The sequence below is a fragment of the Gopherus evgoodei genome, chromosome 17 (assembly GCF_007399415.2).
Source record: "Gopherus evgoodei ecotype Sinaloan lineage chromosome 17, rGopEvg1_v1.p, whole genome shotgun sequence".
Taxonomy (NCBI): domain Eukaryota; kingdom Metazoa; phylum Chordata; order Testudines; family Testudinidae; genus Gopherus; species Gopherus evgoodei.
The window spans coordinates 1,438,992-1,711,872 of NC_044338.1; the positions used below are offsets into that span (position 1 = coordinate 1,438,992).

Consider the following 272,881-nt stretch of genomic DNA (forward strand, 5'->3'; position numbering starts at 1 on the left):
GTAGGAGGGAGAAGTTTTGCTTTAAGAGTTTTATGTGCGATTCATTTAGTCTCAACTAACTGATTCAATATTTAGAAGTATGCATGTTAGCCATTAAATATACTTTAATAAAATATATTTTATAACTTGTCCAAAACTCTTGTTTTAAAGACTGACAAGTTTCGGAAGTGCACCACCTCACAGCTATTAGAAATAATTTACATGTGTATTGTTTCCCTGTGTGGCACAGAAAGTGGTTGAAGATAGAAAGCATTGGGACCACTGACAGCACATAGCATGAAGGAATTCTGCAATCTATATTCTAAGTATCAAAATCTCATATTCATTAGTTTGTTCTATGTAAGTTCTATTCTCTTGCTATACAGTGCATAAGACATCCTCAATTGCTTTGACAAATTAAAATGTCCTACACCTGTCAGATATTCAAACAAAAATGGATTGTTTTAGCCTAACTGCTCCAAGCAATACTCAACTTCACTGAGGTTTAGCCACCATTTCATGAGCAACACTTTGTTTGCACTAGCCCCAATAATGCTAGGATTAACATAGCTAGAAATGCCAAGAACTGAAATTAGATTATCCCTCATATTAGATAGAGTCAAGACTGGTGCCACACACTAGCTACTTCAATTTCAGTTCATAGAACCTAGAGAGCCATTACAGCTGTACACTAAATTCAGAATTTGATTCTAGATGGTAAGTGTTGCAGATTGCACAGGAGTGCATCCTGATGTAATAGAAAGGGAAGCTCCCAGTTCTGTACAATACACTCGGAATAATAAATGCCCTAAAATACTCCCACCAACCTGACATTTGAGTCATTTTCCAGGTTACTTGGTTTATAGAGGTTACAACCATTTTTTCAGTTACCATATTTTATTTAGTTTCTTCTGTCTTTCCTGTAATTTAAACAATATTTAATCTTATTTAAAATGCATTGCCATACCACAGTTTTTGTCTTCAGATCTCTAACCAAATGCTTGGAAAATTAAAATCTTTTTCTCCAAATATTTTAAAAACTAATGCAGTCTTGGAACTACAAGTTTCAAAGTCCTTTTCAAAAAGTGAGTTAAAAGTACCTTCAGGTACAATATGTGCAACAGAAGTCTCCTTGCCAATTTTTGAGGTTTTATACTTAGTTTCTTCCCTCTTGTTGTATAGGAGAGCCACTGAAGCAAAAGTAGAAACTAAGTAACTGTTCTTCAAGTGCTGTCAAATGTAGGAAAAAAGTTTAATTCATAGTAATCTTAGGTATAATTTGTAACTATATTAGGTAAAAAAAAAATCACTTTTTTAAAAATTGTCTATGTCCCTTCCAAAAAACATCCCACACAGACCAAAAAACAAGCACATTTACAGAGGAAGTTTTTTGAGATTTTAAACCAGTCACATACATGACCTGTTTCCTCACCAGACAGTCGATCATTCAAATCTTTTTATTTGACACACATTTTGCCTTTATTTCCTTTATCATTCTTACTAATTGATACCATTAGTTCCAAACTTGGATGTATGTTCCTCAAAACGCCTCCTCTTTTCCATACATTGTGAAATGAATCAGATTCAGTGCCAGTGAAAACCCTGTTATAAGAAATGTTTGCTTTGTGGTGAAGTAGAAGGGTTTGTTTATAGTGTACCAGTGTCGGACCTACTCCCCCCTTTGTATAAACCATATACATTAATAGAATTAACCTGGGGATCTCGTTATTTGCCTAAGGCTTGAGGATTTAATACAAAGACTAAGTATTGAAGCAATGTTGTAATGCTTTGAAATAATCAGTTTTAAAAAGCCAGTGTCCCTTACCTGTATTACTACACTATCATTTGAGATTATTAAAACTCAGTTTTTAATTTACTTTTCACTATACTTTTCTTTTGTTCTTTGTTATGGTTTCATCATTAGTTTATTTTTCTGGTAGTTATACACTAACAGAAGACTGGGCTGCAAATACTGTAACAAAATGTTTAAATTCAAACAAGACAGCTCTTCATTAAAATGTTTCTAGTGGACAATTTGCTGTAAAACAGCACACTTCCATGCTAAAGTGGAATAATACATTAATCATACAAAATACCAACATCCAATGCAAACAACCAAACCACCACTTTTAGGATCAATAATTTACTTTTAATTTTTTAAAACATTTTGCAGTTTGTTACAGGAAACGAAATACTTGCTAATGAAAGATACATATTTTAACACCTTTTCCAAAATAATAGAAATATTTAAGCATATTCCCTAACCTGTAAATACTGATGACTGGACTGGCAATATTAGTTTTGAGTGAGTGTATGCACTCACTATTTGGACTCCTTGTGTTCATTATTTTTAACATCTACACTCCTACCTTCTATAGGGAGACCTTAAATCATATTCTATTTTTCTTTATTCTGAATTATTCTCATCCTCTCTCTCTTCCTTGCCCCCCCGCCCCCCATTTCAGCCTCTGCAAACAAATAAAGCAAACTAAGTGCTCAAACCAATGTCAGTCAGATGGACTGACTGCCAGGGCTTATAGTCTCCATGGCAACTTGCTCAGTTTCCCTCAGTTTCAGCAATGTGTTTCCACTAAGTGAGCTACAGTGGATGTTCTTACTGGAAACTCGAGTTAGACAACTAACAAGACACAAACATTTATAAAATAAACTTGATAAAAATGTTGCTAATATTTTCCCAATGGAATTATCCCTAGATTTTTACTTTCCTTCCACCAAAAATATATTTTTATTTTATAAATACATATTTTAATACAGACAATCCAATCTGATTTATGCAAAATAGTCACATTCAGATAGGTATTCTCAGTGTAGCATTAAAGTAAAAGCAGACATTACAGTAGGCATTAGCACAGTGATTCTAGGGAAGTGTTCACTAAATCATATACATGGATCTACAAATATACAGTACCATCTGTTTAGACTATGCTGTGATTCAGAAGATAATGCATCTGGCATTTCATGCCCAGCATATCACTCTTGTGTTTGCAAGTCGATATATAGCTGTCGGAGAATTTAAGTATAAATCTGATTTTAAAACATTTATGTAAACTTCACTAATACTTACATTTGGGGTTTAGAAAAACAATTGCTAACAGAAGCTATGAGCTAAGGTTTTCATTTAACAGAAGAACATTTAAAGCTGTCAGGACTTTACAGTTCTTAGCCCCAGTTAACCAAAATCTACCATGTAGTTTCTCAGTTGTTCCACTTCTGTTTCTTTCAAGTGGTAGCACTGGTTCCTGGAATCCAGCTCCTAGTCAGACCTGGTTAACTGGAGCTATTTGCCAACAACTTCTCACAGAGATGATGGATATTTATTAACAGGTTAGTCTTACAATACATAGGAGGCATGAAGGTTGAATGTCAGGAGCATTAACTAAATGACAGATGCTGTTCAAACAAAACAAACAATTCCTACCCCCAAGCATTCACGATCTAAGAGGGTAGTTTAATAGACACACACACACCCTTCAACATTGTCTTTTATAATAGTACAGGGTGTTCAAACTTTACAACCAATGGCAGCACTGGCCACTTCATATGAATATGAGCCCAAGGGTTGCATTTAACTGGCATAAGATGGAGCATGTCGCACTTGTTTTCTTCTTTAACAAAGGTTTGACCCATGGAGACCAGGTTCTGATGCACAGTGCTCCATCCTTGATGCAAGTGAGTAGGCAGTCTGGATTAAGATGAAGCACTGCATGTTGGGACTTTTAGCCTGTATCTCTATATTAAAGATATGTGCAGCTGCAGGTTGCACTTTTGCTACCCTGTATGATCATTTTCATTGTGAGCCAAATGGCTGACAGACAAGCCAAGCAGTTCCATCTTACTGATCTGCTCATACAACAAGACTTTATTACAAAAGAGACTGCGAGCAAGAACATTAACATAACATCTTATTTTTAATCTTGAAATGAAGAGACTACCTACATTTAATCAGACTTAAAAATCCTCCCCAATCCACGATGATAATGGCATAGTCAACTAATGCACAAACCATCTCACTGCATAAAGGACATGTACTATATCTGCAGGAATCTTTTCTCTTTATGATCATTGGTCCAAAGCCAGAGCATGTAAAATGTATTGGTCTTGAAAGCATTTGTCCTGTTCCAACTATATGCTTCTAATAGAGCAATCTGTGAAATATCAGACCATAATTTAATTTAACACGTATACTGTAAGTTATTTTTGCTGTTGAATAAACTATTTGAAAACCTCCCTATATTTCCAAGGAACTTAAATTATAAAGAGCTAGAAAAGAGATGAAGGCCAATATTTTGTCCACTTACAATAACTAAATTGAGACATAATTTATTTCCTTATTAAAGAAGAGTAACGTCAGTGGAGGTCTGACTAGATGATTATGAGGGTCCCTTCTGGCCTTAAAGTCTATGAATGTTAGCAACGGCAGAAACTCCAACAGCATCAAACTTCACTTAAGCAAACCACAGTGGAGGTAAAATATTAACGTGTTCCAAGAGAGTACTAAGAGGTTTACAAAGTTAATTCAACAAATAATAAAAGACACGATAAATATATTAGTAATAAGGAATATCTAATCTCTAAAAGTTGGTCATCTTGATTACACTCTCACTCTTATCTTACTTCAGTTCCAACATTTAATAGCCAGTGGCTTACAAATCAAAAACATTAGAGATAATCCTTTATACCTTTGCAAACTAGGGTCCCAGACTCTCAAATGATACTGGCATACATGGAATTCTTGAGAAAGTGGCTATTAAAATCATATGTGGGGCTGGGGAAGAGGGTAACTAGAACACCCCAATTTTAAGATGTACTGTCTTGGCTTGACCTGCTGGGTATAAAGTGAATGCAATACCCCTCTGGAAAGCTAGGATTTCATAGCCTAAACACAAAGGTAAACCCAGCATGGATTAATATTCAATAGAGTAACAGCTACATAGAAAGTAACTAAGAGCCTTCTGGGAACAATAAATGAAAAATGTTTTTAATTGCAGTTCTACCTTTTGCCAAAAATAAGGTACCAATTTTAAAAAGAAGTCATAGGCCGGATTCTAGAAGGGTGCCAAGTGCTTTTAATTCCCATTCAAACCAATGGTAGTTGAAGGCATCTTATAAGCATTTGGTTTTAAAATGGTCTCTTATCGGCAGTTTCTTTCATGTGTAACTCTGCTCCTTCATATCTCAAAAAAGTGACCCATCTTAAGATCAGAGGAAACATTAGAAGTTTGTTACAAAATAAGCCCCAGAAGAAGGAAAAAATTAATTTCCTCATGAAATGGCACTAGAACTATGAATATATTGGAAAAGCTCCTATGAGATTTTTCCTGTGTATTTCACAGATATCATGTGCAATGGATGTAGCATCAATATTACACAGCATATTTCTGCATGAGCAGCCAGAGTAGAAATGGAACCTGTCCATTATCCAAGGCCTTTCTTTTTCTTTTTTTATTAATCTTAGATTATTTAAAAGTTGGAAACAATTTATGGCAGCATACAGCTCTCTAGGTGAAAAACTGTTTGCAACTACAGAATGACAGTTACAGTGGACTGTAAAATTCTGTGTTCATAACACTTCTAAAGAAAGCTTTAAACTGGTCTCAAGAGTTCAGAAATGCATCACAGGCTGTCTTGTAATATTAGCACTTTGACAGTTTTTTTCCACATTTGATTTTTTAAAAAGAATAATTTATAAAGCAGCCACTGAAAAAACAAAGCCAAAAGATGATCTAGTAATTTACTCCATTAAATGGCTGAAAATTTCTCTCTTGTTTTAAAGGATATCAGCATTTTTATTTCTAGGACTGGGCAAACTAACTAGCTGTTAAACATATCTACATAAATCATGATTGGATTTGTTTTCTAGCCTGAAAATATAACCCTCTCCCCTCTTCCAGAATATGGATTGTGATCACAGTTTGCCAAACTAGTCCCAGAATCCGGTCATGAATATTTCATTCTTTTTTATGCTTAACCTCCCACTTGCAATAAAATTCAATGTACCAAGAAGCTCATTCTGTAACTTATTGCACTTCTGGGAATGAAGTACCTTTTCTCCAGCTTCTTGTTCCTATAAAGGCAGGCAACCCCCACAGCATATTTTGTTCAGCCACTTCCTATTTCAAAAGATATCATCTCTTTAATCCTATAATCAACTAACACTTCAAGGGAATCTTTAAAAACAGTAACAAGAGATAGCACAGAAAGCGTAAAAAGGAGCTGGGGACTAATGAATTTGAGTGTTTCCCAAATGGCTTGTTACATCATCACATACCAAGAGGATCCTTGAGATGACAACCCGACAAATGAAAAGATGGGCTAACAGATGACATGGAACTGACACCACTCTCACAGCAATGGACTGAGATGTTACAAGATGGTGACATTTTAACTCACTGCTCCTGGAATGTGTTTGTCTGGCAGTGCTGGGCAGGCACACGTGCTGTATGTAGCTGCTGTTATTAAGCACAAAAGAGGTTAATACAGACAATGAATGAGTGATGGAAGATATTAGTACACGGGAAAGTACATGGAGTAATGGCTAAACACTCTACTGTCTCCACATAATGTATTTTCTTATATATTTAAACATACTGACTATTTCAAAAGCTGTTCAATATTTCCATGAGGTTGGAAAGTCTCTTGATTTGCAAGACAGTTTAACAGCCCTGATACAAAAAGAAAAAAAAAATTAACTGGTCCATTTTTTGTAAACTATTTTTCATTTTCTGATGATTCGTTGTGCTATGATACATGGCTGACCAGACTACTATAAAAATAATTGGGAAAACTCCTTGTAACCATTTTAAAATATATAAGTCAGCCCTAGGCTGATTTTGCAGTTAGATACAGTACAAAAAAGTAATGATGACAGGTCTCATCTGGGTAGTATTTGCTGTTTTGTTATAGCAGTGAACTGTGTACACACACTTTGGCTACAGTTAATTTAAAAAAAATAATCTGTGTTGTGTCCTAACCTGCTGCAGTTGCCTCAGAGAACAATCAACTGCCAAACATAAAAAACAAGCCAACCAAGTTCAAACAGAGAAGGCCTCCCTTTTCAGATGACGGATGGCTACAACTGGAATGGTTTGCAATTTTCTTGGTTGATTAGGCAGTGACTGGAGGAAAGGCGTTCGTAACAACTGGAAATGGTATTTTAAAAAATTATTACAATCACACTTGTCTGAGGCTAACATATAATGTTCCATTTAACTCACAGAATTAGACATGAAGACAATGTATTTATAGAAACAGCTATAAACTGCAAAGCTTAATTTTTCTGATATCAGTGAACCAAATTTTTTGAGTGAGGGTTTCATGACCATAAGTCACCTGCAAATAAAAGGAAGAAAGCTTTCATCCTTTGCTTCTGTTCATTTTGGACCTTTTCACTGATTTTCATCTATTCTAATGTACAATACAGCAGATTCTCTCTGTGATTTATTAGCTTGCCTTTGCCTCTCCCCTCCACTTCCCTGCTCTCAAGAGCAGCATACTATGCAAAACTGGTGCAAAACAGTTCTTAAACTCCTTATGCAGGACTGGACGTGGAGCCATCATTTTGGATAACGTCTGTTATACACTGCCCGTAGATGCGCAGTGTCAAACATATGGTCTCTGAGGAATTAATAGCTGGTCCAAAAAATTCTGGACAAAAGAAAAAACAAACACACTTGACCATAAAATGCTTCAATTCAGACACAAAAGAAAAAGCAGAAAGTCCATTCACTCTAATCACTTTGGACAAACGAAACTACTTTCCTCTGACAACCCTCCTGAAGCATCTTGTCTCGCTACACTTCTTTATACAGGCAGCTAAAGAAGAAATTAGATTCAGGGAAGAAAAGCTTACACCAGGTATAGGCTGAACATTAACTGCCTGATAATGCCAAGCTAAACTAAAAACATATCTACTTCTTGACTGGATGATTCAGCAAAGAACACAGAAGCTCAAACGAAAGAGGACAACACTTGTGGGGACTTGCAAACCCTCAATCCTAGGTTTCTAACAGAAACAGGAAAAAAAGGGCAGTTGAAGACAGACCCGTTATTGAATTACTGTCCTTCAGTGTGAGTTTCATTGTTTCCAAGATATCTTACAGGAAATGTTATGTGGAGGTAAAACATGTGCTGAGTTATAGATTTAGAGAGGCTCTTTCTCTAAAATCACACTTACATCTTGCTTCTCAGGATGAAAGACAGACATTTTTAGGTGGATGTACAAATGAAGTTAGGATTAAAACTGTGCCCTTTGAAGCATTCATAAACAGAATCAGATAAAGATACGCATCTCTGTATTTGCATTAGACTTCTGCCTGTTCACAGGCTCTCCCACCCCACATTCTAAGAGACAGCAATTGTGCAAAGAGATGCTTAATAATGAAAAAATGGATCTGGAGAATTTGGGCAGAGAATTCCTGTACTGATATTAACTGGATAATATATCAAGCCATTTTTACACAGAGCTATTTAAAGAGCCTCAGACTCTGGTGACCAAAGATCATTCATTGGAGTGGAACTGTGTTTAGAGTTCTTGAAGGTCTGGGTTCTGCTTCAAAGCTCAGGGAAGATGAAAGACTTCAACAAGTTTAGTCATGAAACTCCTACTACAGCAAAGAGTCCTTGGTTCATGGACCTGTGCTCAGCTGACCTTGCAAGTCAACTGCAGGAAGGTGGTAGAATCCCTGACAATTTCTACAGGAAAGGAAAGGCTAGCACAGCTCTGCTGTCCACTCAGTATTCATGGTCCTCCACTGTACGAATAATCTGCCTTGTTGTGCATCACCAGCTTGTTGTCTACAAAGTAGAAACTGTCCGACTGTGTCTCATACGGGTGAAGGATCATCTCTCGAACTGCAAAAGAAGTTGCACATTGGTAAATTTTAGTTTCTACCTCACACAAATGATAGACTGTAAATCTGGTGTTTTCTTCAGCAGTTATACCAGGATGTGTAAAGATACAGTTTACATGGTTGTTCTGGTCACAACTAATGGCCATCCTGAAGGAAGTAACCATGAGAAATTGTACTGTCCAGGTACCTCCCCCCCGCCGGCCCCCCATCTCCATAGTACCTAAGCACCTCATGCATAGGCCTCTGAGAAAAATCAAGGATTTGTTAAAGAAAGTTAACGGCAGTGTCATGGGTACAGCAGTGATTTTCATAGTCAGCAAAAAGTCACTGCTGCATTCCTTTGTATAAAACTAGCCACTGAGTCCCTCATGAATTGCTGCAATTTATTCTGGCGGCTGCAAACTATTATCTCCCTCTCCCTCTTTCCAACTTGGTGCTCACCCATCTGCTTAGCTGGCTTACCTGCAGACCTGGCAGATGGTTTTCTGGAACATAAGCAGCCACAGCCTCAGTGGGGAAGTGAAGTGTACACCAGCCGCCACGTCCCCCCAAACTGCTGCAGTTTTCCCATCAGTAGACACCAGTCTCATCTCACTGTGACTTGTAGTGCACAGCACTACCACATCAGAACTGTAGTTTGGGGAGATTCAGTGGCTGGTATGTGTTCCCAGCTCCCCACTCAGGCTGCTCATGTTCCAAGCAGTGGCCTTGCATAAAACCAGCTACCAAGTGTGCAGCAGGTGAGTCAGATTGGTGCCCGCCCGCCCGCCCACCCACCCACCCACCAGGCGGAAGAAAGGGGAAAAAAAAGTCTGCAGCCACCAGAGTAAATCAAAGCAGTTTGGGAGGGGGAGGGGGAGGCAATTTAGCAGACTTTTACACAAGGCAGCACTGCTGCCCCTTCAACTGCTGCTCCACACACCATGAGCCATGCCAAGCACAAAGCTGCATATGCAGAGGCTCCCTCTCTACTGTTGGAAAAAAATCACAGTACTGGACTACTTGGGTGATTTCTGCACAGTCCAGGAAATTGTTTTTTCTGAGGGCCCTATTAATACGCAGTAATGAGCTTCTCCATGCAACATTTCTGTGACACGGGCAGTATCATCTCCATTTTACTAATGGGCAACGGAAGCACAAAAAAAGCAAAGTGATTTGCTCAAGAATCACACGAAGTCTGTGACAGGGCAGGAAGTGAACCATGATCTCCTGGGTTCCAATCTGGTGCTTTAACCATAAAGCACTCCTTTCTAAGCACAAGGTTTAAAAGGGAGCTGGGAGTGAGGGGAGCAGAGGGGCGCTACGCTCAAAAAGTGACTAGGGACATGCCATTCTTACTCAGAATCCGCTTCCTGTGATTACGTCTGACACTCTGAAGTTGATACCATTGAACAGGCAATACAGAAATCTCTTCATATTAAGGTTCCACTCATCAACTGTTTAATAAATGATTGGTAGATGTTGTAATAAATGGGTAATCAATTATTAGTGTCCAATAGGTTGCTTATAATCACCTATAAATACTTTCCGCTGATGTGCTTATAACTACCTATATAACAAACTACTCAGGCCTGTTACATGCTTATAACATCTATTAATCATTTGGCCCTGCACAGGCTGTTTATAAGTGAAATTAATATAGTGTGACCAATACATCTACAGAAGAGTGAGCGCTCTCTCTATTGACCATTGTCCGCTACGGTAAATTCTGAGTGCAGAATCTTCTCTCTGAAGAAGAGGTAGAAAAAAAAAATACAGCTACATTTTTGAGTCCTAGGTAGTTTGCAGAGCTGGCATTTAGGCAGAAAAACTCAAAACTTGGCACATTTGTCATGACTGTTGTTAAAAGAACAAACATAAGGTACACCACCACCACCCCCTGATCATCAGCACAGAGTTAATCTTCTGCTGATAGCCAAGGCCCCAGGGACGTGGGCCAAATGATTTACATCTAATGTGCAACAATCTTGATTTCTGCAGCTCAGCTGCACTAAGATATACAGCAATGTTAATTGATTACAAAATCACTTAGGTCTTCACAATTTGATGGAAATAATTCTAACCACAAAATGAAATGTTGTAGCCACATCAATCCCACAATATTAGAGACACATGATGGGTGAAGTAATATTTTTCATTGGACCAACTTCTATTGGTAAGAGACAAGCACAGCCATTTCAGCGGTGGTTGTACATCTGGCACAAGAATGTGACTTCTCTATTAACACAGATGCTTCCAAATGGTTTTTGTACTCTCCCATTCCCACTTAACAATAAACACATAGCTCCATTTGGGATGGAGCCCTCTGAAATACCTCCGTTTATCATCCCTCTCTGGCAACCCATTAACTGGGAGAACTTACTGAGGTCCTCCGAGAGCTGTGGGAATTCATAGATGTGTTCACAAGTGTTTTTACTGCTGGGGATGCAGAACCCAAATTCAAAATCAAAGCTCTTGAGCAGCTGATCCCGGAAGTAGTGCCTCTCAATCATGCGGAAGTTATTAATGGGCTTGTCCCCTACTGTGAACTCTACCCTGCAATGGAGAAGAAAAGAAGATTGAAACAAGGAGTTTTGTTCCTGGCCAAAAGTTTCTGTTCACCACACGCAACTGAGTCCTTTAAACAATGCTGAAAATCTTAAAGCAACTGCTCCTAAAACATGCTTGTATAAAGGCACACAATGTGATGCTACAAGTCAGCCAGGAAGCAAGGCAATCAGAATTACACAATGCACACAACTACTTTTCCCACACAAAAGTGAAATACAAGTGTGAATTTCACCATTTCAAATCACCATCAGCAGAGGAAAAGCTGCTCAAACATACTGCATAAACAGCAGAGCATTCAGCATAGCTTCCTGGGCATAGGTAGATTTTTTCAAAAGCTGTTTTAATTAGGGCTGTCAAGCTTTAAAAAAATCAATTGCAATTAATCGCACTCAAACAATAATAGAATACTATTTATTTAAATATTTGTGGATGTTTTCTACATTTTCAAATATACTGATTTCAATTACAATACAGAATACAAAGTGTACAGTTTATTTTTTTATAAGTATTTGCACTGTAAAAAAACCAAAGAAATAGTATCTCTCAATTCACCTAATATGAGTACTGTAGTGCAATCTCTTTATGATGAAAGTTGAACTTACAAATGTAGAACTATGTACAAAAAAAACTTGCATTCAAAAATAAAACAATGTAAAATTTTGGAGCCTGCAAGTCCACCCAGTCCTACTTCTTGTTCAGCCAATCACTGAGGCAAACAAGTTTGTTTACATTTATGGAAGATAATGCTGCCGGCTTATTTACTATGTCACCTGAAAGTGAGAACAGGTGTTCTTGTGGCACTGTTGTAGTCGTCACAAGATATTTACATGCCAAATGCACTAAAGATTCACGTGTCCCTTCATGCTTCAGCCCCCCAAATGAAAGTGAATATTTATTGCCTGAACAGAGTAGCAGGCAATAGGATGAAGAGGTTGGCATGCAACTTGGAGTCTTTGTCCCAAACAGTAAGGATGTCAAGGTGCTTGTTTTAAGATTCTACAGGGAGAAACCTTCACTTTGTTCCTAAACATTCTGCCTACAAGTTCTCATTCTTTAAAATTCCGCCTCTGATTAGGATTTAATCAGACACCATAAGAGCAACAAAAATGCTGTTTGTCTTCTTTCCAAGTAGACTAATGCAAACCTCCTTTTAGGAACGGCCCTGCTCTGAAACTGAAACAGTTTCTCAAATTCCAGTCTGACATGAATCCAAACTAGTGACTTTTACACACCTGAAAAATGGGATTGGTACTGAAACAGCAGCTGATATTTCATTAAAGTATTGTGGATGTGATACTGTAATACTGATGGGCATGAAGCACTGAATCTGCTGTACTAATTTATTTGTAAGTGAATGTGGAAAAAACAAGGAAAACAAAAGGATCAGACACAACCTGATCCAATATCCTGCAGGCAATCTCCGAGAAGAGCAGAAAGGGACCTCTCACCCAACTAGAAGAAGGGAAGGTGTGGGCATCTCAGCCAAATTGCACCTCTCTACCCACAACACTCCACCACAGATATATTGCTACCTATAAGGGAAGGACACGTTTAGAGCAAGCTAGGCTCACCTGGAATAAACAAACAAACAGATTCCCTGAACCAGTTTTTTTTTCATTTTTCAGGATATGTCTCCTCCTCCCCCCACCCCTCAATATATGCACATCTGCATTTTACAATTTAAAAGTCAGTGGCAATATTCTTGACAGAAAAATCTGTTTTATTGGTGCTGCACTTTAGCATCATTTATTGACATGCACCAGGTACTATCAGACACACCAAAGGTAATGCAATGGTACAAATTTTGATGTGCTTTAAGTGTTCACATTGTAATTCATGATTCCATTCACATCTGTGGAGTGATGCTGGGAAGGACGGAGGCTGCAGATCCCTCTTTCAAAATTTGAGCAAGTGGGACAGCCACTGCCAAGCCACACTTCTCCAAAGAGCAGCTGGGATACCTGTGTGTAGCCTGTTGGTTCTGCACCGCCACATGAGATCCTAGCATTAGTCCCTTGGACCCCAGTTCTCGGTACGGTACAAGCATTGGGCAGGTTGAATGTTCAAACCTCAAGGTGTTAGGAGATCCTCTTCACACTCAACAAAATGCCTCTACTGAACTGACTTAAGTTGCAAACCTATCTAGTACCTACAGCAAACTAAAGACACTTTCACTCCAACCAGAAAGTGTGCAACTGATTTCAGTACTAGAAAGAGCAGCACAATACCCCAGGTACTTACGTGGCTCCAACTTGCCGAAGTCTAAGGAAAGCTGGGGTGAACTGATAGCGTACAAACCGCCCGGCATTAGGGTCAACATCCTTTTTATCACCATGTTCACGTTCTGGAATGGCACAAATCAAATCTTCATCATTGTGGACTGAGAAACGGGAACCTAAGGAGAGCACCTTTAACTGGTACCTTGAAGTCCCCCCTTCCCCCTCAGAGATCCTCCATTCCCAATACTGCCTATCTCCTCAGTTTGAAGGCCCAGCCAAAGACTGTATAAGACGTTTGTGGACAAGTCAGGCAAACTCAGGCACTGAGAAGTTAACTATCTGCAGAAAATGGCTAATGTTTACTTATCTACCAGGGGTCCTCCGCTGTGTATGGTCTGTAAAGAGCTTGGATATCCTCAGGTGGAAGGTAATATACAAAGACAGTATTACATCTCTACCCCAAACAGTTCCAGTCACTGATGCTATGTCAGCTGATCTATTTGCTTGTTTGTATCCCTAATGAGCACGAATACTTCCAGAAAACTAAAGACAGATCTACCACCTGCCCGCTTCTTGAAGGAAATGTAGCAATAGAGATAGCACAGTCCTACTTTGCAGCAGCACTTTCTTTGTGAAGGAATCAAGTCAGTTGTGGCAGTAGAGAATGAGGTGGGCCTCTTTCTGGAGCTCCTCAACACATTCTCGTTATTTTATTTTGGTTCTTCAGAGCTGATTTTATCATGTGGCTATCACTGCCCACATGACAGCCACATGGGCTTGTAGTGTTGTTTCAGAGCCATAAAGTTTGGCTCTTCAGCTTTGTCCTTCTCCTCATGCCATTCCACGGGGATAGCATCTCTAGCAGAAAGGGGTAACGCACACACTGGATTCCAGCTCTATAAACATATTCAAAGTAAATGTTTGCAGAAGAAGCTGGACAGTGGAGGCCAGGTCACTAGCTTCTCTCTCCCTCTATCTCAGGAGATGACTCACAAGTGTAAGACAGCCATACAGTTTGTTATGACTGGCAACTTCCGCTCAATGGAGACTCACTGCTGGAATGGCAGGAGAGTTGAAGGCAAGGACGCAGGTGATTTAACAGTGGAAAGTAAGGTCCAGAACTGGAAGATCCACTGGTGCTGCAAGTGTGCTAGCAAAGATACATATGGGCAGCTTGCACAGCACCTACCCTCACTATCCCTGGCTAGAGGCAGACATAAACAGCCTATTACTTTCCATGTCATCAAATTCAGTAACATTTTGAGGGGTTGAAGGAGAATCAATAAACACACATAATGGGAGTTGACATGCAGAAAAGTCCAGAAACGCTACATTTCATAACTTCCATTTTCCTTCTAAGTGGGGCCTCTGGCACAGACTTGCCGTTATCTGCTGTTGATTTGGTCACTTACAGCGTTAAGACTGCCCTGCAGCAAAGCACAGCAAAGGGCCTGCCTGCTACTTGTGCACATCTCCCTCTATTCACTGGCTGCTGCGGAAACTGTTTACAGGTGACTTTCATTCTCCATCACTGCGCAGGCAAGAGCTTTACACTTGGGAAACAAGTTTAAATTATTTATATGACTGAAATATAAAGGATTTGTTCCTCAAATGTAAATGTTGATCTCAATCCAGCTGCAAAGTCATGCTGCTACCCAGTTCAAAGTCCCAACTCTTGCACTTCTGTGTAGTAAAGATTAGAAGGTTGGGGGTCACTACGCTGTCTCCTGGAGAAGATAAAAATGGCCACACTGGGTCAGACTAGTGGTCCACATGGAAGACAGGATGCTCGGCTAACAGTGACCAGTGCCAGATGCTTCAGAGGAAAAGAACAGAACATGGCAAATATCGAGTGATCCATCCCGTCGTCCAGTCCCAGCTTGTGGCAGTCAGAAGTTTAGGAACATCTGGAGCATGGGCTGTGTCCCTGACTATCTTGGCTAATTGCCATTGATGAACCTATCCTCCATGAACATAAGTCTTTTTTGAACCCAGTTATACTTCTGACTGCGGGACACTGAACGAGCCATTTCAGCTTTGTGCTTCAGTTTCTCCATCTATAACATGAAGAAAACTCCATTTTATGTGCAAGGAGACAGAGGTTCAAAGGGACACTTAACTTAAAATATAAGACATGCTTCTGTCTGGATTGTCAGCATCATTGATGGTTACAAGTAACACCGAAGATTTAACAGAGATTAAACAAACCCTATGTGTTTCAGTTTGCTTTCTTTGTGTCTTTGATAGCACTTCACATATACTCAGTTCCTCCTCTACAGACAGAGTCTCCCTTTGGAGAAGTGTCTCTTCCCTGCTGCTTCGTGAAAGACATTTTAAGCGATAGGAAAATAGGATTGTGAAACCACAGAAATTGGCTGGGGAACTGAGAAGCTGGTGTCAAATCTGAGACTACTGCTTCCAATGACACTAACCAGTTTCACCATGACCTCATACCGCCGCTCTCCCATTTATGTGCAGTATCCACCTGTTGCCTCTTGTCACATATAGTGAATTAAAAACACTGGGGAAGGGACTTGCTTTTTTATCACGTCCATATTGGCAAAATGGGCACTGATGCAGGCTACTGCCTACAGCTGGGGAGGGCAAACTATAGCCTGCAGGCCAGATCCGGCCAGTCAGGGTGTTCAATCCAGCCCGCAGGATTGCCAGCTCGGTGGCGCAGCAGGGCTAAGGCAGGCTTACTGCCTGCCCTGGCCCTGCTTCTGGAAGTGGCTGGCACCATGTCCCTGTGGCCCTTGGCAGGGAGGAGGGCTCCGTGTGCTACCCTCACCTGCAGGCACTGCCCCCCACAGCTCCCATTGGCTGGTAATGGGGAACCACAGCCAATGGGAGCTTTGGGGGTGGTACTTACAGGCAAGGGCAGTGCACATGGCAGAGCCGTCTGCCGCTCTCCAACCCAGGAATCACTGCTGGACATGCTGCCCACTTCCAGGAGCAGTGTGGGGACCAAGGCAGGCAGGAAGCCTGCCTTGTGCACCGCTGCCACTCCGGAGCCGCTTGAGGAAAGCGACGCTGGGCCAGAGCCTGCACCCAAAGCCTTCCTGCACCTCAACCCCTCCTTTGAGCACCCTGCTGCATCCCGACCCCCTGCCCAACCCTCTGCCTCAGCCCTACATACAATTTCCCCACCCAGATGTGGCCCTTGGGCCAAAAAGTTTGCCCACCCCTGGCGTAGAGGCCCAACTTCGATAGGAAGATAATTTTTTTGAAGCGACTAGATTTCAGGTTGACAGTGTCCCTTTGCTATTTGGAAAATGCTTGGAGTGAAAGGGGCTGGAGAAAGGCAAAGGTTATTTCTTTAGAAGAAAGATGTGAAGTGGCATTTGTTTAATAGTGACAACATTCTCTGCACTCACCTGAGGCAGGTGGTTTGGTGATTTCAAACAGTACAGTGCCAGACTCCATGTCTCGGATTTTAAACCTGGTGAAATCTATCTTGTACACGTTTTCCTCAGGAGTGCACAAATAATCTGTGGAAGGAAAACAAATTCAGTAAGGAAAGGGTGTGTGGCTTTGGCTTGAACTTCAGCCTGCTCTCTGGGATCACAACCAACAGTGGGGGAGGCCAAATGCACCCCCAAGCCCCCTTTTCTTTAATACAGAACTGCAGCCTACAGAGGCTACAATTCCCAGTTTGCAGTGCTCCATGTTGATCCAAATGGAAAGATGAAAAGATGGAAAAATGCCTTCTCCCAAGACATGGAGGAGTCATTACCATGCCCTGACCGTGGCCCTCCACCTTCTGGATCCCTTTTCTTCCAGGGCACAGAAAAGCAGTCAGCAGTCAATAAAGCTCTGGCCTTTTCAGTTTAAGAAGTTTTGCCTGTTTTCTTTTCAAAGCCTCCCTCTGGCAGAATGCAAATGCTAAGCAGCTTTGAAGACATTAAGCGGACTTCACCGAAATAGACAAGTATTCCCAAGACACAATATTGCCTCACCTTTCTGTTCACACTAGTCTGGGGGGGGAAGTTCTGCTACCTTTTCCTCAGCACTCACGGAAGCTAATAGGAACTTGCCTGCAGCTATTTTTAACTAGAGGTGGATCTTGACTAGACTGTGGTCTGCTAATGGGGCCCTTTGCTGAGTTAACCACTGCTAAGTTCTGTGCTGAACACCACTCTTTCCAACCCTGGTCTTGCTTTGTCGGGACTAATTCCAATTCCCTGCCACTAGACAGCAACTCTACCTTTGTGCAGGAGGGGAGAGCAGTGGTCCTTGTGGTTACTCTCCATGTTACAGAGGCACAGAGTAAAAGCAGCTCTGAAAACCTATTTTATGCTGGCAAAATTAAAATTAATTTGGACCTCCAATATATGTAAAAGCAGCAAAGAATCCTGTGGCACCTTATAGACTAACAGACGTTTTGGAGCATGAGCTGCATGAGATGGAGCATGACGTTTGGAGCAGACGTTTTGGAGCATGAGATGCATGTCATGCATCTGAGGAAGTGGGTATTCACCCACGAAAGCTCATGCTCCAAAACGTCTGTTAGTCTATAAGGTGCCACAGGATTCTTTGCTGCTTTTACAGATCCAGACTAACCCAGCTACCCTCTGATACTTGACAATATATGTAAGTGAACTTAGCTTGAAAATGCATGAGTGAAGGACAGTGTGTGGGGCATTTCTGAGAGACTTGTTTTAGGGCAGTAGTCCCCAAACTGAGGAGTGTGGAGGAATGTTCTCCACCCCTAGGCCAGGTCCACCTCTAGCCTGAGCTCCTCCTGCAGTCCCAGTTCTGCCTTCAGCCCAAGCTCCTCTGCTGAGCCAACTGTGCAGTAATGGTGGGGGGGCACAGACAGATTCCATTACTGGCAAGGGGGGGAGTGACAGAAAAAATGTGGGCACCACTGCTCTGAGGTTTGAGCACAACTGGAATCTAGAATTCCTGAGTTCTAATCCCAGCTCATCCTCTGCCACCAAACCCTACTATGGCCTTGGGTCAATCACTTAATGGCTGTGTCTGCTTCCCCACTTCTAAAATTGGGATCATACCCACCTCCCAAGGGTGCGGTAAGGGTCAACTAGCTAAGGACTTGTCTATACTTACATTGAGAGGTCTAGGTTTGATATTAGGAAACACTATTTCACTAGGAGGGTGGTAAAGTACTAGAATGGGTTCCCTAGGGAGGTAGTGGAATCTCCATCCTTAAAGGTTTTTAAGGTCAAGCTTGACAAAGGCCTGGCTGGGATGATTTAGTTGGGACTGGTCCTGCTTTGAGCAGGGGGTTGGACTAGATACCTCTTGAGGTCCCTTCTAACCCTAATCTTCCATGATTCCCCTATGATTCTATGAGTGCTGCAGCTGCACGCTAGTGCACAGTGGGGACTATATCTATGTCCATGGGAAAGCTTCTCCTGTTGGCACTAAGAGCAGGAGTACATGTGGCACCTTAGAGACTAACAAATTTATTTCAGCATGAGCTTTCGTGAGCTACAGCTCACTTCTTCGGATGCATTGGTACTCCACCTCCTAGAGAGGTGATACCTGTGTCGACGGGAGAAGCTCTCCCATTGACACATCGTGGTCTACACTGGAGGTTAGTTCAGTGTAACTATGTCGCACAAGGGAGTGAACGTAGCTATACCGACATAAGTTTGTGGTGTAGACCAAGCCTAACACATGGGAGGGAATTACTGTAGGTTCCAGATAGGAGAAGCATGCTTTAGTATAAGCACTTCATTTGTGCTTCCTCTAACTACGGTGTTGGGCAAATCTTTGGATAGAAAGTCACCCGTGTGATTCAAGACTGCCCAAGTACATTACGAATGTATCTTAAATCCTTCACACTGTGACTAGCAGGACAGAGAAAAAGATATCCTATGATCTCTGCACAACGAACTGTACCAGGAGCCAAACCACAAAGCCCTCAGGCTGGGGTGTGCAATCACAGGAACCAGATCCCAGCACTCTAGAGCAGACACAAAGACATGTGTTTGATCATTGCCATGTTACTAGCCTGTACTGTGCATTTTATCTGAGGTTTTGTGTGACTGTTTTCAGCTGTTGTGTTACTGAAAGTGAACTGTACATCCTGTGCCCTTCCTCTTCCAGGAGCCTGTCTGCAGATGCTCTTAACCAGAGAACTGTTTGAGCACTCACCAGCATAAAGAACAGAAGCATTAGACTAACCGTCCACAGGATTTTCCTGCTGGGTGCCATCACTAGTGGATAGTGAAGGTTCATAGGAAATGAAGTCTGTTAGGGACGCTATTAAGCACAAAGCTTTCGGATGGCATGTGGCAGTGACATTTCCCTCTCAGAGTATCAGTACAGAACAAGCAGAAACACTAACAGCAGCTCTTTGATTGTTGGTTTGGCCAAAATAATTTTCTTCCTATCCGAGACCTGTGCAGAAGCTCGGCTATGTCAGTCATCGCAAGTCTAGCTGAAGCCCATTGCTGAGGGAAGAAACCTAGTAAAGCAAATCATTCTTTCAGCTGCATAAAACCCCACCTTTCCTGGTGACGCCTGCGGCAGAGATGGCCCAGACATTTAAAGTAACACTCCACTCTGAACTCCAACAAGAAAACCCTAAACTTGCGTACGGGGAACGTGTCATGTGAAGATACATGAGGGTTATGGGTCAGCGCAGGGCCAGGCCAAACTGTTAGCAAGTCTGATCTGGCTGGAACATTCTAGGATAATGTCATAAGATAATTTGTGCCCCATAGGGACAAATTAAATCACTCCCAGAGGCTAACTGCTTCACCTGCTGCCCACTATCAAAGGCCTTGGTCAGGTGGCTGTGCACCTAACTGCAGAGAGGTGCAGCTGCTTCTGAAAGGTGTAAGAGCCACAGTCAGTAACATGCTCCGACCACATGCTGCAGACAAGTGAACTATTTGGTAAGGGGTAGGGGGTACATCTCTGCAATCATGTTTGTCCACAAGTTAATTATTAACTGTTTTTCTTCTGCAGAATTCTTCCCCAGCTAGCACCGTGGCAACAGTTATCCCCATCCTAGGTAGCAGTGGTTGCTATAGTAATAGTGTCAGTGGCTCATCCAAGCCAGAGAGCAGAGCTATAGGCAAAGTGCTTCACAGAAGGCAGAGGGCTGGCCAATCTCTCTCTCTGGCATTGAAAAACCTTCACCATCTTTTCCAGCTCTCCTGGGGGAAGTATTTGAAACATCCTCGTTTTTACCAGTACTCTGGTACCTAGCTGCCCCCCGGCAGGTTAGCTGCCACGGGGAAAGTGGGCCTTGATGCAATCAGTAACAACTTTTCTTCCCTACCCCTAGAATGGCATTGTCCAGTCTCCTAGCGGGGGTGGGGGGGGGAGGAGACACATGCTGGACATGGTATCAAGCCAGCTCCTCTCAGAGTCTATACTGAGATATTTGCTTCCTCCAGGTACTGTTTAGAAACACGGTCTTTCCCAGCAGCTCCCATTATTATGATGGGCAGAAAGCTTATGCTCATATAAATGTGTTAGTCTCTAAGGTGCCACAAGTACTCGTAGCCTAGGACAGAGCAGGTTGAAGTCAACCTCCTCTCGACAGAGATAGAACTGAAGAGTCCAGGCTCCAACCTGGCCTGCTCCACCTTCATCAGATGGCTGCACCTCCACGTTGAAGGGGGAGAAATGGCCATAGGCAACTTTGAAGAACACGGTATGCTGCGTTTGGCCTACACTCTGACACCCAAGCTGTAGGGTGCTGCCTCTGAGTTATCTGCATGAAGTCGTCTCCTTCCTCCTTAGTCCCTTCTACCAGCTCCACATCAACCGGTGCGGCTCTACAGGGGGAAGCATTACAAACGGACCAGAATCAGGGACTTCCATTTACAGACAGTCGGAGAGAAATACCTGCAGTCTCACTGCTCAGCACTGTTCTTAGGTTAAGGCAGAAGGACCATGGCTAGAACCACGCTCAGAGCACAAGGAAACGCTGCACAACCAGAGTCAGCCCAGGGAACCAGCAGTGCTGTCAGTGCCACTAGAACTACAGCTCAGCCCCTGCAGCATGGTTCAATCAACGGCCAGACCTGGTGGGAGAGGAAAAGCCACTCCTCTGGGGAGCAGAATGAGGTACGTACGTCCCAACCCCCCTCGTCTGAGGACGAGGGTGAAATGATCAAACTGTACCAGAAGGGGCGTAGTACTGAGCCAGCATAAAAGCCCAAAACAGGTGGCCACATGAAGTGATGCCAGCGGGCCAGGCAGCCCCACACGGAGGTTTTATAAGAATAAGCTTTATATAAACTCAGGTAAAACAGAAAAATGTTTTTCATTCATGACTTTTCCTCTCCAGAGCCCCCCATAAGCGTGAGACACATGGCCTTGGAAAGACAGGGCAGGAACACAGACAACCAGAGGCTTCTCTTCAGCTGGCAATCCACATGATATCAGGGTCTCCAGAGAAACAGTCCCATCTTGTCAGAGAGGAAGAGTCCAGATCCAGGAATTCTTCACACAGCTCCTTACAAACTTCAGAGCCAAAATATCTAATTGGAGGCTTCAGTGCCCCCCATCAAAATAAAAGTGTTTGACTCCCTAAAGACAGTGTCTGTCTAACCCGTGTATGCCTGAATCCAAACGGGAAAATCCCTGTGGCAGCACAGACCGGTGTCAGCATCCTCAACTCTTCCATGGGATTTCATTCTGATGTCAAGTGCAGACACAACAGGAGCCATGGCTCGCTATCATGAGAAGATGGCCGTTTTCAGACTAAGTCATAGGGAATCAGCCCACAGCTCTGAGCGTTTGCATGTGCACACAGCACAAGAACCTGCATACTGCAACTTGAAGGTTGCAGACAGCCGGGAAATACTAGAGATAAGGCCCCAGCAACAGTGATAGGTTGGCCATGTTCCAGGTCCTACATGTTTTGTAGGATGCATTTAATGACCCCAATATACCGAGCTCCATATTTAACAAGAAAAGAACCAGACATTGCATATGTGCAGCATAGCTAGGCTAATGCTCCTCACTGCATTGCCATTCTAACAGTACCAATTTAACATTGCATTAGCAGGTTTATGCACCTAAATTCCTAGCTTTCTTTCTGAAAGATGATAAATCCTGAGCTTGTCAGCTTGCAAGGCTTACAGATTCCCTAGGCCATCACTTGTAGAATTTACAAGCTCCTTTCTCTACAATACATTATACAAGATCTGCTGGCTTCATAAATCAGTAGATAAGCTCAAAGCCACAAAATTATAATGGTTTAGCAATAAATGCAGATCAGGTAACACAGAAGGCGGGGACTCCTCATGCATCAAGCTAACTGGTGTCTTTACACAAGATGAGAGCTTCCAATCTTATCTGCAAGACAACTCAGTAAGTCTTTGCTACATGTAACAGATGAATGGCTAGATACACAAGATAGCCCAGCCACCATCAAACTTCCAGCTGCAAGCTCCTCTCCTTACTTCTACAGATTAGCAAATAAATAAATCACCAAAGGAGAAGCTCAGTGACTTTGGCCGTCCTCCCCACTTTGCTCGGGAGCAGGGCAGGACTGAAAAATTGCTTTCTGCTTAGGAAACACCAGAACAGGACAAGCTCTATAGTCTGTAACACACAGACTCTGGTGTAAAGTCACGTCAGACATCGTTACGGCCGAGAGCTCTTGCATCTTTGAGAAGGGAAACAAAATCCCTTTGACCTGGAATGAAGGGTGTCTGGTGCCACTGTCCCTCTCTGCTCCAATCCCATGCTGGCAACCAGTCACCACAAATCAAACACGAACACTACCCCTTGGGGCCCGAGTTATAAAATCCTGCACAGGTCACAAGTGAGATTAAATTTGGGGATCTCTTCTTGAGCTCATGTGAGTGTTTGTCTTGACTGTTGGTTGGTTCCACCTGCTCTGAGAAGACATGCAGGACAGCAATAGCAGCTGCTGCTCAACAGCTCAATCTGACTTCCTCGTTCCAGAGGGAGCCAGTCATTGAGCAAGGGAGAAGCACAAAGCACTTGCGAACCAGAGTTCACCTGTACAGAAGATGCTAAAAGAGGGTATTCTGCAGGAGAGCCCAAGGCTGCATCAGGACTGCTGGCAGGTGAGAAGCCTTGCTTGTATCCAGAAAACCCCCAGAGTAGCATGAGATTTCGGGCCGGGGTGCAAACCTGGCTCAGTGGAAGAAGATAAGCCAGTTTCACAATGGAAGTTCAATGAAGCACATACACATTGTGAAGCCAAGCAGGGCACCGCTTCTGGGTCTCCATTCAGCCAAAGCGCTGCAGCAAGCAGAGGAGAAGGACATGTCTTTATTATTCAAGGAGTTAATAGAGGAGGTATCTGAGCCTCTAGCTATTATCTTTGGGAAATCATGGGAGACAGGGGAGATTCCAGAAGACTGGAAGGGGGCAAATATAGTGCCCATCTATAAAAAGGGAAATAAAAACAACCCCAGGAAACTACAGACCAGTTAGTTTAACTTCTGTGCCAGGGAAGATAATGGCCAAGTAATTAAAGAAATCATCTGCAAACACTTGGAAGGTGGTAAGGTGATAGGGAATAGCCAGCATGGATTTGTAAAGAACAAATCGTGTCAAACTAATCTGATAGCATTCTTTGATAGGATAACAAGCCTTGTGGATAAGGGAGAAGCGGTGGATGTGATATACCTAGACTTTAGTAAGGCATTTGATACGGTCTCGCATGATATTCTTATAGATAAACTAGGAAAGTACAATTTAGATGGGGCTACTATAAGGTGGGTGCATAACTGGCTGGATAACCGTACTCAGAGAGTAGTTATTAAGGGCTCCCAATCCTGCTGGAAAGGTATAACAAGTGGGGTTCCGCAGGGGTCTGTTTTGGGACCGGCTCTGTTCAATATCTTCATCAACGACTTAGATGTTGGCATAGAAAGTATGTTTATTAAGTTTGCAGACGATACCAAACTGGGAGGGATTGCAACTGCTTTGGAGGACAGGGTCAAAATTCAAAATGATCTGGACAAATTGGAGAAATGGTCTGAGGTAAACAGGATGAAGTTCAATAAAGATAAATGCAAAGTGCTCCACTTAGGAAGGAACAATCAGTTTCACACATACAGAATGGAAAGAGACTGTCTAGGAAGGAGTATGGCAGAAAGAGATCTAGGGGTCATAGTGGACCACAAGCTTAATATGAGTCAGCAGTGTGATACTGTTGCAAAAAAAGCAAACGTGATTCTGGGATGCATTAACAGGTGTGTTGTAAAGAAGACACGAGAAGTCATTCTTCCGCTTTACTCTGCGCTGGTTAGGCCTCAACTGGTGTATTGTGTCCAGTTCTGGGCACCGCATTTCAAGAAAGATGTGGAGAAATTGGAGAGGGTCCAGAGAAGAGCAACAAGAATGATTAAAGGTCTTGAGAACATGACCTATGAAGGAAGGCTGAAGGACTTGGGTTTGTTTAGTTTGGAAAAGAAAAGACTGAGAGGGGACATGACAGCAGTTTTCAGGTATCTAAAAAGGTGTCATCAGGAGGAGGGAGAAAACTTGTTCACCTTAGCCTCCAATGATAGAACAAGAAGCAATGGGCTTAAACTGCAGCAAGGGAGATTTAGGCTGGACATTAGGAAAAAGTTCCTAACTGTCAGGGTAGTTAAACACTGGACTAGATTGCCTAGGGAAGTTGTGGAATCCCCATCTCTGGAGATATTTAAGAGTAGGTTAGATAAATGTCTATTAGGGATGGTCTAGACAGTATTTGGTCCTGCCATGAGGGCAGGGACTGGACTCGATGACCTCTCGAGGTCCCTTCCAGTCCTGGAGTCTATGAGTCACCGCCCATCCCCAGGAAGTGAACTTGTTATTCCCTCCCCACCTCACCACCAGACACTGCCCGGCTCCGGTGGGGACGTGGAACCTGTGTGAGCCTGAAGCGAATGCACAGGAGGACAGCATGTCTTGTTTTACTTCTATTTCTTCAGAAAGACTCAATTCCCCAAATGGTGCACGGGCAAGAGTGGTGAGAGACAGCCTCACTGCACCGAGACAGTGATGGCCTCCTGCTACCCGCTGAGCAGGGCCACCATCATCACACACACCCAGGTTGCAGGTACAGAAAAGAAGATGGCTTGGGACATTGCACAGAGGACAGGCTACCTGGCATGTCTGCACATCCCAGTGACTGGCGCTACAGAAGCCGTAGAGCCCCAGAGGGTGCGCCTGGCTCTGGAGGGAGCTCAGTCGGCCAGGTGGAGAAGCACTGATCAAATGTAAGGGCATTCCAAGCGCTTTACATAGAGAGACCCATACTGTCAGTGAGATGGGTAAAAGTCCTACAAACCACCTTCAGGGCAGCCTAAACTTGAATGACCCTCTCCCATGGGTGAGCTGAGGATGGGAACTCCAGGGATGGGGCTTGGATGAAAGGACCCCATGGCAGAAGCAAAAAGCAGGAAAAAAGAGAGATAAGCAGGCAGGGCCGGGTTTATGACCCTGGGCCCAATTGGAATACTCTGCAGCAGTCTGGGGCTTCGGCAGCACTCTGGCGGTGGGGGTCCCCTCTGGGTTTTCCACGGCACCAAACGACCCCCTGCTGCTGAAATGCCACCAAAGACCCCCACAGTGGGGCCCCCTTAGACGCGGGGCCCGATTCAGAGGAATCGGGTGAATTGGCTTAAAGCCAGCCCTGTAAGCAGGTGACTGGAGCATCTGCTTGAGAATGCTGCCCGTTCCCACTTGGTCTCATCAGAGGGGCAGCCTCATCCCCACCAGAATGCACTTGTCTCACGGCCACAGCCAGGCACAGCTTCCTTCTAACCCTAAGTTAGTACATGCAGCTACACTAGCACTGCCTGTCCTCACCTCCCCTGGGCAATGGTAACCTTGCTCCTGTTCTCATTTCAAGAGACACGCTAAGAGCCCTGACAAGGGCACTTCGAGTGCTTGCTCATATCCATTCCAGTTAAGTTAGGTTTGCGTGCGCCACGTGCATATTCGTCAGAAAATTTTTACCCTAGCAACACTCGGTGGGTCGGCAGGGCGCCTCCTGGAGTGGCACCACTATGGCGCCGGATATATACCCCTGCCGACCCATCCGCCCCTCAGTTCCTTCTTACCGCCCGTGTCAGTCGTTGGAACAGTGGAGCGCGGCTTAGCTGATCTCCACCTCCCTAGCTATTTGCTCATTTCTAATTGTTATTGTGTATATAGTTCAATATTCTATATTTCTAGTTAGTTTTATTAGTTCTTTGTAGTAGTTATTGTATATAGTTAAGAGGGATTGGGGATTATCCCCTTCCCCTCACCCGGTACCGGGGACCATGCCCAGTTCACCGGGCTTCAAACCGTGCTCGGCCTGTCATAGGCCGATACCCACAGGAGACCCTCATGACTCCTGTCTCAAGAGCTTGGGCGAATCCCACCTCGCAGACAAGTGCCGCATCTGCAAGGCCTTCAAGCCCTGGACGAAAAAGGAGCAGGACATTTGGCTCAAGCAGCTCCTGATGGAGGCAGCTCTAACTCCTCCTTCTTCGGCACCGACTGCCGCACCGGAGCGCATGGGCAGCGTGAAGGCTCCCTGACACCAGCCATCACCGGCCCAGGCTCCTGCCCGGCACCGCTCTCTCTCCCCAAGGATCAAGAAGCATAAGACTCCTGCAGCTCCCGTGCCTACGCCGCAGTTAGAGTGCCTAACTAAGTCGGACCACCCGGCACCGTCAACTGCCGCGGCACCGACGTCTTCTGCGCCGTTGATTCCGGTCTCGCAAGAGCCGTCGAGTCCGGTGCCTACCAGCTCCCCGGCACACGCCGCAGTTGAGCTTATCATGCCCTCCACGCCGGAGACATTCTCTACAGCAAGGGAGTTGATTGCCTTGATGGAGCCCGAGCTGCCTCAACCCCCGGCACTGCTGGTGCGGGTTGTTCAATCATTAGGCAAGCCCGCCCTGCTGAGACCATCCTCGCCAGGCACCACCGAATGTTGCCGGTCATGATCCAGATCCCGCAGACACTCTCGGTCCCGTCATCGATCCTGGTCCCGACGCCGCTCACAGTCCCAGTACCGCTCTCCATCTAGGTACCGGTCATACTCACGGCACCGTTCGAGATCCTGTTCACCGACCCGATACTCTCGGCACTGATCCAGGTCCCGGCACCGCTCGCGGCACCGTACCTCTCGCAGCCGATCTCGATGCAGGGATTCGAGGAACCGGTTGACCTCCTGGCACCATGCCGGTCGCAGGTCCCGGTCTCACTCTTGGTACCGGTACGACTCCTGGTACCGTTCTCTGGTGCCGTGTGGAGACGGATCGACTAGCCGCAGAGACCCTCCCCAAACGGTCTCAGCTTCTCCGTGGCCTTCTCGTCATCCATCCGTATCATCCCATGCGGACAGTGCTTCCTATGGGGATTCGGATACTCACAGCAGGTTCGCCCAAGGAACCCATGGCCTGGACCAGGGACCTCATCAGTGGTCCTATTGGATGCCTTGGGCTTATCACCAAGCCCAAGGTGAACCTGCTGTGACATCACACTTCGTTCCTTCAGAACACCGCGTGCCAGAGGCCATTGTCAGCCGACCTCCCCCTGCTGGTACAGAGGAAGCTCCTGTCCCCGCACCTAACCCCCATGATCTTCCGGCTCCGGAGGTCCCCCCAGGGTCAAGAGTCAGTACAGGACCCACTCGTCCCGGGACTTTCATCCTCCTCTTCTCCGGATGAAGCGGTAGCGGGGACATCATCGTCGGGCCGGCCTCCAATTGACCTCAGGTCACACCAGGACCTCCTGCGGCGTGTTGCCCAGAATATCAGCTTGCCAGCAGAGGAAGTTCCAGAGGTGGAGGACCCGGTGATAAGTATATTGTCGGCGGAGGAACCAACCAGAGTGGCCCTGCCGTTCATTCGTTCAATCCAGGCTAAGGCAGACACCATCTGGCAATCCCCAGCATCTATCCCGCCCACAGCCAGAGGGGTCGAACGGAAATACATGGTGCCCTCCAAGGGGTATGAGTACTTATATGTGCACCCCCCTCTCTGTTCATTGGTTGTACAGTTTGTCAATGAGCTGGAGCGCCACGGCCAACAAGCCCCTGCACCTAAATCAAGGGAGGCTAGGCGAATGGATTTGTTGGGACGAAAAATCTATTCCGCAGGAGACCTCCAACTCAGGGTAGTGAACCAACAAGCCTTGCTGAGCAGATATAATTACAACACCTGGGAGACGGTAGGGAAATTCATTGAGCTGGTCCCACGAGATTCCTGCCAGGAATTTACAGCACTCTTGGAGGAAGGAAAGAAAGTAGCGCGGACCTCCCTACAGGCCTCGCTAGACGCCGCCGATTTGGCAGCTAGAATGGTCGCCTCTGGAATCGCCATATGGCGTATATCATGGCTGCAGGTGTCACGCCTGCCACCTGAGCTTCAGCCACTATACAAGACTTACCATTTGATGGCCAGGGTCTATTCTCACAGAAGACGGACCGTAGGCTACAGAGTCTGAAAGACAATCGTGTAATTATGCGTTCGCTCGGAATTTATACGCCACAGACTCAAAGAAGATCCTTCCGCTCCCAACCTCAGCGCCCTTACTCCCCGCCTAGGCCAAGACAAGACTTTACCAGAAGGCGAGGTCGTACCAACCACAGACATTAGTCTGGACCTCAAGGGGGTAACAATTCCGGTCCCACCAAGCCAACAGCGGGACCCAAATCAAACTTTTGAGGGTGTGCCCGAGAGCAGTGTACCAATTGTCTCCCAGGATCCTTTTCAGTTTTACAGCCGCCTTTCCCCGTTCCTCCCTACGTGGTCCCAATTAACCTTGGATCTTTGGGTCCTAAGCACGGTGGAGTTTGGATACCATCTTCAGTTTATTTCACCCCCTCCCTCTCAACCCCCCTCCTCATCCCTCTTCAGGGACCCCTCTCACAAGCAACTCCTCCTGCAAGAGGTTTGGAGGCTCCTTACAATGGGAGCTATAGAGAAGGTACCGAAGGAATTAAGGGCCAAGAGGTTTTATTCCCAATATTTCCTAATCCCCAAAGCAAAAAAAGGAGGCCTCCAGCCTACCCTAGATCTGCAAGGACTGAACAAATTCATGAAAAAGTTCAAGTTTTGCATGGTATCCCTGGGGACCATCATCCCTTCCCTGTATCCCGGAGATTGGTACGCCGCTGTCGATATGAAGGACGCGTATTTCCACATTGCAATTTACCCTCCACACAGATGGTATCTACGCTTTGTGGTGAATCATCAACACTATCATTTTATGGTCCTTCCCTTTGGCCTCTCCACAGCCCCTCGGGTATTAACAAAGTATATGGCGGTAGTCGCCTCCTCCCTCCGTCGTCGTCGAATACATGTCTTCCCATACCTCGATGACTGGCTTATTCGAGGGACCTCCGAGGCACAAGTCACCAGTCATGTGAGCATCATCAAGAACCTATTCACGCGTCTAGGCCTGATAATCAGTTTGGAAAAATCTACTCTAGTGCCTATGCAAAGGATAGAGTTCATCGGGGCCACTCTGGACTCCAATCTTGCAACGGCCAGTTTGCCTCTACCTCGTTTTCAGGCAATAGTCTCACTTATACAAAGACTTCAAAGCTTTCCGAGAACCTCAGCTCGCACCTGCCTTGGCCTCCTCAGTCACATGGCTGCATGCACCTTCGTGACAAAGCACACCAGACTGCGCATGCGTCCCCTTCAGAATTGGCTCACCTCAGCCTACCGTCCAGGCAGAGACGCCATAGATACTGTACTCACAATTCCACCAAGCATCCTCGGCTCCCTGGACTGGTGGCTGACGCCATCCCTGGTGTGTGCAGGTCTGTCCTTCCATCCACCACAGCCTTCCGCGTCCCTAACAACGGACGCGTCATCTCTCAGCTGGGGTGCTCACCTAGGGCACCTTTGCACTCAAGGCCTTTGGTCGTCTCGGGAGTTGGCGTTACACATAAATGTCCGAGAACTGAGAGCAGTCCGACTGGCGTGCCAAGCATTCCAGCGCCATCTACAGGGTCACTGTGTTGCAGTGTTCACAGACAACACAACGGCCATGTATTACATAAACAAGCAGGGAGGGACGTGATCCTCCCCCCTTTGTCAAGAGGCGATACAACTATGGGACTTTTGCATAGCCCACTCAATAGACCTGGTAGCATCCTTTCTCCCAGGAGTCTGGAACACTCTGGCAGATCACCTCAGCAGATCCTTCCTATCTCACGAGTGGTCCATCCATCCGGACATTCTCCATTCTGTCTTCCGGAAGTGGCGGTTTCCCCACATAGACCTCTTTGCCTCCCGAGAGAACAGGAAATGCCAGGTGTTCTGCTCCCTGCAAGGTCACTTCCCGGGCTCCCTCTCGGACGCATTCCTAATTCCGTGGAAGGGGCACCTATTTTATGCCTTCCCACTCTTTCCTCTCATCCACAGAGTCCTACTCAAGCTCCGCAGGGACAGAGCTCAACTAATCCTGATCGCTCTGGCATGGCCGAGACAGCATTGGTACACCCTGTTGCTCAACCTCTCTATGGCAGACCCGATCCCCCTGCCACTCTGTCCGGACCTCATAACACAGGACTTCGGCAGGCTTCACCACCCGGACTTGCAGTCCCTTCATCTGACAGCATGGCTGCTGTCTGGTTGAGTCAACCTGAGTTGCATTGTTCCCCTCAGTACAACAGATGCTGCTGGGAAGCAGAAAGCCTTCCATGCGGACGACATATCTCGCCAAGTGGAAGCGCTTCTCCCACTGGTGCGCTCAGCGTAACTTTATCCCCGAAGGTGTATCGGTCCTCATTATCTTGGGCTATTTAGGGTCCCTCAAGGAGCAGGGTCTGGCGATCTCATCTATAAGGGTGCATCTTGCAGCTATTTCCGCCTTCCACCCTGGGGACACTGGCAATTCAATCTTTTCTCACCCCATAGTTTCCAGATTCCTCAAAGGCTTGGAGCGGCTGTACCCTCAGGTCAAGCGCCTGACCGACCCCTACCTGGGATCTAAACCTGGTGTTAGCTAGGCTTATGGGTCCCTCCTTTGGGCCTTTACCCACATGCTCGCTGCTGTACCTCTCCTGGAAGACAGCCTTCCTCGTTGCTATCACCTCGGCTAGACGAGTCTCGGAACTTCGAGCTTTGACTGCGGATCCCCCATATACGGTATTCCACAAGGACAGGGTACAGCTGCGACCGCACCCGGCATTCCTCGCTAAGGTGGTCTCTGCCTTCCACGTTAATCAAGACATCTTCCTACCAGACTTTTTCCTGAAGCCGCACTCATCGCGTTGGGAACAACAGCTGCATACTTTGGATATCTGCAGGGCTCTCGCCTTTTATATCGAGAGGACCAAACCCTTCCGACGTTCACCTCAGCTCTTTGTAGCTGTCGCAGAACGCATGAAGGGCATGCCAGTCTCTTCCCAATGGATTTCATCTTGGGTGACATCCTGTATCCAGACATGCTATGACTTGGCTCATGTTCCGACTGGCCATCTCACCGCCCATTCTACTCGGGCTCAAGCCTCGTCTGCCGCTTTCCTGGCTCATGTTCCTCACCAGGAAATATGTCGCACGGCTACCTGGTCTTCCATCCACTCCTTTGCATCACACTACGCATTGGTCCAGCAGTCCAGAGACGATGCCGCCTTCGGCTCAGCGGTCTTACATTCCGCAGCGTCTCACTCCAACCCCACCGCCTAGGTACGGCTTGGGAATCACCTAACTGGAATGGATATGAACAAGCACTCGAAGAAGAAAAGACGGTTACTCACCTTTGTAACTGTTGTTCTTCGAGATGTGTTGCTCATATCCATTCCACACCCGCCCTCCTTCCCCACTGTCGGAGTAGCCGGCAAGAAGGAACTGAAGGGTGGCCGGGTCGGCTGGGGTATATATCCGGCGCCATGGTGGCACCACTCCAGGGGGCACCCTGCCAACCCACCGAGTGTTGGTAGGGCAAAAATCTTCCGACAAATGTGCAAACGGCGCACGCACACCTAACTGGAATGGATATGAGCAACACATCTCGAAGAACAACAATTACAAAGGTGAGTAACCATCTTTTCTACATCCTCTACGAAATTTGTTCCTTTAGTAACTACTCATTTTAGTCAAATGCGTGCCATAAGTTAGCCTGAAAGACCCCGGCTCCCCTGTGCAGCCTACTGTGCTGGTGAGAGCATTTCCTCCACCACACACTGCTTCTTGGCGGGCCAGCTCTGCAATGGGAGAGGGATGGGATTACACAGCTTTCAGTGCCAATAATCAGGGAGAGCAGAGAATCAACCTGGGACCTCAAGGTCAGCCAAACGGATGTAATTCCCCCATAAAGCCTTGCAGTTCACCAGAGCACACTGGCAGACCGCCTCTATTCCCAGCCCGCTGAAAGGCCAAACTGGACTTCGGGAGCTTTATTGGGGCAGCTTCAAGAAATTAATGGGGGATTGGGGGGAGGGGAGAATGCTCCCTGCAACCTCCCCCTTAAGATCAGGGGCCTCCAGCCCCATGAATTTACAGCACCCTCCATGAGGGTAAAAGGAAAGTCCTCTAGCCCCACCAACACTTATTTATAGGCATCTCATCATCAGAGCATCTGAGCTCAGCTTTGGCAGATTTTATTCTAAGCCTTTAATTGTCCAGGGCTGGGGGAGGGGAAGCAGAGTGCCAAAAGGAGGAACATCTTAGAATCTGAGAAGGGCCCTTGGCCATACAGACAAGGGAGGCAGCAGTACTCACCTGGGGTGAGCAAGGCTTGCCAGCAGAAGAGGCAAGAACTCCCTGGGTAGCACATGGCTGTTTCCTAACATGCTTTAAGAAACCAGGTCAGAGGCTATTTTGAAACCTGCTCCCGAGAGGTAAGCCAGGTGTAAGACGCAGACACTGACGCTGAACTCCTAGGAGCTGGCGATTAGGAGATTATCAGATTGGAGATTCTCAGGAGGAGGAGGGCAAACACAGCCCAGACACACTGAACATGCAGGCTGTTGACACTGGGAAAGGCACCTTCTGTCTCCCCAGCCCAGAATACCCCTCTGCAGGAAGGGGGTGACAGCACCGGGGCATTATTCCTGGCATCCAGAGCCATGCAGCAAAAGGAAGAAGAAAGAAGACTCACCAGGTGCAGCAACATTAAAACCCCCTAGAGAAGAGGGCAGGGGAGACCAAGAAGCAGGATCCTAACAAAGCATAGTGCAAAACAGCGAGTCCCACATGGTCCCAACGCCTCTTGTTCTGGGCTAGGCTGCCCGAGTGCATTGTCTTGTAAGTGCCCAAACACTGCCCTGTATTGTTATCTCATGCCCTCTGCCCCACCCCAGGCCCACAGCAGCCCAGGGAGGGGCGTGTCTCAGTTCCACATGGGGAGGGCAGTGTGAGGGAAGAGTAACTGAGGGGGAAAGGGGATGGAGGTCACCTGCTCAAGGAGGCTGTTGAGAGGAAGGGGAATCAGTGATGTGTCCTAGCTAGCACCACAGTAAGGAGGCGGCATCATGGTTTTCCAGGGGGACCAAATCCTTCCCCAGGCTCCACCAGAGCAGAGCAGCTCCTGCAGGCTTGCTGTGGCTGCATGTTTCGTGGCATTACCTGCTTGACTGCCCTCTTGGGCCTGCACTTCTACCAAAGTTCCTGCAGCACTCAGTCCTCTCTGGGGTTCTCAGCCCTTCTACAGCCCAAGAGCCCCCACTTCCAACCTCTGCAAAAGGCTCCGTCGGCCTTACAGCTGTGGACTGTGGACACATCAGGACATGCCAATCCCATCTATGCTGGTTTCAATGGAGGCCACAGAAACGTGGATTGTGGCATTTCTAGTCCAATCATTTCAGCAGCAAGGCCTTGGCCAGGCAGGGCGCTAGTACACAGCAGGTGGGGTGAACCGTGCCTAGGGGAGGTTTTGTGGGGGAGACACGCTCGTGCGCACTAACATTACACACTGTGTAGCCAAGCCACACACACATTTCGATGGTATGTTCAATATTTGTTAAAGTTTAAAACTCTAGGAATAAGAATCCCTTCCCCTGAATTCATAGCTTGAGACCTGTAATGTTTTAGTCCTGCCAGTTTCCTTGGAGTCTTCCAGGCTAGAGAACAGATGAGCCCTGAATTACTAGTGCAAAGAACCTGCAGGAGAGAGCCCCAACCACCCAGACACCACAGCCCCACCCGGGGCCCCTTCCTCATCGTCTCTTCTGTCCCTGTGGCCGAGGAGTCCCAAGAGAGCAAAGCTGCAAGCACTGCCCTTTGCTACCGCTTAGGGCTCATCCTCACTAGAGAAACAGCGACTAACCAACCCTACATCTCAACCCAGGAGTCCCTCATTCATGCCCCAGTTGCACTCCGAGCCCTACTGACTGCTCGGCTTCCCGAGGGTAAATCTGAAGGGCCCCACAGTGCGTCACTACTGCTGTGGCTGAGGATGTTGTGGATAGACTTCAGGCTCATGCTATGCCAAGCAAGGTATAGCAGCCCTCCAAGGGCTCTCCCACAGTGCCCCAGCCACAGCAAAAGGGCCTCTCTGACAAACTAACCTTCACTGCCAATGGTTAGACTGGCCCAACGCCACCTCCCTGTATTAGCTGCCCACCAGCATGCAGATGGGCCTCTGTTACAGGCTCTCTAGAGATCAAATCACCTCTCCCAGGAAGACGCTGCCAAGCCACGCTAGACCACAAGCCCCTTACACAGACATAGCTTATTGGGGAGGAAAGATAGATTAATAAAAAACGAACCGTATGAAAGCAACTCAAGCAACTCATCATGTTGGAAATACAACTGTCCCCTACCACCACCACTGTCAGCGACCAGGTTTGCCAGAAGAGTTGCTGCAAAAGACAGTGGAGAAGCAGCCCGAACAGCCTCCAACGTGACACAAGAACAGAGATGATGATATTCTACTAACACCACAGAGAATCCATTTTACTAAACTGAAGAGTCGGACAACCTTCCAAGTGTCCTTCAGGGCTCCAGTCAGTCAGCGCAACCGGTTCATCCTGGGCAAGTTATGTTTGTTAAACTGACCATAAACCTGTCAGCAGAGACCAGGCAGGCGGAGACGTGAGTTCGCCTGTCCATTCCCTAGAGCCCCTCTTGCCGAGGGGGGTTCATGGATTGGACTCAGGCACTGTTCGGCAAACCAACTCCACAGCAGTGTCATAATTAGACCGACGATTTTACCCTGCCTGGGAACTTAACCGTAAGAAGTGAGTAAACATTCATCAGCTGTCACCGCGACCTCTAACAATAAATGAAGATGGGAAACAGTGCAAAAGGAAGACAGAAAAATGGAATTAGTCTAAACCAAAAGGCCTCCAAACTGAAGGACTGTGTGAAAATCATGCCTGGTAAACAAGAACCGCGTAAGAGCAGAAGTCAATGAACCAAAATTGCTGAATTGGAAAGTAGGTCTTACTGGTAGACAAATAATGAGGAAATGGACTATTCCACCCATCCCTGCCTTTCTCTGGGGGGAAAGCTGGCTACCACTAAACTGACTGGCTGAAAGGCAAGAGACAGAGGAGTAAGCTCCACCATTATGGCAGCCACCCTCAGTCTCTCCTGAGACCCGAAACCTTCTCCAGCCTAATCCTGACCAGATGGGGCCAAAAACGGATCCAATGACAGCATCACCTCCCCAGCTCTGGCTATATCCCTACCACCCACTGGGAGGTGAGACTGTCTCCCCCGTACACCCAATAAATGTGCCCTTTACTTTCCCGCGTTATTTCTTCTCGTCCCTATCCCTCTCCTTTTTCCTTCTGCCTAACAGGAGCCTGGCTCATCCGGCCACGCCCGTAGTATCTTGCGACATTGCTGTGAGCCTGTGGCCAGCAGCAGCTAAAGGCCGTGCGCTAGCCAGCCTGATGCTGGTACAAGTTGCCAGGTCTCGGGACGGTTGGTCAGACTGTGTGTTGGGCCCGCGTTTTCCAGCAGCGAGGTTTCAAGGAAAAGTCAGCCCCAGAGCCAGAAGCTGCACTCTCTCTCTTTGCTGGGTATGGGCATTTGTTTTGTTCTGCTTTTTAGGAACCGGGATCAGACTAACAGACTGTCCGATGAGGGGTTTTTCCTTCTATTCTCTAGCTAAAGGAAAAAGGATGTTACAACAGTCTTGTTTCACATCTTATGTTTCAAAGGCTTTAACGATTTTTCCTTCTTTTCTGCATCTCTAACAGGAGGTCATGTGTTTGCCATGGCACTAAGCAGGCCACGGTCTCTTTACAGCAAATCCAAACTTGTTTTAACGTTATTTATCAATGGATAGTGTCAGGGTCCTGTGACCACCGCTCCCCTTGGGCCCATGTTTTCCACTAATACAACAGTGGCCCCAGTCAGTCAGTCTCTGGAGCATTTAGGCATTTTTCACATTCCCAGCCTGTGGCCTGGAATCATGGCAGAATAGCAGCGAAATCAACTCCCTTGGATTTTGTCTATGCTTGGCACTAGCCACAATTGAGCCACTGGTAGCCAGCTTCTGGCAGGGCTCCTCCAGCGCAAGTCGTGACTTTCCTCATCACATTTGGAGTTTGCACCATGGCAGCTACAACAGCCACCAACAACGGATGATCCCCCAAGACAGACAAAGCCTTAAACCATCACTTGGAAAAGGTGAAATGCCACAATGCTACAGAAGGGAACTAACTGCACCCTGCCTAGATACACATCAGCCCCTGCATCCTGTGTATCCACCAGTCTGCACTATTTCCAGCATGCCTGAGCACAGCAGGGCGAGGGTGTCCCCCACAGGCATGGACACCGTTCTGGGCAGGCAGCATGGGAAGGGCAGTGCCCGCCTGACTCCTTGGCCAACCCAGGCTATGTTACCAGAGCGGGTGTTGGCCCTAGATTTACAGAGGGACATTTCTTCCGTCCAGCTGCACTTGTAATTAACTGCAATCTGAAATTAGCTTTGCCCTCTCCCCGGTAATCCCAAATTAATCAGGCTCTAAGGTTTTCCTCTGGTCGTGAGTGTGGCTGTAAGAGCAAGTGACAAATCCTTCTAATAGCAAAGCAAATGCTACACTCGCCTTCTGTTTAATCCACCTGGAGCAATGCCAGAGGTGAGCTCCTGGGGGAGACACACCCCTGCATTCTCCACATAGGCAGCTCTTGACAGGTCTGGTGCAGGGAAAGGCAATGGAACTTGGGGGAGGCCACATTAAGAGGACACAATACACTCAGGATAGCTTGGACAGCATCTCCCCCCCCCCCCCTTAAGCTTATTAGGGGTAGGGAAACATTGAAAACACAGGCCAGCTGGCTTTCCTGGCTTCCTGCACACATCAGCAGACAGGAGCTTCCATGAATTGGAAGCAAGTGTTCCTCTGCCACAGGGTTCACCAAATGTTGTACACAGCACCTCTCACCACAGCCAGTCAGCTGTCCTGTGACATCTAAAAGGCTAGTCCCTTGCGAGCTAGATTTACCAGTGTCCCCTTTGGGAGCGGACACCTCCTTCCACTTGCTTGTGGTTCCATAACAAGGCTCCCGCAGCGCACTCGTGGACGGCTCAGCACTAAGCCGGTTTTTAATGTCAGCGGGTATTACTGTGGTAACCAGCCTGGACGCTGGAGAGAGCAGCTTTTCCTCTTACATAAAGCCACAGCATTTTAGACACAGTTCTGCCGGCTCCACCCCCGAGCTGCCAGCTCCACCAAGCCAGCCCCTTCCTGGGGGCGTTTCAGCGACAGTCCAAAGGGCACTCAAGAGGGAGGGCTTGGAAGAGCAGCACCATGCATCCTGCATTCAGAGTCACGTTTTTCCCAACCCAGGGGCTAGGGATTCTGAGTTCAAAACACCAGAAAACAGCAGCTGGGAGAAGTCCTGGAGCCTGCTTCCCGCCCCCAGCATCACAGGACATTAACCCTCAGGACCCTGGAGAATTGCCTCTTCCAGTCTTTGTCATGGCTGGCAAATTTCACAAGTGCTTCAGGAAACCTGGCGAGTCTCTGCACAAAGCAGAGTGGCCAGGGGATGAGATAAACACACGGAGAAGAAGAAAGGGCATTGCTGGTAATGAGATCACAGAATTCCAAACATGTTGCCTAGTCTCTAAAGCAGCATCTCAGCACCTAAGCCAGCCTGGGGCCTGCGACCATTAGAACTGGGTTAGCAGAAGACTTCTTAGTCTTCCTCTGCCATAATCGGGATCCCTCAGCACAGCAGACTAGCGAATCTCCACAGGGCACAATGGAAAGCCCATTCTTGGAGCTGATTAACCCAGGCTATTCACTCTGGTAACGACTCTGTCCCAGGCAAAAGGCTGATGCTCATTCACAGCAATAGAAAGCAGCCTCTGAAGTTCCCCAGATGAGGAGGCACTTCAATTGTCAAAGGGTTTGACTTATAAAAAGCCTATGCAGCCTCTTACTATAGCCAGGGGTCCCCATCCCCACGCCCCTGAACTGGACTGTCTGCACTAGGACCAGAGCACCTGGGGCCTCACCACTGCCGAGGAACAATGAGAAGAAACTAAACTGTGCAAAGCCCGAGGTACATTTGTAGCAGCGTGTGCTGCGATGAGTCAGATCCCGGAGACACACCACCACAGACAGAGCTTCACCAGCCCAATGGCCAGCCCAGCTCCACCAGCTGACTCAGCAGAGTGCAAAGCATCTCCAACAGTGACACGTTGGGGGAAGGACGGAAGGGATGAGAACACGAGCCACTGCAGCACCAGGGAAGTGTGACTGGATCTTGTCCCACAGCCTGGAAGGGAAAAAGCCCCAAGTAACCGTACTGCTGCAATACCAAGGCTTTCCAGCAGCAAGAAGGGTCTTTGCACATTTCCTCCCAGGGCTGAGCTGGTGTAACACGCCAAGAGCAGAGAGAAGGGTTGGCGAAACACCAACTCTGTCTCAAATGCTGCCCGTTTCCTGGGTTTGGGATTGTCTAAGCCTTACACTAAAACCGTGGTAGGAGAGTTCACTTGGTATCTAGAGTCAGCTCTGGACTGGGACAAGCACCTAAAGCAACAAGGCTGGTCCACAGGGCCTCGGGGAGCTTAACTTGGGAACACCTAGGACAGAAAACAACTGTGCGCACTTGCATTTCACACTTACCCTCACAGTGCCAGGGAAGGTTTCCCTGCCAAACCGGCTCACCTCAAGCACCCTCTGCAACCCGTCAGCAGGAACGGGCTGAGACTGGAGGAGCTGTCAGCCTCCCTCCCACAGTCCGTGCTCCTTCCCATCCCTGCAACACCTTGCACAGGGAGAGACGGGACTGCAAGAATGGTTGGACGTCTTCAGCATCTGTTGGTGCCCGTTCGCTGAGTGCCATGTATAATTTGACATATTCTGTGGATTTCAATTATTTACGCAGTAGGAATGAAAAAGGAGCCTTCAGCCGCTAAGGTGAATGGTGTCCAAGAGAGGAATGGGCAATGAAAAGCCCATCCTTCTGCACTTCCAGGGGGCAAGGGACGGGTACCGTAGGCAGGACCAACGCACCAGGACCTGGCGCTGACCCTGTGCATCTCTTGAGCAAACTGAGCTCCATCAACTGTGCATGGGGAGGATGGGCTGTGTTTGCAAAACCACTACATTCCACATGTGCCTTCACTGCAGCCCCCACCCTGCAAAGACACTGCTCAGCATGCTCCTTAGGGGCCCGTGGCAAGGCCTGCGACCAGCCAGCTACGATACTAGTCCCACATCAGATCTAATGGAGCATTCACACACACTGGGGTCATTCTGCACAGCCCAGTGACGAAGAAACAAGGCCCTGGGAAGGAGCGAGGGTGGGCTCCTGCCAGGCACAGAACACCTCTAGAGCCAGCCTGCCCCAGGGACGGGACTGATCCTGCAGCAGTTGGGCTATTCCTCCCAAGTGGAGCATCCGTCACGCCATCTGCCCAGTCACAGCAGGACCCTGATGGGGGAGCCGAACAAGGGAAGGCGAGTCACTCTCTCCGCTTGCCAGCAGTGCCTGCCTGTCTGCTCTGGAACATGCGGCTGGTAATTCAGGGTTGGGAAACCCCTATGCTGTGAGGGGGCAAGGGGAAGCAGACGGGCACAGGGCTAATACGCCCTCTCTACACACCTAGCCATGGTGTTGAGACGGGGAATGTGCACATGGCGCACAGAGCAGTAGGGTCCTGGCACATGGACACCGTGGGGATGGCAGGGGAACGTTCTCCCAAAGTAAAGTTCTCAAGGTCTCCCAGGGACCCGCTCAAGAAGTGTCAAGGGACAAGGCCACCAAAGGAGGCAACTAAATGGTTTGTTTCTGGAACTGCTGTCCCATAGTTAGAGAAGGTGGCTACAAGTGTGGGCTCATCATCCTGTTCCCAGCTTGATATGCAACCTTGGGCAACTAATTGAACCTTCCCAACACTGCACTAGGCTGCAAGATCTGGGAGAGAAGAATGCTTTACAAGCACCAATCCACAGTGGGAAGGATCATTTAGGTTAGTGTCAGACTGCAATATATATACATGTGTATTCCCTTAAAAACCCGACATGAGAGAGCATGCATGGACATGTCAACCACAGATACGCTCAGACACGGCTACCAAGCACCAGCACCAGTTACATGGCATGTCACAAAATATTTCAAATGCTTGTTTAAACACCGGCACACTTATCCGGAGCAACTGTACTGCTGTTTGCCAACCCACACAAACAACGTACTTCATCCTCTATGGCACAACTGTTCTAACCACGGGACACAAGAGCCGTGTCCTCTGTGCATAGCATGAGGCGGGAAAGTCACCCACAGCGCTCCACCCAAGTATCTTAGCTGGGCACTGGGAGGAATCTTTCCCCTAGTGCCACAGAGTGTTAACAGCCACTCCCCAGAGGAGCCTTGAGACCCCTAACGCTCCAGAGGATCTCGGCAGGGCCTCTCTTTGCCCCTACCCCTGCATACACCCCCCCCGCACAGCCTCCCAAGCCCTATTCCCCAGAGCCACTGACATCACTCAGGTGCCGTTTTAGCGCCAGACTCTGCAGGGCTCCTGTTCCAAATGCCATCAGCCAGGCACAAGGCTTAGCATGGAGTACCAGGAGTGACCCCCCCTTCTCCTGCCCCGTGGTCCCAAAGAGGTACAAGGCTTGGGAGCAGCACTGTCATGGGCTTTAGCAGGGGGCCTCTCTGGGGACGATAACTGGCCAGCAGACCAGGAACCCTGCTTCTGCAGAGCTTGGTGCTCAGCTAGCCACTGCCTTCTCTCTCTCTGCCACAAGAGCTGGCATCTACAATGTAAAGCCGCAGATTCCTGAAATTACAATTTACAACCGAGAATCAGTAGCAACATAGACATTATGAGAAAGGATTGTATTCATTTCTTGCAAAGAGAGTGACGCCCACCTGAGCTGGGAAACAGCAAATCTTTCCCTTGGGATCAGCCTCCAGCAATGCCATCCTGAGCCCTACTGTGTCCCCCCATTCTGGGCACAGGTGTGGGGTGGCCTAGTCCTGCTCCTAGTGGGGTCTGCATTATGAAAGCACTCGCACATTGGCACTAGCTGGCCCAGTGAGGCAGTCAGCAGAGGCCAAGGAGACCGAACCCCCAAGTCCCATCACAACATGCTTGAGGCAGTGCGCTGATGGACAGCACAACAGCCTGTTCTTGGGAGAGAAAACATCAGTCAGCAGGGCTAAGAATTCAGTAACTTTCACCAGCTCTAATGGGGGGAGGGGCGCTTTCAACTCTGTTGCCACAGTTACTAGCATCTGAAGAGCTGGCTCGCCCTGGAACCCACAAGGTGCAAGGGGAGACCTGGAAGCACTCCCCCTCTCCTCCGCAGAGGCCCTTGCTAGAGAGACCTGCAGCTCCATGGAGGAACAGAAACTGGGACAGCAGAGACTCCCTTCCACAGCCACAATCTGCCCCTCCTCTTGCAGCGGGGACCACCTGGGGCATGAGAGCTCCCAGCAAAGCCAGCTGGGCAAGACAGGAGTATTGAAGCACAGACTATTTATGACAGAACTATACAATAATTCAGCAGGCTCAGGAAACCCCACCTGAATCTATTTTAAGAGACAGTCCTGGCTCAGGAAACCATATTTCTGTTCTTCTTCGAGTGCTTGCTCATATCCATTCCAGTTAGGTGTGCGCGCGCCGCGTGCATGTTTGTCGGAGATTTTTACCCTAGCAACACTCGGCGGGCCGGCAGGGCAACCCCTGGAGTGGCGCCGCTATGGCGCCCGATATATACCCCTGCCGGCCCCACCGCTCCTCAGTTCCTTCTTACTGCTGGGACCTGAACCTTGTCTTGGCCAGGCTCATGGGGCCCCCCTTTGAGCCTTTAGCCACATGCTCACTGCTGTACCTGTCCTGGAAGACCGCGTTCCTAGTTGCTGTCACCTCGGCGAGACAAGTCTCGGAACTTAGAGCTTTGACTGTGGATGCTCCATATATGGTGTTCCATAAGGACAAGGTACAGCTGCGACCACACCCGGCGTTCCTCCCTAAGGTCGTCTCCTCCTTTCATGTCAATCAGGACATCTTCCTGCCAGTCTTCTTTCCAAAGCCGCACTCATCGCGATGGGAACAGCATCTGCATACTCTGGATGTCCACAGGGCTCTTGCGTTTTACATCGAGAGGCCCAGACCCTTCCGACGTTCACCTCAGCTATTTGTAGCGGTGGCAGAACGTATGAAGGGCATGGCAATCTCTTCCCAACAGATTGCTTCTTGGGTGACATCCTGCATTCGGACATGCTATGACTTGGCTCATGTTCCGACTGGCCATCTCACTGCCCACTCTACTCGGGCTCAAGCCTCACCTGCCGCGTTCTTGGCCCATGTTCCCATACAGGAAATCTGCCGCGCGGCCACCTGATCTTCCGTCCACACCTTTGCATCGCACTACGCATTGGTCCAACAGTCCAGAGACGATGCCGCCTTCGGCTCCGCGGTCTTACATTCCGCAACGTCTCACTCCGACCCCACCGCCTAGGTAAGGCTTGGGAATCACCTAACTGGAATGGATATGAGCAAGCACTCGAAGAAGAAAAGACGGTTACTCACCTTTGTAACTGTTGTTCTTCGAGATGTGTTGCTCATATCCATTCCACACCCACCCTCCTTCCCCACTGTCGGAGTAGCCGGCAAGAAGGAACTGAAGGGTGGCTGGGGTATATATCGGGCGCCATAGTGGCGCCACTCCAGGGGTTGCCCTGCCGGCCCACCGAGTGTTACTGGGGTAAAAATCTCTGACGAACGTGCACGCAGCGCGCACACACCTCACTGGACTGGATATGAGGAACACATCTCGAAGAACAAGAGTTACAAAGGTGAGTAACCGTCTTTTTCAGCTCCTGCTCCAGCTTGCCCCAAGCTGAGCGGAAGATGGGACAGCCACTCCAGCTGCCCCCTGTCATGCCTATGCTTTTCTGCCACTCTAACCAGCTGCAGACGTGTCCCGAGCCCCAGACTAGCTAGGCCCCCGATTCCACAGCCAGGCACACTGGTGAGAGGTCCCGCTGCCAGCAGTGCTCAGGGCACTCCGCTCACCCGTGGGCCTCCCGCAAACACAGAACCCAGCACTGGCTCAGACCAGGTCTGGTCTCCCGTGCTTGTGTGTCTGGGTGCCGAGCTAGGGAGCATGCAGCACAAAGCCACCAGCTCAAGCTGTCCCACAGTTTGTCCACTGGGGCAGACGCACATTGTTGTCCTGCTGGAGCTGTCCTCCTCTGACAACATTAAGAGGCCGAAGGACCAGGGCCCGAGTGAATTCGGAGACCTAGCTGGCCCTGCGTTTTCAGCCTACATTAGTCGGTGCCCACCTCTTCTCGAGCAGGCGCTGTGTCCTCAGACGGCCCACGCAGCCTGTGGGCTGCGCCAGGCCTGGCAGTAAATAACCACAGGTGGGGCTGCACCTTGGGGAGGGGCGGCAGAGGACTGATATGGAGCTAGAGAACAGACATGCAATCCAAGGGTCTCATAACCCCCCCGCCCCCAGCCTCCATCCGACCACAAATGGGCAAAGCAGGGGCTAAACCCAGGGAAGATGATGAGCAAATACTGAGATCACCCCCCACCCCCCAGGCAGATCTCAAAGTGAAGGGCCAGGCCCCAGCTGCTGAGACTTTAGGGAACAAGGGGTCACTGGAGCCCGAGCAGAGAGACAGCACTGACTCCAGCCAGATAGAGAGCGGCAGTGGGACAGGAGCCGTGTATAAGTGCTGTACCCCTGGGCCACAGACAGCCCACTGTGGGGTGGGCTCACCTCCCTCTTGGAAGGGTTGGGACCCCACGAGGGGAGGGAAGAAGCATGCCAAAGCCCTATGGGGGAAGGGAAGATGGGGGGTCAAGGCCCCATCCAAGGGCAGGCTGGGACCCCATGGTGGGAAGGAAGGGAAGGAAAGATGGGGGGCTGGGGCCCCTCTCCAAGCGCAGGCTGGGACCCCATGGGGGAATGGAAGATGGGGGGGCCGGGGTCCCTCTCCAAGCACAGGCTGGGACCCCACGGGGGGAGGAAAGATGGGGGGGCCGGGGTCCCTCTCCAAGCACAGGCTGGGACCCCACGGGGGAAGGGAAGATGGGGGGGCGGGGTCCCTCTCCAAGCACAGGCTGGGACCCCATGGGGGAAGGGAAGAGGCATGCCAAAGCCCTATGGGGGAAGGGAAGATGGGGGGTCGAGGCCCCATCCAAGGGCAGGCTGGGACCCCATGGTGGGAAGGAAGGGAAGGAAAGATGGGGGGCTGGGGCCCCTCTCCAAGCGCAGGCTGGGACCCCATGGGGGTGGAGTCCCTCTCCAAGCACAGGCTGGGACCCGGACCCCATGGGGGAAGGGAAGATGGGGGGCTGGGACCCCACGGGGGAAGGGAAGATGGGGGGCCGGGGTCCCTCTCCAAGCGCAGGCTGGGACCCCATGGGGGAAGGGAAAATGGGGGGGCCGGGGTCCCTCTCCAAGCACAGGCTGGGACCCCACGGGGGGAGGGAAGATGGGGGGCTGGGACCCCACGGGGGAAGGGAAGATGGGGGGGCGGGGTCCCTCTCCAAGCACAGGCTGGGACCCGGACCCCACGGGGGAAGGGAAGATGGGGGGGGCCGGGGTCCCTCTCCAAGAGCAGGCTGGGACCCGGACCCCACGGGGGAAGGGAAGATGGGGGGGCGGGGTCCCTCTCCAAGCACAGGCTGGGACCCGGACCCCACGGGGGAAGGGAAGATGGGGGGGCCGGGGTCCCTCTCCAAGCACAGGCTGGGACCCGGACCCCACGGGGGGAGGGAAGATGGGGGGCCGGGGTCCCTCTCCAAGCACAGGCTGGGACCCGGACCCCACGGGGGAAGGGAAGATGGGGGGCTGGGACCCCACGGGGGGAGGGAAGATGGGGGGCCGGGGTCCCTCTCCAAGCGCAGGCTGGGACCCGGACCCCACGGGGGAAGGGAAGATGGGGGGCTGGGACCCCACGGGGGGAGGGAAGATGGGGGGCCGGGGTCCCTCTCCAAGCGCAGGCTGGGACCCGGACCCCACGGGGGAGGGAAGATGGGGGCCGGGGTCCCTCTCCAAGCGCAGGCTGGGACCCGGACCCCACGGGGGAAGGGAAGACGGGGGGCTGGGACCCCACGGGGGGAGGGAAGATGGGGGGCCGGGGTCCCTCTCCAAGCACAGGCTGGGACCCGGACCCCACGGGGGGAGGGAAGATGGGGGGCTGGAACCCCACGGGGGGAGGGAAGATGGGGGACCGGGGTCCCTCTCCAAGCGCAGGCTGGGACCTGGACCCCACGGGGGAAGGGAAGATGGGGGGGCTGGGGTCCCTCTCCAAGCACAGGCTGGGACCCGGACCCCACGGGGGAAGGGAAGATGGGGGGGCCGGGGTCCCTCTCCAAGAGCAGGCTGGGACCCGGACCCCACGGGGGAAGGGAAGATGGGGGGGCGGGGTCCCTCTCCAAGCACAGGCTGGGACCCGGACCCCACGGGGGAAGGGAAGATGGGGGGGCCGGGGTCCCTCTCCAAGCACAGGCTGGGACCCGGACCCCACGGGGGGAGGGAAGATGGGGGGCCGGGGTCCCTCTCCAAGCACAGGCTGGGACCCGGACCCCACGGGGGAAGGGAAGATGGGGGGCTGGGACCCCACGGGGGGAGGGAAGATGGGGGGCCGGGGTCCCTCTCCAAGCGCAGGCTGGGACCCGGACCCCACGGGGGAAGGGAAGATGGGGGGCTGGGACCCCACGGGGGGAGGGAAGATGGGGGGCCGGGGTCCCTCTCCAAGCGCAGGCTGGGACCCGGACCCCACGGGGGGAGGGAAGATGGGGGGCCGGGGGTCCCTCTCCAAGCGCAGGCTGGGACCCGGACCCCACGGGGGAAGGGAAGACGGGGGGCTGGGACCCCACGGGGGGAGGGAAGATGGGGGGCCGGGCCCCACGGCAGGACACGGGCCCTCTCTCCCGGGCCAGGCCCGCACTCACCGCCCGTGATTTTCTGCAGCCCCAGCACGTCCTCGGGCCCGATGAGCGGCTTCCGCAGCAGCTGCTCCTCGGGGCCCGCGGCCGCCGCGCCGCCGCCCTGCTTCACCCTCATGGCCGCGGCCCCGCCGCTGCCCCGCCGGCCGGAGCGGGTGTGTGCGCGGAGAGCGGCTCGCTCGGCGCCTTTGCCGGCAAAGCCCCGGCCCGGCCGCCTGGCTCCGCCCAGGGACAGGCCCCAGCAGGGCGGGGTCGGGCCGTGGGAGCCGCCGGCTCCTCCCGCACGGCGCGGGGAAGGGCCCTTGGGCGCCCCGCTGCAGGGCCGGGACCCGCCGGCTCCTCCCGCACGGCGCGGGGAAGGGCCCTTGGGCGCCCCGCTGCAGGGCCGGGACCCGCCGGCCAAGCTCCCAGCCAGCCCCAGGACCCCGCCGTCTCACCCCAGCGGCGCCGCACCTCGGCCCCGCAGCTGTAGGGCTGGCTGACCCTCCGCCTCCTCCTGGCCAGGGTCGGACCCGGCCCTTCCTTCCCCCTGCGGCCCTGGCGAGCAGCGGGACCATCCCAGCAGCGGGAACTGGCCACCGCGGCGGGGAGGCGCACACAGACCCGGCGGTTTTCTGTCTGTCTGCCATCAAACCCCTGAGAAACCAGCCACTACACCCGACAGCGCTGACCACCCACTTACCTGGCACCCAGGGCAAGAAACACACAGTGCTCCCCGCGTTAGAGGGTGCAGCCTTCCCGAAGCCAGCCTGCAAGTCCCATCTCTTATAGGGCAGAAACATCACATTTGGCCTCACAGGAGGCGTTCTTAGAGAAGAGAGCCTGCAAATCAGTATAGTGCAAAGCATGGATTTTACAGAGGGAGGTTTGATGGGCCTCCTCCGGCTCACAGCCAGCCTCCATACAGCACCAAGCATTCCTAGAGCAAAGCAGCAGCACCTTCCCCTGTAACCTCAAATTTTCAGAGGCCTGTGAATCAGCTGCAGAAACAAGACAAAGGCTACAGCTTGCAGTCAGGGCCTGAGATCTCTGTCTCCCCCATCTTTTAGTTTAAGCAATGTGGAGTTGATGGAATTTTTAATAGAAGAGTTTCTTTATTTCTCAAAAATAGCTTTGTTTAGATCCACACGCATGCTAGCCCATCTCCTAATTTGAAATTGGACATAGCATAAACTGAAAGCAGAACTTGCATTCCCCAGGAATAATTAAGGTGGATACATCATGTCAGTCCAGACTAGCAGAAAATGCAAGTTTTAAAGAATAAAATAGAGGTAGTTGCAGGTTAGATATTTCACGGTACACACAAACACACTGACTCCCTTACCAGTTCAGCTAGCCCTGCACTGGACCAGCCTGGGGTTAGATACTGCAGCTGCAGGGACTGTGTAGGCCACACAGCAGCATGCGGCACTTGCTCAGGGTCTGCACTGAAGTGAGGGGTACATGGCATTGACTCCTCATTTTCAACGGCTAAATTGTATTAGGAAGCTAGAAGTCTGTTAAAATACTGCCACTGGGTCAGCCCAGGCTAGAGGAGTTAGCTCAGTTCTAGACTAACCCCCAACACTTCAGACTAACGGAAATGCATCGAATTGCTGCTGATCCAATTCACCCTACCCTCTCCCAGCCTTCCCCATTATCGAAATAGAGGTGGGGGTGGCTTTTGGCCACACGGCTTCTCAAAGTAACAATGTCTGAGCCTGGAACATAGACATATGAAAACTCACTGTGTCTAGGACATTCAGTCCCCGTCCGGAGGGACCAGTAAGCGGTGCAGAATGTCAAGGTATGTTAGCAAAACTGGGTGAGGGGACCAGAATGAAACAGTAGAGGGTGGACTGAGGTGGGGGGTAGTGGAGTAACGGGCAGGGCAGTAGGAGCTCCTGCCCCTGGCTGAAGCCCCAGTGCCCCTCATTATACCTTACTACAGTTATACTCAACAAGGGCAGTTCAGGTGTCTACACTGCCCACATTACAGCAGCCCTGGCAGCGCAGTACACAGGCAGTGCAGTCATACTTTATTGCCGGGGAGAGCTCTCCTGGCGATAAAAAATAACCACGGTGAAGGAGCAGCTCCCAGCAATAAAGCACTGTGTCCATACTGGCGCTTTTCAGCACTAAAACTTCTGTTGCTCAGGGGGGTGTTTTTTCACACCCCTGAATGACTGAAGTTTTAGCACTAAAGGGGCAATGTAGACACAGCTTTAGATAAGTAACAGCCTAGACTGCTCTGATCCAACAGCAATGTTTTGAGAAACCTTACCTGCTGTAGCTGCCATTTTCAGGGTAAACTTGCTGGATAAGGGAAGCAGACCAGGATGGTTATTACAGTCAGACCATAGGAGGAGAGGGATCTACTTGACATATCAAGAGGATTTCATGTTACAAACCAAACCAAATCACTCTCTAGTCTAGAGCACTGCTTGGTGCCTTGGAAGTGTCTGCTGCGACTGCCCGTTTAAAGGAAGCTTAGTTAGGGTGGAGAGCCTGCAGCCTGGGGCACAGAGAGAGGAAAGGCAAGGAAGGGGCTTGGGGACAAGGAGAGTGACACAGCTCGGACTATTAGTGCAGAGAGAATATAACCAAGACAGGCAGAAAGCCAAGGCTCACACGTGAAGCTTGAAAACCTGCCCGAGACCCTAGCAAGGAGGCAAAGGGTCACGTTAGAGGTACTGAAGGGGGCTGTTACAGATAACAGGGCTCCTGGCAGAGGAGGGAGAGCCAGGCAGCAGTGACGCATTTAAGCAGAAGTAGGACGCTGACACAGAATTTTATCAATGGACAGGGAGGGTCATGGTCACACTTTGGAGGAACCAGGCACGCTTGGGGAGTCAAGGAGGAATCTAGTGCTGAGCATATTCCATCCCGGATTGGCTGTGGTGGGGTTTGCCATTGCCTGGTGGAAATGTGGAGAACTGCACAGTCAGACCCCTACTGCCCCACAGGGCTCCTAGGCCTACTCAGCATGGTACCTGGTGCTCTGTGGTAGGTCAGGGACTGTCCTTTCACCCAGGATTTTCTTGCCCACAGGCCAGGCCCATCCTGTTGCAGGGTCCCTGGAACCACAGGCTGCAGCTCCTGAGATACAAGCAGTAGTGTAGAAACTCTCAGGCCCTGCTCTCATCTCCAGGGAAGCACTTCCCACAAGCAGCCCAACGCTCAGCAAATGCTTTCCCTCCTGGCTGCACTGAGCTGGCACAGCACTGGACAGCTTCTAGCAGGGCCTAGCTCCCTGCGCACCCTCTCCCACAGCACAGAGCAGCAAGCTCCTTCCCCTTGGCAAGGACGGACAGACATGCTGTGCAGAAGAGAGACTGGAGCGAGGCAGCTGGCCAGCATGAGCAGCACAACACTCTCCACGCTGATTTCCCAGAATCTAGCCCATCTGACGGGAAACCCTCCTAGGCCGACACACACAAGAGCCATCCCACAGGACAGCAGCACTGGCTTGGGCCACCCTGAGAAGCTCCTAAGGGACAGGATCTCCCCCAGGCCAAGCCGGCCAGGATGGCACAGGCTGCTTGAATTCCCAGGAAAGGCACACTGCCCCTCAGCGGAGTCTGGCTTTCACTTTTATTGTTTTGTTCAGCATTCATCAGTGCATCACTCTCACTTCTGGCCCCCCCCAGTCCCCTGCAACACAAGGCCCCAGGCTCTCACCACAGAGACACACAGGCTGCCAGCCATGGCAGGAAGCTAAGAAACCAAAGAGCCACGTTCTGTACGTCCCTGAAGGATGAGCAGCACTCACCTGCTGCAGACGCTGCGAGGAAGCCCTGCCCCAGCACACAGGCAAAGGCTGGCCTGTATATGCCCTCTACGTCGGGGAAGGTGGCAGGGTCACACTTGTGGATCAACAGCTCACAAGGGAAGGGACCCGGGTCCAGTGCATGTAGGAGGGGCCCTGCCAATACCAAGGCTCTCAACAGGAATAAAAGGATGGTGCCCCACAGGTCTCACCCCTGCTAAGCTGGGCATGCCACACAGAGGCTGGGCTGGAAGGGTGCAATTCAGACTGCGAAAGCATTCAGAGGGGACAGAGACTCCAGAGCATCTCCCAGAAGCTAACACCAATCCCTCTGACTCAAAGGAGAGCCCCTTCATCCAGGCACCGTGGGCGGAGTGGAAGCTTGACTCATATCCAGGGAGCCCCAAAACTACCTCCTTTGCTGTCTGGCGGTGGGGCTGGCTGCAGCAACTAGAAAAGACAGGATTGGCCCAAGCTCATCCACCTTGGGCCCAGCCTGCAGGGGCATTCTGTCAGCCAGCCAGTCACATGCAGCTGCAGCCACTCGGCACTCCCTGGGGGAGGTCTGTCCATGCCAGCTGACCGGCTTGTGGGGCTCTTCCTAAGGGGCTGTTTAATTGAGGTGTAGAAAATGGGGCTTGGGCTGGAGCCAGCGCTCTGGTACCCCCACACCTTGCAGGGTCGTAGAGCCTGGGCTCCAGCCCAAGCCCAAAGAGCCACACCACAATGAAACAGCCTCTTAGCCTGAGGTGGCTGGCACAGGCAAGCCCTGGTGCCAAGCTGCAACACAGACCTCCCCTTTGGAGTCCCTGCTAACCCCCGAGGTAAAGGCAAAGGTGAAGCCAAGAGCACCATGCTGGGTCTAAGCCTTGGTTTCTGACCCAATACCCTATTTCTGCCAGACTTTCCACTCTTCCAGGATTCATAAAGAATCATCTGAGTCCAAGCCCTTTAACTGGGCCCTGACTGTTCCGACACAGACAGGCTGTCACGAGCTGGCTCCAAGCTTCCCTGCCCCATGGAGCAGCTGAAGACAGGCTCAGTCAGTTTTCATGGGCTCCTTCTTGCTCTGTTTGGCTTCCCGGAGGATCTTCACCAGGGACAGCAGGATGGGCACCGCCATCGGCAGGAAGAGTGGGATGTAGATGGCAAATTTCTGGTCATCAGGGAAGTACAGGAGATGCAGCAGCGAAGGGTCAAAGAAGGCCCGCTCTGAGGAGGTGACTGCCTCTTTACTGGCCTGGAATGCTGAGCCCAGATGGCCAGAGGCCAGCTCCAGCATAGCAGTCTGCGCTGATGCTACTGCATGGTATACCTGGATGGGACCACACAAAGAGTCAGTGCAAAGCGGCTCCCTGTCTGGCCCAGGCAGGTCAAGGGAGCTCCAGGCACACACACTTGAGGCCCTAGGAGTGCCAGAAGTTGAGCAGATCCTGGATTGTCAAGTCTGGCTCTGCTCTAAGAAGTGACACTAACCTCTACATATCCCTTCTCAGCACCCTACAGCCAGGGGGCTCTGAGTGTCAAGCCACCTACTTTTACACCGTCACCAGACGCCCGTTCAACCCCACTGCTTTTTACGCTCTCAGCTACACCTGTGCAGTCCCATTCTTGGCAGTGCCTTGCACACGGAGTAACCGGGGCAAGATGTGGGACTGCAACAGGAACTTAGCGAACAGCTGCATTGACGCCGCACAGAAAGGAAGGGCTGAAATCCAGTCGCTGCCCCAGAGCTGCATTGGCTCCAGGGTTATGACACGCACACCCAGGGAGTGGATCTGGCACTTGTACACACACTTTGCAGTGCAAACTGTCACTCGACGGCACCAAGGGGTCTCAGCCTAGCAGAGAGCGGGAATGGGAAGATTCAGACGGTCTCTCCCCAGTGAGGCTGAGACAGTTTCTATTAATTATAGGTCCAGGACATAAGGGGGCAGTGATCCTCCAGAGGCAGAGTTCTCAGCCCAGGACAGGGTGCCCTTGTGTCCTCTAACTGACTCAAGCAGCCAGGCCTGGTCCAGCCCTCCAGGATAAGGGCAACAATTTTCAGAAAGCTTCCCCATCCTCAAGAGGGGAAATTAATAGATAAGTCTGGGCAGACAAGTCTCCAGCAGCAGCAACTTGTGGGGCTCCTATGTGACGCTGGCAGCCCCCAACTTGTTACAGGGACCCTCCCACAACCCACCCACCTCAGAAGCAACATCATCCTTGATGACGATGTTCCCGATCTTGTCTAGCAGCTGGGCCAGGGAGGTGAGGGTGGTGGACACTGTGGCGATATTCTCCACTGTTCGGGTCCACAGCAGGCGGTCCAGCTCCCAGTCCGTCAGCCCATTGTTCCCAGGGCTCTCCAGCAGGAACTCCTCTGGGAGCGGCACCTGGGAGATCCCAAACAACAACCTGGGGGGGAGAAGGGGTAGATCAGGTCTGTGCTAGCAAGGGAGATCACTGGCCAATCTTCCCTGTGCTCACCCCCCCGCAGCAGAGACATGGAGTGGGCACGTGCCAGAAATGTTCTCGTCTGCCTTTCCTACAGCAAGTTCAGCCCTGGCACAAGGTACAGGTCTGAGTCCTGCTGCCCAGGGGGACGCTCTGTGGTCACTGGGCCTTGGTCCAAGACCCACCAACGCTACTGAACAGCTGTCAAACAGGACAACTCCAGCTGCCACCACCCTAGGCCAGACTGAGGCAGCAGCTAAGGGGAGACAGGAGCCACATGCCACTGCTGACCCCTTAAGCCAGCCAGTGACCTGGGAGAAGTCTGTCCTCACATTGCCAGAGAGTCTAGGAAAAGCACAGAACCAGCCTCAGGCTGCCAGGGAAGGGGGAGCCAGAGAGGCAGCGTCTCTGCCCTGGCACACACCTCCCAGGCAGGCACAGTCTGTGCTCCGCCCCAGCAGCCACAGCCTCACACTGCTCTGGTGGAACTGAACGCAATGAATGCAGAGAATGGAAGGGCTGGAGCAGGGCAGAGGAGAGGGGAGAGCAGCGTCCTCACCGAAGCTGGGCCAGGAACACCTCCATCACTCGCACCATGTCCACATCCACCCGAAGCAGGAGAGGGGCCTTGTCAGGAGCTGGGTGGTCGATGTTGTACACCTGCCAAGAGAGTGTGTCCAGGGCAGGCCTGACGCAGACCATGCCTCACCACACGGAGGCCCCCCCGCTCCCTGTTCTCCAGTCAGCCCACAGCTCTGGGCTACCCCGCAGTGCTGAGCACTGCTGCCTTATTCAGGGAACGGCCAGGGGGCTCAGGCCCAGGCCAGCCTGGCCTCCCATTTCTGAGAGTGGCTGAGACCAGCCACATCACAGGAAGGGGCAAGAACCCGACACCAAGTGGAAAAAGCCTATAGAGTGCCGAGGGCATTGTTGGGGCCCTGGCAGGATGCTGTGGGGCTGGAGGAGCTAGACCAGGAGCTCTCAAGCACAGCACAGGGCTCCAGCTGGTCAGCCCCTGCCAGTCACAGTCCGCGGCACGGGGACTGCCTAGGCCCCGCAGGGGGAGCAGAGCAGTGCTTTCCACAGACAGGGCAGGGCCGTGCCAGGCCCCTCCTCCTCACCATGATCCCACCCCAGCGGGGGCTGTGGAAAGCATTGGTCCCCACAGCGGCACCATCCTTGTCCTGGATGTAGAGAGGGGAATGGACACGCTCTGGCACATACAGCAGGAAGTTCAACACGGGGTAGAGCGACGTGGCGCTGGAACCTGCAGCAGGGCACAGTGAGCATCATGGCATTTCCAGGGCAAACATCGGCGAGCAACAGGGACCCTAGGAAACTGACTGCAGGAGTTCAGCATGGGGAATGTTACTGGGGCAGGGTGGGACCAGACCCTCTCCTCCCCTCGGCCAGGCTCAACCTGCTCCTCAGAAGGGGTCAGTGGCCTGGGGGTTACATCAGTACTTCAATATCAGTCAGGTCAGGAACTGCACAAATTCACCTGGGTCTCAGCCCACGCCTCTCACCGGGATCTGCCCTTCTAACTAGTTAGCAGTATGGGGGCACAGGGCTGGGCACGAGGGCTCTGTGGGGCAGAGTCAGTGCTGTGTCTTCCAGCACAGGTCTCCGCCTTCACCCTCAGCAGCACTAACCTCTCAAAGTGGCCACAGCAAGGACGCAAGGTGGCACTTACCCAGCCTGGCTTCCACTGGGTTAATGACGTGGGGGAGACTGAGCGCGCTTAGGATGAAGCTGGAGGAAGCCTTGTCAAAGCGGGGCGAGACCCCCAGGACGGCATAGTACAGGATCTGAGGGGATCACCAAGGAGATGGATGTTGTGGGAAGAGCACCGTGTGGCCAGCCTGGGTGGGGCACCCTCCTACCACCCCTCTCACCTGGGAGTCCACCGAGAAGTTGGCCACCGAGCCCAGCTTGTCAAGGAAGGGCTGCACGTAGCTGTTGACAGCTGCCTCGATGTCCCAGTGCACGTCGTGGGACTTGGGGTCTGGATTCAGTAAGCTGAAGGTGATCTCGTACCCTGGGAAGAGCAGAGAGCAGAGCCTGCCACCAACATCCCACTGCAAAGAGCTGCAGCAGCACATGCCAGGCCAGCATCTGCCAATGGCCCCAGGTCCCCTGGGCAGGAGTGCAAGAGCAACGATTCCAGAGCAGAGCAGATGCCAAGTGGGCCAAAGAGAGACCAGAGCTACGCTCCAAGGAGTAACTGGGGGACCCAGCCTCCCGCTCCTGAGCTCAGGGGCTCCCGGGCAGTGGCATGGGGTTGCTAGAAGGCACAGAGGACCCCAGAGTGTTGGTTACTCAAAGGGAGGGGTTGCCTGGGAATCCAAGGACGGGGAGAAGAATGTGGCCCAACTGGGTTCTGTGCTGTCTCCAGCCCTGCCCAAGACAGACACCGTGCTGCAGAGACCCATGGGAACGGCTCTCATGGCAGGCACCCCGCGCGTCCTACCCAGGCTGGATTTGAACGGGCGCCTCGTGTCCGTGCCGAGCTGGTCCATGGGGACACGATCAGACAAGGCAGTGGTGATGGAGTCGGTGGTGAAGGACATGGCCTGCACAATCTGCTGCACCCGGGCACTAATGGCAGCCAGGACATCCCCTGGGCCCTGCGTTCCCCTCATCACGGCGCTACGGTGCTTCCCAATGTACACACCAATGCCCTGTGGAGAAGGCAGGACAGTGAGCCAGGACTCCAGGGAGGGGCAGGGAGCACACACCTCCCCCTCCTGCGACCGGAGCGCTCCCAGGGCAGCAGGCTCAGCCCCAGGCAGGGGCACCCCAGACTGACCCCTTCTTGTGCCTGGATCCAGGATAACAGGGCTGGGAAGCTCCACAGATAGTGGCTTCAGGCAAAGAGAGTCTTGGATTGTTCTGCAGCCACCCCACTGAAGGGCAGGGGGGAGCTCACCAAATACACAGGAGAGCCATGCCCCTTCCTGCCTATGGGGCATGCACCAAGCAACGTGGGAAGCGTCTCTTTCTGCAGAAGGGTGTCTCTTCCAGCAATGCCCCCTCCCTGTCAGATCGTCCACCTCCCAGGCCCTGCCAAGGCGCAGCCACAGGACTCTGCCCTTTGTGCTATGCCTGGAGGAAAGAGCAACAGAGGAATAGGGCATCTTTCTGGGCAGGTCCCTGTCCAGCACAATCTCTCTGGGGAGCGTCTGCCTGCTCTCTTGCTCCAGGGACACAGCTCTCTCCTGGGAAGCAGCAGGCAGACCCCGGACACTCCAACCCACACTCCTGGTCACAGAGTGAAGAGGTGGGGCACTACCAGCAGAGGATGTTGTACCTGAGGCAGGAGAGGGGAGGTTTCTGGGATCACGTATACGGTCAGAGAGCCCAGCAAGTCCTCCTGCAGCAGGAGCAGCGCAGCGTCTGCCTCTGGGGAAGAGAAGGGAGCTAGTGTTGTTGGCGGCATCCCAGGGGGGGATGAAGCAGGCATTACCAGCTGCCCAAAGGAAGTATTCCAGAGAGGGGAATCCCTCATCTCTCTCCTAGCTCATCTCCAGCCGGGATCACCTGGCTCCCTCACAGCCCCCACTACAACACAAGTCTGTGTCCACAGTCACCACTAGGTCCAGGCTCCTGGAACTCCCGCCTGCCCTGGAGCAGCCCATCCCTGTGCCCCAAGAGCTGCACGTAATAGTTAGCAGCAGCAATCCCAAACAGCTCCCGGGGTGACATGCACCCTGGGAATGCCGGCCCTTTGCTCCCCACAACCAGTGGTGTTTCTCCCTGCTCTTTGCGAGCTCTACCCCAGGGCAGCAGCCTAGCGTGTCCTACAGAACCAGTGTGACCCTGTACCTTGCACAGTGGCCATGGTCAAGGCTGCCTGCTCTGTGGCGGTCGCACTCCGGTAAGTCATCTCATAGCAGGATGTAACGCTTGGTTTTCCTGCGGGGAAGGGAGAGAGAGCAGGTGAGGCCAGCTGGCCCAATGTGCTGTGCTCTCCAGCACCAGGGCCCTGCTCTGGTAACCCCGATAAGGAACCAGGCCTAAAGGGATACAGCACCTTCTCCAAGCTCTGCGCATGCCATAAGCCTCCCCTTCGGCCAGTGCTGGGCCCCAGCTCCCAGAGCTGAGCAAGGTCTCACGGCCCGGCTGGTCCGTCCCCATCCCCTAGTCCGTGTTCCCTAGGGTTTGCCCAGTCTGATGGGTCACGTGTCCCTGGGAAGATAACTTCAGCATGACCTACCTCATGGGCAGGGAGCTTCCTTTCCTTCACTTTACTCTGATTCTCGTTACCAGCCTCCCACCTTATGGTGTGGCCCCCCAGACACTCGGGAACATTGTGCTCCCAGCTACACTCAGCTTTCAGAGCCGTCCCTCCTCAGTGGCTCCCTCCAGCCTTGCTCCAACGCTGCAGGCTGGGGGCAGGGCGGGGAGCAGTCAGTGGCCCCTGCTCTTCACCCTCCACGCCTGAATCTCACCAGCCAGACCCTCTCTAGCCCAGGGCCTAATAGCACTGGGGTCACAAGAGGCTCTGGCTTGGAGGAGAGCGGCTCCAGCCTTCCACGGCTTGACACGGGAAGTTCCTTTCCTTGTTCCACTAGTGGCCACCCATGACTAATCTGTGGGGGACAGTCCCAGCCCCAGTGTGGGCCGAGCTCCTGCAGCTGGAGGGGAGAAATGGGGACACCACTTGCCAGTGGAGATAGTCCCTGCAGCGCCAAGGGATCTGGGGCTTGGTGGACGGGGCTGCTGGCCTCCATTGCACTAGCTCAAAGCCGTGAGCTCAGCAACGGCCAAGGGGAGAGGCAGGGACAGTGGGGAGACTCGCATGAGAGACTAAAGCAAACGAAGGGGTTATGGCCAAAGCACAAGCCCCCCAGCAGTCAGAGGTTCTTACGATTTAACAGAATCTCCTCCTCCCGTGTGTCTGCTAAAGGGAGTCTCCTCTGCTGAGCTCCTGGCAGAGTCCCCTTGGCAAAGACCACTGAGACGGGCACAGTCAGCTGGAACTGAGCAAACAGCAGCATTACCAGGTCCCCTACCACCATCCCAGCCTCCATCAACCCGCCGCACCTCCTCACAGCCCTTCTGGGAGCCCCAGCACCACCCAGAGCCCTGGGGCACCTAGAACTTCAACAGGATCTGAACCCTGGGAAGGGAGACCCAGGAATTGCTGCTGCCGCCAGCTGGAAACTCCTGGGTCTGCATCAAGAGTCTGCACCCAAAAGCGCTGACGGATGCGGGACATTCCGCCCTCCCCAAGGGGGAACGGCCGCCGGGGGGGCAGCAAACTCCGGCTGGGGCGGGAAGGGCCCTGGGCCCCGAAGGTGGGGGGGCAGAGCGAGGCAGGAAAGGCCCCGGGGGCGGGGAGGGCAGAGCGAAGCCAGCCCTGGCCTGGCTCTTCCCCCAGCACAGGGCAGGCTGCGGGGGGGGGGGGGTGTCACTGACCCGCGGACCAGTCCTGAGGCCAGAGGCGGAGCAGGCTGCAGGCGGTCTGGGTGGGAGCGAGGGGCCCCGCGCCCCCCCACCCCCGGGCCCCGCGCCGCCCCTACCCGGAGCGAGCCCAGCGCGCTGATCCCCGCGTAGGGCAGCGAGGCCCGGTACGTCTCCGTCGTCTTCCACCAGAGCGGCAGCCCCAGCACCAGCGCGACGGCGGCGAAGGAGAGAGCAGCGCGCTTCCCCCGTTCCTTCTCTGCGGGCGGCAGGCACGGGGCCATGGGGGGGCGGCAACCCCCCCGGCTCCTCCGTTCCCTGCCCCCCGGCTCCCGCCCCGGCTCCTCCATTCCCTGCCCCCCCGGCTCCCGCCCCGGCTCCTCCATTCCCTGCCCCCCCGGCTCCTCCCCCCGGCTCCTCCGTTCCCTGCCCCCCGGCTCCCGCCCCGGCTCCTCCATTCCCTGCCCCCCGGCTCCTGCCCCAGCTCCCCCCCCGGCTCCTCCGTTCCCTGCCCCCCCGGCTCCCGCCCCAGCTCCCCCCCCGGCTCCCGCCCCAGCTCCCCCCCCGGCTCCCGCCCCAGCTCCTCCATTCCCTGCCCCCCCCCGGCTCCCGCCCCGGCTCCTCCATTCCCTGCCCCCCCCCGGCTCCCGCCCCGGCTCCTCCATTCCCTGCCCCCCCGCCCCAGCTCCCCCCCCCCGCCCGGCAGGCATGGGGCCATGGGGGGGCGGTAACCCCCCCGGCTCCTCCGTTCCCTGCCCCCCGGCTCCCGCCCCAGCTCCCCCCCCGGCTCCTCCATTCCCTCCCCCCCCCGCCCGGCAGGCACGGGGCCATGGGACCCGCCGCTCCCCCCGCAGGACGCCTGGGTTCCGCTCCCCGCGGTCACGGGGCCCCATCACCTCCCGCCGCCGGCTCCGCACCTGCCGCGTCAGCCGCCATCCTCTTGTCCGACTGCTCTTCCCGGACCTCCAGGGGCGGGGCCCGCCCGCAGCCGGGGAAACCAGCCGGCAGCCAATTGGCGCAGGCCAAGGGACGGGAGCCGTCGTAGACCGACAGCAGCGCTAACCAATCAACGCTGACTAAGAGCGCCGGGGGCGGAGCACGAAGGTGCCTGTCCGGTACGGGTCCCTCAGAGGGACACGGCGGGGGGGGGGCTGTCCGGCACAGGGGCCCGGGAGAGGGAGGCGTGCGCGGGTCCAGGCCTGGGAACAGAGCACCTCCGCCCGGCCAGCGGGGCCCCGGCCCCCGGCACTCCGCCCCTCCCCCGGCACTGCACACACCCCGCCCTCCCCGGCCCCCGGCACTGCGCCCCTCCCGCGGCACTGCACACACCCCGCCCTCCCCGGTCCCCGGCATTGCGCCCCTCCCCAGGCACTGCACACACCCCGCCCTGGGCACTGCGCCCCTCCCCAGGCACTGCACACACCCCGCCCTCCCCGGCACTGCGCACTGCGCCCCTCCCCAGGCACTGCACACACCCCGCCCTCCCCGGCACTGCGCCCCTCCCCCTGCACTGCACACACCCCGCCCTCCCCGGCCCTGATCACTGCGCCCCTCCCCCGATACTGCACACACCCCGCCCTGGGCACCCCGCCCTCCCCGGCCCTGGGCACTGCGCCCCTCCCCAGGCACTGCACACACCCCGCCCTCCCCAGCCCCCGGCACTGCACACACCCCACCCTCCCCGGCACTGGGCACCCCGGCCCCCGGCACTGCACACACCCCGCCCTCCCCGGCCCTGGGCACTGCGCCCCTCCCCAGGCACTGCACACACCCGCCCTCCCCGGCCCCCGGCACTGCACACACCCCGCCCTCCCCGGCCCTGGGCACTGCGCCCCTCCCCAGGCACTGCACACACCCGCCCTCCCCGGCCCCCGGCACTGCACACACCCCACCCTCCCCGGCCCTGGGCACCCCACCCTCCCCGGCCCCCGGCACTGCACACACCCCGCCCTGGGCACTGCGCCCCTCCCCAGGCACTGCACACACCCCGCCCTCCCCGGCCCTGGGCACTGCCCCCCTCCCCAGGCACTGCACACACCCCGCCCTCCCCGGCCCCCGGCACTGCACACACCCCGCCCTCCCCGGCTCCCGGCACTGCGCCCCTCCCCCGTCACTGCACACACCGTGCCCTCCCCGGCCCTGGGCACTGCGCCCCTCCCCAGGCACTGCACACACCCCGCCCTCCCCGGCCCTGGGCACTGCACCCCTCCCCCGGCACTGCACACACCCTGCCCTCCCCGGCCCTGGGCACTGCGCCCCTCCCCCGTCACTGCACACACCCCGCCCTCCCCGGCCCTGGGCACTGAACACACCGTGCCCTCCCCGGCTCCCGGCACTGCGCCCCTCCCCCGGCACTGCACACACCCCGCCCTCCCCGGCCCTGGGCACTGCGCCCCTCCCCTGGCACTGCACACACCCCGCCCTCCCCGGCCCTGGGTACTGCGCCCCTCCCCCGGCACTGCACACACCCCACCCTCCCCGGCCCTGGGCACTGCGCCCCTCCCCCGGCGCTGCACACACACCCCACCCTCCCCCGGGCACTGCACCTACACCCTGCCTTCCCTGGCACTGTGCCTCATCACTGCACCCACACCCCACCCTCTCCAGCATTGGACACTAGGCCCCTCCCCCACCACTTCACTACACCTCAGCCCCAGGCACTGCACACACATACTGCCCTCCCCCACACCAAGCCCTGGACACACACTCCCAAGCCCTGGGCACTGCACTCCTCCCCTGGAAACTGCACACCCACCCATGCACTGCACCCCCCCTCCACTGGCACTGCAAGTCTCTCTGCTGCTGCTAGTGCCCCTCCCCCCCTCCTAATTAACTTAGAATCCAGTACAAGTGCCTTAGTGACTGCTTTCCTGCAAGGTGATTCTCCATCCAGGAAAGCTGAGCAGAGCATGGGACAGGAACCCAGGCCCAGCCAAGGGCTGGCCCCACTTCTCTCCTTAACTGCCACTCAAACCTTGTAGGAAGGAGGCATTTGACCTTTCTGCCTCTGTTTCCCCAGCTGAGAGTCATCTACAGCCAGCTCAAGAGACGGGGGTGGTTGGCTAAGGAAAGCACCAACAGAACAGAAATGGACCAGACCACATTACAGCTCTACCACAGAGGAGCGTGCCTGTAGTCCATGCAACAGGCAGTCCTTGCAGTAGTAATGGGGATGGATCATGTGCTACCAAAATAGCTCAGAAGGACTCTTAGCTGCATCAGAAAAAAGCTGAACACGCCAGTTTTGTTTTACTACAGTTCCGGAGTAGGCCACACTCCACCCCTACAGGAGGGCAGCAGCTGCTTTCCTTGCACAGGGAGGGATGAGTTCTACTGAACTGAGCCCACAGTGAGAGATTGGTAGAGATAGCCATGGGCAGTTGATGGAGGAGCTTCACCCACTACTGAAACACTGCCACCTCTGGGGTGGCACTTGGCAGCTGTTTAGCAGCACAAGACAGTTCAGCAGAGGAAGAGAGGAAAGTGTCCAGCTGAAGCAGTCAGGAGATGTGGAGAGGAAGTTTGTAATGGATAGCAGAGACCTGGACCTGAGGAGCTTTGGGAGGGGAAGAGCTGGATTTGGAAGAAGTCTCCATGTAGGTTTGTGGCTCCAGAGTGCATGGCTAGAAGCAGCTCCTTGGGTATTCTGAGTTGGGGTGAAGAAGACCATGTTAAATAGACCACCTCCAGGAAAGAAAGCAGCTAGTCCCCATCCCTACCCCCATATGGAAGTAGCAGTTGCTTGTCACTTTCTCTATGATTTATTTGTTAGACTATTTGGTACATCAGGTGCATATGGGGAACACAACACAGGGCAGGAACTGGCTCCCCTCCCCTCGGCTGCTCACACCCGACTCAGCAGACACAGAGGGGTGGCAGCAGAGGCGTGGAGCACACAATCAAAACTGCAAAGCTATAGTTTCACCCCAAAGTGCAGTCTAATGCAGCTTGGGGTCCCACACGGCCAGGGCCTTGAGACCACGCAGGGCAGGCAGAGAACAGGCACTGGAACACCAACAAAACGGAATGCTTCCTGCACGCAAACACCCCTCTCAGGAACAGGGGCCTCCTTCCCCAGAGCCAGACATGGGCCCAGTGGACATCGCCCCTCCCCACCTCCTGCCAGCTTAGCTCCTCTCCCACCTCTAAACAATATCCTTTAAGGAGAACTGGAGGGGAAGGGATGGGGTCTGCAGCCTGTACTATCTGGCCAGTTCCTCCTGGAAGGCTCTGTCAGGGCACCTCTCCCTCCTCTTTCACAGGCACAAAGTCAGCAGCAGTTGAAAGAAAACACGAGACTGGGGCAGTACATCCAGGTGGGGCTCATTCCTCCCTTCCTCTCTCCTGCACCAGAGGCAGCTACTTGGCTTCTGTCGGTGGCTACAGTAGAAAGCTGGGGGTGACTTGTGGCTGATATGGAACGTAGCAGAGTGGGAGACTGGTTGGTCAGTGGGGCTGGAAAGCCACCCCGGGGCTCAATAGGCATGGTTAGCCACGTACAGGGACTGCCCAGCAGCACCAGAGTCATCTCCGCTCCCCTCGTACTTGCCAAGAGCAGCCAGACTGTTCACCTAAGACACAGGGAGAGACCAGTTAGCAGCCTCGTCACTGGCTGTGCCCCCAGCCATGGCCCTGGCACCCTCCACCCCCCAGCACGACAGGAGACTGGCTAGGAATCATACCAAGTGCCACACTTACTCCCCCACCCACCCCACCACTCCCATTGTCACTGCTCTCTTCACCACGTGCGCCAGATGCCATTTTTAGCCTAGATGTGGTGTGACAAAGTGGGAATGTTCTTAATTTCTTCTGTGAGTGCTGTGTGGGCGCCTCAGTTTCCCCATGCATTTCTCAAGAGTCTAGGGGTGTGTGATTGTTGCAGGGGACCAGTGTGATGCTGTCTGCACAGAGAATGCTGACACCCTGTCTCCTGGCAACTGATGGCCTGGGCCCCTCCTCTGCAAAGGTGCCAACTGAAGGTGTTGGAGAACAAAGATCAGCTGATCTCCTGGCCTGGGAAAGAGACAAAAGGTGAGAGGAGGGGTTGGAGAGTTTGGAGCTGGCTGGGAAAATGCCTCCCTGGTCCCCCAAGATGGACCTGACTGAGGGGGTCCTGTGGTCTGTACCTGCAAGACCTGTCTTGGACTGTGATCCTGCTGTTTGAATAAACCTTCTGTTTTATTGGCTGGCTGAGAGTCATGGTGAATCGCAAGGAAGCCGGGGGGCAGGGCCCTGTCTCCCCCAGGGAGTACGTGTGTATCTCCTGGCAGCCAGGGCTGGCTCTGGCCAGTCCTGCCATGACGCCCTGGGCTCATCCCAACACTTTGCTGGACACAGGGGCTTGAATGGACAATTTCAGGAAGCTTTAGACTGAAAGTGGCCAAGCAGCTCTTTCACCATGACACCCTCAGCCTTGGGGCAGAGCACCTGGTCCTTGCTGCCCAGGAGTTTCCAGGGCAGCGCACCCCGACCTCCAGCTCGGTACCTCAGCACGCTTCATAAACGCCTCAGTGGCAGAGCTCTCATTCTCCCTCTGCCCACGCCAGGCGTTGAGCGCCGAGGCCTGCAGGGCACGTCCATAGGAGAAGGTCAGAGCCCAGGGCCGGGCCAGGGGGCAGTTGTTGATGGCGTTCAGGTTAATGGAAGCTTCCTCCTCGCTCTGCCCCCCAGAAAGGAAGGTGACACCTGAAAACAAGGCCAGGATATTGAGGGAGGGGTTCAGCACCCATCCTGGGCTCAAACCCAGATGCATGTACACCCAGAGCCCCCACCTACCCACCTCCTGCACAGCCCGAACCTCCCACAAGCTGAGAACCAGGCTCTGCATGGCCCAGGTAGCAGCCAGCTCAGCACTCCCAGGCCTGGCCTATGCTTACAAATCAAATTGACCCAGCTCCGTCACTCAGGGCTGTGCCGGTGTCACACCCAGAGCACCAAGGATTCCTCGGTCGCCCGAGCAACCGCCTCGAGGGGGCCATGTACCGCAGCAGCAGACACTGCTCCCGCCCACACAGGACATGTCCACACAGTGCTACATGGGTGCAGCTGTGCCGCACAACATAGACAGCCTCAGACCCCCTGCTCTGCCAGTGGATGAGGGTCCCAGCATCAGCCTCTCCCACGAGCTCAGCTCTGCTCCCTGCCCAAGCAGGGACATCTCGGGACCAAGCGACACGTCAGCCCAGCTAGACTCCCTCATCTGGGGGTGGGGAGCTCGACAGCAGCTGCCCTGTGGCCTGGCTACCTGGGACAGCAGGAGGCACGGTGCGGCGCAGCGCTGTCACCGTGGCCATGGCGATCTCCTCGGCACTGTACTTGGTTGGGCAGGCGTGCCCCGGGGTCACCATGTTCGGTTTCAGTAGTGTGCCCTCCAGGTAGACGTGATGGTCACTCAGGGCCTTGTACACAGCCGCCAGCACCTGCAAGCAAGACAGCAAGTGCTGAGCTCCCACGTCTGCTCTGCACTCTGGGGAGCCCAGTCCCCTCAACCCTGCTCAGAGCCCAAGAAGCTGCTGGGGGTGTCCCATGTGCCCCAGTGCCAAGTGCAGGGCAGGGCCTGGAGTGCTGTGGTGCTGCACCAGCATGGAGCCTTCGGCCCATCAGGGTGGCAGTTAAGACTGCAGAGCCCTCTGAGAGCCAGGTGGCCTGCGTGGGGGATAACAGGGCACGCAGAACAGCAGCTGGGGTGGGTACATTTCCCCAGATCTCACTGTGTTCTATGCCCCCAAGGCCCCTGGCACTGCTGGGGCAGGGCTCACCTTCTCAGTCACATACTGGCAGCGCTTCAGGTCATGGTCTCCATCAGGCAGGATCTCTGGTTCCACAATAGGCACGATGCCGTTCTGCAATGGGAAGGTGTTACTGGTAGCACCCTGTGCAGCAGAGCGGGAAGGAACATGCCAGACAGGCCTCCCCACCCAAGAGTGCTCTGCAGGGGACGATGGGGAGAGCAGGACAACGGCCTCACCAAGGTTTCATCCCCTGGCGCCAGCGCACACGTTCCCTGGTCAGAGAGGGGCCCTGCAGCTGGGTCTAGCAGAGCCACGGAGCGGGTAACGCAACTGGGCCCTGGGATCCGTGTGAAAGGTGCCGTCCAAAACCACCCCCAGCTGGTGACAGGGACACCTCACTGGCCTAGAGACCGAGTGCCTGGCCTGCCAACCAGTCAGGCAGAGGCCTCCTAGCTCCCCCAGGTGAGCCCCTGCGCCACAGGGGCTGCTCGGTGCTGAACATGGGGGGAGAAGAGCCCGCAGGGCTCAGGTGCTACTGATGGGATGGGGTCAGTGTGTGACCCGAGTGGACGCTACCTGGGGCAGGGCCCTGCACAGCGCGCACTGTTGGCACGGTCAGAGCGATGCTGGGCTCCACAGTACAGAGCCGTGCACCCTCAGGCCGGTACCCCACCGCACTGCCCTCACCTGCTGGCAGATGCTGGCATAGCGGGCCAGGACATTGGCGTTCTCCATGATGGCGAGGGCTGAGGGGGTGTTCTCGCTGATCTTCAGCACGCAGCGCCACTTGGCAAAGTCCGCACCGTCCTTCTTGTACTGGGCACAGCGCTCGGACAGCCCATCCAGACCTGCCCCGACACACAGCTACCCTCAGCCAGGCTCAGCTGCGGCCTCCAGACCCCACCCGCCCTCTGGTGCCAATCTTTCCCCAGACAGGTGGGACTCCCCATGCTGAGGATATGTGGCAGCTGCCCCAGCTCCACCCACCAAGGTGGGGAATTGCCACCATTTTTAGACATGTCTCAGGATTTGTTCAGCATTACAGATCTCAGCTCCCCCAGCCCACTCACAGAGCAGCCATCTCATACCTTGAGTCGTAGTTTCTCCATCGGTCCCAGCCAGAGGCACAACGCCCTTGTCCACCTGCAAAGGGAACAGGAGGGCACAGGTGAGGCCAGAACACAGAGCCCCGGGACTGGCTGGAAACCCAGACACAGGCCCGTCACAGGGAACTCAGGGCCTGCCCGGGAACAGGACAGGAGCCTCAGTGTCTGCGAAAGCAGCCCCTGCCCGAGCTGAGTGAAGCCATGGCAATGGGAGCAGAGCCTCTGAGCCGTCAAGGTGAGCAGCTAGTGCACACCCCTGCTGAGTCCAGACACCCCAAGGGCAGCAACGTTCCAGGGCACAGGGCCTGCCGCACCACGGCATCAGCCACCGGGGAGCACAGGCGCCCCTGCACCACCCCAAGCAGAACCACATACGGCAGCACCCAGCCACTCACCTTGATGCCCACCACGATGCCCTTGTCTTTGATCATCCTGACGAAGGGGGTGCCATCGTCCCCCTGCTGGTACATGGTCTCGTGGAAGAAGATGACACCGCCGATGCACTTCTTCACCCGGTTGTCGGCACTGAACAAGATCTGGCGGTAGAGCCGGCGGTTCTCCTCCGTGTTCTCCACCCCAATCTGGTTCAGGCGCTTGGCCATGCTTCCTGCAGGGACAGAGGGCAGCAGGGATGACACGTGGGATGCGTTTCCCTAGGGGAAAGGGGACCCTGGAGGAACACAGGATTTGCCACTGAGTGCTGGTTTCAGCACCAGCCACCACCCACCCCTGATGCCAGGGGAGCAAGTGGCATGTGGGGGCAGCAGCTGCCTGGGACACCAGAGCAGGGAACAACTTTCAGGCTGTAGCTCTACGAACAGCCAGGAAGGAGAAGCAGGCGCAAAGGCTGTCGTGGTTCTGAAGGGAACATCACCATCTGGGGAGGGGAGATAAAGAATCCCCCAATGATCCTTGGGCCACCACAGTCCAGGACCCCTCGGCATGACCCTTGGACTCTGGGATCACGAACGTCGTTGGGGCAGAGACTGCAGCAGGAGCTGCACAGAGGGAGCCTCTAAAGACAGCGCAGCGCGACACACGCAATTTTCTTCCTGCCAGTTCCTGAGCCAACTGCGCTTCAGCCTGGGATGTCTGCGGTGGAGCTGCCAGCTCAGCGCCACCCGTCACTGGTGTGCGAGGCGGAACTCCCAGCTGGACCCCGAGACCAGCTCTGGGGATTGCAGGGAGGGAGCAGGAGCCCAAGGGGTCATTCTCCCCAACAATGAGTTATTCAGACCAACCTACGGACTCATCCGCTGCCAGGATCCCCTTGCCTGGGGCCACGATTCGCAGCGCGATGTCAGACAGCTCCTTCTTCTGCTCAGCTGAGAGCGCGGGATACTGGTGCGTCATCGTGACGGATAGCTGGAGTCTCCTGAACCGGGGGGTAGGAAGGAGTTAGCCCTCCCCCTGCTCTAGTGGCACTAAGGCAGAGTCCTGGTTCCCCCACCCAGGACCAAGAGCACTCAGCTGCCTTCCCCACTGGTCAGTATGCGCCAGGACCCCCCTGCTGTAATACACCCACTTGCCCACCAGCAGGCACTGCGGCAGCTCACCTACTCCAGTCCATGCAGGAGTGTGGGGAGGGAGGGGGGTGTATGTTCGTGCCAGTCCCAGCCTTCCCCCAGAGGCACTGTGTAAGGAGTTGGCTGGGGAGCACCTGCCCGCTCCATCTCAAACCATCGCAGAAGGCTGCCGCCCAGACACTGCAGTGTCTCCAAGGTCACTTGCTAAACCCGATGCCCTCCCAATGCAGGGGCACCAGGTCTGCAGTGACCCCTCAGCTACCCTCTCCCCACATCAATCGGGGAATTGAGCCCATCCAGGCTCCCAAAACCAGCCAAGACCCCCAGCCTGGCATTCTTTGGAGCAGGGGAAAGGCCAGTCCCACCCTCTCCTGCCGCATCTGTGGTACAGCTGGGTCAGCACACCAAGCACGGGGAAGCAGCCGCTTACCACCCTGCCTCTGTCAGCAGCCATCTGGCCAGAGGCTTCTCTGAATTGTCCCTGAGACAAAAGGCAGAACCCATCCACCAATTGTCCTAAGCCGTATTGGGCCCGTTACATAACAGGCAGGCAGGCCGGCCCCAACGTGCTGCCACCACAGGCACGGGCCCAGCCTCGTGTGACACGAGCCTGCTCCTCCCCCTCCCCCCCAGCCATCTCAGGGCTCTGCTGCTTTCTCTGCTGCGCACGCCTAGACCCAGGCTTAGAGACTGGTCCACGGTGCTCCTGGCACAAGCCTCCCACAAGCAGGGGAGATGGGCTCCCCCTCCCCTCCACGGAGCATTGGGCCATCTCTAGCCGCAGCCCTAAGTTGCCACAATCAGACCAGGTATGGGAAATCCCCAGCCCAGCTCTCGCCCCATCTCTGGCGCTCCAGGCCGGGGGTAGCGGATCAGCCCCCTTTTACTGGGGGAAGCTGGCCAGGGACAGCCATTTGCTCATACTCACAAAGCAAGACTGAGGCAGAGCCAGGAACAGGAGCCCCGAGCTCAAACCCCAGGGAGAAGGGAGCGTAATGGCATGAGTCCATTTCCCTGTAACCCCCAAGGAGGCCCAGTCATGGGTTACAGGGGCCCCCAGTGCAGCCGCCTTCCCATGCAATCCACAGAAATGCTGCTCCAGCAGAGAGCAGCCCTTTGCTGGCTCCCATGAAGCCCACTGAGGCCACAGGAACCCCGCGAGCCGGGACTGGCTGGTCAGGGCAAGCCTGCAATGCACCACAGAACCAGTTACTGCCATGAGCCAGACTGCTCCCTCCTAGCGGCCAGGCAGCCCGACGGAGCTCAGATGCCCATCATTCAGCCAAGAGCCGGCCAGGCCTGTCAGCTGGGCTCTGCGGCTAAGCTGGTGCTGGGGTGACCACTCTGCAGCCAGCGGGGGCCAAGCCCCCTGCTCCCGGAGCCAGATGGACCCCCCCCCCGGAGAGGGGCATGAGCCAGGGTCCCCAGCCTGTCCGCTGCGCCTGGCACCAAGGTTTGCCATGGGGACAGCACATGACAAGCATGGAACTCGGCCACTTGGGAGTCACCACAGACCCAGGTACCTTTTGGGCATCTGGGTACTGTCAGCTGGTGGCCTCTGAGCAAAGGCCCCCAGCAGCCCCTCCAAGCCACCAGCCCCCCAGTAGTCCCCTGGCCCCAAGAGCCCCTATCATCTTTCCCCCACTCCCCCCTCAGCAACCCTCCCACCGGACTCCCACCAAGCATCTCACCCGTCCTCCCCCAGCATCCCCCTGGTCTCGAGAGCCACAGCCCCACCCCAGCCCCCCAGCATCCTTCCCCTACTGCCCCCCCAGCAACCCTCAGACCGCCCCACCCCAGCGCCCTCCCCTGCACCAGCCCCACAGCATCCACCCCTACTATCCCCCCAGCAACCCTCCCACCGTTCCCCCAGCACCCTCCCCTGCACCAGCCCCCAGCCCCACAGCATCCTTCCCCTACTGCCCCCCCCAGCAACCCTCCCACCGTTCCCCCAGCACCCTCCCCTGCATCAGCCCCCAGCCCCACAGCATCCACCCCTATTATCCCCCCAGCAACCCTCCCACCCTTCCCCCAGCACCAGCCCCGCAGCATCCACCCCTACTATCCCCCCAGCAACCCTCCCACCAGCACCCAGCCCCCCAGCATCCTTCCCCTACTGCCCCCCCAACAACCCTCCCATCGTTCCCCCAGCACCCAGCCCCCAGCATCCTTCACCTACTGTCCCCCAGCAACCCTCCCACCCTTCCCCCAGCACCCAGCCCCCCAGCATCCTTCCCCTACTGCCCCCCAGCAGCCCTCCCACCCTTCCCCCAGCACCCAGCCCCCCAGCATCCTTCCCCTACTGCCCCCCCAGCAACCTTCCCACCATTCCCCCAGCGCCCTCCCCCCACAAGACCCCGGCCCCGGGAGCGGTGACCTTGCTCCGCCCTTTGGCGCGGCGCTCCCCGGCCGGGGGTCCCTCGAGCCGCCCCGGCCCCAGCCCTGGCCCCTACCGGCAGGCTCGGCTCGGCTCGGCTCGGCTCAGCTCGGCTCTACAGGCAGCGCGGCGCGGACGCCGGTAAATGAGGCTGGAGCAAGTGCCGCAGAGCTACGTGACTCCTGCGGGCGGGGCCCGGGACTCAGCCCCGCCCCGCCCGCAGCGCCGGCGGGCCCCCAAGGGGGCCATGGGGCAGTGCCCAAGGGAGGGTATGAGGTTGTTCCCAAGGGAAGCAGGGGACAATTGCTGGGGGGGGCCATGGGGCAGTGCCCAGGGGGGCAGGCAGCCATGAGTTTGTTCCCAAGGGAGCAATGGGGCAGTGCCCAAGGGAGGGTATGGGGTTGTTCCCAAGGGAAGCAGGGGACAATTGCTGGGAGGGGCCATGGGGCAGTGCCCAGGGGGGCAGGGGCAGTGCCCAGGGGGGCAGGCAGCCATGAGTTTGTTCCCAAGGGAGCAATGGGGCAGTGCCCAAGGGAGGGTATGGGGTTGTTCCCAAGGGAGGCAGGGGACAATTGCTGGGGGGGGCAGGGGGCCATGGGGCTGTTCCCAAGGGAGCAGTGGGGCAGTGCCCAAGGGGGGAGCAGGGGACCATCTCAGTCATTCCCTGCCCTGGTACCTGGGCCCTGGCTGGGGGTGCAGGGTCTCAGGCACTGCTGCACCCACTGGGAGAGCCAGGGTCTGGCTGGGGAACGCTTGTGGGCTCCAGGACCCTGGCAGGCCAAAGCACATGAACCAGAACGTGACAGGGAGAGAGAGAGCTGGGGCCTGGCTGCCAGGGCATCTCTAGTAACACCCACAGGGAGGCCTGAGCCCCTCCAACCCAAAGGGCCCTGCCACTTGCAGCGACCCCTCCTCCCAAGGCTGGGAGGCCAGACAGTCACACTGTCCTTTGCTGTCCAGGCCCCCAGTGGGCTCCCCTCAGTAGCTGCCAGGCCACCCCTGCCTTTCCCCCTTCCAGGAACCACTGCCAAGCCTGCTCCATTCTGTCTCCCATTGTCCAGCCCTGAATGGCTCCTCTTAGCAAATGGGAAGTTTGGAGCCATACACCCTGCCTGGCACACACTGCCCAGTGTGGCTTAGCCTGGCGGGGGAGGGCTCTTCCCCACCCACATTCACAGCTTCTCCCTGATGCTGGAGGCCTGAGCCGGGAGCCAGCCATTGGCCAGTTGGGCATCTCCTCATGGCCCCACATGCAGCGTGGGGCCTCCACCTTCTCCTAGAGCTGCAGCCTGGTGCCCTACAGCAGCTCCTAGGCTGAGATGAGAATGGGTCTCTCTGTACTTGCTGTCTGAGGTAGGGCAGAAGGGGCTCTGTAGGGCCCACGGTAGCATGCAGCACCATGGGGCACAGAGGTGGGTCAGGAGCAGAGTACAATTCTGAGAGGGAGATAGAGGTGGTGGAGGGGCAGGCCACCACACTGCTGTTGACAGCCACTCAGCCTTCACAGGGAGTGAAATCCCACCTACCTGCTCTGTCCCCCTAAGCAGCAGAAGAGGTCTGGGCATGCCATAGGGACCAGGCCAGCCGCTCTGTACCCTGCAGTGCAGCCCAAATGTACACAGCAGGGATAAATTTTCCAGGACAGTGGGCTGGGGAGTCTCCTGGGCAGGGTGTCTAGACACTGGGGCACAGTTGTTCAGACACTGCTGTTTATCAGACCTGTCCTTTCAGCTGAATACAGTAGGGGGAGGATAGAGAAGTGAGCCTGTGTCCCAGCACCTCACCTACTCCCCTCAGCTGCAGCTGGGGGCAGAAGCAGCTGTTCCACAGCTCAAGAGACCGGCAAGGTGACCCTGCCACCCAGCTGAGAGGTGGGGACAGCGCCAGGGAGTGAAGCCATTACAAACCAGAGTGTGTGTGTGTTTCCATACAGCTGCTTTTGGGCACATTATGCTCAGTGAGGTCACAAGCAAGTGCTGTGCTGGCAGCAGCTCTGGCCTGGCAGGAAATCAATAGACCCCTGCAGCTACAACCCATGTCTCCAGAGCATGGCCCATGGGAGTCAGCATGAGGCTATGTCCAGCTCCGGGCTTGCCTCAAGCTTGCAAGGCAGGGAGATCCTGCAGATGTTTGACAGAGGGGGGAAAGGAATTGAATGAAATAGAAATCAAAGGAAGCCCCTTCTCACAGCTCTGTGCTCAGAGAAGGCCCAGCCTGCAGGGCTGCTGGGGACAGAGTAGGATGCTCTGCTCCTGGAAGCCCTGCAAGACCATTTGCTAGCCAGACGGACAGTGACAGGAGATTAGTCCCAGCTGTGTGGTCCATCTCTGCTGCATTGCTCACACCACAGGACAGCTTCCCCTTCTCGGCCAGGCCAGGCTGCACTTCCACATCACCCCACTACTGCTCAGCCCTGGGAATCTCACACACCACCCCCATGGACCAGGGTGGCCAAGGAGAAAGCAGCCTTAGGCTACCGCCTCTGCAGGAGGCTCTCACCCTAGGAAAGGAGCACTGGATGTTAGATCTGAGGAGCAAGGAACTAAGAATCTAGGACACCAAGAGCAGGAGCTGAAACTAGGTCAGCCCAGCCTTGCTGCGTTCATGCATGTGCAGTTAACAGGAGCCCTGGGAGCACTAAGATCAGCAAGACTGCGTACTAACTGCGGAACACCAGGCAGGGGCGCAATCCCCTGCCAAGGAAGGGGGGCTGTCAATGCAGGGAGAGGTGGTGGTGGGGAAGGCAGCAGCCCTGCTCTGACAGGGATCCCACTTCCTCTCCTCACCTGCCCCATGATAAGCCCAAAAGAAACAGGGCTGGGGAGTCAGGCTGCTCTGACCAGGGGCAGGGGGTGTCATGCCAGGTGCTCTCAGACCGTTACTATGAATGCACCCCTGGCAGGCAGGAGAAAACCCAAGGAATGAACTCCACCCCATCAGAGGCAGCACAGCACCTACCTGGGCTGTTAGTGAGCCCCAAGCTTGGCTCTCCGATCAGGCAAGAGGCAGAGCAATACAGGGTGTCAAAACTTTAATAAATATACCACACCCCAGTAGCACTGGGGAGCCCAGCCCACTTGCGTTCCAGACAGGAACAGTAACACAACTGGGCTCAGTTAAAATACAGGGGACGCTAAGCAAGGGGGCCTCCAAAAACAGAGTGAATCACAGCTCATGGCTACAGTGCGTCCCCAGAGCATCCGTCGCCATCCACCAGCTTCAGCCCGAGGTAGCGCAGCAGGTTCTGGCACTCCCGGGAGCCAGCAGTCACCACAGCAGGGATGGAGGAGAGCATCTGGGAAAGGAGGAAGCTTTAGAGGAGCTGCAGCCAAGCTGGAGGTGGGGGAGCAGGACTCCAGCAGCCAGGAATGGGACAGGCAGACCATGCCGAGTGAGGTCTCCATCAGTAACCCTTCAAGCCGAACACCAAGGGCCAGGCAGCTGTGTGAAGGGTTCTGGCCTGCCAGCTGGGGCAGCATGTAGGCCTTGGCAGGCCCCAGAACCTTCCTGACTACGGAGGGCAGGACACGGAGCAACTGTGGTCATTTCAGTGACCGCACACAAGCCACTTACTGCCCTCAGCATGGGGCAGCAGGTGGGGAGCCCCTCAGGGACAGTAGCAGAATAGGATAGAGGGGCCCCTCCCTGGGCTGCAATCCCATGCTCCTGGGCCCCCAGCCCTTCCACAGCAGTCACATCATTGCTCTAGCAGCCACAGCATGGGTCCTTTGCCAGAACAGGCCCTTCTGAAGGCAGCCTCACCTGTGATGCTTTCAGGTGGGGCCCATCCCCAAGACACAGCTGTTCTCCCCATGGCTTTGCGCCTGGCAGTGTGGAAACAGGTGGTGTGATGCGGGGAGGAGGGAGCCCTGGCTGGCTGTCAGTTAGCCACGCCAAGAGCTTTATCAACCATATCATACAGCTGTAGGGAGAGCCCCTCCCCACAGGGCCTCACCTCTTTGATCTTCTCCTGCATTTCCTCACGGCTCCTTAGCACCATCTGGGCATGATGGAGTTTCCCCTCCAGGATTCTCCTCTGCAAAGGAGAACACACGGCTGTGCAGAAGGGTGGGAGCACAGCAAACCCCCGAGCCTGCATTTTAACAGCTTAGCAGCTGGGTGGGAGACCGAGCAGCCATGAAAGAGGCTCCACAGCAGTCAATCCCCTGAGGGGACAACACAGCCAGGGCCCCTGCAAACAGGCAAGCACCCCCCACTCCATCGCAGATGAGCCACCCTAGGCCCTGCCCTTACTTGGTCCTGGTAGTCACGCTGTGTCTCCAGAAGTAGCTCCCTCAGCTTGTTCACCTGCAAGACAAACCAAGTATTGGTGCAGGGGCACGATGCAGCTGGATGCCCACAGCCAAGGCTAGAGCCTGACTCAGGGATGGGGAGAGAACAGACCCCACCAGCCCTCGAAGAGCTAGCTCCCTCCTTGTGCCAGCCGCTCCCAGCCTGGGCACGTACTGCCTCTCCTCTGCCATTGGCCAGCCCATGCCCAGCACTCCCCCTCCCGCCGCCAGGCTGGGAGCGCCCACTACTGAACCCCCAGCAGGGCTGTGGGGCCTCACCCTGTTCCCTCTCCAGAGCACGAACAGAGAGGAGCCACAATGGAGCAAGAAGGGGCACATGGGTGGGGGCAAACGAATGCCAGCCTTGAGGCATCTGTCTCTTGGCACTCAGCCCCATGTTATGCAGCTGCCCTAGGCCAAGAGCAACCCCGTCCCAGGCGCCAAGCCCCTCCCATCCTGCACCAGAATCTGCCCCTGCCCAAGCACTGTGGGCTTCACCTCCTGCCACAGCCAGACTTTCTCCTGGACAGCGTCAGCATCCAGTGGTGTTGTGTCGGGCTCCCGGCCCCTCACCTCCTCCCACAGCACCTCAGCCTCTGTCTCCACACGCTGGAGCAGGTGCTTCAGGTGAGAGACCTCGGCCTTCAGATTCTAAGGAGAGAAAATCCAATGAGATGCTGGGGAGTGGGGCCAAGGACTCCACCCCAGCCTCTAGGGGCCCACAGGGCTGCTGCTCAGTACGGGACAGCATGGGCAGCAGGGCCGAGCCCATTCCAGGATCTAACCAGACATGCCCCCAGCCTGCAGAGATGGGTACCGTGACTTCTCCACTCTGGTCAATAAGCTGCAGCATCTTCTCCTCCTGTTGCCGCACAATGTCCTGCAGCTCCTTCTCGGTCTGAGGAGAGAGGATGGCAGCATTTAGGACCGTCTCCCTGAGTGGCACCTCCCTTGCAGCAGAGTCTTGGCCATGCTGCTCTCCCAGGAAAGGAGCAGGCAAAGAGGGGGCCTGGGCCCAGGCCCAGTACTGAGGGGAGGCAGCATGTGGGTTTTTGTCTGTTGCAGTCACTGACAAAGCTGCTAGCAGACACTCAGCACGACATGGGCAGTGAGGAAAGGTCAGAGGCAGGCAAAGGGCTGGGCACAAGCCCCCAGTTCACCAGCAGCTTCAGCCAAGTGAGTCCCAACACCATTCCTCTGCCCCCAGAGTGCACGCAGAGCCAGGGTTACCCTGCCCCATCTCCACAGCTAGCGAGAGGTCAAAGTCACACCCGGATCCCAGCCTGCCCCAATGCAGACATTACAGTTGGTCCTGCACAGCCAGACCAGGGTAGTTCTTAGGCTGGAGCAGTCCTGTGCCAGGAACACTCGGGACCCAGCCAATAACAGGCCCTCAACCTGGGACGCTGGGGAGCCACACAAGTGCCGCGTTAGATGAGACTAGCAAGTGGCTGCAGGGTATGGAAAAAACCAGTCACCCAGATTCTCCCATGTCCTAGAATCTGAGCCTGCCTGGTCAACGTCCCAGATCAGCTCTGCCCTGGCGTTCCCATCTAACCCAGTTCTGGTGCCTGCTCACCTGAAACCTGACTCCCAGGGTCTTGTTTAGCTTGGCAAGGTTTGCATCCCGGGCATCGATCTCTGCCTGGAGCCTGGATTCCAGGCTCTCCAGCTGGTGCTGATGGTCACAGCTATGACAGGAAGAGCCAAACTGAGTCTCTTCAGAAGGCACGAAGCAGATCGAATGTGGGCTGCATAGCTGGGCTCTCAGGGTGACCCTGCCTCCCCAGGGAGCTAACTGCTACTCTCAGGCCCCAGCGCTCTGGCTCACACTGCCCAGCAGCCACTGGGCTCAGCTCAGGCTGAGCTGCTCCAACCTGCCCCCCTCCAAGTGCCTGGCTCAGGACTGTACATGAGGGAAGAGTAAGCTCTGCCTGGCATCCAAGGCCATGGCAAGGGGACCCTCCAGTCCTGCTGAGCGATGCCAGCTGGCTGGGCAAGGACTCTGTATGGAATTGCCAGCCTAGGTAATGTTCGGCCTGGAGGCTGGCAGGGTTAGCCCCTGGGGGTCGCAGTCCTAGAGGCGTTGCCCAGCTGCACAGAGAAGGCAGTGGCCAATGGCAGAGGGGGAAGGACAGGTCAGCAAGTAGCAGTAGTACTGCCCAGAGCCCGCTGGGCAGCCCCATCACTTCTCCTTTGACTCGAGGGCCAGATGCTGAACTCACATTTTAGCCTGCAGCTCCTGGACCTCATGATGTGCCGCCTTCTGGCTCTGGAAGCTCACAGTGATGAGATGAGAGACAGCAGCTCTCAGCTCCAAGACAGTCTCCTGGAGGCTCTCCTCAATCACTGGGGGCAGAGCAGACACCAGCCATTCACACGGCAGGCAAGGGCTCACAGTGCACGGGGCTAGCCCACAATGCCGGTGTAACCCCCCATGGAGATTACAGAGATTCCTGGAGCTCTGTCTGCTGGCAGCTCAGGGAGGAGGAGCCAAGGCAAACTCAGTCTGCCTGGCAACCACTAGGGAATGAGATGCCCTCCCAGGGAGTTCAGGAGAGGGGAGAAGCCATTTTTGAGGAGAGGCTAGAGCCAGCCAGGGCAAGGGCAGGGCTGGCTGTGTGGGGAGCTGGAGAGTCCCAGGCCTGCAAGCAGGGTTCCCTCTGAGAACTGGCCTTTCGGGTTTTCCTTCCCCACGGATGATTCCCAATTGTTATGTTTGCGGAGAAATTTCCCCAGCCAGGCTGGGTTCACCTCCAGCTCCCCTGGTGAGACCAGTCCCCACCCACATGGTCAGCGTTGCTAGTCCAGGGCTGCTGCCTGCTGGGTGTGTGACTGGAGGCTGGGCTAGGAGGCTACAGTTTGGATGTTAGGGTAGTTGTATAACCTACACCTTGAGCCCTGCACCCCTTTGTAATGAGGGGAGATCCTGGGACCGATGCAGCCTGATTCCTGCTTGAGGAGGATCCCTGACAGCAGCCACGCTGCAGTGACTGAGGAGTCCAGTGTCACCTTCCAACCTGAAGGTCATTCATGGAGTTCGTGAGTGCACCAGCTTTTAGTTAGTCAGTCAGGGAATTTGTTTTGGGCACCCCGTACTCCCTGAACTGTGTCCTCAAGCCAGGGAGTGAGAGAGTTTGGGGATTTTATAACCTGCTGTTTATTACACCAGTGGAGGGATTCACCACCTCCTCCCACTTGTCAGTCCTTTGGGCTGTACTTAGCCCAGTCAGCCACACTGCTAAACAACTGCAGAGAATTTTATAGGTCATCAAGGGCCCCAGCAAAGTACGCGTACCAACAGGACACTAATTGTACACTTGTTACATCAAGTCATGGGTATTTTCAGTGTGGGCACCGGTTACCCTAAAAATAGTGTTTCACCCTGTTATGTTGTATATGTTGCCTGTTTAATATAATTATTGTGTTGAATATATTTTTATGTGTTGAGTAATTTCTTGGAAGTCTCCAACTATCTGGCAGGTAAATGGGATTACTCTGTAGTTAGAATTTTCCGCCCAAGCTGCCCTGGTGACCCTGCCAGGAAGGAGCGAGGGGGGTGGAGGCACTGCCAAATAATTTCATAGCAAAAATAGAGAAGATTCACCCTGCTGAGTGGGTGGCGGGATCCAAAAGAACCCAGACCTGTCCATCAAAACCTGTAAGCGGATCGCCATTAAAGGAGGTAATCAGGTGGAGAGGGGCGCTACACCAGGGTTAACAGAGAACCCCTCACAAGCAGAAAGGAAACAAACCCACGTGTTATACCATGCTCGGGTTCCAATTACCCAGCAAGCTCTGGGCAGCACCAGGCCAGGAACAGACACCAGATGCTATGCCTGGCTATGCAGGCAGGCTAACGCTGCCTGCTGTTCCAAGGCCCCCAGCCTAGCCCCCTGCCCCTTCGCCTCATGGTGCTGAGCAGTCACAAGAGGGAACTGGTTGCTGAGTGAAACCTGGATGAAGGCAAAGGCCTGGCTCCCTGGGAAAACCTAGTGCACTGGGCGTTTGCACGGCCCTGCTCCAGGGCCCCTCCAGTGCCCTTCACACTGGGGCCCAGCAAGGCTGGTTGCTGGCAAGGGAGGATAGGGCAGACACCAAGCCCTGTTACCTGCTGGCATCGGAGGAGTAGCAGGTTCAACCTTGGTGAATGCAGTCGAGCCTCCAGCAGCTTCTTCATCAATGCCTGTAACAAAGCAGGTCAGAGGGGCCTGGTGCTGGGTTATCAACACAGGTTACCCCTTTCTATGACCCTGACCCACTGCTAGGCCATGGTGCCTGCACAGATCCAGGAACTTCCCTTTTCCTCTGGGAAGTCCCTGGGGCTTGAGCCCTGAGAGAGGGGACTGGTACTGAGGCCCCATTCACAGCACTTCCTCACCACACACCATGCGAGAAGTCCTGGGACCAGGCCATCCCAAGGCAGCGTGGGTGATCCTGGCAGCCCTGGGGGGAGGGGGGCACGACACGGAGACAAGACGGGACACGGACGGCAGCAGCCTTGAGCTGAAACATCCCGTCTGCAGGCAGCGTGGGAAGGAGGCCTAACCCCAGACAGGAAGCCCTGGGCATCAAGGGGCCTGGTTACCTCACTGGAGCAATCTGGGTCTGGGGTCAGAGGCAGCCCACGGCTGCGGTGTTCTGGACCTCAAGCAGAGCTGGTTTTCTGTGGCAGGTTCATCAGAATTCATCCACCACCCTGGCCGAGGCCTAATGCAGCCCGACCCGTCGCGGGAAGGGAGAGCAGAGCCGCAGATTCGGCAGTTGGGCGGCGCACACTGGGAGCTCGATGGCTCCTTTCTAGACATGGGAGCAGCCTCCACCACTGGCTAGGAAGCTGTAAGCACCTCCGCCTTGCTTCAGTTTCACCATGTTACTTCTGAGCAAGCAGCAGAGCCAAGCATTATGGGAAGGTGCACCCCACTCACTCCAATGGCTACATCTCCAATACCGAGGAGGGTCACTGCATGACAGGTCTGCATGGTGCAGACGGAGACCCCCCCACACTACAGGGGTGGTGGGAGGCTTGGCCCTGGGTTTGGCAAGTGTACAGAGCACTTCACGCCCCTCCTTGTCTGTGAAGCACTAACCCAGCCCCCGCCACACAGGCAGGGTTTCTGGAGCAGCAGACAAGAACCAGAGCCAATAGGCAATTTCTGGCAGCCACATCTTACCTTTTCCTGCCATAGCTTTCAAGACGCTGCCCACAAAGGAGCTGGGCACGCTGCGAGGGGTACACACTCTGCTCCTCGATGCAGCATCAGCAGCCTTCAATGACAAGAGAAAGTCAGAGTGGCTGTACCACAGATGCCAAGGCAGCATTACAGACATTGCTCTGCTTCCCCAGGGCAAATGTGCTGGAGAAATCCATGCTGCTCTGATCAACAGCTAGAGGGCAGCTCCCTGGACTCCTTGGGGCCTGGGCTCCTACCTCTCCTGGCAGGGCAGCTTGGAGAACGTCTGTGAGGTCCAGCAGCCTCTCCTTGGTCTGAGTGAGCTCCAGGGAGGACTTCAGGAGTTTGTCCCTAACAAGCTGCAGGCCCAGGGTCTCTGCCTTGCTGCAATCAAGCTCCTCACGGAGGGTGTCATGCTCCTTCCTGGGGAGAACAGGGGGAGTCAGCTCGCTCAGCGCTCACCCAGGCCCCATCCTCTCAGGGTGGGGAGGGGAGAGACGGAAGGCATGTCAGGGCAGCCTCGTGGCCTGGCTGTGATTGAGTTCCTGGGTTCAGTGGCCAGAGCACAGGGGGACACTTGGAGGTGCCATCTGAATAAGCAGAGGATGAGATCAGCTGTGCCCAGCCAGAGTGCCCACTGGTTTCCCACAGAGACTGTTACCCTCAGGGATGTACTAGGGTGCACTGCGGGGCTCGTTCACTGGCGCCTTTTGCCTCCGAGCTGTGGGTGAGGTTGGGAGGGGACCCTGCACACCAGGAGCTGACCAGAGACATGCCAAGCTCCTTCCCCCTGGCGCAGGCTTTCCGTTCATTGGGCACGACGCACACAAAGGGCTAGGGGGGTGCAGAGCGGAGCGGCTGGCTCACTGGAGGTGCTGGTAGGCATCCTTCAGGTCCTCGTACTGCATGCTGCGCTCCCGCAGGACTGCAAGGGTGGCTCTCAGCTCATTTTCTGTCTCTGTCAGCTGCTCCCGGGACACACGGTTCTCCTGGTCAATGAACTGGGGCGGAGGGAAGAGACATGCCTGTGAACATTTACTAGTGAGGAGCAGGAGCTGGTACAGCGTACCAGGAGCTCAATTCCCACTCTACCTTCCTGCAGGCGCCCAAGCTGAGACTACTCTCCCACCCCGTTCTCACTGAGGGGCTGGTGACGCCTCCCCCAGGTATCAGGGAATCTTTCATCTCACAGGCCTCAGAGTCCAGCAACAGCTCTGTAGTCTTCCCCTCTTCTCAAAGTGCTTGGAAAATCAGAGCCTCACCCCCACACCTCACTCCTCCCCCAGGTCCCCATCTGCCAGCAGACTCTGCTGGGTAGTATGGGATGGGACGACTCGCCCTGCAGTCCTTCATTGCACTGGGGTGTGCAAAGGCCAGAGCTGCGGCAGCCAGTCCAACTCCCCAGGAGGATTGGAACAGTCAGGCACTCAAGTGCATAGAAAGGCCCACCAAAGTCTCACGCCCAGGGGTAACTGCACAGAGATGGCTGGGGAAGAGCTGATCACAGGGATCAAAAGACTGAGCACAAGGTCAGCAACAGGCAACTGCTCCCAGAGCATTTATAAACTTGTTCAGCCCTTGCAGCTTGTGAAATACCAGACCTTCCAATGCCCATCTTGCTCTCCACACTCAGCCAGTTCTTACAGGACTTCAGCCATGGCTTTCTCAAGAACTGCTGGAGCGGGACGTCTGCCTTTTGTTCTTGGAAGTCACCTTAGGAGTCTAGCCTCCACAGGCTACAACAGCATCACTCTCTAACGGATGCCCTTGGAGTATCAGATGCCAGAAGGTTAAGGAGTGAAAGAAAGAGCAGGATGGACTATCGCAGCCCTTCAGAGTAGTGAGGAGGGCTAGGATCCAAGGCAGAGAGAGTTCCTTTGAGAGATTAAGCTGCCAAGTGGACACTGGCCCCTTGGCTGACAGGAGGTTTTATGGCATGGGTCTGGCATCACATATGGCAAGTCCAGGGACAGTAGGATTTGCACCTGCACAGTTAAGATGCCCAGCATTTTCTGTGTCCCTCTGTGCTGCTCTGGGGCCTAGGAGGGATTTTGGAAAGGACATTTGAGCGGTCAGTGGGGCCTGGCAGCTCCAGCTCCAGGCCTACGTGCAGAGAGGAGGCGACGTTAACTCATCCTGGTTTAGGGTTTAATATTATGGCCTGTGCAGGCTGCCACAGGGGCCATTAGCACAATGAGTGTCCTGTGCCCCTTACAAAAGGGTTAGCCCGCCCCACCCAGCCTCTACCTCGCGACTCTCTGTCATCTCACGCAGCTCCTGATGCACCCTGTCGTACTGCTGCCGGAGAAGCTCCTGTTCCCTGGTCAGCCTGAGACAGGAAGGAAGGAAGCAATTAGTGTGCAGCTTGGCTGCCAGCTGCAGGCTCTGGGCCCAGGAGGGGCAGCTGACAGGATCTGCCCCGGAGATCCACTCAGAAGTGAATTTAGGGGGAAGGGAAGCAGGAGAACCAGGATTGTCCAAGAGCCCCCCTTAGGGCATCACAGTTTGTTCCTCATTATTCAGTCACTGGACTGCGCAGTGCTCTGCTTCTGTGGCCCCGCCTGCACCCCCAGCGTCAGCAACCGGAGGCTGGAGACTCACCGCACTGTCTCCTCCGACAGGTCTGCATGCTTCTCTCGCAGCTCATCCCGCTCACTCTGCAGGCTGGCCAGGTCTCTCAACAGTGTGCTGAGATCTAGGGCACGGTGCACAGCACAGAGGTTAGCTGCACAGTTGGCATTACTGAATATGCAAAGCTGAGAAGGCAGAGGAGCCCCTGCCTGCCCATCCCCCAGAGCAGGTCTTAAGAAGCAGCCCAGATGGTGGAGTGGGGAGAGGGCACATCAGTCTTATCCAGCTATTGGTGCTGCTAGCAAGATGCCCTCCAAGAAATCTACAGGGCACTGACATGACAACGGAACAGGTAGCTACTGCTACAGGCGGTGCCCTCTAGCCAATGTTAGAGGCTCCGGATGCTCAGCTCAGTCCTTGGCATAGCAAGACATGGTTTGGGCTTTGTGCCCGAGCATGTGACCAGCAGACAGCTAGGTGCGGCTGTGCGAGCGTCTCCCAGTCTCTCACCCCAGGAAGGGCCAGCTGCGTGGGCCTTTGCACAGCCATACACGACAGCGAGAGACCCAGCCTCACATAGATTCATAGATTCATAGATTCATAGACTCTAGGACTGGAAGGGACCTCGAGAGGTCATCGAGTCCAGTCCCCTGCCCTCATGGCAGGACCAAATACTGTCTAGACCATCCCTGATAGACATTTATCTAACCTACTCTTAAATATCTCCAGCGATGGAGATTCCACAACTTCCCTAGGCAATCTATTCCAGTGTTTAACTACCCTGACAGTTAGGAACTTTTTCCTAATGTCCAACCTAAATCTCCCTTGCTGCAGTTTAAGCCCATTGTTTCTTGTTCTATCATTAGAGGCTAACGTGAACAAGTTTTCTCCCTCCTCCTGATGACACCCTTTTAGATACCTGAAAACTGCTATCAGGTCCCCTCTCAGTCTTCTCTTTTCCAAACTAAACAAACCCAATTCCTTCAGCCTTCCTTCATAGGTCATGTTCTCAAGACCTTTAATCATTCTTGTTGCTCTTCTCTGGACCCTCTCCAATTTCTCCACATCTTTCTTGAAATGCGGTGCCCAGAACTGGACACAATACTCCAGTTGAGGCCTAACCAGCGCAGAGTAAAGCGGAAGAATGACTTCTCGTGTCTTGTTTACAACACACCTGTTTATGCATCCCAGAATCACGTTTGCTTTTTTTGCAACAGTATCACACTGTTGACTCATATTAAGCTTGTGGTCCACTATGACCCCTAGATCTCTTTCTGCCATACTTCTTCCTAGACAGTCTCTTCCCATTCTGTATGTGTGAAACTGATTGTTCCTTCCTAAGTGGAGCACTTTGCATTTATCTTTATTGAACTTCATCCTGTTTACCTCAGACCATTTCTCCAACTTGTCCAGATCATTTTGAATTTTGACCCTGTCCTCCAAAGCAGTTGCAATCCCTCCCAGTTTGGTATCATCCGCAAACTTAATAAGCGTACTTTCTATGCCAACATCTAAATCGTTGATGAAGATATTGAACAGAACCGGCCCCAAAACAGACCCCTGCGGAACCCATGCAGACATACCTGCTCCCAGCCGGGAGTTTGCCAGAGTCAGCCGATCCACTTGGGCTACAGAATCCTGCTGCTCTGCAGTCACTTCCTCCAGCCTCCCAGAAACCACCTCCAGCTCCCTGGAAGCCTGCAACAAGCAACAGCACCTGGCTCACTGCTCAATCCTGCCCCTTGGGGGTTTCTCTGGCCCAACCCAACGGCAACCAAGAGCTGGACACTGCTGGAATCCATGTCCCAAATGGGACAAGTGCTCAGGGGTTTCTAATGCCCTCCCAAAGATACAGGAGGGGGCAGGGCAGCAGTTCTGCACCAGACAGCAATGCTGGAAAAGGGGCCGTGTTCTGATCCCTGGATGGCAAACGCCCACCGTGCCCCACTCATGTGCCTCTTGGCATCCTTGGGTCTGCGCTGCAAGGCACCCGCCTGCCGGAGACTCCAGCAGCATCCCCAGCACTGCAGAGCTAGCAGCAAGTGGGGCTGAAGTCAGCACTGGCATGCAGAGCCACAACCACCAGGCCCAGACTAGCAAGTCCTGCCAGCTGCTCTCACTTCGGTCACACTCTGAGCCCAGCACCACCACCGCCCAGCCCTGCCCTCTGAACAGCACCCCTCAAGGGTCAGCCTGTTACCGTGTCTTTAGCCTCGAGGGCCTCAGCTGCTCGGCTCCGCATCTCATCCCGCTCCGCCAGGCAGCTCTTCAGTTTGGCAGCCACTTTGTCCAGCAAGCTCCGGTTCCGGGATAGCAGGGCCCTCATCTGCTCTTGCTACAAGAGGAGGAGGAGGAGGAGGAGAGTGCCCCTGAGGACAGCCTCCAGAGGCACCGCTCACCCAGCCCATGCATTGGACACCAAGGCCACCACGCTGGGCCACCTCCCTGGGGGACCCACCCCACCCCGAGCCTTGGCAACGCATGGCGTGACCTGCTCCACAGGGACAAGTCTCACAAATTAGAGCCATCTGACATCCCAGCCGCTGAGTGCTCCAACGAACCCAGGGCCCGGCCCTCTCCAGCGACTCTCGCAGCACGGCTGTCGGAAGAATCAAAGGCACATTCCGAGGGCCGACGTACACGTGCTAGTGCTCAGAGGCTCAGCCACAGAGCCTGACAATCTCACCTGTTGGTTTAGGGCTCCTCGGTCTTCCTGCAGATTCCGCAGGGAAGTATTTGCGGTGTCCAGTAACGACTGAGACTCCACAGTCCAGGATCTCTGCAAGACAAGAAGGGTGCTAGCATTGCCGATGCGGGTGCTGGGCCGTGGGAAGTGAGTCCAAGACCTTCTGGAGAGCAGAGGGTGTAGTCAGTCGCCCCCAGTGGAAGTGCAGAGGAACTGGTCTTAGGCAGCCTCATGCTTTGAGACCAGGTCAAAGTATTGGCAGGGGAACTCCCAGCATCACTAATGGCAGAGACGGGAACGCTGCCCCAAGCTGCAGCATATCAGATTGAATCACAAGTTCAGCAGACCCCAGGCTGAGCCTGTGCAGTGGGCAGAACACGAGGTTTCCAGCAAGCTGGCTAGGCCCACAGGCTAAGAGGGTGAAGAGCAGGGCCAGACACCCACGCAGAGCCCACTACTCTTCCTTACCTGGTGCTCACAAGCCTCCTCAATAAGGGTGCAGAGCTCCCGCTGGGACTCCAATCCCTGCTCCAGGGCTCTGATCCGAGTGCTCGCATGGACACGGAAGGCCTCCAGAACCAGATCACTCTGGGGAGGGGGAGACACATGCATGTGGGGATTTTAATAGTGACCCATCAGCCTAGTGCCACCATTGGCAAGTGCCCCAGGGAGCCCTGACAGCCCCACTGCCAAGGGATGGCACAGCCCCAGCACATATTAGCAGCAGTACCCACACATGGCAGATTCAGCTATTGATGTCACAGAGAAAGCACCAGTGCTACACTCAAGCTGCAGGGCAGGGCTCTCCCTCATGCCCCTCTGCCGAAGCACTGGGAAGGCCTCAGCTGTGTCCTTATCCCCACTCCCTTGTATATGCCGGCCCAGGGCACAGCTCCCTGCCGACAGGTCCCCAGGCACCCTCTTCAAATGCTAGTGGGACTGGTTGAGGGGACCTGTCCAGGGCTCCTGCAGAGACAGGCAACCCCACCTATCCACTGGCGTGGCTGCCGCTGAGCTGCGAGGCACCCTCCCGCCGGAGACACCAGCGGCACCCCCAGCACTGCAGAGCTAGCAGCAAGTGGGGCTGAAGTCAGCCCTGGCATGCAGAGCCACAGCCACCAGGCCCAGGTTAACCAGTCCTGCCAGCTGCTCTCACTTCTACCCCACTAGTGGGGTAGGTCACACATTGAGCCCAGCACCACCACCGCCCAGCCCTGCCCTCTGAACAGCACCCCTCAGGGGTCAGCCTGTTACCGTGTCTTTAGCCTCGAGGGCCTCAGCTGCTCGGCTCCGCATCTCATCCCGCTCCGCCAGGCAGCTCTTCAGTTTGGCAGCCACTTTGTCCAGCAAGCTCCGGTTCCGGGATAGCAGGGCCCTCATCTGCTCTTGCTACAAGAGGAGGAGGAGGAGGAGAGTGCCCCTGAGGACAGCCTCCAGAGGCACCGCTCACCCAGCCCATGCATTGGACACCAAGGCCACCACGCTGGGCCACCTCCCTGGGGCACCCACCCCACCCCGAGCCTTGGCAACGCATGGCGTAACCTGCTCCACAGAGACAAGTCTCACGAATTAGAGCCATCTGACATCCCAGCCGCTGAGTGCTCCAACGAACCCAGGGCCCGGCCCTCTCCAGCGACTCTCGCAGCACGGCTGTCGGAAGAATCAAAGGCACATTCCGAGGGCCGACGTACACATGCTAGCACTCAGAGGCTCAGCCACAGAGCCTGACAATCTCACCTGTTGGTTTAGGGCTCCTCGGTCTGCCTGCAGATTCCACAGGGAAGTATTTGCGATGTCCAGTAATGACTGAGACTCCACAGTCCAGGATCTCTGCAAGACAAGAGGAACATTCACACCACAGATGTGGCTTTGGGAACCCTATCAAAAGGCCACCGCTGGGACGTGGGCACCAGCCAAGGGTCCAGGACCCACTGGCGATCTGGTGGTATAACCAAATTGCCACCAGTGGTAGCAGAGGAACATGTATAAGTGACGACCCTTGTTAGGCAGCCTCCTGCCTTCAGAGACAGGCCAAAGTATCTGAATGTGCAGATGAGCATGTAGACAAGCCATCTGTCCCTACAGCAGCCATTTGCAGAGGACCCACTGTATGTGGAATCGATACCTAAGCGGGCCCCCCGCTCTGTTACAGCACCTGGGATGGGGAGCAGAACATCCCACCTGTGATCTGGCCTTGCCTCCCTTTAGTGGGTGACTCGTTGGGGAGCGCAAGGAGGAGTCAGGAGTCCATTGTGCTTAGCCCCTGAGAGATGGTCCTGCACATTTAACCAGCTCCAGCTGTTCTCATTGGAAGCCGCACTTGGACAGCCAGCCCCAGAAGCACCCATCCCCTTGAAGGCACTCTACCCTCCTGTACACAAACCCCTCCAGGACCTACCATTGCCTCCCTGGCCTGTTCCAGCTCCTCTTTTAGAGCTTGCTCGCCCTCCCGGGTCCGCTGCAGGGCCTTGAGTCTCTCTCTGGTTGCCATGTACAAGTCATGATAAAGCTGCTCCTCCTGGAAGATATTCCATCCCCAAGCCATCACTCACAGGGCTAGAATTCTCTGATGGGGTAGGGTGGGCGGGCTTGAGCCAACCCTGCTCATGCCTGGGGGCTCAGCAGAGCCAGACAGGCGGAACACCTCATCTTCTTCCCCCAAGGACACGTTAACCAGGCTCAGGTTAAGCAGTTGCCATGACATTTGCATCACCATTAGTTCTAACAGCTCCAAGCGTCCCCCAGGTGCTGCCACTCCCCAGACCCCCCTGCCCTGCATGCCAAGGGATGCAGCTACTCCCCCACCCACTAGCTGCAGACATGCTCGTTTGCAGCTTCCTCCCTTGATGAACCGGTGGTCAGCGGTGCAGTCAGACGAGTGTAACCAGGAGGCAAGGAACAGAAAGGACTGCTGCAGCTCTCCAATTTGGCGAGAACCAGCCCAGCCATGCGCATAATTTGATTAGCCAGTGCTGTAGCAGCAGGCGACCATGGGACCAGGTTTCATCAGCTCTGAACTCAACAATCCCCATTCAGCCCACATCACTTCTGCTCCACTTACACCCAGAGGGACCTTATTTACTTTGAGTGGCCTGTTGATCTGGAACATTGGAGTCCATGCGTTAGCTGTGGTGCAAGAGTCTGGCAGCACTGGCCAGGGGGTGCTCGAGACCTTGAGAGCTCAGCAGTGCCCTGCTGCATACCTAGCAGAGGTTCTGGACACATGCCGCGGTACCACAGAGCCACTAGCTAGCTAGGATTTGTACGGCTCCTATCTCTGCCCTGTCTGAGCACCTCAAAGACTTTGGCATGTCTCTCCTGGAAGGCAGGCAGGGCTATTGTCCCCATGGCACAGACAGAAATCAGAGGCATGGCGAGCGTAAGGGACTTGCCCATGGTCACACAGGAAGTCCAGCAGAAAGGGAACAGAACCTGGGTCTCCAGAGTTCTAGGCTCTTTGCCTGGCACTGCATATGGGGGACTGCCAAGCAGTCACGGGCTCCACTATCTAGTGCAATTAACTGGTAGGCAACAGGGGAAGTTTCTGATCTACTCAGTCAGAGGGGAGGCGGACACAACTCATGGCCACACCTGCCACCCTCTGCTTGGGAGCATCCCACTGCAACCCCAGATGCACATGGTCTCATCTCTACAGTGGGCCCCTCTTACTGCTTTGGGGTGGGTGACATCAGTCTGCGTGAGCACGTCTCTCTGGTCTGCCGGCCCCCGATGAGAAACTGGCCACTGGCTCTGCTGCCAATCCCGCAGCTGGCACGAGAGAGCTTCAATGATGATAAGCGTGCTCTCCAGCCGCCCCTCCAGCTCCGCCCGGGACAGGGTAGTCAGGTGCTCTCGGGAACAGCTGGTAGGAGGAGAAGATATTTGTAAGGGGCTTCAGGAGCACAGACCCCCTGTGAACCACAGAAATGGCTCCCAGCTTAGGACCGCAGACTAACCCCAATGACCTGGCGATGTAAGGATAAGGCCTTTTCCTGTTGCCATGTTAGGAGAGAAGCAGCCATTAGCTAAGAAGCAGGAAGTCACAGCCTCACATTCCATCTAAGATTACATTCAAACAATGTAATATCAGGCTGCTAAGAAGGCTCCTGTCCTAATAGCACCCACCGTTATCAAATAAAGAAACAGATCTTACTATGGTTAAAGAAAACTTAGTTTGACAGCAGCCTGTCTGGCAAGAAATCATTTAACAGGTGTGGTTGAGAAATCCTCATTTCTTTATTGTTTTATCTTTATGGCCCCCTCTTCTGTTTGTCTGTATGATGTTACACAATTCATTCATTTACACCTAGCAAATAAAGGTGATGGGGTATGATTAGGTTAGAGAATTGTGTTACACTATGTTAGGATTGGTTAGGGAAACGATTGGTTACGGTATAGCTAAGCAGGACTCAAGTTTCACTGTAGAAACTGGGAGTCCAAGACGACCAGCAGAGAAAGACCAGAAAAAAAAGGAAAGAAAGACCTGGAAGAAGAACTCACCTCTAAGACTCAGCCTAAGATCAAAGCTGCTAAAAATCCTCTGCACAAGTGCGACATGCAGCAACCAGAATCCAGACGAGACCGACCTTGCCTGGTCAAAAGGGAAAATCCACCTGCCTGATCAAGACTGGTGGGCCTAGCACTGTATGCTTAGCATGAGTATTCACCTTGGTAATTGTTACTAACTAGAGAATAAGAGTATTACTGTGTAAGGCTCTTTCACTGGCAAAAGATCCTGCAAACCCACAAAGAGTACACCCTGAGCCCTAGGAACTGGGTAAAGATGAGTGCCTCTGGAGTGAGAGAGGAACAGAGAATTTTGTGCGGGTAACAGGGAAACTTACTGCCAGAGCAGAGACTCCGTTTCTGCAGCACTGTCCTTTGCGCAGGCAGGCCATTCCGCAGAGGTGTTCATGCTCTTCTCCAGCAGCACTCGGGGAGTCATCCAGGTCCCCGCAGAGCAGGCAGAGACTGGGGTGACACTTGTGCCTGCATCTTGCTGCAGAGCTGGCAGTGGCAGGCTTTGCCTCAAGGACTCCATCATAGCAGAGGTGCCCATGTTCTTCTCCAGCCACACCAGTGGGGTCATCCAGGAGATGGTACCGGCCACGTTGCACCCAACCTCACGAGAGGGCACTGGGGTTGTGAGAGCTGCTGCTCTTCCCTGCAGGGAAGGCTTCTGAGCAGAACTTGAAGCCACATCCTTCCAGACAGAAGCCTGAAGGGAGCCCTCTTCAGTTACCAGCAAGCTGGGCTGATCACCAGCAAAACGGAGGGGGCAACTTCCCAACTGTGCTCCCCCTGGGATAGGCAGGGCACTACTGTGTCCTTCCGTTTCCTTCAGGGTGGCCAGGCTGCTGGGGGGCTGCAGAGAATCAGCCTCAGGAATCACAGCCCAGATGCCACTCTCCTCAGCTGGAGGAGGGCTTCCAAGTACCTGTGTCACGGACACCTGCTCAGGGTCACACCCCTCTGCAGAGCCCATTAGGAACAGGTCCGGCCTCTCAGGACAACACAGAGAAGGGACTAATGAGACCATTGCTACAGCAGCATGGCTCTGCTTCTCCTGAACCCCTAGCTCAGCAGCAGCCTCTTGGATGGCCCTGGTGTCCAAAGGGTCAATGTCCAGGCAGGGTGTGTTCTCTGCCATTGTCATATGAGTGTGAGCCTCATCCCTCCTCACCGTTACTTTAGAAGCCTGAGATGTCTCAGGTGTACATGGCCGATCTGCCTCATCCTTCTCCACCTCTCTCTCCAACTGGGAAAAGTCTGCAGCGTCTGCCCTCCTCCGCCCCAAATTGTCCTGCAGGGCCCCAACCTCCCCAAGCACAAGCTCCTCCCCAGGCTCAGCCCCAGGAAGAGAGCCAGCAGATATGGCACTTTCCCCCTGGCCCATTTGCTGGGAGCTACCAACCACCTCAGAAGCCTTCAGCATGGAGATATTTGGAGCCAGGCGCAGCTGTTGCTCTTTTGTATTGGGCCAAGCTTTGTTTTCCTCCACAGTTTTGGGGCTGAACATTGTGCTTGGCAGGGAGTCTGTCCAGATTTTTATAGCTGGTGACATTTCTGAGCCAGGCAACGTGCTTCTGCAATCCTGCATGGAGGAGAAAAATAACGAGGTCAAAAACTGCAGAACCTCTGCCCACTGCTGTTCCACCCTCCGACACATGCGGACGCCTAACCTGCATGTCGGGCTTTGACTAGCTTGACCCCAGAAGGCCCCTTTCCCAGCATATAGGGAACACGCTTGTGTTCAGCATAGAAGGGAGGGTACCCTAGAGAGCTGTGGGGCTCTCGTATGTGGAGGAATCCCCTTGCGTTCTTCCATGGCAAGACACCAACCCCCTCCCAACTGCAGTCAGGCTAACCCTGCTGTTTCTCCCTCTCCCACACTCAAGAGGCCAGCTCCAGTCAGCAGGAGTCATGGAGTCAGACCCATGGCTCAGACAGGTTCAAGGAAACAGCCTGGTTCAAACTAGCCAGCCTGACTCAGGAGAAGATTCCCTTCGCACCGAGGGGCCTACAGTGTCAATGCAAGGGGTGCTGTCCCCTTACTAACATTCAGTGGGGGTGTCTTGGTTGGCTAGCTCCCAGCACCAAAAGGGGAAGGGTCGATGGGAAATCAGGAGCCTGAGACTGACAGTCCCCAGGAACATTGGGGAGAGGCCAATGCTCCAGGTGAGCCTGAGTGACAGGGCAGGCAGGCTAATAAGGGAGTCAGGAGGCCAGCTGGAATTGCCTGGGTCAGACAGAATGGGACTGAGCTAGGGAACAAAGCTGTGCCAGCCAGAGGGACCAGAAAAGCAGCCCAGGAAGCAGAGTCACAGAAGCAGCCCACAGAGCAGATGTGTCCTGGGGGGAGAGCTGCAGCCACAGAGCCAGAGACACAGCCCAGGGAGAGCAGATCCTGGGCTGGGAGCAGAGCTGCAGCCAGAGAGGCAGGTGTGGTGAGCAACTGGGACCAGCCAAGGGAGGATTCTGGGCAAAGGGCCCAGCGCAGAAACATGTCCCCAGCCATAGGTGCTGACTTTTGGTTTTGCCGGTGGGTGCCCTCCTGAGGCCCCACCCCCACTCTGCCCCTTCCCACCACTCACTCTCTCTGCTCCCTCCTCTAAGCATCTCTGCCAGTTTTGGCAGCAGGCTATTCACAATAGAGAAAAAAGATGGGTGAGGGTGAAGTCATCTCTTTTATTGGACCAGCTTCTGTTGGTGAGAGAGAGAGACAAGCTTTGGAGCTTTCACTGAACTCTTCTTCAGGAAGAAGAACTCCGTGAAAGCTCCAAAGCTTGTCTCTCTCACCAACAAAAGCTGCTCCAATAAAAGAGATGACCTCACCCACCTTTTGTCCCTCTAATATCCTAGGAGCAACACAGCATACAAGAATGCAGGATTCACCTGACAGCACAGAGTGGCCATCATACCAGGAGACTATTTTCAGGATTCATCTTAGCATAATGTCATCATCACACCAAGGAAGTAGCACTACCTGCACAATGATATATATACAGTGTGACAGACCCAGGCCAATGGGATACAGGAGTCTGGTAGAGGGCAAATATACTGGTCACTGGGTGAGTAGTTTTCTGTTCCCTGAGTGACCAGAGCAGGGGCTGCACTAGAGTAATCAGGAACCTGCTAGAACCAATTAAGGCAGCCAGGTTGATTAGATCACCTGCAGCCAATCAAGGCAGGCTAATCAGGGCACCTGGGTTTAAAAAGGAGCTCACTCCAGTCAGGGAGGGGGGGAGCCAGAGGAGAGGAAGTGCGTGTGAGGAACTGGGAGCAAGAGGCACAAGGAGCTGAGAGTGAGAGGCTGTGCTGCTGGAGGACTAAGGAGTACAAGGTCTTGTGGTGAGGGTAAAGAAGGTGTTTGGAGGAGGCCATGGGGAAGTAGCCCAGGGAGGTGTAGCTGTCATGCAGCTGTTACAGGAGGCACTATAGACAGCTGCAATCCACAGGGCCCTGGGCTGGAACCCGGAGTAGAGGGCAGGCCTGGGTTCCCCCCAAACCTCCCAACTCCTGATCAGACACAGGACAAGTTGACCCAGACTGTGGGGAAGATGACTGAGGTGAGCAAATCTGCCAAATAAGCACAGGACCCACCAAGGTAGAGGAGGAACTTTGTCACAACAGCCACACCGGCATGCCAAAAATTCACAGAACAAGCCCACTGGGATCCACACAGCAGGACAGTAGTGTCAGTTTAGTGGGGAGACAGGGGACTGAGTCCAAGGGTTCAGCTAAACACAAGGACACCTGCAAATAGCTGCACTAACAGCAGGAGCTACACTGGCCTAAGAGGAGGAGTCACATGTCAGGGCACTAATTCCCAATCCCAGCGTAAGGCGACATGGGATCCAGGTCTTTAGTACCAGAATTTGTACTCCAGGAGACTGGGATGGAATGATACAAGTTATAGGAGGAAAAGCCCTCTCTGATCATCCTGGCTCAGTCCATCTCCCTGCCAATGCAGGGCTGATCCTTACTGCATGTTTTGTCCAGTTTCTTTTTAAAAGTCCCAAGCCTTGGAGTTTCTAGCTGTGACACTCTATACCAGGGGTTCTCAAACTGGGGGTCGGAACCCTCAGGGGGTCATAAGGTTATTACATGGGGGGTCATGAGTGGTCAACCTTCACCCAAACACTGCTTTGCCTCCAGCATTTATAATGATGTTAAATATAAACAAGAGTGGTTTTGCACGCAAGAGGCTTGCTACATGAAAGGGGTCACCAGTAAAAAAGTTTGAGAGCCACTGCTCTATACCTCGGGGGAGTGCTGTGCTGTGCTCTGTAAGCCCCGTATTCGTCATTTGTACATATTCTTTATAGTTCATATAAAGCATGCCGTGTAAGGTAACATGGGAAAGGTTCTGATTTGCTGAAACCCACTGTTCTGTCAAAATATGTATATTATTAAAGTGTATGAAATTATGAGATTGTGCTGTATGGTGTTAATGGAAATCTGGGCTACTTCCAGTTTTGCAGCATAAGGCAACTCCCCAGAAACAGTGGGCATTCACCCACAAAAGCTTATGCTCCAATACATCTGTTAGTCTTTAAAGTGCCACAGGACTCTGTTGCTTTTTACAGAAACAAGGAGGCACTTGATCAAATGGCTGGGTGGATGTTACACAATCATCACCAGCCATTGTGAGTGACCATCACCACAGAATTACTCAACCCTGGGACTCAGCAATACCCCCCTGCCTCCAAGGCCACGGCTATACTGGCGCTTTACAGCGCTGCAACTTTCGCACCGGGGTGTAAAAAAACACCCCCCTGAGCGCTGCAAGCTACAGCGCTGTAAAGCCTCAGTATAAACAGTGCTGCAGCGCTGGGAGCGCGGCTCCCAGCGCTGCAAGCTACACCCGTCGAGGACATGGAGTACATGCAGAACTGGGAGAGCTCTCTCCCAGCGCTGGCACTGCAACCACACTCGAAACGTCAAAGCGCTGCCGCGGCAGCACTTTATAGTACAAGTGTAGCCATACCCCAACATGATGCTTGGACTTGTTTTCCAGAGCACATGGACTAAACAGGAGATAAATTCCAGCCCAGGTTGTACCCCAGGGGTCACACACTAGCCCTTCCCTTGGGAGACAATTCCATCCACACCCCAAGGCAGAGATTGCACTGCTTGGAAAGTTTCCCCTGATAGCTTGAGTTCCCCACCACGTGCCATTTCCCTTCCACCCCCCACCCTGGTACGAGGCAGTCACCCAGATGCCAGGGAGGAGGACCAAGCACACTACCTGGACATGATGTCTGCTTCTTGGAGACAGTGGCACCTCTGCATGGGCAGGCGGTGGGGACGGGACACCGCACTCTACAGCAGTGCAAGAGACATCTCCTCCATGCCTGTCCAGCTGCCCAGTGGGGTTGGTACTCTCAGTCTCTCTATATTGTGGGGGTCCGGGGGATGTTTTTGGGGACGCCTCTGACTGAGCCTCCTGCCACATGCAGAGAGCTGGGTTGCAGCCAGTGCCCACTCCATGCAGACAGCCACCCCTCCAGCAGTCAGGTGCCAGCTCTCAGCACAGCCACCTGGGGCTGAGAAAAGGTTCAATCTTGTTTCCTGCCCCACCCCTGTCACCCTCACCCCAAGACCTTCTTTGAAATACACTTACCTACTGCTGCTGCCTTTAGTTGGCTGAGAGGTTGAAACGAGGCTGGGAGCTGCAGAGCCACAGAAAGCAGGTAGGAGAAAGGGGGCAGCACCCGTGGGGGTGAGGTCACTCAGCCTCTGCCCCAGGAGAGGAGTCCCCCTTGCTGAGTGGCTGATGGCCAAAAAACAGCTAAACAGCACTGCTGGGAAGAGCTGTTTTGGCCACCAGACAGGAGCTTAGAGCCAGAAACAGCTGATCAGCAGAGGCTCCCAGCTCTGCAGAAAACTCCTGAGCAACCGCTCTGAACAGTTGACAGGTGCCAGTGGGTGCAGAGCACCCATTAATTTTTCCCCGTGGGTGCTCCAGTCCCAGAGCACCACAGAGTTGGTGCCTGTGCCCCCAGCCAAGGGTCCCTGCTGGCCAGACTGGGAGGGGATCTTAACCCAACCTGGGGCTGATGCTGGGAAGAAGGGTCCCACCACCCAAAGCCTGGAGATGTGTGGCCACCACCAGAGCAAGTGTCCAGCCCGCAGCGTCCCTGCAGCAAGGCCAGGGCCTGAGGCGGCGGCCTGGGAACTACAGGGAGCAGCCTGTGAAGTGCCCCGCTGTCCAGAGACAGTTTGTGAGGGGCCCTGCCCAGAGCCAGGGGCTGTGCTTCCGTGTTGATCAAACAGCTTGTATCTGTTCGTAGGACACGAGCCGTGGGGCAGCGAGGTGCCCAGCGCAGAGCGCCCCCCGGAGCGGGGCCCCGCCCAGTCGGGTTCCAGCGGGGGGGGGGGGAGCGGGGGCCCCGGCTGAAGGGAGCGGGGCCCCGCCCTGTCGGGTTCCAGCGGGGGGGGGGAGCGGGGGCCCCGGCTGAAGGGAGCGGGGCCGAAGCCCCGCCCTGTCGGGTTCCAGCAGGGGGGGGACGGGGCCCCCGGCTGAAGGGAGCGGGGGCCGGGCCCCGCCCTGTCGGGTTCCAGCGGGGGGGGGAGCGGGGCCCCCGGCTGAAGGGAGCGGGGGCCGGGCCCCGCCCTGTCGGGTTCCAGCGGGGGGGGGGAGCGGGGGCCGGGCCCCGCCCTGTCGGGTTCCAGCGGGGGGGGGAGGGAGCGGGGCCCCCGGCTGAAGGGAGCGGGGGCCGGGCCCCGCCCTGTCGGGTTCCAGCGGGGGGGGGAGGGAGCGGGGCCCCCGGCTGAAGGGAGCGGGGGCCGGGCCCCGCCCTGTCGGGTTCCAGCGGGGGGGGGGGGGGGGGGAGCGGGGCCCCCGGCTGAAGGGAGCGGGGGCCGGGCCCCGCCCTGTCGGGTTCCAGCGGGGGGGGGGGGGGGAGCGGGGCCCCCGGCTGAAGGGAGCGGGGCCCCGCCCTGCCGGGTTCCAGCAGGGGGGGGGAGCGGGGGCCCGTGTCACGGGGGAAGCTCCCCCAGAGCGGGCCCGGCCCCGCGCCCCCGCAGCGGCCCCCACCTGCAGCCGCAGCCTGGCGAACAGCGGCGTGAGACACGAGGGCTTCGCCGACTCCGGCCCGCTGCCAGGACACCTCTGCGTCGGGGGCGCCGCCGGCTGCTGCAGCGACAGGTCCTGGAGCGGGGCCCGGCCCGGGGCCTTCCGGGGCTGGACACAAGAAACCCCGGCGTGAGCTCCAGGCGGCGGGACCCAGGCGCCCTCCCCGCCCCGCCCGGGGCCGCCCTCACCTCGCGCGCGGCCGCGCTCTCCGCCGGGGGCCCGGCGGTCTCCATGGCGACCCGACCTGCTCCGCTACCGCGCGCCGCCAGCCGCCGCACCCGCCATTTGAACAGAGCGCGCGAGTGCCATTGGCTGCCGCCGCCAGTGCGTCATTACGTAAGGGGCGGGCGACGCCGTGTCCCACCCCCGGGCTGACGTAGTTGTGTGGGCGGGGTCCCCCGACCATTCATCCCCAGCGCTCAGAGTGTGGGGCTCCCCCTAGCGGTTTGGTCTGGATCCCCCCAGACCCACGGCCACGCAGCGCCCTGGAAATGCCATTTATTGCGTAGTCCCGTGCGGGGGGGCGAACCTGGCCCAGCCTGAGTCTAACCTGAGGACGGGGAGGGCCCACAGCCTGGCCTGGAGGGGGGGCACTTCCTAGCGACCGGCCCAGGCAAGAGCCGCGGCTGGGAGCCCATGGCTGCCCTCCCGGAGGTGCTGGGGCGGGGCTGCAGGGTTGCACCAGAGGGGGTTCCTGAGCATACAGAATGGTGCTCCAGGCTGCAAACGCCAACACGATGGAGCCTCAGATGTGTCCAGGGCTCCAGCAGGGCCAGAGGAGCAGGTCAGCTCTGCCTCAGCCAGGCCAGGGGCGGCTCAGAGAGGCCAGAAGGTCACAGTCAAAGTCTGCAAAGGCCATGGAGGATTCCAGGGCCACCTCCTCCGCTTGCCGCGCAGCCACGACGACGTCCACCGGGTGCTTCTGCAAGAGCTCGGCGTCAAAGGTCGCACCCCGGAAGAAGAGGTGGCTCTTGAAGTGGTGGAGGTAGCGCAGACGCCGCAGAGGGTTTCGGCACAGGAGCTGGAGAGGGAGAGCCTGACCATGAGAATGGGCTGCGTGTACAGGGGATAGACTCAGCCAGCATTGCCCTGCCGGAGAGGAGATGGGCTGGGACCAGGGAAGGGGGCGCAGCAGGGATTGGAAGGAGTTACCTCACTGAGCAGGAGGGACAGCCCCCGGCTCAGGGAGCCTGGGCTCTCGTAGCTGCAGCGGTTCACACTCGCCAGCATGGCCAGGTGGTCTCGCTCTGGAGGAACTGGGAACTGGGGAGACAGGGGAGGGCTGTTAGTGCCCCGGAAGGAAGCAGTCCCAAGGAGCAGCTGGCACAGAAGAGGATGCTGCCTCCCATTGACCACTGCCTCTGCCCAGCCCAAAGTCCAGGCTGGAGCAGCTTAGGGCAGGAGCCAGGCTGCAGCGTGAGCATCACATGTTGGTTGCAGGTACCCATCAGACACCCCTCTGGGCTCAAGCCCTTCCCCAATCTATTGCACAAGAGCCACAATCCAGACCACGGCCCAGACGGAGGCTCCAATGCATCGTGCAGGTGATGGGAACCAGGTAACCCGTCAGCAGACTCCAGTAGTGCTGGTGGAAGTGCTGCCGAGTGGAGGCAGCCTTAGAACAAAGAGAAAGGTGGCCCAGGGACCCATCCAGATGGGATCTGGGCGAGACAGAGAACACAGATGTCTCCTCTGCCCCCAGACCCTCCCACTCGCCTATGTGGCTCCGTGGGAGAGTAGGGCTGTGTGCCCAGACCAATAGGGATACTGCCCCAACCCCTCGCCTCCCAGTGATAGAGAATCTGACCCCATAGCATCTCCCCTGGCCCCGTCACTTCACCTTCCCAGTAGCCAGGGTAAAGAGCAGGATGCCCAGAGACCACCAGTCAGCAGAATGGCTGTAGGGGCCTCCACTCAGCACTTCTGGGGCTGTCAATCCCAAGAGAAAGCAGAGTCAGGGTTTGTGCAGTGCCCAAACCTCAGCCCCATTGCCCAGCAGCAGCCTGTGCCAGTCTTACCCATGTACTGCAGGGTCCCACAGATGGTGTAAGCCCGCTCCCCTCGGTGCAGGTGGCGGGAAAGGCCAAAGTCTGTCAGCTTTAGGTGCCCTGTGCACAGACACACACTGTATCACTGGTCTGCAAGAGCCCTATCCACATGGAGTCAGCCAGCATTCCCCCCCGCCCCAGACGCTGCCAGCCCAGCATGCCCTCCCACCCCAGACGCTGCCAGCCCAACAGTCCCCCTACCCAAGCCCTGTACACAGATGCTGCCAGCCCAGCATCCCCACCCTGCCCCCGCCCCGGACGCTGCCAGCCCAGCATTTCCCCCAGCCAGGGAACAGAGGCTCAAGCCTAGCGTGGAGGGGGCAGCACTGCACGTACCACGTTCATCCAGGAGTATGTTCTCCATCTGAAAAGGAGAGAAAGATCAGAGGTCACATTACATCCTTGGCCAGGGTGTACTCAGCTAAGCAAGGCCACCTGTCCAGGACACACCAGCTGGCCTCGCGGGCCTGGAAAGGGCCATATTCCCATCAGGCTGCTCGCGAGGCCCCCCTGCAGCTCACACCCCACACATCTGCCTATGAGAGGAGACCAGTCCCTCCTCTAAGAGCCGCCTAGGGCCCACAATGGGCTGGATCAGGCCTTGCGCAGCACTCGCCCAGACTAGTGCGGGGGGAAAGAGTAGCTGCCCACTCCCTCCACTGATCGGAGCAGCTGAATCCAGCTCCCACCCCACCAGACATGAGTTTGGGGTCTAGGGGGGGGGAGGGGAGGTCCCCCCATCACAGAGGAACTTGCCCCCCTGCTCCTGCCAGCCAGCACTGACTCACACCAGGCAGCAGGGCAGCCGCCTAGAGCCTTGCAGTGGAGCCCATCACCCCGAGCGAGGGGCAGGACAGGTCAGACCCCCTCTCTCAGGGCACTCGTACCTTCACGTCTCGGTGCACAATGCCCAGGTCATGGAGATAATCTGGAAGGGGAGAAAGGAGGAGGGTCATCAGAGCCCCACCAGGCATGGTGAGAAGGACCATAGGCCTGACCCAATACAGGGGAAGCTGTCTGACCATCAGCTCCTGGCAGGCAGGGAAGAGCCCACACCTAGCACCTCTGCCCCACACAGAGCCCCTTCCCCACGGCCCAGAGATCCCAGGGTGCTGTCAGCATCAGCCACACGGCACCAGGGGAACCCATAGGGACTCTCTGCCCAAGCACAGGTTCCTATGCAAGTGCCCCTCAGCAGGTCACTCACCCAGCACCAGAACCAGCTCGGCTGCAAACAGGCGAATGGTGGCTTCCGCGAAGTGCCCCGAAGAGGCCCAAAGCGTGTACAGGTCTCCGGTGCTGCAGTACGTGCACACTACAGAGGGAGCAGGACAGACAGACAGCCATTACAGCTTAGGGGGGCCCAGGACACACCATCCAGCTGGGGAGAGCCAGGGCTCCAGGCAAATACGATCCCCTCTCTCTCCCCACAGATCACATCTAGAGACCCTCTGCAGACCCTGCCTCCAAGGGGCCTCACCTGCTGGGGAGGCAGGGCATAGAGCGGGCACAGCCCTGCTTCCCTCTGCTGTTGAACCCTTCACTGCCCAAGGGCCAAGAGAACAGTGCCAGCCCAGGGCAGGGGAGCCAGGCAGGGTGACCAGACAGCAAATGTGAAAAATCGGGACGGGGTGGCGGGTAATAGGAGCCTGTATTAAAAAAAAAAAAAAAAAGACCAAAAAATCAGGACTGTCCCTATAAAATCAGGACTTCTGCTCACCCTAGAGCCAGGCCTGCCAGAGGAAAATGCCTTTATCCTGCTCACATGACCCAGCCATGGGTGGCCAGGGGGAGGAGAGCGAGCTGCAAAGCAGCTCCTAATCCACAGGGGATTGCGGGCGGCAGAGCCAGGCTGCACTCCAGCTGCCAGAGCTCTGAGGCGGACAAGAGACTTAATGTCGGTCAGATGCACAGAGCCATGTACACACACACGGAGAGGGAAACGCACACGGGGTGGGGGTCGGGGGGCTACTCTAGGCAGACCCCGGGTTGCAGATGGTGACTCACTAATAAAGAGATGCCGCTGTCCCTGCCAGCTGTCCCCTAAGCAGTGAACAAATGGGTGGCTGACCTGCCTCTGGGGACAAAGAAAAACAGGACTCATGAGTATCTGAGCTAGGGATGGGGACACCCATGGGGAGAAATCAGGGAGGAGGAGGAGAAGGGGAGAAGCATGAAGGCTCAGGACGTCCCTCTTGCCAAAGCGCCATAACCCACCCTGGGATACAGCCCTCACCCAGGGCAGGCCCCGACCCCCATGGCATCTCTGGAGAGGGCTCAGGAGAGCCAGCCACACCCAGATCCTCAATGGGGCTGGAGTATGGTGCCGAGGAAGGGACGGTGCTCCTAGGGCACTGAGCCCACGTGGCCAGGTACGGCCTGCCTGGGACTCTGACCCAGGAAGGCTAGATGACAGAACAAACTCGGGGCAGCTACCCAGGCCCCTGGAGGGGGCAGCTTCGAGAGTCTAGTCTCTTCCCTAAGCCACCCCTCCTGAGGGGATCTCCCTACCCCTCCTATGCACCCCATGCCCCCAGGGAGAGCGGCAGCTACCTGGATGCTGACCTCCTCCTTGCACTGCTTCAGGGTGTCACGCCGCAGCACCTCCACTTTGGGGACCACCTACAAGAGAAAGAGCCACGGCCCCAGTGAGTCAGCACAGGGAAACAGGGCAGCGTCCTGGGCAAGAGGGGCAGTGTCAGATGGGCACCCACCTTCACAGCAAAGACCTTCTTCCGCCCACAGTCCAGCACTTTCAGGACCGTCCCGAACGAGCCTTTGGCAACAAAGCCCAGAATCTAAAAGGAAGGAACCAGTGAGTGTGGAGTGTGACTGTGTCCGCCAGCAGGGCCAGGCCCCGCGACAGCAGCATGGGACTCAGCTAGGACGAGCTCCAGGGAGTAGCCAGAGCAGTGTCTCCTGGCCAGGCCGGACAGGGCCCTGAAGTAGGCATGGGGGGAACTATCCCAGCCTCTCCCTCTCTGCTCCCAAAGGACGGAGGGTGAACCCTGGGGGCCTTCGTCTCTCCAGCATTCTGGTTGTCAGAGAGGGAAGCTGTGTAGTTGCCCAGGGCCGAAGGGAGAGCTGGAGGCCGGGGAATAGATGCTGCCTGAGTCCCAGCTGGAGACCGGAGCTTGCCGACGCTCCTACACGTGGGATCCTGTGCCAGCATTGCTGGGCTCCTCGATTCCGGCTCGGCCCTGGGGCTCCCAAGGGCCCACGCAGGCCACAAGAGGCCAATCCACACTCATGGGCCCTAGCCAGGGCTTGTCCCAGCCACCCCCCAACAGCTCGGAGCTGGGCATCGCACCTGGAGCTGTGGCTGGCCCAGGGGGGGCCGGACGGGGAACTCCGGGAGGAAGAGCGAGACGAACTGCGGGACTGGCCACCCCGTCACCAGCTTCTCCCCCAGCCGGGGCAGCTTCTCGCCCGGGCCCCGCTGCTGCTGGAGACGCCTCCTCGTGGCCAAGCTGCGCTCCAGCCCTGACACCGTCACCCCAATGCCAGCCAAGACCCTCTTCCAGCTCCGGACCCAGGAGACCTCGGCTGCGAAACCACCGCCCTGCAGAGCCAGCAGAAGCATGAGCCCCTGGCCCCGCTGCAGCCAGCTCTGGGCAGGACACAGCAGCCACAGCTGCGTGGGACGGGCCCGTGGACTCGCATCACAGCGAGACCTGGGCGGGCACCCCGAGCCCCCCACCCCGGCACGCACCTTGCGGGGCCCCGGCGGGGGCTCGGGCTCGCTGCTGGCCGCTCCCATCGCGTCTCCTTCCTACGCCGCCCCCGGCTCCGGCAGCCCCGGCCCCATCGCGTCCCGGCAGCAGAAGCCGCTGCGCCCGGCCCAGCTAATCCCGCTTCGGGCCGGTTACATAAACAGGCGGAATCCCGTCCCTGCTTCATTGCCACGCGAGCCCCGCCCCTCTCCCGCCTGATGCAAATAACCCACGGCCCCTCATTGCCACGCGAGCCCCGCCCCTCTCCCGCCTAATGCAAATAACCCACGGCCCCTCATAGCCACGCGAGCCCCGCCCCTCTCCCGCCTAATGCAAATAACCCACGGGCCCTCATTGCCACGCGAGCCCCACCCCTTACCCGCTTAATGCAAATAACCCACGGGCCCTCATTGCCACGCGAGTCCCGCCCCTTACCCGCCTGATGCAAATAACCCACGGCCCCTCATTGCCACGCGAGCCCCGCCCCTTACCCGCCTAATGCAAATAACCCACGGCCCCTCATTGCCACGCGAGCCCCACCCCTTACCCGCCTGATGCAAATAACCCACGGCCCCTCATTGCCACGCGAGCCCCACCCCTTATCCGCCTGATGCAAATAACCCACGGCCCCTCATTGCCACGCGAGCCCCGCCCCTTACCCGCCTAATGCAAATAACCCACGGCCCCTCATTGCCACGCGAGCCCCACCCCTTACCCGCCTAATGCAAATAACCCACGGCCCCTCATTGCCACGCGAGCCCTGCCCCTTACCCGCCTGATGCAAATAACCCACGGCCCCTCATTGCCACGCGAGCCCTGCCCCTTACCCGCCTGATGCAAATAACCCACGGCCCCTCATTGCCACGCGAGCCCCACCCCTCACCCGCCTAATGCAAATAGCCCACGGCCCCTCATTGCCACGCGAGCCCCGCCCCTTACCCACCTAATGCAAATAACCCACGGGCCCTCATTGCCACGCGAGCCCCGCCTCGCTCCCGCCTGATGCAAATAACCCACGGCCCCTCATTGCCACGCGAGCCCCACCCCTTACCCGCCTAATGCAAATAACCCACGGCCCCTCATTGCCACGCGAGCCCCGCCCCTTACCCGCCTAATGCAAATAACCCACGGGCCCTCATTGCCACGCGAGCCCCGCCCCGCTCCCGCCTGATGCAAATAACCCACGGCCCCTCATTGCCACGCGAGCCCCACCCCTTACCCGCCTAATGCAAATAACCCACGGCCCCTCATTGCCACGCGAGCCCCACCCCTTACCCGCCTGATGCAAATAACCCACGGGCCCTCATTGCCACGCGAGCCCCGCCCCTCTCCCGCCTGATGCAAATAACCCACGGCCCCTCATTGCCACGCGAGCCCCACCCCTTACCCGCCTAATGCAAATAACCCACGGCCCCTCATTGCCACGCGAGCCCTGCCCCGCTGCCGCCTGATGCAAATAACCCACGGCCCCTCATTGCCACACGAGCCCCGCCCCTCTCCCGCCTGATGCAAATAACCCACGGCCCCTCATCGCCACGCGAGCCCCACCCCTCTCCCGCCTGATGCAAATAACCCATGGCCCCTCATTGCCACGCGAGCCCCACCCCTTACCCGCCTAATGCAAATAACCCACGGCCCCTCATTGCCACGCGAGTCCCACCCCTTACCCGCCTAATGCAAATAACCCACGGCCCCTCATTGCCACGCGAGCCCCACCCCTTACCCGCCTGATGCAAATAACCCACGGCCCCTCATTGCCACGCGAGCCCCACCCCTTACCCGCCTAATGCAAATAACCCACGGCCCCTTATTGCCACGCGAGCCCCGCCCCGCTGCCGCCTGATGCAAATAACCCACGGCCCCTCATTGCCACGCGAGCCCCGCCCCTCTCCCGCCTGATGCAAATAACCCACGGCCCCTCATTGCCACGCAAGCCCCACCCCTCTCCCGCCTGATGCAAATAACCCACGGCCCCTCATTGCCACGCGAGCCCCGCCCCTTACCCGCCTGATGCAAATAACCCACGGCCCCTCATTGCCACGCGAGCCCCGCCCCTTACCCGCCTGATGCAAATAACCCACGGCCCCTCATTGCCACGCGAGCCCCGCCCCTTACCCGCCTAATGCAAATAACCCACGGCCCCTCATTGCCACGCGAGTCCCACCCCTTACCCGCCTAATGCAAATAACCCACGGCCCCTCATTGCCACGCGAGCCCCACCCCTTACCCGCCTGATGCAAATAACCCACGGGCCCCTCATTGCCACGCGAGCCCCACCCCTTACCCGCCTGATGCAAATAACCCACGGGCCCCTCATTGCCACGCGAGCCCCACCCCTTACCCGCCTGATGCAAATAACCCACGGGCCCCTCATTGCCACGCGAGCCCCGCCCCGCTGCCGCCTAATGCAAATAACCCACGGCCCCTCATTGCCACGCGAGCCCCGCCCCGCTCCCGCCTAATGCAAATAACCCACAGGCCCCTCATTGCCACGCGAGCCCCGCCCCGCTGCCGCCTAATGCAAATAACCCACGGCCCCTCATTGCCACGCGAGCCCCACCCCTTACCCGCCTGATGCAAATAACCCACGGTCCCTCATTGCCACGCGAGCCCCGCCCCGCTGCCGCCTAATGCAAATAACCCACGGACCCTCATTGCCACGCGAGCCCCGCCCCGCTGCCGCCTAATGCAAATAACCCACGGCCCCTCATTGCCACGCGAGCCCCGCCCCGCTCCCGCCTAATGCAAATAACCCACGGACCCTCTTTGCCACGCGAGCCCCGCCCCGCTGCCGCCTAATGCAAATAACCCACGGCCCCTCATTGCCACGCGAGCCCCGCCCCGCTCCCGCCTGATACAAATAACCCACGGACCCCTCATTGCCGTGCGAGCCCCGCCCCGCTCCCGCCTGATGCAAATAACCCACGGCCCCTCATTGCCACGCGAGTCCCGTCCCTTACCCGCCTGATGCAAATAACCCACGGACCCCTCATTGCCACGCGAGTCCCGTCTCTTACCCGCCTGATACAAATAACCCACGGACCCCTCATTGCCACGCGAGTCCCGTCCCTTACCCGCCTGATGCAAATAACCCACGGACCCCTCATTGCCACGCGAGCCCCGCCCCGCTCCCGCCTGATGCAAATAACCCATGACCCCTTATTGCCGTGCGAGCCCCGCCCCTTTGCTTGTTCGCCCCTCCTTATAGGACACACCCGCTGGCTGCTTTATTCAGGACAAATTGTCCTGTTATGCCCACCATCCAGGAGCCAGGCCAAGTAGGGCCAGAAGGGCCCCAGGGCAGACAGGGACCCTGCCGGCCCTGCCTCTAGCTGCCCAAGCACCGCAGCAAGAAAGGACCTGGGAGGGCACTCAGCTCATGCTGGCCAGAGTGAATTCCATGGCTCAGCCTCCTCCCTCAGCGAGGATCTCAGCCCCTGTGGACAAAGGGCCTGGCCAGGGCCCCCAGCCCACAGACCATAACCAGCCTCGGGCTCCAATGATCTCTCCTGGGCGCCTGCTGGCAGGAAGATCCTGGGGGGAGGAGTGCCGCTGACCACCGGGATGGAGGGGAGGGGAGGGGTGGGCGCCACTGAAAAAGGCCCAGCTCCAGAGTGCAGCATGGGGCTGCCCTAGCCAGAACAGCACTGACAGGCCTAGCACAGAGCCGGCGATGGATGGAAAGAAAGCCACCGCGCTCCTGTTTATAAAGCAGCCGGAGCAGAGGCAGGTGGTGAGGATAGCACCATAGCTGGGAGAACAGAGAAGTTACACACACAACAGGCTGAAGCCAAGGGGGTTCACAGCCCCTGATCCAGGGGGCAGCTCCCAGGAAAGGTTCCTACCCCCAGGCAGTAATCTGGACTTGGGCTGGATATGGAGCAGGGCATAACAGATCAGCTCAGTCACCTCCAGCTCTGCCTCTGCCCTAGCAGCCCTCACGCTGTCCGGGGAGCTGGGACTCACAGACCAAGCAACCCTTGTACTGCACAGCAGGACCCTGCCAGGGGCCCCGAGAAACAGAGCAGGCCATGCTGCCCCAGACAGCCAGGGGAAAACCAGAGGAAACCAGCTCAGTGGGCCACGAGGCTCCAGTAGCCACCGAGTGCTGATAGCTCTCTGCCGGGGGGAGCAGGCTCAGACTGGGCCCAGGTGCTACCGGCACGCTGGTAGGACACGGGGCCCTGGCTCTGGCCCTCTCCCTGCTGGGGAACTGATCAGTAACACCAGGACAGAGATGGGTCCAAATTAAAAACTCTTATTTAAATTCTCCTCAGTGCCCACTTCCCAACAGTAACTGAACTGGAGCAGCCGCGCTGCAGTGCGAACACTGCCACTGGCCCAGTGACGCCAGCGCAGGACACACCAGTAATAACAACTCGAGTGCCCCTCACCCCCCAGGCTCTGTGCAAATGGAAGCAGCCCGGGCCCTAGGTGACACAGCCTCCCCAGCTCCTGCTGCGGAGAGCCACTTCACACTGCGTGGCGTCCCCCTACCGCCATGCTCCTCCCTGCCTGGATAGGGGCTCTGCCCATGCCATCAGTCCGTCGAGTTCTTGTGCCATGGCTGGGCTGAGCCACCAAGGGCCCCCCCACCTAGATAAAGTCACTGGCTGTTTGTGCCAGCTCAGGCCTGCAAAGGAGCCATGTGTCCAAGAGGTGGCAGGAGCTGCCTGAGTCCCTTCCCGGCCAGCCAGGTGCTGCCCTCATTTGCGCCTGCCAAAGATGGACTTCTTGCTGGGGTTCTTCTCGCCCACACTTAGGCCGATGAGTAGCCGCGCCTTCTCGTCCTCCTCCTGCTGCTGCTGCTGGATGGTCCCGTCCGCTTTGTTCTCCAGCTTCCCTCGGGCCTCAGCCCCAGCAGCTGGCTTCAGGCGCAGCTTCTCCTTGATCACCTGCGCAGCAGAGAGAGGGTCATGAGACAGCAGGGGTGGGGGATGGCCAAGGCTTGGCCTGGTTGCAACACCTCAGCCAAAGACCTAACTGGGCCTCAGTTCCCTGGGGCTCCTCTGCGCAGCCTGCCCCAGAGGCGGGGACTTGGCAGCAATCTGGGCAGGCAGAGTGAGCATGGCAGAGACAGCGGTACCCGTTCCAGCCCAGGCATTTCCAGCAGCCCCACAGAGAGCTCATCTGCAGCCTGTAGTCTGTAACCTATCATTTAAATCAGCTTCTGTACCAAGTGACTGGAGGATAGCTGATGTGATGCTGATTTTTTAAAAAGGCTCCAGAGGCGATCCCAGCAGTTACAGGCCAAGAAGCCTGACTTCAGTACCAGGCAAATTGGCTGAAACTATAGTAAAGACAAGAACTGTCAGACACAGAGATGACCATGATTTTTGGGGGAAGAGTCAATGTGGTTATAGCAAAGGGAAATCAGGTCTCACTAATCTACTAGAATTTTTGAGGGGCTCAACAAGAATGTGGACAAGGGGTATCCAGTGGATAGAGTGTACTTAGATGTTCAGAAAGCCTTTGATAAGGGCCATCACCAAAGGCTCTTAAGCAAAGTAAACTGTCATGAGATAAGAGGGAAGGTGCGCTCCTGGCTTGGTAACTGGTTAAAAGACAGGAAACAAAGGGTAGGTCAGTTTTCAGAATGGAGAGAGGTAAATAGTGGTATCCCCCAGGGGTCTGTACTGGGCCCAGTCCTATTCAACATATTCATAAATGATCTGGGAAAAGGGGGTAAACAGTGAGGTGGCAAAATCTGAAGATGATACAAAACTACTCAAGTATCAGAGGGGTAGCCGTGTTAGTCTGGATCTGTAAAAGCGGCAAAGAATCCTGTGGCACCTTATAGACTTAACAGACGTTTTGGAGCATGAGCTTTCATGGGTGAATACCCACTTCGTCGGATGCATGTCATGACATGCATCCGATGAAGTGGCTATTCACCCACGAAAGCTCATGCTCCAAAATGTCTGTTAGTCTATAAGGTGCCACAGGATTCAAAACTACTCAAGATAGTTAAGACCCAGGCAGACTGCGAAAAGCTACAAAAGGATCTCTCAAAACTGGGTGACTGGGCAACCAAATAGCAGATGAAATTCAATATTGATAAATGTAAAGTAATGCACATTGGAAAACACAATCCTAACTATGACGGGGTCTAATTTAGCTGTTACCACTCAACAAAAAGATATTGAAGTCATTGTGGATATTTCTCTGAAAACATCCACTCAGTGTGCAGCATCAGTCAAAAACGCGAACAGAAGGTTGGGAATCATTAGGAAAGGCATAGATAGTAAGACAGAAAATATCATGTTGCCTCGATATAAATCCATGGTACACCCACATGTTGAATACTGCGGGAAGACATGGTCGCCCCATCTCAAAAAAAGAGATATTGAAATTGGAAAAGGGCAACAAAAATGATTACAGGTATGGAACAGCTGCCATATGAGGAGAGACTAATAAGACTGAGACTCTTCAAATTGGAAAAGAGATGACTAAGAGGGCAATATGACAGAGATCTATAAAATCATGTCTGGTATGGAGAAAGTAAATAAGGAAGTGTTATTTACTCCTCATAACACAAGAACTAGGGGTCACTAAATGAAATTAATAAGCACGTTTAAAACAAACAAAAGGAATTTCTTCACAGAACACAGAGTCAACCTGTGGAACTCTTTGCCAGAGGATGCTGTGAGGGCCAAGACTGTACCAGGGTTCAAAAAAGAACAAGATAAGTTCATGGAGGTTAGGTCCATCAATGGCTATTAGCCAGGATGGGCAGGGATGGTGTCCCTAGCCTCTGTCTGCCAGAAGCTGGGAATGGGCGATAGGGGATGGATCACTTGATGATTCCCTGTTCTGTTCATTCCCTCTGGGGCACCTGGCATTGGACACAGTCGGAAGACAGGATACTGGGCTAGATGGACCTTTGGTCTGATCCAGTATGGTCATTCTTATGTTCTCTGCCCTGCCCAGAGAGAGACTCACCACAGGCACAGGCCCAGCACCACTCAGGGGAAGATGAGGAGGGCACCGGGGCTCCTCAACATGACTGACAGGAAAGGGGCTATAACTCCGTCCCCAGTGCTAACAGCTAAACCCAGAGCGCTCCAAGTGCCTGGGGCAGATCTCTCCTCTGCTCCTTCAGTTCAGGGCTCCCCTCAGCATGGAGAGGTTCCGGGCCCTTACCTGTGCTACCAATGCCTTGCGGCTGTCCCGCTTCACTGCCATAGCAAAGTCCAGCCACGTCCACGTGTTGTTGTGATACTCCAGGCACGGCAGCACCAGGTTCAGGTCACCCCAGTCCACACTGTTTTTCTCACCCTGTGCCAAACAATGTATCAGACCCTGCGGCCAGAGCCAGCCATTCACGGGCTTGCTCCGCTGGCCATGTTCCTACAGGCTCCGAGCAAGACACAGCAGGCAGAACCCCTGGGCTCAGAGGAGTGATGGGCCGGGGGCACCCAGGGCAGAAACGGACACACAAGTCTGCTGAGGGGAGTGTGGTGGGGACTGTGCTGTGGCCCAGGAATGGCCTCCTCCCCTCTGCCCCATGGCTCAGGAAAAGTCATGCATTCCAGCCAGCCAGATGGCAGTGACAGTGCATAGGAAGAAGGCAGGACCCCCTGCCCCTAGAAGTGCCAGGCACCCTACAGCACCCATGGGGCACAGAGAGGAGAGGCAGAAAGTGAATTTCAGCTCAGCCCAAATGGGCAAGGGAAAGCCGTGAAAGCAGCCCCTGGCAGCCCTAGGGATAGGGACAGTTGAAGGGCAGGGCAGCCACTCACACACAACTCCTACACTTACACCCTCTGGGGCTGGCCCAGCCCCAGCACACACCCGCAGCTGTCTCCTCCCTCCCCAGCACCCTGTGGGGCTGGCTCTGCCCCACCACATGCCTGCAGCTGTCCCTTCCCAGCCCCCTCAGGGCCAGTCCCGCCCCACCACAAGCCTGTGGCTGTCCCCTCCCTCTCCAGCACCCTGTGGAGCTGGCTCTGCCCCACCACATGCCCGCAGCTGTCCCCTCCCTCCCCAGTCCCCTGCAGGGCTAGCTCTGCCCCACCACGTGCCCGCGGCTGTCCCCTGCCTCCCTCCCTCCCTCCCCCACCCCAGCACACACCCATAGCTGTCCCCTGCCTCCCCAGCACCCTCAGGGCCGGCACCAGCCACGCCCCAGCACATGCCCGTGGCTGTCCCCTGCCTCCCTCCCTCCCTCCCCCACCCCAGCACACACCCATAGCTGTTCCCTGCTTCCCCAGCACCCTCAGAGCTGGCACCAGCCATGCCCCAGCACATGCCTGTGGCTGTCCCCTCCCTCTCCCTCCTCCAGCCCCCTCAGGGCCGGCCCTGCCCCACCACATGACCGCAGCTGTCCCTCCCTCCCCAGCACCCCTGGGGCTGGCTCTGCCCCGGATGCCATGCTGGAGGCAGGCACTGACCTTGTAGCTGACGCAGAGCGGCACCTGCGGAATCTTGATGTAGATGAAGGAGTTGTTCATCGCCGCACGCTCCTTCATCTTGTCAATGTCGTCCACGGGGTGCTGGGAGGGACGGAGCCCGACAGAATCAGCAGAGCAAGAGAAGGGGGAAGAGATGCACAGCTGGGCACCGGACCAGTGGGAAGGGGGCGTTGCTCATTCAGGAGAGCAGCCAAGGCTCATTCTCTTCCCTGCCACATGCCCAGGGACCCAGGTTGGCACCCTCTGGTCTGCATCAGCTGCTCAGCGTGCAAGGGGCAGCTTTGCTGAAGAGTGTGCGGGTAAGTGAGTATCAGAGGGATAGCTGCGTTAGTCTGGATCTGTAAAAGCAGCAAAGAATCCTGTGGCACCTTATAGACGAACAGACGTTTTGGAGCATGAGCTTTCGTGGGTGAATACCCACTTCCTCAGATGCATCTGAAGAAGTGGGTATTCACCCACGAAAGCTCATGCTCCAAAACGTCTGTTCGTCTATAAGGTGCCACAGGATTCTTTGCTGCTTTTACGGGTAAGTGAGTGAATCCTTCACAGCCCTGGGGCAGAACAACCCAGCCCACTGCCCCCAGGCACTGCGGGAGCAACCGCTGGCTCTAGACTGTCTGAGCCCCGAGACAAACGGAACAGGCGCTCCTGGGGGGAGACTTCCTCCCAAAAGGCAGCAGGGTGGGTACCTCGGGGGCTTTCCGGAATGACCTCCTGACCCCTGACGTCCGGTTCAGTCCCTGAGCGACTCCTTTCCCTGGGCCCAGTGAGTCTTCAGCCACTATCAGCTGCCTCGGCTTCACCACGGGCATCCCTGAGAGAGAAGGGAGCACTGTGGTTACCCAGCCCGACCCACTGCAGCAGCCCTGCACTGATCCCTGCAGCCTGCCAGAACTCTGGCAGGGCTAGGGCAGAGCTGGTGGAAACAGAGCCCCTGTCCCGACAGAGACTCCATGGGACAAAGTGTGCCAAGTCCTTCGGCTGGTCCAGTAGTCCATGACCTTCACTGCTAAAAATGGGCACCATATTCCCAGTGTGGCTTCAGCTCCCAGCCCCTGGGTCGCATTCAGACTTCGCTGGACTGAGGAGCCCTCTCTGCTGACAGATCTTCCTCCAGGTGGGTATTTACAGACTGTGATCAAGTCACTTCTGCCTCTTCTCTTGGCTAGCACTGGCAGAGCGTCTCTCCCTTCACTGGAAGGCAGGTTTTCCAGACCTCGAATCACTGGAGCTCATTTCTGAGCCCTTCCAGCTGGCCCATGTCCTTTCTGAAGCGCGGACACCAGCACTGAGAACCACCCCTGGAACAGTCTCCCACAGACCGGATGCAGTGGGAACACCTCCCTCCTCCTGCTCCACAGCCAAGGATTGCATTCGCCCTCTTAGCCAGCCCACTCTTCAGCCGGTTTCCACCATGACCCCACGGCCCTGGCAGAGCCCCCACTTTCCAGAACTCTCTTCCCCTGTAGAGCTGCTTTCCTGGCTTCTAGCTGGAGGACCCAGCCTTTGGCTGCATTGAAAAGCAGATTGGCCAAGGGCACTCAGGTTCCCCGGTGATCCGCATTGCTCTCGAGAACTGCCCTATCCCATCATTATCCACCACTGCATCAATCTGGGCCTTGGCTCCAAACTTTACCCCCAGGGATTTCATATTTTCTTCCACACCACTGACAAAGACTGAGTAGCTTTGGGGCGAGAATGGATTTGGGGGACCCCACACAGCGAGGAGTCCCCATTTCTGATCCCCGTAGGGGGTCTCTTGGCCAGCCAGCGTGTACCCCACCACTGCACTGAGGTCAATCAGGGGGTCAGGCTGGTCTGTGCTAGGCCCCTCCCCTCTTCCCCACAGGGCACACTCACCCGTGGTCACCAGCTTGGATTTGTCCTCCTCATCCCCCACCTCCTCCTCCTCCACGCTGCGGCCGGGGAAGAAGAAGCCCATCATCCTGTGGAAGAACTGGTGCGTGAGCTGGATGGTCAGGGGCACCACGTTCACCTGCAAGAGGAGCCGTTCGTCAGGGGTCAGCCCTGTAATCCTTGGGCCGCCCTGCATCACCCAGATACCCAAGCAGGGTGGGTGCGCCTGCCCTGTTGCCTACAGCAGCTCCTACTGGGGACACAGAGGAGCAGAACCCCAGTCCCTGGGAGCCACCTGTAGCCTCACCTCAAAATGCTCCTTGATAGAGATGCCTCCCACTGGCGGCCGGACCTTGCTGAATATGCGCAGAGCCAGCTGCCGGCCCGACTGGCAGGAGCTCTGAGGGCGCAGCACCACCTGCAGGGCACAGATGGGAATGCAGAGATGGTGGGGGCCCAGCTCTGCCTGCCTCTGAAATCCCCCTCCCCCCCCACCCCAGGCTGACTGCTGCCCCTTCCCCTCCCCGCCCAGGGCCCCACTGCAGCCTCCTGCTGCCTGGCACTTGCCTTGTACACAGCGTTGGGCAGGAGGTTGTTCATGGTGACCCAGCCCAGCTCCAGGAGATGCTCTGCCGTGTCATCCGACTTGTTCACCTGTAAACAGAGCTGTCAGCCCACGGACCCCAGCGCACCCCCTTCCCCTCTCCTCAAGGGCGGAGCCCAAGCCTAGGTGCCACACAGGAGGGGCACTGGTGCCCCTGCTGGGCCCGGTACCTTGCTGTACAGGAAGCGCTGCAGCTCCAGCTCCGCAATGCCCAGCTGCCCGTCTTCCTCGGTGAGGCGCCAGCGCGCCTGAGCAAAGTAGAACTCGGTCCGCCGGGCCACACTGACGTCCTCCAGCTGTTTGCGCAGCTCCATCTTGTTTGCCCGCTGCAGCTGGAAATCTTTAAAACACCTGCCCAAGCAGGCAAGGGAAAGCCGTGAGAGCAGCCACTGGGCGGCCCCGGGGCTAGAGCCTGTCGAAGGGCAGCCAGCCCCCCAGAGCAGCATAGGGGAGAGGCAGCCTGGGAGCCCAGGGAAGCAGAGTCAGGGTGCAGTGGCGCAGTGCCTTTGGAAGGCGGTGGGACTGGGCAGCAGGTTTTGGGCAAGCTGCCTCCCTGCTCTGCACATCAGGCTGGCGGGGGCTGGTACCTGATGAGAATGTTCAGCTCCTCACTCTCCAGCTGCAGGTTGGCCTTCTCCTGGCTCAGCTGCAACTGCAGCTTCTGGTTCAGCTCAAGCAGGTTCTCGTTCTTACTGTCATCCTGCAGGGACTGAAGAGCCAGCATCAGTCAGCACCGACCCAGCCCAAGCAGGCCGGCGCCAGGGACCTGCAGTCCGCACACTAAGCCAGCCCCAGCCCAGGCCTCACCTTCATGATGGAGTACATCTGCTTCTCCAGCTGGCGGATCTGGGCCACGTGCTGCCTCACGGCCTCCTGCAGGTGCAGGATGCTGCTGCGCTGCTCCTCAGGGTTGCTGGAGATCTCCAGCTGGAACCGCACCCGCTGCTTCTTCTCGCTGTGCTCCTGAGGCCAGAGAGAGAGAAAGGCAAGGTGAGGGGTCTCTGGGGAGCCCGCTGCGCCTGCACGCCACTCAGGCCCACGGTACCTTGCGCTTCGGCTCAACATGCAGCAGCAGGTTGTTGACGATGTCCAGGATCATGGCATATTGCGCCGGGTTGGTCGAGATCTCCAGGTCATGGTGGATCAGCGTGAAAGTGTCAACGGCTCCTGGAGAGAGGGGAGAGGGACGGGCATTGGGGCAGCCCCTGTGACAGCCAGCGCCTGGGGGGCTGGTATAGTCCCTGGGAGCTGCGGAGGGAACCACCTGTGGGGCTCACACACAAACAAGGGCCAGGGCTGGGGAGACCAAGTCTGTCCCCGACCCCACCGAGAGCTCAGAGACGCTACTGGCCCCAGCAGGCACAGACAAACCCAGCTCTACAGCCCACAATGCTCTGCCCCCGTGTGCTGGGCTTTGCTGGAGCAGGGCAGGAATTGTGCACTTGGCTGCAAGTCCCGTTCCCTGGCCTCCGAGGGCCGGGCAGAGCAAACCAGAGATCAGCACCAAGAAGGGAAAGCAGAGACCACGCCCAGTGCCAGACATCCCAGGGCTCCATTGAACAGAGCCGACCGCAGCTGCCCTGCTTTGATCCGAGGGAAGTTCCAGGAGAATTCGGCAACTCAAGGCCTGTGGTCGTGGCCTGTCCCGCAGGAGATCCCCCTCCCCCCATAGAGGAAAGCAGAACGACCCAGCCAGGCGCAGGGCCGCACCCTCCTGTTTCTTCAGCAGGTCCTCCTTCTCTTGGTCGGCTGGGGCGTCGGGGGGCTTGATCTGCGTGGCCAGCTCCGGGTCAATGTCATGGCTGTAGCTGATGTAGTACATGCGACAGCTGCACCGGGAGATGATCCTCTGCACCTGCTGGGCCTCCGAGGGGTGATTCCAGTCTGGGGGCCAAACACGGGCAGCTGTCAGGGTCCCCGATTCTTGGACAGTTTGAGGCATCAGGGTGCCGGGGCAAGGGCGGGGACCTCTAGGATCCGAACACAGCGTGGGGGAAGCGGATGCACGTAAATCCTCTGGAGAGTCACCCCAGAATGCTTCCTCAGGCAGGGACCCCAAGCCCATCCCAGCGTGAGGTGCTACAGGAGGGGGACAGAGCTCTCAGCTGGGCTGGCTCCATTTGTCCCTCCAGTGACGCACAAGGACCAAGGGCCCAGCAATCCCCAGGTGCTGCTGTGAATGATTCTTGGGCGCCAGGCAAGCAGGGCTCTATATGCTGACCTGTGATGGTGCTGACCATGCCGCCCACGGCCTGCCCACTCTCCATCAGCTCCTGCACCGAATCCAGGCTCCTCTGCCGATGCTCCTCGATGTTCTTCACCTGGGGCAGGAGGGACACTGGTGACTGCCCAGGCCTCACGCCCAGCCCAGCCAGAGCCAGCAAGCTGGGGGGCTTGTCCCTGGGACTGGCTTGGCACCCTCTCCCTCAGCTGCCTGGCACTGGGATCCTGCCCTGTCATGGATTTAGGGGGCTCCAGGGCTGCCTTCACTCTCAGGCCTCTGCCTCTCAGCACTTTGGGGCCATGGCTGTGATAAACTCCTTCCGCATGGGAACTAAAGAGCCCTGAGCCCCCTACCCCACTTGAGCCGACAGCAACCAACCTCCAGCCACAGCTGGCCATCCTCCCTCTCGGCAGGGCTGCTCTCAGTGGTGGCGAAGTACTGCATGCCATCCAGCAGGCAGGTCCACGAGGTCTTCTGCTTCAGGGTGTCTCCGTACCAGGCAGGGTGGTGCAGGCACTGCAGGAGCTGGGCCTTGGCAGCAGACACAATCACACAGCCCTCCGTCTCTGCACCACGCAGCACCATCTGCGGGAGAACAGGCCCCTAAGTGACCCTGCCAACTCCACCATGGGGCAGCTGAGCTGGGAGAGAAACCAGGGCAGAGGGCCTGCAGTGTCTGCCCCAGCGGCAGGGCCAGGGAAAGAAAGACACAGCTCAGTCACCCCCTCTCCCAGCAGGGGAGGTTGCGGGGAGCAGGGCAGGAGCTCTGGCTGGCCTGTCCCAGAAGCAGCCTGGCTGGGACCGGGGTACCTGGCAGTTGACCAGCTCAACGAGGCAGTTACGGGTGAAGATGTCGTCGGTCTGGCAGGCGGCAATCCCACACAGCTGCTCGCTGGCCCCCGACTCCTCCTCTGTGAAGACCACAAATTTATCGGTCTCCTCAATGAGCTTCTGCAGCATGTAGGCCCCTGGAAGAAGACGGGGGAAGGGACGGGTCAGGGTGGGGCAGGGGGGGCCGCCCTTAGCAAGCTGGCCGTGACGGGTGCTGAGATGGCGGGGAGGCCCCGGGGAGCAGATGGGGGCTCAGGGAGGTGGAGAGGGGGCCAGCCCTTAGCCAGCTGGCTGTGACGGGTGCTGAGGTGGGTCAGTATCGTGGGGGGGGGAGGCGGGGAGCTGACGGGGGGTCAGGGCGGGGGGATGGAGCCAGTCCTTAGCCAGCTGGCCGTGACGGGTGCTGAGCTGGGTCGGTATCGTGGCGGGGGTGGGGGGGCAGGGAGCAGACGGGGTTACAGAGCTGGGGGAGGGAGCCAGTCCTTAGCCAGCTGGCCGTGACGGGTGCTGAGCTGGGTCAGTATAGTGGCGGGGGGGCGGGGAGCAGACGGGGGGTCAGAGCTGGGGGAGGGAGCCAGTCCTTAGCCAGCTGGCCGTGACGGGTGCTGAGCTGGGTCGGTATCGTGGCGGGGGGGGAGCAGACGGGGGGTCAGAGCTGGGGGAGGGAGCCAGTCCTTAGCCAGCTGGCTGTGACGGGTGCTGAGGTGGGTCAGTATCGTGGGGGGGGGAGGCGGGGAGCAGACGGGGGGTCAGAGCTGGGGGAGGGAGCCAGTCCTTAGCCAGCTGGCCGTGACGGGTGCTGAGGTGGGTCAGTATCGTGGCCGGGGGGGGCGGGGAGCAGAGGGGGAGTCAGGGCCGGAGAGGGAGCCAGTCCTTAGCCAGCTGGCCGTGACGGGTGCTGAGCTGGGTCGGTATCGTGGCGGGGGGGGGCGGGGAGCAGAGGGGGAGTCAGGGCAGGGGAGGGAGCCAGTCCTTAGCCAGCTGGCCGTGACGGGTGCTGAGCTGGGTCGGTATCGTGGCGGGGGGGGGCGGGGAGCAGAGGGGGAGTCAGGGCAGGGGAGGGAGCCAGTCCTTAGCCAGCTGGCCGTGACGGGTGCTGAGCTGGGTCGGTATCGTGGCGGGGGGGGCGGGGAGCAGACGGGGGGTCAGAGCTGGGGGAGGGAGCCAGTCCTTAGCCAGCTGGCCGTGACAGGTGCTGAGCTGGGTCGGTATCGTGGCGGGGGGGGCGGGGAGCAGAGGGGGGTCAGAGCTGGGGGAGGGAGCCAGTCCTTAGCCAGCTGGCCGTGACGGGTGCTGAGCTGGGTCGGTATCGTGGCGGGGGGGGGCGGGGAGAAGACGGGGGGTCAGAGCTGGGGGAGGGAGCCAGTCCTTAGCCAGCTGGCCGTGACGGGTGCTGAGCTGGGTCGGTATCGTGGCGGGGGGGGCGGGGAGAAGACGGGGGGTCAGAGCTGGGGGAGGGAGCCAGTCCTTAGCCAGCTGGCCGTGACGGGTGCCGAGCTGGGTCAGTACCAAGGAGGAACATGCGTGGAACGAGCTGTGCACATCCGGGGAAGGGGGCTGTGTGCCGAGGGGGATCCCGAGGGCCCCACCCAGGAGGCTGGGCACTCACCCCCCGAGGAGCCCCGCTCGCTGGTGGTGCCAGTCACCCTCTGTGGGGGAAGGGCAGCAGACAGGGGGCGCCGTTTCAGCTTCTTGGCTTGTAGCTGGGTGTCGATCTTTAACCCCTTCAGCGCCTCGGTGGACAGGTTCCGCTTGAGGACGGCTGCCTTCTTGTAGCCGTCGTAGAGGCCGAAGGCGATGTCCCGGTTGGTGGTGGTCCAGGACGCCCGCAGGTCCACCAGCTGCAGCTGGTGTGTGTGGAAGGCGTCGGCCCCATCCCGCATGGTCGGCTCCTGCGGCCGAGCCAGGGGTCAGACAATGGCCAGGGCAGAGTGACTCCCCGCTCCAACCCGCCCAGCAGCAGGGATGCCCCATGGCCAGTGGGTAGCAGCTTGGGCTGGGGACATCCGAGGGCCGTTCCCGGTGGGGTGGCCTTGGTCATGTCACTGTCCGTCTGGGCCAGCTGCCCCGCCCATGCTGAGCTCTTCGCGAGGGTGATCAGCGGCACCCGAGGCTGCTGAGTCTGCAGCTAGCGGGGCCCTGCTCAGTTTCTCCACTGCCCCGAGTGCCTCCCCGTCCAGGGCTCACCCTGCAGACAGCCAGAGGCTCGTGCCCCCCAGCCTAGGCAGAGCTAGTCACGCCCACCCCCCAATCAGTCCCTGGCGAGCCGGCGGGTACCTCTTCGGCTGTGCGGCTGCTGTGCCGCTGGTAGGTGAGGGAGGACAGGCTCAGCAGGTGAGTTTTCTTCACCAGTGAGCCGAGCTGGTGGTCAGCGCTCTCGTCACAGGTCGACGCCATCAGGTGCACAGTGACGGAGCTCAGGTCGCTCACCATCTGCGTGATGCTCCACTCCGAGATGAGGCGCCGCATCACCGTGCCAGCTGGGGGCAGGGAGGAGCCATCAGCGAGGGGACCCTGCCCTCGCCCCCGCCCCCCCCACCCCTGCCCCGGCCGGGCCCCCAGCCTCACCTTGGGGGATGAGCCGCTGAGTCCCTCGCGTGAATATGTGCCCCTGGCCGCACTCCAACTGGATCCCCCGCTGCTGAGCGAAGGAGGCCCAGTAATGCACCTGGGGGAGGACACAGGCCGCTGAGCCGGCTGCCGCGCTGAGCCGGGGGGACTGGATGCAGGAGAGCAGCTGATGGGGGCGGGGCAGCCGACGGCCCTCACCACACTGAGCAGGGGGACGGGACGGGACACAGGAGAGCAGCCGATAGGGGGTGAGGGGCAGCCGACGGCCCTCACCACTCTGAGCGGGGGGGTGGGGGGGACACACAGGAGAGCAGCCGATAGGGGGTGAGGGGCAGCCGACGGCCCTCACCACTCTGAGCGGGGGGGTGGGGGGGACACACAGGAGAGCAGCCGATGTGGCGGGGAGAGGATGGCCCTCGCCAGCCCCAGAGCCAGCCCCACCGGCACAGGGCCCGGCCTCACCTGCAGCTGGGGGAAGAGTGCCGTGTAGGAGAGCTGCTTGTAGTGCTGCCCCAGTTTCTTCTTGCTGGGCTTCATGCTGCCGAAGAGCTTCCCACGGCAGATGGGGCGCGTCACGCTGGTCCAGGTGGCCCAGAAGTTCTGCATCCAGCGCAGGGTGCTGCTGTAGAGCAGGATCTGGGGCTGGGACAGCTCTGAGAGTGACACACGGCAGCCCTGTGACAGGGCCCCTACACACTGCATGACCCCCCAGACCTCTCCCGCTCCCTCCCTGGGGGGGGCAGAGCCCATGTGCTTGTCACTTGGCCAAGGGAAGCAGCAGGGGAGGGAACCCCCGCCTCCCAAACACAGAGCCCCAGAGCAGCAGCCACCAGAGCTCCTAGCAGGAACAGCCGCGTTCCAGTCAGTGGCTGAGCAGCAGCTGCGTTCCAGCCGCTCTAGAGTGCCCTGCAGGGCATCGCTCACCCCCGCCCGGCCGGGTCAGGTCCATCCGGATGGAGAGGTTGAGGTTCTCGGAGCGGAAGGCCCGGTACGAGTCATAGAGTTGCCCCACGGGCACCTCGGGCACAAACTCTGGGGAGCGCAGCACCACGCTGTGATGGTCGTGGGGGTTCCCATGGCAAAGCCACTGCAAGTCCAGGGTCATGCAGAGCTCAGGCAGGTGGAGGAAGCAGCAGTCATCGTACCTGCTCAGGAAGAAGGTGCTGGGTTGCTCTCCAAGGGTTACAGCCCCCACCCACCCCCACCCCCGGGCTGATACTCACTTGGAGGCTGTGCGGACATTGATGTCCAAGTCCCCCTTGAAGACGAACTGGCCAGGTCTCCAGAGGAAGGCCAGGTGGCTCCACTCCCAGTGCATGTTCTCGGTAGTGTTGTATGGATCCTGCAACACACAGGCTGAGCGTGAGGCCGCCAGGCCGTAGGGGGCCTGGATACCCTGGGCAACCCCATGCGAGTCTCACCTCGGTGGCCAGCTGGTGCAGGTTGGCCTGCTCGATGTTCAGGTGCCAAACCCCATGGAAGAGCAGGCGGCTTTTATCCCACCAGGGCAGGGAGGGGCTGGGATCCTCCGAGGCCTTGGTGAGCAGATCCACAGACTGGCCAATCAGGGTCCAGGCCGGGTCCCAGCATGGCCCCCAAACGATGGTGTACTGCAAAATCTCCGCTAGAGGGACAGACAGCGCCTCATAGACTCATAGACTCTAGGACTGGAAGGGACCTCGAGAGGTCATCGAGTCCAGTCCCCTGCCCTCATGGCAGGACCAAATACTGTCTAGACCATCCCTGATAGACATTTATCTAACCTACTCTTAAATATCTCCAGCGATGGAGATTCCACAACTTCCCTAGGCAATCTATTCCAGTGTTTAACCACCCTGACAGTTAGGAACTTTTTCCTAATGTCCAACCTAAATCTCCCTTGCTGCAGTTTAAGCCCATTGCTTCTTGTTCTGTCATTGGAGGCTAAGGTGAACAAGTTTCCTCCCTCCTCCTGATGACACCCTTTTAGATACCTGAAAACTGCTATCATGTCCCCTCTCAGTCTTCTCTTTTCCAAACTAAACAAACCCAATTCCTTCAGCCTTCCTTCATAGGTCATGTTCTCAAGACCTTTAATCATTCTTGTTGCTCTTCTCTGGACCCTCTCCAATTTCTCCACATCTTTCTTGAAATGCGGTGCCCAGAACTGGACACAATACTCCAGTTGAGGCCTAACCAGCGCAGAGTAAAGCGGAAGAATGACTTCTCGTGGCTTGTTCACAGCACACCTGTTAATGCATCCCAGAATCATGTTTGCTGGTCCCTGCCCTAACCAGAGACAGCCTGGCCCAAAGTTACCCTCTGCACACACCCCCACAGCGCTGCCCCAGGACCCCCAGAGCTACCCAGCGCAGCATGTGGTTATTCTCCAGCACTGCCCCACTCCAGCATCCTGACTCCAGGGGGCAGGGTCCCAAACCCCAAGCGGGGAACGGGACCTGGGCCCATCTCCAATCCTCCCCCCACTCAGCTCAGAGGGGAGCAAGCCTGCTTCGCACTGACCAGCTTCAAGGAGGCTGCACCTGCACCCCCTAGTGTTTTACGCCTGGCCCCAGCTCAGGGTCCAGGGTGCCAGGGATAAGGTCACCCCCAAATCAGTGTGACCCTGGCAGGACAGCGGAGCTCCTCCAGTCCCAAACTGGAGCCCCCTGGTCACCCAGCCACCCGCAACCAGCCCAACCCAGCAAGGGCCGCAAGGAGCCCCAGTCTGGACCTCAGCCTCGTGCCCCGCGTAGGATCAGGCCCCAGGGCCCACTTACAGTGGAAGTCGTGGTAGAACTTCAACGGAGGCATGTTTCTCTCCACAGCAGCATCCCCCCACGGCGCTCCCAGCTTCAGCAGCTGGCAGCGGCGAGAGCAGGCTTGGCCGCTCTGCTCCGATCCGAGCAGCCGACCCGAGAGCTGCCAGTCCCGGATCTCAAACAGGTAGCGTGGGTAGTCCCGGATCCGCACTGTGGGGCAGAGCGAGACCACGCTGACTGCCGGCCCAGGGGCGCCTGCATTAGACTCATCCCTGGGGGCGTGGGGACTGGCCAGGCATTCAGTGCTACACCCCCTGCTAGATCAGGGGGACCCTACAGGGGGGAACCACAGTGCTTCTCACTGCATGTGGCCCCAGCAGCACTTTCATGCCAGGGAACCAGAGCCCAGAGCTGATGGGGCCATGGGGGCGGAGGAGTCCCACAGACACACTCACCAAAGAAGGTCTTGACGCTGCCCTTCAGCATGCGGCACCACTGGGTGACCAGCTCCAGCCCCTCGGGCGGAAAGGGGCTGACGCTGTCCAGGTCCCTCATCTGCTCCAGCACGCGCTCCACGCCGTGGAAGGACTCGTCGGCCAGGGCCACCAGCTCCAGGTTGGAGAGGGTCCAGGTGAGCAGGGCCTTCCGCATAGGCATATTGGCATATAGGCGCCGGGAGCGCTGGATGTAGATCTCAATGTTCTTCCTCTCCAGTGAGGCGTAGAGCTCCTCAATCTTGCGGGCGGGCAGCAGCTCGCCATGCTGCTTGCGCAGAGCTGCCACCTTGGCATCCAGCAGCTGCAGCCGCTTGGCGCTCTCCTTGCTCTCGTCCTTCATCAGCTCATAGTTGTCCCGCAGCTTCACCTCGAAGATGTCATCTAGGAAGACCCAAGAGAAGTGCTGCACCTTGAGCAGGAGGTCCGGGGGCAGGGCTGGGCTGGGGGCGCGGCCCCGTCGGTGCAGGCTCTTCAGCCACTTCTGCACGCCCATGGCCTCGTCCAGCGTGCGGGAGAAGTCATACTGGTAGGGGAGCTCGATGACGATGCTGGCGAAGGAGAAGGCCCAGACCCGGTTGCGCAGGGTGCGCAAGGTGGGGAAGGGGCTGCGATGCAGGATCATCTCCTCTAGCTCCGGCAGGAGCTGCATCTCCACCTCCTTGAAGCTGAAGATGCTGTGCTTGTCGAAGCCGGCGGCCAGGTCAGGGCAGTAGGCGTGGAGGGCACTGCCGTGCCGGCTCACCGAGACCCGCTCCGCCACCAGGCTGATGTAGCTGGCCTCAGAGACGAAAGCCGTGACCTTGGCGGAGCTCACCTCCAGCGTCAGGTTGAGGACTCTCTTTGGGGGACCCTGGGCTGGGCTGGGGGGCTTGCTGGGGCTCCCTGGCTCAGTGGCCTGGCGCTCCGGGGGGAGGGAGGGAGCGCTCCATTGGCCCAGAGTGCTCTGCAGCATTTCACGGCATTGGAGCGTGGCTAGGACGTGCTCATACAGATACATGTGATCAGATGGGCTCCAGAGCAGGGTCAGGCCCTCGCCACACTGGACCTAGGGCACAGAAAGGGGCAAGCGGGCCTGGGTCTCTGCTCTGCCAGTTGTCCTTAGCATGCCCCGGGGGCCAAGAGAGCCTGCGAGGGCCAGAGCAGGCAGGGGCTGAGCAAGCTCCTCGCACTGCTCTGCCAGCCACCTTGCTCCTGACCCCTCCAAACCCCCTCTCAGTGCCCCCACACACACTCCAGCCCTGCCAAGAGCTGCAGTAGAGGCCTCTGGCCATGAGGCAGGGTGTGACATGGATGGACAGGGCCTGGCTGAGAGCCCATCGCTCGCCCTCACCTGATGGCCCCACTGAAGTCCCAGTCCGAGTGGGAACGCCAGCAGGCGCCCTGACCCGCTGGGTCACTCAGCCGCCTCGGACTCAGCCCACGGGCACATCTTTTGCCTGGCACTGCCGTCCCAGCGTGCACTCTGCCAGCAGCGGGCCCAGCACCTACCTCCAGGGAGTGGATGCTACTGTGGTAGGTGAAGGAGATCATGGAGAGTCTGAGGATGGGGTAACGGATGGCTGGGGCTTTGCAGCAGGGCTGCATCTTCTCGGAAATGCTCTTCACCAAGGCCAGTGCCATGCCCTGGACGCTAACTGTGCAGCTCTCGGCACTGCCCAGGGCAGTCAGCGTGTCCAGCCTCACCTCCAAGGCACCTGACAGAGACAGGAGGTTACCTCTGGGGGCAGGACAGGGCACAGCCCTCCGAGCCCCCAGCACGGGGCAGTGCAAGGAGGACTAGCGGCTGCCAACAGCCAGGACGGGACAAGGACACCCTCCCCTGCAAAGGGCTGGTCACATCCCAGAGCCTAGGGAGCGAGGGCTACCGAGAGCCAGGACAGTGGGGAGGGGGGCACGCAGGAGGCCCCGGGAGGGACTGTGGACAGCCTGGGGCAGGTGCAGGGATGTGGCAGTCAGCATGGGAGTGCGGGAGGCGTGAAAGTCCAGCCGGGTGTTTCAGGATCTCCAGGGAAGGAAGGAGCAGTTTGTGGGTTTGTCCTTCAGACGCCTGCACAGAGGGCTACTGCCTCCGTCTGGCTGGTGCAGCAGATCCTGCCCGCCCATCGTGTTCCCCCTGCCCAGCAGCCCCACCTGGTCACTTACCCACCAGGCTGGACAGTGTGAACAGGTTCACATCCTCCACCTTCAGGTCCACCTTCCAGAGCAGGCCTGCGGACTCCCCCAGGGGGGGGACTAGCTCCACTGGAAGCTCTGCCTGGCTGGCCCCTGGGTGCAGCAGCGACAGGACCCTGGAGAGGCACTTGGTGCAGGTGTCCGATGACTCCACCTGCAGCCCCTGGATGGTGCAGTCCAGGAAGAGCGTGTCCGCCTGGGCGCTGGACATGCCCAGGGGCTGGTTGTAGCTACCCTGCAGGGGGCACAGACCAGTCACTGGCTGGCAGCTCGGAAGCTGCCACCTTCTCACTCCCCGCCCAGCCCAGCCCCTCCCCACTGCCCATTGCAGGGCCCAGGGGAAGGAAGCCTCCCCGCTGCCTCACAAGGGAGCTGCGCCCATGCCTGCTGGGCGGAGGGAGAGCTGACCCCTCACCCCTGCTCTGGCAGGCCGCCCCTCTCACCTGCAAATTGAAGGAGTCAAGGATGAGGGCCTCTCCCCACACATGCATGTTGGGCGGGTGCGGGGCCCTCTGGATGTGCGAGTCGTTTCCCACACGCCAGCACAGGTGGTCGATGGCCAGCACCCCCCGCTGGTGCACACTCTGGGGGCGCAGGTGCTGGTAGTCTGAGGGCACAGAGCAGGAGGTGAGCATGGGCAGGGGCTCTCCTGACCCCCCGCTGCAGTGTGCGAGGCAGGGGCCAGCCATGCTCCCCATGGCTGGGGACCAAGCTGCTACCTCCCCCCCAGAAACAATCCTGACCCAGACCCAGGAGATGAGGGACTGCCGCAGAGATGTGTCCATCAAGGCCTTCCCGCCAGGCTGGAGCACCCATTGCCATCACCTCCTGCCCCTCCACGCCATGCTGGAGGGCTGCAGCCCAGATCAGCCTCTTCTCCGCCAGCTGCAGGCACTGCCCTGGAAGCCACAGAGCCCTTTCCAAAGCAGAGGAGGGGCCCCATGGGCATGACAGCAGCCAAAGTCCGGGCCATGCTCTGCCCAGGCTGGGATGGCATCCACCCAGTCATGCCGCAGGCACCTACCTGCAGAGATGGTGTTGAAGCCCAGTGCGAAGGGTGGCGTGTCCCCCAGCTGCACAGAGATGCTGACGTTGGACAGGGAGGCACAGAGGATGATGGGAGCCAAGATCTGGGGGCAGCTCCTGACAGAGGGTGAGGAGGGCCATGGCATTAGTGAGCCAGAGCCCCCTGCTACAGAACAGGCCTCGGAGGGAGCTCCTGTCCCAGGGCCTCAGCAGGCCACACGGCCAGCCCAGCCCTGCTTCTCGCTTGCTGAGTGGAGGAAGCCGGGTCGTGCTCTGGGTCAGGGCAGGAACACTCCATGGGGCAGGTATCACACCGCGCAGCACCTCTGGGGCCCGCCCGGTCACCGCAGGCCGGGGTTGGCAGGCAGCTCTGCGGGGGCAGGTTACCCCGGCTCCTCCCACGGGGCTCAGCGAGGTGAGTCCCTCAGGTGATAGACCCCAGGGGGCTGCATTTACTGCTTCCCAGAGCCCAGCACGCAAAGAAAGGGCTTTTCACATAAAGGACCCCCAGGCCTTTCTGTGACTCAGCAGCCAGCCCGCCAGGGCCCCACAGTGTGGCAGGGCTGGGAAGGGTTTGGCTAGGGCCCCTCAGGCTGCTGGCTGACCCGCATGCGTGGCCAGGACTGGAGTGGGTTGATGCTCTCGCAGCACTGCTTTTCCCCTATGAAGAAAGGCGTTCGCTTTGTGGGGGCTGCCTGGCAACTGGCAGACATCGGCATAGCCCTGTCTGGCGGGAGAGACCTGAGCCTCCCCATGGCTCGGAGCCTGCAGCCTCAAGTGGATGCTCTGGAGGAAGCTGGTGGGGAAGGGAAGGTGCAGTTAACCCTGAAACCGGGGCAGTGTGTGTGCTGTGCCCAAGCTCCGAGGGAGACAACCATGGCTGCTGAGTGCCCTAGCTGGAGAGCAGCCATCACCCCTCCCGGGGCCCACACGTACCTTCCCCTGTGGCTCTGGCCGGGGGCCGGCACGTTAGTAGCCCGGCACTCCTGGGCCAGCAGGGTGAGCCAGTGAGAAAATTCCTGGTGGCGATAGTGGACGATGCAAGTATTGAGCAGCACAACAGCTGACAGGTCTATGGCCGTGACCTAGAGATGGGAACGCGGGAGGTGTGAGCGAGACCTCTTCCCTGCTGCTCATTTGCATGTCAACAGGCCCAGCCAGCTCAGGGCACCGAGGGGCAGCGTGGCACCGAGGGGCAGCGTGGCACCGAGGGCCAGCAGGTGCCAGGACACGGCGGCTGGAGTCACTCACTCACCTGCACGCTGGCTTTCAGGGAGCTGAGGCACACGATGCGCTGGCGACTCTGGGACAGCAGCAGGCCATCTGTGGGGAGAAGGGGCGGCAGAGTCACCAAGCAGGGCCCTGGGCATTAGCCAGCCAGCCACCCCAACGCACACGCTGTGGAGCTGGAGTAGCCCCATCCAATTGGGCAGAGAGTAGTGTGGGTCTCCCCTCCTCCTCCCTTGGTCGCCTGGACAGAGCCACTCCTCCCCCACCAGTCCCCCCGCACTCACCTTCCAGCAGCAGCTCTGTGCTCATCTGGCCCAGGTCGGAGGTGGGCGTGAAGCTCCGCAGAGGGATCTGCTCCTCGTCTCGCTGATACAGGAACTGCAGCAGCTTCAGGGTCCACGTGAGGTGCCTGAACCCACAAGAACCGGAGCCAGGCCAAGTCACAGGCCAGCCACTCGGCCCCTCCTGCCCCAGCCCACAGCCCACTGGTAACAAGCATGGATCCCGGGCACGGCCCAGCCTTGCCCCATTACTGCCAAGCCCAGCCTGGGGCAGAGCGCTCCTCACGGCCTCAGAAGGGAGGGGCGACCAAGGGAGCCCAGGCCATGCTCATTCTGCCCTCACTCCAGAGCCACCCAGAGCCTGGCCCATGGCCTTCTCACCCACAGCAATCCTGCCTCCCCCAGGCCACTCACGCCTGGAGACCCTCGGGGAGGGGACGCCCAGCAGAGGGGAGCCAGGGGAAAGGCATGGGCCTCAGGAGAGTGCCTGCAGGGGGGGAGGGTGGCAGAGCAGCTGGGCTGTGCATTCGGGCCTGTCATGGTGCCAGCCCTCTCTCCTCATTACCTCTGCTGGCTGTTCAGAGACAGCACCACGGTGGTGTTCTCCAGCTCCACCTTCGCCTTGCTGGGGATGAGCTGCAGAGGCAGAGACTTCAGGGCCTCCCCAGGGCCTGGGAGCAAGGGACAGACCTGGTCACAGGCAGGAGTCGCGCCCCAGAGCTCCCACTCCCCCCCAGCAGGAGGCAGCAATGGCCTGACCTGCCCAAGGGGATCCCCTGCCTGGGACTTAAGAAGGCATAAACCACCCCCATGCCCATTCTGCCAGACACACTCTATGGGGTGCAGGGAACGGGGCACCCTCTCCCCTCCCCACGGTCCCCAGAGACTTCCCAGGGAACATGGCTGGCCGACCTGGGGCCAGGCAGCCTGGCTGGTCCCCTGCACCGCTGTGTCTCACTCCATTGGTTGCTCGGCGCAGCAGCTCACTGCAGAACAGCCCCTCGTGCAGTTCTGCGTGCAGGGTCCACACGCCCAGGCTGATACCCACCAGCTGCCGTTTGCTCACATTGACCTCCATGGAAAAGGTGAGAGCCAGGGCCAGCTCTGCCAGGCACGTGTCATCCTGTACGGGGAGACAGAGGGTCAAGGAGAGCGAGATGACATCACGGGGCGGAGCCCGTGGTGATGGGGGCAGCTTCCTGCCACTCCGTTTATGTGCAGCGGGTGCAGCCCCAAGCAGTGCCCATGGGCAGCCTGGTCACAGTGCAGTGAGCAGGAGGCTGCTGTGCCCTATGTCCCCCACCCCGAGGCTACAGCCCCACCTGCTAGCACCACTCGCTGGGCTCCAGGACTGGACAACATCTCCAGCTGGGAGCCCCTGAGGTTCACTCTGTGCCTCCTGGTGCCCCACCATGCTGGGCTCAGGCGATAGGCAGCGTGAGCTCCCCAAGAGCAGGCACTGTGGCCTGGCTGCTGCAGGGCCCCCCACCCTGGATACTCACCAGCTGGCTGCTCTTCAGCACTTTGCTGTTCACCTGGGACAGGGTCACCTCACAGTCCAGGCTGGGGGAAGAGCAGAAGAAAGTTCAGACCAGACTTGGCAGGCACAGAGGGGCCCTGCTGCCTCCTAGCCAGGTCTTTCCAACTTGGGGTCTGTGCTACAGCCCCTGCTCCCTGATGGAGCATCCACCCTATAGCTGGACCACGCAGCAGGAGGCTGCCATCTGCAAGAACTAGGCATCACACAGGGGCTGGGATGGTCTCAGACCCTGGAGGCAGAGGGTTAGGTGCCATGCTCCTGGGGCGCCCTCCAGTGGCCACAGAGAGCTGCTGACCAGCAGAGAGGGGGGAGAAGATCAGGATTTTAACAGCCCTAGGGAGGGGGGTGGGGTAGTGCCAGTGACTGTGGAAAGGATGTTGCCAGGAAGGAGTCCCAGTGGCAGGCTCCCAGCCCAGATCTACAAGGCACAGGGTGGGAATGGTCCCCCAGGACAAAGGCCATAACAAAGCTCTCCGGAGCCAAGAGAGCTGTACGTGGCTGTTACCCAGCCCTGGTCCCACAGGCCAGAGTAAGGTGGAGTTACCGCTTCCCGTCGTTGTCCAACAGCAGGCGCGTCCTGGTCACCTGGATGTGCCACAGAGACTCGGAGGTGGCCACATGCAGAACCATGATGTTGATGGACTCCACGTGAACCGAGAAGAGCTGGGAGCAAGGGGCCACAGTGAGGAGCGTCTGAGGGGAGCCAGGCCTGCTCGCCACCCACCCTCCTCCTCGGATCCAGCACGCGGAGACTCACCTGGCTCAGGACTTTCAGTAGGGAGGGTTTAATGGGCAGGTCCCCCTTGCTCTCCTCTCTGCCACCCTCAGCTGGAGCCTCAGGGAATGGGGGTCCTGCTGCTGGTACCTTCTGGAGATCCATACGGACCCGTACCTCGCCGAAACACAGCGCGAGGTAGCGTCTGCACAGAGGAACAACGACAGGAGGCATTACTGCTGCTCAGCACAGCCTGGATGGCATGAGTCCTTCCCCTACATCAGTGCAGCCACCCATGGTGCCCCCATGTCCTGCCCCCACACGGTCGACACAGCCAGGGGAGTTTGAGAAGAACACTCCTGTGCCCGGGGGGCGGCTCCAGGCACCAGCCCGCCAAGCGCATGTTTGGGGCAGCAAGCCACGGGGGCACTTTGCCGGTCGCTGCGAGGGCAGCAGGCAGGTTGCCTTTGATGGCATGCCTGCGGAGGGTCCGCTGGTCCCACGGCTTCGGTGGACCTCCCGCAGGCGTGCCGCCGAATCTGCGGGACCAGGGACCTCCCGCAGGCAAACTGCCGAAGGCAGCCTGCCTGCCGTGCTTGGGGTGGCAAAATACTTAGAGCCGCCCCTGCCTGTGCCCAGAGACAGCTGGTCTCTCCTCAAAGCAGAAAGCAGCGGGCCTAGCCCCACAGGCGGAGCTGGGGGGCCCTGGCAAGCGAGCAGGGTCAGGGTGTAGCCACACTCTCAAGCACAGAAAGGAGAGTGAGGAAAGAGCCAGGGAGGTACTTACGGCAGCTCATGGCTCAGGAGTTTACTGGAGATCCAGACATTGTCAATCTCCTGCAAGGACACACAAGAAAGTCAGTGGAGCTACAGAGCCTAGCCCCACTCTGTAATGCTCACCCATTCTGTGTTCTCTCCTTCCACCCCCAGCACCCATCCAGCTTGCCAGCACCAGGGCTCGCTGGCATCACACTGTCCATATGGGGGAGCAGCGGGGCTCTAGTATGGGGGGAGGAAGGGGCTAGTGCCAGCAGTGGGGCTAGGTGGAAGAGACTAGTCATGTGGGGGTTCACTCCAATGGCTGCATGAGCAGTTGCCATGGGATCTGAGACCTCAGCGGGTCACTGTGATGGGAAGGCAGAGGCCTCGCACACCTGGAGGAGCTTATCCCCGTCACTCCGAGCGCCTCTAGTACTACTCCTGGGGGAATTCTGCACCACTAGGCATGCACAGAATTCATGTCCCCCGCAGATTTCTTTGCTTCCCCACAGAAAAATGACTTTCTGATGGGGAAGCACAGGGAAGCTACAAGAGCAGTCATGCCCCACTCCCTAGCAGAGAAGGTTCATCGTTTCAGGCACCCGGAGCAGCCAGCAGAGAGGTAAATCACTGCAGGGCTGGGGACACCCCAGCCAGTGGCTCTTACCCAGAGCTGGGATTAGCTGCTAGTCCCAGCTGGGCTGGAGACAGGAGAGGACAGGACTTCCTCTTCCCCTGCAAGGAGTGGCTGGGGCTGTGTCAGACCCACCCCAGAAACATCCCCAGCTGCAGGAACCTCAGCATCCTCCCCTGCTTCCTGCCCCCAGTGCTCCTCAGCTACCGAGGGAGGGGGTCACCGTGCGGGGAGCTGCTCCTGAATCCTCCCAACCCGTGCATCCAGATCTGCCATACTCAGACACTCCTTCCAAGCCTCATCCCATAAACCCAGAACCCCCCTAGCCCTCCATACCCAAACCATACCCAAACCCCACCCCACTGAACCTCAATCCCTGCATCCGGAGCCCCCTGCACCCAGACCACCCCACACTGAGCTCCCTGCACTCAACCCCCCACTCTCCTGCACTACCCTGAGCCCCCACATCCAGACCCACATGCCACTGCCCCCCAACTAGCTGCATACAGACCCCCACCCCACAAAGCCCCACACCTCCAGCACCCAGACCCCTCCGCTGAGCCCCTCCCTGCTGAGACCCCCACACCCAGACCCCTCCGCTGAGCCCCAACCACCTTCACCTGGAAGCCCCTGCAGAGTCCCATTGCCCCTGCACTTGGAAATCCCCCAACAAGCCTGTGTGCATCCAGATCCCCTCACACCTAACCCCCCCAATGAGCAATTTGTTGGCACAGAATGCCCTCAGGAGTGTAGTACCCACCACTGTCTGCTGCTCTTGCTGGAACTTAAGGCTGATATTTTGGAGCCAAAAGAACCCGAAGGAACCAATCTTCAGCTCTGCCCGGAACCTCTGACGGCACCAGTTAGTGGCCAGCCGGCACACAAGCCACCTGCAGGCAAGGCAAAGGGAGATCGGGTAAAGGCCAGCTCTCAGAGCACCCCGGGGGGCCTCCCTGTCACTCTCAATCCCACCCGCTGCCTGCAGCTCAGGAAACAACTCACCCTCACTGGATTAGTCACGGACCCACAGAACAGGCCGTGGGCAGGGCCTGAATCACTGGGTCTGTGCAGCACCCACTGCCACAGGGCCCTAATCCTGAGTGGGGCCCTGCCACCATACAGAGAGCAAACACTGCGCCAACGCCAGAGTGGCAGAGTCTGCCTTTGAACATACCACGGCCTGGGCAGTGCCCGCCAGAGGGGGAAGCAAAGGGACCACAAAGCCTGTGCCCAGAGCCAGGCACACAATGGCCTGGGCAGTGCCAGTTAGGGTGCTTGGGGGAGACTCTGTCTGTCTCTTGGGGGGGCGGGGGGTGATACAAAGCCAACTCCAGAGTGTCTGGGGCAATAGGCAACTCCCTAGCTGCACCATCCTGACCCCAAATGCACCTCTGGGGAAATGTGCCAGGCCCTCAAGGCTGGGGGGCCTGGTTCTTGGGGTGATAGGGGCCCCCAGGGGACCTACTCCAGCAACTAGAAATGACAGCGGCTCCAGTCGGGAAACTCCAGGCTGGGGTACCTGGACGCCTGCCCCTGCTCACCTTGGTGCCTAACACTGCCCCCCACTCACTCCCCAAGTCCTCTGTGCCCCCGTGCTTGTCCCACACCCACTCTCATGCACCAGGCCCCCGCTCACCCCACACACACCCCGGCCCCCCCACTCACCCCACACACACCCCCACACACCCCAGCCCCTCGCTCACTGACCCCCAGCACACCCCACATATACCCCCAGCCTCCCACTCACCCCACATACTCCCAGCCCCGCACTCACACCCCAGCCCCTCGCTCACTGACCCCCAGCTCACCCCACATATACCCCCAGCCCCCCCACTCACCCCACATACCCCCGCACACACCCCAGCCCCTCGCTCACTGACCCCCAGCTCACCCCACATATACCCCCAGCCCCCCACTCACCCCACACACCCCCACACATACCCCAGCCCCTCGCTCACTGACCCCCAGCTCACCCCACATATACCCCCAGCCTCCCACTCACCCCACATACTCCCAGCCCCGCACTCACACCCCAGCCCCTCGCTCACTGACCCCCAGCTCACCCCACACATACCCCCAGCCCCCCACTCACCCCACATACCCCCGCACACACCCCAGCCTCTCGCTCACTGACCCCCAGCTCACCCCCTTATATACCCCAGCCCCCCACATACCCCCAGCCCCGCACTCACACCCCAGCTCACCCCACATATACCCCCAGCCCCCCACTCACCCCACATACCCCCAGCCCCGCACACACCCCAGCCTCTCGCTCACTGACCCCATCACACCCCCTTATATACCCCCAGCCCCCCACATACCCCCAGCCCCGCACTCACACCCCAGCCCCTCGCTCACTGACCCCCAGCTCACCCCACATATACCCCCAGCCCCCCACTCACCCCACATACCCCCACACACACCCTGGCCCCTCGCTCACTGACCCCCCGCTCACCCCACACACACCCCCACACACCCCAGCCCCTCGCTCACTGATCCCCAGCACACCCCACATATACCCCCAGCCCCCCACTCACCCCAGCCCCTCGCTCACTGACCCCCAGCTCACCCCACATATACCCCCAGCCCCCCACTCACCCCGCACACACCCCAGCCCCTCGCTCACTGACCCCCAGCTCACCCCACATATACCCCCAGCCCCCCACTCACCCCACATACCCCCGCACACCCCGGCCCCCCGCTCACTGACCCCCAGCTCACCCCACATATACCCCCAGCCCCCCACTCACCCCACATACCCCCGCACACCCCAGCCCCTCGCTCACTGACACCCAGCTCACCCCACATATACCCCCAGCCCCCCACTCACCCCGCATACCCCCGCACACCCCCGCCCCCCGCTCACCGGCCCAGCACCAGCGCGCCCAGCAGCAGGGCGAGCAGCGCGGCGAGCAGCGGCAGCATCGCGATCGCCTCCCCGGCCCTTGCCCGTCCGCGCCCCGGGCCGGGAGCCGCCTCTGCGGGGCCGACCTTCCGCGAACCCGGAGGGAGGCGCCGGGAAGGCGGAGCTGCAGGGCCGACAGGGGCCTTCCCGGAGTGACGGGCCCGATCGGCTGGGGGGATCGGCTCTCAGGGGGGGGGCGCTGGGGGGATCGGGTCCCGGGGGGGATCGGATCCGGGGGGAGGAATCGGATCCAGGGAGGGGGGCGCTGGGGGGATCGGCTCCCGGGGGGGGATCGGATCCGGGGGGGGGCCGCTGGGGGGATTGGCTGGGGGGATTGGCTCTTGGGGGGGGTTGGCTGGGAGAGGGATCGGCTCCCAGGGGGGCGCTGGGGGGATTGGCTCTCGGGGGGGATCGGCTCCCAGGGGGGCGCTGGGGGGATCGGCTGGGAGGGGGATCGGCTCCAAGGGGGGTGCTGGGGGGATCGGCTCTCAGGGGGGAGGATCGGCTGGGAGGGGGATCGGCTCCAAGGGGGGTGCTGGGGGGATCGGCTCTCAGGGGGGAGGATTGGCTGGGAGGGGGGTCGGCTCCAACGGGGGTGCTGTCGGGAGCATTGTGGACTGAGGGGATCTGCTCTGACAGGGTGAGGGGTGTTTCTGTGCCTGGGGCATCACCTGGGATGCGAGCCTTAGTGCAGCTTGGCCACCTCCCTCATCATGTCACCCCCCACCCCCGAGTCCCAGGAGGGAAAGACCATCCTCTGGCCACCCTCTTGCTATCCCGTCCAGCCCGGGCATGGACAGTGGATCCCAGCTTTGCTCTGCACAGGTCCGATACTGCACCCATCACCATGGCACCCAAGCAACTATCGTCATGGTGTCCTAGTGCCTGTAGTACCTGAACATCCATCCTCATGGGATATGAACAGCTACTGCCATGGTGTCTGAGCACCTGTCCCCACAGGATCTTAGCACCTTTAATGATGTCCAGGCATCTGTCACTATGACATCTGAGTGCCCATCACCATGGCATCCCAGTCACCATGGGGTCTGAGCACAGAGCATCTGTCCAGGACCAAGCACCCACTGCCATGAGATCCAGGCACCTCTTTCACCCAAACTCAAGGTTTAAGCTGATGGGACCCTACCCCTTTAAAAAGACTGCATTTTGTGTCTGGCCAATGGTGCACTGATCCATAGCTGGAGCATGTCTTTTTCCACTTCTCTCTCCAATTTATGTGAATTTGGGACTGAAAACTGGAATCCTTATTCACAGAATAGACACAGGCTGGGGAACAGGGCAAGTTTGCTTCTCTCCCTGCCCTGGAGGAACCATCTTTCAGGGGAGAAGGAAATTCTGTCCCTATTCGTAGTCCTTGGTCTCTGCTGAGGCTGCCAACCAGAAGCCAATACATACCAATTCCAATGTGATTTTGATGACACTGGCACCTGCTCATTGAGAACTGGGCTGAGAACTCGTCCCCCAACCCCATTTCATTAAACGTCCACCAAACAATTCTGCATTTTTGATGCCAGCATGTCTCAGCTGAAGCCGAGCTACAGCAGGGGCAGGTCTGGTCCCCTAACATCCCCACCATTTCAATTCAGTTGGAGACGCACTGTGTTATATAACTGCCTTTACTTGGAACAGGGAATTTAACTGGAGCTGAGCGGGGAGAGAACTGGCGTAGAGGATCACTCCATTCCCTTGCTGGTGTCTAGTCGAGTTCGGCATCAGAATGGTTCAGAATACCAACTGAATTTCCAGTAAGCACCACCCAGCTAACAGGATGGGACAGTGTTAATGCCCTCGGAATATCAATAGCTGCCGGCAAGGACTCAGCGAAGAGCTGTTCACAAACAGTGCTTTCCACACCACAGAAGCGACTTCAAAAGCTCCAGGGAAGTGATCTGCAGCACTCTGTGTAACTGAAGCAAGAGGGGTTAGAGCAGCATCCTGCCTCCACCCTTCCCAGCTCTCCTTTCCCTGATGAAATCACAGCTGGCTGTTAATGGAGGCAGGGCGTGGGGAGCCAACACAAAGGAATGCTGCTTGCAGAAATGACAGGAGGGCCTGGGCTAGAAAGTACAAAGAATAATACAGCAGGTTGCAGCAGCCTGCACTTCTGCCACCCTAGAACTCCAGCCCAACAGGGGGCATGGCTTAGTGAATTGAGTGGCTGGTGAAAGTTGGGGATCTACAGCCCTGCAGGCAGAAGGTTTCCGTTCATTTCTATAAGAACAGGCCAGGGAACAGCAGGGCAATTCCTCTTCCATGCCCTGCCACCATCCCATAGGCCTCTGCCCTTTGCTGGAGGAAGCATTAGTGGGGTAGGAGGGTTGGTCAGTGTCCATGGCTCACTCACCTCTGGGCCTCTGCAGGGATTGCCCCTGAGAAGTCAGTTAGAACTGGTGGAGGTGGATTGATTCTGTGGACACCCATGCATTAGGAACTGCTCTGAGCCAAGAAATCACCACCCAAAGGGAATGCCTTTCCGTTTCTACTGCTCCAGGCGGCATCTGAACCAGCAACTCAGGAGTTGTTTATCCAAACTCACCTCAAAAGGCGATTTACAGCAATAGAGCTGGACTGTTTGAATTAAGAACGTGCCTGTCCCTTTGAAGCACGCTTCCCTGGGGTACCTGAGTCCCCCACCTCCTGCCTGAAAGGGTGGATGATGCTGTGGGGAGTTACAGCATCATGGTCAAAGCAGTTCTTTTATTTTCATACATCTCTGCTATTCCCTGGGTCCTCCCCCTCTACTCATGCACAAGCAGAGGCCAGAGGGAACCTGCCTGAAAAAGCAGAAACCAAGCCCCACACAAGCCTGCAGCAACTCGAGTGTCCATCACACAGAGAAAGTGGAAAGGCTAGTGCAGGACACACAGAATTCTTCCCCTGCACACCAGGGCCTTTGGCGATGGCAAGACTTCAGCACAAACCCACACTCTGGCTCACCCATTGCTCCAGCAGGACAAGCCCACCCACCAGTTCACCAGAAGCATGAATTCTTCCGAGACAAGGGAATGAACTGGAGGTGGGGAAGGAATTTTCCCCCAGGTCAGACTGACAGCGGTTTTCACCTTCCTCTGCAGCATGAGGTGTGGATCACCTGCTGGGAACATCTAGGCATAGTTCGGCTAGCCAATGGCTTGCCATTGCGGGGGCTCAGGCATTGGTGGCAGCTTGAGCTCTCCCTGAGCAACATGACAGCTTTAGTCTGTGCAGGACAGCCCCTCCCCAACTGGTGCTGAACGGCCCCTGACCTGTACAGGCTGGAATGCCCTGAGGAAAACATGGTCACACTTTGGAATCCCAGAAGCTGTTGGGAGTCTCCCCTTTTAAGCCTTCAGAAACAAGCAGCCCCTGACACTCTCCGTCCCTGTGTTCAGAAACAGGAGCCTTGGCCACACCTGCACGAGACAGTTACACTCTCCCCTGCCTGGGATTATCAACAGAACATTTTCATTCCATTTTGGATGAGCAGGCAGAACCAACAACTGCTATTTACTGGTTTTAACTCAACTAACTATCATTCCCTTCATCTCGTGTCCTGTCTCTTGCCAACAGCAGCTGCCCACACCTCTGCTGGTGCTCGGATGACGTGACACAAGTGGTCTGGGACTTTTTCACTTCATAAGTACTATTAGTTTGCTTGCTGGCCTGTTTTTTAATCTGTGCCAGTCATCAGTGGATGCATTGTTACACTTGCCTACCCCCTGGGAGTTCCTGCTGATTTCTATGCCCTGGAGTAATTCTGTCAGTAAGCAAATATGAATGGGAGCAAGATAAAGCATCACCCACTCTTTGACAATTGAATTCTTTTATGAGCCCAGTTCTAGTCAGCAGCTCTCTTCCCTCGGGCACATCTGTGCAAGAATGTCAGCAATATGGAGTTTACAGGGGCAGCAGGATGTCAACGCGGTAGACACTCAGGGCACTTACAATAGGAACAGACTCAGTACAAGATGATAAACACAAGTCATTAAAAGTCCCTCCTTCCTGCTTTTCCTGTGGAGGGAGAGTTTCTCTTAGCCCCTCTGCAGGGAGAAAACCAACTGCAGTAGAAGCCTGCAAGAGACAAAGCCCTAAATAATACAGAGAATTACACACATAAGGAATAACCAGGAGACCCAGGGCTCTGCTCCTTGGCCTGTGCCAACCAGTGCAGGAATAGTCTCTCTCCAGAAGTGTTTAGAGACAGACTGGTTCCTTCAGGAGATAAACACTGTGTGGTAGAGGTATTGAGGAGCCCCAGCACAGTCCATCATAGCTCAGCATGATAGGAGTCAGTCTTCAACAGCTCACTGGGTTTCATGAAGATCCCCTCCATCACCTTCCAGTTGTTGTTCTGGTTGGAGTAGGACATGCCATGGACTTCCTTTTGGCCATGGATAGGTCGCCCATACTGCTCCCCGGTCACAGACAGGAGCATGTCAGTAGATGAGTGCCTGAACCGTACCTCGCCATCCCGCACCCAGTAGGTCCCACTGCACAGAACAGTCCAGTCATCCAGGTAGTCTCCCTCGCCATCCTCCCCAAACGCACTGACTTCCTGCAAGAACAGCAGAAGGAAACCCGATTTCAGTGTGCCTCTGAAAACTTCCCTGCGAGACAGAGTGAGCCACCCAGAGAAGAGCTAGAACATGGAATGATTATATTCTTGGTACAGGTTATATATTAGCTTGAAGAAGAAACCTCCAATCTTGAGCACTGAGCAGGGATTTGGGCCTTTGGATCAGAATTAAGGAGCATACCTCCATGTCCCCCTCCTCCTGAGGAATCACATCGTGTCAGATTTGCAGGACCGACACAGAGAACAGCATTCCCACTGGAAAAGGGGGCAGGGGCCTGCAAGGACTTGCCTTTTCACAGCAGTGACTTATAGACAAATCTCTCCCTGCTGCAGTCATACACACAACGCCTTTCTCCTCCCTCAGGCACACAGGGCAGGGTAGCCCCTGTCACTGTCTCAGGCAAGCACCAGCCCAGCTCTCAAGCAGACAGATCAAGATTTGTCCTGTCCAACCCCCTCAACTAAATACTGTCCACTCAGTGAGCAGAGAAGAGTGCCAAGGATGATGCTATACCACAGACCTCCCCGCAGAGACCCTCGTCAGGCAATGCCAGAGAAATAAGTGGGAGCCATGCCTGCAGAGGTATCCATGCAACTCTAACTCCAGGGATTACCTGGTTCCCTGAGAGAGGCGACGTGAAGTGATGGCTGTGCAGGTTTCGCCCTGTGTTGATGTGGGTCAGCCGGATGGACTGCCCACATTGTACAGGAGTCCCCCTCTCACAGACCATGGATGTCTTTCCTCGAACTCTCCAGTAACTGTTACTGTCATCCACAGCAGAGACGCCTGTCACTGACTGCTGCCCACTACCTGTGTAACCAGAAAAGAAGTCAGAGAGTGTGCAACCTGCCCACAAGTCTTAAGTCCTGCAGAAGGCAAGAAACACTTGGGAAGGCTGTGGACAGACTTCACCAAAAGCAGGAATTTGCTCATCTGGCAGTTTTAGTTCAACAAAATATTTTGACACTCTGGGTCCCTTATAGAGTTTCCAACATAAAATGCAATCGGCAGCATGCTGTAGAGCAGCACACAAACCAGGAACAGGACTACGTTCCTTCCAAAGGTTTTAAGAGCCGCACAAACTGCCCAAGTGCAGCCAGAGTATAAGAGGGGCAGGGACCCTAGGCTCCGCCAGAGAAGGAGGCAACATACCCAGCCTTCAAAAGAACTTTGAGGGTAACAAGACTCCCCAGACACCTGCAACAGATGTAGATGTTGTCATTGGGTGGATGGGGGAGAACAGGTTCTGTACCAAAACTATAGATTTCTGGGATATGAGACCAGGCAGGGGACGCGGTTCCAGACCAAGCTCGGAACAATATGTAGCAATGGGGAAGGGATGGGAAGAGAACAGGAGAGAAAGTGATTCAGTCCATGGAGACAGGTCCCAGTCCAGCATGAAAGGTCCAGGAGAAAGGTTTCAGAGAAGGACCTTGGAAGGGATGGGGTGGCGCAGCTGGGCTGCAGACCTGGAGATGGGATACAGGAAAGAGTCCTGTACAAAGAGGGTAGCTATGGGGTATAACAGGTATCAGAGACAGGCGATGGGACCAGGAAGGTGCGAGGGGTCCCAGGTGCGGGGGCCAGGCCAGGCCGGGGGACCGGGGGGAGGGGATCGCGGGCGGGGGCCAGCCCGGGGGGACCGGGGGGAGGGGATCGCGGGCGCGGGCCAGGCCGGGGGGACCGGGGGGGGGAAGGGGATCGCGGGCGGGGGCCAGCCCGGGGGACCGGGGATTGGTCGGGGGCCAGGCCCGCCCCGTTACCGGATCCGTAGCGCACGTCGTGCGAGTGGAGCCGGACGTTGTGGCGGACGTTGAGCAGCTTCACTACGGAGCCGCAGGTGACCGGGCCGGGCTCGGAGCCCGCCGCCGCGCCCAGGCCCACCACCAGTACCAGGAGCCGGGGCCCCAGCACTCGCCAGCGCCGCATCCTCTCTACCGGAACCGGAAACCCACCCAACCGGAACCATAGAGCAGCGCCCTCGGAGCCTGTCGTTCCCCGCACTCTCTGCGCCTAGAGAGGCAGGAAATGCGCCCGTGAGCCGGAAGCGGAAACTTTCCGAGTGCCGGTCTGAGCGCCCGGAGGTCGCGGCTCTTCTGCTCCCACCTATCTCCGCCGCAGCGGTGGCCTCCATTTTCCCTTCGGCCCGGAGCGGGGGCGGCGAGAGTCTCGGAGCCCAGCGGGTAAGTCCGGGCGCGGGCCGCGGTCTCTGGCCCGGGGGGCGGGCCCCTATCGCCCGCGGGCGTCTCTCCGCGCCCGGGCAGCGGTGGGGAGGGTCCTCCTGGGCCGCCGCCCCTCAGGCCCCCCCACTGCCCCATGCCCCCCGCGGGCCCTTCCCGTCTCTGCTGCCCCCTCGTCCGCCAGCGCCCCGGGGTGCCCGTTCGCACAGCCAGCTCGCCTGGCCGAGCGCCCCGCGGGCGGTAACCCGGCCTCGGGCCGTGCCCGCTGCGCAGCTCCTCGCCCGGGGGGGCCGCTGGGTGTATTGGGGGGGTTGGTTGTTAGGGGAAATAAAAAGGCCCCGGAGCTGCAATGGTGACTCGCCTTTCCCTGGGTTAGAGGCCTACGTGCCTTCCAGCCTGCTGCACATGGAGCTGAGAGAACCTGTTTTCCAAGCACTGGGCAGCGAGATCTGAGTCATGGCTGTAAGCAGGCGATGAGGGCTTTGCATCAGCTTCATGCGACCTCTCTGTCCACCTTTCGTTCCCAAGGATCCCAGGGCACCTCAGCACTGCGCAGTAGGGTACCAACATTGCTGTGGATGGGTGTCACCAGGCCCAAAAGAGAACGGGGCCAAACCTCTCCCCTTACAAAAAGGGCCTTGTGGTCTTTAACATTAGCAGAGAGGATCTGTCTTTTACAGCAGTGCTTCTCGACCAGGGATACGCAGAGCTTTTCCAGGGGGTACATCCAGTCATCTAGATATTTGCTGAGTTTTACAACAGGCTACATAAAAAGCACTAGCGAAGGCAGTACAAACTAAAATGTCATACAGACAACAACTTGTTTATACTGCTCTATATGCTATACACTGAAATGTAACTACATTAGTTATAGTCCTGTTGATTGATTTTATAACAATATGGTAACAATGAGAAAGTCAGCCATTTTTCAGTAATCGTGTGGCTGTGACACTTTTGTGTTTTTTGTCTGATTTTGTAAGCAAGTAGTTTTTAAGTGAGGTGAAACTTGGGGATACACAAGACAAATCAGACTCCTGAAAGGGATACAGTAGTCTGGAAAGGTTGAGAGCCACTGTTTTTCGGCATTACTCTAAGGGACCCACAGAGTAACCCTGTGTTACTGACCTTGTCTTTGGAAGGATACAGAATTGATTTGCCCTTGTTCTGATTTGAACCTTTGGTTCCAGAGAGACTAGGTGTTTTAAAATGGGCTGCTTAAACCTTTGCACTATTCCATGCAGGAGCTTCATGCAACCTCTCTGGACATCTTTCATCCCAAAGGATCCCATGGCACTTCAGCACTGCGCAGTAGGGTAGCACCATTGGTGTGGATGGATCCCCAAATAATACCCTGAGTTGTTAAGCACTACTGCGTGTCTCCTTGCTATTCTGTTGCTTGGATATTTGTAGTTACAAATAGCTAGTTTTCAAAAGACATTAAAAATTCCACCAATTATAACAAATAACTAAGATTTGGCTATCCTCAGAACCCACAGTGGTGCAATTAGTGACTTGGAAGGACCCAGTGATAATACAGGTACTACTGGCAGCCAGATGTTTGATAGCTTGTTTTTGGAAAAGGACCAATCCCCCAACATTAGTGTCTTAGAGAAACAAGGAATACAGTATTGCAATGGGGAAATGACAGCCTTGTATTAGGATCAAGCAGATTTTACAGTGTATAGCTACTGTTTATGGAGTCTGAACAACATAAATATCCAGATAACGCTATGAGTTTGGTCAAACAAATGAGTCTTTTGAAGGTAATCAATACCAGAGAATAGGCAGAAGTGGAGGAGAGCCAGGGGACCCATCCGAGGGACATGTACAGCAGCTGGGTGTGCTATATATGATTCATAGAAAGAAAAATAACAGAAAAAAGGGACATTTCTGGACCCCCTCACACTGGAAGTCAGAATCACTATTCATATTTTAAAAGCAGCAAAGAATCCTGTGGCACCTTATAGACTAACAGACGTTTTGGAGCATGAGCTTTCGTGGGTGAATACCCACTTCGTCAGATGCATGTACTGGAAATTTCCAGGGGCAGGTGTATATATGCAGGCAAGCTAGAGATCATGAGGTTCGTTCAATCAGGGAGGATGAGGCCCTGTTCTAGCAGTTGAGGTGTGAACACCAAGGGAGGAGAAACTAGTTTTGTAGTTGGCTAGCCATGCACAGTCTTTGTTTAGTCCTGAGCTGATGGTGTCAAATTTGCAGATGAACTGAAGCTCAGCAGTTTCTCTTTGAAGTCTGGTCCTGAAGTTTTTTTGCTACAGGATGGCCACCTTAAGGTCTGCTATAGTGTGGCCAGGGAGGTTGAAGTGTTCTCCTACAGGTTTTTGTATATTGCCGTTCCTAATATCTGATTTGTGTCCGTTTATCCTTTTCTGAAGCGACTGTCCAGTTTGGTCGATGTACATAGCAGAGGGGCATTGCTGGCATATGATGGCGTATATTACATTGGTGGATGTGCAGGTGAATGAACCAGTGATGGTGTGGCTGATCTGGTTAGGTCCTGTGATGGTGTCGCTGGTGTAGATATGTGGGCAGAGTTGGCATCGAGGTTTGTTGCATGGATTGGTTCCTGAGCTAGAGTTACTATGGTGCGGTGTGCAGTTGCTGGTGAGAATGTTTCAGGTTGGCAAGCTGCCTGTGGGCGAGGACTGGCCTGCCACCCAAGGCATATGAAAGTGTGGGATCATTGTCCAGGACGGGTTGTAGATCCCTGATGATGCGTTGGAGGGGTTTTAGCTGGGGACTGTATGTGATGGCCAGTGGAGTCCTGTTGGTTTCTTTCTTGGGTTTGTCTTGCAGTAGGAGGCTTCTGGGTACACGTCTGGTTCTGTTGATACTGTTCATATTTGGATAATATGTTCTGTGGACTATGGGCTAAACGTCTAAAATGGTATTCGTGATGTTGCTGGGTACAGGTCTGAGGCCCCCCTGCCGCCTTGAGTCTTTGCATTTAAATAAAGTGGAATTAGAATGTGAGCTGGGAGTTTATCATACCTCTGTGACAATATGAATTTACTAGGTCGGTGTTAATAGGAATCTGTATAATTTAAATAATTACATCTTTTCAGTTCAGGTATGTAGATGACAAAATAGCTATTTTAAACTACTGACTGACTCTCTGAAAATCATAAGCTGCTTTAGGAGAAGTGCCTTTTATTTTTTAACCTGATGAGGTGATTTGACGCAGGGGACACCTAGATGGAGTCTGGCCTGGCAATTGCCTGTAGTGGGTTATAGGCAATTGTCAGTTGACTGTCAGGATGAAATTTCTGCTGTCGCTAGATTTTATTGGAATAATATTGTGGTGTTTGTTTCCAGAGGCTAGAGCCAGCCTGAGTGGCAGAGTGGTATTTATGATTTCACTCTTGGATTTCCTGGCATTGCAATGTATGGAGGGTGGGGTGGCGGGAGGGTCATTTAGACTTTGTAATAAAGACAAAGAATTGCAAAATCTAAACTAGAAATTTGTATTGGTGTTTGGGTAGAGCCTGCAGGGCCCATAGTGGTAGGACTATGCACACCCGCTGAGATGTGATCCCTACACTGAGCTGCTTACAGTCACAATAGACTCAGGGTGGGATTAACAGATAGAGATCCACATTCCAATTTAAATAAATCTTGTTTGATTTTGAGCATCCCCCTGCAGTTTATTGCTCTTGAAGGGTATTTTTGTCCAAGGTGCTGGTCTGGATGCGTCATGGTGCTTCAGTGTGATGTCTTTCATAGGGTTTAAGGCCAGAAGTGACCATTGTGATCAGCTGCTAGTCCAGGATTTCTCAACCTTTCAAAGGGACCCCCTTTAGTGCCATCTTGTGGAGCTGCACAGACACACATGCCCTTAAACGATCTATGTAGGAGTTTGGGTGGGTTTTCTGGTAGCTGTTTAAATCCAGTGACTAGAGCATCTCTCTTCCTTGTTTGTGAATCTGAGTGGTGAGTTATGCCCCACCATGTACTCTGGCATTATTTTTCTTTCCTGAAGCCTAGACTGGCTTTTTCTCTCTCCTCCAGCAATATTTATTCTGAAGCTGTTTCTGCAATGGAGTGGCTTCTGGCCAAGAGGAATGTCGTCTTTTTGGAGAAGGAGGCATCATCTTGGCTATGTAAATACCGAAGGTTATGTTGTCCATCCCCCCTTTATCTCCTGTTCCCCACGTCACAGCCCCCATCCTCCAGGCAGATGTTCCCTGGGACTTCTTGCCACTGCTGCTTTGCTCACCCAGAACAAGGCACTGTAAAGTGAGAGAAAATGCCAGTGTGCTGATATCTGTGCCTGTAACATTCTGACTCTCTGCAGTGACTCACTAATCACAATATTGATATATTTTTGTCCTTGGATTAACTTCTGCAAAAACATTGGTGTACGGTATTTGTAGAGCTATGTCTGCTCCAGCACTCATGTGCATGTGTGTTTTGTTAAGCAACTAGGAGACTGCTGGGTTGATTTCATTAGTGGCTGGTCTTGTACAGGTGTTTCAGCACTGAAAGCAGCAATGCCAAAGCAACTCAGCCAGGCCGAATGCAGCTCCTGGCTTCCTTCGCCTAAACAGAGATGTAACCTACAGCTTGTGATAATCTGGCTTGAGCTGAGTGGCCTGATTGTAGTTAGCGAGACCTGTAATCTCTGCATTGAAGGCGAGGGTAGCTGCTATCTGCTTTGCTTTATTCCAGTTAAGGGCAACTTGTGGGTTCTAGAAAGTTGTCGGGGTGGCCTTGATCTGAGCAGAGTATGAATGCCCCTGGCCCAGCCTTGTATTGCTTGATGAGAGAAGGGCGGGTTCTGTGTGCGTGTCTCACGGCAGGGAGCTGGCGTTTTCCATCACCAGCTATCTAACATCACTGCTGCAAAGTGCCATTTCAAACCCTCAGTACGAAGTGCCGTAACTGATATTCACAAACTGCCTAGGCAGCAGGGCTTTGGAACTGTGCTCCGGCTCCGCTCCAGCTCCAGGCAAAAACCTGCAGCTCCACTGCTCCAGAGCTGCTCCGCACTCCAGCTCCGGGCTCCGCTCCAAAGCCCTGCTAGGCAGAGTGTTACAGTAACCAAATGCATTTGGTTAAATAAAAGACAGGAAGAATTAACCTATATTCAGTGTTAAGGAAGGTCGTATTGACGTCTCACTGTGGTATCACAGGCATAAAGGTAACTTCAGTCTCAAGACTTGTGCACTCAACAGATTACTGGTCACCACAAACAGTGACTTTAAATGAATGATCAGGTTTAGTCACACACCTCCACAAACACTAGCCATGAATTTCTGTACTTGGTTACCTTGCTTCATTCCTGTTACCTTTAGCCAGCTCAAATACCTCTTTACCAAGTATATGATATCATCCTGGTCATTGGTTTCCGGTGCTGTGAGTGCTTTTTGTGGCAAGGGAGGCCTGCAGTAAAGATAATTATCCTCAGGAGTGTCTGCAGATGTAATTGTGGGGCCGAGAGGCCTGTCCCTGTGTCGGGTTAGATGCAGTTTCGCATATTTTCCCAGGGTTCTCTAGTATTTCAGCATTTCCCAATGACAGGCAACTCTGTGCCACCCAATCTCCAGCACAGTCATTCTTTGAGACTCCCGCTTGCCATTTGACACGGCATCCAATGGGATTTCCGCGCTAGAGTTGGAATGAATTTCTGTATTCAACGCAGTATTTGAGCTGAGGTGTGAAAACATTATCTAAAGTTATATCTGATTCCACATCTCCAAGGCAATAGCCATGCTCAGTTCTAATTTCCATGCTAATTAATCTCTGCTTGCTGCCATTCACACTGTTTTTAGAGTGGATGATGCTGGAGCTGGAAATGACCAAATGTCTCGAAATGAGTGGCTGTTTTGGATGAGTGCATCCAGTAAATGAGCTGCTACTTCTCAGTTGTGCTTCTGCTCACTGGACAAGCTGGAATGGAAACGTGCTGAAGGGGATGATGTGTCTGGAATGCGCAGTGAGGAGAACTTGGGCTTAGAATGAAAAGTTTGGACAGACAGAAGGTCGTGGCATGCTGGGGAGTTGAGGGGGCAATTCTGCCATCTTTGCAGCTATCTTAAAAGGGTGAATTGTGGGCAGAGAAGGTGAGGCTGTTCTACTTAGAAACTCAGATGTGTGAAAGAGCCATTCAGCCTGCCGCTGGTTGTTTTTGTAATTGTTTGTATTTCAGGAGGCACGTATGAGCAGATACACAGGAGAACTGTTTGTGGTTGGTTCATACACACCTACATGCCGAAGTAGGGATGGCAGTAATATAATGATACATGATATGGCTGTACTACAGTGTTACACAGTTTGTCTGAGGTAGTTGATGCAATAGCCATGTACAAAAGCATATTTAGATGTTTGTGGCCTTACCATCTGGGAGAGCAGCTCAAGCAGATATGGTAGGGATTGTGTGTGTGTGTGTCGTTGCTAGACATGCAGATGCTGGGGAGGAGATATTCTGCACAGGGGTCGGTATATGGGTGACAGGCTGATGACTGGCCAGGAGGTGGAGTGATGTCATTCTAGCCCAGAGCTGTTACTATTTGTCCGTGTCTCTAGTATGTTGTAGAGGGAGTGCTGGCTAGAGCTAGGAGTCCCCAGATAGCTTTGGGACTGTGGAATCTGAGCTGCTCATCTCTTTTAATTTCATGTTTTTTCTGTACCATATCTCTGTTGTGAGATTTCCTTTTGTGAGACATAGGCTGATGCATTTCATTGCAGCTTTTAATATATGTGAAGGTTTGAGTAGGACCTCCAGGAGTGGCTGACCTGAGTCTGAGAGGGAGCCAGAATTTACCAATGTACGTTGCCAAAGAGCCACAGTAATACGTCAGCAGCCCCCCATTAGCAGCTCCCCACTCCCAGCACCTCCCACCCACCAGCAGCCCTGCCTATCAGCGCCTCCCCACCATCCCCGCACCTCCTGATCAGCTGTTTCGTGGGGTGCAGAAGGCTGGGGGGTGGTGGGGGAGGAGCGAGGGCCTAGCAGGCTCAGAGGAAAGAGTGGAATAGGAGCAGAGCCAGGGGTTGAGCAGTGAGCACCCCCTGGCACATTTGAAAGTTGGCGCCTGTAGCTCCAGCCCTGGAGTCGGTGCCTATACAAGGAGCCGCATGTTAACTTCTGAAGAGCTGCATGTGGCTCCGGATCCACAGGTTGGCCACTCCTGGCCTAGGTTATGTTTTTATCGAGGAGAAGGCCCAAGATTTGCTGTAAGCAGCCATGTTTGTGCAATCTGAATGTCTAGACCGGGGGTCAGCCCCAGGAGCTAGATGGGGATGGGACTTGCTCATATCCCAAGCCACCAAAGTCAAATTGTCTTGTGTGAGATTGCCTTCTGGAATTCGTTTGTCCGGGTGGCGTTCCCTAGGGGGCCATGCAGTTCTGCTTCTCATCGGTTTTTACACGTATGCATCAGATCTGTTTCAACACTGAGTTTGGAGGTTAGTGCTTTAGATCAGCCTCTTCATCTAACCCAGGGGTGGCCAACCTGTGGCTCTAGAGCCATATGCGGCTCTTCAGAAGTTAACATGCGGCTCCTTGTATAGACACCGACTCCACGGCTGGAGCTACAGGCGCCAACTTTCCAATGTGCTGCTCAACCGCTGGCTCTGCCACAGGCCCTGCCCCCACTCCACCACTTCCCACTCCCCCCACCCCACCTGCCATCTCTCGCTCCTCCCCCTCCAACCCACCTGCACCCCACGAATCAAAACAGCTGATCGGGAGGTATGGGGAGGGAGAGGAAGGTGTGGATTGGTGGGGCAGCCGGTGGGTGGGCGGTGCTGGGAGCGGGGACAGAGCTGATGGGGGGGCTGCTGATGTATTACTGAGGCTCTTTGGCAATGTACATTGTTAAATTCTGGCTCCTTCTCAGGCTCAGGTTGGCCACCCCTGCTCTAACCCTTCTCAATCCATCTCCAGAGGCAGTGTCTGGTCTGCCTCCGCACCAGGGTGCTAGCTGGAAGAATTGTAAATGGTTCTGTTGTCTCAGTGTTACTTTTTGAAGCAGAGTCAATTGGGAATGATGGTGAGTTGTAAAGCCACAAGTTCAAAGAAAATGAAAATGGTAAATCCAAACCACCACTATGGACATGGGGTTTGCCCTTGTGCTGATCTTGACTCTCCCGTTGCTTCCAGAAGCCACATTCTAATACAGTGGCAGTCAAAGTGTTTGGATCCTGGAAACAAACCTTAAAAGTCCTCATCTAGTGCCTTCATTTTGATCCTACCAGTGAGTCTTTTGCTGTTCTCTGGTAATCTGTAAACATTCTAATCCAGAGCGGGGTTATTGTGATGCTGTGTAACTGTCACACTTTGTAACATCCGGACTCCTGGAGCATTCTGTCCTCTTAGGCCCTCTCCTGTAGTAAGTTTGCCATGTTTGGCTTCTGGAGCTCTGTGAACAATGTGCTGCCTTGTTTGTCTAGGCTAGTAAGCAGCCAGTCAGCAATATACCCTATCAGGCTTCTCTAGCTTTTATTTCATTAGCTAAGTGTGACATTTAATCATGTTAAAACCTTAATTGAGGTTGTGTATCTCATAGGTTTCTAGGCAGCAGTCAAGTGGTGCTGCTTTGCTGGATGAGACAGGAGCTCAGCTCTGTAACAATGGTTGCTCCTGTGATTTGTCTGCTCACTCAGACCAGGTTAAAAGCCTCTAGAAGCTCTCAACTGCTGTCTGATTTGTATAATCCTTGGCAACTGGTGTGTTCATGCAGGATGGATTATGGGTAATTCAGGGAGCTTCATAAATGGTTTGAAATCCGGTTGCCTTAACTTTCTCCCTGTCTTTGTGACTCTTTTTGGTTTTTGCTTCCTTGGTTGGGTGTAAGTGGGATTTCATGTTTGCCAGGTAGTTCTCTGTGGAGCGGGGTGTGAGACGCCGGAGCCATGTCTGATTTTGTGGAGAGCGAGGCTGAGGAGTCGGAGGAGGAATACAACGATGATGGGGAGGTTCTTCCGAGAGTAAACAAGAAGTTTGTAGAAGAGGAAGATGGTGAGTTTGCTCATCTGTCATCAGGCCCATCTGCTTCAGCACTCTCAGCATGTCCTGAACAGTCATGGCGGCTCTTCCATCTTTCAGTGATTAGCAATGGTTTCTTCTCATCACTGCGAGGCGGAGGGTTTGGTGGTGAATTATAAACTGCCACCAGGCCATATAAGGCAGCACTCTCCCAAGAAACAGACACGCAAGTGTGTCCCTGCTGACTGGGAAATCTTATCTCCATGGAGAAAACTACCAGTAGAACTCAACTGGTATAAACATACTACTGTAGTTATACTGGCATAACTCTCTGCAGGAAAATGCTTAGTCTGTAGTAAGAGTGGCCACACATGGCGTTATACTGGTATAGTTCTGTTGGTAAATTTCCCCGTGTCGATAAGCCCTTAGTGCATTTTTGTGTAAAGGATTTGATCCCTAGTTATTCAGTTTGGCATGCTGTATCTGTGGGGAACACATGACAAAGCCATGGCATAATGAGCATAGGAGGGCAGGCTCTATGCAGTCCCATAGAATGTTTTAGTGCCTTTCGTCCTCAAAGCACTTGGAAGCGTATTTTCTATTCCCAAGTACCAAATCACCTGCAATCAACATCTAGAACCACCTGATGCTCCCCAGTAAAGCAAAGAAGTTCCCCAGACATACACGCAGCCCCCCATTCTCTCTGCAGAGAGCGCTCCAGTGAGCAGGCCTTGGAGTCTGCTGGGAGGGTCTATGAACTTGGGCTTTGTTTGAGGGGGAAGAGCAGGGGGTTCCAGAGTCTCTGACCTTCTGCTCATTGCAGCATCCCTCCACTGTTCAGATGGACAGAGCTAGGGTAACCCAGCTGCTCACTGGAGATGAATGTTAACTTCAATGGCACAAAATTGTTTTAGCAATGAGACCTTCTTGTAATGCTCTTCTCAATGCACACAGAGCCCGGTAAGGCCACTGAAATGCTGGGCTTTTGACTTGGGCAGGAGTCTGCTTTGAGTGCAGGTTGAAAGTGTTGAATTCTGTGACGCTCCTGACCCCAACAGATAAGCTGAGAGAGGAGCTCATTGCAAATAACCTAGAATAGTCTGGGTGAAGTGTCCTGAGCCCCTCTGAAACTTGTGTTACTGTCCATTCCAGATGAGGAGGAGGAGGAGGAGAATCTTGATGATCAAGATGAGCAGGGGAACCTAAAGGGATTCATTAATGATGATGATGATGAGGAAGAGGAGGAGGAGGAAGAGGCAAGCGACTCTGGCGATTCGGAGGACGATGTTGGCCACAAAAAGAGAAAACGCAGTAAGTTGGGTAAGCTGGGCTCTGCGGCAGGCAGTGTGGTGCAGTACGCACACCTGCCCTTTTGAGCTGCTGGAGCTGCAGAGTGGGGAACGGGGCTTCTCCTGGCCCTCCCAGGGTCTGATGCCTGAGCAGTAATGGCGCTAGCTCAGTCTCTGTGCTGTGCACTGACCAGTATGGGGGAGTGTAACGTGTGTCTGCTCTCTCCTGCCAGCTTTCGATGACCGTCTGGAGGATGACGATTTTGACCTCATTGAAGAGAACTTGGGTGTCAAAGTCAAAAGAGTGAGTTCTATTTTCATGCCAATATTTTGCATGGTGAGGGACCTTGGCTTGGGTTAGTAAGTGAGAGGGGGAAGGTGGGGCTGGAAAGTTGAGCCCAGCATGGGTGTGTTATGTGCACTGCTGTATGAGCACTTCTGTAGCATGGAAGTCAAGGACAGCCGTGGAGGCCAGGCCTTCAGTTCTCCCAGCCCGAGGGTGAGTGCTGGGGTGTTGGGAAGGTAGAGAGAGGTGTGGCCCTCAGAATGATGGGCAGGGCTGTGCCCAGGCCTGGGGAGGCCCTGCACACTTGATGGAATGCACTGGTGTGCTGCTGCTCCCTGCGGTTGGGATACGTTGCTGTGGGGTAGGGAGTGTTCATAAGGGCTCTGGTAGAGAATATGCTGCATTTATGTGGTGTCTGTGATGACAAGGACCTTCTGATTACTTTACTCTTGTAGCAAAAATTCAGGCGTGTGAGAAAAATGTCAGATGATGAAGATGATGAAGAGGAGGATTATGGGAAGGAGGAACATGAGAAGGAAGCCATTGCTGAAGAAATCTTCCAGGATGGGGAAGGGGAAGAGGGAGGCGAGGCTGTCGACGCTCCCATAGCTCCTCCAGAAGAGGAGGAAGAGGACGAGGAAGATGAATCTGGTAGGCATCGGTATCCTATTGCTTCAAGTGCTTTGACTCCCTGTGCTTTGGGTCTTGTGCATATGAAGGCTTTGTCTGTGCCCAGTGTTTGGGTGGAGGAACTGATTGCTCCGAGAGTGGCAGTGAACTTGCTGCTGTCCATGCTCTGCACCCACTTACTTCCCAAACCAAGTGTACAGCCATGGGGTACAGATGTGGCCAGGCTGTGGCTAGGGAAGAGAATTGCTTCGAGTTGCTGTTCTTCTGGCCTCACTTGCCCCCAGAATGGTGATAGTGACAGCTTCACATGAAGGGAGCAGAGTACCTATCTCTGGGCGTTAGATAGCACAACTTCTGAGCCATTAGGCCCTGCTGCTGCCAGAAGTCCTCCCTCAGGCAGCAGCCCAACATTGCTGGCCAGCGGGAGGGGATGCACTGCACGTATTCCTTCCATTTAACCAAGTAACTGATATCCCCCCAGTGAGGCTTTTTCTGGCTCTGGTGGCTTTGCCTTGCAAAGCTCTCTTAATCTTTGGGAGTGTCGGCTTTAGCGCTGGCTGATCTCTGGAGTTCTAGGGGTTAGAACTTCCCGGCAGGCATCTGGATGGTATGGGTGGTTTGGCTAGGTTAGCACCCAGCGATAGCTGAAACCTATAGCAGAGGTTGGTCTGTATGGCCCCCTGGGTACGCGCTATCAGAGCTCTGAATAGCCTAAACCCTGTTCTGTGTCCAGACATTGACGACTTCATTGTGGATGATGATGGGCAACCTCTGAAGAAGCCAAAGTGGCGGAAGAAACTCCCTGGCTACACAGATGCGTAAGTAGAAGCAGAGGTTTGTGGGGAGGCTGCTCAGTTTCCTCAGCCCTCACAATGACAGTCTGGCCAATTCCTCCTTATCCCCATGTTGTCACATTGGGACCCTCCTGGATTTCATCTCAGCTTGGTTTCCCTAGGAGTCCCAAGTCCATAGCTTGTGACTTTCTGAAGTGCCAAATCTCTCCTCCCCTGTAGAAGATTGCCCCTTTCTTGCAAGGACACCGACCAGTCATTTAGCAGGGGCATCCCCATGCCTCCCTGAGCCAGGCCCATACTTTATCTGCATCCTCCTGGTAGTGCCTTGGGCATGCCGTTCCTATCCATTTCACCCAGTGCTGGGACGAGGGACTCCCTCTTCCTGTTGTTTTCCCAGTTCCCGCTGAGAGCACAGGTGTCATTCTAGGTCTGAAGGCTCCTCTCTCAAGATACTGCTGCTGAGAGTACCAGATGTTAGCTGGCCTGGAGAAAGTGTTAGCTTCCTCTGCTCTGGGCAGACTTGTTATAGTTTCACCAGGTTTATTTCCCTGCTTCCTGAAAAGTGCACTGGAGGAAACGCCTCTGGTAAATGAGAAGGCCCTTCCATCGGGCCCTGGCCATCACAGAACAGCTCTGTAGTGCCCATGCTTTTCCTGGGAGGGGGCAAGGTCTTGGGGTAAGTTAATTGGAAATTGATTACATACCTCTTCTTTCCACACAAAGCAGCATGTGCTGTGAGTGAAGCTTCATGAGCTATGTAAACATCCAATCCATTCCCTGCCATGCTCAACTTGAAGCTGTGAACGCAGGTGCCAGGGTACGCACACTCAGCGAGAAGGGTTTTCAGGGAACTTGGGGGTTAATGAAGCTTTGTCTCTCCTCCAGTGCTTTGCAAGAGGCTCAGGAGATATTCGGAGTGGACTTTGACTATGATGAATTTGAGAAGTACAATGAATATGATGAGGAGCTGGAGGAAGAATATGAGTACGAAGATGAGGAGGCCGAAGGGGAGATCCGCGTCCGACCCAAAAAGACTGCCAAGAAGCGCGTCAGTCGACGTAGCATCTTTGAGATGTATGAGCCCAGTGAGCTGGAGAGCAGTCACCTGACAGACCAGGACAATGAGATCCGTGTGACCGACATGCCAGAGAGGTTCCAGGTGAGGGGTCCGTACTGCTGAGAGGGCCTCCTGGCCTTCAGTGAGAGCAGAGGGAGAGTTGATGGTCTGTAATGCAGCTCTTTGGGGGTGTGGCCTGACTGCGGGCTAGGATCCTGGTTCCCTTATCCCCATGTGCTGGTGCTGAAAAGGCAGGATGGGAACTGCAGTGGGTTTCCCCTGGCCACTGGATGTCTGTGTTGCCGATGTGGGTGTGAAATACAGTTCCCCAGCTGTCCCTGGTGCTGGATCCCATTCATTACAGCTCTTCATCATGAGACTGGAGATTACAAAGCAGAGAGAGAGCTTGCTAGGACTTTCCAGCCTCGTCTGTACCCCAGCCTAACTAATGCAGGACGTTTCCCACAAGACGTTTGCTAGTGCTTAGTATAATCTCCTCTTCAGTGACCCTAGCAATTGGCGCTTTCGCTGCATCCTGTCATGAGAGTTCCCCAGCCTGACATATCTCGCAGTTGGGATTTTTCCTGAGATTCAGACTCAATTTTCCCTTTTAATTTCATCCCGTTGCCCATAGCCCTGACCCACTTGGAACCTTCAAGGTTCTCTGCCCTCCCCCACCCCCTGAACCTTTGGCAGACATTTGAACCCACCCTCCTGGGAATGAAATGCGTGAAGCAGCTATGGACCTTTTTCTTTTAAATATTGAATTTGAATTGGTTGGTTGTTCGTCAAATCAGTGGGCCATGCACATGGGAGTGCTGCGTTCTTCTTGGGGGAAGAGCCGTGGGGTCTAGCCAGACTCCTCGTGCCCTGCTACACTATCACATTACAGGTGAAGCAAGCCCAGGGATAGACGAGTTGGGGGAGAGTAAATGCTGAGAGAGACAAGAATCTGATGGCAAAGTCACTGGTGCTCTGTGTGGCTACTGCAGGGAGAGCGCTGACATGGCAGGTGACTTTGAACAGGGCTAGACCCAAGAGGTGCAGAGTGATTGGAATAGAAGAGGCCATGGCACAAGTGGTTTGGGAGTCTCTGGTTTGACTTGCAGTGTCACTTGTGCACCCCTTGCAGAATTTTCTGCCAGTGGTTCCCAAAAGAGCGATCTGGTGGTGACCTAGCATGAAGCTGGGCACAGGTAGGTCCTGGAGTCCAAAGATGCATGCTTTGAAAAGCTGCTGTCAATGAAGCCCCTAGGGTGCAGGCATTTTTGAGACCTTCCAGGCATGTGCAGAATGAAAGGAACAGTTGTGGGCCCCTCAGAACTGATGTGTAATGCGAGCCGCAAGTGATCCATGGCCCTCCCTTCACCTCCCAGCTGCGCTCCATCCCTGTGAAGAGTGCTGAAGATGATGAATTGGAGGAAGAAGCCGACTGGATCTACAGGAATGCCTTTGCCACACCTACCATCTCCCTGCAGGTAACAGGCTTCTCCTTGGACCCCTGGTCTGAGGTGGCTACTGTTCTAACTCTCCAGCATGCTTTGCTTGGGAAAACTCTTCCTGGACTCTTCTTGGAGTGAGGTGGTACCTAATTTACTGGGACAGTTGATGCCTGGGTTCCTTACCCATCTAGTGGTGAAACAGGAAGAGGATGGGGGATAGGACACCTGAATTGTTTTTGCTCTGCCACTGATTCTGTCTGGCGTTGGGCAGGTCACTTTTGCATCTGGCTCAATTTCACTCTGAACTGAAGAGGTGATGCCTCAGTCAGGCAGCCCGTAAGGCACTGTAGTTCATAAAGCTCTTGGAGCAGTGCTGTGGGGGTCGTGACTGGCATTAATCATCAGCTCATTGCTGCCCGTCAGTCACCTCCATCAGATGCTTCATCCAAACTGCACTTGGAGTCAAAAAGGGCTGATGCTTTGGGCTCTCAAACCAGTGTCTGTTAATTGAGGATGTCATGTTCCCTTGGGTGGGCCTGTCTCCCCATTGATAAGAGCAGCCTGCCCAGTGCCCTGGAAGTACCAGACGTGATATCCCTCTTGCAGGAAAGTTCTGATTACTTGGAGCGGGGCCAGGCCAGTAGCAGCTTCAGCCGCAAGGGGCCCAGCACCATACAGAAGATTAAAGAAGCCCTGAACTTCCTGAGGAATCAGCACTTCGAGGTAGCTTGCAGTTCTGCAGTGGGGTTGGGAGCAGGGGTCTGAGCTCATTTAATGCAGCGGCTGCCAATGTAGAGTTCCCAGGGGCCAGCACAGGCAGGGACAGCACGGGGTGACTTGCTCTGAGCACACCTGGCCTTGCAGGAGCCAGAGCAACTGCAGGGGAAGGCTGGATGAAGGTTCTGTAGTTAAGAGGCGGGACGAAGGGGTAAATGGTGACTCAGAACTCCTGGGACTGTAATCTATAATTTTACTTTTGTGGGAGTGCACATGGAGGGCAGTACCATGCTGCCAAACGCCTGGGGCTGCCAGAGTCCCGCACTAAAATACGCTGCCATAGCAAAGCAGGAGAGGGCAGCTCCCCACAGTCCTTATGTGCTGCAGTCCTGGCAACTTTTCCTCCCCACTACCTGGGGTAACTGCGTTTCTCCACACTCCTGACTGCCAGTAGGAGGCACTGATGGGTATCGTTTCCCACCTAGGTCCCATTCATCGCCTTCTACCGAAAAGAGTACGTCGAGCCGGAGCTGCACATCAACGACCTCTGGAGGGTCTGGCAGTGGGATGAGAAGGTGAGAGGCAAGGGGTTTGTTCTAGAATGGTGCTTGTCTGAGACTTTAGCAGACGCATTGCGTTTCCCATCCACTGTTAGTTCATCAGCAGCTCGGCCATGTCCCCAACCCCCAGGTCTGCTAGGTATATCCAACCCCACACAGGAATGCTGCAACCCCTTTTCCTGACACTAGAGACCAGGCTGTCCCTTTTCTTGGGGTTCTGTTACCATTGAGCAATGGGGCACACCTAGCTGGGAAAGGGGGGATTGCCCTGTTCTCTCTCCTAAACTTGTTTGTGGTCTAATGACTCTTCCAGCATCAGTGAGCCAGGACCTCCTGGTGCGCTCTGCCCAAAGCCTGCTCTGTTGGAGCACAGCTCTCTGAGATGAGACCTGCTGTGCTTATCAGACTTGGGCTCCGCTGTTGGAGATGTTTCCTTGCTGACAAATGTTGCTCTAGTACCAGCAGCATGGGTGGTTAGGGACCTGCTTTGGCCAGCGAGATTGGAGGGGAGGAAGTAGCAGTGAGACAGAGTTACAGACAGTGGGTTCCAGACAGAGGGGGGTTAGCACACACTTATTTCTGCTACCATGTTACAGTGGACCCAGCTAAAGATCCGCAAGCAGAACCTGACCCGTCTGTTTGAGAAGATGCAGGCCTATCAGTATGAGCAAATCTCTGCTGATCCCGACAAACCTTTGGCTGATGGGATAAGGGCACTTGACACTACTGACATGGAAAGGTATGGTCCTATAACCTTTTGTATTCCTATACAGCACCTTTCATCCCCAAGTGGCTTACAGACTGTCCAAAATGGGATCGCTTCCCCCCTCCCTGAAACCCAGATATCTCTGGGGTGAACATGACCCACTGAAACGACAGTTGAGTTCAGGGCAGCTTTTATGTGCTGTTTGGGAGGCATCGGGCACTGCAGACTAGAGGGATGATGTTGCTGGAGTCTCCCAAACAACAGAAGTGAGCCCTTTCTAAGGCCTGAAAAGGCCAACGAGAACTCTGGTGCGAGCATGTCCCTCGCTTTACTTTATAGCCATCGGATCCCAGCACCAAGCACCTTTTCAGTATGAAATGGTCACATGGCAGCACAGTGCGTGGCTGTTGCAGTCTCTCTGTGTGAGTTTCTCTGTGACACCAGAGAGACGGGAAACAGGCTGACGCTTCCTTGTCTGTAAGCGTTGAGAGGGCAATAACTGGATTTCTGCCTCTGCCGGACTAATCAGTCACAGAGCTGGCTCCTTGTGCACGGGTCCCAGCCACATGGGAATGACATGCTGCCTTTGCACACTGTAGGCTGAAGGACGTGCAGTCCATGGATGAACTGAAGGACGTGTATAACCATTTCTTGCTGTACTACGGGCGAGACATCCCTAAGATGCAGAATGCTGCCAAAGCCAGCCGAAAGAAGCACAAGCGAATCCGGGAGGATGGTGAAGAGGCGGAAGGTTTGTCCCAAATGAGTTAGACTTTTTGCTCTTGTGACCCTGGGGCAGCTGGAGCTGCTGCTTAAAACAATTGTGCAACATTTAGAGGCAGCACGGTTGCTCCTCCATCAACCAAGCAGGTGCCTACGTGGACATGTGCGCACATGATCCACCTAGTCCCACCCCCTGCTCCCTTCCATCTGAAATTAGCTCTTGATCTGTCACGAATCTTTCTAGGGATCCCTTCCCTTTGCAATTGTCCGGGAGACTGAGCTCTGCCGTTCACTAACCTACCCTGGAGCAAGTTGCAGCCACCCTCATCTTCAGTCTGCGCGTGCAGCCTGTGGAAGCTATAGATTTCACCATCCCTGCAGATCAGCGTAGAGCACTGAATGCTTGGCATTGTATTCCAGCAGGCCCCGCCTCCAGTATTTGAAGATGAGGGTGGCTTTGAGTCAGCCATATTGTGGAATTCTGTAAACCAACCATTGTTCAGCTGCCCCTCCATTAGTCCAATCCATTCATAGCCAGTATGATCCCAAATGACATCCTACATCTTCTCAGGTACCAGAAACCCCATATGCCGCTCGACTGGCTGCCAAGACCACCAGCTTCTCCTGACACTGTAGGAACACAAGGCAATTACAGGTTTTCAGTACAAAAAAGTTCTGCAGCACGCTGAAAATAAAAATTGTAGAAGCAGAATACAATTGAACTTACTGTCAGGTTCCGAAGCCCACTGGTACAGTATTGCTTGTTACTCACTGACTGTTCAGTGCACCCCTCCATTGGGCAGCTCTCTGAAGCTGCAGCAGATTCTCCAGTTGGAGTGTCCCAGAATCCAGGGACCCTGGGGCAGGGGCAGTTCTGGCTTGCAGCAGAGTACACAGGACTCGTGCTCTGCCAGCCAGCACTGCAGGTGTCTAATGAGTGTCCCTATAGACACCGTGCTGAATACATTGTTCCTCTGCAGGTGAAGGAGAGGATGCAGAAGATGAAGAGCAGAAGGGGCCCGAGCTGAAGCAGGCATCCCGCAGGGATATGTACACCATCTGTCAAACCGCTGGGCTGGGTAAGGGCTTCCGCCTGGTGAATCGTAATGAGCTGGCTGTGGGCATGGAGTTGTCAGCATGCCTTGCTAAGCAGTGCATCATCAAGCTGGGAGTCGTAGCCTCTATTTAAACCTTGACTTGGTAGTTCTGTGTTAAACTCCAACATCCCTAGGAGTGAGCGTGGCTCCTGCAGGGCTCAGCTCAGTAGGATTACTGTTCAGGATTCTCTTTGCCTGGGCCACTCTTCGGAGCGCATGAACTAATCCAGTGACCGCACAGCTACGAGCTAAAAAAAGTTATTTGTATTGTAAGTGACATGCATATACCCATCTCCACAAGCTGAGAGAGCCAAGCAATAGTCAAGGCCGTATTCGTACTCACATGCCAAAGATACTGTGCAGTCTGGTGGATCTCTCAGCAGATGGGCATCGATAGAGGGCTGATTCCTGCCGGGGTCTCCCCTCAAGGGATTCCTACTTTAGTCCAACCAGGGAACCTCTTTTATCTTGTTCTGACCATGCCTTGTGCATGTGCAGGAGGTTCCAACCCCCCTTTTCCTTATCTGTATTTCCATACCTCCAAAATCTGGGGGTGCCCTTTTTGTGGCCTGTTCTTAGTTCCCCTTTTTTCTTATAACGTCTTAACACTTATATCAACCTCTTTCCAGGGTAACCTGCAGCCAGAACAGAATTTTCCATGATGTTCCAATCTGGGGATGGACATATTTTCCATAACGTCCCCTATTGGCACATCCTTCACAGTAATCTTGTGGGTTTATTGGCATAGGGTCAGACTTGAGTCAAGTCTCCTTGCGCCTGAGGCCTGTGGTGGCGAAGCTGAAGTCTTACAGGCCTTAGCCTGCAGGCTTGCTTTACAGCCGTGCTTTACTTACATACCTAACACAGTAACTCCTCACTGAGCATTGTAGTTCTGTTCCTGAAAAATGCAACTGTACGTGAAATGATGTTAAATGAATCCCGTTTTCCCATACGATTTAATGTAAATACGGGGGGTTAAGTTCCAAGGACATTTTTTGAGGGCAGACAAAAGGCCTTATATACTGTTCAGTACTGTACTGTGATGGGGAGGGGCCCCTGGCTTACTCCACACAGGCACAGCCCGCTGCAGGCAAGGATGCTAGGAAGCACCTTCGCAGCAGCAGTGACAGCTTCCCCAGGCCCGCCTCTTCCTGTCCCTGCTCCACTCCAGACCCACCTCTTCCCACCCCCACTCCAGCTCCTCTCCGAGCAGCTGTTTGGTGGTGCTTAAGACTTTCTGGGAAGGAGGGGGAGGAGCGGAGATGCAGCGGTGGTGGGGGAAGCGCTGGGAGGGAGGGGGCAGAGAAGAGGAACTTATGCAGTGCTCCCTTGTAAAGTCACTGCTTTTCCACAGAATCTTACAAGCAGTGGACAGAGCAGGCAGCCAAACGACCTTATGAGGGAGCATTGCACAACTTTAAACGAGCATGTTCCCTAATTGAGCAGCAACATAACTTTGAAGTAATGTTAAGCGAGAGGACGTTAAGTGAGGAGTTACTGTACATACTCATCACTCCAGAATACTTGTCAGTCTGATACACCTATCATCCTATCCTACTTGTCTGTCATCACACAGTGATTCCATGGGACATAGCATGAGTTCCCCACAACAACAACACACAAGGATAAAATGAACTCATTGGCTGCGGAGTGGAGGCAGGTGTTAACACACTCCAGCGTACTGTAGCAACTGCCCTTACTCAGGAGCCAGGCCTTGGCTGCTGGATGTGGGTGGGTGGTTTTGATCAGCATGTGTGAAGATGCACTTCCTTGAGTACTTGTGCATTCTGTGCCCTAGACGGCCTGGCTAAGAAGTTTGGTCTGACGCCTGAGCAGTTTGGAGAGAATCTTCGTGACAGTTACCAGCGTCATGAGACTGAGCAGTTCCCAGCAGAGCCGCTGGAGCTGGCCAAGGATTATGTGTGTAGGTCAGTGTGCAGGTGCCGCTCTGGGATGTGTGGGGGGAGATGACATCGGGCACTCTCACATCCTGTGTCTCCTTTCAGTCAATTCCCAACCCCTGAGGCTGTGCTGGAAGGAGCCCGCTATATGGTGGCCTTGCAGATAGCCCGGGAGCCGCTTGTCAGGCAGGTCTTGAGACAGACTTTCCAAGAGAGAGCCAAACTCAACATTGCACCCACCAAGAAGGGTAAAAAGGTAAGGGAGTGGAGCACGGCTTCCACGGGTGTCTGCTGGGGGCTGGGCCTAGGCCAACCGGTCAGTCTTCCATGGTTCAATAATGTGCGTGCTCCTTCTGCCTTGAAAGGGAAGTGCTGAGTCCAGCCCGGCCTGCCTGCATTCTTCGGTCAGTGCTTAGGGTTTAGCATCTGCTGTGTGCTGCAGCGCGGCTTGGGGAGTGCTGGCTGAAGCCCTCCGTGGCAGCTCGGAGACCTCTCTGGTGTATAGTTGGGGTCCACTCCTGCTCTACCTGGTTATCAATGGGGCATGAACGCTTTGGGGGGTGAGAGGCCAGCATGGGGTTTACCTCAGGAGTTCGTCAGCATGCTGCCACTCCGCTTTAACTCCCACTATTTTGTGGGCTTGTGCCTTTGCTGCCAAGACGTTGATGCCAGCATTTATTCTCTGGGAGGGCCAGGGGCGGTCTGTGAAGTCCTGTTCAGACTCTAGGGAAAGGGCAATGCAACTTGGCTGCCATTGAAATCAGGGGATCTCAAAGAACCTTTCTTGACTTTAAGGCCTGGTCTTTGTTTGAATGTTAGGTCAACATAGCTAAGTCCCTCCTAGGTTTGACAGATCCCCACCTGAGTGATGTCATTATGTCAGCTTACCCCGAGAGTAGACGTGGCTAGGTGGATGGAAGAATGGTTCCATCAACCTACCTACCATCGCCTCGGGGGACGGTGTTCCTGCATCGCTGGGGAACCCCTCCCAACAGTGTAGGCTGCGCCATGCTGTTGGGTTATGCCAGCATAGCCACAGCACCACCGCTATAGTCTGCATAATGTAGACATGGCCAGGCTGGCTGCTAGTGTGTGGGTGGGTGTGGGGGTGTCTTGTTACCCAAGGCCTCAGGGTGCTGACTCACCAGTGTTTCTGGCGGCAGGATGTGGATGAGGCCCACTATGCGTATTCCTGTAAGTACCTGAAGAACAAGCCCGTGAAGGAGCTGCGAGATGACCAGTTTCTGAAAATCTGCCTGGCTGAGGAGGAGGGGCTGCTGAGTATCGACATCAGTATTGACATGAAAGGTGTCGAGGGGTGAGGCCAGCTCTGCCCAAGCATTCTCCCCCCTGCCTCCCTGTAGCCTCAGAGCCCCTTTGACAGGGCCCCACTGCCACGCTTGTCCTGCCAACTTCCCTTGGTGCTCCCATCATGCACTGGAGCCCTGTTCCCCTCTCAGTGGCAGCCGAGTTCAGGGGTTCACTGACACAGGAGCAGTTGAGATAATGCTGTGGAATGAGACAGGGCCTTAGGTACCAATCCTGGTATCAGGACAATAGACGCAGTGGGGTGACAGACAGACGAGGCTTATCCCAACAGAGGCACCTAAAGTACAGCCTGTGGAGCCTCCTCCACTTCCCCAGAGATCTGGTCTATGAATATGGGAGCTACCCAGTGCAGTACTCCAGTTGTTCCAGCCACCAGTCTGCTCCTACCTAGAGGGATGGGTGCACGCTGCCCCTCATTATGTGGACTTGGGGGGGCTTTGGGCTTCCAGGCAAGTTGCTAGCACAGCCCTCAGATGAGTAAAACCAGACCTTTTGTCTGGCAGGCTGGCTAAGGGAACATGGGGAGAGCTAGCTCCTCCCTGAAGCTGACCAATGGGGAGCTCCCCAGCCCTTAGGAACCACCACTTCGCAGCACAGGCCTCTGCCAGCAATAATTTAATTAGGAGTACATGCAGGCCAGGCCACAAGTAAAGAGACCCCAGCATGACCAAAGCAGCTCAGCCGTGGGAGGGTCTACAGGGTGACAGCCTAATATCCACCCTTTCCTGAGGCGTAGTCCTCAGCAGTAGGGTAGAATAGGCTCTGCTGGGGCTGAAACTGGGCACTGGCCTCTGGGGACCTGCAGCACTTCCACATCCACTTTGGGGATGCAGACGTCTCCTGCGTGGAAGGCTGTAGAGCACCCCATTTCCCGAGGTCCAGGCTGCTCAGCAGGAGCTGGCGTGACAGCGCCCCCCCCCCACCCCCCCGTCTCTCTCCCTTTCACAGTTATGGGAGTGACCAGACGTATTTTGAGGAAATCAAGCAGTTCTATTACCGCGACGAGTTCAGCCACCAGGTGCAGGAGTGGAATCGTCAGCGCACGATGGCCATCGAGCGTTCCCTTAACCAGTTCCTCTATGTGCAGATGGGTAAAGAACTGAAGAACAAGCTGCTGGTGGAGGCCAAAGAGTACGTCATTAAGGTGAGAGTGCTGACTCATCGCCTGCATTCTGGGCTACAGTCACACTCACAGGTTAGACGTGTAGGAGGCAGTCTAGGGGAGAGTCCTTTGATGGGGGTACGTGAGGATAGTGAAGAGGCAGGAGGAGGTCAGTGACAGACCCACAGGAACATCCGTGAGTCAGTCTTGTTCCATTCCCCGGTTAGGAAGGAAAGAGGAACATTAGATACAGCTCTAACTGGCCCATTCAGGGGTCACCTGCACTAGGGTACTCTACCTGTCAGACCTTGCAAATCAGGGCTCTAGTCCGTCAGTCCCCAGGCCCGGTATGTGCTAGAGCACCATGGACAGTAGGTCCCTGGAGGATGTCCAGCTCTGTGTTGAAGAAACAGGAATCTCTTGGGGCTTAGGGATCCTGACTGCCGTGGCAGTGAGCAAGGTAATTCCTTGGCTCTAGAATCAGATTCCTCGGGGACAAGATCTATCGCTCAGAGTGCTGTGCTGGGAGCTGCTGGCCTATGAGGTTGTACAGATCCTAGCAATGAGCTCTGGCCCCAAAGGAAGGCCTGATAGCAGGCTGTCCCGGCTGGAAGGAGCAGCATCTCTAGCTCTGTTGGGCTTCTGTGTCTCACCCCAGCGTCATGCTCAGGGCAAGGCACTGTCTGCACTTTGCCCAGTGGAGGCCCATGTGCCTGATGGAATGTGAAGGGAGGGAGACTGGCTTTCTCCCTCACACCCCTCCCTCTTCCTGTCCTTCAGGCTTGCAGCCGGAAGCTATACAACTGGCTAAAGGTGTCTCCCTACCGTCCAGACCAGCAGGTGGAGGAAGACGATGATTTCATGGATGAAAATCAGGGGAAGGGAATTCGGGTGCTGGGCATTGCATTCTCCTCCGCCAGGTACGAGGGAAAGGGTTGCTCCTGAGTTTACCTGCCATACTAGCCTGTTCTGGTCACTTCAGGGGGATCCTGTTTGTTTTGCAGAGACCACCCCGTGTTCTGTGCCCTGGTTAATGGTGAAGGCGAGGTTACAGACTTCCTCCGGCTGCCGCACTTCACCAAGAGACGGAATGCCTGGCGGGAGGAGGAGCGGGACAAGAAGGTGAGCTGGGGCAGGGGCTGTATTCTCTAGCTTATTCCTGAAGTGGGACAGTGCATGTGGACTGCAGTCAGCAGCAAGCGATCCCAAGCATGTTGGTCAGAGCTGGGTCTGAGACGTATCTGGCTGCATCCTGCCGATGGATCAGAATTGGGAGCAAACCTGTGTATTTATGAATGGAAGAGTCCTAGGATCAGTGAGTGGCGAGGAGGGGGTGTGTTCTGGCTGGGTGAGAGGTTCGTAAGCAAGCACTTTGGAAAGCGATCTCTGCTGCACACCAGATCAGTATGGGCCGTAAGGCCAGTGCTGAATAAGGGGCAGGAGCAGGGACAGTCCGGGGTCTGCAGGTGCGATTGCTGAGGGACCCTGCCTGCTGCACCAAGTGCCTTTGGAAAAGGCCCATCCAGCTTACGGAAAGGCAGAAACAGGCCTTGCTGCCCGTTAGTTACAGATTGCCTGAATTGGTCCTTCTGCCCCTTTTGGAGCTGGCTTCACTGCTCCTGCCTGTGCTGCAGTATTCAAGCTGCCATTTCATGGTCCTTCTCCTCCACCCACCAGCTAGCAATAGGCAGCATGGCTCAGTGGAAATTGGGAAGGGCTCCTGGCTTCTGTCCCTGTATCTCTATGAGCAGGTCACCTCTAGCCTCTGCCCAGCTGAGCCAGCTTGGCCCTTCCCGGGGCTGTCTGGGAAAGGCCAGGAACCAGCGCTTAGCCCCACTCTGTGTTCTGTTTGGCAGAGTGTCATGGCAGGTCAGTGCCTTAGGTAGGTTTGAGGCTTTGCCCTGTGAAATGGAGCTCCGCAGCCTGGGACACGTGCTCAGCGTGTGGTACTGGGAAGCTCTAGTAACCAGCCTGTTTCCATGGAGCCTCTTGCTTCCTTTTCTGTGCTCCAGGCCCAGGATATCGAAACTCTGAAAAAATTCCTTCTAAACAAGAAGCCTCATGTGGTGACAATTGCAGGAGAGAACAGGTAGGATGAGCTCTGGCATCCGCTTCCCGCGATGCCATCCCTCCCCGGCCATCCGTTTTTCTTCCCTCTCCCTCTCCCCCTCCCCGCCCCTTGCCACCTGCCCATGTTGCGCCTTCAGCAGGGTGGGACTCAGGTGCTGCTCCTACAGCAGATCCTACAGGGTGAGGTGTTGGCTCTCTGCTCTGCAGTGCTAATGGCGCACCTACCCCTGCAGAGGTGGTATCTGTCAGTTGCTCCTATCGTCCTCCCCAAGTGAAAATGCTCATCCCAGAACTCAACTGTCTCCAGCATTACACAGATCAGCCAGCCTGGGATCGCCCTGCTGCCCTGGAGCAGGGTAGGCCACACCTCTCTCGTGTGGGCCAGTGGCAGTGGGTGGCTTCAGTCCTATTGCTAGTGGTCAGCTGGCCCCTGCAGCAGAGTGAAGAGACCATGGCAAGTGAGCATCCTTCTCCTTCATACCAGGCACAAGGGTGGGGAGCTCGCACTGCCCAAGTGTCCATGGTCGGTGGTTGTATAGCAAAGGCTTCGGGGCTGCCAGTCCAGCACCTTTCACCAGTTAGAGCGATCTAAGCCACAAACTGGGCTTAAGATGCCCCAGGAGACCTGCTGTGCATCGTTCAATTCACTGGTTGGCTTCTGATTTGGTGCTTTTGACTGACGGAGCCTCTTGCTGTTAGCACCTACAGCCGATGGTCAGTTCAGAGGGGCTGGGAGCTGGGGATGTGACACGCCCACTGCAGGAGCTGCCTTGGAGATCAGTGTGATTTGAGTGTCCAGCTTTCTTGTCTTCCTCCCGATCCCCCTTGGCCATGTTTCCCCAGAGATGCCCAGATGTTGATGGAGGACGTCAAGCGGATTGTGCATGAACTGGATCAGGGGCAGCAGCTGTCTTCCATTGGGGTGGAGCTAGTGGACAATGAGCTGGCCATTCTCTACATGAACAGCAGGAAGTCAGAGGTAAAGCACCAGTGCACCTGTCCTCTTGTGCTCCCTCCAAGTGGCCTGACTTTCCTTGGTCACTGGGAGGATAGCCCGTCTCATTGAAATCCCACCACCTTGGGCAGGTTGGCGGTCTCTGCTACTGCATGGTGATCAAGCCTTGGCCGAGGTGTGTCAGGGTTTGGGGTTGGAGGGGCTTGTGAAAGGATCCTGCTGGGGATGACTGAAGAGACATGCACCAAGAGACTCAGTGGTGGGTATATATTGGTAAGGTCGGGATGGAGCCTTGCCCTCTTGAGCAGAAGGGAGTTGCTGCAACCTAGCTAATATGGGGAGGAACTGGACAAAACGGAGCTAGAACTATCCTCTCCTCCTTTCTGCTGGAGCCTTCTTTCTAATTACAGAAGAGCCCTGGGAGCCTTTGAACCCCTCCCCCAACCTGCCCTGAGTACTGAAAAGTGCTTTTTTGCATTGGTGTCACTTGTCACCGGTGCTAGTGCTAGCAGCGATGTGGGCACTAGCAGCAGTGAGAGCCTCGCTCCACGTCTCTGATCCTCTGCAGAACGAGTTCCGGGATTACCCCCCTGTGCTGCGCCAAGCCGTCTCCCTGGCTCGCCGTATTCAGGACCCCCTGATAGAGTTTGCTCAGGTCTGCAGCTCTGATGAGGATATCCTGTGTCTGAAGCTTCACCCTCTGCAGGTAACTGTTCCTTACAGGGGTCTCGGTCAGAAAGAAACGAGCCTGGGAACTTTCAACAGCAGGAACAGGCCCTAAGCTGAGCCAACGTGGCGTCCACCTGTTCTAGAATACGTCCAACTAGCACGACTCCTCCCTGATCCCTGTCTCTAGAGCACATTCCTCATCTTCCTTGTGGCCTTAGAGCAGCCTTGTTTGCCAAGATAAACCTCCACAGGCATTGAGCCTAAGGGAGGGGTTACACCTCCGAGGACCAGAGTCAGCCCAGATTTGCTTTTGACCAGCGTTGTGTAGACCTGCCCCATGGTGACCCCCTTCTCCCTCGGCAGGAACACGTGGTGAAGGAGGAGCTGCTGAATGCCCTCTACTGTGAGTTCATAAACCGTGTGAATGAGGTGGGAGTGGACGTCAATCGGGCAATTGCTCACCCTTACAGCCAGGCCCTGCTACAGTATGTTTGTGGCTTAGGGCCACGCAAAGGGACTCACCTGCTCAAGGTAAGAATGGAGCTGTCTCAGCTACCGCATAGCTGACATTGCCTTAAAACTGCTATGTGCAAGCTGCATCGTGGCTGCAGCGCTGGGAGGCACAGTGTCAGGGCCTGCGCTCGTGGTCTGACAGCACTGTCCCCATGGGGCCAAGAGAGTGTGGTTATTGTACTGCTAGTGAACTTGGAGCTGTGTGTGGGCTGCTCTCCCCGGTGTGGCTAGGAATCCTCAGCAGATCTGTCAATCCCAGCAAATTCCTGAGATGGCAGTAGTGTCAGCCAGGCTGTGCTGTGGTATCAGAACACTCAGCTGCTTTAGGAAGCACCAAGTGAAAGGCCAAGTACCTCTCCTCACCCCGAGAAGTGTGGCAGTCCTGCCTGCATGTGGTGCTGCTTTTACATCTTCCCTTAGTGTGGCTTTGAGATGCTTCCTGTACGGCAAGGCAAGGGCCCATGTGACAGGAGCAGGGTGGCTGTACCAGATACTCTTTGAACCCCTTACTATTCAGTCTGAGGCCTCTCTTTCCTTGTCTGTCTTCCACTGGGGCTGGGATATCCGTTCCCTCCGTGTGCTGCATTGCAAAGCTAATGCTGAAATCTCCTCCCTTAGATCCTGAAACAAAACAACACAAGGCTGGAGAACCGGACGCAGCTAGTCACTATGTGTCACATGGGACCCAAAGTCTTCATCAATTGTGCTGGTTTCATCAAAATTGACACAGCATCACTGGGTGACAGGTTGGTATTGGATGGTGCTGCATGCTGTGACGTGCGAGCTGCATGGGCTTTTAGTACTTGACTGACTGGCTGAAAGGGATTCCATTCCGCAGGGGCAGTATTCCTAGGAATTTCTGTGCAGCAGCCTTTCATGTCCAGCCAAGTGAGTTTATTACTGGTTATTAATCTGACTCTCTCTAGGCCAACTCAACCTAAACATTCGGGTGAGCAGTGCAGTACAGCACAAATTCGCTGCTGTGATTGTGGGGGGTCCTTTGTGGTGAAGAGAAACCAAAGCTAGAATCAGTCCTTCCCTAGTTTAGTGTCTTTGTACCTTTCACCACACAGACCCTTTTGATTAGTTCTAGTCTCGCTCATTGATTTATTTTTAACACTTTTTTTTAACAGTCCCGAACCTGGGGCAATAGCACAACACAAAAATTGAACTGGCTTGTAAACTGGAAGGAAGATTGTGGGAGTTTGTGTGGAGAAATGTATAGAGCTTAAAAATAATGTTAATAACCAAAGCTAGTGTTAAATAGAAAGCGTGAGGGCAGTTTGAAACCAGTTTCTAATCTCTGGATGGTCTCTGGGCCGGGAACATGCTGTGTTCAGTGCTGTGCTCTCTGGGCTGCTTCTTACTTTATCTCCCCGGGCTTGGGAGAGTCTCTGGGAACAAAGAGGGCAGCCAGGTGAACTCTTCAGCTTTGCTCCTCTCCCTGGGAGTTCTGGCCCTTCCAAGTGCCAGGGCTTGGGCGTTTACAGGACACAGACCCCAGGAATGTGAATGCAGGGTCTCTTGGACTGAGGCAAAGTTTTGGTACCTCTGAAGCAGTTTGGTGCAGAGGGTTGCATTGTCAACTAACCACACCTAATTAGTATGAGAGAGCAAATTATAGCCACAGCTTCCAGCTATAGTGCAAGCCCTGATGTGCAATGCTCTCTTTAGATCAGATGGCCAAAGTGCACTGTAGCAACCGGGCTATGCCCAGACAATGTGGGTGGCTGCAGGCTGCACTCTGCCCTTCTCAATTTCATGTTCAAGAGAATTCTTGTTCATTTAAACAGCGAAATTTTGCGGTGAACTGTGAAAGTGAATAGCAGCAGCAGCACATTCTCTTTAGTCATTTTGCATCCTATGACCTTGGAATGCACCTCTGGCCTCCTACAGAATTTCCAATTTGATGCGTGTGTTTGAATTTGTTTAGCACGGATTCCTACATTGAGGTCCTAGATGGGTCCAGGGTCCACCCTGAAACCTATGAATGGGCAAGAAAAATGGCAGTGGATGCCCTAGAGTACGACGAATCAGCAGAGGATGCCAATCCAGCTGGAGCGCTAGAGGAGATCCTGGAAAACCCAGAGCGTCTGAAAGACCTGGATCTTGATGCCTTTGCTGAAGAGCTGGAGAGACAGGTCTGTGAAGGGGAGGGAGCAGGGGTGGAGCTGCCTTCCAGCCCTTTTCTAGTATGACCGCTGGCCTACAAACATTAAACCATTCCATTGTACAAACAGGGTTATGGTGACAAACACATCACTCTGTACGACATCCGAGCTGAGCTGAGCTGCAGATACAAGGATCTGAGAACCCCATACCGTTCTCCTAACACAGAGGAGGTCTTCAATATGCTGACCAAAGAAACACCAGAGACTTTCTACATAGGTACGTGCCGATCACCTGGGAGGGTGTCACGGAGTGTGGGGGAGTCCGGTCCTGCACCCCTCTTCCTGGGACTCGCCGTGACTTTCAGCCAGCCAGTAAAACAGAAGGTTTATTGGACAACAGGAATGCAGGTTACAGCAGAGCCTGGAGGCCCAACCAGGACCCCCCAATCGAGCCCTTCTCAGGGTTCAGGGCTTGGATCCCAGCATAGGATTCCCTGAATTCCCATCACCCAGCCCAAAACCGAAACTGAACTGCCCCTCCTCCAGCCAGCCGATTCCTTTGTCCAGCTTCCCCGGCCAAGGTGCTAACCCCCTCCCCCTTACCTGGCTCAGGTTACAGGCTTAAAAATCCGGTCCCTCACCTAAAGACATGCCCGGCTCTCCCATCCCCCACACAGACAGACCCTACTCCATCACAGAGGTCTCCATCGGTTACAGAGCTGCAGTCACAAGCTGCGCCAGGCAGCGGAGGTCTGGGAGAATGGCAGCTCCGTGAACCTTTACTGGGATCGGTGCAAGGTCTGCAGCTCATTGGAGTGCTGCAGAACCAGACCGTTTGTGTTGCACTTGATGGCTTTTATGGAATGCCACCCGTAGGTACGGGAGTCCTAAGTAATCCAAGTAGCCTCCGGGAGGCCTGCATGGCATCCCATTCAGGGCACTGTCCAACCCTTGCATGTGCCTGATATACTCCTGTTTCCTCTCCCCAGGCAAAATGATCACCTGCAATGTGACTGGAATAGCCCATAGGAGGCCCCAGGGCGAAAGCTACGATCAGGCCATACGGAATGACGAGACTGGCCTCTGGCAGTGTCCCTTCTGTCAGCAGGATAACTTCCCAGAGCTCAGCGAGGTAAAGTACTGGGCTGCTTCTGCAGACGCTGACTCCATCGTCAGGCTGCTCAGATGTGTCGCTGCCCCGGAGCATCCTGTAGGGACTGCAGTACCGGAGGGGCCTTCTGAGAGAGGAGACCCTTCTGGGCAGGGATTGCGCCTCCCATGTTCAGACAGCACCCAGCACAATGGGCCCTCAACCCCTAAGGGAGCCTTTAGCTGTAACCCTAATGTGAATCCTCACTAGTGCTTCTGGAATTGCCTCTTTCTAGGCCTGCCAGCACCACTTAGTTGTGTGCGAGGGTTGCCCAGTATTTCTGACTAGGTGTGACATGGGATGGGAGCCAATTGGTCACCTTTTCCCCACAGACAGTCAGAGTGGGTTTGTTCAGAGTCAGCACTCTTCTGTTTTATGCAAAGAAGCCACCCATGGGGTGGAGAAAATAAGCTGATTTCACCCCCATTGTCTCAATTTAAGCACCAGCACAGACATCCTGCTTTTCGATGGGGTGGTATTTTGGGGTCCTGCCTTAAGAATGGCAAATTCCAGCCCTGATAGTCAGGACCCTGGGTAGTCAGCAGTTCCCATGGTAGCCATGGGACTCCAGTAGAACCCACCTCACTGCGGAGCTGTGATTCCAAATTGAAAGGGACTTCGACTCTTGCAGCTGCGTGCAGGGTGCAGACAAGGCAGGCCCAGCTGGCACAGTCTGAATAGCAGCATAGACAGTGAGGGACGTACAGGAGCATCCTACATACCTGAACCCCAAGGGTCCAGAACCTACACAGCCTTTCTACACACCCAAGCAGTGCCTCCCACAGCTACACTGCAACCTTTAGCAGCACAGTGGCCCGGTGCCTCCCCACTGCTGACGCCTTTCACTGGCATACGGCTACAGGCTGCAGTGCCAGCTGCAAACGCAGCCTCCTTTTGACTGCAGCATGTGGCTACATGTGTCATGCCTGTACTCTGCACGCTGCCGTAAGTGTAGACGGAGCCTAAGCATTGTAACCTTCCTGCTTGCAGAGCAAACCTGCCTGCCATGAGCCGAGGGTAACGGGCTAGGAATGCTACGTGGATCAGTTTCAGTCACTCAGACCTCTGTCTTTTAATTTCTTTGAGGCTGCTGCAGGTTCTCCAGTTTGCTGCTACAGCCAGAGTGTTCCAGAACTTACCCCTTGCTCTGGCACAGCCAGGCCCCTGCTTGAATGTGTCTCCTGTGTCTAACAGAATTGTACTTGTGCTGCCTTCGGAAATTGTTTTCCATGCTGAGTCTCTTATTCCTTTGCTTCCTTAAGGTTTGGAATCACTTTGACAGTGGCTCCTGCCCTGGCCAGGCTATTGGGGTGAAGACGCGGCTGGACAATGGGGTCACTGGCTTTATACCAACCAAATTTCTCAGCGACAAGGTGGTTAAGCGGCCAGAAGAAAGGGTGAAGGTAGGAGAGCAGAGTGCATCTCTTCCGGCTCCAAGTGGCTGTCTCTAAAGAGCTGGTACCAGAGGCTCAGAGTCCTGCTCATCTCTCTCTCCCTTCCCCAGATATCCCAGCAACTGCTCTTTCCCTTGTGGGCTCTAAATCAACAGTGAATTTAGGTTCTTGTTCCCTTCCTTCTCCCAGACTGCAAGTCTCCCTTAGCTGCTGGTGGCAACTGTGTGAATCAGTTTGCATACTACACTGGGCAGGATTTATTACAGTTGGAATGAAGTCCAGAGCCTGGGAGGCTAGAAGGCATTCTCATGAGGAGCTGACCATTGTTCCCAGCTTTTGAAATAGCTCAAGGAGCAGCTGCTAGATTCCTGGAGGGTCATTTTCCCCTCGCTTGTGATAGTTTCTCCTATAGTTGAATCCCTCACTCAGGGTTATTTTTCCTAGTTGAATCCATTTCTGTGGCCTATCTGAGTTACTTGATCTCCTTCAGAACAGGGACCAGGGCCCTCTTCGTAAAATCCCATGGGTATAGAATGCAGGTGTGCACATCATTACCAGAGAAGGGTTGACCTCTGCGCTCTCCTTTTGGGATCCTTGCTGAGGGAATGAACATTTAGATGAAGGACTATCCAGTTGACATCTGAGGTCTCCTAGCAATCCCCTTAAGGGGACGCTGTCAACTTAAACACGTTTAAATGGACTGCAACATTCCAGTTTCTGCTAGAGCCCCTTTAAACAATGTGACCTGGACCTTTAAAATGTTACAGGTTTTTCTGCTCCCTTGTTCATTTAGAAGGGTCTTTTGGACAGGCTTGAAAAAGGTGTTCCCCTTGCCACCCCATCGTGTGCGTGCGTGTGTGTGCACACCTGACTGCTGCTTGCTGTCTGTTCACTTCCTCCTTCAGCTCAGAGGCACTAGGGGACACCAGCAACAGAACAAGGAAGCTGACTATGCAAAGGGCTGTGAAATGCCAAAGAAAACACACTGGGGAAGAGACCGATTCTCCTCTAATCCCTTCCAGGTCTAGTCCTCTGTAGGGTCGTTGTAACAGTGCTAGATAAACAGCTTTCAGGGGGATATCTGATTTTTATTTTCAGGTTGATGTGTCCTGTTAAATACTCGAGGTAAGCCCACCACACCAGTGTGGCTGTGATAGGACACTCGCCGAGTGACAGGTGCAGCATGTGAGTTGCACCTGCTGACTAATCCAATCTGCCACTCCTCCGCAGGTGGGAATGACTGTTCACTGTAGGATCATGAAGATAGACATTGAGAAGTTCAGTGCAGACCTGACCTGCAGGACGTCAGACCTGATGGATAAGAACAATGAATGGAAGCTGCCCAAAGACACTTACTATGACTTTGATGCTGAGGCAGCAGATCACAAACAGGAAGAAGACTACAAGAGGAAGCAGCAGCGCACAAGTGAGTATCCCTTCTCTAGGGCCCTGAGAACCGGGCACATGGACATTCTCAGTCTGCCCCAGGGAAAAGAGATGTGATTGGATGTTCCTTGCAATAAAACCACTGCCGTGGGAATGCTAACTGCCCACTTGTGTCCGACAGCATACATCAAGAGGGTGATCGCTCACCCGTCATTCCACAACATCAGCTTCAAGCAAGCTGAGAAGATGATGGAGACCATGGACCAAGGCGATGTGATCATCCGGCCAAGCAGCAAGGGGGAGAACCACCTGACTGTCACCTGGAAGGTGAACGATGGGATTTACCAACATGTGGACGTCCGAGAGGAGGGCAAGGAGAACGCCTTCAGTTTGGGCTCCACCCTTTGGATTAACACAGAGGTAAGAGCCAGGTGGAACGTGACTGGGGACGTGAACCGGGGGGAGTGGATCCCAGCCCAGTTAACAGAAGATGAAATGCTGACTCGGCAAGGGGGGTGGGCACAGTCACCCCAGAGGAACTGCTAAAGGATTGAATGGTTTGGAGTTTAGAACCCAGAGGTGGTAGCAAAAGCTGGGGTGCTGGCTTGTGGCATACATTACTTACAAATAGGCCATCAAACTGAAACCTTTCCTGGCTTCATAAAGCTGGGTTAGAAACAAGGTGGTGTGGAAATCTGGAAACTGCCTTGGACAGCCTGTGAGCAGGATCATCCTGAGGCTTCACTCTTCTCACAGGTGCATCCGGACTGTTTGGGAACAGCTTCCAATGTCAGTCACTTCCATTTCCTGAGCAAATACTCGGCAGCCCGCCCCCTCTTCAGATTTTAGAGTAACTGGTGGCTCTGTGTAAAAGAATTGTAGAGATTAGTGTTAGAAAAGCCCATTAGATAATCCAGTTCAGTGATTCTCAAGCTTTTCAGGTCGCTGTGACCCCTTATCTGAAGTGTAAAAAAACAAAACAAGGCATCTCCATTACATTTGTTTCTGAGGTAAACGTGAGGGGGAAATGGATCCATGATAACAGTGCAATCAATGCCTGTGCAACGTATTTGTTGTGCGTTTCAGGAGGCTGACAAAGAATACTTGACCTTGAGGAGTCAGGAATGAGATTGCTTTAGATTGTATTTCCAATGCCTCATGACTCCCGATTGCCTTTCATGCCCTCACCCCGTGTCGGTTTCGACCCACCAGTTGAGACCCTGATCTAGTCCAACCACTGCAAGACCGATTGCCGTGCTACATTTTCCCAGCTGTTCCTTTAGTCTGAGGAACAAAGTGCTTTCCCCCGCCCCCCCAGCCTGTCCAATAGAGTCAGGGTCGCTGTTTATCCCTGAGACTGTAAGGAACTGAGCTGCCCCCACTTGCACTGGTGCAGGTGGGGTACGTTAATCCTACAGAGCACGTGTCTGAGGGAGCGGGCTGTCCCGGGAGCTAGGACACTTGCCCTGCACTCCACTGCAGATGGGCACTAGTCATCCTGTGGTGCCTTCCAGAGTTAAGAGGATCTGAGATTCCAAGGCCTGGGCATCGCTCAGCGCAGTGGGTTCAGTTTTGCCTCTGGAAGATCAGGAGTCAGACTCAGGATAAAGTGGCTCTTTCTTTGTTTGTTCCAAGGAATTCGAGGACCTGGATGAAATCGTCGCACGCTATGTCCAGCCAATGGCGTCTTTTGCTAGAGACCTGCTAAGTCACAAATACTACCAAGACTGCAGTGGCGGAGACAGGAAGGTGAGCCTCCCAGAGGGGCTGCTGCAGAGCTGTAAGAAGCAAAGCTGGGTGCAGCTGGCTGCCCCAGATCAGTCTCCTGGCCTCTGTGCAAACACTAACCATTGAGTTCAAGTTAGTGTTAAGATAGAAGAGGTTCATGTGTTCTGTGCTCGTGTTGGTCACTTCCCAGCTTTGGGTCTGGAGGGAGCTAGCTTGGAGCGGTAGAACCAGCAGAGAGCTTGGCCTGGCTTGCTGGGCCGAATGTCTGAAGGGCCATGTCACTGTCTACGCCAGGAAAGGGAGGGCCCTGCCTTTGCACCAGTCTGACAGTGCTGGCACATCACAAAGGCAGGGGCAGATAGGGCTCTCTCCCTCTCCAACTCTGCCACTTCCCCACTCGAGGGGAAGTACTCTCAGACAAGACACAAGTGCCCTAAAGCGGGGATGAAGGGATGCTCCTCCCCTCACATCACTGTCTGGAGCGCTGACCTAAGTAAGCACGAGTGTGTCCATCTGGACCACCCAGTTGCCTCCACCGAATGGTCACAGCTCCCAGTCCTACGTGCCATACTCAGTATTGTGAAACGAGCCCTGGATGAACCCACTGGATGCTGTTTGTTTGGACACGGCCATGGGGAAGGGTGGGCTGGGCAGAAGCCAGCACTGCAGTGTTCTTAGGCAGCATGCACCTCTGAGTCCTGGCGCTGCCCCCGGGCTGCACAGAGCATCTCAGTGGAGTGTTTGTCTCTCTTCCCCTCTAACCAGAAACTGGAGGAACTTCTAATAAAGACCAAGAAGGAGAAGCCGACCTTTATTCCTTACTTTATCTGTGCCTGTAAAGAGCTACCTGGCAAATTCCTTCTGGGATACCAACCTCGAGGAAAACCGAGGTCAGTGGTGCATGTATGTTGCTGGGTACAGCTGGCTGTCAGTCACTGCAGGGCCTGGGCCTAGGCTTGTCCCCTGCCTGACTTTTCTTGGACTCTGCTCTGGTTCAATGTGTAGCAGCAGCCCTGACCCCTGGAGTTTGGCCTGCGGGTGCCTCACACGTGTCATCTCATCAGGTTGGCTCCTGATGCCTTTGACCACATGGCCATCGTGAGCCATGTCCCATCCCTCGACAGGGGAGGGTATGGATTCCGCAGGTGTTGGCATTTCCAGGGTAATGGCCAAGTGTTACTGGGGCTGGGTTGGAAGCTGATTGAAGGCGGGTGATCCTAGCAGAGTCTGTGCCTCAGATAACTATGGGTTCATTATGGGTTCATTTCTGATGTATCTGGGCACCATGTGCCCTCCCCGTCCCTTTCTCCCACTGCGTTGGGTGGAGCTGGTTATTGCCAGTAATCGGTGAAACTGTGCTGCAGCGTGATGTGCTCGTCTCTCCCCCTTCCCGACCTTACAGGATAGAGTACGTGACGGTAACACCAGAGGGATTCCGGTACCGGGGACAGATCTTCCCTACGGTGAATGGGCTCTTCCGGTGGTTTAAGGATCATTATCAGGACCCAGTGCCAGGTGACCCCCAAATCCTAATCACCAGGGTTGTTCTGTCCTGCAGGAAATCAGACTAAGGGCTGGCTCGTGCTCCTTGGATAGTCTGAATGGAAGTGGGTCAAGCATCTATCAGCAATTAGTCAGACCTGGTAGCTGCTTCCAGTTACAAGGACTTGTATAGCCCAGTTAGCTGAGCTGCTCAGAGGAGCCCCTAATCCCAGATCATCTCTCTTCCTGGTGGTGTACAGAGGAGGTTACCTGTGAATACCGCTGCTCATCACAAATCCAGAACCTTTCCCAGATCCACTGAAGTCTGGATTCTCTTGGCACATTAGAGAGTGGTGACTATTGGGGTGCCAGGGTGTCACACACATCTCTCTCTTTTGTTTCACAAGGTATCACCCCCAGCAGCAGCAGCAGGACCCGGACCCCAGCCTCCATCAATGCTACTCCTGCTAACATTAACCTGGCAGGTGAGTACCGGCCTCTCTCCTTGGGCAGATCTGTGGAGGCTGACTCCGAAGCTAGTCCCTGGACAGGAGTCAGATTCTCTTTGTCTTCACTTGGAACTCGGGGTTTTCTCTTCTAGATCTGACCCGAGCCGTGAACGCGCTGCCTCAGAACATGACCTCGCAGATGTTCAGTGCCATCGCAGCGGTGACGGGCCAAGGGCAGAACCCCAATGCCACGCCTGCACAGTGGGCATCCAGCCAGTATGGCTATGGAGGCAGTGGAGGGGGCAGCAGTGCATATCATGTAGGTGTATCTTGAGTACCTAAGCCAGAGTGGTAGGACTCTCATCAGAGCAGCACAGCGGGCTGTCTCTCATGGAAGTGCTGCCTTCCTCTGCGGCATTAGAGATTGGCTGTGCAGGAGACAGCACAATGGACTGTATGGACCAGTGGCCTGCCCTGATACCGAAGGGCAGTATGGACCTGCAGTGGTCAGCCAGGGGCCTAGCTGCAGCATTCAGCCCTGCTGTGCAGATTCCTGGGCCTTGTTCCATGCCCCCAGGGCCAGGAACATTGGAAATGCAATGCTGGCTGTGAGGAAGATTTGTCTGGCTCCCAAGGAACATGCCTGGTGTTGGTTGGGACCCGGTGGTGAGGGAGAGGGACACGAAACCACATGATGTGCTTCAGTATCCACAGCATAGAGCTGCACATGAAAGGGATTAGCTATGAAAATATGTGCTGAGCTTGCAGGGCTTTTCAGCTGGGAGGTACACAGGCAGGCGAGTGCTCCAGCTCTGCCTCGTGCCCGAAGATGGCCCTGGACTCTGCTCCCAACCCACCACTGAGCAGTTCCTCGTGTGAGTCTGCACCTGCCCGCTCGGCACAGCTGCAGGAAGGGCTAGGCTGGGCTCGGTGCAACAGATGCCCCCTGCCGCCTTGGGAAGCTCTCAGCTAAAATACTCCTCCTTGGGCTAGGCACTCGGGGGGTGACATCTGGGCCTATCGGAGTCCCCACAAAGCCCTGCCGTGGTGCTAAGCCGCTCCCTGAGGAAGGCATGGCAGCTTGGTGATGTGTAGGGAGGGCCTGACCCTGCCTCCTGCTCTCTGGGTAAGAGGTGAGGGAACGTGCTGTGCTCTGGGCATCTGTGTCAAGCCTAGCCCCAGTGGTGCCCTGACCCTCGCACTAACCTAAGGGTGTCCGTCCCCTTGCAGGTCTTCACAACTCCAGCGCAGCAGCCGGTGGCCACCCCTCTGATGACCCCCAGCTACTCCTACACGACCCCCAGCCAGCCAATTACAACACCTCAGTACCATCAGCTCCAGGCCAGTACTACACCCCAGTCCACCCAGTCGCAGCCATCATCCAGTTCCAGGCAGAGGCAGCAGCCGAAGTGAGTAGCTCGTTTGTGGTGCTGGGTGTGTGCAGCTGTCTGCTGTCTTTGAGCCGCTCTTGCCCTGCCACACACGAGCACTTCCCTGGCAGCAGGATACGGTTTTGCCATAAGTCTTCCTGCTGGCAGTAGGGGGCGTGCTGAACAGGCCGGGGGGAGGAGGCTGCATGGCTGTGGCGCTGGGGGCCCAGCCCCTGCTCAAAGGGCAGGGGAAGAGGTGTCTGGCAAGCACTGCGGCTGAGCAAGGGTGAAGAGCGTAGTCCCAGCCCATCGGCTCTGAGGAAATGGATTCAGGCCATGGTGCTGATTGGGGGGCGGGGGGGGAGAAGCCAGTCCAAGGGGCTGTGACAGTGTGGCACTGAATCGAGAACCCGTTCCTCGGCCAGGCGTGAGGGCGGAACGGAGTCTGCTAAGGAAGTTGGCCACAATGAGTCCCATTGACTAACAGCCACTCTGCAGCTGTGAGGAATCTGCTACCTCAGACATAACTGAACACGGTCCACGGAGTTCTGCATGCGTGCTAGAGCCACTGCCTCGGGCTGCAGAGCCAGTGGGTCCCGGTAGGCAGTAACCGTGCTGGGGGAGGACATCTGCGTGGGCTGCCCTGTCACCCGCCTGCATTTGAATAGAAGAGAGAGACGTTGGGGCATCCGGTAGTGTCACCCTTCTGCAAAGGCAGTGCCTGGGGAGGGAAACTGACCCTGTTGGGCTCCTGCTATTTGAATGTTTCACTTCCTGCTTCTGCCTGTCTAGGTCCAACAGCCACGCTGCAATCGACTGGGGGAAAATGGCCGAGCAGTGGCTCCAGGAGAAGGAGGCTGAGCGGAGGAAACAGAAGCAGAGGCTGACCCCTCGTCCATCTCCCAGCCCCATGATCGAGAGCACGCCCATGTCCATTGCTGGGGACGCCACACCGCTTTTGGATGAAATGGATCGATAGGCCTTGCTGGACCTGACCCTTAACCTTTGTTCTTTCTCTGGGGAGGGGAAGGGGAGAGAGAACAGCTGAGAATGAGTTTCCTTCCCTTCTCCTATTTTATACTTCATAAAACGATGTGAAACGACACTTGGTGTATCCACCCACATGAGCTAATATACCTGGCAGGGCTGGCATCTATACACACACACACATCATAGGAAGGGATGCTGCAGGCGCCTCTGCGCACTAAACCTTGGTTCACCGTGTGGGAAGCTCAACAGAACTGTTATAAAGGTCGATCGAAACCCTTTAGAAATGAGCAGCAAGCTGCTTTCACAGCCAAAGACTAGAAGGCAAACCTGGCTGGAAATGCCAGCTCTTGGCCTAGAGCAAAGTTTTATTTTGATCGTCGTGTATTCTGACCGTTGCCCGTCCCCGTTCCGACCCACGGAACGAAATCATGTAGGGGCTCGGACAGCTCAGCCCAGATCCTCTGACGTTTCTGCTACTGTATGCTTGGTGTCTCCTTGTGTAGGGGGCTCTGCAAAACTCCACCAACTGCCTCAGCTGTATTTGCAAGGCTGCGCTAGCAGAGCAGCTCTGGGCTAGGGCTCTTGCCAGAGAGAGCAGCAGCTGGTCCACAGGCTCATCCTCTCCTGACTTCATTTGGAACGATATTTATTCAGTTGTTTTTTAACTCAGACTGCAAAGCAAAACCCTGGGTCACAGCAGCTTTCCCAAGAGTTAGCAGGAGCTAAGACACTGCAAGGGCAGCCACTCCTGTGGTGAGGAGAATGCAAGTCAGCCTGAAGTGCATGTCCTCTGTCATACTGCTTAGCTCTGTCCACATGTAACCGAAAAGGGGGAATAAATAGTGTTTCTACTGAACACTAGTCTGGGGGTGTTCTCTTCTCATCCTGTATTGCCTGCCTGCTCCTCTCTACCACTGGCTTGCTGCAGACACAGAGTACAGCAGTGAACCAGGAAATGCCCCTCGTGTGTTGCCCAAGTTGCCTGCTATGTGCTGGTGGGTTGATGCTAAAGAATATTTTGGGTTGAATGTGTTGTGCGGGGTTCTTAGCCCAGCGTGTCAGGGCGACACCCCTGGCGCTGTCCTCCCCTCTGTCCTGGCAGGATTCAGGGAGGAGGCTGATAGAACGCAGGCACTATCTGGCCTGGGTCAGAAGCAGCCCTGCCAGCGCTGAGGGCTCTGTGTTTCATACACTTCCCTGTATTTCTCCACCTGCTTTCTCCAGGAGGATTTTTCCTGGAAGCAGGATTTGTGTTGCTTGATCTGCTCCTGTTTGGCTCTAAGGTCACAACGCACTGCTTGAGGTCCCAGAGGGCTTTTCCCTCTGCTGGGAAAGGAGCAGAGAGCTCAGGAAACAAAGGTCCTGTTGCATGCAAATGCCCTTGAATAGCAAGAGCTGCAGCAGTCAGGAAAGTGAAGCTCTTCTCCCCAGGAGTGCAGAACCTGGCTTCCCTACAGCTCCCCAGGGGGCTGGCCTGGCTGCATCCCTCTCCTTACCACGCAGGCAGGCTCTGCTCGGTGGTAGATTAACAAGCATACTAACCTTGCGCTGTTTGTTTTTGTTCAGTTCTGTATGACAGGAAATTGACTATGGAGTAGCTCTCTGTGAGGGAACCTGCCAGAGAGTCATGGCGCTTTGTCTGGATGCTCCTTATGGCTGTCTTTGGTTTTAGTTTTCTCCCTTTCCATCAATAAAATTCTACTTTTGGGATGTTGATTGTACCCAGTGTTCTCCCTGCCTACTGCACTGATGCTCTCCTCTCCGTAAGCCACCTCCTGCTCTGGGGCTGCCAGGTGTAGCTGCCCTGTCATCTCTCTGCTCTGGTGGTATGGGTTTGGTCTCATCTCCAAAGAGATGACTGCACAAGCTGCTGCTAGTAGCAAACGGGAGCCTGGGTTTCCCTCTGCAAGTCGAGATCCCCTCCAACGCCCTGCATCCTTCACCAGAGGAAGAGTTAGTGCCAAGATGGCTGCAGCACTACATCGCTCCCATTTGCATCCAGGGCATCTCTTGGAAGACTGCCTAGCAGCGTTTGGCTGAGCTTGGAGGCACTGCACCATGGTTTTAAATGTCTCTTCTGTTACCGCTCTTGCCTGTGGCCACTCGGTGGGGATGGAAAGCTTTGGAAAGGATGTTTCCAGGGTTAGGCTGTCTAAAAAGCACTTGCTTGCTGAGCTGCACTGCTGTGCCTGAGTGACAAGCAGCACACTTGGCTCTGTGCCCATGGTAAATAGGCTGCTGGCTTGTGATGTGTGTCTGGGTTCCCATGATCCTTTGTCCAAGGGCAGGGAAATGGCCCATCCTCTTGCGAGCAGGGGCTGTTCTTTTTGAGCATTGGCCAGCTAAACCCAGGGTTGTGAGTTCAATCCTTGAGGGGGCCACTTAGGGATTGGGGGCAAAATCAGCACTTGGTCCTGCTAGTGAAGGCAGGGGGCTGGACTCCATGACCTTTCAGAGTCCCTTCCAGTTCTGTGAGATATAGGTATATGAAGAGTCCTGCAAGAGGTGGTGACAGGTTTAAATCTATCTCCCCAAAAGACTGAAACTGAATGCTCCTGTGCTTTTTGCTTTAGCACTGCATGCTCTGGGTAACGCGTGAGAGCCTCACTGCATGGATAGGGACACCACCCTCCCCCAGCACCTCACACCTGGGCTCCTGTGTCTGAAATTGAGATAAAGACCATATTGCCAAACCTGGTTTTAAATGAAGGCTTTTTTAGTCTGGGAGACCTCGCTAGAATGGTTTGCCTGGCTCCGGGGGGGAGCTCGCTGAAAACACACCTCCCATGCATTGGTGGGCCTGTTTTCCAGCATGATCTTCGCATCTCAGTGCAGAATGCGAGAGGGAGCAGTGCTTTCCTGACCTGTGTAACTAGGGGCAAACCTCTGCCTTATGCCTTCTGAGGGATTCACGTGCATTTCATCCAAGTGCTTGGCTAGTGCCTGCAAGACCTTGAGCCGATTGGGGATCCTTAGGGCACATCCTCCACTTGCTTGATCGCCCAGTGGCTGCAGCAAAGCAGCCAAAGTCCACAGCGTGAGAGACCTTTACTGTCTGAGCTGCAGGCTAAGCAGCCGGGGGCGACCTGCCTCCAAAACCCCATATCGCTGCCGGGTAGGTTGGCATGACGTTAATGTTCACCAGTGACCCTCCAGGAGCCACCACCTGGGTGTAGCACAGGCAGGGCTCTGGCCCTGAGGCCTGGCCTCTGCACGCTGATTTGGCATTTAGCTGTATGCAAGGCACTGACCCTTACGGTCAAATGGAGTTAATACGTGCCTGCTGGCCAGAGGGTCAGTGTGTGAAACTCAGCACCAGAGCAGGGCAGAGAATTATTACTATAAACCCCCAAGCTCTGTAAGTGGCTTGAGAACTGCTCCAGCATCAACCCAATTCCAGAAGAAACAGCTGAGCAAGAAGCTGCAATTAGCTAACGAATGCCCCAAATCAAGGTACTGACCAGCTATGCGAGCTAAGTGGGGTAAGGGCAGGGAAACGCATGCCCTGCCCTTAACTCAGTACAGGAAATCGGAACGCCCATCCTCCCTCTGCCATGCCTGCCCTGCCGGCTTGCAGGGAAAACAACTCCGTGCCTCAGCTGAGCAATGTGAAATGAAATAGCATGAAGGGTGAGGAGTAACTCAGACTAGTTCTTTAATAACCTGTGCTCCTCTCTCAGCGCCCAACACTTGTACCCAGCAGGATCCGTCTGAAAACCCGAGGTGCTGCCTGCCTGGCCTATGCCAAACAATCACCCAGTTCACAGAAACAAACGCAAGTGCTGCTCTGGGAGGGTCAGGTGCTGGGCTGGCCTCACAGAGCTAACCCGGGGCCCCTGGCTCACCAATCCCAGGACGTGGGGATTAGCCTGCCTGAAGAATTCTCCCCCGCTGCTCTGCACAGCTCTCTCGGCGCTGCTCTCACAATGTCCCATTGTGCTGCTGTTTCCCCTCCAAACACTGGGCCACAACCAGGGTTGTTTCTTTGTGGGTGTGCAGGAATGGCAGCCTCTATCACCATCCTCAGGGCCCTGGAGCTGGCCAATCCCTGGGAGTCTCGCTTTAAAAGACAGCCAAGCAAGGGGAGTACATGCTGTGCTAGCAGGGACTGGATGGGTGTTTTCTTCCTAGGGAGCAGTTAGCATGTCCCCTAAAACATCAGTAAAGCAAAAAGGACCAGGGCTAAAGCATCTCTTGGGAATCCCTGGTGCAGTGACCCATTTTGGGGGCCAGGAGAAATGCAGGAGCTGAGGTGGGAGCAGGGAAGAGAGAGCTGCTAGCTCTGCACACTAGTGCAGCGATCACACACGTGCTCTCCCGTGTCCGTTTCTACCCCTCCCTTTGGGGCAGGGAGTGTGCCTGTAGCTGCATGGCCAGAGCTGGTGCTACCACAGTGACTGCTGGGAGAGCGATGGTGGAACTAGCAGGCTTTGCTGCCCTGCAGCTGCACTAGTGCCCCGTCCCCCTGCAGCAGGCAGGGTTCTCCCCCATTTGGCTGTGCTAAGCCAAGCTCTCTCTGTCTTTTGGTGCGGTGCTGGATTAGCTCTGGGGGCACATGTCTTTCTCGTTCCTTGGCCCTCTTTGCAAATGTACTAAATTGCATTGTCCCCTCTCTCCTGGGCAAACATTTCCACAGCGCTGGGATGCAGCAGCCAAGTCACAGAGGGCTCCCCGCAGCAGGAGCTCCACCTCATCTGCCCACTGCAGACACGGCTCCAGCAGCAGGGCTAGGGACAGAACACTAGCACGGTACCATCGGCTGCATCGAGGTCGTTTATTACAGTGACAAGCCGCCCCTTTGGGGATCGGGGGAAGGTCGGCCTTGGCTGCAGCGAGTCTCATACAGGCCTGGGCAGAGACTCTGCTTCCTTTCGCGGGTGCTTCCCTCCGTTTCTTTCCCTCCTCCTCTTCCTCCTGCGGCCAGTTGGGAATGTGGGCTGGAGAGCAGGCAACGGCCTTGCCTTCCACTGCCCCTGGTCCCTGCTTTCAGCCTGCACTGTCCCACGTGGAGTCAGGGTCTCCTCCCCGGCAGGGGCATCATTCAGGATGGCGTTGAACACATCCTCCTTCCCCCCAAAGTCCAGCACCAGGTGCTTGGTGAGGAGGGAGGCAGCATCTGCAGTGGGGGTGGGGAGCCCCAGCACCTCACCTTTGGAATGGACTTTTTTCTTTTTCAGCCTTTTTCCTTTCTTGGTTTTCCTTCCTCTCTTCTTCCCTTTCCCCTTCCGCTGGTTCCTGGCGGGGCTGTCTGGCTTGGGCCCAGTGGGTGCAGATTCCTGGAAGCTGTTCATAGCCTGTGTGACAACCTGGCCTGGGGGTGGGTGCTTTGTCGGAGGAGGTGCCCATCTGCCCGTGCTCCCTCTAGGCGGGGGGGTGCTGGGCTGGGGTGCTGGGCTGGAGGGAGCCCTGTCTGAGCCGGCTGCCACTTGGTCTATCAGTTCCCCACCAAACTCGTAGAGCACTGGCTTCCGGGGGACCGCAATGGCCACAGTGTTGTACTTCCTGCACCTTGAGAGAAGTGGAGCGAGAGGCAGAGTGAGCGGGTGCAGCTTTGGCACGAGGGGGGCGGGGGGCAGGGGAGCACCTCAGGCTCCCTGGTCAGGACTTACCAGATGTACAGATAGGGCTCCACACACTGCTCTTTGTAGGTGAACTCAAAGCAGGGCACCTGGATCACGTTGAAGAAGGCCTGGCCCACCACGCGGGAGGCAGTGTCATTCACCTGCCTCAGGCAGCCTTTCAACCTGCAAGGGCAGCGCAGAGCATCAGGCAGGGTAAGAAAGGGGCACGGGGCCTCTCCCGCCAGGCTGAGCTGGGATCTGTGCCCTGGCCGGGGCAGCAGAGGGAGCAGCTGTCACAGGGACTTTACCCGCTCTTGTTCCTTACACCCAGCAGCAGCTTGTCTCTCTAAACAAGCTCTTGGGTGGTGGCCTTGCTGCTGTTATGGGGAGAGCTGTCCAGTGTCTCCAGCACAAGGCCTTGGGCCTGAGCGGAGGAACTTGTTTGAGAGAACTGGCGTGCATGTTTCCAAACACGAAACGGCCAACCCGCTCGGTGACGGGGCCTGAAGCTGCTGCCAGCACAGCACAGATGGGAGTCGAGTGCTTTTAGCAGGTCTTTGATGGGGGTAGCATTGTACAGCACCAGTTAACTAACCTTATCCTTCTCTGGTGCCTTCCACCAGCTGATCAGCTGTTCCTATGCCGCAGAGGGGAGAGGCTAAGGCCTGGGCTACACTTAAAAATTAGATTGACCTAAAAATGTTGTGCCCTGAGTGCTGTGATTGGGCCAACCAAACCCCCAGGGCAGAAGCAGTGAGGTGGACGGGCAACTTCTTCCATGGCCCTAGTGACCGCCTCTTGGAGAGATGGATTAACTACGTTGATTGGAAAAAACCCTTCCGCAGTGTCGGAAGCATGTACCCTGCAGTGCTGTCACGGCACAGCAGCGTGGACACACCCAGAGGCTGGGGCTTGGGCGAGGTTACTAAGAAAGCCAATAGCTCCAACCCGCTTTGCAGCCGCCTGTTCTCCAGCACCGGCTCGGCTCCCTGCTCCGAAGTTAGGGAAATTCCAATCCCTTGCTGCTGCCCAAGCTCTGTCGCTACTTTGTGTTCAGCAGGGCAGCTTATCCCTCCCTCCTCCCAATGGCTTCCTGCTGGATCTGCACTGCCTGGCTTCCCACGTGCAGCCCCGCAGCGGGTCCCGGCCAGGTGCCGTACCGCAGGTCACAGGCGCAGTGGCTGATGGTGTGCCAGCGGAGGTTCCGGTAGCCGTACTTGGATGTGAAGGGGTGGATGACGTGCTGACAGTGGTCGTGCTCCCGGCAGCACTCATCCGTCTCTCGATGTTCTCCTGAGTGGACGAGGGAGAGAACGCCTCAGCCCCCCCGCACCGCACAACAGCAGCCTGCAGGAGCTGACCCCAGCTTCAACACCCACGGGCTGCCGGCTCTGGGGCTGGCACGGCTGAGGCAGCAGGGACTTGGGCTCTCGGCACAGTCGGGCCCACCTCCCTTCTGCTGCTAGTCTGCCAAAGCTGGCTGCTCTGCCCCTGCTGGGGGGGACCAGTTCTGGGGCAGCGGCATAGCACCAACCACCTTCCAAACTCACTGACAGCCCTGCCCTTTCCTCTTATCCTTGCTCCCCTCAACCACCCTGCACCTCAGCCTGTGCACACCCCCAAAGCCCCAAACACACACCCCCAAACACCCACACATGCCCCCAACACCCCAATGCACCCCAACCCCCCCCCACACACCCAAACACCCACACATGCCCCCAACACCCCAATGCGCCCCAACCCCCACACCTCCCATGGACACCCCCAAAGCCCCACACACACCCCCCCCAAATGCCCCCAACACCCCAATGCACCCCAGCCCCCACACCTCCCATGGACGCCCCCAAAGCCCCACACACACACCCAAAAACCCCTTGCACACACACAACCCCTATAAACCCCCTGACACTCCCAACCCCCCAACAACTCCCCCATGCAACCCCCCACACACACACACACAACCCCCACAGACCCCCCTCCTGCACACACCCCAAAACCCTTAACAACCTCCCACACACCCCAGGCACTCCCATAGACACCCCCAAAACCTCCCCACACCCCCAAAGACCCCACCCCCCCTCATGCACACCCCAACACCTCCTCCACACACACACCAACTACCCCCCACTCACACCCACACACACACTAATACCTGCAAACGCCCCTGCCTGCACCCTCACGCCCCCCACTGGCTTTCACTGGCCCCGCCCCGCGCGGGGTGTATTGAGTAATCAGCCCCTGAGCACTCTGCCCGCCCCCCCGAGTCTCCCGCCCCCATCCACGCTCGGACTGGCGGGGGAGGGAGTTGCTGTTTGCTGCTCCCCGCATAGATCTGCTGGGGGGTCCCTGCCCAGCTCCAGCGCCCCGGGCGGTGCGGGCGGGTTCGGGGAGGTCCCGGCTCCATCGCCCAGGGCGGTGCGGGGAGGGATCGGGGGGGTCCCGGCTGCAGCGCCCCGGGCGATGCGGGGGGATTCGGGGGGCCCCGGCTCCAGCGTCCCGGTGCGGGGGGGTGTTCTCGGAGGAGTGGTCCCGGCTGCAGCGCCCCGGGAGGTGCGGAGGGGTCACGGAGGGGGAGTCCCGGCTGCACCGCCCCGGGCGGTGCGGGGGGGGGGGTCTCGGAGGGGGGGGTCCTGGCTGCACCGCCCCGGGCGGTGCGGGGGGGGTTTCGGAGGGGGGGTTCCCGGCTGCACCGCCCCGGGAGGTGCGGGGGGGTGTCTCGGGGGGGGGGAGGTCCCGGCTGCACCGCCCCGGGAGGTGCGGGGGGGGTGTCTCGGAGGGGGGTCCCGGCCCTCACCCAGCTGCCCGTAGCTGTCGGCGTTGTTCCCGGCCCCGCACCAGAGGGTGCCCGGGTAGGTGAAGCCCCGCTTGGCCCGTCTGCGGGCGGCGCCTCCCGCCGGCTCCGGCCGCCCCCGGCCCCGAGCCCACGTGGCGCCCAGCGGCTGCCGCCCGCCCGAGCCCGGGGAGCCGACGGGGGCGCAGGCGGGGCCGGGCTGCCCGGGGCTCTCGGACCCCCGAGCCGCCGCCAGCAGGAACAGGAGCCGCAGCGCCACTGCCCGCATGGCCCGGCCGCTTCAGCACCGCGGGGCCAGACAGCGCCCCGCCGCCGCCTTATCAACCCGCCTCTGCCCGCCCCACTGGCCCCCGGACCGCCCCCTTCCCTGGGACCGTCCTCCACTGCCCCCTGATCCCTCTCCCACTGCCCCCCGGACCAGCCCCTTCCCCGGGACCGTCCTCCACTGCCCCCGTCCCCTCTCCCACTGTCCCGGGATCGCCCCCACTGCCCCCTGATCCCTCTTCCACTGCCCCCCAGACCAGCCCCTTCCCCGGGACCGTCCTCCACTGCCCCCCTGACCCCTCTCCCACTGTCCGGGATCGCCCCCACTGCCCCCTGATCCCTCTTCCACTGCCCCCCGGACCAGCCCCTTCCCCGGGACTGCCCCCCACTGCCCCCGTCCCCTCTCCCACTGCCCCCTGATCCCTCTTCCACTGCCCCCCGGACCGCCCCCTTCCCTGGGACCGTCCTCCACTGCCCCCCTGACCCCTCTCCCACTGTCCGGGATCGCCCCCACTGCCCCCTGATCCCTCTTCCACTGCCCCCCGGACCAGCCCCTTCCCCGGGACCGTCCTCCACTGCCCCCCTGACCCCTCTCCCACTGTCCCGGGATCGCCCCCACTGCCCCCTGATCCCTCTTCCACTGCCCCCCGGACCAGCCCCTTCCCCGGGACTGCCCCCCACTGCCCCCGTCCCCTCTCCCACTGCCCCCTGATCCCTCTTCCACTGCCCCCCGGACCAGCCCCTTCCCCGGGACTGCCCCCCACTGCCCCCGTCCCCTCTCCCACTGCCCCGGGACCACTCCCACTGCCCCCTGATCCCTCTTCCACTGCCCCCCGGACCGCCCCCTTCCCTGGGACCGTCCTCCACTGCCCCCTTGTCCCCGATCCCACTGCCCCGGGATCGCCCCCACTGCCCCCTGATCCGTCTTCCACTGCCCCCCGGACCAGCCCCTTCCCCGGGACCGTCCTCCACTGCCCCCCTGACCCCTCTCCCACTGTCCCGGGATCGCCCCCACTGCCCCCGTCCCCTCTCCCACTGCCCCGGGACCACTCCCACTGCCCCCTGATCCCTCTTCCACTGCCCCCCGGACCAGCCCCTTCCCCGGGACTGCCCCCCACTGCCCCCGTCCCCTCTCCCACTGCCCCGGGACCACTCCCACTGCCCCCTGATCCCTCTTCCACTGCCCCCCGGACCAGCCCCTTCCCCGGGACTGCCCCCACTGCCCCCGTCCCCTCTCCCACTGCCCCGGGACCACTCCCACTGCCCCCTGATCCCTCTTCCACTGCCCCCCGGACCAGCCCCTTCCCCGGGACTGCCCCCCACTGCCCCCGTCCCCTCTCCCACTGCCCCGGGACCACTCCCACTGCCCCCTTGTCCCCGATCCCACTGCCCCGGGATCGCCCCCTACTGCCCCCTGACCCCTCTTCCACTGTCCCCTGGGACCGCCCCCTTCCCCGGGACCGCCCCCCTCTGCCTCTGTCTCCTCTCCCACTGTCCCGGGACTGCCCCCACTGCCCCCTTGTCCCCGATCCCACTGCCCCGGGATTGCCCCCTACTGCCCCCTGACCCCTCTTCCACTGTCCCCTGGGACCGCCCCCTTCCCCGGGACCGCCCCCCACTGCCCTGGGACCGCTCCCCACTGCCCCCCATCCCCTCTCCCTCTGCCCCTTCCCCAGGCCTGCCCCCACTGCCCCCCTGACTCCTCTCCCACTGTCTCCTGGGACCGCCCCCTTCCCCGGGACTGCCCCCCACTGCCCCCGTCCCATCTCCCACTGCCCCGGGACCACCCCCTCTGCCCCCTTGTCCCCACCCCCACTGCCCCCCTGACCCTTCTCCCAATGCCCCTTCCCCGGGCCAGCCCCACTGCCCCCCATCCCCTCTACCACTGCCCCGGGACCGCCCTCTTCCCCTGGCCCGCCCCCACTGCCCCCCTGTCCCCAATCCCACTGCCCCGGGATCACCCCCCACTGCCTCCTGACCCCTCTTCCATTGCCCCCCAGGGACCACCCCCTTCCCCGGGACCGCCCCCAACTGGCCCCCATCCCCTCTCCCACTGCCCCCCAGGACCGCCCCCTTCCCTGCGCTAGCCCCACTGCCCCCCTGTCCCCTATCCCACTTCCCCCGTCTCCTCTTCCACTGCCCCCCTGTCCCCTCTCCCACTGCCCTGGGACCGCCCCTCACTGCCCCCCCGTCCCCTCTCCCACTGCCACTCGGGACCGCGCTCTTCCCAGGGACCGCCCCCCACTGCCCCAGGACCGCCCCTCACTGCCCTGGGCCAGCCCCACTGCCCCCCATCCCCTCTTCCACTGCCCCCCAGGACTGCCCCCCACTGCCTCTCCTGTCCTCTCTCCCACTGCCCTAGGACTGCCCCCTTCCCTGGGACCACCCCCCACTGCTCCCCTGACCCCTCTCCCACTGCCCCTTCCCTGGGCTGGTCCCCACTGCTCCCCTGTCCCCTCTCCACCTGCCTCCTTCCTCACTGCCCTGGGACCACCCCCCCACTACCCTCCGTCCCCTCTCCCTGTCCCTTTCCTTTGCCCGCCCCCACTGCCCCCTGTCCCCTCTCCCCCCTGCCTCTCCCCGCCCCTTCCCTGGGCCCGCCCCTCACTGCCCCTCCTGTCCCCTCTCCCCCCGCCTCTCCCCGCCCCTTCCCCGGACCCACCCCCAACTGCCCCTCCTGTCCCCTCTCCCAATGCCCCCCAGGACTGTCCCCTTCCCCAGGATCACGCCCACTGCCCCCCTGTCCCCTCTCCCCCATCTCTCTCCGCCTCTTCCCCAGGTCCACCCCCACTGCCCCCCTGTCCCCTCTCGCCCCGCCTCTGCCTGCCCCTTCCCCATTCCCCCCCACTGCCCTCTGGGACCGCCCCGCACTGCCCCATTGTCCCTTCTCCCCCCCACCTCTCTCTGCCCCTGCCCCCTTTCCCGGGCCTGCCCCCACTGCCCCAGGACCGCCCCCACTGCCCCTCTGTCCCCTCTTCCCCCCAACTCTCCCTGCCCCTTTCCCACTGCCCCCTGGGACCACCCCCTTCCCCAGGACCACCACCCACTTTCCCTCCTGTCCCCTCTCTCCCTGCCCCTTCCCCACTGCCCCCCAGGACCGCCTCCCACTGCCCCTCCTGTCCCATCTCCCCCCTGCCTCTGCCCACCCCTTCCCCACTGCCCCCAGGGACCTCCCACCTTCCTGGGTCTGACCTTGGAGCATTCAGCATCCCCATCTCCCCGTGCACTTCCCACAGCAAGTACACCCAGGCAGGGTCCTGGGGAAGCCACAGGGTCCTGCACCCCCACTTCTCAGTCAGACGTGACTCTCAGCCAGCCAGTAAAACAGAGGTTTATTCGATGACAGGAACAGGGTCTAAAACAGAGCTTGTAGGTACAGAGAACCGGACCCCTCGGCCGGGTCCATTCTGGGGGGCAGTGAGCCAGACCCCCACATCTGCCCTCAGTCCTTGTTCCCAGCCAGCTCCAAACTGAACCCCCCTCCAGCCCCTCCTCTCTGGGCTTTGTCCCTTTCCCAGGCCAGGAGGTCACCCGATTCCTTTGTTCTCCAGCACCTTTAGCTGGCACCTTTGCAGAGGAGGGGCCCAGGCCATCAGTTGCTAGGAGACAGAGTGTCAGGCATTTAGGTGCACTGGCCCTTTGCTCTGCAACAATTGCACCCCCTTATCCCAGCACCTAGAGACTTAAGAAATTAGGGTGACCAGATGCCCCGATTTTATAGGGACAGCCCCAATTTTGGGGTCTTTTTCTTATATAGGCTCTTATTACCCCCCATCCCCTGTCCTGATTTTTCACACGTGCTGTCTGGTCACCCTATAAGAAATGCATAGGGAAAACTGAGGCACCTCTACAGTATTCAGAGGAAACATTAAGAACAGTCCCAGTTCGTCACCCCGTCCCCCGCACTCCCCTCACCCAGACCCAGTGGTGTAAGGCAGGGCAGGCTGGGCCTCCCTCTGGCACCTGACTCTGTAAGTACAGCCATGACTCTTCCACGGGCATCTGCAGTCCCCCACACCCCGCTAGCTGAATATTGAACCAATGATGCAGCCACCTCTGGGGTGACGGTGGGAGCCACCACCCAGCACACTGTGTGGGGAGGGAGAGGTTTGGCCAAGGGCATCAGGAAACGCCCCTTGCGTTCTTGGTACCAGCAGAGCAATGCTCACGAGGAACCTGCATGATGCTGGATATATCTGATGGGTCTGAAGGGTTGGGACAACCCTGCAAGGGGATGAAAGGGGCTGTCAGCCCTGGGGCTCAGACCTCCCAGCTACTGCTCTGTGGCAGCCCAGCACGGTGCCGCTCTGCTGGCCTCTGCCCTGGTGCTGACGGGTCTGTTCACTCAGAAGCCCGGGTTGTGTCACTAGAGCGATGAGCTTGTCCTGCCCCGTGGGGGCTACCAGGCTCTACAAGGGGCTACAAGGGTTGCTAGGTGAGGGGACAGGGAGCAGACCCTCCCTGGCTGATGCCTGAAGAGCGTCTTCCGTGAGCTGTCTGCCTCTTGTTGCTGGCCTTTGCTGGGAGCTCTGGGGAACATGGGTTTCCAGAGGCCCCCACCAGCTGTGAGACTATAGGGAATAAATGTAGTGAGGTGGGAGTCAGGGCAGAACCAGCCCGTCTGGGACCAGGAGTCCACATGGGTGGGCAAATCGCTCCCATTAGCCCTGGGGGCAGCTGGTTCTGCTCTCTGCACAGCCGGGGATGGATCCATGGCCCCTAGGATGAGGACCAGCCCTTCCTGGTCTCAGCCTACCTGCCCCAACACCCTCCGCGTGGGTTCAGCTCAAGCAGGAGACCCAGCCGCGGGAGGTGCCAAGCACCCTGTCAATGGGCAGCTCAGCCCTTCCTAGGGCAGGCTTTGTTCAGCTGCGTTTGCAGGCCTCAGCCTGGCAAGGAAAGGGTTAGCACTTAATCTGCCTTCTTCCCTTCCCAGGCCTCTGACCGAGAGTTACCCCCAAGCCCCCCTCTCCTGAATTCGTGAAGGGCTTCCAAGGGGCGGGCTGAGCCGGTTGCCTGGCAGCCTGCAATGGGGTGATGTTGCAGGGCCCATAGGACTCAGGTTCCTTTCAGATTTTGTCTCCACCCGAACACGCCATCGGCTTTTTCATGTTCCTGTCCCCTGTGCTGGGACAGGGCCCTTTGTGAGGCAGCGGCCAGGCCGGAGCAGGGGGAGTCACCCGCTGTCACACCATGGGCCACGGGAATTCATGCCAAGAACGCCTCTTTCGCTGAGCATATTAATAAAAGTTGCATTAATCAGCCTAGAGACTCGGGCTGGATTATGGAAAAGCCGCACGATCGACTGAAGCCGTTAACATGGGGCTGGCAGCCCCTGTGCCGTGGGCTCCCGCCAGCTGCCCTGCCAAGGCAACGCACCCTGTTCTCACACAGGCCAGGCTCTGCACCCGCTCTCCCCGCTCTAGGGATGCAGGAGTTGTATGGCCTGGCAGCCGCTGGGGGCCCAAAGGTACCCAGGGTCTGATGGCATGGCTCAGGGCCACCTCCCACGACAGGGGTGCAGCTGGCAGAGGCCACGGGCTCCAGCATGCAGTGCTTGGCCTTGTGCTGAGCAGCCTGGCTCCTGCATGAGCAGCACAGTGGGGCCTAGCGCTCTCGGGGGCTTGGAAGGGGGATTCAGTTCTGGCTTTGGCCCATGAGCATCAGGCCTTGGGCTTTCAGCAAGTTCCCAGTGTTGTCCTACAGCTGGCAAGCTGACAGGCCCCCGGCCTCTGGACAATACTGGGGAATGGGCAGATGAGCTCGGGGTGGGTGTCTACAATCTCTGGCCAAGAATTGCAGCCTGACACTGCCCCCCATCTACCCCCATGTACGAACCCTGCCTGCCAGGCAGCGTACGTAACCTCTGAGCAGCTCCTTTACACCGTCCTGGAGGGATGTGTGGAGGGATTCCAGCCCTGGCACTGCCTCTGTCTCATAGCTTTCCTCCGGATGGGCACCTGCAGGATGGGAGGCAGCTGGGTTGCCTCCATGGCCAACAACCATCAGCCCTCCCACCCTCGGGCCCTCTCTGGCTCCATTTTGATGGGAACTGGCCTGTGCAGGGCTCCCTGGGAGCCTGGAGCTGAGGTGGGCCCAGTCCCTTGAACAGCTCAGCTTCCAAGGTTACTCTGGTGTGCTTCGTGCCAGGCTTGGCTGCCGGGCCCCTGGAGGCTGACAGCTCCTGGGTGCGGTTGCCAGGGCTCGTCACCCTTCGTCACTGGTTTCATAAAATCCCTTTCAAGGAGCCCATTGACAATTCACAGTCACAGACTGGATCAAAGTGGAGCATTGTGTCGCTGGGCCAAGGCCGAGGCCACCACAGCTGGGCCTCAGAATCAGGGGCGGCTCCAGGCCCCAGCACACCAAGTGCGTGCGTGCGGCGGCATGCTATGGGGGGCGCTCTGCTGGTCGCCAGGAGGGCGGCAGGCAGCCAGCCTTCAGCAGCATGCCTGCGGAGGGTCCGTTGGTCCCACGGATTCGGTGGAGCCTGTGGGACCAGCAGACCCTCCGCAGGCACGCCTGTGGGAGGTCCACCGGAGCCGCGGGACCAGCGATCGGCAGAGCGCCCCCCGCGGCATGCCACCGTGCTTGGGGCAGCGAAATGTCTAGAGCCGCCCCTGCTCAGAATGCAAAGTACCCAGGAGACCTGCAAAAAGAGGCAGGGGCGTCTGTCTGTCTGTCCCATCCCACCCCCTGCAGCCAGCCTTCCACTCGTCTGTCTGCCTGTCCCGTCCCACCCCCTGCAGCCAGCCTTCCACTCGTCTGTCTGTCTGTCCCGTCCCACCCCCTGCAGCCAGCCTTCCACTCGTCTGTCTGCCTGTCCCGTCCCACCCCCTGCAGCCAGCCTTCCACTCGTCTGTCTGCCTGTCCCGTCGCACCCCCTGCAGCCAGCCTTCCACTCGTCTGTCTGTCTGTCCCATCCCACCGCCTGCAGCCAGCCTTCCACTCGTCTGTCTGTCTGTCCCGTCCCACCCCCTGCAGCCAGCCTTCCACTCGTCTGTCTGTCTGTCCCGTCCCACCCCCTGCAGCCAGCCTTCCACTCGTCTGTCTGCCTGTCCCGTCCCACCCCCTGCAGCCAGCCTTCCACTCGTCTGTCTGTCTGTCCCGTCCCACCCCCTGCAGCCAGCCTTCCACTCATCTGTCTGTCTGTCCTGTCCCACCCCCTGCAGCCAGCCTTCCACTCATCTGTCTGTCTGTCCCGTCCCACCCCCTGCAGCCAGCCTTCCACTCGTCTGTCTGCCTGTCCCGTCCCACCCCCTGCAGCCAGCCTTCCACTCGTCTGTCTGTCTGTCCCATCCCACCCCCTGCAGCCAGCCTTCCACTCGTCTGTCTGTCTGTCCCATCCCACCCCCTGCAGCCAGCCTTCCACTCGTCTGTCTGTCTGTCCCATCCCACCCCCTGCAGCCAGTCTTCCACTCGTCTGTCTGTCTGTCCCGTCCCACCCCCTGCAGCCAGTCTTCCACTCGTCTGTCTGCCTGTCCCGTCCCAACCCCTGCAGCCAGCCTTCCACTCGTCTGTCTGTCTGTCCCATCCCACCCCCTGCAGCCAGCCTTCCACTCGTCTGTCTGTCTGTCCCATCCCACCCCCTGCAGCCAGTCTTCCACTCGTCTGTCTGTCTGTCCCATCCCACCCCCTGCAGCCAGCCTTCCACTCGTCTGTCTGTCTGTCCCGTCCCACCCCCTGCAGCCAGTCTTCCACTCGTCTGTCTGTCTGTCCCGTCCCACCCCCTGCAGCCAGCCTTCCACTCGTCTGTCTGCCTGTCCCGTCCCACCCCCTGCAGCCAGCCTTCCACTCGTCTGTCTGCCTGTCCCGTCGCACCCCCTGCAGCCAGCCTTCCACTCGTCTGTCTGTCTGTCCCATCCCACCCCCTGCAGCCAGCCTTCCACTCGTCTGTCTGTCTGTCCCGTCCCACCCCCTGCAGCCAGCCTTCCACTCGTCTGTCTGTCTGTCCCGTCCCACCCCCTGCAGCCAGCCTTCCACTCGTCTGTCTGCCTGTCCCGTCCCACCCCCTGCAGCCAGCCTTCCACTCGTCTGTCTGTCTGTCCCGTCCCACCCCCTGCAGCCAGCCTTCCACTCGTCTGTCTGCCTGTCCCGTCCCAACCCCTGCAGCCAGCCTTCCACTCGTCTGTCTGTCTGTCCCGTCCCACCCCCTGCAGCCAGCCTTCCACTCGTCTGTCTGCCTGTCCCGTCCCACCCCCTGCAGCCAGCCTTCCACTCATCTGTCTGTCTGTCCCGTCCCACCCCCTGCAGCCAGCCTTCCACTCATCTGTCTGTCTGTCCTGTCCCACCCCCTGCAGCCAGCCTTCCACTCGTCTGTCTGCCTGTCCCGTCCCAACCCCTGCAGCCAGCCTTCCACTCGTCTGTCTGCCTGTCCCGTCGCACCCCCTGCAGCCAGCCTTCCACTCGTCTGTCTGTCTGTCCCATCCCACCCCCTGCAGCCAGCCTTCCACTCGTCTGTCTGTCTGTCCCGTCCCACCCCCTGCAGCCAGCCTTCCACTCGTCTGTCTGCCTGTCCCGTCCCACCCCCTGCAGCCAGCCTTCCACTCGTCTGTCTGTCTGTCCCGTCCCACCCCCTGCAGCCAGCCTTCCACTCGTCTGTCTGCCTGTCCCGTCCCACCCCCTGCAGCCAGCCTTCCACTCGTCTGTCTGTCTGTCCCGTCCCACCCCCTGCAGCCAGCCTTCCACTCGTCTGTCTGTCCCGTCCCACCCCCTGCAGCCAGTCTTCCACTCGTCTGTCTGTCTGTCCCGTCCCACCCCCTGCAGCCAGCCTTCCACTCGTCTGTCTGTCTGTCCCGTCCCACCCCCTGCAGCCAGCCTTCCACTCGTCTGTCTGCCTGTCCCGTCCCACCCCCTGCAGCCAGTCTTCCACTCGTCTGTCTGTCTGTCCCGTCCCACCCCCTGCAGCCAGCCTTCCACTCGTCTGTCTGTCTGTCCCGTCCCACCCCCTGCAGCCAGCTTTCCACTCGTCTGTCTGCCTGTCCCGTCGCACCCCCTGCAGCCAGCCTTCCACCCGTCTGTCTGTCTGTCCCGTCCCACCCCCTGCAGCCAGCCTTCCACTCGTCTGTCTGCCTGTCCCGTCCCAACCCCTGCAGCCAGCCTTCCACTCGTCTGTCTGCCTGTCCCGTCGCACCCCCTGCAGCCAGCCTTCCACCCGTCTGTCTGTCTGTCCCGTCCCACCCCCTGCAGCCAGCCTTCCACTCGTCTGTCTGCCTGTCCCGTCCCAACCCCTGCAGCCAGCCTTCCACTCGTCTGTCTGCCTGTCCCGTCGCACCCCCTGCAGCCAGCCTTCCACTCATCTGTCTGTCTGTCCTGTCCCACCCCCTGCAGCCAGCCTTCCACTCGTCTGTCTGTCTGTCACCATACATACCCTGCTCTGCCTGGTACTGCAGGCCCTCACGGATTGAGCATCCTCTCCCTGCTCCAGCCCCTTCCCCTGGCATGGCAGGTAAGTTGGCAGCAGTCACCTCCTGGCTGCCCTGGCTGTGGGGAGGAGATGGCAGCTGGGCACTGGTTACCTGCAGTGGGACCATTCCCCCCACTCCCCCAATGTGGGGCACCGTGCTGGCCCTGGAGAGACCTGCACCTTCCGGCTGCAGGGCAGCCCCCTGGAGACCCAGCAGCACCACCTCTGGCAGGGGGAACAACACAGGGTCTGGGAGAGGGTCCCCATGCCTGAACTAGAGGGGATGAGCGTGTGCTTGTTGGGGGTGGGGGAATCCCTCAGCTGAGGGGCTGCGGGGGGAGCTGCGAGACCCTGACCTCCCTCGTGGGCCTGGCAGTCATGTCCGCCTGAGAACAGTGACAGGCGATGCTCCCTGCAGCCCCCTGCCCCAAGCGCGCCGGTGACTCATACATTTCCACGGTGCTCCCTGGCCATTCTCGGCGGCTCTATGACCTGTTGGAATGGAACCTCGGTTCCTGCTCATTCCAGCGCACCTGGGCCAGGGCCAGTCCCGCTCTGAAGCACTTGGCCCCAGCGCTGGCATCTCAGCCAGGATCTGGGGACGGGCGCATCTGGAGTTGCTGGCTGGACGTGGATCTGGGCAGCTGGGAGCCACTTCCCCTGGTGCTGGCACCCCAGGCACAATCCATGCACAAGGTACTGAAGACTATGGGGCTTATGGGGAGCCCAGTGGGCCAGAAGCCGAGATGTTCAAACAGCTTCCAGCTGCACAGCCGGGAGCAGCAGCTGCGGCTGATCAGGGACTGTCCCTCCCGGCCGAGGAGGAGGTCATCGCTGGTAAGTCACCCAAGGGCTGTTCTCCCTGAGGCTCCTGATACCCATCTGTGGGGAACCTGGCACTCGGGGCTGGGCCGGATCTGACTTCGCTTCACTAACAGGCTGGGCAGGACAGCAGGCAGCAGTGACAGCAAACAGCAGGCATCTGGCCCAGCTGGGGGCATTGGCTGGCAAGACCCGCCCCCCACTGCTCTGTAAATCAGGGGAAACTCTGCTGTTCCCCCACCCTATTGGGAGTGTCGGGGAGCCTCACTGGGCTGCACCCCAGGGCGGAACGTGTGCCACATACACACACGTGCGGGCTGGGGGAGGGGGAAGTGCCACCCAGCCAGAACTCTCCGCCACGCCCATGGGGTGGTGTTCACACCTGCTTGGCCCTTGCTCTTCACGGGGTGATGCCATCCAAGGCACAGGCAGGGAGACCAGGCCTCTTCTGTCACAGCGAGGAAGTGGAAGGAGGAATCTGCCACCAGGCCCTTGCTACGTCCTTGCCTGTGGCTGTCCTCCATGGAGGACAAGGTGTGCCCAGGCTGCAGGGCCAGGCAGGGTGGAGGCAGACGCTGCAGCTCGTGCTTCTTAGCACTGGGGAGGCCTTGCAGTGCACAGTGGGGTGTACTTGTGCTGGACTCTTCTAGAGTTCCCTAGGGGTTCGCCCTGGCTTGGGGAGAGGGGTTCTGCAGTGCGTGGCGGCAGTGCCCGAGCCATGTGCTACCTGGCATGGGGGGATCCTGCAGTGCGTGGGGGCAGTGCCCGAGCTGTGTGCTCCCTGGCCCATGGCCCTGGCATTATTTCATGCTCTGCGCCTGCTCCATTAGTGGTTACATTCCTTGAACTCTTCCCTTGCCAGGTCCCACCCCATGAGCCCATCGTCGAGCACCCTGATGAGGATTGTGAGTCAGATCCAGGTCCCAGCGCAGCTCCTGGGGATCCCTGCTTTGCCAGGGGCCCTGCCGAGGCCCTGGCACTTGGCCCACCTTCCTAGCACCACGTGCCCGGTGGGTGCCGAGGGACGTGGGTTCAGAGGGAGCTATTAAAAAACATGTCCTGAGTCCCCTGCTCTCTGGCTGGGTTCTGTGGGGTGGGCTGGGCTGGTGCATTGTGGGGAAGGGCATGGGCCGAAGGGGAGGGGAGGCTGGTTGGAAGTAGGGGGAGTGAAGACCCGTCAGTCCCTGTGGGACTCCAGCTCTGCTGTTCCATGGCTCCAGGCCCAGCAGGTATTAGGGAGCATCTCTGACCTCAGCCCTTCCCAATGGTGCCCTAGGCCATGGGGCTGCAAACAGGTGGGAGGCTGGGAGACAAAGGCCCGTACCCCAGCCCCATGGACTCATGGCAGACACTGCAGTGTCCGCACTGGCCTCTGTGAGGCACTCTGGCAACTAGGCAGCCTGACCCCCAGGGCATGGCCACTGACCTCCCCAGCAGCTAGATACATGCGAGCCCCGACTGGTCCGAGAGCGGCTCGGCCAATTGGCTCCTGTCCCGGGCTCCTCCTGGCACCACAGCATCACCACCTCCCCTGGCCCCAGCCAAAGCCCCTGGGGAATGTGCAGGGACCCTGGGAGCCAACCACGCGGACAAAGGTCTCAGCCACCAGCCGGCCAGAAACACCTTGGCCTTTCCCCAGCACAATGCAGCCCTGCACCATCCTCCCCCAGGACCCAGACACAGCTAGCGCCAGGCCCCAGCAGCATCCCCAGGAGAGGCTGGGGCAGCTGGGGCTGAGACCCAGAGGGGAGGGTCATGGGGGACAGGGGGGCCAAGACTCAATTGAGAGGGTCGTGGGGGGAATGAGGGGCCGAGACCCAGAGGAGAGGGGCATGGGAGATGGGGGGCCGAGACCCATAGGGGAGGGGCGTGGGGGATGGGGGGCCCAAGACCCAGAGGGGAGGGGCATGGGGGGCAGGAGGGGCCAAGACCCAGATGGGAGGGGCGTGGGAAAGCACTAACCTTTATCTCCAGGGCCATAGGTATGAATGCAGGTTCAGGGAGCCCCCTCTTCCTCCTGTTTCTATCATCGCTGCCAACTCGTCTCGTGAGCCATGTGTGATCCCCTGGCAATCCCGCTGCCTTGCCGACAGGAGCCCAGGCTGGGCGCTCTGCTGCCGAGCGCATCTGGGGGGCAGCGTGAAGCGATGGGAATGGCAGAACATGGCCAAGCAGGCATTTGTTCAGCCACCCCCAGGGTCACGTCGCCCTGGCATTGTGCAGCCTGGTGCCAGCTGGGTTTTACCTTCTCAGCCATTTTCAGCCTGTTTTCACCGTATGACCCCCCCCCCAGGAGCATCAGGGGTCCCCCCATGTGTCGGTATCTGGGTGGGTGCGTGGGTGGGGACGGAGGCAATCGCTTCCATCCAGCTAGCGAGTGTCCTGACTTTGTACATCTGCTCGGGTCTCTGGCTCTGTGCACTGGCAGGGCGGCAAACGGCGGGTTGCCAGCCGGAGGAGCACCCACCTGCGGCACGGAAATGGCCAGCCTCTTCCCTGGCAGCAGCTGAGCCAGTCCCAGGTGTGCTGCCCAGTGACGGTGCCACGCTGCTTCGCCAGGTGTTTGCTATTTCCTCCACGCTGCTGGGGCAGGGCTGTGCCCGCAGGACCATGTCTGGGCTGCAGGCTGGGCTGGGGCCAGATGTCTCGGATGCCATCATGAGGGGCAGAGGGCAGGGCCTGACTTGGGTGCAGCCTGTAACCAGCCAGTCCGATGCCAGGGAGCTGAGCTGATAACTCATTTCCCCAGCGCCCTCTGGTTTCCAACATCACCTGCCTTCGAGCCTGTCCCAGCCTCTGGGCTCAGCTTGGGAGCCGCACGCTCCCTGCCCTCCCCCCGAGCCCCAGCACACCCTGCCCCCTGGCACCAGCCCCAGGGCAGTAGCAGAGAGGATGCTGTGCTTCCTGGGCATGAGATCCCGTCCCCACCTGCTTGCCCACTGCTCCCCCTCGCGGCCATAGAGGGGGCATGGGGCCTGTGAGCCCTGCGTGGCGATTATGGACCCGGCTCTATTGCGCCTACAGGCTCCATGACCGGGTCACCACACGATGGGGGTCCCTGTGGAGGGTCTGGGGGGACTGACCGCTGCACAAACCCTGCGGCTCAGGAAGCTGAGCCCTTCCAGTGCAAGCACCTGCTCTTCCCCAGACAGGCCCTGCCCCGCTCTGCAGGGCAGCGGGAAAGGGACCCTGGACTCTGAGCCCCCAGCTGATGCCCAGGCCCTCCCCGCAGGGCGATGGGGTTCTCAACACGTTTGTTCAGCCTGCGTGTGAGCCAGCCCTGCAGGGGACCCGGGGGGAGACAGGCCATGCTGTCTGCTGACCCAGGGAGTCCCTGCCTGATGCCTGCTGCTTCCCCTGGGTGCGGGCGGGCTTGGGCCAATGGTGCCTTGTGGTGCCCCGAGTCCGGCCCCCAAGCGAGCAGCGACAACGTCCTTGTGCACGGGGGACGGGGTCTCTGGAGAACGAAGTTGCACTTGGGACAAGGTTCTTCCTGTGCACACGTGAGCCTAGCAAAGCAAGAGAGCAGCAGTGTGGCCCATTGCCCCTTCCACAGAGCCAGGGACCTGGCCCGGCGTGGGGATCACCGCTGGGGCAAACGAAGGCCACAGGAGGGGTCAGATGTTGGGCATGTAGCCCAGGGGGCAGTGCCAGTGAAGGGCATGGAACAGAGCGGCAGGACTGTGCAGGGCAGAAGGTCACCCAGGCAGCCAGGAGCCAGCCATGGGTCCAGATACTTTTCCTGGGGACTGGCTGGGTCCAGATACTTTTCCAGATACTTTTCCTGGGGACTTTTCCTGGGCTTGGTTCCACCCTGTGCTCCCAAGGCTCCTGCTCTGGGCTCCACCCTGGGGCTGGTCATGAGAGAGACCCAAGGTGCTGTTAATTCCCCTGGCCCAAGCAGTGCTAGCAGGGGGCACCGTGGCTCAGGAGTGCTGGGGGGAGGGGGATCAGGATGCTAAGAAGCTTCACTGCCATCCCCTTCCCTAGGCAGCAATACCAGGGCTCTGGGGCTCTCTCCACCCTGCGGGGTCACTAGAGCCTGTCCAGCAGGCAGGTGCAGGCAGCTTGGGGACAGCCTGGGGGACGAGCTCATCCCTGACTCACAGTGGGCTTGGCTGCCGTATGCTGCCCCAGCAGAGGAGCAGCCGTGTGCAGCATGTTGAGGCAGCGCCACGGAGCCGGCGGAGGGCCCAGTGAGTAGACCCCTCAGGCCTGAGCAGGGGTGTGCAGAAATCCAGCTGCCTTTGCAGTTGGACAGTCGTGGTCCCTGCAGCTGCTGGACCCCAGGTGGGACACAGGGTCTGTCTCCACCACAGTCCGAAGCTGGGATTGCCCCTTATGCAGCCACACCTGGTGCGGGAGCAGATCTGCCGAGTAACAGCAGTAGGGACCCTGGGTGCTACCTCTGGGGCTAGCTCGTGTGCTGCCAGCCATAGCTCCACTGCTGTGGTCACCCAGGCGAGCTTTGACGTTAGCTGGGCTCTGGCGATGTGCTGCCATCACTTGCCTGACTACAGGACTGACACGCTGTCACGGAGTCCCCGGGCGATGCTCTGGAACTGCTCCCCACAAAGCCAGGCAAGGCTTTGAGGAGCATCCTCTCCCTTGGAGCAGACTGTCTTCAGGGCAAGAAGCTCACACGGCTTCACCTCCTGGGTCTCTCCTTGGAGCATTCAGCATCCTCTGCCCCTCCGTGCGCTTCCCACAGCGAGTCCGCCCAGGTGGGGTCCTGGGGAAGCCACCAGGTCCTGCACCCCCACTTCACAGTCAGACGTGACTCTCAGCCAGCCAGTAAAACAGAGGTTTATTTGATGACAGGAACAGGCTCTAAAACAGAGCTTGTAGGTACAGAGAACGGGACCTCTCAGCAGGTCCATTCTGGGGCCCAGCAAGCCAGACAACCCCGTCTGCCCTCACTCCTCGTCCCCAGCCAGCCCCACACTGAAAACCCCCCTCCATCTCCTCCTTTCTGGCCTTTGTCTCTTTCCCGGGCCAGAAGGTCATCTGATCTCTTTGTTCTCCCCCACCTTTAGCATCCCCTTGCAGGGAGAAAGGGTCCCAGCCATTTGCTGCCAGAATACGGAGTGGTGGCCATTTATGCACGCTGGAGACTTAAGAAATGCATAGGGGAAACTGAGGCACCCACACAGTATCCAGAGGAAACATTAAGGACAGTCCCACTTCCTCACACAGGCCCTGCATGAAGAGGTCTCAGGCCGTGGTGATGATGGGTTTGCACTGGGCACCGGGGCCACTCACACAGGGAAGGGACACCAGTGTTCTCCCACTGGGGGCTCCCAAAGCTCGCGTCCCCTGGCTCTCCCTCCCTTTGGCGTCCACTCCCTCCCGTCCCTCCCCCTAGACTGTCCCCTCTGGGGCTTGCCCAGAGACTGGATGGTGAACAACTTACTGTAAGCTCACCGGCCCTTGGCCCCAGCCTGCGCTTTCCCCAGCTGTTGCTGTCTGTGACGAGAGCTTCATCCGTGTCCAGTTGCACTTTGGCACTGCAGGGACGCGGGTGCGGCCTGCCTGCTGCCCACCCTCCAGGGCGCCAAAGCACTGGGACAAGGACTCCGCCACAGAGGCCCTACTGCAGGTACTGAGCCAGCTTGGACCCTGTTTGGGGGGCATTTACAGAGCTCCTGCTTGGGGCACGTTAGGGGAATGAGCTGCAGCAGCCTATGGAAAGCGAGGGCTACGGGGCAGAAAGGTGGATGAAATGCACCAGGACTCGGGCTGAAGGACCTGAGGGCTGGCACAGCCAGGCCCCTGGAGCAACAGGCACAAGAGAATCCCGACTGGTCTCCAGGGACTCTGCAGTGCCGCATGGATGCCAAGGGGTTGGGGGGTTACTGGGAGGTCAGCCCCTCCCAGATTTACTCCTCCTCGCTTGTGCTAAGCAGTAGGAAACTTGACAATGAAAATTGTTTCCTTGCTGAATTTTGTGTGTGCTCCAGCATACAGGTTTGTTATCGTAGGGTTGCTCACAAGCACTGGTCAGCACTAGTGTGTTTTTGTAGGGTTGTTTACAAGCACTGGTCAGCATGGTTTGTTATTGTAGGGTTGTTTACAAGCACCAGCTGTGTTGGTTGGTTATTGTATGGTTGCTCACCAGCACTGGTCAGCACTGGTGTTTTTTTGTAGGGTTGTTTACAAGCACCAGGCTGTGTTGGTTGATTATTATAGGGTTGTTTACAAGCACCGGGCTGTGTTGGTTGGTTATTGTAGGGTTGTTTACAAGCACCAGGCTGTGTTGGTTGATTATTATAGGGTTGTTTACAAGCATCGGGCTGTGTTGGTTGGTTATTGTAGGGTTGTTTACAAGCACCGAGCTGTGTTGGTTTGTTATTGTAGGGTTGTTTACAAGCACCGAGCTGTGCTGGTTGGTTATTGTAGGGTTGTTTACAAGCATCAGGCTGTGCTGGTTGGTTATTGTAGGGTTGTTTACAAGCACCGGGCTGTGTTGGTTGGTTATTGTAGCGTTGTTTACAAGCACCGAGCTGTGTTGGTTTTTTATTGTAGGGTTGTTTACAAGCATCAGGCTGTGCTGGTTGGTTATTGTAGGGTTGTTTACAAGCACCGGGCTGTGTTGGTTGGTTATTGTAGGGTTGTTTACAAGCACCGGGCTGTGCTGGTTGGTTATTGTAGGGTTGTTTACAGGCACCGGGCTGTGTTGGTTTGTTATTGTAGGGTTGTTTACAAGCATCGGGCTGTGCTGGTTGGTTATTGTAGGGTTGTTTACAAGCACCGGGCTGTGCTGGTTGGTTATTGTAGGGTTGTTTACAGGCACCGGGCTGTGCTGGATGGTTATTGTAGGGTTGTTTACAGGCACCGGGCTGTGCTGGATGGTTATTGTAGGGTTGTTTACAGGCACCGGGCTGTGTTGGTTGGTTATTGTAGGGTTGTTTACAAGCACCGGGCTGTGCTGGTTGGTTATTGTAGGGTTGTTTACAGGCACCGGGCTGTGCTGGATGGTTATTGTAGGGTTGTTTACAAGCACTGGGCTGTGTTGGTTGGTTATTGTAGGGTTGTTTACAAGCACCGGGCTGTGCTGGATGGTTATTGTAGGGTTGTTTACAGGCACCGGGCTGTGTTGGTTGGTTATTGTAGGGTTGTTTACAAGCACCGAGCTGTGCTGGTTGGTTATTGTAGAGTTGTTTACAAGCACCGGGCTGTGTTGGTTGGTTATTGTAGGGTTGTTTACAAGCACCGGGCTGTGCTGGTTGGTTATTGTAGGGTTGTTTACAGGCACCGGGCTGTGCTGGATGGTTATTGTAGGGTTGTTTACAGGCACCAGGCTGTGTTGGTTGGTTATTGTAGGGTTGTTTACAAGCACCAAGCTGTGTTGGTTTGTTATTGTAGGGTTGTTTACAAGCACCGGTCTGTGCTGGTTGGTTATTGTAGGGTTGTTTACAGGCACCGGGCTGTGCTGGATGGTTATTGTAGGGTTGTTTACAGGCACCGGGCTGTGTTGGTTTGTTATTGTAGGGTTGTTTACAAGCACCGGGCTGTGCTGGTTGGTTATTGTAGGGTTGTTTACAGGCACCGGGCTGTGCTGGATGGTTATTGTAGGGTTGTTTACAAGCACCGGGCTGTGCTGGTTGGTTATTGTAGGGTTGTTTACAAGCACCGGGCTTTGCTGGTTGGTTATTGTAGGGTTGTTTACAAGCACCGAGCTGTGTTGGTTTGTTATTGTAGGGTTGCTCACAAGCGTCGAGCTGCGCAGGTTTGTCATTGCAGGGTAGCCCCTGACCACGGGATCCTGCAGCTTCTTTATTTCAGACACTGGCGCACTCAGCCCACCTACAGCGTCTAGGACTCAGGCCCCAGGATGCCGAGTTGTCCAGACTTTGCTCATTTCGAGCAGCGCAGAGAGCAGCCCTGCCAGTAAATAGAGCAGTTGGGTGACTGGACTCTGCTCCAGATGTGAGGGCCTGGCAGGTGCGTCCCATATAAAGCCAGCTCAGCCCCGAACTCGGCTCATCCCGACTCCTTTCCTGGAGTTCCTGGGCTTCCTGTGAGCTGCAGGCCCCTGCCGTAGAGGGTCAGGGTGGGCTCCCGCGCGGATGTGCCTGCTCTCTGCTCCCATGGGGCACTGCAGCGAGTGGCTTTGCTGGGAGGTAGGAAGTGGGTAAGGTGTCCATTGAGCGTCTCTCCGGCCAGCCGTGCCAGCACATTTAGGGCTGACTCTTCTTCCCATGCAGCTGGTTCCGTCCAGGCCTTGCCCTGCCCTGTGCACATGGACCTGCGGCGTGTTCCCGCCAGCCGAGAGAAGGGATGGTATTTAGCTCTCATAGCTCCGAATGTCAAGGGCCCCAGTTATCCTTGGCTTGACCCCTCCAGACTGTACTGTCATCAGCAGGTAGGGCCCCCTCCCCAGTATGGGGGCTGCACGTGGTGAGCTGTCTAGCTGCAGGGTTTCTGGGCCCAGGGGTGTGGAGCGGGTTGGGGAGGTGGTAGTTAAAGGGCCCTGCCTGTTTTCTGGGGGAGAGCAGAGCCAGGAGGGTCACCCGCCCTAGCTAGCCACACCCCAGCCCCGTGGTGATGGGCACAGCTGGCCAGGCGAGCGAGCAGGGTCTGCTGTGGCACCAGCCTCTGCCAGGCGTCCCATGGTGCTGGGCTGGTGGGTTAGTGAGGGGGAGGATGGCCCCGAGCCCTGAGCATGGAGACCCAGGATGCAATGGGCTGCAGCCTTGGCCCCCAGGTCCAGAAAGCAGCCTAGGGCTCTGCCTTGCTGACCGTTCCCGGGGCATCGCTGCCCGGGCACCTGCTGGCTCTGAGCCCGGTCAGGGAGACGCAGGCAGCACCTGGGAGCTGCCTGACAGACTGGCTCCCGCTGAGTGGAGCAGGAGGGGACTGGCTGCCTAGCTCTCCCGGCCCTGCCGCTCCACCACATGCTGCCCGAGGGGGCTGGCAAGTGGAGCAAAAGTCTTCGGTGCCACTGCAGGGGCCAGCAGTGTCCCTTCCGAGGGCCTGGGTCCCATGGCCAGCCACCTAGCCATGAATTGAGCACCGGCCAGTTAGTGCCGGCATCTCTGCTCCAGACTGGGCGGGCAGGTAGCACCCTCAGCAGCTCTGCCGTCTCCCCAGGGCCTGCAGGACTGCATTGCGGACCTGCTCCAGCCCTTCTGCGAAGACCCCATTGACCTGGTCGCTGGAATCGACGCCATGGGCTTCATCCTAGGTAACCTGCTGGCCTTTCTGGGGCATCTCCTCCCTCGGGGCTAGGGATGGCCGTGTGTGCTGGGGTGCGGGCACCACCTGACCTCCAGTGAACAAAGGGTTAACCTGGGCGCTGGCCTGCCCTCTCCTTGCTGGGCCGCTCAGGGCAAGCTACATTGCAACCCCTGGGGCCAGCCCCTCCAGTGCTGTGCCATCTCCCAGGGCATTGGTGTCCATTCACCCCTCTGCTTGCCCCTGTGCCAGGTGCTGCCATGGCCAACACCCTGCAGAAAGGCTTCCTGGCCATCCGCAAAGCTGGGCACCTCTGTGTGGAGACCTGTACGCAGCCCTACACTGACTACTCAGCCCGCCAGAAGCTGCTGGAGATGAGAACAGATGCCATCCAGCCAGGTAAGAGCTGCGGCAGGCATGGCCAGCAGCCCCCGGGTTCCTGTGCTTGGCTCCTGCCCTCGGGCGCTGCCACCCACCTTCTGTCCCATGGGAAGGGCCTTCCGCCCCCTCCCCTTGAACTCCCCTAATCATGAGCCCAGCACCCCACCTACGCCTAGCCTGCTCCAGGTGCCCAGCTCTATGGCAGAACACCTCCCTGGCATCCCACGGGCACCGTTACAGCAATGTGCTGCCTGTCTGTGGGCTCTGCCCCTGCCTGTTGGGCTGCAGTGCCAGGAAGGACTAGGAGTGGTAACAGCATCGAGGCAACAGCAGAGGGAGGGGGCTGTGGGGAGAAGCCCTCCTAACCAAGCCCTTGCACCCCAGGTCTGCGTGTCTTACTGGTGGATCAGTGGATTGAAACGGGGGGAACCATGTGCGCTGCCATCCAGCTGGTGGAGCAGCAAGGGGGAGTGATCGCAGGTAGGGGGCAGCATGATGCCTGGGGCGGGGGGGGCTGGCCAAAGGGCTGCGATCACCCTGGAGCCTGGCGGGGTGGGAAACGGAGCCACCTGGACGTGGGAAATGTTGAAAGAGTCTCAGGTTTTTCCTTAACCAAAAGTTCCCCTGAAAAGTTTCTGACCCACCCCCAGACCGCTGGACTGATATGTTTGAAATCTCCGGGTTGGTGATGAAAACCAGAACCCTTTTCACAACTGAAACTGCCCCAGCACTGGCCTTTTGCTGGACCAGCCATTGTGTCATTAACCCCCCATTTGGGTTCACACAGTGGAGCGGGTCGAGCGGTCACTCCTGGAGGGCTCCACAGTGCTACAGAGGCACCCGCCTGGGCGGGGCAGGGGCGGGAGACCCCCCGCCGTTATTACACAGGCCCCTCTCAGAGGGTAGCTGGCCCTCTGAAGGAGTCAGGGCCGCCTGCCTCTGACAGGCTCCACATGGGGTAACGAGGCAGCTCAGGTTCACCTGGGACTAGGGGAACTCCTGGAGGTGCTGAGAGGCCGTTAATTAGGCAGTGAAACACCTGGGCAAGCTAACAAGGAAGCTCTGGGCCACGTAGGAGAGAGGTGAGAGGCTCTGGGTGAGAGGCCCAGGTCCCAGAGCTACCATGGGGAGGGCTTCAGGAGGAAGCTGATGATGGGGCTCACCCAGAAGGGAAATTGAGGAAGAGTGCCTGGTGGGATAGGCTCTGAAAGGGAGGTGCTAGAATGCCACAGCTCAGCAAACCCTAGCCCATGGAAGGACTTCGGCTAGTAGTTGCAGAAGCCCCAGAGTGCAGGAATTTCTATCTCAAGGCAGGATTGTTGTGGTTTGTCCCCTTTGGGGACCCTTTGCTTAGCTGATGACAAGCCCTGGCTCCAGAAGAAGGGTCTGGGTCAAGAGGGCCTTGCTGGGGAGGGATCTGGATGGACATAAGTGGGGCTGATGGACTAAGATTATCTCTGCCCCCTCCCCAGCTGGAAGCACTGTGGGATGCCTGGTTCCCCCTGAAGGTTAAATAACCACACCCCTGAAGAGGCATTGTTCAATGTATAGAAGCTTCATTAGATTTACTGAAGCCCACTAGGGGAAACTGAGGCAGAGATGCAATGGCAGGGGGTGCTCCAGGTTGATGGCCCTAAGACGCTCTTGCTCCAAGGGAAGGATCAGCCCCTTTTAAGTGCCTCATATTATAGGAAATAGGCAGGGATGACTGGCCAGAGTCCTAGTAGGGTGTCAGGGGGAGGGGCAACCTCTCCCTTCCCCAGTTTGACCTGAAGCATCAGCCCTTTTGCTGGTGGCGTGCTGTCCCCTCAGTGACTGGCAGCGCCCTGACCTAGGGGAGTTGGGTGCTGCCTAGCGCTGTTACCCCCTGGCCCCCACAGGCCTGACAGGGCAGGAGAAAGGAGGGTTGCCAGACAGGACCAGGCCTGTCCCAGTCAGAGGTTCCTGAGTAAGGTGAACTCCCCCCATAATGCAGTGTTGGGCCCGGGGTGTTCCCTGGGGCGAGGGCACAGGCTGGCACATGTCACTGACAGTGCTGGTTAGTTCTTGCCATGTGTGGGCTGCTGCCCATCCTCGGCAGTGCCCAGCAGAGGGTGGCACCCCCCACAGGAACTGGTACAGAGAGCGTGGATGCAGCCTTCCCGCCATGCCCCTCCCCCCCCGGGCACTGCCCAGCTGAGCCAGCACTGAGATTGAGGGTCTCTGTTTGTCCTCCCCCGCCCGCGTAACCCTCCCACTCTGCTCCATGTTGCACAGGCATTGCTGCCATCTGCATCGAGGACAGCGATGGTGGCAAGTGGATCCAGGAGCATTACAAGTGTTCGCAGTGTGTCCCCCAGCACCTGATGCCCCAATTCAACAGGCACCAGTTGGAGTCCTTCCAGGCCTTTGGGGCCACGCCTGGCCAGGCCTAATTAATGGGATCTCCTGCCCTGCAGCTGAGCCTTGCACCAAGTTGCCCAGGACCACCTGCTCCATGGCCCATGCGTTGTCCCTGCTCCCGGAGGCCGGGAGGGAGGGGTCACAGATTCCAGAAGAGCTGCTTCCCCTCCCCTCCCCCAGTCTAATCCAATAAAGCCCTGTAACCCCTACTAATCGCAGATGCCCTGCAGCATGGCTGCATCATGTGGGCAGACAGTGCTCAGACACCAGCTGTGCCCCTGCGTCTGGGGAGCAATCTCACCACTTGCTGCTGCATATCAAACCTGCCCCACGGTAACCCCCTGGATCTGCCTGGATGCTGGCCCCACCCAGCTGCTGCTGGGAACACGGCCCGGGGAGCCCTGGGTGGCCTCCCTGAAGTCTGTTACTCCCTAAGAGCAGAAGGAAATCTCTGTCTGGGTCTGGCCCCAGCTCCCTGCTGGCAGCACCCAGCGTCTCTCTGAAATCAGGCAGGCTGCTCCTTCGTCTTCGGGCTGGCTGGGCCCTCCGCTGCTGCCTGCCCCGGCCATTTGGAGCTTGGGCTGCAGGCACCCAGCAGTGCGGTCAGTGTGCTGGGGGGATGGGGCTGCTTCCTCCTTGCTCTAATGCCCCTCGGACCGGACACGACTCACGGGCCCCCCAAGCAGCTCCCACCCTGCCGAGGCGTCACAGAATGCTTTGGCACCCTTGTCCCAGAGGAAATCCGGCCAGCACTGCCCCCCCCCCCACTGGCTATTTTCTTTCTTTTAAAAAGAAAGGCGTAGAAATCCAGCTTTATTACATAGCGTCAGTGCCAGACCTCTCCCCTTGCTAATTACACACTGATTTGCATAGTTAACGAGCTTGTGGGTCTCTTCCCTTTCTCTGAAGGCAGCAGGGTCTGAGTGGGCGGAAGTAGGGCAAGTCCCAGGCCGCTGCTCCAGCTGCTTCCCGGCTCTTGTTGCAGTAGGTGGGCAGGACGGTGCCTGGCTCCGCAGCTGGCCTGAGTCAGCGCCGCAGGCTCCTGGCAGCATTAACACCAGAGGAGCGAAACCAGGGCAGCGCCCTGCCCAGCCACGAGGCCAGCAGGGGACAGGGCAGGGGCACGCAGAGACCACGCTCTGCCCTAGGCCGGGAGGGAGCGGGGAGTCCTGTCCCAGTCGGGAGGGGGCACTGCAGGGCACAGAACAGAGGGATGCTCAGCTGCCTCCATCGCCCTCTGGGCTGGTCAGGGCAAGGAGTGGTGCCGGCAGCTCTTCCAAACGCCTGGCTGCCCCCTATGCTTCATCCCAGCAGCAGCCCATGCGCCGGAGCCAGGCCGTGGTTCCCAGCTGCCCCGGCACAGGGCAGAGAGGGAAGGAATAGCTCTGGTTGGGCAGGAGCTGAGCTGGGGAGAGGTCTCTCCGCTGAGCAGGCACCAGCCCCCGCAGGCCCACGGCTGGGATCTGCCAGCAGCTCTTTGGTAGCGAAGAGAGTTCAGTGCACACAGCGGGGCGGGGTTGGCATCCCCCATCAGAGGCAGCACTTGGATTTCCTCCTCTGCGCCGTCAGGTACAGGTCGCTGTCAGTGCTATGAATCCCTAGGAAAGCAGCACACGTGGGATCCCAGGAAGTACAGTGAGCACCCCAGCCCCCTCCATGCCCACAGAGCCCTTCGCCCGGGCTGCCAGCTCCAAGCCTGCCGGAGTCGGGAGTGCCACCATGCTGTTCCCAGCCGCCCGCTCAGGGCTCCCGTGGGAACCTGGCTGCGGCTCTCGACTCAAGCCTAGGGGACTGGCCCTTGCTGCAGCTCAGCTGAGAGGCCAGGGCTGCTCTGTCCCTCAGAGCCGGAGGGTCCCCCAGAGGAGTACCAGGCGGGTTGCAGGGCATGGGGGAGGAGCCCCTGCTCTGTGGTGTGAAGAAATGGGACTGTTCTTAATGTTTCCTCTGAATGCTGTGTGGGTGCCTCAGTTTCTGGCCGACACTCTGTCTCCCGGCACTAATGGCCTGTGCCCTTTCCCCCTGCAAGGGGATGCTAAAGGTGGGGGAGAACAAGGAGATCAGGTGACCTCCTGGCCCGGAAAAGAGACAAAGGCCAGAAAGGAGGGGCTGGAGGAGGTTTCCGTTTGGGGCTGGCTGGGGATGGGGAGTGAGGCAGGAGCGGTGCCAGGGTTTTTGGCGCCCTAGGCCCAGGGCCGGCTCTAGCCATTTCGCCACCCCAAGCACAGTGGCACGCCACGGGGGGCGCTCTGCTGCTCGCTGGTCCCGCGGCTCTGGTGGACCTGCCACAAGTATGCCTGCGGATGCTCCATCGGAGCCGCGGGACCAGCGGACCTTCCGCAGGCCTGCCTGGGGGAGGTCCACCGAAGCCGCCGGCCGCCCTCCCGCGCTCCTGGTCGGAGCCCTGCCTAGGCGGGGGTCCTTCCCACGCTCCCAGTTAGCGGCAATTCTGCAGTGGTGGGGTCCTTCTGGAGTGAGTGAAGGACCTGCCGCAGAAGTGCCGCCGAAGACCCAGAGAGTGGAATTGCTGCCGAGGGTGGCAAAATGCCACCCCCCCACAAATCCTGGCGCCCTATGTCACCTAAATGGAAGCGCCGGCCCTGGAGTGAGGGCAGACGGTTGTCTGGCTCACTGGGCCCCAGAATGGACCCAGCTGAGGGATCCCATTCTCTGTACCTACAAGCTCTGTTTTAGACTTTTCCTGTCATCGAATAAACCTCTGTTTTACTGGCTGGCTGAGAGTCACGTCTGACTGTGAAGTGGGGGTGCAGGATCCTCTGGCTTCCTTAGGACCCCGCTGGGGCAGGCTCACTGTGGGAAGCACACAGGGGGCAGGGGATGCTGAACGCTCCAAGGAGAGACCCAGGAGGTGAAGCCGTGTGAGCTTCTTGCCCTGCAGACAGTCTGCTCCAAGGGAAAGGAGGCTCCCCAGAGTCCGGCCTGGCTTTGTGGGGAGCAGCTCCAGAGCATCGCCCGGGGACTCTGTGACATGTGGTTACCCAGCGGAGCCAGCCCAGCGCTAGATGTCCCCGGGCTAGATGTCCCCGGGCATGTACAGTGGTGCTGCTGGCTGGGATCCCAGCGGCGACGAGGAGGATACTCACGCACGATGTCCCCGATCTTCCTGGCGCTGCTCTTCTCCAGCTCAGCCAGCACACTACTCTCAAAGGTCAGCGAGGCCACGCGGAAGAAAAACTCCCTCACGTTCTCCCCTGCCCGGAGAGCCGACAGTGACCCCTCCGTCCCAAGCTCCCAGCCCCGGGGATGTGCCAGTGCTGGACCATACTCTGGGGTACACCGAGCAGTGGGCAGCTGCATGGTCACAGCCTGCCCACAGTGGGCACTTGGTGTCTGAAGCTGGCACAGGCACGAGTGTGCAGAGAGGAGGCCTGGGGGCAGGAATGCAGAGCTGGGGGGTGGGAAGGGGAAAGGGTGGTCAGACCCCTCAACAGGGATGCCAGCTGGGAATCCTGGGCTATGCTTCAGACCTGGGGGCACCAGGCCTCCACTCTAGGGGGCCGAGAGAGGCAGCAGCCAGGGGCACCTCTCCCCTCTGAGCACCCCTCATCACAGCCTGCCCCGTGGGAGCCGAGGCGAGGGCACTCACCGGTGAGCGAGGAGACAGCCCAGTACTCCGCCTGCATCTCCTTGGCCACCTTGATGGCGTCTCTCTCCATGAGGCTGTACTGCGCAGGCGGCTGCGGGAGGAGACGGGCGGTCACCGCCTGAGGCCGGCCCAATGGCAGGGGCCCATAGGGTGCTGGGGGGATGGCTCCTGGGGGCTGCCTAGGACAGACGGGGGATGGAAGGCAGCTCCATGGCCTAGATCGACCCCAGGGCTCTGTCCTAGGGAGTTTGCTGAGTTGAGCCCCCCGAGGACAATGAGGGGTGGCCCCAGGCTCTCCCCGGCAAGAACCATTCAGCTTGGGGGGGCTGGGACCCACACTCACACTCAGATCCTTCTTCGAGCCCACCAGGAAGAGGATCACATTGGAGGGGTCGTTCTCCTTCAGGGCGTCGGCCAGTCACTGCCTGAATTGGGAGAGAGGCCATTAGCCGGGGAGGCAGGCAGGGCCCTGGGCTGTGAGACTTCCACAGAGACAGATGCCCACTCAGCCTGGCCCCAGGGATGGCAGCAAGCAGCCCCCCAGCTCAGCCCTACCCTCAGTCTCCACATGGCCCAGTGCCTGCACCCAACCCCGACACCCTGACCTACAGCCTGTCCCTTTATGCCTCGAATTCCCCACCACAGGCCCCAGCCCCCTGCATCTCCTCCAGCACCTCCCCCAGGCAGACATCTAGAAATCCCCACTTGTCAGTTACAAACCCCACTCCCCACCCTGCCCTTTGGTTCTGCTGGCTGCCATCCTCCCTCCCCTCTGTCCAGGCCCCCATGGCTGCCATCGCCCCCCACCCCCCCCCCACCCGCTCGCTTCTCCCCCAGGTCCCCACCCTACACTGCCGTCACCCCTGCCCCCGGAAGCCAGTCCCCCTCCCTGCAAGAAGAATCCCTTCACCCTCTGAGCTGGCGTTACCATACCTGGTGTGCGCTAGAGACGCCACGTCGTTCACATCGAACACAATCACTATCGCTGGGGGGAGAGCAAGAGGAGGTGAGAGATGGGGGCTCGGGGGAGCCCACAAACCCTGTGTGCTTGTTATTGAGAGCAAAAGCCTGTGCTTGGTGTAGGGCTGATAGTTCGCACTGGGCCTGCAGGGGCCAGATTGTTATGGAAGGGTGGTGTGTGTGTGATGGTAGGGCGTGTGTGTGTTATGATAGGGTTGCTGGCAGGGCGGCGTGTTTGTTATGGTAGGGCCGATTGTTACAGTAGAGTTGCTGGCAGGGCGGCATATTTGTGATGGTATGGCTGTGTGTGTGTTACGGTAGGGTTGCTGGAAGGGCCGCAGGTGTGTTATGGTAGGGTTGCCAGTAGGGCAGCATGTGTGTGATGGCAGGGCCGTGTGTTTGTTATGGTAGTGTTGCCGGCAGGGCGGCGTGTGTGTTACAGTAGGGTTGCCGGAAGGGCCGCACGTGTGTTACAGGAGGGTTGCCAGCAGGGTGGCGTGCATGTAATGGTAGAGTTGCCAGCAGGGCGGTGTGCGTGTTACGGTAGGGTTGCCCGCAGGGCGGCGTGCGTGTTACGGTAGGGTTGCCCGCAGGGCGGCGTGCGTGTTATGGGAGGGTTTGTTGCAGCGGGGTGGCATGCGTGTTACGGGAGGGTTTGCTGCAGCGGGGCGGCGTACGTGGTACGGGAGGGTTTGCTGCAGCGGGGCGGCGTGCGTGTTACAGGAGGGTTGCCGACAGGGTGGCGTGCGTGTTACGGGAGGGTTTGCTGCAGCGGGGCGTCGTGCGTGTTACGGGAGGGTTTGTTGCAGTGGGGCGGCGTGCGTGTTACGGGAGGGTTTGTTGCAGTGGGGCGGCGTGCGTGTTACAGGAGGGTTGCCAGCAGGGCGGCGTGCGTGTTACGGGAGGGTTTGTTGCAGCAGGGCGGCGTGCGTGTTGCAGCAGGGTTTGTTGCAGCAGGCTGTTCGTTTAGGACCGGGGTACAAGTCTCTGGCTCTCGGCACCCCGCACACTCCTGGACCCTGGCTCCTCACCTTGTGCTCCACGGTAGTAGGTGGATGCGATGCACTTGAACCTCTCCTGGCCAGCTGTGTCCCACCTGGGGGAGAGGGGGGCAGCGGGTTAGTGTGGCTGTGGCGGGAGGGCTCAGCAGCCTGGGGTGAGCCGGTACTCACAGCTGTAAGCTGAAGGGGACACCAAGCACCTCAAAGCGCTCCATCTCGAAGTCCACCCCGATGGTCGCCTTGTAGTTCTTATCGAATGTGTCCTTGCAGAACCTGTGGGGGAGACCCAGCCGGTGGAGCTGAGGGGTCAGCATACAAAGGGCCGGCCCCCTGGGGCTTCCTGCCAGGGAGGCAGGGACCTGCCACTGAAATGCAATCCCCTCTTGGGTGGGACACAGCAGCTGGGTACCAGCTGATCCCCAGTGAGATACCTGTTTGGGAGAGGAAGTGAAGGAACAGTCTGTGTCTAGCGAAATGCGAAGGGAGGATTCGGGGAGCCAGGCCCTGAGCAGCCCACGATGGGGTATTAGTTCTGTACTGACCAGGGGAAAACTGCTCAGCTGGATTCTCCTGGGACATCTCTCACCCAAACAATAAACAGCCCGAGCTCTGCATAGCCTCAGGAGGCCAGACCCTGAGCCTGCTCTTGGACAAGTCAACGCATTCCCAGCCAAACCTCCCTGAAAAGCCCCCTAAAGCAGCGCCAGGAGAAAATGGGAAGTGGGGACACCCCATAGCTCCGACTCAGGGGCTAGGGGGCCAGCCTGGGGATCAGGTATGTCTGGAACAGTCTATACCAGTGGGTGACTCCCCATAGCCCCGGAGAACAGGGACCGCGTTTCCTACATGTTTGGGCAGTGGGGCCTGGCCCTGAGATAATAAATGACGCTTCCCCGCTCCCAGAGAGGGGCCCTTTGCCCTTCCCGGGCCCTGGCAGCGCAGCCCCGCCCACCCCCAGTCAGCCCCACCTACCGGTTGATTAAGCAGGTCTTGCCCACTGACAGGTCTCCCACCACGATGATCTTGGAGATCTTAAACCTGCTGGGGAGAGCCGGGCATGTCAGCTGTGAGCTCCTGGCCCCCACCCAGGATGGGCCTCAGATCACTGCAGCAGGCAGTGCTAGCTCCCACAGCTGGGGGCCGGGCCAGCAGCCTCCCCCCAGGTGCCGTGGGACACTTTGGTGTCTCCAGTGGCTTGTACTCGCCGCCGTGCTGGGCTGGTGCTCCCAGGGCTCCCTGCCCGTTCCCAGTGCATGCCAGCTTCCCCTGGGGTAATGAGTGATCACCGGAGCAGCTGTCTCCTGGTAACCTCAGACACCCAGGCAGGCTCCTCCATCTGCTCAGGAAGCTAACGAGTCCAGGCAATTAGCCTCCTCCACATGTTTGTCAAAAGCAGCCTACTTGGAAACCTGAACCTCACCTTCCTCTCCCTGCCCCGCCGCTCCCCCTGCGCACCTTGTCCCGCTGCTCTCCCTGCACACCCCATTTCTTCCCCCATGCACCCCGTCCCACTAGTCCCCCCACTCACCCTGCCTCGCTGCTTCCCCCGCACACCCCACCCGCTGCTCCCCCCGTGCACCCCGCCCTGCCGCTCCCCCCATGCACCCTGCCCTGCCGCTCCCCCTGCGCACCCTGCCCTGCTGCTCCCCCCATGCACCCCACCCCACCGTTCCCCCCGTGCACCTTGCCCTGCTGCTCTCCCTGCGCACCCCGCCCCGCCGCTCCCCCTGCGCACCTTGTCCCGCTGCTCTCCCTGGACACCCCATTTCTTCCCCCATGCACCCCATCCCACTAGTCCCCCCAATCACCCTGCCCCGCTGCTTCCCCCGCACACCCCACCCGCCGCTCCCCCTGTGCACCCTGCCCTGCTGCTCCCCCTGTGCACCCCACTCCACTGCTCCTAGCCCTTTTGCTTTTACCGATCTGGACATTGGACCTGGCCGCAGCTTCCCACAGACTCCGTCCAACAGGAAGGCCAGATGAACGGCAGGCTCCAGAGCCACTTGCCCACGGCACGGCAGGCTGGGCACTTTGCAAGGGGACTTTAGGAGACTCCGAGTCGAGTCTTGGGGCAGCAGCAATGGGGAGCAACCCCTGGTCACAGAGTCGGGACCAGCACCGCAATGCTGGAGAACTGGCAGCGGCTAGCCTTCAGGCTCAGATGGTGCCCGTTGCACTGCCCGCTGTGCGGGGGAGCCATTGCATGGCATCTCCCCAGAGCCGCCCCCTGAGACCTCGAATCACCTCGAGCAGCAAGTCCAAATTACAGGCAAGGCGGTTGCTCTGCTCTGGGCCCCTCCTCCCAGCTGCTCACTGCCACAGGCTTGGGCACAGCCCTCCGAGCACGCAGCTCTGAGCTGGGCCTCCACTGCTGAGCCAGAGGGAGGCAAGGATGCACAGCGCTCTCTCTGCCTGGCTGCTCTGGCTCCTGGGGGATTTCAGGCCAACCCATCTCATTTCTCTGGGAATCAGCCCAGCGGAGAAGTGCTTCCCTGAGGCACTAGGAGTCTCAGTCCAAGGCAGGACCCCCACCTCCTTCCCAGCACATTCCTGCGATGTGAGTAAGCTCCAGCCACACTCCAGCACGCAGGGCTCTTAAAGAGACACTGCTCAGCCCTCCCTGGCTGCTGTGAAAAACCAAAGCAGCCTGATTCAGTTCCATTCCATTCAGAAAACTCCCCCAGCGCAGGGCTGCCCCTGGCATCAAACAGGGCTCGGGCCTGTGCTGGCTCAGGGCAGTCGTGATGAGTTCCTGGAACCAGTGGCCCAGGATCTGGGGAATGCTGCTGTCTGCCGGGAGTCCTTAAAGGGCGCTGTTCCTTCCTGGGAGGTGGGAGTTCCCCGGGGCGAGGGTTCTGTGTGCCCCGCGGCCCAGCCCGGCTTACCCCACTGTCCCCGTTCGCTGCTCCTGGCAGGCGCCGGTTACTTGGGGATGAAAGCTGGAGCGCGAATGGAGGGCGGCCTCTTTGTGAAAGCACTGAAATGGGAGCACAGACAGTGAGCTGGCAGCTCCTGGGAAGTGAGCCAGAGAGTCGGCAGTGCCTGCTAATGGCTCCCCAAAAGACAGCCCGAGGGGATGCCCGACCGGAAGGGCCAGTGCCCTGTGACTTCCCTAGCTCGATGGATGGCCTGGGGCAGGGACCACACACAGAGCATTCCCAGCTGAGGGGGAGGGAGCTGGCAGAGGAAATGCCAACAGCTTCTCTATAGCACCACCTCAGCCAGGCCAAGGACAAGCTGGGGAGAATCCGCTCAGCACCCCCAACAATCCCCCCAGCTTATGCTTCCCAGGTGCAGCAGAACCCGGAGAGCTTGGCTCCTCTCCTGGCTCTGATACTCTTCCACCGTTGGGCCCCCATGGGTATCCATCACCCTCCCCTGGCCCCATGCAAAGGCCCCGCCTTGAAGCACTGGCATGCTTACCTGAGGCAGCTCCGCAATGATCCGGTCCCTCCGGACGGGTGCTAGCACGCTCATCATTTGGAGCCCGACTTCACTGGGGAGAACCCAGGCACCCAAACCTAGCGGGGGAGAAGGTTTGATGGAGGTTTCTCTCCTCCCCATTTGCTGACTGCAGCTTTGAAACACCTCCTGTGGGATTCCAGCACAACGGGCAGGGAGAGGGGAGCTGGCAGCAAGTCCCCCAAGCCTGGCACTGCTGGGGCTGGCCTTCTGACCCTTCTCCTCGCCATGGGCACAGCCAACATATTCAGGGCAGCCCAGCCTTTGCCCAACCACAGCCAACTTGCCAGAAGCGCAGCACCACGTGGAGCAGATTGCAGCTGCCCTCCTATTTCCTGCAGAGGTGTGAGCAATGGAGAGTGGCGTGGGGATCGCTGGAGCAATGCACAGTGCGATCTCCAAGGCCAGCTGCACGGCCAGTTCCATGGCTTGATTGTGGTCTCTAGCAGCAGCATGCTGGCCACCTGCAGCCCTGGCTCTGGGCTGGTTTCTTTGCTATTCATTGTGGAGACCCTAGAGCCCCACAGTGTGCCTGGGGGACACTGCAGCATTGGCCAGTTCTGGCCAATCTGTGCCAGGCTATGGGGTGCCCACCAGGGAAAGAAAGTGCCCGAGCTGGCGGCAGGTGACAGCTGTGAATCTTGGCTTGAAGGGCAGGGAGAGTTGGGGCGGGGCAGGGAGCCTGGCCTACTCCAACGCTCTGTTGAAGGAAATCTTCCTGCCTGACTCAAGGAGCCACAGCGAGACATCAGGCTGGTGGAGAAGGGCCGTACCGGGAGTGTCTCCCAGAGCCTCTGCATGGACACTGCATTCCTGCCTGTGCCTCTGGTACTGAAGGGCCTTTCCTAGCACCTGGGGAGATTTCACCTGGGCCTCGGCCTGAGCTGCAGCTTCCCAGAGTGCCATGTGGTACAGAGAAGGGCTTGAAGCCATTCCCTGGCTCCCCAGACACAGCTCCTACTCTGGGTTCTGTGGCTACCTGCAGGGGTCCCTGGGCCAGCACAGCGGGTTGCTGACTGTGTGGCTCGTTGGACAGCATCCAAGGCAGAGCTCTCCTGCAGCTCCATCCTCACGGTTTGTTCTGCAGCCAACGCTCCTTGTCTGCTTTCTGGAGCATGACAATCGCTTGCTAGTTCACTCCAGCGCTGCCCGGAGAGAGGCCAGGCTAAATGGCTGGCTGGGGCCACCAAGAAGCCGGTCAGGGTTGTAATCATTCACAGCAGCGGCTTTCTTTGGTCTCGTTTCTCCTTCGGAGCCGTGTTGATGGGTGCACTAGAGAGGTGCAGCCGAACCTCGGCCTTATCAGGGAAGCCCCACAAGCTAGAAGGGGCTTGGCTCCCCAGCGGGCTTCAGACAAGCTGACGTGTGGGGCTGCACCTCTGCCCAGCTGGCCTGGCACAGTTCTCAGGGCCAGACTGAGCTAAGCACCAGCTTGGCAGGGCCTGGGCTAGCCCTACCCCCGCCGGGCGCTGTCTAGTCTGGACTGGCTACTGGGGGGGACGCTGCAGGCTACCCAGCTGGGGAAGGGGCCTTGAGGCCGGAGCCTCCTGGAACCCAGCACCCTGCAGTCACTACCCGGGGCTCCTGGGCACCCAGCCACAGGACTAGGAGGGATGCATCTGGCAAGGGGGCGGGCTCCCCAAGGGGCTCTGGCGGGGGCAGGACCCAACCCAGGAAGCCTCCCGACCCCCCTGCGCTCACTCACCCGCACCAGCGGCGCCTTCGGGCTGCGGGGAGCTCGGGGGCGGCTCCGGCGATGAGCTGCATTTCGGGGGAGGGGAAGGTAACCTGATCCCCGGAAATTCCAGGGGCTGCGCGGGCAGCGGCTCCGAGGCTGGGAGCGGGGCCGGGACACGTGGGGCCGGGGGAGAACCCGGGCAACGGGCACCGCGGCGCAAAATGCACCCCGGGTGCTGCACAGATACCCCGCTGGGCCGCCCCCGGGATGTCCCCTCTCCCCGCCGCCCCCCCCCAGGGGCCGGCCCGCCCCCCCGAGATGTCTCCTCTCCCTCCCTTTCCCCGCCGCCCCCCCTCGGGGCCGGGCCGCCCCCCCGGGATGTCCCCGCCGCCCCCCCCGGGGCCGGGCCGCCCCTTCTCCCCCCGGGATGCCGCGGAGCTGGCTCTTCCCGCCGGCTTCTGGCTGTAGCTAGTGCTGGGGCGGGGGCGCCCCGGCCCCTCCGTACCTTTCGCATGGGGGGCTCCGGCGGGGCTGGCAGGCGGCTGGGCTCCTTTCCGCGGCAGCTGCTCCTGGTGAATGACTCATAGGCTGAGGCTCTGGGGGGCGGGGGCAGGCAGAGCCCCCCGCACAGCATCCGGCCCGGTTCTCCGGCGGGACGTCCCGACCTCGCCCCTCCCGAGTACATGGGCAGCGGGCCCGTCTGTTCTCCCGGGCAGCCAGCGGGCTCCGGCTGCCAGCGCTGCAGAACAAGCGGCCGGAGCAGGGGCGAGTAAGAGCCGGCCAGAGAGGAGCCCTGGACGGGGAGGCAGCGCTGCCCTGCACAGCCCGGCTGCGATGGGAGAGGCTCCCAGGCGGCTGCGTGGCCGAGCCAGTGCTGCTCTCTGGGGGCAGCAGCCATCCAGGCCCCTGCTCAGGCCTCTGCTATTAGCCAAGATGTTCAGGGATGCACCCCCCCCCCCAATCCCTAACCCTGCCTGCTGGAAGTGCTGGAGCATAGCATCATAGAACACTAGGCTTGGAAGGGACCTCAGCAGGTATCAGTCCAACCTCCTGCTCAAAGCAGGACCAGCCCCAGCTAAATCATCCCAACCAGGGCTTTGTCAGGCCGTGCCTTAAAAACCTCTAAGGATGGAGATTCCAGCACCTCCCTAGGGAACCCATTCCAGTGCTTCACCACCCTCCTAGTGAAATAGTGTTTCCTAATATCCAACCTAGACCTCCCCCACCCACGGCTGGCGCTACCATTTAGGTAGCCTAGGCAATCGCCTAGGGCACCAGAATAAATGGTGGGCGCCATTTTGCCGGAGGGGGCGGCAGGCGGCTTCAGTGGAGCTGCTGCAGTGGTGCCTGCGGAGGGTCCGTTGGTCTGCAGCTCCAGTGGAGCTGCTGCAGTCATGCCTGCGGACGGTCGGATGCTCGCACGGCTCCGGTGGACCACCTGCAGGCACCACAGCGGCAGCTCCACCAGAGCCACGGAGCACCGGACCCTCCGCAGGCACCACTGCGGCAGCTCCACCGGAGCCGCAGGACCAGCCCGCAGGGTGGCGAAATTGCCGTCTGCCTAGGGCGCTCAAACCCCTAGCACCAGTCCTGCCCCCACTGCAACTTGAGACCATTGCTCCTTGTTCTGTCATCTGCCACCACTGAGAACAGCCTAGCTCCATGCTCTTTGGAACCCCCTTCAGGTAGCTGAAAGCAGCTATCAAATCCCTCCTCATTCTTCTCTTCTGCAGACTAAAGAAACCCAGTTCCCCCAGCCTCTCCTCTTTTATTGAGTGATGACAGGGGATGAATCACTCAATAAATTGCCATGTTCTGTTCACTCCCTCTGAAGCAATGTCAACTTGTATCTTATTATATTTAAAAAATATTTGTATTAACACTTTTAATTATTAGATGTACTGAATTTCAATATGTGATTAGAAATGTCACTACCCCATATACCATTCATTTGTAACCTGTTTTGGAACTCCTGGATGGAAGGTGTTTAATAAGATACAAAATATTAAACTATGAATTAGGTCTGTCAAGCTATTAAAATTAATCACAATTAAAAAAATTAATTGTGATTAATTGCATGATTAATCATGCTGTTAAACAATAACAGAATACCATTTATTTAAGTATTTTGGATGTTTTCTACATTTTCAAATATATTTATGTCAATTACAACACAGAAAACAAAGCGTACAGTGCTCACTTTATATTTATTTTTATTACAAATATTTGCACTGTAAAAAACAAAAGAAATAGTATTTTTTCAATTCACCTCATAGAAGTACTGTAGTGCAGTCTCTTTATCATGAAAGTTGAACTTACAAATGTATAATTATGTACAAAAAATAACTGCATTCAAAAATAAAACAATGTAAAACTTTAGAAACTACAAGTCCACTCAGTCCTATTTCTTGTTCAGCCATTCGCTAAAGACAAACAAGTTTGTTTACATTTACAGGAGATAATGCTGCCAGTTTCTTGTTTACGTCACCTGAAAATGAGAACAGATGTTCACAAGACATTGTAGCTGGCTTTGCAATAAATTTACATGTCTGATTTGCTAAAATTCATGTCTCTTTGTGCTTAAACCACCATTCAAGAGGATATGCATCCATGCTGATGACAGGTTCTGCTTGATAACCATCCAAAGCAGTGCAGACCAACGCATGTTCATTTTCATGATCTGAGTTACATGCCACCAGCAGAAGGTTGATTTTCTTTTTTTGGTAGTTCAGATTCTGTAATTTCCGCATCGGAGTGTTGTTCTTTTAAGACTTCTGAAAGCATGCTCCACACCTTGTCCCCCTCAGATTTTGGATGGCACTTCAGAGTCTTAAATCTTGGGTCCAGTGCTGTAGCTAATTTTAGAACTCTCACATCGATACCTTCTTTGCATTTTGTGAAATCTGCAGTGAAAGTATTCTTAACATGAACATGTGCTGGGTCATCATCCAAGACTGCTATAATAGGAAATATATGGCAGAATGCAGGAAAAACAGAACAGGAGACATACAATTCTCCCCCAAGGAGTTAAATCACAAATTTAATGAATGCATTTTTTTTTTTAACAAGCATCATCAGCATGGAAGCATGTCCTCTGGAATGGTGGCTGAAGCATGAAGTGTCATATGAATGTTTAGCATATCTGGCACATAAGTACTTTGCAAGGTTGGCTACAAAAGTGCCATGTGAATGCCCGTTCTCATTTTCTGGTGACATTGTAAAGAAGCAGGCAGCATTATAAGTTTAATAAGTTTAAGTTTAAATAAACGTGTTTGTCTGAGTGATTGGCTGAACAAGAAGTAGGACTGAGTGGCCTTGTAGGCTCTAAAGTTTTAAATTGTTTTGTTTTTGAGTGCAGTTATATAAAAAAAATCTAAATTTGTAAGTCACAATAAAGAGATTGCAGTACAGTAGTTGTATGAGGTGAATTGAAAAATACTATTTCTTTTATCATTTTAACATTGCAAATATTTATAATAAAAATAATATCAAGTGAGAGCTGTACAATTTGTATTCTGTGTTGCACCAGAAATCAATATATTTGAAAATGTAGAAAAACATCCAAAATATTTAATAAATTTCAATTGGTATTCTATTGTTTAACAGGTTTCAGAGTAGCAGCCATGTTAGTTTGTATCCACAAAAAGAACAGGAGTACTTGTGGCACCTTAGAGACTAACACATTTATTTCAGCATGAGCTTTCCTGGGCTACAGCTCACATCTTCAGATGCACAGAATGGAACACACAGACAGGAGATATTTATACATACAGAGAACATGAAAAGGTGGAAGTATGCATACCAACAGGAAGAGTCTAATCAGTTGAGATGAGCTATTATCATCAGGAGAAAAAAAACTTTTGAAGTGATAATTAAGATGACCCATAGAAGGTGTGAGGAGAACTTAACATAGGGAAATAGATTCAATTAGTGTAATGACCCAACCATTGTTTAACAGTGCAATTAATCCCAATTAAAAATTAATAATGATTTTTTGTTAATCAGGTGAGTTAACTGTGATTAATCAACAGCCCTACTATTAATTAACAAAATATTAATATTAATATTAATAAAACATTACAAACGCTGAGGTAATAAAAAACTATAACTCCCAATATGCACCACCCGCAGGTACTTTTCTGCGCATGCTCATGCCTACTCTGCCGTCTAGCTCTCGAACGAGAACTACCACTCCCGGCATGCCATGCGTGATCTCGCGTTGCTAGTGCCTACTCTCGTGAGAGAGGGCGGTATAAACCCGTGCGAGGCGGCCGCGCAGGCCCTTTTCCCAAGATGGCGCCGAAGGCGAAGAAGGAGGGTGAGGGGGGACCGCGGCCGCCTGGCTCTGCCGCTCCCTGCTGCGGGGCCTGCGCCCCACGTGCGCCTGGCCGGGGACCCCCGGGGCCGGGCCGGGCCGAGCGCGCAGTGCGGGGGGCTCCCGGCCAGGCCCAGCGCCCGCCCCCGGGGGGGTCCCTGGGAGCCTGGCGGCTCTGCCGCGGGGCCGGGCCCGGGCATCCCACGTGGCGAGGCAGCGCGGACTCGAGCGGGGCCCACGCGCGGCTCCCGCCGGGCAGCGCCGGCACCAGCGCCCACGCGCGGCGTGAGGGCGCCGTGACCGTCTCGCGTGCGGCTGAGGCACGTCACGATGCAGAATGAGGGGCGGCCCCGCCCCAGGTCTCCGTCTTGTCATTCCCAGGGCGGCCTCTTCTGATCGCTGCGGGGAGTGTGGTGTCTCGTGTCGCGCTAGCCACGCGGGTTAGTGTCACTGACTCTCCGCTCCTGCACTGAGCGGGGCTTCATTTCCACCCCAGGACCTGCCAAGGGTTCCTGTGTCTGAGGATGCGCCTAGTAGCCTGCCAATGTTCGGAATGTATCTTCAGCACCTGTGGGGATGGTGGGAGTGTAAAGTCCCTTCTTGTCAAGGCCAACAGACCTGCTGCTGCCAGCCTCCTCTAACCAGTCCTTTCTTTATAGCTGTCCCCACCAAGACAGAGGCGAAATCCAAGGCTCTGAAGGCTAAAAAGGCCGTTTTGAAAGGAGTCCACAGTCACAGGAAGAAGAAAATCAGGACATCTCCCACCTTCAGGAGGCCCAAAACTTTACGATTACGGAGACAGCCCAAATATCCTAGGAAGAGTGCTCCTCGGAGGAACAAGTATGTTGGTGTGGTCCATTTTCTTTAAAATCTGTTTCAGTATATCCAGTGAACGGTCTGGACACTCCCCCCCCCCATCTCCATCACACTTGAGTTTCTTCATCTAAAGCCAGCTTGGTTTTAGTCATAATCGTATCAAGTTTTTCTTTTTAAAAATACTTCACTTGTTAAATGTAACTTTATATTGGAGAATCATATGTAACATACAAGCTAGTAGTTTTAGGTTAAGTCTACACTAGAAAAGGTTGATTAGTTGCACCTATTGCAATTGCTGTTTATATGGCAAAAAAGTGAGTGAAATAAGCTATGCTGACAAAAGCACTTTTTGACTGGTATAACTTCATCCACACTAGGGTTTTTGCTGGTATAAAGATGTTGCAAAAAACTGAAGCAACATTGCAAACAGATTTCTAGTGTAGAACTGTGTCACGGAGTTCCTGGGCGATGCTTTGGAATGGCTCCCCACAAAGCCAGTTAGGACTTTGGGAAGCCTCCTTTCCTTGGAGCAGACTGTTTTTAGGGCAAGAAGCTTATACGGCTTTACCTTTCTGGGTTTGACCTTGGAGCATTTAGCATATGCCCCTCTGTGCGCTTTGTACAGCGAGTCTGCCCATGTGGGGTTCTGGGGAAGCCAGAGGGTCCTGTACCCCCACTTTGCAGTCAGATGTGACTTTTAGCCAGCCAGTAAAAGAGGGTTATTAGGTGACAGAAACACAGTTTAAAACAGTGTGTAGGTAGAGAGAACGGGACCCCACAGCTGGGTCCATTCTGGGGCCCAGTGACCAGACTACCTCATCTGCCCTCACTTCCTGTTCCCAGCCAGCTCCAAACTGAACCCCCCTCCAGCCCCTCTCTGCTGAGTTCCTTTCCTGGGCCAGGAGGTCTCCTGATCTTTGTTCTTCCACACCTTTAGCTATCACCTTGCAGGAGGGAAGGGCCTGGGCCATTAATTGCCAGGAGACAGAGTCTTGACCAGAAACTGAGGCACCCACACAGTATTCAGAGGAAACATTAAGAACAGTCCCACTTCTCATAAACTGGTCTCAGTGAATGGAAGAGCTGTGTTTTGGAAATTGAAATAACAATGTCTTGGCAGCTTTCTTAATGACTTGGCCTTTGTAATGGACGTTTGGGGTGCAAATGATGATTCCATGCGACCAAAGTCTGAGAGCTTGTGATTACACTCTTACTAGTGACTGATGTACCCTAAATGTTTCCTAGAGCTATAGTGTGAAGGAGCTTTCTCTAGCATACCTCACTGCTGCCAGTGTTACACAACTCAGATGCTTCTCCCATACAGGCTTGACCACTATGCCATTATCAAGTTCCCTCTGACCACAGAGTCAGCCATGAAGAAGATAGAGGATAACAACACCCTGGTCTTCATTGTAGATGTCAAGGCCAACAAACATCAGATCAAGCAGGCTGTCAAGAAACTGTATGATATTGACGTGGCCAAGGTCAACACATTGATCCGGTAAATGAAGCACTTGTGGGTGTAAGATGTTTCAAAGTGCCTTGGATGGTGTTTAAGCAGATAATTGATTTAAAAGTTTAAAAGCTTAAGGGAAAATTTACCTGGCTTGAGTGAAACTAGCAGGTGCGTGGAACTGGAACCCAGAAGACTAGCTGTGTGGGATGGGGGAAAGGTTCTAATGATATAGAGAAATCTGAATTTTCGGATTCATTCATATGCTTCCTCTCAGTGCTGTATATAAAGACAGTTATAGATGAGTGTTTGGTTTGTAGGTTATAGTGTGAGTTGCAGAGTTCAAGATCTGTCATGATTTTGTTGTACAGTCTTTGCTTTGAATCTGAGCATGTCATAGTGGAATGTAAATTGTAATCACTGGCTGAAAGCAGTAAGTACTGCAGTACTGACGTACCAGCCAGCTGATCTGAGCAGCTCTTTTGGGAGCAACAAAGGGAATTTCTTTGTGCAAATGATGGAAAACGACTTCAGCTGAGTTCAGTGATGTTTTCAAAGGAACCACTGATGCACAATGTGGTGATGCACAACTGGAAAAGAGATAAGGAGTTGTGGGTACTAATGCCTCATGCTTCATTGTAGGCCTGATGGTGAGAAGAAGGCTTACGTCCGTCTTGCTCCAGACTATGATGCATTGGATGTAGCCAACAAGGTGAGAATAGAGACTCTTGAATTTTCTCACTTTCATCTGCCCTCTACTCTAGACCATTTTGACATACAGCTGAGATCAGGGCTGTTATTCTCGGGGGCGCTGTGCTGAAGTAGGGCAGTAATTCCTACACTCCATGTGGAATTGAATTTCTCACAGATTCTTAGTAGAATTCTTAGTCATCACTGGGCTAGAGCCTTTAAAAGCCTTAAGCCTTTAGACTGTTTTTATACTAAAGTGGCTATTGACCCTGACCTTATATAAGAAATGACAGGAAGGGGAAGAGGTATCATAATTGAACAGTAATGTTATCGTTGGCTTCCATCAGAAATGTACTCATGCAGGGACGCTGGGATATTGATCAGCAGCTAGGAACAAATGGCTCTGGAGCAAATTCATGAGCTCTGCATGGCTGCAGACAAGCTCATAGCTGTCTCTTAGCTGAGGTGTAAAACCTTGTTGACACTTCTGTCATTAACCATTCAGTGGCACCCTTAAGAATGAAGGTATTGGTCATGCTCACAGCCCAACATTCTGCCTCCCTAATGTAACCAGCACTTTCAGCTGGAGAAGTAATTCCTCACTTACTCTCCAATAATGTTGCATAGAGGTTGCTGGCAAAGAATATATGTTTATTCCCTTTTCCTCCAAGGAGAGGGGCTGTATTGCAGCAGGGGTCAGTGATCATATGTAGTTGGTCTGGGAAATATTTTGGGATGACGCATGCTCTATAAATCTTCCTTACAGTCTCTTAACAGGGGAATGAATCTTTGCTCTATTCTAAAAGAGCTTCTCTGACACAACTTAAGCTGTCCAACGACTTGCCAGCTGTTGAGTAGAACATGCCAAAACACCACACATTATACAGATACTTCCGGCACTTGGTAGAATTTTTGTTGCTGGGCTGGGGGAAGAGCAGTTAGTCCTGACAGGATAGGAGCATGGTGCCCCTCAAACCAGCCTTGGGGCCTGCCACGAAAGTTTCTCTTAAACAGGATGGTCCGAAGTGGGGGTAACAGGCATTTTAGTAGGGCTGTTGTGCATCTTACTGTGCCAGGCTGTTCTGTGGTAAATATTCGTCTACTCGTGTGTGTTATAGGCAGGATTAGATGCTGCAGGAATAGCAGATGGGATGTTTGCATTGGACTACAGCTTTTGGGGGGAGATGGATTCATTGCCACTGTTCTACATCTTCATGTGGGCAGGGTTCAGGCTTTAACATTCCTTTTATTTCCTTTCAGATTGGAATAATCTAAAGGGTATCCACCAAGAGCTGGGCAGATGAGATAATAAACTTTGTAAAACCACTCGTGGGCTCTTGTGTTTTGTAACCGAGTGCTCTCTGGGAGACTTGGGGCACTTTGCACAATTTGAGTGGCTTGAAGCCTACATACAGACTGACTTTCATGCAACATTACTGAAGTGGAAGAATATAAATGTCACTTCAGAGGTGGTATAAGCAGCAAAGAATCCTGTGGCACCTTATAGACTGACAGATGTTTTGGAGCATGAGTTTTCGTGGGTGAAAACCCACTTCGTCAGATGCATGTAGTGGAAATTTCCAGGGGAGGTGGGACTGTAATGCTATCCCAGACACCTGCAGCATGACAGACTTCCCAGGAGCTAGTCTACAGGAATGTGGTGGTGAAGCACAGGAAGAGGTACAATGACATCTCAACCCCAGCTCATTATTCTCCTTGCAGGAGTCTTAAATCACTAGTATATTGTATTCAACATGCTGCTCTTGTCTTACCCTGGCTACTCTTGCAACACATTGGGGCTGCTTTAATTACACGGAGTTCAAATACCAATGGTGGCTGCTGCTGCTGTTTGCACTTTACCCCAGGCTCAGCCAGGCCCTGTTCAAAGTGCTCTGTGCTGTGTGTTTCATGGATCATGGCTTCATCCTTCTGCAGGTTGGTTTCATTTTTTTGCCGCCTGCTGCTGCCATTGTAGAACTCAATGGTTCTCAAACTATTGGACAGATGACCCCTTTCACACAGCAAGCTTCTGAGTGTGACCCCCCCTTATAAATTAAAAACACTTTTTTTATATATTTAACACAATTATAAATGCTGGAGGCAAAGTGCAGTTTGAGGTGGAGGCGGACAGCTTGCAACTCCCCCTGTAATAACCTCATGACCCCTGAGGGTCCTGACCCCCCGTTTGAGAATGCTTGGTGTAGCTACTTCACTGACTTCAAATGAGACCTTTGAGAAGTTCTCATGTTCAGTTCAGCTGGTTGCTCACAGGTGCCTTCCCCCTGTCTGGCTTAACTAGATACAGGTCTGTTGCATCTTAGGTGCATTTAACGTGTGATTTCAGCTTTATGCAGTTGGGGAAAAAAAAGGAAAAAACAACTTAAATACGGGGCTGTACATGGACTCTGTATGTATAAATGTCTCCTCTCTGTGTTCCATTCTATACAGCCGAAGAAGTGAGCTGTAGCCCCCAAAAGCTTATGCTGAAATAAATCTTAGTCTGTAAGGTGCCACAAGTACTCCTGTTCTTTTTGTGGGTACAGACTAACAGGGCTGCTACTCTGAAATTTAAATACTGTTTCTGTAGTGTGGGCGATTCCACCTGCCATTATACTCAATGTAATTTTGACTAGAGGTGATTTTCGCTTTGTGATGACTACGGAATGTAACCCCAGTGTAAGATGAGACAGACCTGTATTTTAGTGGTAAAAATAAAGGCAACTGAAGCAGATTCCAGCTGCTCATGTACTGTAGGGGTGGGAGCCATGAGGGGAACCAAGTTTGTTCAGTACTTGAGGTGTTGCTGCACAAGGGGTATTGCATACAAACCTGAGCCAAGGGTGAGAGGAGGGCAGTCTTCTGACAGTGACTGAAGGACAGAGACTTGTAAATAGGGGGCAAACGGATGTTGCCCTTGCAGGATCTCCTGTGGGAAGATGTCTTGAGGGATAGGCAATGGTATCAAAACCTCTCCTTAATTTTAAGGCTGCTGTAATTAGCCTCTGTTCACAATCTATTCATATGGCCATTGCTATAGCATGTAAGCATCTCTCACTCTAACCATATTTATTTTGTGTCATGCCTGTAAGAGTAATAACTTAACCCCACCTTTGAGCCAGGTGCCTGAGGACCAGAGCTCAGACTGGTAGGTCCTGCTTGTGATGCCTTCATCTTACAAACACCCTTCCTCATTCCTACTCTCAGCCTGAGTTGGCTCTTTCCAGCTACTCAGCTACAGATTCGCTAACAGTGCAATGCCCCTTTGATTACCAGCCCTTTCAAAATAAGGTTCATTTGGTTTTGTCTGGCACCAAGTGCGTGATCCCTGCTGCATTTCCCCTGAAATGCACTATTTAGGTTGTGCTAGCATTGAAGGCCTTAATTAGGTTTAAGGTGCTAATCAGGGAAGTCTAAAAACTAACTGCTGTTGCTAACTGGAAATGAGGGATTGCCATCAAAAGAAATCTTTAGTTGAAACCAGCTCTTCAAAGTGTTTGAGGAATAGGTAAGAATGTAGAGTGTTTACCTGTGGTAGGCAGGATGTGGATGCAAAGAACAGAGATGATTAGAAATATTCTTGCCTAACACACACCCCCTGTTATCAAGGGCTGGGGTACAGGATAGATGGGAGAGAGTGGCTGAAAGTCCTGGCCAACCAATGAATGATTATCCTCTGCCTTGTGAAGTCCCCCCCTGCAGTTGGATGCTGTTCTTCACTTCCTGCCCTAAAGTGCTGGGTATGGTGATGTTTGCATCCACTGTGGAGTGACTGGCACTTCAGCGAAGCAATGGTTTGTGTGTGAATGCTGACGCAAAAGTGCTGTGTGGATATAAGAGCTCTAAGGACTGTTGGGAAACATTGAGTTTTTTTGGGGCCAAGCTGGTGGTGTGAAACCTATTCTGATCTATCACTTAAGGCGCAGACAGATTTGCCACTTCAGGGGAGGTTTCATGCACTGGGATGCCTGTGAGCCTCAGGCAGTAGAACTGGATTTTCAGGGTAATTCACCCCAATGTGCCTCTGGCTGAGGCTTAGCAAATGACATCCTTTGACTTAAGTTATCCCCAAAGAGAAGTGTGGGTGTGCGGTGTTGGTTATATGGAAACGCAAGTGCTGCTGATGGAAACCATCTATTTGGTGTTGGTTATTACCCCAAGCCAGGGGGTGCAGCAGCACCCCTACATGGAAGTGGTTAATCCCTTTTTTGGTAGGAATGATTTGACATTTCTAGGGGAGAACACAGCTTGTAAGCAAGGCATGTTCTGCTGTGAGAGACAGAATGTTCCCCTCTACAGAGGACTGGCTGAACCTAGAGGGAAAGTTCTGCACAATGGAGAAGCTTCAAAACCAGCTGTCTACACTGACACACTTTAGCTGCCACTATGCTGTGCCTGGGAATACTAGTCATCCACCAGCAGTGGGGAAAGGACTTAGCTTTCGGGGTGAGGCATGAACATGGTACAGTGAGATGAGGAAGGCAGGTGCCAGACTCCAGGGAGAGCATTCCATGGGGCCTGACTGGAAGGTAAGGTGGAAGAGCATTAGCTGGGCATTGTGAGGAGAGCTTGGATTATAAGCTTCTCAGTTGTAGATTTTCTTCTGGTCCTGACAGCTCCCCAAGGCTGTGGGTGCCTTTGAGCCCAATGCACACAGGAGCCCCTTGGCTACCCTTGTCCTCACCTGTACTGTGAGTTCCTAGAGCTGACCCCCTGGAGCACTAGGTCTGCTCTTCAAAGGTGACTTGGCCAGGTGGCCACATTGGCCAGCCAGAGTCAGCTTCGTGCCTGAGCCTCATTCTCCACCAGGAGGGTTGGTGTGAATGCTCTGGTTTTAAGGAGGCTGGGCCAAAAGGCCTGTGACTCTATTTTCCTTTAGGGCTGAGTGATGCTAGGCTGTTCTGGGCTAGGCAAGGTGGATGGGATAAGAGCTGCTGGCCCTTCTGCTCGTGTCAGGTAGGCAGTCCCACTAGGCTGCTGGGGCTGGGCCTGCTGGGCCAGGCTGCTGCTGCATCATTTATTGCATTAACCCAGTTGAGTGCAGACTGTTGAGGAAGAACCAGGAGCCGCTGAGCAAACACTGGCTCAGGCTCCTGGGGCAGAAGCCATCTCTTAGCCATGGAGTTTGAGAATCCTGCCTCTGTGCACGCAGCACTGGCTGCTCTGCCCATGACTTCATGAAGCACAAACACCCAGCATGCACTGCACTGCCCACTTAGCGTGATGGCAGCGGGAGTTAGATATGACCTGTCATTCATTATACCCTAGTCCAATTGGCAGAGACAGGCATGTGACCAAAAAGTTTCTTGCTCTTGACTTCCAAGCTGCGTGTTCAGCTGCTGGCCAGCGCAGGGAGGAGAATGCAGAACAGAAGAGCCAGGCTGGCTTCCTTCATCCTCACCTTTTCCACAAGCCACGACAGCTGAGCTGCAGCTTCCTTGCCTGTCTCCCAGGGACACGCAGAAGCAGCTTGAAACAGCATCAGCCTGGGGCCTTCATTTGAGCAAAGCTTCTGTAGCCCAAGGAGGATCCTCACAAAGGAGAAGCAGGTATGTAGATGGGGCCAGGCCTTTTCTGACAGCAACTTAGGAACTGTCATGCGTTTGGGGCCGAGAGGAGGCAGCTGCATCTCATGTAATCGTCCATAGCACGGTGCCTCATTCAGCCCATAGGCCAGTGCCACTCTGACATAGCTGCTAGCTCCCTGCAGCTTGATTGCTGACCCCCTGGTTAACCTGGGCCTCGAGTGGATAACAGAGACCCTCTAGCAAAAGGCCCAGGGAGCCAGGGGGAGAATCCAAGCTTCATTTCCAGCAGGGCTGCTCACGTTGGGGCTGCTCTTGGGTCCCCCCAGTCCCTATTTGTACTGCAACACACCAAGCTACCTTCCCAGCCAGGCCAAAGATTTATTCTGGTAGGCGAGTGCATGGTCTCTCTGCAGGGGCCTGCACCAATTTGCCTCCCCGAAGCGATGTCCTTTCGCACAAGCTGCACATCCAAAGCCCTTCAATACGTTAGCATGGGTGCTGGAGCCCAGCAGCCTGTGTTTGCAAGCAGCCCTGGCTATTTCCAGCCAAGTTCTTACCCACCGCCCACCAGCATGACACCTGACCACATACACAGCTCCCTCTCTGCTCCAGAAATTAGCCCTGCCCTGTGTTACAGCTGCAGCAGCAGCCAGCTGCAAAGCAGTGGCACAGCAGCATGCTTTTGCCCTGGATGGATGCAGGAGGTAAGATGAGGGAATGCACCCAACTGTGCATGAGGCCTCTGGATAAAGGTAGGTCCCAGGCTCACCACTCCTGGATTAGACCATTGGAAAGGAGGCAGCTGCGCACACCCCATATCTGAACCAAGAACACTAAGGGGTAACTGAATTATTTTTAGATAAGCCTTGCAGCCCAGCCTACAGCATCCACCTCATTGCTTCGGGTGGAGTTGCAGTAGCATGGATGGAGCTGCCAGGCCAGTTTCTCAGCTCTGCGGCTTGCTGCATGGCCGCTCCGGTTGCTGTGCTAGCCTTTGTTCTGGCTGGGTTCTCCACAGGAAGAGCCAGGCACCTCTGCTTCACACCAAAGCAGGAATTAAGGCTTGTGAAGAGCCACCATCTAGGGCCGGTGTGAGCTCTGTGCCCTGCTGCGTCCTCTTTTCAGCAGAGTTCCTTGCATTCCAGAGCCCCAGTCCTCCCTGTCTGGCCTGTTCCTAGATAGCACCAGCACTGGCCCAAGCAGCAACTGGGTGACATTAAAGACTATGCTCCACAATGCCCCTCTCCTCTGCCCCTTTGCTCCTGTCAGTCCATGTGTCTTCCCTTTTCTCTGCAGCCTTTTGTTCAATGCTCTGTCCACCCTGCAATCCAGCTGACTTCACCCATCGCTCGTCTGCCCTGCTGAGAGAGCCCTGGGCCTCTCCCACCCCAGCCCCTGCTGTCCCTTCTCAAGCCCTGGGCCCCTCCTACTCTGCCCAGAATCCTGACAATCTTTTCCAGCAAAATTCACCACCTGCCAGCTGTTTCCCTCACCTGCCCCTTGACCCCCTTACTCCTCCTCTCTTCCACTTAAACATTCCCTCCATTCTCTGGCTCCTTTCCCTCTGCCTACAAGTGGGCACTTGGCTCCTCCATCCAGAAACACCCCTGTCCCACCTGCCTCTGCAGCCTCTGGCCAGCTCCCTCCCTCCCTGTCTGCAGACACAGGGTATGTGACCCTAAGCTGCAGGTCAAGTATCGGGGGTAGCTGTGTTAGTCTGTATCCACAAAAACAATGAAGAGTCCAGTGGTACCTTAAAGACTAACAGACTTATTTGAGCTGCAGGTGTAATCTCCAGTGTGGGCAGACAGATCCAGCTAGCCTGCTACAAGCAGCTGTGGCTGCCGAGCAGTGGGATGGGCTAGCAGCCCTGAGTACAAATCCTGCCTGTGTACAGGGGCTGGCTAGCACCCGCCACTGCACTATTTTCAGTGCTGGAGCTTTCACTGGAGCTAGTGCGGGTCTGTCTGCCTGAGCTGGAACTTCAGCTCCAGCGCAGATGTCTGAGGGAGCTTGGGCAGGGCAGCGTAGGGGAGTGAATGAAGGTAAAAGTACAAAGCCCCCCTGTTGTCGGCTCTTTGTCCAGCACCTTGCTCAGTGGGGCCCTGGGCCGGATCTGGTGCTCCTAGGTCCCTTCCTAACACCATTAATAGAATCTGCCCTGCAGAAGGAGGGGAAGCACATGTACCTGAGCGAAGGGCAGGAGTGAATATGCACCATGGGAACTGGGTGAGCCCAGCCCCTCCTTTGGAGGGCCTGCTGCGGGCACTAGCTAGAATTGACTGAAAAGCCAGCAGCCCGGTTCCAGGGCAGAAAAGTCCACAGCCCCCACATCAGATACTACAGGCCCCTCTCCCACAACCATCCTGTTAGCAAGAGGCTGATGCTACTCCCAGAGCTTTAACCCTGCATGCCCCAGGCACCTGCGTATCCCACCTCCCCTGCCTCAAATCCCTCTGCCCTAGCTCTCCATGGCCTTTGCTCCCACTGCTGTCCCTGCCTTGATGGCTCCTCTCCATCAGCCTCTGTAACAAGCTGCTTCCTTCCCAGCCGAGTGCATGCTCTGCCCAGGGAAAGGATGGCCCAGATGTGCTCCAGAAGCTTGGAAACAGACACGTATTTAATGCATGGAACATCCCATCACAACATGGAAGATAAACCCGCTTTCCCAACCAGCTCCATCCTTCCCCTCCTGCTTTGCCTGCTGTGACCCCAGCCCCTGGGAGCAGTGTGGGGGTGGGATGCAGCTCGGCCACGCACCACAAAGCAGAGGCTTTGTTAAGTGACTACAGAGCCCTGTGCTCGTGGAGCTCAGCTGTAAGGCACATGTGGTGCAAAGCGCTCCAGGTCCAAGCCCTCCACTGCAGGGGGGTTCTGCACAACCCCACAGGCGTTGCCCCTTCACTCAGTCCACTAAGAACTTCTCCCCGCCCGCGTCCTTCCCGGCACGCCGCCTGCAGGAGTCCGGGAAGAAGTCAGAGCGCAGCAGGCGGGAGAAATACGTCAGGATCATGGCATCCAGCAGGAAGAGGTTGACTATCAGGAAGGCTCCCTGACCCCGCACCTCCACATAGCGCACAAAGTACCAGGTCAGGTAGGTCTGGGGCACCAGGCGGAAGAGGAAATACATCACCAGGTTGACGTACTTGTTGATGCTGTAGAGGGTGGGAGCTGGCATATTGCTCAGCTTCAGCAGCATGCGGATGGTCAGGAAGATGTTGCTCACCTCCACGAAGAGCGAGAGCATCCCTGCTGCCACGAAGCGGCCCAGGAAGATCCCAGAGAAGAACGCTGAGATTGCCTGGCAGGGAGGACCCAGACACAGGAGTGAGGCCAGCTGCCTTCCCCTCACCCCCCTGCCAAGCCCAGGCATGGAGCTGAGTGCCTGATACCAGGCCCATGCCAGAGGAAGGAGACTAGAAGGCAGCCAGTGCCAGGGGGAGCCCCTCCACCTCAGCCTGCAGGGCCCTGGGTAGTGGGGGTGCTATCTCTCAGGAGTGAGCAGATTGGTTGAGCTCCTCGGGGCTCTAGCCACAGTTGCATGGCCACCCCCCCTCACAAGGTTAGTCTAACCCAGCTGGTGTCCCAGCCTGGATGTACTAACCAATCTGTCTGTGCATGGGAGGTGGGCAGGTCCCTTGGGCTCTTTTCCCCACCTCCTGCTTTACTCTCCAGGGAACCACTCATGTGTCCTGGCTGACTGCGCCCTTTGGCACATTCTGGCTTCTGCACGCCCACCTTGCTGAGCACACCTGCCCCGCAAGGAAAGCTGCAGGTGAGACTCAGGCAGGGAGCTGCTCTGAATCTGGGCTTGCAAAGCAGGCGTAGGCCCATGCCCCTGAACTTCAACCCTGCACTACGATCTGCTCAGCTAAGGCCAGCACAGGTCAGACAGCCTCAGGGACTCGCAGCCCTAGCCTCCTGGTGGGCACCTGTCCTGCCTTCCCACCTCCCCAGGGTCACTGGTCAGTTCCACTCAGTTGTGGGTGTATCTAGAAAGATTAGAGTCAACTCGGCTGGGCTCACTGCAGGGGGCCTGTACTTGCCATGGCATGGTGGACCAGGTACTCCCAGGAGGCTCGGGACTGGTGGCTCACAATGATGTCGAGCGTGTCGTGGATGAAGTAGCCTGTGGAAGGGAGGCGGAGAGCAGAGTCTGTCAGTCCTGGGGTGAAGCAGTTACACTCACACCCTGTGTGGCTACAACAGAGCCCCCACAGAGAGCTTTCAGCTCTCACCCAGGGCAAGGCTAGTGAGATGGGGCTGCACTGAACAGCCCCCCGCATTGGTAACTAAAGTTGGGAGGAACCCCCGGTGTCCCGACTGACATTCTCAGTAGGCAGGTTCACGCCTCTCAGCTGCATGCATGATCGCCAAGACTAGCTGCCCACACACCCCTGTAGGGTGGAAAGGGATTCTGGGAGCATCTACAGAGGGTAGAAGCATGCACAGGGAACAAGAGCGAGACTGTCTGTAAGGCGGGGAACACGGTCTGGGCAGGACGCTGGGAGCAGGCGTGGCTCTGTCTGGAATGGCTCAATGACGGTGTCGCACCGTACAGCAGCGAAAAGGCCCGTGCAATTTCAGGCGCTGCAGCCTCGTGTCATGGAGCAGGGAGGCGAGCGCCCCTGTGCACAGGGCTCGCTGTGTCTGGACACCACAGATGTGCTGAAAAGCTGCAGGCAGCTCAGCAGAGAGCAAGCGAAGCGACCAGGGAACTGGAGGGACTGTGACTGATGAGCCAAACCACAGATTGAAATCTGTAAACAGTCACTGGGGAGGAACAGGCCAGACAGCTCTGTGAATCTGAAGATGTCAACGTCCAGGGAGAAGCGTTGTGGGCGGGTCCAGGGTGTGTTGCAGGAAGAACAGGGTGGAATTAAAGCACAGGTGAGCTGAAGGCTGAACACCATGAAAGGTTTTTGAGCAGTGAGGGGAAGGGCGCCTCTTCCCCTGGCATGGCAGGTCCACGGCTGGGGGAGAGGCCTCTTTCCCTGCTGCAGCCTGAGCACCTGCGGGGCGCTTAATAGGCAGCCATGCAGCTTAGAGGGAACTTAGGTGAAAGGTATTGGGCCGTAAAATACTCTCCCCTGGGATGCAGCAGAAGACCCAGCCTTTGGGACTTTCAAAAGTGGACTCCACAAAGCCCTGGAAGGGCTGCTGCTGAATCAGTCCTCATGGAGCTGGCTGGGGCAGGAAGAGGGGGACGGTTCTTCCAGCTCCAATTTCAGCACCTCTAGCTGAAATGCAGTACACAAGGCCCCTGCACTGGGGCAGGAAGGGGCAGAAACCCCTACCTGCAGAGAAGCAGAGAAGCAGGTATCCCGAAGTGGACGAGGTGTTTTCAATGTCCACGAGCATCTCAGGAACCTGCCACACGCTGGGGAGGGGAGAGACATGCAGAGAGGTGTGTGGTTTCATATAGTCTGACCACAGCAGCCCTCCTCACCTCCCAAGTGTCATGCGTCACAGCCACACTGCAGGGAAGGGCATGGGCATAGTTCCTCTTCCTGCCTTCCTCTGGGTGAGCAGCAGTAACTCCCCCAATAGCATGAGCGAAGAGAAACAGCTGCCCCCCCCCCATCAGCCTTTCAGCTCCTTCCAGGGCTGAGTGTTACCCTCCGGGAGCCCAGGCCGGGCCTAGGTTGTGATCAGTCACTCGGTACAGTAAGAATCAGCTGGGGCCTCTGATCCCTTCCCCTTTGCTTAGCGGCTCATTGCTCATGCTGCAGGGAGTCAGCGAATGCGCCAAGCCCCGCTGGGACGCCCCGGAGTCCCCGGGACCAGGCTCTGGGACCTGCCCCATGATCAGCTCAGCCCTTCCTCCCTCTGCCAGGCGGTACACGGAGACCACGCTCAGCACCAGAGCCCCCGTGCCAGGTGTGCACCGCGGGGCACGCCCTGCAGGCCAGGAGCGCCCCCCGCTCCTTGCGGGGCAGGCTGCTACCCGCCCGGCCTCCCGCGAGCCCGCGGCTCTCCTCGGGGAGAGGGCGGCGGCAGCGGCGCCACGCACCCGGCAGAGCCGCTCCCTGGCCCGGCCACGGCTGGCAAGGCAGCGCCCAGCAGCAGGGAGCTGATGTGCTGGGGGGCTCAGGCCCTGGGCAAAGCCCCCCGCCGGCCCGAGGCCTTTGCGGGCAGGCAGCGGGGCGAGCCGGGCTCGGTGCAGTCACCGCTAAGGGGGCCGGCCGGCCGGCCGGCGGGGCTCACTCACCACAGCACGGCCCACAGCCCCGTCACCACCGAGTGCACGAAGGAGACCAGCAGGTTCCGCCAGCGCCAGGCGCGGGTCGGGTCCCGGCGCACGTGGGCGGGCAGGGGCAGGCGGCGCAGCCCCCGCTGCAGCGCCTTGAAGAGCAGCGTGGAGCCCAGCACCAGCCCGGCCGCGCGCAGCCAGGGCCCCATGCCGCCGCCTGGCTCCCAGGCCCGGCCCGGCCCGGCCCACGTGCGCCGCGGCCCGGGGGCTCCGCCCCCGTCCCCGCCGGGACCCCGCTCGCCCGCCCGCCCCCTGGGGGCACGGGGAGGGGCTGTGCCCACTCGGGGGAGGGGCTGTGCCCGCTCAGAGGGAGGGGCTGGCATGGGGAGGGGCTGTGCCCGCTCGGAGGGAGGGGCTGGCATGGGGAAGGGGCTGTGCCCGCTCGGAGGGAGGGGCTGTGCCCACTCGGGGGGAGGGGCTGTGCCCGCTCAGAGGGAGGGGCTGGCATGGGGGAGGGGCTGTCCCCACTCAAAGGGGGGGCTGGCATGGGGGAGGGGCTGGCATGGGGAGGGGCTGTGCCCACTCAAAGAGGGAGCTGGCATGGGAGAGGCGCTGTGCCAGCTCAGGGAGGGAGGGGCTGGCATGGGGGAGGGGCTGTGCCCACTCAAAGGGGGGGCTGGCATGGGGGAGGGGCTGTGCCCACTCAGAGGGCATCAGGGCTGCCTTAGGGAGGGGCTGAGGACATGGGGCAGAGACCTAGTACCTGCCTGCAAGGTTTCTTAAGCTGATGGGACTTGGCCGGCACAGGCCCACTGACTCTTGGGAGCCAAAGGCTTCCCTGGCAGGAGTTCCGCTCCTAGCCCTGCGTGTCCCCTTCATCTCCAGCCCACGGTTCCTCTGACTCTGTCACTTTCCAGCACAAGGCCTCTCCTGCCCCAGGGCCCTGAATGGTCCAAAGAACAACTCCAGTTCTGTGCAGGGGGTAAGCCCAATCCTGAACCCACAGAGCTGGGGAGAAGCCTCCTCCTGTGCCAGCACCTTCTGCGGGCCCTTTCAGGCCTGCATTGCTGCCCCAGAATCAGTCCCATGAGGGCTTCCAAAACCTTTTCTCTTCAAAATCCATGTTGTCCCTTCCCATTCCCCTCAGCAGCATTCCCAAGGCATATCCCTGCTAGGAACAGATTTAAAAATTGTATTAACGTTAATGTTTACAATTCAATAGACACAAGTTAAGAGGGAAGATTCTGTACATCTGGGGCCAGGCTTGAGTTCTGAGGGATCACAGGTATCGGTTGCAAGGGTGAAGAGATACATACATGTCACATAACCGGCATACACCCAGATTGGAGTGCAGGAGTTTTTAAAGTGTCAGTGGATAAGTGGGCTCGTGTTCACCACCCATGAAATGTATAAGGAGTCCAGGTCAGTATCGGTGGAGCGAATGAGTACATGGGTGCGGTGCGTCCCTTGGTTCGTCAGGGAAGAAAGTGGGTTATTTCCCTGGTCGGCGGTCTCGATTACTCAGTGTGGTATTGACGGTGTCCTGTGATGTGTTCCGTATAAATGTCTCTGGACCACCTGATGGTGTCAGACACCATAAGCTGTCTCATGAGCCAGGCGTAGAGTCGACGGACTCCGCACGCTCTCAGAACCGGCTTGTTGGGGGGGTCCCACGAACCCAGAGCTCCCACAGTCAGGGCGTGTATCTGGACCTCGTAACCCTGGGCTCTCAGGGTCTCGGCCAGTGGGGTGTACTTGACGCCTTCCGGGCTCGGGCCTCATGGAAGGCCGGTGACCTGTTTTCAAAGGGCAACGTGACGTCTACCACGTAATACTTCTCAGACGGCCTATGTACAGCTGGCCAGCAAGGGAGCCAGGTGGCCAGGAGTAAGCCCATCTGGCTGCATGGCCCAGATCCAGGGGCTACGTGAGCAGGGCCAGCTGTAGCAATTTCGCTGCCCCAAGCACGGCGGCACGCCGCGGGGGACGCTCTGCAGCTCGCCGGTCCTGCGGCTCCGGTGGACCTCCCACAGGCATTTCTGTGGACGGTCAGCTGATCCTGCGGCTCCGGTGGACCTGCCGCAGGCGTTTCTGCGGACGGTCAGCTGGTCCCGCGGCTCCGGTGGAGCTGCGCCAGGCGTGTCTGCGGGAGGTCCACCAGAGCCGCGGGACCAGCAGACCCTCCGCAGCCACACCTGCAGCAGCTCCACCAGAGCCACTTGCCGCCCTCCCAGCAACCGGCTTGGCGCGCTGTGGCCTGGAGCTGGCCCTGTACGTGAACCAAACACAGACCCTTCCCTGTTTGGAAATCTGGCCCGAGTGAAGCCAATAGAAGCCTGACCTACAGCAGGCTGTAGATATAGAAGGGGGAATTAGAAGGGCCAATGTGGATTTTGAAGAACAAATAATTAAAGAAGTTAAAAAGAACAAGAGATTTTGTAAGACTTTCAAAAGTCTGATAGCAAGTCTGATAGATCACAGAGGGTTAAAGGGTGCAGTTAAGGAAGATGAGGACATTGGGGAAAAACAAACATATTTTTTAGCATCAATCCCCACAGGGGTTTTGGGGGAGATTCCTACTCGGATCTGCTCTTTCTGGCACTAAGCGTGAGAATCTCTCCCAGACTGAGGTGTCAGAAGAAGAGGTGGTAAAACAAGCTGATCGTTTACAAAGCAGGAAGGCACCAGGCCCAGCTGGTCCACTCAAGAGTTCAGGAGGAGTTCAAGGACAAGGTACTCCTCTGTGAAAACAGCCACTGTGCCAGAGGACTGGAGGGTAGGTAGCAAATGTACTTCCCTCCTACCCCCAAAATCTCTTGAGTCAATTTTAGAAATTTCAGAGCAGTCAGCTGTACCTGTGGTTGAAACAGTAATTAAAGAAAGAATAAAAATACACCTGAAAGCTGTGAGATAGGTGTAGTCAAAGGAAAAGTGTGTTCCATAGATCTGTTAAAACTCTATGAGTCAGCACCTGAATGGCTAGAGGAGAACTGTTTGGCTGAATTTATTTAGATTCCAAAAGGTCTTTGACAAGATCCCGCACAAGCGACTACTGAAGAAGCCAAATTGTCATGGGATGAAAGGCAAAGTATTGTCCATTTTCATGAAGGTGAAAGGCTAACAGCAGGGCCTGAAGGTTCTGTCCTACATCCTGTGCTGTTTAATATATTGATTTAATTATCTGGATAGGGCTGTGAGCAGGGGAGCAGCAAAGTTTGCAGTTAGCACAAAGTTATTTACGATACTTCAGATCAAAGAGGCCAAGCTAGGGGAGTGGGCAACATGGTGGCAACTGAAATTCAGTGTCTACAATACAAAAGCAAAGTAATGTCCATTGGAGGGGGAAATGGCTATAGTGTGCAGGGTTCTGGAGGTGTAGGAACAGCTTTAGAAAGGAACCTGGGCATGATTGTGAGCAGTGCTAAGGACGACATCTGCGCAATGTGCAGCTGTAGTCAGAGAATCAAGTAAGATGTTTGGATGTATACGGAATGGGATGGAGACTTATTTATATTTATTTATATAAATCAGTTATGTGGCCTCATCTGGATAATGTGTGCAATCTAGGTCACTCCATCTCAAAATGGTTATTGGAGAACCAGAGGGGATTCCCAGAAGGGCAATGAGAATGATCAAGGGCTGGAAAAACTTTCCTATGAAGAGAGATTTCAAGATTGTGATTAGTACCTTAGAAAGGAGAAAAATAAGAGGGGAGATGATACAAACCTGTGTGATAATTAATGGTCTGGAGAAGGTTGATGATGAGTATCTCTTCTTCTCCCATAACACAAAATCAGAGGGGACATTAAATACAATTAAAAGGTAGTCAATTCAAAACTGATACAAGGAAATATTTTTTCACAAAACATCATTAGACTGGAACTCATTGCCCCAGGATGTCAGAGAGGACAGGAATTTAGCAAGATTCAAAAAGGGACTGGACATGTATATGGATAATAAGGATATCCAGAGTTACAGTGGTTAATGCCAACATCTGTTTACGGAAGGGTATTAAACCCTATGAACATACTTAAGAACATAAGAACAGCCATACTAGGTCAGACCAAAGGTCCATCCAGCCCAGTATCCTGTCTTCCAACAGGGGCCAATGCCAGGTGCCCCAGAGGACAGGTAATGATCAAGTGATCTCTCTCCTGCCATCCATCTCCACCTTCTGACACACAGAGGCTAGGGACACCATTCCTTACCCATCCTGGCTAATAGCCATTAATGGGCTTAACCTCCATGAATGTATCCAGTTCTCTTTTAAACCCTGTTATAGTCCTAGCCTTCACAATCGCCTCAGGTGAGGAGTTCCACAAGTTGACTGTGCGCTGTGTGAAGAAGAACTTCCTTTCATTTGTTTTAAACCTGCTGCCCATTCATTTCATTTGGTGACCCCTAGTTCTTGTGTTATGGGAATAAGTAAATAACTTTTCCTTATCCACTTTCTCCACATCACTCATGCTGCAGGGTTCAAGCCAATCTCTAACTATAAGAGCCCAGGATGAAATCTAAGGTAGGTGACAGATTACTCCACTTCTGCCTGCTGATGAGTTCTTGCACCTTCCTCTGAGGCATCTGGTGCTGGCCACTGTCGGAGGCAGGATACTGGGCTAGATGGCCCTGGGTCTGGCAACTCCTGGGTGCCTGGATGATTGAGGGGAGGTACAAGGCCAGACCTTGGGGGTTGAGGTGCTCCCGGGGGTGATGGGAAAGAGCAGCTTTATCTCAGACTTTAGTAGGATTTCTCAGGCCTTTCGGTGCTGCAGATGGCCAGTGACACGGTGCCTGCTGCGAGAGGGTGTCCTTTGCACAATGTGACACTTAAGGCTGGGGAATAAGTTGTTTCCAAGATTTTAAGAAATGAGCGGGTTGTGTGCCTGGTTGTGGTGAGGCACAGGGGAGTTGGGAAGGAGCGCAGGGAGCAGCCACACTGCCAGTCTCTGGTTCCAGGCAGGCCTGTTAGGGAATCACACGCCACATGCCCTTGGGGCTCAGAACTGACCTCAAAGCCCTGCATTGCTGTGTCTCTGGGGCTTAGGTTTTGGGGAGCTCTCCTCCTGTTTGCCACTAGATGGCGGCAGCGGCACATGGTGTGAAGTGGTGACTGACCTGGTCTCTGTCCCCCTCCATTTCTGGAGGTTCCCGGGGGAGAGCAGTTAGCTGGGACCTGTTCTCACAGGCTCCAAACCTAGTGTCTCTCCCCAGGGAGCTCAGCCCTTAGCATGTGGGGGGGAGGCGGGGGAATCCAGCCTTACTTCTCTCCCTGTGCCCCTGCAGACCATTTCCCCCGGCCGGACATGGCCTAGCCCCTTTCCCACCCTAATGACGTTCCTGGTGCTAGGGCCTGCTCCTGGCCTCACCCCATCACTGTCACAGCTCATCCCCATGGAGCTTAGGTGAAGGAGGGAGGTGTGTCCTAAGCACCCGCCTCCAGATATCGGCATGGCCCTGCGGTGGAGTGCCACGGGGAGGTGAGGGCATCTTAGCCCTTCCCTTGCAGGACAGCAGCAAGCAGGACCCATCAGCAGGTGCAGACCATGGGGGAGCAGATTGCAGGAGCATGGTGCTTTGGCTCCAAGATCAGAGCACTGGGCCTCCACCCCCAGGGAGTCCTGCCTCTGGCAAAAGCCCAAGCCCTGTGCTTCAGGGACAGGCAGAAAACCTCTCTAATGCACTTGGCCAGCTGTGTGCTGCTGCAGTAATCAGCTCACCCCCCAGAGGTAGCTTACTGGGCCCTCTGCCCACACATGCCCAGGGAGGCTGCCCTGCATAAGGGCCAATGGGGTAGTGGGACCAGGCCTAGGACAGAGCCACCTCTGCTGTAATGTAAGGAGTGGCTCAAACAGAGTCTATAGGTACCTACATGGGGAACAAGTATTTGATAGACTGGCTGTTTTCTTCTAACAGCTCTGCCCTAGGAATCTCACTGGGGAAGGTCTCTGGCCCTTGCTATCCAGGGCATCAGACTAGATGATCAGTGGTCCTGCTGGCCATGGAATCTAGGAATCCATGGCCCCCTTCCCCTTTGCTGTTAACCCTTCCCTTCCAGAGTGTTGTGCAGCGCTCACCTAGCTGCGAACCGGCCAAGCTGTTTGCCTGGGTCTCTGGATGAGATTTATAGGGTGCCAGTCAATGCACGCTGATGGATTGGCCCCACTCAGAGCCTGTGGGAGCCCAGCCCATAGCATGGCATTTCTATTCGCTCTGCTAAGAATAGGGTGACTGCCCCAGCCCCAGCCTCTCTGCGGTGAATTCCTTTCCTTTGTGTGCAGCTGCCCCACACCCTTGCTGGGTCTGGGCCAGCTTCAGGCTCCTCTGGCCCTGCAGGGCAGTGCTGGTGTCTGCCATTGTCCAGAGGTATCCCAAGAATGCAATGAAAAGAGAGGACAGGTCCTGGGAAAGCAGCCAGAGCCACATCCCTCTGTGACAACAAACAGGCCGAGCCTCAGGGCAGGGACTGGCTTGAGCAGTGGGTGTATTAACACAGGCAATGCCCCAAGTTGCCCCCCCCCCAGTGTCCCTTGCTGCTGGGGCCAGCTGGTGTGAGCCTGATGCAGCCAGGAAGGGGGGTGGGGGCAAACAGCTCTTAGTCCTCCATGGCTCCCTGGCATGCTGAGTGTGGGTGGCACAATGTTTATCTCAAACCCACATGGCTCAGAACCAGACTCTCCTGTCAGGGCAGCCCAGCCCCACAGCCAGCTCCTTTGGGTTCAGGCCAGGCTGTGGGGCCAGTTCCTCTGGGATGTAACGCTGCCCTTCCCCTGCTCATCTCATGCCCTGCTATCAGCCTGGCACTCACACTCTGCTTTGAATCTCTGCCCAGGGCCCTCCACATTTGGGCCCGCTCCCCTGAGCTGCCAGGGGAGGCGCAGGTCAGGCCTGTCCCTTTGCGCTGTCTGTTTGCAAAGGCTCAAGGGCTCTGCAGCCAGTTACAGATTAACTCCCTTCTTCCTCTAGAGTGAGTGGGGCTGGGGAGGGGATTCCCTGGGATCCAAGTGGCAGATTCTCAGGGTGGGAAAGTTCGGGAGTCCTGGCTTCCCAGCCGGAGTAGCCATTCTGTGTGATGGATGGGGCAGGCTGGGCTAATCCATTCTCTCTCTGTGGCCTCTCAGGAGCGGACACCCCCACACACCTGCTGGGTTTTTTTGATTCCCAGATACCATATCTTGAGGCTGGGGCTCCGGAGTGTGTGGTGCGGAGAAGAGACCTGCTTTCTCCTATGTGCCACCCACGTGGGTCTTGGAGAGCGAGGCATGAACCATTCCTGATGAATTTACCATAACCCTACCTTTCCTTCACTGCCCGTTAATCCCCCTCTGGGACGGGATGGTGTCCCACAGCAGAGCTCTCGCCAGCTGACTGATTGCCCCTCGCCAGCCCAAGGGAGTGTAACGCGCACAGTCTGTCTGCCCCAGTGGGAGGAGAATCTCCCTGGGCCTGGCCTGCCAGCAGCCAGCTGGGCACGTCCATGCATGGTGGAGGAGCCAGGTAACAGAGTCTGACCCTCAGAGCTGGAGGCGAAGTGCTTTAACACCATGGGATTTGGAGACAAAGGGGTGTTCACAGGCTGTCGTGCCCCCGCAGCCTGCCAGAGCAGTCCTGTGCTGCCTGTCTCAGCGGGCTGCCTCCTGGACCTGCCGAATCACCCAGACTGAGGGGCCTGAGTCTTGTCCTGTTGGTGCCATTGGCAGGAGCAGGCCCGACAAACCACCCACTCTGGCTAACCTCCCAGCCGGGGGCCTGCAGGCCCTGCCCGGCTCCCTGCTCAGGAAGGTAAGTGGCATCTGCCAGGAATTTCAGTGCTTATGGGAGCAGTAAAATAGCTGCAGTGTTGATGAATAACAACCCAACCTGGCACAGTCCTGACCCCGCCAGGGGCCTCTGGGCACTGCTGCGAGCTGAATAACGACTACGGCTCCATTGCTACAGCCGCTGCTTTGCCAACACCCAGGCATGTGGTCAGCCTGTCCTTAGCCACACGCAGGTTTCCCACTCTTACAGCTGGGCTCACTCTGGCATAGGGAGGCAGTGACTGGCCCAAGGCCACACAGCAACTTCATAGAGGGATCAGGACTAGTAGCCAAGAACCTGGGGTCCCCAGCATTGCGCTGCACAGCTCAGCACAGCCACCTCTCCTGCAGGCCCAGCCCTGGCGTGCAGCTGCCTACAAGGGGTGAGTGCTGCTAGGACTGCAGGTTCTGGATTCAGCTATCTACTGGGCCAGGCCAAGCACCAGGCCAGCCAGGGAGTGGGAGTTTGCCTGGCATGGCCCCATCCCTTGAGTGCCATCGGTAGCTGGCATTTCCTGCCCGCTAGGCCTGGCCCTGTCTGGGCAGGATTGTCTGTCTCTGAGAGGAGACGCAGGTAGAGTCCAGACTGTTGGGACAGGGCGGCAGGCTGGCGTGTACACTGCTGCCTTTGTCTGTTGAACAAAGACACCCCCACCCCCACCCAGCCATCAGCTGCTCCTTCCCTGACAGCAGCTAATCGCCCCAGAGGCACATGGCAATTAACTGAGATGAAAGGGACCTGGCAATTTACAGCCCTGACTGCATTCAGAGGGTGACAGAGCCCAATAAAGAGCCATTTCATTAGTGAAGAAGGTGGGTGTCACCCTGTGCTGAGCAGCCCTGCCCTGCTGGGAGAGCAGACAGGAATTCACACTAAATTACAGATCCAGGGGCTGCCTTGGGGCACTGGCTAAGACACTGGCAGGAGGGCTCCAGCCCAGGGCTCTCCCGCAGGGGCTGGCAGATGGGAGCAGGAGCTCTGGCTGCCTCTCTGCATCCTGAACGCTCACTAGATCCAGGGTTGTGGGCAAAGTGTCACTGACGGAGCGCAAAGGCCTTTCTGGGCCTAGGTTGGGGTGGCAGCCAGTGACCCCACCAGGGGGAGGGGGGGCTGTTCCAGGTCCCAGTGAGTGGGGAGCCCAGTGCCAGGACCTGAGACCCAGGTAGCTTGAGGGAGGAGCTCAGCACCAGGCTTCAGTGACCCAGAGAGGGTGGGGGGGCTGGAAAAGGTTAGGGCATTGCTCACAGTGGTACCCAGGCTCAGCAGCCCTGCGCCTGGCGATGAGCTGTGCTGCAAGCAAGCAGAGGGAGCATGCACGGGCCTGCAGTGTGGAGTGTGGCTGGCTGGTCCCCTGCTCTTGGCTACAAAAGTCAGTTCCTAGAGAGAAGAGCTGTGAGCTGCCAGAAGCATTTGCAGTTTAAAGCCGTCTCTCCATCAACCTTAACCTATGGACATGGATACAGCAGGACGGGACCTCTGTAGCTGGGCTACGCCCTGGGGCATCAGATCCCATCTGCATGGCAGCTTGAATGGGGTCACACCGTGCAGCGTCCCAACTCGACTGCAGTGCAGCTTGGGAGAACAAGTGCTGTGGGCAGCTCAGAGCAGCTAGTGGTCTGGGCTAGGCACAGGAGCGCCAGGGCAGCACGTAGACAGCTCCCAGTAACCTCAGCTTCCTGATTCAGTGTTTTGTCAGTGATTTGCAGTGTCAGACAGAGCACAGGATTGGGTTAGGGTGCGTCCGAGGTTGTTTTAGGTCTCTGACAAGTCAGGCACCCCCTGGAAAAGGGCTGGGCTGAAGGATTGCACCACTCACTGATCTCACCTGCTCTCTGCAGGAATGGGAAATTGCTGAAGTTCCCAATGGGCTGATAACCGCCATGGGGCCTTGGTGGTGCTGCCAGCCTCAGCCCCCACCAAACCAGGAGTCAGGCCCCAAAACTCATGGGAGTGTGGAGGTCTCGGTGTTTACCTTGTGTCGGGTTCAGGGCACATGCTCACACTCCTCTGCGACGATGACAGCTCGAAACTTACTGAAAAAAAACAAGAAACCCGGATGGGATTCTCACTAATCCCCTGACTCCAGGGGCTGGGGCTCTAACAACACCCCAAAACCTGCAAGACTTGCCAGCCACTCCCCAGAGCTGGCAATGCCCACTGGCCAGGACTGGAGTGCCCGGAAACAAGCTGGCAAAGGGCAGGATCCCAGCACTGCACAGTGTTACCTGTTTTGAGATTTTAAAGCCCATCTCATGAGTTTTGGGGCCTGACTTGTGACTTTTGAACTGTAGGGGTTGGCAGCACCTCCCCCGGGGGCATCGCTGCCTGAGCCCATCTTCCCCCAGCTCGGGCACTGAGGCCATGGGGCGCCTTCCATGGGTGCTGGGAGTGGTGAGGCACCTTCCATGGGTGCTGGGAGCCATGCGGTGCCCTCCCTGGGAGCCGTGAGGCATCTTCCATGGGCGCTGGGGGCCGTGGGGCACCCTCCCTGGATGCTGGGAACCGTGGGGCACCTTCTGTGGGCGCTGGGGGCCATGGGGCACCCTCCCTGGATGCTGTGGGCCGTGGGGCACCATCCATGGGTGCTGGGAATCATGGGGCACCATTCATGGGTGCTGGGAGCTGTGGGGCACCTTCCATGGGCACTGGGAGCCCTGGGGTGCCCTCCCTGGATGCTGGGGGCCGTAGGGACCTTCCGTGGGCACTGGAGGCCGTGGGGCACCCTCCCTGGATGCTGTGGGCCGTGAGGCACCTTCCGTGGGCGCTGGGAGCCCTGGGGTGCCCTCCCTGGGAGCCATGGGGCATCTTCCATGGGCGCTGGGGGCCGTGGGGCACCTTCCGTGGGCGCTGGGGGCCGTGGGGCACCCTCCCTGGATGCTGTGGGCCGTGGGGCACCATCCATGGGTGCTGGGAATCATGGGGCACCATTCATGGGTGCTGGGAGCTGTGGGGCACCTTCCATGGGCACTGGGAGCCCTGGGGTGCCCTCCCTGGATGCTGGGGGCCGTAGGGACCTTCCGTGGGCGCTGGAGGCCGTGGGGCACCCTCCCTGGATGCTGTGGGCCGTGAGGCACCTTCCGTGGGCGCTGGGAGCCCTGGGGTGCTGGGGGCCGTGGGGCACCCTCCCTGGGAGCCGTGGGGCATCTTCCACGGGCGCTGGGGGCCGTGGGGTGCTGGGGGCCGTGGGGCACCTTCCGTGGGCGCTGGGAGCCCTGGGGTGCTGGGGGCCGTGGGGCACCCTCCCTGGGAGCCGTGGGGCACCTTCCGTGGGCGCTGGGGGCCGTGGGGCACCCTCCCTGGGTATCTCTAGGACCCTGGGGCCATTAGCTCCCTCGTGGTGCCCCCGGGGCTCCCCACCCCGCTGCTGTGAGCGGCCACGCTCTGCTGCCCCCCGCCCCCGCCCCCTGCAGCGATCCCGGGCGAGATCCGCAGCGAGGGGGTCCCCGTGCGGAGAACGCGGCGGAATGTTCCTCCGCGGCCGCCGTAGTGGAGCCCGGAAGTGTCTCCATGGAGATGGGGGGAGCCGGGCCGGGGCTCAGGGGTGATGGAGAAGTACGAGCGGATCCGGGTGGTGGGAAGAGGAGCTTTTGGGTGAGACACCCCCTCCCGCCAGCCCGGGGGCGGCAGCGCTGCCACGCGGCATCTGGGGGCGGGACACGCTGGGCTGAGCCCCGGTACATGGTGATGCGGCAGCTCCCCCCGCCCCGGCGCAGCCAGTCAGGGACCGGGAGGCGGGAGGGAGCCCCTGGGGCAGACAGTGGAGCGGGGGGATGGGCTGGGGGCAGACAGGGGAGCGCGGGGGGATGGGCTGGGGGCAGACAGCGGAGCGGGGGGGATGGGCTGAGGGCAGACAGGGGAGCGCGGGGGGATGGGCTGGGGGCAGACAGCGGAGCGGGGGGGATGGGCTGAGGGCAGATAGGGGAGCGCGGGGGGATGGGCTGGGGGCAGACAGCGGAGCGGGGGGGATGGGCTGAGGGCAGACAGGGGAGCGCGGGGGGATGGGCTGGGGGCAGACAGAGGATGAGCTGGGGGCAGACAGCGGAGCGGGGGGGATGGGCTGGGGGCAGACAGGGGAGCGGGGGGGATGGGCTGGGGGCAGACAGGGGAGCGCGGGGGGATGGGCTGGGGGCAGACAGCGGAGCGGGGGGGATGGGCTGGGGGCAGACAGGAGAGCGCGGGGGGATGGGCTGGGGGCAGACAGCGGAGCGGGGGGGATGGGCTGGGGGCAGACGGGAGCAGGGGGGATGGGCTGGGGGCAGACAGGGGAGCGCGGGGGGATGGGGAAGATAGAGGATGAGCTGGGGGCAGACAGCGGAGCGGGGGGGATGGGCTGGGGGCAGATAGAGGATGAGCTGGGGGAGACAGCGGAGCGGGGGGGATGGGCTGGGGGCAGACGGGAGCGCGGGGGGATGGGCTGGGGCAGACAGGGCAGCGCGGGGGGATGGGCTGGGGGCAGACAGAGGAGCGCGGGGGGATGGGCTGGGGGCAGACAGCGGAGCGGGGGGATGGGCTGGGGGCAGATAGAGGATGAGCTGGGGGCAGACGGGAGCGCGGGGGGATGGGCTGAGGGCAGATAGGGGATGAGCTGGGGGCAGACAGGGGAGCGCGGGGGGATGGGCTGAGGGCAGATAGGGGATGGGCTGGGGGCAGACAGCGGAGCGGGGGGGATGGGCTGGGGGAAGACGGGAGCGCGGGGGGATGGGCTGGGGTCAGATAGAGGATGGGCTGGGGGCAGACAGGGGAGCGCGGGGGGATGGGCTGGGGGCAGACAGGGGAGCGCCAGGGGATGGGCTGGGGGCAGACAGCGGAGCGGGGGGGATGGGCTGGGGGCAGATAGAGGATGGGCTGGGGGCAGACAGGGGAGCGCGGGGGGATGGGCTGGGGGCAGATAGAGGATGGGCTGGGGGCAGACAGGGGAGCGCGGGGGGATGGGCTGGGGGCAGACAGGGGAGCGCGGGGGGATGGGCTGGGGGCAGACAGGGGAGCGCCAGGGGATGGGCTGGGGGCAGACAGCGGAGCGGGGGGGATGGGCTGGGGGCAGACAGGGGAGTGGGGGCAATGGGCTGGGGGCAGACGGGAGCGCAGGGGGAATGGCTGGGGGGCAGACAGCGGAGCAAGGGGGAATGGGCTGGTGGCAGATAACAGACCATGGTCCGCTAGGCCTAGTGGGAGGCCTGTATTTCTCACTGATAAAGCTCCTGAGACCGGATGTCTAGAGCCGAGCATCTTAGTCCAAAGGTACTGGGGATGCATGACTGGAGCAGGGCTCACAGTTAGCGTCTTCATAATACTCTGCATCGCTAACTCAGTGCACTGCCTCCGGAGAGGTGGGGAATCACTATTATTACCATTTTACTGGTGAAGAAACTGAGAACAGGTGTGACTTGCTTAGCTGCACGCAAGAGGACAGTGTCAAGGTTGGGGAAGGACCCGTGGAGTTCTGTGCTCTAAATACTGCATTTATTTCCTCTTGTAGTTTGGGGGAGGAGTGGAAGTGGGACCAGGCTCCCTGAAATGGTTCCTGTGTTGCTTGTGTCTCTTGGTTTTTGGACATGTGCATTTGGAAAACATCTGGTGCTGTTTTCCACTTCACATCACTCGTTCTGGCTCTAGGCCTGGTCACCCCTTTCCTTGTTTAGCTACTTCCCATCCCATCTCTTGCATGGCTGGGCTCCCCTCTAATGCAGACTGTCCTTGCTTTGTGCTATTACAGAATAGTGCACCTCTGTCTGCGCAAGGCTGACCAGAAGCTAGTGATCATTAAACAGATCCCTGTGGAGCAGATGACGAAGGACGAGCGGCTGGCGGCACAGAATGAGTGCCAGGTGCTGAAGCTCCTGAATCACCCCAACATCATTGAATATTACGAGAACTTCCTGGAAGACAAGGCTCTTATGATTGCTATGGAGTATGCACCAGGTGGGACGCTGGCTAGGAGGGGCATGGGCTGGGAATAGAGCTGCTTGGATTCCCCATTGTAGTTGGATCTGGTGAATAAGCCTCTTTAGGGACTGCCTGACTTAAATATCAGCAACTGAGTGGGTTGGTTTACAAGGCATCCATAAAAGCAGGGGGCTGCGTGCTCTGAAGGTGAGGAGAATCCAGCAATGTCCCTGGTACTTGAGACAGGCCTGACTTTTGTTTGGCAAGGCTGTTTCCCTTGGAAGAGGTGCTCACTCCTGCCCTTTGACACCTATTTCCTTATCTGTAGCATATCCCATGTAAGGCTGCTGTGGAAATGGTTTGGAGGTCCCCAAGATAACATAAGCTTGTTGTTCAAAGGGACCTGGCCACGTTGAAAATCCTATTTGAAAACATTGTAAAATACGTTTGCATTATTAGTATTGCCAGCACTTATCCCAGCAGAAAGGGTTTTAAAAATATCTTTGTCATCACTGATCTGTGTGTTCGCTTCCACTCTTCACTTGGGGGTTCTGTCCGTTTCCCTTCTGGTTGTTGTCCGCTTCCCTTTTGGGCAGCAGTGTTGGAGTGGCAGAGCTGCCTGGAGCAGTGTCAGTTCAAACAAACACAAGATTTGCCATTTGGAATCAAGAAAACATTTACGTTAGAGTCTGTAAAACTGCTTCATACAAAACCAGAATTCTGGGCTTACATTACCTGACAGGGCCCCTTTAAGTAGCATGTAGGTACTTTAACAAGGGGTATTTCCCTATGCAGAACAGGCTTATCTTGTTCTCTCTTTGACATTTGCTTCCTCACAGTGCTCTGATATGTATGGTTTTAGCATTTCTTTTGCCTGCTGAGCCCTGGAGGCAGCACTGCCATTGACAGTGTGTGCTAACGTTAACCCCTCTGCTGCTGGTCCTGCATCCCATGTGCTGTGCTGCTATTGTTCTCTTTACATTCAGAGAATGCTGGTAAGCACCATTGGTGCATTGTCTGACTTTGGACATCGTTGGCTCATTCAGCAGCAATTGTGTAGTTAAGATACTGTGACTCAATTCCATTACTTTTGGTTAAGATTATGCCAGACCTGGTAAACTTCCTTTGCCGATGGCCCTTCTGCCCTTTGCAATCCATCCCAGGTGGCACCTTGGCAGAGTTTATTCATAAACGTTGCAACTCCCTGTTGGACGAAGACACCATCCTGCACTTTTTTGTGCAGATCCTACTGGCCCTTCATCATGTTCACACCAAACAGATCCTCCACCGGGACTTAAAGACTCAGAACATTCTATTGGACAAGCACCGCATGATTGTCAAGATTGGAGACTTTGGCATCTCAAAAATCTTGAGCAGCAAGAGCAAAGCCTACACGGTGTGTATCTCCTGAGAGTTCCCAAATTTCTGAGGTCTGGGGGAAGTTCTTTCCATCTGATCTACTCTGTTTCTCTGCCTCCATGTGAGGAGAGTGGGCCTGAGATTGGGTTGCATCAGCGATTGTGATTTAGATTTTGACAAGTCAGTAAATAATCAATATTACTGCTAATCTTTCCGCTCTGTGGGTGTCTAACTCCGGTTAGCTCAGTGATGTTAGGGTAGCAGTGAAGACACAAAAACAACAAGGAGTCTAGTGGCACCGTAAAGACTAACAGATTTATTTGGGCATAAGCTTTCGTGGGTAAAAAACCCGCCTCTTCAGATGCATGGATGAAAGTTACATGTGCTATAATGTACAGTTATACAGTATATACTGACACGTGAAGAAAAGGGAGTTACCCTGCCAGTGGAGAACCAGTGTTGACAAGGCCAATTCATTCAGGGTGGGTGTAGTTCACTCCCAATAATAGACAGACGAGGAGGTGTCAATTCCAGGAGAGGCCTGCATCTGTAACTTTCACTCCATGCATCTGAAGAAGTTTTTTTTTTTTCACCCACAAAAGCTTATGCCCAAATAAATCTGTTAGTTTTTAAGGTGCCATCGGACTGCTTGTTGTTTTTGTGGATACAGACTAACACGGCTACGCCCTGATACTTGACACGAGTGAAGACACAGCAACTCCGCTTCTAACACAGGCTAGTAGTTGGAGTTCAACCCCAGGCTGCTGTACAGGCTTTAAGTCGAGCTGTTAACCCGAGTTAAAAGCTGAGTGGGTGCGTCTTCACTGTTACTTTAACCCAAAGTAAGAACAGACCTTCTTGTGCAGCGTAGACATACCCTTAATCTCCCTTGATAACCTGCCTTGCTGCAGTCATGAACATGATTCTGTCAGTTCCTAGCTTTCTCATTTCCATAGTGTCTGAATGCCTTCCAATAGTGCTTTAAAACAGCGGTCACATGTGGCTTGTTCTTGCTCTCCTCCTTGTCCCCAGGGGAGTGCTGTGTGTGGTGTGGATTGGTTCATTTTGGTAGGGCTTTGTTGTTGTGTGTTGTTTTTTATTTAAAAATATCCCTGCCGCTGTGTGTTTGTGCTGGAGAAGGCTGGTTGGAGGCAGGTGCCTGGCACTTGCAGCGGGAGGGGATGGGGGGTGTTGAGATGATCCATAGATCCTGGGGAGGTTTGTTCCTCAGTCCGGTACTGGCCTTGTGGAAGTTGTTCCTCTTGCACAGATCAGCTTTGCCCTTGGGGTAAAAAGTTGCCCTGTTCCAGAGGGGTGGAGTTGTTTACCACAGTCCTCATCCTGAAGCTTTAGGCTCCTAGATATGTTGGGTCCAAGCCACTGAGCGCCTTGAAGATAAGGACTGAGTCCTTGTACTTGACTCTTAAGCTACGGAAAGGCAGCGCAGAGGGTGATGGACAGCCTGCCAGGCTCATGATGGCCTGTGGTGCCGAGGAGACTCACTGTGGCATCCTGTACTAGCTGGAGTTTCCTGAGGCCTGTTGCCTTTTGTGCCCAGGTGCGCTGCATTGCTGTAGTCCAGATGGGATGTGACAGAGTCTTGGGTAACCAAGGTTCTGTCCCAGTCCAGCAGGCTGGGATGGAGTCTCCTAGCCAACCAGAGATGATAGAAAGTGCTGCTACGTGAGAGGTTAGCACCAGAGAGCCTCTTCTGGGACCGGGCTGATATGACACACGTGCCTGGTGGCTGAATGTCCTGTCTTTTATTTTTTAATCCTCTCTCTGCCTCATACCTCAGTATCTTTCCCCATCTAACCTGATCTGGTTGGCATCAGTAGGTGATCTGAGCCCCTCAGTTGGCTAGGAGTCCATATTGGAGCGAAGTGCTGAATGGGAGAGGGAGCCATGCTCTAGCAGTGTCAGAAACGGTAAATCCTCCAGCAATTTTATCATGGGAAGATCATCGGCCAGTAATCTGTAGCAGGGAAACTAACGCCCCTCCCAGTTCACCTAGAACTCTGGCTCCTATGTGCTGTAGTCAAGTCATTTTTGTAATGGGGTTGATCTTTAGCTCTCCTTGCCATGGTTCTGGACTCGGAGTGCTAGCATGCATCTGTGCCTCTTTCTCTTAGGTTGTGGGGACTCCGTGCTACATCTCCCCAGAGCTGTGTGAAGGGAAACCCTACAACCAGAAGAGTGATATCTGGGCGCTGGGCTGTGTGCTCTACGAACTTGCCAGTCTCAAGAGAGCCTTTGAAGCTGCAGTAAGGCTGGGGCCTGGGGTTTTCCTAAAGCAGAGACGTGAATTCCAGAAACACATCCACATTGGACTGTGCCTGCTGCATTTCCATGGAGCCTGCAGTGCTCTTCTCTAAGACCTTGCATTGCTCCTGACGTTTTCTGCCCCTCTGCCCATTCAGCAGCCAGGGTTCTGCTAACCATGTGTGTCTATCTTCCTTCCATATTCTCCAGAACCTGCCCGCCTTGGTGCTAAAGATCATGAGTGGGACATTTGCTCCCATCTCAGACCGATACAGCCCAGACCTGCGCCAGCTCATCCTGAGCATGCTCAACCTGGACCCTTCCAAACGGCCCCAGCTGAATGAGATCATGGCCCAGGCCATCTGCATCAGGCCACTTCTGAACCTTTACACTGATGTGGGCAGTGTCAAAATGAGAAGGCAAGTGGTGCTGCTGTGCTTATCTCTCTGGGGGCTAGCAAGGGGAGGGAATGGGGCTGGAGAGGCTGCCACAGCTCCCAGGAGGTCTCTGAGAGGGTCAGTTCTTTACTTGGTTGGAACTGGGAAGGGACACTGACCAGCTAGGGATCTCAGCTCTGCTTGTGGTACGTGCATACAGACTAATGGGACCCAGCGCTGGTGCTGCTGTGCAGCCCAGGGGCTCAGGAGAGAGTGCAATGCTGAGGGGTTGTCACTGGGAGGACAGGTTCACCTCCGGTCTCAGGAGCTTGCTGAATGGTGTTGCACTTGCTCACTCGCCCTTACCCTGGGGCCAGCATGACCTCACACAGGACATGGTGCTGTCAGAGAGCCAGCTGGCCAATCTTAAAGAACTGTCCCCAGGAAACTCTGCCCTGACTCTGCCTGCACCAGGCCATGCTCAGCAGTTCACTTTGCCCTAATGATAAAGCTTCCCACTCCTCTGTGAGCCCAGTGCTAATGCTGGCCAGGCTGCCTGTGTGAACAGTCAAAAGTTGTGCATTTCGGTTTGACAGGGCTGAGAAGCCATTAGCTACAGTGCCACCAGTGACCCACAACAGAGCAGGAGGAAGAGTGGCAAGCGTCAGGCCCAGGGGTAAGGCCGGGCAGCAGAACTTCATTTCAAAGGCGAATCCTTTGTATTGACCGTCAGTGGCATCCTCTGCCAGATGAAACTCAGGCACTTCACACCCTAAATCCCCTTCTTCGGAGAACCTGTACTCTGGCCCCAGGCTGGTGGGGCTCAGGGGCTAGCCAGTGCTGCTTCTCAATCAGCCCCTTCAGAGGCTTTCCTGCCCTTGTTCTCTGGAGCCTGAGTTCCCCTGTGCTGCAGTGCACCCAGGCTGGGAAATTGAAGGTCCCTGGGTGATGAATAGCTAGAGCTGTAGCACCCCATCTACCCTCTGGAAATTCTAGAGTAGAAGGCTTCTTTGCCCCTCCTCCTGCTAGCATCGCCCTGGCCAGCTGCTGTGAGCAGCCTTCCCTGCAGCCTGGTGAGCCTCAGACAGAGGTTCCAGGCCCTGTTCTTGCTAGTTGATTTAGCCCCTCTGTCTAACTGGGGGTTGTCCTCCACTGCGGGTGGGCATCTGGGTAGTATGACTAGGGTCACTTGCCTGCCCGGGAGGGCTGCGGGGTGGCAAGCTGGGGTGATGGTATTTCATTTGGACTCCTAGGAGTTCGAGTTCGCTCAGCCAGGACTGGAATCCCACCTCCCCTGTCTTCCATCTATACCTGGGGCAGCGGAATCACCACCCCCCTCCGCCTGCCCATGCTCAACACAGAAGTGGTGCAGGTTTCTGCAGGGAGAACCCAGAAGGCCGGCATCACTAAATCAGGGAGGCTCATCATGTGGGAGGTGAGCAATGGCGAGCAGGTGGCAGCCAAGGGCAATAAGCCACTGTCAGCAAAGGGGCTTGGGCAGAGGGTCTCAGAGGAGGAGTGCAGCTGCTTCCAGACATGCCATGGCCCCACATCCCCCCCCAGTGAGCAGGCGAGTCCCTGGCTGCTCCTGGTCACCACTGAGGCTGCAGGAGGTGAGGGTGGGCTTATTGCCCCTAACTTGTTCTTTTCACCCAAGCCCAGCTGCAAGCAAAGTGCATTTCAGTACCTTTGGCTTCTCCCTGCCAGGTTTCCCCAATGGGTGCCGCTGGAGGCCCCTCCCTCCCAGGGGCCACAGAGCAGCTCCAGCCTCAGTTTGTGTCCCGCTTCCTGGAAGGCCAGTCCGGAGTGACTATCAAACATGTGTCCTGTGGTGACCTCTTCACAACCTGCTTGACAGGTATGGAGTGAGCTGTGCCGCCCCCCTGCATGGATGGGGGGTTCCCTGCACAGCTGTCATGGGATGGGTGCAGTTGCTGACGGGGCATGCCCAGCAGGGCTCTAGTCCCAAAGTCCATGTGGCAGAGAGCCCTTCCCAATTTCAGTGAGTCTTTGCGAGCTCCCTGCAGAGCCAAGTGTCCTCAGCAGCACCTGGGGAGAGGGTCTGAAAACTCTATGAAAGCATCTTTGAAGCTGCTTTTGGTCTGAGCTGCCTAGCTGAGTGACATCAGCGTGGAATGTGCACTGTTTGCACAGTGAGCTTCTTCTGATGGCCCCTGGAGAGCTGGGTGTGTTTGCAGTTCTGCTGGGGATCAGGGGAATAAGTGACAGATTTGCAACTGGCAAACTTCAAATGTGTGTGTTTGTCCTATCTCTGACCATGCTTCCTGCTGCCCCTGGTGTGGGTGGCTGGTAAATGAAGGGCTCTGTGTGTTTAACACCTTTCCAGACTGTTGAATGAGAAGCTCCTGCGTACACAGCTGGAATAATGTTATCTCAGCGCTTTGCCCATCATCCCGTTTGTGTTAGTTCTTGTTGGGTGATTTGTCCCAGCAGATTTATGGCTTCTTCACTCAAGAATCCTGAGCACCATCCAAAACTAACCCTCTGCAGTATCCCCCCTAGCAGCTAGCCCAAGGCATCCATGTGGGATTTGCCGTGTCTGACAGCCAGTGCGGGCTCCCCAGGGACGCTGGGACTGCTTGGAGGCTGTGGTCTGTGGCCTAGCTAGTCCCCAGGGCTGTGTGGACCGACGACGTGTCGTGAGTGGCTGTAACATGGCTTTATTTTGCTTTTCCAGACAGGGGGATAATCATGACTTTTGGCAGTGGCAGTAATGGTTGTTTGGGGCATGGAAACTTCACTGATGTAACACAGGTTTGTAGTGTAAGGAGCTGGGGACACCGATAAATATGGACTGTATCATGTGGCCCAGCTACTCCCAGGCCCTGAGCGGACTTGCAGCAGTCCTGCTGTGTGCATCCAAATGATGCTGGCGGGCTCTGGAACCGGATCCTTTCCCTTCCCTCCCCCCAGCTCTGTTCTGCTGCTATTCATCCTGCTTCTCCCTTCACATTTGCACAAAGATGTCTTTAAATGAGGGGTTGCAACATGCCGAGGGAAGTCGAGAGCTGCCTTGTGGTTGCTGTTGGCTGGGGCCCAGACTCTGCCACTGCCTCCAATCACACACCTGGCTGTTTCAGTCTCAGCCCTGCAGCTGCTGCGGGTCACTGGGAAACTTGTTTTTCAATAGAGCCAGTGTTCAAAGGAGAGCCACGCGTCCCTGATTGGGACAAAGTGCTGGAGCTGTAAAGGCACTCTTCTTTCCCCCTCCCCTCTCTGGGCTGTTTCCCAGCCCACCCTGGCGGGCTGGTGGCGATAGCATGCGAAATCCAGCCAGGTATGAGGGTTTGGGCCTGTTTGTCTCTGTGCTCCCTTGTGCTGCTTCGTTGGGTGTTACCCTCTGGCTTCTGCTTGAGATCTGCGCACACCTCCCATTTGCTGCTGTGGAGGAGCATAGATTGGTGGCTGCAACCATATTTAAGCAAATGGTGCTTTTCCGTGAGAAGATTAAGGAGGATGAGGCCCATGGGAGGGATGTGTTAGATCTGACTCTATCACAGCAGGGGAAAAACAAGGTGAGGAGATAAATAGGGAATCTCCATCCATCTGCCTTAGGGGAGAGTTAGCTAGTAGTTTCCGTGCAGTGCCCTGGGTGTGGATCTTGCCAGTGAAACATTATAACCCAGTTTTGCCTCCTTTGCATGGGCTTTTGTCACAAGGGTAGAGCTTTGCCCTGCTGCCTTTGGCATAACGTTTCTCCTCCCCAAACTGTTGTGCTAGTTGGTTGTCTGGCAGCTGTCATTTACCCCATAGGCAGCTGCATTTTCCTTTGTGCTGTATATAGTTTGTAAAGCACCTTTAAGATCCCTTGAGACAAAAGGTACTACAGAATGTAAATGTTGTTCATATGAGGTAAAACCTAGGATCAGAACTAGAAAATCCATGGAGCTCTGCTACCGTGCCTTGTCATTCTGCAGCATCCGCCGGGCAGGCAGATCTGCTGTAGTAAGGTGTCAGTCAGAGAGCTGACAGGGAAAGGACATAGCTGACTAATGCTGTTCTTTTCTCTAACAGCCTAAGATCGTGGAGGCGCTGCTGGGCTATGAGATTGTGCAGGTGGCATGTGGTGCGTCTCATGTGCTGGCCATTTCCAATGAACGGGAAGTGTTTGCCTGGGGCAGAGGGGACAATGGTAAGGGGATTTTAGCTGCCACTGCTTAGCATGATCAGGGGTAATTTTCCTCCCTTTTTGCTTCCCCAGTCCCTACTGATCTCCCTGTGTGCACTTTTTGGAAGGTAACTGTTGTGCAAAACTGACTGGGGTTGGAGCACCCAGCAGTTCCCCACAGCCAGGATGCCTGCCCCCTACACAGTGCCCCCTGCTGGGTGTGTCCAACATCCAGGCTGCTGCAGTCACCGCTCTAGATATTGTTACTTGGGAAAATGCCTTTGGTTTGTATTTTGACACAAAAAGTCTCTTTAAACGATTTCTTTTGCCCAGGTCGGCTTGGGCTGGGAACTCTGGACTCCCACAATTCTCCCCAGCAGGTAGCTCTTCCGCCTGAACACGAGGCTCAGAAAGTCCTTTGTGGTATTGACTCCTCCATGGTCCTGACGGTGAAGAACCAGATTCTCGCATGTGGGAGCAACAGGTAAGAAAAGAGGGATGTTTCCGTGCCTTCTGGACTAGAGGTGTCAACATAGCAGATCAGCCCAGGGCCCATCTAACCCAGTGTCCTGTCTCCAGCGGCGCAGGAAGCTCAGTAATGGGTCTCTCTGGGGCTGCAGACAGCTCTAGTGTAGAGCAAGGATGTGCCCTGTATCACAGTAACGGGACATTTCTCAGCATCCCTTGGCTTCAGTGCAGCTAGCCCGGGATGGCTTTGGCCTGAGGCATCCTGGAGAAGTTCCACCTATAATATGTGATGTTTGCCCAGCCCCGGACTGCTCTCCTCATGCAGGTTTAACAAGCTGGGCCTGGATAAGATTGCGGAGGAGGAGGAGCCGTCCCTGGGGGATCAGGTGGAAGAGGCTCCCACTTTCACGTGTGTCCAGTCAGGGCCCTTAAATCAAGAGCCAGTGGTGTGTGCAGATATTGGAACAGCCCATTCGGCTGCGCTCACAGGTGAGGAGCTGGCCCTTGGAACCTGGGGTGGGAGGGGTAATGTGGGGGGACACTGGCCCCTGTGCCGTGCGGTTTGGGTTCCAGACAGCGAGTCAGCCTGGGAACATTTGGGGCTGTGAGGGCAGCGTGCTCAGCGCTGTGAAACACGCTGGAATACTGGCCTCTTACTGTGCCATCTCGCTGCTTTCTGACCAGGCGAGCGTCGCTGACTTCTCCTTTCTGTCTTCCCCATTGACAGCTTCTGGCCAGTGTTACACCTTTGGCAGCAACCAACACGGGCAGCTTGGCACCAGCACCTGCCATCCCAGCCGTGTGCCCTACCTGGTTGTGGGACTCCAAGCGATTAAGGTCACCATGGTGGCTTGTGGCGATGCCTTCACTGTGGCCATTGGAGCAGGTGAGATTGAAGCCCTGGTGTCCTGTTCTGCAGCAGTCCCTGGCTTTCTTGAGCTGTTAGCCAAGGAGTTAGTGCTGCTGGTGAGTTAAGCCTTGCTCTGCTCCAGACTGCAGGCCCACCGTGCTTCGTATGGCCACTCTGAGAGGGGTTTGGGGGGCATGCTTGTTCAGCTCAGCAGGGCACTCTGCTCTCTAACTTGAGACAGGAGGGTCAGCAGAGCTTGTGGTCAGTCTGGGAGAAAGTGTCTGTAGCCAAATATCTCCTTTCCAGAGGGAGAAGTGTACACCTGGGGGAAGGGAGCCCGCGGGCGCTTGGGAAGGAAGGATGAGGAGACCAGGACTCCTAGGCCTGTGCAGCTGGAGGAGACTCACCCCTACCTGGTGACCTCTGTCGCCTGCTGCCATGGGAACACACTGCTGGCAGTAAAACGTGAGTATAGGGTTCTTCGCCATGCTCAGGGGACTTAAACTGAGGCCCTGCCTGGCGCCCTAGAGGGGTCATGCCCTGCAGCGCTGCGGGGACAGAGTGTGCTTAGCCAGCAATCAGCCCCCACTGCCCTCTGATCTCTGCAGCTCTCCTTGCTAATTATGCTGTGATTTGGGGGACACTACTGCTCGTTCCGTGCCTGCTGGGCCACAGATCCTTGGGACACTCCTGCCTGCCGTGGCATCATTTTGACTTGCCTCTGGACTAAGCCCCTCCAGATTTTGCCACTCTGGGATTTCCTTTGGGGAAAGCGGGGTGCTGCCGTGTCTGCTGCCACCCAGGTCCCTGTCTAGCTGGGGTGTTCCATTGCTCTTCCTTAGGCCAAATGCTAATAACCAGGGAATCCAACACCTTTGCAATCTGGATTTACTCCTCTGCAGTGAACTCTGGGCCCACAGAGCACCGGAGCAGCCCCCACTGCAATGGGTCCCTGTTCAGCCCCATCAGTCCGGACATCCTGTACCAAGTGTTTAGAGTGTCTGCGCTTTGGGGATTGGTCACAGGCTGGAGACCTATTCCCGAGCTGGGAGTGCTGCATGCAGCACGCTCTGGAGTCACTGAGCACTGCTCCATACATCAGCTAGTGGAAGGAGGGGGAGCACATGAGCTCCTGAGTGGTGCAGAGCCCACTCCCCCCTGGTTGGAACACCTCTGCAGCTCCTCCCATGGCTTACCGGGCCAAGGGCCCCCGTTGGTTACCAGCTGGCTGGGTTCTGGAAATCCATGGTGAGCCCCAGGCAAAGCACAGAATCCATCTCTCATTTGTGCTACATCTCTTTGCCACTGTAGTGATATTGAGCCAACCCAGCAAAGCAAAGAGCAGTGAGGGAAGGAGGAGCCTCTTGGATTCCTAATGCCCTCCTGCTATGCTGGTCAGGGGAAGCCTGCAGGGAGCTGCCCTGCTGGTGGCCATGTTTATGGAGCCAAAGCATTTCCCAAGCCAGCCGCTTTCAGAGCAATTGAAGTTGCCTAAATAGAAACTGAGATTTGAGGCATCATTTTGGCTCCTGGATCGTCTCTGTGGTTTGATAAAAATAGCAACGGCCTGTGGCTTCTCGTCCCTCGGTCTGAAGGAAGCATCGTTACGTGGTTCAAATAAGCCCACAGTCGGACCTGCCCTTCCTGTGCCAGGGAACGTGAAGGGAGCCTGGGTCTGCTCGTACCCTTGCAGTGTGGACTGTGGCTTTTCCCTTTCCCTGTCCCCTGTTAGCTGGCTAATTGTCCCCAGCAGGGAGGAGCTTCTAGTTTCCTCACGCTCCACTGGGCACCTTGATTAATCTACAGAAACCAGTCTTGGATCTGTATGATCCAGCCTAGGTCCTTATCTGCCCCCCACCCCCCAGTCCCATCCGAGCGCCTCACAGTCTTTCCCTGATTTATCGTTGAACCCAAATGCATAACAGCAAAACAGCGCCCAGCCCTGCCCTGCTCCGTGGGCACCAGAGTGCAGGTAGCATGGAAAGCCCACGGAATGGGGCGGTTCGAACTGTCGGGTTGGAAAGCTTTTCCCAGAAGAGAGAACCTGTCTGAGCCTTCTGCTTGTGGTACAGCCCTAGTGCCCTGACACGGGGCGTACGAAAGGCCCATCACTAACAAGCAGCTCTGTGCTGAGGAGACAGTGGTTCCTTACTGCCCCCACTTGTCATTCTCTCTTGGTCACCATTCAGTGCAATTTCTTCTCAGCATTTGGCATCTGCTCCCTGGCTGCAATTGGCTGGGACTGGGCTAGTACCTGCGACGCGCTTTGCTGTGAGCTCTGTACTGCAATCTGCTGCTCACTTCAGTCAGACCTCAGCAGTGCAAACCTCCATGCCGAAGCAACCCCAGTCAGGAAGGGACCACTAATGAACAAACAATGAGAAGTGGGAGCCCGTCCAGCGGCACAGAACTCCTTTGGAGAGAGTCTCTCTTCCCCTTTGGGGCTAACCCAGTGGGGGGAGAAAGGGGCGCACAGATCTCAAGGAGTCACTGTTTCTTTACCCCCCAGAAGACCCTTTAGAATCAACATGAAGACAAAGGGCCTCTCTGTTAATCCGTTAGCACCAGTGCTCATAGCAGTTCCGATGCCAGCCCCACGCCCTCTGCTCTGTGTACTAATGAGGCCTCACAGTGGCTTTCCGAGACAGCAAGAAAGTTGGGCTACTGAACCACAAAGCCTGTCAGCCTGATTATTGGCTTGGTAGCCACAGGTTGCTGCTGATTTTGGATCTGGTGGAGTGCTCCATCGGAAACTTTGCCTGTGTTTATCCCTGGTTTCTGCCCTTTGTGTTTCAGCTGCAGGGGAAGAGTTGGGCCCCCAGTGAGGAATGGGCTGAGAGGAGTGAACTGCACCGCCTCCATATAGACATAGCCAGCTTCCTTCTGATCTCCTGACCTGCATGGCGCGCACATCCTCTCCCGCTTGCCTCCGTCTTACTCAGGCCTGGAGGACGGGGCTCTGGAGTGCACTGGTGCTTGCCAGGAGCCGGAGAACACCTAATCTAGAGAGAATGGAATGCACAGAACTGAGGCCCTTGTCGTTAATACAGAGATGTCAAGCCACTCAGATCAACAGGGGTCACTGCAGGCTGGAACCTGAAGCCTCCCCCGGGACACTGCCCCATGGAGCAGCGCCTGCTGGGAAGGCCACATCTCTCCATCAGGGATGAAGGGTGATCATGACCTGTCTTGTATTCAGCGGCCTCCACTCAAGTGATTTCACTGTGGCATTGCATATGTGATTGCCACCAGCAAGAAGGGCCTCAGTTTATTTTCACACTTCTGTGAAAACTGACTCTGGTTACAAAGCGTGGGCTGGCAGCTTGGTGTCAGAGGGAGCTGTCAGCGTGTGCACCGGAACGTCTGTTGTTATGGCCCCAGGCACTGTGAGGGGTGACTAAGTGCCAAACTATTCTACTTAAAGTCTGTTTATTCCTGAAGAATGTTTGGCCCAGTTGTTGACTGAGTTCATTGCGTTTTCAAGCGACCAAAGTTCTGGGGCCGTGACCCACTTGGCCCTTCGCCAGCCACCAGAACCCACGAGAACAGTGATCTCATGTGTAGGCGGCGTGGCCCTGGACTGTTCTTCCCAAGTGCCTGCTTTAACTCTCCGATCACAGCTTGACTTGGGTCCTTCAACTCTTAGTTCTGGATGCCCCGGCTAAGGTTTGTTCTCAGGTCTCTAAAGCCTGCTAGTGGCCAGTTCACTGTCTAACAGCCTAGACCTCTGCAACTGAAACTCACCAGTATCACGGCAAGCAGCTGTGCGTAACTGGAGGTCTAGCCCTGATCTGACCAGGAGGAAGGAGGAGGCCCTCCCCAAGGCTCTTCCTGCCAAAAACTGGAGTTCTCTTTTGATGTACCCAGAAGAATCATTCCCATTTTTACTGACACCAGACTCTGGGCCATTTGCTGAAGAGCCTTTGTCTCTGATCTATCTTGGCAGGCCTCCTTTTCACTCTGCTAGGACACACTTGCTAGTCAGTTGTGTATAAAGGCTGCGCTTTCACTTGCTGGTAGATTCACTGGCTTAGTTATTTCATTGTGGATCTTTGTTTGATTTGAGGCAAAACTTGGCAGTGGCTGACAGGCTCCAGTGGTGTCTGGCTGCTACGACTGCAGGATGAAGGATCATTTCCTGTCCCCACTGGGTGCAGGGGCTCTGGAGAGGCCTAGGAGCGATGTCCCCTGTAGTGCTGAGAGCTGTGCAGTGACCTGACTGGGGACATTCCTCTCTTGCCTGTGTTCTGCCAGGAGAGCGAGGCCTCCTTTCCCTGGTGGCTGTCTTCTGCAGAGGTGGGAAGAACCGGTACTCTGTTACCACCAGAAAGTCCTGTTTGTGGTTCAAAGATGTCTGTTTTCTTGGCATTTGCCTTGTGCCGTCCCCCTCTGCTGCCTTTGGAAGCTCTAGTCACACGAAGGGGCTGTAGATCAGATCACTGCACATGCTCATTGGATCTCTCTAGCCCTCAGAATGGTGCGGCTCACCAGGGGAGTTAGAATCCAGGGCCACTGTGGGGAATGGATCTCGACTGGTTCCAAGCCGGTGCTGACTGACGAAAGCGGAGCGTGCCTGGCTGTGCCAGGTAAGCCTGTCTCATGGCCCTTTGCTTTGGATGAGCTGCCTTTCCTCTCCCTCCTGTAGGTCATTGTGAGGCTGCCAGGAGCCCTTGTTTAAGTGGAGGTGTTTTCTGCCCCCAGTCGGGTCCAGGATTGTCAGTCGGGGCAACCCTTAACCAAGGGGATTGCAGTGCTCATAGGGCTAAGAGAACCACTGCAGCCTTCCTGGGCTAATGGTTTCAGCAAAGACCTCTTGTTGTAGGGCAGCCCCAGCTCCTGTAGGAATAGCATCCTCCTGCCAATGTCTCCTCAGACCAGCTAGCAACTGCCATCTCCTGCCCTGGCTCTGTTCTGTAGAGCCCAGGGAGAGGGCTGCCAGAGGAGCTGAGCGCGTGCAGCTCTCCCTGACCTGACCTGGAGCTCTGGGGGCTCAGCACCTCTCTCAGTCAGCCCCCAAGTCCACCCTGAATCAGTGCAAGTGAGAGATTCCCTCCAGAGAGCCTGGCCAGTCTGCTTACTGACCCAGGGCTGTGGAAAACGGTGCCTTCCCCGAGGGAGATGCTATTCCTGCCTCTGGAGAGACTTGCCAGAGGGTCAGAACTGGCCAGGACTGGCCACTGGAGAGGGGGGTTATGATTCCGTAACCCAGGCAGGGCAGCTACCTGCTGAACCATGTCTGCCTCTGACAGCACAAGGTCTCGGCTCTTCACTTTAGCAGCACTTGTACAGCAGCTCCTGCCAATAAAGTATGGTTGAGTTGAGTAGAAATCCACCTTAAGCCAGTCTCTTGGAAAGTCCTCTGCCAGCCTCCTTGTTTCCTATGTCCCCTTAGAGCGAAACAAGAAACAGCTTCCCAAGGCGAAATACCTGCCATGGCATCCCCTGGCACCAGCTCCACTGGTAGCCTCTTTTGGGGCTTTTACTGCATGAGGGATGCTGGTTTATGGCCTACTGAAGGGCCATTTCTCAGCAGAGTCCGGGGGGGATGGCAGCATTACGGACGGTAATGAAGCGAGGAGCCAACTCATTAACCATGTGCTGCCAGAGGGGAAGGCCCCAGTAACCTCCCTTGTAGGGTGACTATGTTTTCCCAAGGGAAAACGGGAGGGAGAGGGCCCCCTCCCCTCTGTGCGTGGGGCCAGCCTAGGCCTGAGCCCTCCCTGCTGCCCACCCACCTGGGGCTGACCTGGCCCAAGCCGCTCTCTTGACCCCTCCCTCCCATGTGGGGCTGGCATTGCTGCTCTCCTGCCCCGTTGGGGGTCACATCCAGTTTGTTCTTGCCAACTGATCATCAGGCAGCAGCAAACAGGACAAATGTCCAGTTTTGTCAAAAAAGTCAGGACAGCTGGGACAAGGCTTAAAAAAGGGACTGTCCTGGCCAAACTGGGATGTGCAGCCACCCTACCCCGTTGATTCTTACTCATGTCTTACCTTGATGTGTGTGGAGTTTGGGGTGTTGCAGCCCCAGGCTAAGGCCAGAGCCAGCAGGAATTCACAGCCACTGTTGGTATTTACTGAGCACTGGAGTTAATCTTTGAAGCCCCAGAGTTCAGCAAGGTCATCTGAATACTTTAATACTGGACTGTGACCCACCTCGGAAAAGAAACAGAGGCCCCAGAACAACAATAGAGCTCTCGAAACTACAGGCTGAGACACGTCCTCCCTGCCCGAGGCACAACAGCCAGAGCTAACAGGCCATTCCATTCCTCAGGTCTGTGCTTTGTTTCCCCGCACAAGCTCATGCCACCCTTAGTGAAAGCTTCGGCTTATCCTATCAGCGGCTTGTTTGCTTGTGTGGAGTCCTGTGTGTAGAGAGGCGGGGGCTACAGTACATATCCCAGCTAAAGGCAAGGAGCCCCACAGGCACTGAAGTGCACGTACCCCTTTCGTGTGCGCCCCCTACTCTCAGCTCGCTTCCAAAGCCAGAGCACTTTCCACAGGAACACTGCCATGGAGTGCATAGAAGAAGAGAGATGGGCCCTGTCCTGGTGAAGAGGACAGCTCAACCACGGGACTATTCCAGAATGGCAGCGTCCCTCAGCTATCCCTGGTGAGCGGAGGGTGGACAGAAAAAATAACACATTCAGGAGATGATGCTGGAAAGGGCAAGGCTGCTGAGGCACCCGATTTCCCTCCTGTTCGCTCAAGCTTGAGGTGGATCTTGTGCAGTGTTCACATTCCTGAAGAAAAGCGGAAGGCCCATCACTTGGCATACTGACTCAGAGGCAGTGGGACTACGTAGTTTCTGTAGCTCTCCTAAGCATGTCCTGGGAGTGGAGTGGCCTCCATAATCCGATTTCTTCTGTGTGAAGGGATGGTAACATCAGGAAGAGGGAGGAGAGGGACTCAAGAAGTAGAAAATTCCTATGGAGCTGGTGAAATTCCAGGCCACTTTGTTCCATTCTCAGCTGAAAGTTGGGGAGAGAGAGTTTGCAGTAGGGTTGTGATGGGCTGTTGAGGGCACTGGGTGTAGGGTAACTGCCTGCCTGCCTGTCTGTCTGTCTGGGAGTGGTATGTCAGGGTAGCTGGGGAGGTTGTAAATACAGTAGCTGCTCTGGTGGTGCTTGGAGTGAGGTCATGTACTGCCCATGTTTGAGGTGTTTCTAGTTACTAGAGGCATTTGGGCCTGAGGGAGCCAGAGAGACACAATAGCCGATACTGGTCAGGCTTTGAAATGGGGGGATCTTTCCTGTTTGTAAACCCCATGGCAGGGACAAGGACTCCTCACTCCAGGCTGTCTCATCTCTCCAGCCAGCTCCTTCTGATGACTTTGTGTTCCCACTAGCTAGTGAGTCAGAAATGCTCTTTGCAGTGGGCTTAGAGTAGTTTTAAACATCAAAGTGCAATAAATAGAAATAATGACTCTATAGCCTGCTAGCGCCTTTCATCTGAGAGTCCCACAAGGCTCGCAGGCCTCCATTGATGGAGCTGCACGTACTTCTGTGAGCTTGCGAAGTTCTGTCCCCATTCGCCACATGGACACTGCCACAGCACAGTTAGAGCCCCATCCTCGTTTTAAAGCTGTGGGCAGAGATGGTTTAAATGGAGTTATGGCTGGAGGAGAACGTTCTATCCTGTTCTGGGCGGATGGGACCAGCTTTCAAAGCCAGGCCCCAACGCCAGTGCCACCTGAACAACGTGTGTCTATTGTGTGTGCAGACAGGCCCCTAACTGTGTTCCCAAAGCGAGCTAAAGCTTGGACAGGCTGAGGCCTTATCTGTTTTCTTTCTGTAAGCAAAAGGACTAAGAGCCATCTATGCTATCGGAGGGCTTAGGGGATAATCCCATTGTATCTGGCTTCCCTGACACTGGCTGAACGGTAATGCAAGAGGCACCTAAGGACGCAAGGTCATGCTGTGACTCAGTGGCAGAGCCAGGAAGGGAATGCAGAGCTCCCCTGCGACCTGCTCCCTGCCTGAAGAGGTTTATGGCTACTAGAAAGCTGAATGGGAAGAATAGTTACCCAAATGCCATGGGCCATGTACCCAGCATGCCAGACCGGGTGGGACATCAACAAACTCCAGATGTGTCCAGTATTCTAATGGCATTTTCCAGCCTGCTCTCATACGGCCACCCGTGGTTAATCTCTCACGTGTAGCATTTCCAGGAGCTCTGGGAAAGTGAGGGAGCAAATTGCTGCTGGTTAAAGTTTAGCCCACACTGTCACCAGCTCCCTGCCTTTACAAGCCTGTTTGTTAACCTTTCCTGTCTATCACCTTAGGAAAGGACTGGTCTCCAGGGGCACACTGTCAGCCAGAGCTGTGAAGGGCCTGCAGTTCCACTCGTGCTGGTGCCCAGTCTGCTGGAGAGGAATCTCACTGCACTCCTAGCATGCACTGGCAGAGACCCTCTTTTAAATGTGGAGGCCCCCATTTGTCATATATCCTGTTGCTCTACAGCAGTAGGGCAAGACCATGCATGTGGCAGATTAAGCTGCTAGCACAGAGCCTGATTCCCTGGGATATCATTCTTCCACATCCCCTAGGCTGTGTATGGGGGCTGGGGGCCGGCAGCCTGCACCCCACACGTTCTGTGCCAGCCTTGGTTCTAGCAAATGCAGGGGGGTGGGTTTTGCTCCCACCAGGCAGACCCTGCAGATTATCTTCATTTTAACGAGACTTTTTCGGGAGAAGAACATGAGCAGCAAGCGTCACGATGGGGATTTACCTCAAGAATCCCTCCCGTGTTCCATTTGCTATTTGAAAACTAAACCCAAAAGTTACCACAGCAACTGTTACCCTCAATGGGACAAGGACTAGAGCACGGGCTGGTTAGACTCCAGACACCTCGCTCTGTCAGCCGGTGGGCAGCAAAGGGTGATTGGATCTGTTCTGCCAGCCTCCGGGGACAGGGACAAATATTCCTACATGCTGCTTTGGTTTCTGAGAGCAGCAAGTGGAGGCAGAAGGGTGGTAGCTTTAGTCCGGCTCTGCTCATGGTGTCTTTTCCTTCCTCCAAACTCCAGGTGAGATGCTGGGCAGGAAGGCTATTGCCTGCTGGCCATGCAATCCGAGCAGGGTTCCCCAAGGGTGCTGCCCATCCACTCCCAGTGGAGGGGAAGCGGGGCTAAGCTGTGAGTCTTGAGGATTTGCATGGAGAGTGATGGAGAGAAATCGGAAGTTCTTTGCTCCGAAAAACAGGATTTTTCTTTGCCCTCGTCTGCACTGGGGCAAATGTCCTTTGGTGGGGGTGAAGGTATAGATCTCAGGAGCGCACAAAACAGTAGTTTGAGATTAGCCACAGGGGTCACTGCAGATCTTTTTGTTCTCTAGATTCTGAGCCTGTAGCCTGGGGAGCCACGCAGCACCGTATTTGCCTGAAAAGGATTGTCTAGCGCAGGGGTTCTCAAACTTTATTGCACTGTGACCCCCTTCTGACAACAAAAATTACTGCAAGACCCCGGGGGGGGGCGGGGACTGAAGCCTGAGCCCCATAGCCCTGGGGGCGAGAGGGGGCACAATGCCCAAGGACTTCAGACCTAAGCAGGGGGCCTGTAACCCTTTGGCTTCAGGCAGGGGTGGCTCTAGACATTTTGCCACCCCAAGCAGGGTGGCATGCCGTGGGGGGCACTCTGCCAGTCGCTGGGAGGGCGGCAGGCGGCTCCAGTGGACCTCCCGCAGGCGTGCCTGCGGAGGGTCCGCTGGTCCCGTGGCTTTGGTGGACCTCCCGCAGGCGCCCTCTCGGCAACCGGCAGAGCGCCCCCTGTGGCATGCCACCCCAAGCACGCGCTTGGCGTGCTGGGGCCTGAAGCCGCCCTGCTCCAGGCCCCAGCAACTCTAAGGCAATCCTGGTGACCCCATAGTTTGAGAACCACTGCAGGTAGTCTCACCTTGCTCCAGATGTGTAAGGTTTAATAACTTGTGCAGGCCGCAGGTGTGCTCGCTAGATGGCGCCCTTCTCCCCTGACTGTAGCCATGTGCCCAGACTAGGGTTTAGGTGGCAGTGCTGAGTTGGGAGAGGAAACTGGTGTGTGGTTAGCCCGGTACTGGGAGTGATTCAATTCTGAGAAAGAAAAGGGTTAGTCAGGGAGAAACAACCCAGGGAGGTAATCGCCCCTTCTTCCCCCCCACCTGGGTGCTGAGCCAGTGACTGTGAGGCCTGTTTCTCTAGGCCTGGGAGTGTGGCCACCACACCCACTAGCCACTGGGAAGCCCAGTCAGACCAGAGCTAATGACTCCTCCAGGCACAGATAAGTAAACAGCCCCAGCGGGGGACACTGAGGCACAGGGTGTGAGTGACTCAACCAAGGCCACCCAGTGAACATGTGGCAGAGCCAGGACTAGAACAGAACCCGGCTCCCCTGCCGTCCAGGCCTGGGTCACAGCCACTGAGCTGCTTCCTGGTGGGC

At 56.3% G+C, this 272,881-nt stretch overlaps 14 protein-coding genes and 2 non-coding genes across 40 annotated transcripts; 6 read left to right on the plus strand and 10 right to left on the minus strand.

The window, feature by feature from the left end:
* Positions 1 to 2,121: 2,121 nt before the first annotated feature.
* Positions 2,122 to 50,323, minus strand: UNC119 (unc-119 lipid binding chaperone). Of its 5 annotated transcripts, none has more exons than XM_030536375.1 (5): positions 47,547 to 50,323; positions 16,996 to 17,109; positions 13,641 to 13,743; positions 11,212 to 11,384; positions 2,122 to 8,850 (listed from the first exon to the last, which is right to left on the minus strand). In XM_030536375.1, exons 1-5 carry the CDS (start codon positions 47,779 to 47,781, stop codon positions 8,738 to 8,740), a joined length of 738 nt encoding a protein of 245 aa, XP_030392235.1. In that variant the 5' UTR covers positions 47,782 to 50,323; the 3' UTR covers positions 2,122 to 8,737. The 5 variants fall into 5 exon arrangements, with proteins under 5 accessions (XP_030392235.1, XP_030392239.1, XP_030392237.1 ...); XM_030536379.1 differs by lacking the exon at positions 47,547 to 50,323 and adding an exon at positions 47,318 to 47,339; XM_030536377.1 differs by lacking the exon at positions 47,547 to 50,323 and adding an exon at positions 46,871 to 46,982.
* Positions 50,324 to 50,420: 97 nt separating this feature from the next.
* Positions 50,421 to 59,691, minus strand: PIGS (phosphatidylinositol glycan anchor biosynthesis class S). Of its 5 annotated transcripts, none has more exons than XM_030536372.1 (12): positions 59,375 to 59,691; positions 58,577 to 58,716; positions 57,922 to 58,033; positions 56,877 to 56,966; positions 56,362 to 56,453; positions 55,522 to 55,732; positions 54,947 to 55,089; positions 54,745 to 54,859; positions 54,173 to 54,318; positions 53,611 to 53,711; positions 52,802 to 53,012; positions 50,424 to 51,927 (listed from the first exon to the last, which is right to left on the minus strand). In XM_030536372.1, exons 1-12 carry the CDS (start codon positions 59,391 to 59,393, stop codon positions 51,652 to 51,654), a joined length of 1,656 nt encoding a protein of 551 aa, XP_030392232.1. In that variant the 5' UTR covers positions 59,394 to 59,691; the 3' UTR covers positions 50,424 to 51,651. The 5 variants fall into 5 exon arrangements, with proteins under 5 accessions (XP_030392231.1, XP_030392234.1, XP_030392232.1 ...); XM_030536370.1 differs by having other exon boundaries at positions 59,354 to 59,691; XM_030536371.1 differs by lacking the exon at positions 59,375 to 59,691 and having other exon boundaries at positions 50,421 to 51,927; positions 58,577 to 58,758.
* A 2,511-nt stretch (positions 59,692 to 62,202) lies between these two features.
* ALDOC (aldolase, fructose-bisphosphate C) lies at positions 62,203 to 70,386 on the minus strand. 3 transcript variants are annotated; one of them, XM_030536972.1, is made up of 9 exons: positions 70,274 to 70,386; positions 67,536 to 67,669; positions 66,690 to 66,901; positions 66,277 to 66,331; positions 65,876 to 66,036; positions 65,216 to 65,299; positions 64,702 to 64,876; positions 63,943 to 64,142; positions 62,203 to 63,028 (listed from the first exon to the last, which is right to left on the minus strand). In XM_030536972.1, the coding sequence occupies exons 2-9, from the start codon at positions 67,645 to 67,647 to the stop codon at positions 62,933 to 62,935; spliced, it is 1,095 nt and encodes a 364-aa protein (XP_030392832.1). In that variant the 5' UTR covers positions 67,648 to 67,669; positions 70,274 to 70,386; the 3' UTR covers positions 62,203 to 62,932. The 3 variants fall into 3 exon arrangements, with proteins under 3 accessions (XP_030392832.1, XP_030392833.1, XP_030392831.1); XM_030536973.1 differs by having other exon boundaries at positions 70,198 to 70,277; XM_030536971.1 differs by lacking the exon at positions 70,274 to 70,386 and adding an exon at positions 68,251 to 68,271.
* A 2,825-nt stretch (positions 70,387 to 73,211) lies between these two features.
* On the minus strand, positions 73,212 to 97,246 carry SPAG5 (sperm associated antigen 5; the record flags this gene model as incomplete). The annotated part of the gene is made up of 24 exons (XM_030537006.1): positions 73,212 to 73,492; positions 74,153 to 74,233; positions 74,452 to 74,505; positions 74,988 to 75,140; positions 75,307 to 75,387; positions 76,069 to 76,180; positions 76,715 to 76,838; positions 78,601 to 78,675; positions 79,664 to 79,757; positions 79,921 to 80,086; positions 80,531 to 80,664; positions 81,911 to 81,992; positions 82,265 to 82,358; positions 83,818 to 83,932; positions 84,435 to 84,569; positions 84,921 to 85,013; positions 85,389 to 85,508; positions 86,175 to 86,309; positions 86,658 to 86,750; positions 87,319 to 87,438; positions 88,590 to 88,782; positions 89,765 to 91,014; positions 96,463 to 96,609; positions 97,052 to 97,246. Coding segments are annotated over 24 exons (3,963 nt in total), but the record flags the coding sequence as incomplete, so codon positions are not given.
* Positions 97,172 to 102,452, minus strand: RSKR (ribosomal protein S6 kinase related). Of its 2 annotated transcripts, XM_030536569.1 has the most exons (12): positions 102,262 to 102,452; positions 101,860 to 102,111; positions 101,264 to 101,347; positions 101,103 to 101,171; positions 100,557 to 100,626; positions 99,757 to 99,864; positions 99,437 to 99,477; positions 98,886 to 98,913; positions 98,520 to 98,609; positions 98,342 to 98,430; positions 97,654 to 97,764; positions 97,172 to 97,522 (listed from the first exon to the last, which is right to left on the minus strand). In XM_030536569.1, the coding sequence occupies exons 1-12, from the start codon at positions 102,307 to 102,309 to the stop codon at positions 97,298 to 97,300; spliced, it is 1,215 nt and encodes a 404-aa protein (XP_030392429.1). In that variant the 5' UTR covers positions 102,310 to 102,452; the 3' UTR covers positions 97,172 to 97,297. The 2 variants fall into 2 exon arrangements, with proteins under 2 accessions (XP_030392429.1, XP_030392430.1); XM_030536570.1 differs by lacking the exon at positions 101,860 to 102,111.
* Positions 102,453 to 106,504: 4,052 nt separating this feature from the next.
* KIAA0100 (KIAA0100 ortholog) lies at positions 106,505 to 133,296 on the minus strand. Of its 3 annotated transcripts, XM_030536506.1 has the most exons (39): positions 133,225 to 133,296; positions 131,119 to 131,248; positions 129,753 to 129,802; positions 129,008 to 129,170; positions 128,795 to 128,913; positions 128,213 to 128,273; positions 127,623 to 127,833; positions 127,276 to 127,381; positions 126,714 to 126,838; positions 126,455 to 126,522; positions 126,136 to 126,284; positions 125,198 to 125,316; positions 124,617 to 124,780; positions 124,144 to 124,408; positions 123,490 to 123,695; positions 121,960 to 123,046; positions 121,523 to 121,714; positions 120,185 to 120,387; positions 119,987 to 120,105; positions 119,688 to 119,908; positions 119,226 to 119,416; positions 118,761 to 118,860; positions 118,470 to 118,672; positions 117,802 to 118,084; positions 116,172 to 116,329; positions 115,740 to 115,946; positions 115,359 to 115,458; positions 114,848 to 115,021; positions 114,183 to 114,304; positions 113,945 to 114,100; positions 113,725 to 113,846; positions 113,308 to 113,488; positions 113,101 to 113,187; positions 112,841 to 112,951; positions 112,537 to 112,672; positions 111,366 to 111,490; positions 110,656 to 110,757; positions 109,406 to 109,540; positions 106,505 to 107,157 (listed from the first exon to the last, which is right to left on the minus strand). In XM_030536506.1, the coding sequence occupies exons 1-39, from the start codon at positions 133,281 to 133,283 to the stop codon at positions 106,969 to 106,971; spliced, it is 6,699 nt and encodes a 2,232-aa protein (XP_030392366.1). In that variant the 5' UTR covers positions 133,284 to 133,296; the 3' UTR covers positions 106,505 to 106,968. The 3 variants fall into 3 exon arrangements, with proteins under 3 accessions (XP_030392366.1, XP_030392367.1, XP_030392368.1); XM_030536507.1 differs by lacking the exon at positions 114,848 to 115,021; XM_030536508.1 differs by lacking the exons at positions 106,505 to 107,157; positions 109,406 to 109,540; positions 110,656 to 110,757; ... (21 more) ...; positions 123,490 to 123,695; positions 125,198 to 125,316 and having other exon boundaries at positions 124,320 to 124,408.
* Positions 133,297 to 137,240: 3,944 nt separating this feature from the next.
* SDF2 (stromal cell derived factor 2) lies at positions 137,241 to 139,788 on the minus strand. The gene is made up of 3 exons (XM_030537059.1): positions 139,601 to 139,788; positions 138,451 to 138,647; positions 137,241 to 137,815 (listed from the first exon to the last, which is right to left on the minus strand). Exons 1-3 carry the CDS (start codon positions 139,764 to 139,766, stop codon positions 137,528 to 137,530), a joined length of 651 nt encoding a protein of 216 aa, XP_030392919.1. The 5' UTR covers positions 139,767 to 139,788; the 3' UTR covers positions 137,241 to 137,527.
* A 119-nt stretch (positions 139,789 to 139,907) lies between these two features.
* SUPT6H (SPT6 homolog, histone chaperone and transcription elongation factor) lies at positions 139,908 to 180,577 on the plus strand. Of its 6 annotated transcripts, none has more exons than XR_003997008.1 (38): positions 139,908 to 140,020; positions 148,857 to 149,000; positions 150,120 to 150,287; positions 150,490 to 150,560; positions 150,998 to 151,193; positions 151,906 to 151,990; positions 152,852 to 153,125; positions 154,400 to 154,501; positions 155,072 to 155,188; positions 155,668 to 155,757; positions 156,339 to 156,481; positions 157,048 to 157,199; positions 158,152 to 158,250; positions 160,067 to 160,196; positions 160,275 to 160,425; positions 161,333 to 161,487; positions 162,447 to 162,642; positions 163,381 to 163,520; positions 163,605 to 163,722; positions 164,613 to 164,689; positions 165,514 to 165,649; positions 166,194 to 166,331; positions 166,658 to 166,825; positions 167,426 to 167,553; positions 168,741 to 168,948; positions 169,048 to 169,195; positions 169,908 to 170,050; positions 171,331 to 171,471; positions 172,693 to 172,888; positions 173,030 to 173,268; positions 174,484 to 174,597; positions 175,342 to 175,466; positions 175,979 to 176,091; positions 176,466 to 176,543; positions 176,660 to 176,826; positions 177,738 to 177,916; positions 178,670 to 179,862; positions 180,434 to 180,577. XR_003997008.1 is itself a non-coding variant. In XM_030537055.1 (38 exons), exons 3-38 carry the CDS (start codon positions 148,895 to 148,897, stop codon positions 178,854 to 178,856), a joined length of 5,178 nt encoding a protein of 1,725 aa, XP_030392915.1. In that variant the 5' UTR covers positions 139,908 to 140,020; positions 144,047 to 144,138; positions 148,857 to 148,894; the 3' UTR covers positions 178,857 to 180,577. The 6 variants fall into 6 exon arrangements, 5 of the variants coding, with proteins under 5 accessions (XP_030392915.1, XP_030392913.1, XP_030392917.1 ...); XM_030537055.1 differs by adding an exon at positions 144,047 to 144,138 and having other exon boundaries at positions 178,670 to 180,577; XM_030537053.1 differs by having other exon boundaries at positions 178,670 to 180,577.
* A 3,050-nt stretch (positions 180,578 to 183,627) lies between these two features.
* PROCA1 (protein interacting with cyclin A1) lies at positions 183,628 to 187,487 on the minus strand. The gene is made up of 4 exons (XM_030537011.1): positions 187,223 to 187,487; positions 185,589 to 185,721; positions 184,477 to 184,611; positions 183,628 to 184,375 (listed from the first exon to the last, which is right to left on the minus strand). The coding sequence occupies exons 1-4, from the start codon at positions 187,485 to 187,487 to the stop codon at positions 183,706 to 183,708; spliced, it is 1,203 nt and encodes a 400-aa protein (XP_030392871.1). The 3' UTR covers positions 183,628 to 183,705.
* Positions 187,488 to 196,790: 9,303 nt separating this feature from the next.
* LOC115636605 (adenine phosphoribosyltransferase-like) lies at positions 196,791 to 210,360 on the plus strand. 5 transcript variants are annotated; one of them, XM_030536920.1, is made up of 6 exons: positions 196,791 to 196,931; positions 205,919 to 206,076; positions 206,805 to 206,898; positions 207,141 to 207,287; positions 207,654 to 207,749; positions 209,526 to 210,360. In XM_030536920.1, exons 1-6 carry the CDS (start codon positions 196,925 to 196,927, stop codon positions 209,681 to 209,683), a joined length of 660 nt encoding a protein of 219 aa, XP_030392780.1. In that variant the 5' UTR covers positions 196,791 to 196,924; the 3' UTR covers positions 209,684 to 210,360. The 5 variants fall into 5 exon arrangements, with proteins under 5 accessions (XP_030392780.1, XP_030392783.1, XP_030392781.1 ...); XM_030536923.1 differs by lacking the exon at positions 196,791 to 196,931 and adding an exon at positions 198,668 to 198,721; XM_030536921.1 differs by lacking the exon at positions 196,791 to 196,931 and adding an exon at positions 203,228 to 203,310.
* Positions 210,361 to 213,598: 3,238 nt separating this feature from the next.
* On the minus strand, positions 213,599 to 221,246 carry RAB34 (RAB34, member RAS oncogene family). 2 transcript variants are annotated; one of them, XM_030536924.1, is made up of 7 exons: positions 220,862 to 221,246; positions 218,640 to 218,737; positions 218,102 to 218,193; positions 216,189 to 216,257; positions 215,247 to 215,311; positions 214,189 to 214,240; positions 213,599 to 213,680 (listed from the first exon to the last, which is right to left on the minus strand). In XM_030536924.1, the coding sequence occupies exons 2-7, from the start codon at positions 218,694 to 218,696 to the stop codon at positions 213,674 to 213,676; spliced, it is 342 nt and encodes a 113-aa protein (XP_030392784.1). In that variant the 5' UTR covers positions 218,697 to 218,737; positions 220,862 to 221,246; the 3' UTR covers positions 213,599 to 213,673. The 2 variants fall into 2 exon arrangements, with proteins under 2 accessions (XP_030392784.1, XP_030392785.1); XM_030536925.1 differs by having other exon boundaries at positions 216,189 to 216,254; positions 220,862 to 221,241.
* A 3,320-nt stretch (positions 221,247 to 224,566) lies between these two features.
* RPL23A (ribosomal protein L23a) lies at positions 224,567 to 228,956 on the plus strand. The gene is made up of 5 exons (XM_030536780.1): positions 224,567 to 224,674; positions 225,331 to 225,511; positions 226,812 to 226,988; positions 227,583 to 227,652; positions 228,891 to 228,956. Exons 1-5 carry the CDS (start codon positions 224,650 to 224,652, stop codon positions 228,903 to 228,905), a joined length of 468 nt encoding a protein of 155 aa, XP_030392640.1. The 5' UTR covers positions 224,567 to 224,649; the 3' UTR covers positions 228,906 to 228,956.
* Positions 226,645 to 226,717, plus strand: LOC115636729. Its single transcript, XR_003997026.1, has one exon. It is a non-coding gene; the product is annotated as a small nucleolar RNA Z17 (small nucleolar RNA).
* LOC115636728 lies at positions 227,449 to 227,513 on the plus strand. Its single transcript, XR_003997025.1, has one exon. It is a non-coding gene; the product is annotated as a small nucleolar RNA SNORD42 (small nucleolar RNA).
* A 6,801-nt stretch (positions 228,957 to 235,757) lies between the features above and the next one.
* On the minus strand, positions 235,758 to 239,557 carry TLCD1 (TLC domain containing 1). Its single transcript, XM_030537151.1, has 4 exons — positions 239,367 to 239,557; positions 238,453 to 238,535; positions 237,202 to 237,284; positions 235,758 to 236,456 (listed from the first exon to the last, which is right to left on the minus strand). The coding sequence occupies exons 1-4, from the start codon at positions 239,555 to 239,557 to the stop codon at positions 236,061 to 236,063; spliced, it is 753 nt and encodes a 250-aa protein (XP_030393011.1). The 3' UTR covers positions 235,758 to 236,060.
* On the plus strand, positions 238,545 to 266,488 carry NEK8 (NIMA related kinase 8). Of its 2 annotated transcripts, none has more exons than XM_030537148.1 (15): positions 238,545 to 239,035; positions 252,859 to 253,064; positions 254,192 to 254,424; positions 256,520 to 256,651; positions 256,860 to 257,068; positions 257,623 to 257,702; positions 258,280 to 258,461; positions 258,734 to 258,884; positions 259,725 to 259,801; positions 261,062 to 261,179; positions 261,489 to 261,639; positions 261,925 to 262,112; positions 262,351 to 262,509; positions 262,780 to 262,938; positions 265,270 to 266,488. In XM_030537148.1, the coding sequence occupies exons 1-15, from the start codon at positions 238,899 to 238,901 to the stop codon at positions 265,296 to 265,298; spliced, it is 2,211 nt and encodes a 736-aa protein (XP_030393008.1). In that variant the 5' UTR covers positions 238,545 to 238,898; the 3' UTR covers positions 265,299 to 266,488. The 2 variants fall into 2 exon arrangements, with proteins under 2 accessions (XP_030393008.1, XP_030393009.1); XM_030537149.1 differs by lacking the exon at positions 238,545 to 239,035 and adding an exon at positions 250,668 to 250,736 and having other exon boundaries at positions 261,949 to 262,112.
* The last annotated feature ends 6,393 nt before the right edge of the window (positions 266,489 to 272,881 follow it).

Bases quoted from the DNA above. Each gene is read 5' to 3' on its own strand.
- RSKR (XM_030536569.1), bottom strand. From the start codon at position 102,309: ATGGGAGCGGCCAGCAGCGAGCCCGAGCCCCCGCCGGGGCCCCGCAAG. The intron at 100,627-101,102 runs GTAGCTGCCGCT...CTTTGTCCCCAG, and splicing joins AGGAGGAGGTCAGCATCCAG to AGGCAGGTCAGCCACCCATT. The intron at 98,431-98,519 runs GTAAGACTGGCA...TGGGATTGACAG, and splicing joins TGGGACCCTGCAGTACATGG to CCCCAGAAGTGCTGAGTGGA.
- LOC115636605 (XM_030536919.1), top strand. From the start codon at position 203,379: ATGAGCTGCAGCAGCCTATGGAAAGCGAGGGCTACGGGGCAGAAAG. The intron at 206,077-206,804 runs GTAGGGCCCCCT...CCGTCTCCCCAG, and splicing joins GACTGTACTGTCATCAGCAG to GGCCTGCAGGACTGCATTGC. The intron at 207,750-209,525 runs GTAGGGGGCAGC...CATGTTGCACAG, and splicing joins GCAAGGGGGAGTGATCGCAG to GCATTGCTGCCATCTGCATC.
- NEK8 (XM_030537148.1), top strand. From the start codon at position 238,899: ATGCGCCAAGCCCCGCTGGGACGCCCCGGAGTCCCCGGGACCAGGCTC. The intron at 253,065-254,191 runs GTGGGACGCTGG...AATCCATCCCAG, and splicing joins TGCTATGGAGTATGCACCAG to GTGGCACCTTGGCAGAGTTT. The intron at 257,703-258,279 runs GTAAGGCCGGGC...TTGGACTCCTAG, and splicing joins GGCAAGCGTCAGGCCCAGGG to GAGTTCGAGTTCGCTCAGCC.
- PIGS (XM_030536370.1), bottom strand. From the start codon at position 59,393: ATGGCGGCTGACGCGGCAGGTGCGGAGCCGGCGGCGGGAG. The intron at 58,717-59,353 runs GTGATGGGGCCC...TGCCGCCCGCAG, and splicing joins TGCGGAGCCGGCGGCGGGAG to AGAAGGAACGGGGGAAGCGC. The intron at 54,860-54,946 runs GTGAGAGGGGTG...TGATCCCCTCAG, and splicing joins ACTTCTCGGTGGACTCCCAG to ATCCTGTACTATGCCGTCCT.
- ALDOC (XM_030536972.1), bottom strand. From the start codon at position 67,647: ATGACGCACCAGTATCCCGCGCTCTCAGCTGAGCAGAAGAAGGAGCTG. The intron at 66,902-67,535 runs GTTGGTCTGAAT...CTGTCCCTGCAG, and splicing joins GGCAGCGGATGAGTCCGTAG to GAAGCATGGCCAAGCGCCTG. The intron at 63,029-63,942 runs GTACCGAGCTGG...CCTGTGTCTTAG, and splicing joins CGTTTATGAAGCGTGCTGAG to GTGAACAGTCTGGCTGCTCT.
- KIAA0100 (XM_030536506.1), bottom strand. From the start codon at position 133,283: ATGCTGCCGCTGCTCGCCGCGCTGCTCGCCCTGCTGCTGGGCGCGCTG. The intron at 129,171-129,752 runs GTAAGTACCTCC...TCCTCTGTGCAG, and splicing joins CTCCTGAGCCATGAGCTGCC to ACGCTACCTCGCGCTGTGTT. The intron at 115,022-115,358 runs GTCAGCATATAG...TTTGGCCCCCAG, and splicing joins CATGGTCAGCACCATCACAG to ACTGGAATCACCCCTCGGAG.
- RPL23A (XM_030536780.1), top strand. From the start codon at position 224,650: ATGGCGCCGAAGGCGAAGAAGGAGG. The intron at 224,675-225,330 runs GTGAGGGGGGAC...CTTTCTTTATAG, and splicing joins GCCGAAGGCGAAGAAGGAGG to CTGTCCCCACCAAGACAGAG. The intron at 226,989-227,582 runs GTAAATGAAGCA...GCTTCATTGTAG, and splicing joins AAGGTCAACACATTGATCCG to GCCTGATGGTGAGAAGAAGG.
- SDF2 (XM_030537059.1), bottom strand. From the start codon at position 139,766: ATGCGGCGCTGGCGAGTGCTGGGGCCCCGGCTCCTGGTACTGGTGGTG. The intron at 138,648-139,600 runs GTAACGGGGCGG...CTGGTTACACAG, and splicing joins CGACGTGCGCTACGGATCCG to GTAGTGGGCAGCAGTCAGTG. The intron at 137,816-138,450 runs GTAATCCCTGGA...CTGTTCTTGCAG, and splicing joins CGCCTCTCTCAGGGAACCAG to GAAGTCAGTGCGTTTGGGGA.
- UNC119 (XM_030536375.1), bottom strand. From the start codon at position 47,781: ATGCTTGGTGCTGTATGGAGGCTGGCTGTGAGCCGGAGGAGGCCCATC. The intron at 13,744-16,995 runs GTGAGTGCAGAG...GTGCCATTCCAG, and splicing joins CACCAAACCACCTGCCTCAG to AACGTGAACATGGTGATAAA. The intron at 8,851-11,211 runs GTAAGTTCTCCC...CTTCTTTTGCAG, and splicing joins ACAGCTCTCGGAGGACCTCA to TTCGAGAGATGATCCTTCAC.
- TLCD1 (XM_030537151.1), bottom strand. From the start codon at position 239,557: ATGGGGCCCTGGCTGCGCGCGGCCGGGCTGGTGCTGGGCTCCACGCTG. The intron at 237,285-238,452 runs GTAGGGGTTTCT...TCCCTTCCACAG, and splicing joins GCTTCTCTGCTTCTCTGCAG to GCTACTTCATCCACGACACG. The intron at 236,457-237,201 runs GCAAGTACAGGC...CCTCCCTGCCAG, and splicing joins ACCTGGTCCACCATGCCATG to GCAATCTCAGCGTTCTTCTC.
- SUPT6H (XM_030537055.1), top strand. From the start codon at position 148,895: ATGTCTGATTTTGTGGAGAGCGAGGCTGAGGAGTCGGAGGAGGAATAC. The intron at 169,196-169,907 runs GTACGTGCCGAT...TCCTCTCCCCAG, and splicing joins ACCAGAGACTTTCTACATAG to GCAAAATGATCACCTGCAAT. The intron at 174,598-175,341 runs GTGAGCCTCCCA...CCCTCTAACCAG, and splicing joins GCAGTGGCGGAGACAGGAAG to AAACTGGAGGAACTTCTAAT.
- PROCA1 (XM_030537011.1), bottom strand. From the start codon at position 187,487: ATGCGGGCAGTGGCGCTGCGGCTCCTGTTCCTGCTGGCGGCGGCTCGG. The intron at 185,722-187,222 runs GTGAGGGCCGGG...TCGTCCACTCAG, and splicing joins CGACAGCTACGGGCAGCTGG to GAGAACATCGAGAGACGGAT. The intron at 184,612-185,588 runs GTACGGCACCTG...CTGCCCTTGCAG, and splicing joins CACTGCGCCTGTGACCTGCG to GTTGAAAGGCTGCCTGAGGC.
- RAB34 (XM_030536924.1), bottom strand. From the start codon at position 218,696: ATGATGAGCGTGCTAGCACCCGTCCGGAGGGACCGGATCATTGCGGAG. The intron at 218,194-218,639 runs GTAAGCATGCCA...CTCCCATTTCAG, and splicing joins TCATTGCGGAGCTGCCTCAG to TGCTTTCACAAAGAGGCCGC. The intron at 215,312-216,188 runs GTAGGTGGGGCT...CCTCTCCCCCAG, and splicing joins AAGACCTGCTTAATCAACCG to GTGGGACACAGCTGGCCAGG.